This window comes from Ranitomeya variabilis, chromosome 3 (genome assembly GCF_051348905.1).
Source record: "Ranitomeya variabilis isolate aRanVar5 chromosome 3, aRanVar5.hap1, whole genome shotgun sequence".
In the NCBI taxonomy this organism is placed as follows: Eukaryota; Metazoa; Chordata; class Amphibia; order Anura; family Dendrobatidae; genus Ranitomeya; species Ranitomeya variabilis.
In genome coordinates this window covers 410,585,426-410,873,783 of record NC_135234.1, presented here as the reverse complement: position 1 = coordinate 410,873,783, position 288,358 = coordinate 410,585,426, and the positions used below count along the sequence as shown (strand labels likewise).

The 288,358-nt window shown below is 44.1% G+C and overlaps 2 protein-coding genes across 3 annotated transcripts; both read left to right on the top strand.

Annotated features, from left to right (window-relative positions):
• The first annotated feature begins 25,979 nt into the window (after window positions 1-25,979).
• On the top strand, window positions 25,980-113,785 carry TAF15 (TATA-box binding protein associated factor 15). Its single transcript, XM_077296270.1, has 16 exons — window positions 25,980-26,170; window positions 55,294-55,336; window positions 75,038-75,089; window positions 76,321-76,411; window positions 89,752-89,833; window positions 92,003-92,214; window positions 94,950-95,070; window positions 106,640-106,674; window positions 109,056-109,088; window positions 109,171-109,277; window positions 109,469-109,598; window positions 109,718-109,828; window positions 110,051-110,144; window positions 110,231-110,310; window positions 110,652-110,766; window positions 113,518-113,785. Exons 1-16 carry the CDS (start codon window positions 26,161-26,163, stop codon window positions 113,555-113,557), a joined length of 1,356 nt encoding a protein of 451 aa, XP_077152385.1. The 5' UTR covers window positions 25,980-26,160; the 3' UTR covers window positions 113,558-113,785.
• A 50,034-nt stretch (window positions 113,786-163,819) lies between these two features.
• Window positions 163,820-266,559, top strand: MMP28 (matrix metallopeptidase 28). Of its 2 annotated transcripts, none has more exons than XM_077296269.1 (8): window positions 163,820-164,278; window positions 216,510-216,583; window positions 229,917-230,083; window positions 249,912-250,130; window positions 257,254-257,496; window positions 261,613-261,753; window positions 262,373-262,540; window positions 265,995-266,559. In XM_077296269.1, the coding sequence occupies exons 1-8, from the start codon at window positions 164,177-164,179 to the stop codon at window positions 266,366-266,368; spliced, it is 1,488 nt and encodes a 495-aa protein (XP_077152384.1). In that variant the 5' UTR covers window positions 163,820-164,176; the 3' UTR covers window positions 266,369-266,559. The 2 variants fall into 2 exon arrangements, with proteins under 2 accessions (XP_077152384.1, XP_077152383.1); XM_077296268.1 differs by lacking the exon at window positions 163,820-164,278 and adding an exon at window positions 165,316-165,464.
• Window positions 266,560-288,358: the final 21,799 nt, after the last annotated feature.

Here is a 288,358-nt window from a genome sequence, read left to right as displayed (position 1 = left end):
TCACGTGGGGCCGCTCATTTACAGTCATGAATAGGCGGCTCCACCTCCCATAGGGGCGGTGGACCTAGGAAGACACGGGGGGGTAACAACAGGAGTGGGGGATGCTAGAGTCCCGGATAGAGCTCCGAGCCTCCCCGTCATACGGGTGCGTCCTATCCATAAGATCTGGGGGACGTGGAAGAACATCAGAATCGAGTTGTGAGGGAACACGAGAAACAGACACAACAGTTGTGGGGACTATCCCGTGAGCACAGCAGGGGAGGACCGCAACACACAGCGCTAGAAGGTAGGCACAGATTTCCACCTGCAAAGGGAACTCTGGAGGTGCCATCGGACCGGCCAGACTTGCGCAGCCTGGTTAACCGTATTCCGGACTGAGGACCCTGAAGCCTTCAGTAAAGAGGTAAAGAGACTGCAACCTGGTGTCCTCATTATTTACCACGACCGGCACTTCACCACACCATAACGACATTCCATACCACCACCTTCATTGTACGCCCCTCAGCAGGGTCACGGACCGGATCTAGCCACCGTGACAATCCCAGAGCAGAGACTCAGAGGCCCGGTACCGGGTACCCCTCGGCCCTGCGGCAGTGGGGGCGCTGCACAATCTAACATGCATAGACATTGAGCCTGGAGTAGCTCTGTTGTTTGGAATAGCCATTCTTCTTTTTCGGTGGGCGAGTCCTTCGGCTGACGTGGCGGCGCTGCTTGTTATTGATGTGCAGCGTTGCTATGGAGCCAGCGGACATGCGCAGGAGACACGAGTCCTTTTACTCTATCCGGTGAGTCATGTGAACATTTGCGGACTTAGATATCAGATGGGGGTGGCTAGATAAACGTAGGTATTGAGCCTGGATTGGCTCTACTATATAAGTAATAAGACACGGGATTGGTCTTTTTGTATCATATGTGCTGAGTGGTGGGTTACCAAGGGGTGAGATACAAGAGCAGCGATTGGCAGTTTATCTGCACTTACATATGCGCTGATAGGTTTAGAGCTGACAGCTAGCTTTGTTTATTTATGTTTGAACCTGATATATGTGTCCACTAATATGATCATGAATGGAATTATCAATGAATGTATTTTCTATTGACATTATGATGTGTTTTTAATTATATATATTACATTGTTTATATATTTTCTCTGTAATTATGATCACCGGATGTTTTGTATGTCAATTTTATGGGCGGGCCTATTTGGTGGTGGTTATCTACTTCCTATTTAAGTCTGTCATTTTGACTGTTATGTATGCTTGACAAAGACCCTCTGAGGTTGAAACGTTGCATGTATGGCACAATAAAGTGTTTATGATCTTCACCTGGATTGGATGCTGTCCTGTTTTGGTATGTACTTCTCCATTTGGATCCTGTGGAGTTAGGACGGGCAACCACTTTCTACAGCAGTGCTGTCAGCCGCCATTCTTTTATTTGCATAGTAATGAAAAGGTGTCAGCCTGACACCCTCATTACTAAGCTGATACGTAAACACACACACATTGTCACCAGCCTATGTAGGAGCATTAATAGAATGAACATACATAGGATGTAACCAGACAGCAACTGTCAATTTTAAAGAAAAAAAATTGTGTGGACTCCTGCGTATTTTTAATAACCAGCAGAGGGAAAGCCTGAGGGCTGATGTTAATATTCTGGGTTATCTCAATGAGAATAACTGTTTAACTCCATATCAGCATGGGTTTATGAGGAATTGCTCTTGTCAAACCAATCTAATCAGTTTTTATGAAGAGGTAAGCTATAGACTGAACCAAGGTGAGTCATTGGATGTGGTATATCTTTCCAAAGCGTTTGATACCGTGTCACACAAGAGGTTGGCACTAGTGATGAGCAAGTATACTCGTTACTCGGGTTTCCTCGAGCATGCTCGGGTGATCTCTGAGTATTTGTTAGTGCTGCATGTTAATGCAGCTGCATGATTTGCGGCTGATGGATAGCCTGAATACATGTGGGGATTCCCTAACAAACAGGCATTCCTAACATGTATTCAGGCTGTCTTGTAGTCGCAAATTATGCAGCTGTGGCGACGAAAACTAAATCTCCGAGCATGGCAAAAAACTCGGAGACCACCTGAGCGTGCTCAGGAAAACCCGAGTAACGAGTATACTCACTCGTCACTAGTTGGTACACAAAATGAGAATGCTGGGTCTGGGGGAAAATGTGTGTAAATGGCTAGGTAACTGGCTCAGTGATAGAAATGGTATAATCTATAACTGGGTCGCTGTGACCAGCCGGGTACCTCATGGGTCAGTGTTGGGACCAATTCTCTTCAACATATTTATTAACGATCTGGTAGAAGGTTTACACAGTAAAATATTGATATTTGCAGATGATACAAAACTATGTAAAGCAGTCAATACAAGAGAAGATAGTATTCTGCTGCAGATGGATCTGGATAAGTTGGAAACTTGGGCCAACAGGTGGCAGATGTGGTTTAACAATGATAAATGTAAGGTTATACACATGGGAAGAAGGAATCAATATCACCATTACACACTGACCGGGAAACCACTGGGTAAATCTGACAGGGAGAAGGACTTGGAGATATTAGTTAATGATAAACTTACCTGGAGCAGCCAGTGCCAGGCAGCAGCTGCCAAGGCAAACAGGATCATGGAGTGCATTAAAAGAGGTCTGGACACACATGATGAGAGCATTACACTGCCTCTGTATAAATACCTGGTTAGATCGCAAAAGGAGTACTGTGCACAGTTTTGGGCACCGATGCTCAGGAAGGATATAATGGAATTAGAGCGAGTACAAAGGAGGGTAATAAAATTAATAAAGGGGATGGGGGAACTACAATACCCAGAGAGATTAGCAAAATTAGGATTATTTAGTCTAGAAAAAAGACAACTGAGGGACGATCAAATAAACATGTATAAGTATATAAGGGGACAATACAAATATCTCTCCGAGGATCTTTTTATACCAAGGAAGGTGACAGTCACAATGGGGCATTCTCCGCGTCTGGAGGAGAGAAGGGTTTTCCACCAACATAAAAGAGAATTTTTTACTATTAGGGCAGTGAGAATCGGATTACTTACCTGAGGAGTTGGTGATGGTGAACTCAGTCGAGGGGTTCAAGAGAGGCCTGGATGTCTTCCTGGAGCGTAACAATATTGTATCTTACAGTTATTAGTTTCTTTAGAAGGACGTAGATCTGGGGATTCATTCTGATGGAATATAGGCTGAACTGGATGGACAAATGTCTTTTTTCGGCGTTGCTAACTAGATTACTATGTTTTGGTGTTTTTCCATCTATATAATCGTCTGTAACGGAAATCCCGTGTCGCTGATTGGACATCACTATATAATGTTAGATAGCTAATCTGAATATCAGATCAGCAATCTGACAGGCAGGGAAGGAGGCATGCTGGCGCCTGCTCTCAGCAGGCGCAGGCAAGCCACCTCCCGGCAGGACCCAGAAGAACCCCACGGCATCTTGGTGCCGGTGATCTCTATGGAGACCATCAAGCCAATTTGATCGCATCTTGAGGTCCTGATGGAAGCGTGCAGCAAGGAACCCCCTCCCTGCGCGATGCTTCTCTATGCCGCGGTCACAACTGACAGCGGCATCAGAGGGTTAAATGCCCATGATCGGTGCCAGCACCGATCATGGGCATTGCTGCGCGGTGTCAGCTGTCACATACAGTTAACACCCGCAACTGGTCAGCGCGTCACTCAGCGTGAGGCAATCGGTGCACCGTACTAGTATTGCTGTTTGCGGGAACACATCTCCCACAGAGCAGTACTAGTATGGTGCATGTCGGGAAAGGGTTAATATCAGCTCACAGCTAATTAGCCTTTACTGGTTATTAAAAAAAAGAGGAAAAAAAAAACAATGTGGCGTCCCGCTTATTTTTATTAGCCAGCAAAGGCTAAGCAGCCAGCTGCAAGCTGATGTTAATAGCCAGGGAAAGGGCCATGGATATTGACCCCCTCCTAGATTAATAACACCAGCCCTCAATCGCCCCAGAAATGACGGATCCATTAGATGCACAAGTACTGGCGCTTAGCCTTGACTTTTCCCACTTCCCCTGGTGTGTTAAGTGGGGTAATGGTTTTCGGGTTGATATCAGCTTCGTAATGTCAGGTGACATGAAACCTAGAGGTTAGCAATGGAGAGGCATCTATAAAACACCCCTATTACTAACCCCGTAAGTTTAAAGCACTCCCAGACCCTCTTTTACCCATTTATTATCTTTAACAAATCAAATATTCCAAAGGGTTCAGCTGTAAATCCATCCCACGACAATCTTCATCTCTGCTTCTTCCGGATAGTGAGTTGAGCAGTGACATGAGTAATGCGATTGCTCAGCATGCCAGTCGGAACACACTGACTGTAACATGAGAACTCGCTTGTAGTAACAAGCGGTGACATTAGTAAGGTGACCTGAGTTCTTCGGCTATGAACTGCGGTAATCTTAGGCTACTTTCACACTAGCGTTAACTGCATTACGTCGCAAATCCGTTTTTTTGCCGAAAAAACGGATGCGTCAAAAAAGTGAAAAACGTATGCAACGCATACAGCATTTCGACGGATCCGTCGCAAATCCGTTAAACGTTTCCGTCGAAAATACTGGATGCGTTGCATACGTTGCATCCGTTTTTACCATCCGTTGCATCCGTTTTTACGACTGATCCGTTTTTAAAAGGGAGGCTCCCAAATTTGATTGGCTACTGGAAAATATGGAAAACTATATAGTTACTGTTTTTACAGCCCATCTTTGAGGGTTTTAGTTTTGTGGCAGCGATGGAAGGTGTTCTTGTGAGCATTGCTAGTTTGGTTACCGACATTATCTTTGAGACGAATCGCCTGGATATCATAGTGCGGGAGAAGGAGGCGGCAGCGGAAAAACGGAGGATGCTTCTGCAGCAACGGAGACGGAGGCGACTCTGGATACATCCGATTAATGAACTACGGATGATGATAAAGGGATCCAAACCCTAACCCTACCCCTAACCTCACCCCTAACCGTTTAATGAACATTTTCTGACAGTCATAGTGCCACGTATTTCAGTGCCACGTATTTCAGTGCCACGTATTTCAGTGCCACGTATTTAAGTGTCACGTATTTAAGTGTCACGTATATAAGTGCCACGTATATAAGTGCCACGTATATAAGTGCCACGTATATAAGTGCCACGTATATAAGTGCCACATATTTCAGTGCCACGTATTTCAGTGCCACGTATTTCAGTGCCACGTATTTCAGTGCCACGTATATAAGTGCCATGTATATAAGTGCCACGTATAACCACGTAGTTATAGTATTTATAGTACGTGGCACTGAAATACGTGGCACTTATATACGTGGCACTTATATACGTGGCACTTAAATACGTGGCTGGCTGGGGTCTTGTGGCTGGCAGTCTTCTCTCTGGGTCTTGCTGGCATATGTGGGGTTGAAGGCCCAGGCCAGGTTTATATAGATTTGGGGGTGTCTGGCCAATTGGCAACAAAATCCAGCTTCTGAGCATGCTCAGTGCAAAAAAACGTATTGCAGCGCTGCATTGCGTCGTACGACGTGTCCCGACGCATCCGTCGCTCATAGGCTTCCATTGTAGCCAACGACGTATGCCACAGGATGCGTCGCGACACGTTTTTTAGGCGGAGACAAAAAACGTTACAAGCAACGTTTTTTGCCGACGACGTGTGGCCAAATTTCGACGCATCCGTCGTAAAACGGACACGACGTATGCCAATCCGTCGCAATACGTCGCCAATACAAGTCTATGGGGAAAAAACGCATCCAGCAAAAACTTTTGCTGGATGCGTTTTTTCTGAAAAAAGACGTTTTGAGACGTAATGCAGTTAACGCTAGTGTGAAAGTAGCCTTAGTGACATCATCACCCAAAAGTGACAGGCTGATCAAAACCACATTCAAGAAGTTTATTAACCCTTCAGGTGCTTCACAGGAATTTATGGAATGTGAAAGGAAAAAAATAACATTTAACTTTTTTCAGTAAAAAGTAACTTTAGACTAATTTTTTTTTATTTTCACAAGGGTAACAGGAATAAATGAACCACAAAATGTATAATGCAATTTCTCCTGAACATGCCAATAGCCACTATATGGGAAAAAACACTGTTTAGGCACAAGTCAGGGCTTGGAAGAGAAGGAGCGCTGTTTGACTTTTTCAAACTAAAATTGTCTGGAATTGAGATCGAACGCCATGTCTTGTTTGGAGAGCCCCTGATGTGCCTAAACAGTGGAAACCCCCAACAATTGACCCCATTTTGGAAACTAGACCCCTCTAGGAACTTATCTAGATGTGTGGTAAGCACTTTGAACCCCCAAGTGTTTCACCAAAGTTTATAACTCTCGGCTGTGAAAATAAATTTTTTTTTCCACAAAAATGATCTTTTAGTCCCCAATTTTTTATTTTCCCAAGTGTAATAGGAGAAATTAGACCTCAACAGTTGTGCAATGTGTCCCGAGTACGCTGATACCCCATATGTGGGAGAAAACTAGGACCCTGAGGTACTCGGGCAGGGTCTGGCGGTACTTAAAGTGGTGGTCACGGAAGCGGTGATTTGGTCTGTGGCCCTGGGAATCCAATTAAAGGGGATGAAGTGTAGTGGCAAATAAAGTCTATGGAGAAATGTTCGTGATGCCACCTATGGTACTCGGCCAGGGATGGCCAACGCTGCTTACAGGGGACCACTGGGGTTTATGGTGTTGCAACAGAGTTGGTATAGCTCCCCACAGGTAGATCTTAGTCCCCAGGGCTACTGGTGCAGTTAGTAAGGGATGATAGATGGTGAGGTGCAGGACTGAGGGTGCAGGAAATAATTGGAGGACACAGGTATTGCAGTTTCCTTTACCTTTTACTGGTGAAATTGCAGGTGCAGTCTGGGGCACAGGATACAGGTGTTGATGGGATCCGGGCAGCCTGGGAGTATCTTGGGATCCAACTAGCCAGGTTGGTTCGGAAGCCTTACTTTTGCGCTGTGCTCTCTGTCCCTTGCTGCCTGAAGCTTTACACAAGTTCCTCTTAGTGTCTGTTTCTCCTAACCCGTATGGTTGACAGCATGAGCCTTTATGGGCACTGTCTTCTCTCTGGCAGCCCCAGGCTCCTCACTTGCTGTGGTGCCTCCAGGTGTCAGATGGGCCAGAAGACCTGCAATCTCCTGCATTCCAGTTCTAGTTGCTGGGCCTTTAGTACACGTGCTACCTCCGGTGGACTCCGGTGTCCAGTTTCTTGTGCTCTTAATCCTGGGAAGAGCTCAGTCACAGCCCCACTCCCAGTCTCTCTCCTCACAAGCTTCCTCTCCCTTTGCTGTCTCACACTCAACTCACTAACCCCGCCTCCAGGCCAGAACTTATAGGGAAACCGGGGTTAGAGCTAAGGAGGGGATCCCTCCTTACTTCCAGGCATGACATCATCCCCCACCACCGGTGAGGAAGGCAGGGGCAAAGTTTGTCAGATGTGTAGCGGTGAATCATCATACTCTCTCCCAAAATGGTCTAATGACTGGGCATGCCCACAAGCAATGAAACAGGTTGGCCTCTGGGGAATGGAATTTAAAACATTTGGAAGTTGTGTACAGCCCCATTCTATGACCCCTTTGTGGAGTTAGGTAGGAGCCATGACAAATTTTCAGTCTCATTTCTAGAAAACGGGCTGAAGGGAGGAATTTATAGGCTTGGTACAGAGCTTTCAGAATGGTGTTGCAGAACAAGCTGGAATCTTCAATCTGCCATTTTGTTAGCGGAAATTGGAACTGTTCATAATCCAGGGCTGTATGGATGAATTTGTAGTTAGTGGCTATTTGGCCAGATGAAGAATTAGATTTAGTGAATCATCTAAGCAGTGATGGTCTCCATTCATGTTCAGAAAGGTGTTAGGATTTTTGTTACATAACTTTTTCCTTGCAAGTATTGGAAGGGAGGGAATATGGTGGTGGGATATTTACATTGCAACTCCTCTATTGAGTATATCCGTCGTTCCTTGGGGTGGACTAAGTATTTACTAGATGTTATACCTTAAGAGTACCACTGGTAGAAGATGGGGTGAGAGCGCCCATCCTCAAAGTGGAGACTACCAATGAGTGGGAGAAGAGACAACCAGGGAGAGAGCTGGAAGTGTCGACGTAAGTTCTGCCATGCCTTCCATGTAGACATTAGAAGTGGGTTAACTCGTACCTCAGTTGGCAATTCAGTATAAGGGAGATGTAGTAAAGCAGGTTGAGCAAGTTCCGGGGTAAGACAACATTTCAGGTCGTATTGGGCGTAATAAAACGTCCCTCTCAGCCAGTCCACCACCACCCGGAAAAGGGATGCTAGGTTATAGTTATTATTCTTCAGAACCAATAAAAGGCTCAAGAAGTGTATGTAAAACAATAACTCAAGTTTATTTCAAATACAAATCAATAAAATATTACATATAGTATATAATGGATGCCTCAAACAAATCAACTAGCAACAAACAGCAAGAACGACATGCTGCTTCACATACAGGTATGTACCATAATAGGCATTATGATGTTATACTGACAACAAAACACCATTATTCCCATCTAAATAGAGGTGCCCTTTGTATAAATTGAATGATCCATCCCAATGACAATCAGTCCCTAGTGGCCACCTTCAATAGATGTAAATATATTAAAGTGTCTATGTGCATAGTGCTGCTTAATTTAAAATATAAGGTGCAGGGTCACATACCAATACCTGTGTGAGGTGTCGTCTCACCCCGACGCACGTTTCGCCTATTATTCTTCCGGGGGCATCCCCAACTTTATCCCCTCATTTGTTGGAGTATTTTAAAGGTTATACAAGGCTTTTTTCCCCCTCCCAGATGAATGAGCGATACAGATAATTGATTCGCTTCTCCTCTTTAGGAGCTAAATAAATTGGGAGAGTATGGAAGAGGTAGAGATGTGGGAATTCCATCATTTTAATTAAGTTGGTTCTGCCTAGATGTGACAAGTTAAAATCTTTCCATTTGCCTAAAGTGAATTCTAAGTTTTTGAGATATGATTTAATATTAGTTTTGTATAATTTGGCTGGGTGTTTTGCTACCTGTATTTCAATGTATTTTAATGAGCCATTAGTAAATTGACATGGGAACCTTGATGCCCATAGAGGTCTGAAGGGGCCGCATAACATCATCACCTCTGTTTTATCCCAGTTAATATCGTAGCCCAACAAGCCTCCCATGTCCCCCCAACTCTTGTATAAGAGGGTGTAAGACCCTCCTGGGGTTGGTTACCACCAGCAGAATATCATCTGCAAACACCGTAATTTTCAATTCTCTAGAACCCGTCGTTAGCCCTCCAAAAGTAGAGTTCTGCAACAGATGACGCAATACAGGGTCTACATAGAGGTTGAATAAGAGGGGTGACAGAGGGCATCCCTGTTTAACTTCCTGAAAAAGGTCAATTGTTGGCGTATCGTATCTGTTGACTGGCATCCAAGTATAGGCGTATAAAGGTATTGGATATATTGTAGAACCAAAATTTCCCCTACCCAGGACTTCGTATAGGAAAGGCCATGCCACTTTATCAAAGGCCTTTTCAGCTTCGAGACTCATCAGCTTTGCAGGCGGTCTCAATGCGTCTTGGGCCTAGACCGTGACTGCGACCTGCATGCATATATTTGCCACACTGCTCCATCCCTTGTTAAATCCTGTCTGAGCCTCACATAGGAGGTCAGGCAGCTGCATCTGCAGGTGGTTCGCCAGGATCTCCGCCAAGAGCTTATAATTGTGGTTGAGGAGTGAGATTGGGCATTAAGATTGTGGCAATAATGGATATCTATTAGATTTGGGGATAACTATTGTGCATGAGTCTGTAAATTGGTGGATAAAAGCTCCCTGGAGAAAAGCTTCGTTAAAGAGATTTGTCAAAATGGGTATCAAGTCAGGGAAGAGAATCATAATATTCCGCGGCAAATCCATCAGGGCCCAGGGTCCTACCTTTAGATGTGCCTGATATAGCTTGGCTCACTTCATCCTCTGTTATCATTGAGTCCAACATCATTTGTTGTTCAGCAGTCAGTGATGGTAGATTAATAAGGTTAAAAAAGGAGTTGATTGCGGGGGGACTGGCAGAGGAGGCTCTATATAGGTCCTCATAATAGTCACTAAAATTTTGTGCGATCTCTTCACGGCCAGTTGCCTGTAAGCCTGTTGTAGGATTCTGTAGTTTAATAACTGGTTTGTAGAGTTGTTTGTTTTTAGTTAGGGTAGCTAATAGTTTGCCCGTCCTGTTTCCCCAGCGGTAGAATTTATTTTGGGTTAATTGAATTTGCCAGTGCGATTGAGAATGTTTTTAAAGAGTCCAGAAGATGTTTGGCAATAGAATGAGCTCGTTGTGCATCAGGGCAAGGGTAAGTGTTGTCTGAGTTTGAAGGAGGGAGGCATGCAAGGCGTCAAGTTTCTTTTTTATACGATTTTCTAATACATGACAGATAACTGATGATATGACCTCTCATGACAGCCTTAGAAGTGGCCCAGAGCAAAGGGACATCATCAGTATGGATGACGGTTCACCTAGAAAGTCATTCCAGTGAGATTTGAAGGTCTTAAAATCATCTGATTCTGCCAGGTAGGACAGAAATCTTCAGTGCCGTGTCTGAGGGGGGTGTTAAGGCCCACTACGTTCCATGACCGAAATCGTAAGTGCGGTGAGGTGTAGTTGGTGTTGGAATCTGATGTCTGAGGTATACTCATCCTGGGTCCCAGGGTGAGATCAGCGCAGTGTGCAGCAGTAAAGTGTGTCCATCCCTTTCGGTCCCAGCGAGCCGCAGGCATGAACAGATATTAAAGGTGTCATTGAAGGTGGGTCCCGTATATATTGGTGCCTGATCTGAGGGGGGGGGGGGGGGAGGGCACACGAGGGTAGAGGTAACAGAGAACAACAGAAAAAACAAACAACATAGTTAACTTTACAAATCGGTGGTGGAAGCTCGCCAGGAATATACCAGAAGAGCCCTGCCATCACCAAAGAGAACACTCTATAACAGAAACAACAGTCCTCCTAGAGTAAAAAATAACATGTATAGCGGGTTTTGTAAATCATCTCACTGCGACATCTCCAGGATCTTGAAATCCTTTGTATGCCACCTCCGGATCGTCATGGTTACCCAGTCTCCATCTTAGATTTCAATTTAGCAGGGTATAGCAGTTGAAATCTAATTTCCTTTCAATCAGTAGACGACAAACAGGTACAAATGCTTTACGTTTTTGAGCTACGGCTGTCGAGAAGTCCTGGAAGATTAGAATCTTAAAATCGTGGATAGCCAGATCTCATTGTCGACGAAATGCTCTTAAGACCTTTTCTTTCACGGCCCAATTAAGGTATTTTGCTATAACTGGGCGGAGCCTGATATTTGCACCATTTTGGGGAGCCTATTCTGTGTGCTCGTTCTATCATCATTAAGGCTCTGCCAAGGTCCAATTGAAGGGCAGCAGGGAGATGTTTGGTAAGATATTCCATAAGACGTTCACCGCCCACTGATTCTGGGATTCCCACAAAACGCAGATTGCTGAGGCGGTCTCTGTTTTCTTGCTCTGAGATCTGACTATGCTGAAGAGAGCTCCGCAGTCCTGCAAGCTCCGTTTTGGCAGATTGAACTCTATTTTCCAGTTCTGTCATTTTTTGAGAGTTAGTGGTAATTTGGGCCATGGCTGTATTGATGGAGGCATGAAGGACGTCAAGTCGTTTGTCAAACAGTGGCATCATTAGCTTAGAGACCTCTTGGGCCACCAAAGTTGCCTGTGTAGAGTCTTGCATAGAGGGCTCAGAGCAACTCGATGATTGAGAAAGTTGAGGCGGGGATAAATTGTCTTCTATCTGTGACACAGGTGGAGGAGAAGCTTTTAGCAAAGTGTTTAGGTGGTTTCAAGGCGGATTTGCTGTAGTGCATTTTAGATGGCGCTCGTGTTCTGTATGGTGACAGCACCTGTGAACGGGTAGATCTCTCTGCTTGAAGTTTTGTTAGATATCTGTCCATTACAACTCCCCAGTCGGGGAGGCAGTCAGATGGTGGGCAACGGGAGATTATCAGATTAACAGGTTACAAGTCGCAATGGGTTGAAGCAGAAGCGTAGCTAGGGTTTTGGTTCAGGGGGCGAAGGCTCTGAGTGGGTCCCTAACCAGGTAACCTTGATTACAACTCGGTGACACACCCTAATAGTGGAGAACCTCAGCAGATGACTGCGCTGTTGCTGAAAATAATCTCTATTCAAAGACCAACATTGATATTTATACCATATATTCAGTGGTAGATGCCAGTCCTGCAGAACATATAACAGATGAAAGTACAGTTACAGATGGTGACCTACCGCTGATGTTCTTTCTGATGGAGTTGTTCACTTTTCTGGTCTTTTCCATCTGGCCCAGACCGACACAACTTCTTCCACCCAGGACTCGTCTGCAGAGATTACAACAAAGACACATTTCACTTCTCATATTTTCAGCACGTTACCATCTATTCCCAACCTGCACAAACTCCTCATCCTACTGGTCCCCCAATGCTTCTGCCGTATGTGTCCCTATTACTGCTCCTGCTGTGTGGTTCTCTGTGCCCTCTAAATTCTAAAGCAACCCTCTAGCATATAGTAAAGCTAGGTGCAAGTGCCCTAGAAAACAGTGCCCACATTTTGCTCTCTAGAAAGTAATAGTGCTCTGTGGGCCCTTTTGATAGTCACAGTAAACGGAGTTCCCCTATAACAATAAGTGCCCACTTAACATTGAATAATGTCCCGAGTCTCCCCCCTGTACAGCTCCCCTATACACAGTATGATGCTGTTATACATAACATGATGCCTCCACACTGTAATGTACCCCAACACAGTATACTGACCCCTTAGTAGCCCCCAAACTGCTTGATGGCCCCAACACTGTTTGATGGCCCCTTCACTGTAATCCCCACACTGTATGATGCCTCCCTAGATAGCCTCCATTTAGTATAATGTGCCAGATAGTCTTCAATATAGTATAATACATTCCCCATAGGCCTCCATATAGCATAATGCACTCCCCATAGGCCTGTATAGTATAATGCACTCCCCATAGGCCTGCATAGTATAATGCATTCCCCATAGGCCTGTATAGTATAATGCACTTCCCACAGGCGGCCTGTATAGTATAATTCACTCCCCATAGGCAGCCTGTATAGTATAATGCACCCCCGTAGGCAGCCAGTATAGTACAATGCACCCCCATAGGCAGCCAGTATCGTATAATGCACCCCCATAGGCAGACTGTATAGTATAATGCAGCCCCACAGGCAGCCAGTATAGTATAATGCAGCCCCACAGGCAGCCAGTACAGTATGATGCACCCCCATTAGGCAGCCAGTACAGTATAATGCACCCCCATTAGGCAGTCAGTACAGTATAATGCAGCCCCATTAGGCAGCCAGTACAGTACAATGCACCCCCATTAGGCAGCCAGTACAGTATAGTGCACCATTAGGCCGCCAGTACAGTAGTGCACCCTCATTAGGCAGCCAGTACAGTATAATGCACTGGCTGCCTACCCAATTTGAAGAGCTATTCTTGTTGAAGTCGCCGCCTGCCTATACTATTTCTCTTATATATGCTTTCCTCAACGAAAATGAGGATTCGGACAGACCAAAATACATGAGAAATGGAATGTGGAGTTGGGGATTGACATCTCTATGATGCTCAGCTCAGGAAAAAATGACATTTTGACACGCTGGTACCGGTGTCCAGCTAATCTACATGCTGTTTTCCCTTTGGTATCCGATAGATGTTGGCGCTGTGGTAAAAATAGGGGAACTATGTTACATGTTTGGTGGAGTATAGCACCTTACAGCAGTTCTGGGATTCGATTTTTTTTCCGTTTATCAAGCGATTGATAAAAATAGACAAATCCCCCTAGTAGCTCTACTCTCTATCCTCCCGAGTTCCATTAAATCCCAGAAAAAGGGGTAATTGAGATTTTGCTTATTGGCAGCACGTTCAGTTATTCCGAGGCACTGGAAATCGACCCAATCTCCATATTGGGCTGAGTGGTTCAAGATAACCCATCTTCACATGATGGAAGACCTAACAGCTGGGATTAGCGGCTCATATGAAATGTTTTTGCAAATATGGAGCCCTTGTATTAGGTTCCTGGACTACCATGAATTCAATTAAATCTTCAATGCTACATAAGAGGTCTTGTCATATCCCCTTATTTCTTAGCTTACACTTGTCCCCCTTCCATACCCCCCTTTTTTTCTTATCTTCTTACCTTATATTTCTATTACTCATTTTGTCTTCCATTTTTATTTACTTTGCTCTCACATAATGTGTAGTTTCCTTTAGGCTGTGTGCACATGTAGCAGATTTTTCGAGTTTTTTCGCTATAAAAACGCTATAAAACCGCGAAAAAAACGCTAACATTAAGCATCCTATGTAATAGAATGCATTCCGCATTTTTTGTGCACATGCTGCATTTTTTTCCTGAGCGGAATCGCATTTCAGAAAAAAACGCAGCATGTTCATTAAAATTGCGGAATCGCGGCGATTCTGCACCCATAGGAGTGCATTGATCTGCTTACTTCCCGCACGGGGCTGTGCACACCATGCGGGAAGCAAGCAGATCATGTGCGGTTGGTACCCAGGGTGGAGGAGAGGAGACTCTCCTCCACGGACTGGGCACCATATAATTGGTAAAAAATAAAAGAATTAAAATAAAAAATAGCGATATACTCACCCTCGATGTCTTCCGGCCTCTCCGCTGCCGCTTCGGTTCCTATAGCTGCTGGGCGGTGAAGGACCTGTGATGACGTCAGTGTCTTGTGATTGGTCGCGAGACCGCATGTGACCGCTCACGCGACCAATGACGTCATCTCAGGCCCTTCACCGCACAACAGCTATAGGAACGGACGCCGCTGAGGTCTGCAGGTGAGTATAACCATTTTTTTTTATTATTTTTAAACATTCTATCTTTTACTATAGATGCTGCATAGGCTGCATCTATAGTAAAAAGTTGGTCACACTTGTCAAACACTATGTTTGACAAGTGTGACCAACCTGTCAGTCAGTTTTCCAAGCGATGCTACAGATCGCTTGGAAAACTCTAGCATTCTGCAAGCTAATTATGCTTGCAAAACGCTAGTTTTCTGCGGGTATATGCATGCTAATTCTGCATGCGATACACCCGCGGCAGGAGGCGCAGAATTGCCGCGGAAATTTCCGCGGCAATTTTGCAACATGTGAACTTAGCCTTATACTTAAAGTCATACACGATCATTGGTCTAGGATCAGTTTCCTAACTACCGTATATGACTTGATAACAAATGTGACAACCTGCTCTAATTCTACTTATTAATCATTGTGTACCCTGTGACTTAACAGGAAACCTTGCTGGACCTTTGAATTTACCAACATTTAGCTTATGTTGATATTTGTATTTGATATGTTATTACTTAATAAAAACAAATATAGAGAGGCAACGGGAGATTAGGGAGGTTAATAAGTGGCTCAAGAATTGGTGTAGGAAGGAGGGGTTTGGGTTCCTGCAGAACTGGGCCGACTTCTCAGTGGGCTACAGGCTCTACGCTAGGGACGGGCTGCACCTCAATGGGGAAGGGGCAGCTGTGCTGGGGGAGAAAATGGTTAGAAGGTTGGAGGAGTGTTTAAACTAGGGATTGGGGGGGGAGGGTATTCATTTTATAGGAGGGGAAGATAGTGCAGATAGAGAGCTGGGCACAAATAAGGAAGTTGGGGGTGGCGGTGGCATGGGGGGTGGGGTTAGAACAGTTAATAATTTAAGAAAGAATAGAGGTACAGAGAGGAACATCAAGTGCATGTATACTAATGCCAGAAGCCTCGCCAACAAAATGGACGAATTAGAACTAATGTTGTTGGAGCATAATTATGACATGGTGGGGATATCTGAGACGTGGCTGGATGAGAGCCATGACTGGGCTGTTAACTTGCAGGGCTATAGCCTGTTCAGAAATGACCGTACAGATAAGCGAGGGGGAGGGGTGTGTCTATATGTAAAATCTTCCTTAACCCCTTCCTGACATCAGACGTACTATCCCGTCGAGGTGGGGTGGGCCCGTATGACCGCCGACGGGATAGTACGTCATCATCGATCAGCGGCGCTCACGGGGGGAGCGCGGCCGGGTGTCAGCTGCATATCGCAGCTGACATCCGGCACTATGTGCCAGGAGCGGTCATGGACCGCCCCCGGCACATTAACCCCCGGCACACCGCGATCAAACATGATCGCAGTGTACCGGCGGTATAGGGAAGCATCGCGCAGGGAGGGGGCTCCCTGCGGGCTTCCCTGAGACCCCCGGAGCAACGCGATGTGATCGCGTTGCTGCGAGGGTCTCCTACCTCCTTCCTGGCTGCAGGTCCCGGATCCAAGATGGCCGCGGCATCCGGGTCCTGCAGGGAAGGAGGTGGCTTACCGAGTGCCTGCTCAGAGCAGACACTTGGTAAGCCTGCAGCCCTGCACAGCAGATCGTCGATCTGGCAGAGTGCTGTGCACACTGCCAGATCAATGATCTGTGATGTCCCCCCCTGGGACAAAGTAAAAAAGTAAAAAAAAATTTTTTCCACATGTGTAAAAAAAAATAAAAAAAAATTCCTAAATAAATAATAAAAACAAAAAATATATTATTCCCATAAATACATTTCTTTATCTAAATAAAAAAAACAAAAACAATAAAAGTACACATATTTAGTATCGCCGCGTCCGTAACGACCCAACCTATAAAACTGCCCCACTAGTTAACCCCTTCAGTAAACACCGTAAGAAAAAAAACAAAAAAAAAAAACGAGGCAAAAAACAACGCTTTATTACCATACCGCCGAACAAAAAGTGGAATAACACGCGATCAAAAAGACTGATATAAATATCCATGGTACCGCTGAAAACGTCATCTTGTCCCGCAAAAAACAAGCCGCCATACAGCATAATCAGCAAAAAAATAAAAAAGTTATAGTCCTGAGAATAAAGCGATACCAAAATAATTATTTTTTCTATATTTTAGTTTTTATCGTATAAAAGCGCCAAAACATAAAAAAATGATATAAATGAGATATCGCTGTAATCATACTGACCCGACGAATAAAAATGCTTTATCAATTTTACCAAACGCGGAACGGTATAAACGCCTCTCCCAAAAGAAATTCATGAATAGCTGGTTTTTGGTCATTCTGCCTCACAAAAATCGGAATAAAAAGCGATCAAAAACGGTCACGTGTCCGAAAATGTTACCAATAAAAACGTCAACTCGTCCCGCAAAAAACAAGACCTCACATGACTCTGTGGAGCAAAATGTGGAAAAATTATAGGTCTCAAAATGTGGAGACGCAAAAACTTTTTTGCTATAAAAAGCGTCGCTGGTTTCACACTTGCGTTTTTGTCTGCAGCGTTTTTTGCACAAAAAAACGCATGCGTTTTTTCCCTATATTTAACATTGAAAACGCATGCGGTTTTTTTGTACGCGTTTGGTCGCGTTTTCAAACGCATGCGGTTTTTTTCTGCATGCGTTCATTTTCAGAAATACAGCCTGCAGTATTTTCTTGCGTTTTTAAGCACATGCGTTTGTTTGCGTTAAAAACGCATGCATTTTTATCGAAAAAAAACAGAAAACACACTGAAAAGCCACCCACCACCATCAAGGTGATAAAGGGATCCAAACCCTAACCCTAACCTCACCCCTAACCGTTTAATGAACATTTTCTGACAGTCATAGTGCCACGTATTTCAGTGCCACGTATTTCAGTGCCACGTATCACGTATTTCAGTGCCACGTATCACGTATTTCAGTGCCACGTATCACGTATTTCAGTGCCACGTATCACGTATTTCAGTGCCACGTATCACGTATTTCAGTGCCACATATTTTAGTACCACGTATTTCAGTTGCACGTATTTCAGTGCCATGTATTTCAGTGCCACGTATTTCAGTGCCACGTATTTCAGTGCCACGTATTTCAGTGCCACGTATCACGTATTTCAGTGCCACGTATTTAAGTGCCACGTATCAAGTATTTCAGTGCCACGTATTTCAGTGCCACGTATTTCAGTGCCACGTATCACGTATTTCAGTGCCACGTATCACGTATTTCAGTGCCACGTATCACGTATTTCAGTGCCACATATTTTAGTACCACGTATTTCAGTTGCACGTATTTCAGTGCCACGTATTTCAGTGCCACGTATTTCAGTCACGTTTAGGGTTAGGGTTAGGGCTAGGGTTGGAGGTAAAGTTAGGGTTGGGGCTAAAGTTAGGGTTGGGGCTAAAGTTAGGGTTGGGGCTAAAGTTAGGGTTAGGGTTTGGATTACATTTACGTTTGGATTAGGGTTGGGATTAGAATTATGGGTGTGTCAGGGCTAGGGGTGTGGTTAGGGTTACCGTTGGGATTAGGGTTAGGGGTGTGTTTGGGTTAGGGTTTCAGGTAGAATTGGGGAGTTTCCACTGTCCAGGCACATCAGGGGCTCTCCAAGCGCGACATGGCGTCCAATCTCAATTCCAGCCAATTCTGCGTTGAAAAAGTAAAACAGTGCTCCTTCCCTTCCGAGCTCTCCCGTGCGCCCAAAAAAGGGGTTTACCCCAACATATGTGTTATCAGCGTACTCGGGACAAATTGAACAACAACTTCTGGGGTCCAAGTTCTCTTGTTATCCTTAGGAAAATAAAAATTTGGGGGGCTAAAAATCATTTTTGTGGGAAAAAAAAGATGTTTTATTTTCACGGCTCTGCGTTATAAACTGTAGTGAAGCACTTGGGGGTTCAAAGTTCTCACAACACATCTAGATAAGTTCCTTGGGAGGTCTAGTTTCCAATATGGGGTCACTTGTGGGGGGTTTGTACTGTTTGGGTACATCAGGGGCTCTGCAAATGCAACGTGACGCCTGCAGACCAATCCATTTAAGTCTGCATTCCAAATGGCGCTCCTTCCCTTCCGAGCTCTGTCATGCACCCAAACAGTGGTTCCCCCCCACATATGGGGTATCAGCGTACTCAGGACAAATTGGACAACAACTTTTGGGGTCTAATTTATCCTGTTACCCTTGTGAAAATACAAAACTGGGGGCTAAAAAATCATTTTTGTGAAAAAAAAAAAAGAATTTTTATTTTCACGGCTTTGCGCTATAAACTTTAGTGAAACACTTGGGGGTTCAAAGTTCTCAAAACACATCTAGATAAGTTCCTTGGGAGGTCTAGTTTCCAATATGGGGTCACTTGTGGGGGGTTTGTACTGTTTGGGTACATCAGGGGCTCTGCAAATGCAACGTGACGGCTGCTGACCAATCCATTTAAGTCTGCATTCCAAATGGCGCTCCTTCCCTTCCGAGCTCTGTCATGCGCCCAAACAGTGGTTCCCCCCCACATATGGGGTATCAGCGTACTCAGGACAAATTGGAAAACAAATTTTGGGGTCCAATTTATTCTGTTACCCTTGTAAAAATACAAAGCTGGGTGCTAAAAAATCATTTTTGAGAAAAAAAATAAAAATTATTTTCACGGCTCTGCGTTATAATCTGTAGTGAAACACTTGGGGGTTCAAAGCTCTCAAAACACATCTAGATAAGTTCCTTAGGGGGTCTACTTTCCAAAATGGTGTCACTTGTAGGGAGTTTCAATGTTTAGGCACATCAGGGGCTCTCCAAACGCAACATGGCGTCCCATCTCAATTCCAGTCAATTTTGCATTGAAAAGTCAAATGGCGCTCCTTCCCTTCCAAGCTCTGCCATGCGCCCAAACAATGGTTTACACCCACATATGGGGTATCATCGTACTCAGGACAAATTGCACAACATTTTTTGGGGTCCAATTTCTTTTCTTACCCTTGATTAAATAAAAAATTGGGGGCAAAAAGATCATTTTTGTGAAAAAATATGATTTTTTATTTTTACGGCTCTGCATTATAAACTTCTGTGAAGCACTTGGTGGGTCAAAGTGCTCACCACACATCTAGATAAGTTCCTTAGGGGGTCTACTTTCCAAAATGGTGTCACTTGTAGGGAGTTTCAATGTTTAGGCACATCAGGGGCTCTCCAAACGCAACATGGCGTCCCATCTCAATTCCAGTCAATTTTGCATTGAAAAGTCAAATGGCGCTCCTTCCCTTCCAAGCTCTGCCATGCGCCCAAACAATGGTTTACACCCACATATGGGGTATCATCGTACTCAGGACAAATTGCACAACATTTTTTGGGGTCCAATTTCTTCTCTTACCCTTGGGAAAATAAAAAATTGGGGGCAAAAAGATCATTTTTGTGAAAAAATATGATTTTTTATTTTTACGGCTCTGCATTATAAACTTCTGTGAAGCACTTGGTGGGTCAAAGTGCTCACCACACATCTAGATAAGTTCCTTAGGGGGTCTACTTTCCAAAATGGTGTCACTTGTAGGTAGTTTCAATGTTTAGGCACATCAGGGGCTCTCCAAACGCAACATGGCGTCCCATCTCAATTCCAGTCAATTTTGCATTGAAAAGTCAAATGGCGCTCCTTCCCTTCCAAGCTCTGCCATGCGCCCAAACAATGGTTTACACCCACATATGGGGTATCAGCGTACTCAGGACAAATTGCACAACATTTTTTGGGGTCCAATTTCTTCTCTTACCCTTGGGAAAATAAAAAATTGGGGGCGAAAAGATCATTTTTGTGAAAAAATATGATTTTTTATTTTTACGGCTCTGCATTATAAACTTCTGTGAAGCACTTGGTGGGTCAAAGTGCTCACCACACATCAAGATAAGTTCCTTAGGGGGTCTACTTTCCAAAATGGTGTCACTTGTAGGGGGTTTCAGTGTTTAGGCACATCAGGGGCTCTCCAAACGCAACATGGCGTCCCATCTCAATTCCAGTCAATTTTGCATTGAAAAGTCAAATGGCGCTCCTTTCCTTCCGAGCTCTGCCATACGCCCAAACAGTGGTTTACCCTCACATATGGGGTATCAGCGTACTCAGGACAAATTGTACAACAACTTTGGGGGTCCATTTTCTCCTGTTACCCTTGGTAAAATAAAACAAATTGGAGCTGAAATAAATTGTGTGAAAAAAAGTTAAATGTTCATTTTTATTTAAACATTCCAAAAATTCCTGTGAAACACCTGAAGGGTTAATAAACTTCTTGAATGTGGTTTTGAGCACCTTGAGGGGTGCAGTTTTTAGAATGGTGTCACACTTGAGTATTTTCTATCATATAGACCCCTCAAAATGACTTCAAATGAGATGTGGTCCCTAAAAAAAAATGGTGTTGTAAAAATGAGAAATTGCTGGTCAACTTTTAACCCTTATAACTCCGTCACAAAAAAAAATTTTGGTTCCAAAATTGTGCTGATGTAAAGTAGACATGTGGGAAATGTTATTTATTAAGTATTTTGTGTGACATATGTCTGTGATTTAAGGGCATAAAAATTCAAAGTTGGAAAATTGCGAAATTTTCAAAATTTTCGCCAAATTTCCATTTTTTTCACAAATAAACGCAAGTTATATCGAATAAATTTTACCACTAACATGAAGTACAATATGTCACGAGAAAACAATGTCAGAATCGCCAAGATCCGTCAAAGCGTTCCAGAGTTATAGCCTCATAAAGGGACAGTGGTCAGAATTGTAAAAATTGGCCCGGTCATTAACGTGCAAACCACCCTTGGGGGTGAAGGGGTTAAAACCCATCCTGCGTGATAATATAGGTGAATTTAATGAAAATGTGGAGTCCCTGTGGGTGGAGATAAGGGGAGGGGGAAAAAATAATAAAATTACTGATAGGGGTTTGTTATAAATCTCCAAAAATAATGGAAGCAATGGAGAATATCCTCGTAAAGCAAATAGATGAAGCTGCGACTCAAGGAGAAGTCATTATTATGGGGGACTTCAACTACCCTGAAATAGATTGGGGAACAGAAACCTGCAGTTCCAGCAAAGGTAATCGGTTTTTGACAACTATGAGAGACAATTACCTTTCACAACTGGTTCAGGACCCAACAAGGAGGGGGGCACTGCTAGACCTAATATTAACCAACAGGCCAGACCGCATATCAAATATAAGGGTTGGGGGTCACTTGGGGAATAGTGATCATTAAATAATAAGTTTTCATGTAACCTTTAATAAGATGGGTAGTAGGGGGGTGACAAGGACACTAAACTTCAGGAGGGCAAATTTCCAACGGATGAGAGAGGATCTTGGTGCAATTAACTGGGACGATATCCTGAGACACAAAAATACACAAAGAAAATGGGAGACGTTTATTAGCATCCTGGATAGGACCTGTGCACAGTATATACCGTATGGGAATAAACATACTAGAAATAGGAGGAAACCAATATGGCTAAATAGAGCTGTTAGGGGCGCAATAAGGAACAAAAAGAAAGCATTTAGAGAATTAAAGGAAGTAGGTAGTGATGAGGCATTAAATAAATACAGAAAATTAAATAAATTCTGTAAAAAGCAAATCAAGGCAGCAAAGATTGAGACAGAGAGACTCATTGCCAGAGAGAGTAAAAATAATCCCAAAATATTCTTTAACTATATAAATAGTAAGAAACTAAAAAATGACAGTGTTGGCCCCCTTAAAAATAGTCTGGGTGAAATGGTGGATGAGGATGAGGAAAAAGCCAATCTGCTAAATGACTTTTTTTCATCAGTATTTACAAAAGAAAATCCCATGGCAGACAAAATGACTAGTGATAAAAATTCCCCATTAAATGTCACCTGCTTAACCCAGCAGGAAGTACAGCGGCGTCTAAAAAATCACTAAAATTGACAAATCTCCGGGCCCGGATGGGATACACCCCCGAGTACTGCAGGAACTAAGTACAGTCATTGATAGACCATTATTTTTAATCTTTAAAGAGTCCATAATAACAGGGTCTGTACCACAGGACTGGCGTATAGCAAATGTGGTGCCAATATTCAAAAAAGGGGCAAAAACTGAACTCGGTAATTATAGGCCAGTAAGTTTAACCTCTACTGTGGGTAAAATCCTGGAGGGCATTCTAAGGGATGCTATACTGGAGTATCTGAAGAGGAATAACCTCATGACCCAGTATCAGCACGGGTTTACTAGGGACCGTTCATGTCAGACTAATTTGATCAGCTTCTATGAAGAGGTAAGTTCCGGACTGGACCAAGGGAACCCAGTGGACGTAGTGTATATGGACTTTTCCAAAGCTTTTGATACGGTGCCACACAAAAGGTTGATACATAAAATGAGAGTAATGGGGATAGGGGAAAATATGTGTAAGTGGGTTGAGAGCTGGCTCAGGGATAGGAAACAAAGGGTGGTTATTAATGGAGCACACTCGGACTGGGTCGCGGTTAGCAGTGGGGTACCACAGGGGTCAGTATTGGGCCCTCTTCTTTTTAACATATTTATTAATGACCTTGTAGGGGGCATTCAGAGTAGAATTTCAATATTTGCAGATGACACTAAACTCTGTAGGGTAATCAATACAGGGGAGGACAATTTTATATTACAGGATGATTTATGTAAACTAGAAGCTTGGGCTGATAAATGGCAAATGAGCTTTAATGGGGATAAATGTAAGGTCATGCACTTGGGTAGAAGTAATAAGATGTATAACTATGTGCTTAATTCTAAAACTCTGGGCAAAACCATCAATGAAAAAGACCTGGGTGTATGGGTGGATGACAGACTCATATTCAGTGGCCAGTGTCAGGCAGCTGCTACAAAGGCAAATAAAATAATGGGATGTATTAAAAGAGGCATAGATGCTCATGAGGAGAACATAATTTTACCTCTATACAAGTCACTAGTTCGACCACACTTAGAATACTGTGCACAGTTCTGGTCTCCGGTGTATAAGAAAGACATAGCTGAACTGGAGCGAGTGCAGAGAAGAGCGACCAAGGTTATTAGAGGACTGGGGGGTCTGCAATACCAAGATAGGTTATTACACTTGGGGCTATTTAGTTTGGAAAAACGAAGACTAAGGGGTGATCTTATTTTAATGTATAAATATATGAGGGGACAGTACAAAGACCTTTCTGATGATCTTTTTAATCATAGACCTGAGACAGGGACAAGGGGGCATCCTCTACGTCTGGAGGAAAGAAGGTTTAAGCATAATAACAGACGCGGATTCTTTACTGTAAGAGCAGTGAGACTATGGAACTCTCTGCCGTATGATGTAATGAGTGATTCATTAATTAAATTTAAGAGGGGACTGGATACCTTTCTGGAAAAGTATAATGTTACAGGGTATATACACTAGATTCCTTGATAGGGCGTTGATCCAGGGAACTAGTCTGATTGCCGTATGTGGGGTCGGGAAGGAATTTTTTTCCCCATGGTGGAGTTACTCTTTGCCACATGGGTTTTTTTTGCCTTCCTCTGGATCAACATGTTAGGGCATGTTAGGTTAGGCTATGGGTTGAACTAGATGGACTTAAAGTCTTCCTTCAACCTCAATAACTATGTAACTATGTATGTAACTATAAAAATGTAACGCTGAGGCAGTGTTGACAACTTGCTGTTTTTTTTCTGCAGGTCATTGCACCACACAATCAACATAACACATCAAAACATGCTCGCTGCGTTTTAGGTTTTTCCCCATTATTTCATATGTTTTTGTTGCAGTTGTGAAGCTGTGTTTTTAACACTTTTTTAATAGTATACAAAAGCTTTGATTCTGTGCTTAAAATTCAGCGGCGTTATCTTTTTACATGGAGTATTTTCAAGCTCCACATATAAACCTATAGAGAAAAAAGTGCACCAAAATTGCCAGATTCAACAGCTTTTGTACTTGGACTTTTAGACTGTGTTCACATGTAGCGTAAATTCTAGTTTTTTTCTGCTGCACAGAAATTCTGCAGTGTAACAGTCCAAGCAAGGTGTCCAATAAAACTGTGCCCCCTGTGGTCTAAAGAGGCTGCTGAATTGTTCAGTTTTGATGCTTTTTTCTCTCTCTTATCTTCTATATAGAACCTAAAAAATGCATTTAAAAAACTGCAGTTACTTTTTTAAGTGCAGAATTAAAGCTTTTCTGTACTATAAGAACACATTAAAAATGCGGCTACATATCTGCAGCAAAAGTGCATCAAATAAGGGGAAAATGGCCTAAAAAAAAGCAGTAAAAATTAATCAGAGATTGTTACTGTGTAGTTTATACACAGTATTTCTGCAATGTGTGAATACGGCCTTACCAGCCAGATATCGTATAGTGAAGCTACGTAAAGATGAGAAAGTTCTGGAGGCTCCGACTGTGAATGAAGGAACAAAAAATAACACACGGGTCCCAACTAGAGAGGAGTAGAACGCACAGATGACATCCCGCCAGTTCTGCCTAATCAAAAACCACACTAAGGATGCGGGAATGTCAGACATTCATGGCCTCCCATCCAGTCACCAGGAACCACTGATCTGGACGGAGTCCTGTGAATCCATCCCCTCAGCTCTATTCCCGACTGTCCCGGACGCGGCGGACAGTCCCGGACGCGGCGGACAGTCCCGGACACGGCGGACTGTCACGGACACGGCGGACTGTCACGGACACGGCGGACTGTCACGGACACGGCGGACTGTCACGGACACGGCGGGCAGTCACGGACACGGCGGGCAGTCCTGTAAACGGCGGACAGTCCCGGCTTTGGATCTACGCCCTGCAGTCTCGGGCGCCTGGTTTGTTGCGTGGCCACAATCTCCTCAGCACGCTCTGGTCCTGCACAGTTGGGCGGCATGCTGCACAGCTCCTCTCACTCCTACTGCATCCATATGAAGACCGCACTCCCCTCCAGATTATTTGGGGGCGGGGCTAGAGACCCCATACATTCCAGCCACCGTCTCCCTTTGCTCTCCTGCCAATGTGAGCGGCACACATCCGATATAACATGCAGGAAACCATTCCCTCTCCATGTTCAACCCGGGTCCATACAGACCATTTCTATAAAAATAAAAAAATGGAAAACTGCAAGTTATCGCATGTTTTTAAGTCTCGCAAATTCTGTCACTTTACGACACGCAAATAACTTAACCACGTGACCAGTAACCCCGCGCGCTGGCCTACGTCACTCGTATCCTTCCGGGAGTTCTGTACGTGACAGCGCCGAGCCTCCTCACGTGGGGACGCACGCTCATTTCGCGCCGTTCTTACGTTCTCTAGCGTGACGTGATTGTCGGAGCTGAGCGCAGGGCTGATCTTCTGCTGCTCCAGTGTCCGCCACATCGCCGCCATCATGTCTTCAGGTAGGGAGCCGGCGCTGCCATGTGCCTCAGACGTGTCCGTGGGGCCTGGCTGCGGAGTGACGCGGCTGCGGGAGCGCGGCGGGGCCTGGTGTGCGGGCCGCATAATGGCGCTGGGGTGTGCTCGGGCCTGCCTGTGGCGATAGCTCTGGTACACGCTGTGGGGGCGACACCACGTCCTCTGGCTGAGGTACTCGTTCTACGGTGACTGAACCGGGGGGGTTGTTGCCATCCTTTAAAGCGTTTCCCTTTTTATATGTGGGGCCAAATTCTGTGTATTTATTATTCATTTATATTTTTCTGCTAGATTTGGAGAATAGAAAAGTAGCAACTAACAGTACACAGACCCCTCCATAGTGAAGGTGATATCAATATTAAAAAGGGGTTTAAAAAAAAAAAAAAAAAAAAAAACCCTCTTGCTCAACTGGTTGAAAACCAAAACAAGGACCCAAAAAACATGACACGCCATATATAAGGTGTATTAAAATCAAGTCATTCCAATGCCCCACATAACCATGCACAATCACCAGTGGGTGTACCGAGGGGAAACCCCTCGCACACCAGAACGAGGGTCCGATTAGAGGTTTTATGTCCTCATAACTTGATGTACTAAAAGGGGCACCAGACCACCTGGTCCACGGCTCCTGTAGTGACCACTCCTGGCTCTGATCCAACCTTATATGATGGTGGTCTATCCAAGCAAATAGTTTTGAAGGCTCCTCAGGTTGTGAGGAAATGCATCTGGAGACCTCTAATCAGACCCTCTGTGGTTATGGTGTGTGTTGGGTAAACGTTCCCTCCTTATACACACAGGCTGTGTGCACACGATGCGGATTTACTGCAGATCCGCAGCGTTTTTTCCGTGCAGAAACGCTGCACATCTGCAAAGTGATTTACAGTACAATGTAAATCAATAGAAAAAAAAAATGCTGTGCTAATGGTGCGGAAAAATCCGCATGAAAACCGCTGCGGATCAAAAGGAGCATGTCACTACTTTTGTGCAGAACTGCAGCGTTTCTGAACCGTTCCATTATAGAAATCCGCAGGGGTAAAAAAAAAAAACGCACAAAATCCGCATTAAAAAAAGCATCAAATCCGCACCTGCGTTTACTGCCAGGAGATGCAGATTTTGTGCAGAAAATTCTGCACCCCAATCCGCAACGTGTGCACATAGCCTTAAGCATGCTCTATTTGCACAGTACAGGACCTTCTGAGCTTGATCCTATAGCTGTAGAATAGTCCATTGTTACTTTCCCCTTGGTACACCTACTGGTGATCAGGGTGGATTGATTTAAATCACGCCGATTTAAATCATGATTTAAATCACGATTTAAATCAAAAGATTTTTTTCTATTTAAATCGGATCGATTTAAATCATGATTTTAATCATGATTTAAATCACTGATTTAAATCAAAAGGTTTTTTTTAATATAAATCACGATTAAAATGAGAAGTGAGAGCAGTGCGCATGTGCGCCCATAGTTACACGGACGAAACTAGGGGCAACGATCTAACGCCAGGGTGAGGGGGGGACCCCAAAGTAAGTAAAAATCTTTTTTGTTTTACTATATGGCAATAGGTAGGTGTTTAAAAGCAGCATGTCTTAATTGTATAAACTATTAATAGCCTCCACATTTTGTTCATACTGCCCCTTTAATTCCACACTTCTAGCTTGGTTTCACTTTTGGTTTAGTTTCTTTTTCCATTCAGTTGACATGCCCAAACTTGTTGGATAGTCAGCATCCTACAGAAACCTCTGGAAGAGCATGGCATTGTGAATGTTACACATATACAGCCTTTATTCTACTGAGTTAAACAACTCAGCTTTATCTCATGATGGAAGAACCTTTGGATGGTAAAATATTTTCCTCAAAAAGCAGTTTATTGAAAAAAATCCGATTTAAATCAAAAAAATCCGATTTAAATCAAAAAAATCCGATTTTTTTGATTTTTTTTAAAAAACATTGATTTTTATCCACCCTGCTGGTGATTGTTTGGTTATTTGGGGAAACGGCATGACTTGATTTTAATGCATCTAATATGTCATGCATTTTTTGTGTCCTAATTTTAGTTTTTAAATGGAACCTGTCAGCAGGATTGTGCTCAGTAACCTACAGACAGTGTCAGGTCGGCGCCGTTATACTGAATACAATGATACCTTGATGATGAAATCTGTCTTGGTGGATGTTGTTTAATCTTTATTTTCAGTTTTGAGCTAATGATATGCCCGTGCTCCGGGGCGGCCTGTGGGGGTCTGCATGTGGTGCTCTGATTAGGTATTCATAATGCAGACTGCTGACTGGTCACTGATCCCTCACTGACCTGCCCCCTAGTTTGCATAATGAATATCTGTACATACTGAAGAAAAAAACCCTTTACTACCGTGTTTCCCCGATAGTAAGACAGCGTCTTACTTTCTTTTACCACTCAAAAGTCCCACTATGTCTTACTTTCGGGGGGGGGTGTCTTACATTGGGAAAAAAACCTGTGTGGTCGCTGGAGAGCTGTCACACAGACAGCTCTCCAGCGACCAACTATGCGAAGTCCCCTGGTAACCAGGGTAAACATCGGGTTACTAAGCGCAGGGCCGCGCTTAGTAACCCGATGTTTACCCTGGTTACCAGTGTAAATGTAAAAAAAAAAAGTGAGGTGTCATATCTTGTTTTTTCCAGAGGTGATTTTGGAGTTTTTGGGCTGTCGGGACAGAATACAGTGGCTCTTCCTTTGCCTTTTGGTGTTTTTAATCCTTCCATCTCCAAGTTCTAATGGTCGCTTCGCCGGAGGGCGCCCCAGTGCAGGCTGCAGTAGGCCGGCTCTGGCGGCGGGTCCATGCCGGGTGGAGTAGATGAAGCTGGCCGCTGCTTGCTGCTCCGGAGCGCACAGTCCGTGCGGGGGATGGTGCACCGGGCCGGGGGAGGACAGGACGTGCAGGTATCCGTCACCTCCTGCGCCAACCACAGCACCGCCCCCGGCCACGAACCCCCCAGAGAAGCTGGAGCATTTGTCGGGGAGCAGCAGCTGGTCGTGCCCGAGGTGGCTTCCCTTTCTCATGGTACGGAGCCGCCGCCTTCTCCGCTCTCCTCGTGAGGCGGATTGTACGGCTGTGTGTGCTCGGGGCCCCAGCTCCGACCTTCGCACGTAAACCGCATCCCTTCATTCATTGTCAGCTGACCTGGAGCCATTTTTCAGCCGTGGCGGTGGCAGGGAGGTCGGAGCTGGGGCCCGAGCACACACAGCCGTACAATCCGCCTCCATCTGCCTCCCCCAGTGCTCGATAGCCCTCCGACGAGCTCACCTCAGCACCTGCTCTAACTGCAGCCCCGGCTATTTGTAGGGTGCAGGCCGGGCAGTGCGGATTACTGGGGTCACAAGGAGGAGAGCGGAGAAGGCGGCGGCTCCGTACCATGAGAAAGGGAAGCCACCTCGGGCACGACCAGCTGCTGCTCCCCGACAAATGCTCCAGCTTCTCCGGGGGGTTCGTGGCCGGGGGCGGCGCTGTGGTTGGCGCAGGAGGCGACGGATACCTGCACGTCCTGTCCTCCCCCGGCCCGGTGCACCATCCCCCGCACGGACTGTGCGCTCCGGAGCAGCAAGCAGCGGCCAGCTTCATCTACTCCACCCGGCATGGACCCGCCGCCAGAGCCGGCCTACTGCAGCCTGCACTGGGGCGCCCTCCGGCGAAGCGACCATTAGAACTTGGAGATGGAAGGATTAAAAACACCAAAAGGCAAAGGAAGAGCCACTGTATTCTGTCCCGACAGCCCAAAAACTCCAAAATCACCTCTGGAAAAAACAAGATATGACACCTCACTTTTTTTTTTTTTTACATTTACACTGGTAACCAGGGTAAACATCGGGTTACTAAGCGCGGCCCTGCGCTTAGTAACCCGATGTTTACCCTGGTTACCAGTGGCTGAATCGTCCGCATCCCGCAGTTAATGCAGCAAAAGGTACCGGTACGGCTTATATTTTTACAACGTACAGTACTATGTCTTACTTTCGGGGGTGCGTCTTACATTAGCCGACCCCACTAAAACCCCCACTACGTCTTACTATCGGGGGTGTCTTCCTATCGGGGAAACACGGTAGTGTCCTAGTAATAACTGTTCTTGATGTTATTGAGCAAGTACAAAAAATAAAAAACAATGTGATAATGGCACCTGTGCAGTAGCAGCTATCGATGTGTAGGGAGATCCGATAGCTATTGCGCAGACTGCCCCATCTTGGAGGAGTAAATTTTTTTTCCTTCAGAAAAATGGTGCGGCCTGCACAATAGCAGCTATAGCAGAACAGTTATTACTAGGACATTAAATGTGATGATGCTGCAACGCAGGTGCCACGGCTGACGCCTGCAGAAGGGATTTTCTTTTCTTCACTATTGTACAGATTATCTATTCATTATGTAAACTAGGAGGCAGGTCAATGAGGGATCAGTGCCCTGTCAGCAGTCTGTATTATGAATACTAATCAGAGCACCGCATGAAGACCCCCCCCCCCCCCCCCCATAGGGCACAAGCATATCATTAACACAAAACTGAAAATAAAGATTACACAACAACCACAAGACAGATTTCATCAACCAAAGTATCATTGTAATCAGTATAACGGTGCCAACCTGACAGTTTCTGTTGGTTACTGTGCACAATCCTGCTGACAGGTTCCCTTTAACTAGTTGATTAAAAGTTATATTTTATACTGACCCCCTTACGAATATGATCAAGGGAAAATGAATAACTTAAAGACCACAAAGTGCAACAAATAGTTTTTATAGGGCAAATCCAATTCCAGGAATTAAAGGGAACCTGTCACCTGAATTTGGCGGGACCGGTTTTGGGTCATATGGGCGGGGTTTTCGGGTGTTTGATTCACCCTTTCCTTACCCGCTGGCTGCATGCTGGCCGCAATATTGGATTGAAGTTCATTCTCTGTCCTCCGGAGTACCCAAAACTAGTCCCGCCAAATTCAGGTGACAGGTTCCCTTTAAAAAAAAAAATAAAAAATAGCTTTACTCACCCTCCCTGGGTCCAGTGCAGAGTTTTCACCGCTTCTAGAGTTTGCTATTGTGGACAGCGCCAATGTTGCGTTGGTGGTACTGCAGTCAATCACTGAGCTTAGTGGCGCTTTCCAAGTTGGCGACTTGAGCCACTGAACTCAGATTGGATGCCTTGTTGATAGGAAGGCAGCTCTGCAGGCAACAAATTGTAAGATGTAGCAGCAGAGGGTAAGTAAGCCACCTGGTGGATAGGGGTCCAAAACCAGAAAACCCCTTTAAGTTTTTTGTTTCCTTTTTATTAAAATTATTTTTATATATTAACCCCTTCATGACCAGGGGTGTTTTCGTTTTCTGCTCCCCTCCTTCCCAGAGTCATAACTTTTTTTTATTTTTCCGTCAATATGGCCATGTGAGGGCTTATTTTTTGCGGGACGAGCTGTACTTTTGAACGACCTCATTAGTTTTAGCATGTCCTGTACTAGAAAACGGGAAAAAAATCCAAGTGCGGGGAAATTGCAAAAAAAAAGTGCAATCCCACATTTATTTTTCTTTGGCTTTTTTTGCTAGGGTTCACTAAATGGTAAAACTGACCTGCCGTTTTGATTCTCCAGGTCAATACGAGTTCATAGACACCAAACATGTCTAGGTTATTTTTTATCTAAGTGGTGAAAAAAAAATTCCAAACTTTGCTTTAAAAAAAATTGCGCCATTTTCAGATACCCGTAGCATTTCCCTTTCTCATGATCTGGGTATACCATCTTGGTGCAAATACGATCTTTTGATCGCCTGTTTCTAATTCAATGTTGTAGCGACCAAAAAAACTTAATTCTGGCGTTTTCAATTTTTTTCTCGCTATGCCGTTTAGCGATCAGGTTAATCCTTTTTTCTTATTGATGGGTCAGGCGATTCTTAACACAGCGATACCAAATCTGTGTGTGTTTGTGTTTTTTAATTGTTTTATTTTGAATGGGGCAAAAGGGGGGTGATTTAAACTGATATATATTTTCTTTTTTTTACTTTTTGCCATGCTTCAATAGCCTCCATGGGAGGCTAGATGCTGGCACAACTCGATCGCCTCTGCTACATAGGAGCGAAGCTCAGATCGCTCCTATGTAGTAGAATTGTTGCATTGCCATGAGCGCCGACCACAGGGTGGTGCTCATAGCAATCCAGCATCAACAACCATAGAGGTCTCAAGGAGACCTCTGGTTGTTATGCCGATTCATCGCTGACCCCCGATCATATGACTGGGGTCAGCGATGCGCTCATTTCCGGCCCAATGGCCGGAAGCGCTAGTTAGGGCATACAAAGTCACACATTATTGGGGTTGACATATCGACCCCACTTGCAGGAAATATTCTGCTGCCTACGGACCTGGCTTCAGTTAATCCCATCTACATATAGAGACTCCTATACTTACTCCTATACTTACCCCTCGATAAAGCTGCACGCGAAACGCGCGTCGGGGAACCGGTCCACGTCTATAGAGGTAATGTGTCTATGCTACTGAGCAAACATACTTATTTTCTCTGGGGGTCCTTCACGTTTAGGGTATTTAACCCTTCACACTTACTTGCATTTCAAACTGCACTTGCACCCTAACTAATGCACTTCTGCAAGCCTTATCGCTGCATTTAATCCTAATCATAGGACCCCTTCTTTAGCACTTTACCTTTCATAGGCTGGTCCGTTCATTATGCACATTGTCTCCACAGTATAAAATTCCTTCCTTTTTTCCTTTGTATTTTTATGGATGTTCTTATCTTTTATGCTGATTCTAATAAAGTGTTCATACTTTTTAAGCTATAGCTCTTCTTGCTTTTTTGGATGTATATAGAGACTCGCTGTTGAGCAATTCTGCCATTTATTTGTATTTTAGCATGAGACCCCCTTCTCAATTAAAATGTCTCAAATTTCAAGTGTTGTTTTTTTGTTTTTTTAAAGATCACTATTGCCATTCAAAGGCCCAGGTAGTGATGGTGTCAACTGTTAGGGTATTTAGGGTATGTGCACACGTTGCGGTTTTTGCTGCAGATCCGCAGCGGATTTGATGCTGCGGATCCGCAGCAGTTTTCCATGCGGTGTACAATGTAAACCAATGGAAAACAAAAACCGCAGTGCACACGCTGCGGAAAATTCCGCGCGGATTCGCTGCGGAAAAAAAGAAGTAGCATGTCACTTCTTTCTGCGGATTCCGCAGCGGTTTTCAACCTGCACCAATAGGAAAGTGCAGTTGAAAACCCGCAGAGGAATCCGCAGAAGAAACCGCGTGAAAATCCGCAGTGGTTTTGCACTGCGGATTTTCCAAATCCGCTGCGGAAAAATCCGCAGCAAAATCCGCAACGTGTGCACATACCCTTAGTGGTTGTCTGGGCAAAAAAAAAAAAAAAAAAGTTTACCTAGGGGCTTGGAAACTAAACAAAAATAAACTAATTCATACTGCCCCTAGAACCAGAGTAGGCGGCTCTGTGGCTTGTGCTGCTGACACGACAGGAGGACGTCCTCATTCCATCAGCAATCGGCAGGACTGCTGCATCAGAAGAGCATCCGATGTGCTGCTTAGGTCACCTACTGCTGCAGCCATCGCAGTCCTCCTGGTGCAATGGAAATATCTCCCCTTGCTGTGTCATCCCAGACCACTGAGCGACCTGCACTGCATCTAGGTGGGTGAGTATCAGTTAGCTTTTTTTGTTGTTTCTTTTTAACAGATCTCAAGGAAACGTTTTCTTTTGCCCAGGCAACCCCTTCAACCCCTCTCTGACATCCGAGGTACTATCCCGTCCATTTGACCTTGGCCTGTCTGACCGTGGACAGGATAGTACGTCATCGCGATCAACCGCGCACATGTGGTGGTGCGCGGCCAATCACTGCCGGGTGTCAGCTGATTCTCACAGCTGACACCCGGCACTGGGTGCCAGGAGCGGTCACAGATCACTCTCGGCACTTTAACCCCCAAGATACTGCTATTGAACACAATTGCAGCATTTCGGAAGCCAGTGCAGGGGCTGACAGCCCCTCTGCCTTTGCTTCGGAGACCCCGCGGTGTGACGTGGTGTCCCTGTCGCTGCCATGATGCTGCTTCATCTGCATGCTATAGAAGCGATCAGCCTGCCAAAAGTGATTGTCCCATAGTGGGACAAAGTGTAAAAAAAAAAAAAAAAAAAAGTCAGAAAAAAAATAATATTTTTTAAATGTAAAAATATATTTTAAAAAAATACCGTATTTTTCGGACTATAAGACGCACCGGACTATAAGGCGCACCCAGGTTTTAGAGGTGGAAAATAGGGAAAAAATATTTGAAGCAAAAAAAATGTGGTAAAATATTTAATAACATAAATAACATACTATTATATGTGGTGGTATTATATATAATAGTATGTTATTATGTTGGAAGCTGCGGGACCAGTGTGGTGTCTGTGAAGTACGATATGAAGACGCTGGAGGGTGAGTATAAGGGCTCATTTCCACATGCGAGGCACACGTCCGTATCTCGCATGTGGAAACCAAGCTCTGGCGCCGGCACTTTGGAGCGGAGCTGTGCAGCTCCATGTGTTCCTATGCGGCCGCATGCTCTGCTCTGGAGTGCCGGCTCCACAGCTTGGTTTCCACATGCGAGATACGGACGTGTGCCTCGCATGTGGAAATGAGCCCTAAGAATGGGTGCACAGGACTTATAGTGAAAGCACCACTCCAGCACTGCAAAATAACACTGGAGTGCTGCTTTAAAATCCCATGGGAGAACTATAACTCCCAGCATGTCCTGCAGATCCTATGACATGCTGGGAGTTATAGTTCACCAAAGGAGTGGCAGAGTGCTTTATTGTGTTTTGTAAAGACTGACCTCTTAATTGTGGCAGCCAGCCACACTGTTGTGAGGTAAAAGCTGGAGCATCCCATGGCTGCACACACACAGAGCCCTCTCTCTCTTGTTGCCTTTCCACAGCGCAGGACATAAGAGGAAGCTGCAGATTCTAGGTGGAAGTCTGAAGGACCTATGATGATGTCAGAAGAGGGAGGGCTCTGAGCTGCCATGTGATGCTCCAGCCCGCCCACTTCTGACATCACACAGGTCCTCCCTGTGCACCAGACAGCTCAGCGTCCAGCACAGGCAGGTATGCAGCGATCTCCTGGCCCCTGCTGCTGCCTCCTCCTCCCCCGGACACACAGATTCTCCCCGGAATCAGTGCTGGGGAAACACTGTGTCCCTGCTTAAGTGCAGCATTCATTTGCTGCTTAGCTCACCGCTCAGCTGATCGGTGGGCGGTGGGCGGGGAGCAGCTAATAAATATTCACTGCACTTAATCAGCGGGGCCATGTGCTTTCCCCAGCAGCTGATTCCGGGCAGCAGGGACATCCTGAAGTGGGATAACAGTGCGATCCCACTCGCTGCTGCCCCCCTCCCCACATGCTATATCCGTACTATAAGACGCACCCACACTTTCCTCCCAAATTTGGAGGAAAAAAAGTGCGTCTTATAGTCCGAAAAATACGGTATATATTTTATCACTAAATAAATATTTGAATGAGAAAAAAAAAATCTAAACAATAAAAGTACACATTTGGTATCGCCGCGTCCATAACAACCTGACCTATAAAACTGTCCCACTAGTTAACCACTTTAGTGAACACCAAAAAAAAGGCAAAAAGCAATGCTTTATCATACTGCTGAACAAAAAGTGGAATAACACGCGATCAAAAAGACGGATATAAATAAACATGGTACCGCTGAAAACGTCATCTTGTCCCGCAAAAAACTAGCCCCCATACAGCTCCATCAGTGGAAAAATAAAAAAGTTATAGCTCTTAGAATAAAGGTATGCAAAAATAATTTTTTGTTCATTCTGCCTCCCAAAAATTTGAATAGAAAGCGATCAAAAAATGCCATGTGCCCGAAAATGTTACCAATAAAAACGTTAACTTGTCCCGCAAAAAACGAGACCTCACATGACTGTGTGGGCCAAAATATTAAAAAATTTTAGCGCTCAAAGTGTGACGATGCAAAAACTATTTTGTTGCAATAAAAACCATCTTTTAGTGTGTGACAACAGCCAAACATATAGCGAGTTTTTAAGACCTTTCACACATCCTGATATTTCCGGTACCGGAGAGGTTAGTGTCCATGTGTGTAATACTTGCGGCACACGTGTGGCATGTGTGTGCTGCATCAGTACCACAAGGACGGGCGCCAGGGAAGAAGCGTTACAGTAAGCGCTGTTCCCCAGCGCCGGGTGCTGAACACGGCTGTCACCATTCTCCCCTGCCCTGTTGGCGATCAGCGCGAGCAGGGTAGAATGATGAGTTACATTTAAGTGATAAAAGAGACATCAGACGGCAGCTGATGGGACTATTACTCCTATCAGCACACCCCTGCTGCTGCTAATAAGTGACAGCAGGACCGGCGGACGGGAGTATTCATCTGCCGCTCCTACGCTGTAAATAAATATGGTAATTAAAAAAAAAAAAAAAAAAAAAAAAAACGGAGTGTGTCCCCCCTATTTTTGATAACCAGCCAGACAAAACTCACAGCTGGGGGCTACAAGGTTGGATATTAAGAATAGAGGGGTCCCCATGCCATATTTTTAAATTATTTAAATAAAAAAAAAAATACAGTTTTGACAACCAGCCTTGCTAAAGCTCACAGCTGGGGGCTGGTATTCTCAGGCTGGTAAGGTGCCATGGATATTGACCCCCTACCAGCCTAAAAATAGCCTGCAGCTGCCCAGAAAAGGCACATCTATTAGATGCGCCAATTCTGGCCCTTTGCCCGGCTCTTCCCACTTGCACTGTAACTGTGGCAAGTGGGGTAATATTTGTGGGGTTGATGTCACCGGTGACATCAAGCCAACGGCTTAGTAATGGAGAAGCGTCTATAAGACACCTATCCATTACTAATCTTATGGTGAATAAAGACACAGCCAGAATAAAGTCCTTTATTTGAAAAAAATGAGACCGCTTTTTTATTCTTAATTAAACCATACTTACTGCAATGCCTAATCCAAGCGAAGCTCTTGATCTCCTGTAATAAAAGTAAAATAATAAACCAACAGTATACCATACCTGTCCATCGTTGTGTCCCACGCAGTAAGGCCGGGGTCACACATGCGTGTTTTACGGACGTAAGAGCGCAGAAACTACGTCCGTAAAACTCGCATAACATACGGCACAATTATTCTCAATGGGGCTGCTCCTATCAGCCGTATATTACGGATCCGTAATATACGGCTTTCTACGGCCGTACAAAATCGCAGCATGCTGCGTTTGTCAGCGTATTGCGCAAAAAAATCGCCAATGAAAGTCTATGGGGGCGAGAAAAATACGGATTCCACACGGACCAGCAGTGTGACTTGCGAGAAATACGCAGCGGTGTTAGTGAAAAGTCGGTAATTCAATTGCCGGCTTTTCATTTCTCCTGCACAAACCCGACAGGATATGAGACAAGGTGTACATACAGGTCCTTCTCAAAAAATTAGCATATAGTGTTAAATTTCATTATTTACCATAATGTAATGATTACAATTAAACTTTCATATATTATAGATTCATTATCCACCAACTGAAATTTGTCAGGTCTTTTATTGTTTTAATACTGATGATTTTGGCATACAACTCCTGATAACCCAAAAAACCTGTCTCAATAAATTAGCATATTTCACCCGACCAATCAAATAAAAGTGTTTTTTAATACCAAACAAAAAAACCATCAAATAATAATGTTCAGTTATGCACTCAATACTTGGTCGGGAATCCTTTGGCAGAAATGACTGCTTCAATGCGGCGTGGCATGGAGGCAATCAGCCTGTGACACTGCTGAGATGTTATGGAGGCCCAGGATGCTTCAATAGCGGCCTTAAGCTCATCCAGAGTGTTGGGTCTTGCGTCTCTCAACTTTCTCTTCACAATATCCCACAGATTCTCTATGGGGTTCAGGTCAGGAGAGTTGGCAGGCCAATTGAGCACAGTAATACCATGGTCAGTAAACCATTTACCAGTGGTTTTGGCACTGTGAGCAGGTGCCAGGTCGTGCTGAAAAATGAAATCTTCATCTCCATAAAGCATTTCAGCCGATGGAAGCATGAAGTGCTCCAAAATCTCCTGATAGCTAGCTGCATTGACCCTGCCCTTGATGAAACACAGTGGACCAACACCAGCAGCTGACATGGCACCCCACACCATCACTGACTGTGGGTACTTGACACTGGACTTATGGCATTTTGGCATTTCCTTCTCCCCAGTCTTCCTCCAGACTCTGGCACCTTGATTTCCGAATGACTTAGCAACAGTCCAGTGCTGCTTCTCTGTAGCCCAGGTCAGGCGCTTCTGCCGCTGTTTATGGTTCAAAAGTGGCTTTACCTGGGGAATGCGGCACCTGTAGCCCATTTCCTGTACACGCCTGTGCACGGTGGCTCTGGATGTTTCCACACCAGACTCAGTCCACTGCTTCCTCAGGTTCCCCAAGGTCTGGAATCGGTCCTTCTCCACAATCTTCCTCAGGGTCCGGTCACCTCTTCTCGTTGTACAGCGTTTTCGGCCACATTGTTTCCTTCCAACAGACTTACCATTGAGGTGCCTTGATACAGCACTCTGGGAACAGCCTATTTGTTGAGAAATTTCTTTCTGGGTCTTACCCTCTTGCTTGAGGGTGTCAATGATGGCCTTCTTGACATCTGTCAGGTCGCTAGTCTTACCCATGATGGGGGTTTTGAGTAATGAACCAGGCAGGGAGTTTTTAAAAGCCTCAGGTATCTTTTGCATGTGTTTAGAGTTAATTAGTTGATTCAGAAGATTAGGGTAATAGGTCATTTAGAGAACCTTTTCTTGATATGCTAATTTATTGAGACAGGTTTTTTGGGTTATCAGGAGTTGTAGGCCAAAATCATCAGTATTAAAACAATAAAAGACCTGACAAATTTCAGTTGGTGGATAATGAATCTATAATATATGAAAGTTTAATTGTAATCATTACATTATGGTAAATAATGAAATTTAACACTATATGCTAATTTTTTGAGAAGGACCTGTATAGTAAACCATCTCATATCCCCATTTTTTGGGGGGGCAGACGTTTGTAGCCAGGGGGGGCCAATAACCATGGACCCTCTCCTGGCTATTAATATCTGCCGTCAGTCACTGGCTTTACCATTCTGGCGGAGAAAATTGCGCGGGAGCTCACGCCAATTTTTTCCGCCATTTAACCCTTTATTTTAGCAGCTACAGTGCTGAAATTTTGCACATACACACTACTAACATTAGTAGTGTGGAATATGCAAAAAAATGGGGATATGAGATGGTTTACTATATGTAAACCATGTCTCATATCCTGTCGGGTTTGTGCAGGAGAAATGAAAAGCCGGCAATTGAATTACCGGCTGTTCACAGATATCGCGCTGAATGAAATCTAAATACAGAATATATATATATATATATATGTGTCTCAATGATATATATATATATATATATATATATATATATATATATATATATATATATATATATATATATATATATATATATATATACTGTATATATGTTTTCCCGAACATTTCAGCACATAAATCCATTAGATGTCGGTTTTGCAAGCCTGCGCGAAAATCTCGCAGTACGGATTACATACGGAGGATGCCATGCGCAAAATACGCTGACACACCCTGACTACGGATCAATATTTTGGGAACATTTCTCCGTAGTACGGATGTATAATACGTGGCGTATTGTCTTACGCCAAGTGTGACCCCAGCCTAATACATGGCTGCGGGATAATGGGGATAATTTGTTTTCAACCTGGACGGTGATGAGAATGCAGTGTCAGTGACCAGGGGTGATGTCATAGAGGTTACCTCCAGTCACTGAGCTCCGTTCCCAGCCGGGCTGAGCTGCGGTGACTTCATAACACGTGCATTCACATAACACACATACATGTTATGTGTATGCACATGTGCGGGACGTTTTATGGCCCGTGCTGACATTAAGTAATGGACATAGCGGTTTTGCCCACGGACACATGGTCCGTGGAAACACGCTGAGGTGCACTGACCCATTCACTTGAATAGGCAAATAGCACTCCGTTCCTCCCTGGTCTCTCCGCATGGCTAAGTATCACTGTACAGCCACATATGGGTATTGCCACGTTCAGTAGAAATTGAGACAAATTGTTTTGCAATTTTTACCCACTTCTTGTGTGAAAATGTAAAATCTTTGGCTAAAACAAAATTTGGGTAAAAATGTAGTTATTTTGTCCTCCCTGCTCAATGGTATAAAATTCTGTGACACACCCATTGTGTCAATATGATCACTGCACCCCTAGACTAATTCATTGAGAGGTGTAGTTCGTAAAAGGGGGTAACTTATGGGGGGTTCTGCTGTTTTGGCACCTCATGGGCTCTCCGAGTGGGTCATGGCACCTGCAAACCATAACAGTAAAATCTGGTGCTCCTTCCCTTCTGAGCTCTGCCATGCGCCCAAACAGTGGTTTACCCCCACATATGGGGTATCAGCATACTCAGGACAAATAATAACTTTTGGGGTCCAATTTCTTCTGTTACCCTTGGGAAAATGAAAAAACTGGGGGCAAAAAGATCAGTTTTGTGAAAAATGATTTTTTTATTTTTACATCGCTATGTTATAAACTTCTGTGAAGCACTTGGGGATTCAAAGTGCTCACCACACATCTAGATAAGTTCCTTAGGGGGTCTAGTTTCCAAAATGGTGTCACTTGTGGGGGATTTCAATGTTTAGGCACATCAGAGGCTCTCCAAATGCGAAGTGGCGTCCGATCTCAATTCCAGCCAATTTTGCATTGAAAAGTCAAACGGCGCTCCTTCCCTTCCGAGCTCTGCCATGCGCGCAACAGTGGTTTACCCCCACATATGGGGTATCGGCGTACTCAGGACTAATTGCACAACTTTTGGGGTCCAATTTCTCCTGTTACCCTTGGTAAAATAATAAAAAAAAATGGTCTGAATTAGTGAAAAAAAGTTAAATGCTCATTTTTTTTTTTTTTAGACATTCCAAAAATTCATGTGAAGCACCTGAAGGGTTAAACATCTTGAATGTGGTTTTGAGCACCTTGAGGGGTGCAGTTTTTAGAATGGTGTCACTTTTTGGTATCTTCTATCATATATAGACCCCTCATAGTGACTTCAAATGTGATGTGGATTAAAAAAAAAAAAAAAATGGTGTTGTAAAAATGAGATATCGCTGTTTAACTTTTATTCCTTATAACTTCCTAACAAGATTTTGGTTCCAAAACTGTGCTGATGTAAAGTAGACATGTGGGAAATGTTACTTATTAAGTATTTTGTGTGACGTATCTGTGTGATTTAAGAGCATGAAACATATTCAAAGTTAGAAAATTGTGAAATTTTCGATATATTTCCCTTTTTTTCACAAATCGCAAGTCATATCAAATTTTACCACTAACATGAAGTACAAAATGTCACGAATAAACAATGTCAGAATCACCGGGATCTATTGAAGCGTTCCAGAGATATTACCTCATAAAGGGACAGTGGTCAGAATTGTAAAAATTGGTTGGTCATTATGCAAACCACGCTTGGGGGTAAAGGGGTTAACGAATAGCCTTCCTTCTATGAGTGCAAATACAGATATGGTTTTAGTTTTGGAGCAATTGTGGTGATTCAAATTTTTAAAAATTGTTTTAAAACTTTTAACCTTTACCCCAAGGGTGGTTTGCACGTTAATGACCAGGCCAACTTTTACAATTCTGACCACTGTCCCTTTATGAGGTTATAACTCTGGAACGCTTCAACGGATCACGGTGATTCTGACATTTTTTTCTCGTGACATATTGTACTTCATGATAGTGGTAAAATTTCTTTGATATTACCTGCGTTTATTTGTGAAAAAAATGGAAATTTGGCGAAAATTTTGAAAATTTCGCAATTTTCCAACTTTGAATTTTTATGCAATTAAATCAGAGATATGTCACACAAAATACTTAATAAGTAACATTTCCCACATGTCTACTTTACATCAGCACAATTTTGGAACCAAATTTATTTATTTTTTGTTAGGGAGTTATAAGGGTTAAAAGTTGACCAGCAATTTCTCATTTTTACAACACCATTTTTTTTTAGGGACCACATCTCATTTGAAGCCATTTTGAGGGGTCTATATGATAGAATATACCCAAGTGTGACACCATTCTAAAAACTGCACCCCTCAAGGTGCTCAAAACCACATTCAAGAAGTTTATTAACCCTTCAGGTGTTTAACAGGAATTTTTGGAATTTTTAAATAAAAAAGAAAATTTAACTTTTTTTCACAAAAAATTTACTTCAGCTCCAATTTGTCTTATTTTACCAAGGGTAACAGGAGAAAATGGACCCCAAAAGTTGTTGTACAATTTGTCCCGAGAACGCCAATACTCCATATGTGGGGGTAAACCACTGTTTGGGCGCATGGCAGAGCTTGGAAGCGAAGGAGCGCCATTTGACTTTTCAATGCAAAATTGACTGGAATTGAGATGGGACGCCATGTTGCATTTGGAGAGCCCCTGATGTGCCTAAACATTGAAACCCCCCCCCACAAGTGACACCATTTTGGAAAGTAGACCCCCTAAGGAACTCATCTAGATGTGTGGTGAGCACTTTGACCCATTAAGTGATTCACAGAAGTTTATAATGCAGAGCCGTAAAAATAAAAAATCATATATTTTCACAAAAATGATCTTTTCGCCCCCAATTTTTTATTTTCCCAAGGGTAAGAGAATAAATTGGTCCCCAAAAGTTGTTGCACACTTTGTCCTGAGTACGCTGATACCCCATATGTGGGGGTAAACCACTGTTAGGGCGCATGGGAGAGCTCGGAAGGGAAGGAGCGCCACTTGACATTTCAATGCAAAATTGACAGGAATTGAGATGGGACGCCATGTTGCGTTTGGAGAGCCACTGATGTGCCTAAACATTGAAAACCCCACAAGTGACACCATTTTGGATAGTAGAAGACCCCCTAAGGAACTCATCTAGATGTGTTGTGAGAGCTTTGAACCCCCAAGTGTTTCACTACAGTTTATAACGCCGAGCCGTGAAAATAAAAAATCTTTTTTTCCACACAAAGTTGTTGTCCAATTTGTCCTGAGCATGCTAATACCCTATATGTGGGGGGAACCACCGTTTGAGCGCATGGCAGAGCTCGGAAGGGAAGGAGCGTCATTTGGAATGCAGACTTAGATGGGGTTGGTCTGCAGGCATCACATTGCGTTTACAGAGCCCCTAATGTACCTAAACAGTAGAAACCCCCCACAAGTGACCCCATGTTGGAAACTAGACCCCCCCAAGGAACTTATCTAGATGTGTTGTTAGAACTTTGAACCCCCAAGTGTTTCACTACCGTTTATAACGCAGAGCTGTGAAAATAAAAAATCCTTTTTTTTTTCCCCACAAAAATTATTTTTAGCCCCCAGTTTTGTATTTTCCCAAGGGTAACAGGAGAAATTGGATGCCAAAAGTTGTCTAATGTGTCCTGAGTACTTTGATACACCATATGTTGGGGTAAACCCCTGTTTGGGCGCACGGGAGAGCTTGGAAGGGAAGGAGCACTGTTTTACTTTTTCAACGCAGAATTGGCTGGAATTGAGATCGGACGCCATGTCGCGATTGGAGAGCCCCTCATGTGCCTAAACAGTGGAAACCCCCCAATTATAACTGAAACCCTAATCTAAACACATCCCTAACCCTTATCCCAACGGTAACCCTAACCACACCCCTCATCCCAACCCTATTCCCAACCGTACATGTAATCCAAGCCCTAACCCTTGCCCTATCCCTAATGGGAAAATGGAAATAAATACATTTTTTTTAATTTTTCCCTAACTAAGGGGGGTGATGAAGGGGGGTTTGATTTACTTTTCTAGCGTTTTTTTTTAGCGGATTTTTATGATTGGCAGCCGTCACACACTGAAAGACGCTTTTTATTGCAAAAAATATTTTTTGCGTTACCACATTTTGAGAGCTATAATTTTTCCATATTTTGGTCCACAGTCATGTGAGGTCTTGTTTTTTGCGGGACGAGTTGACGTTTTTATCAGGGCTGTGGAGTCAGACTCCTGGATTTTATCAGGTTCCGGCTCCGACTCCTTCATAAATGGCCAATTCGTAACAATAAATTTACTGTTGTAAAATATTAACATCGTGCTTATTCAGTTTCTCACCATCATATAAGTAATCAGACCACTTAGAGCAAACACTATATTTATTAGAATACAATTAGAATATAGCAAATAACTTTTATAAACTTTCCTAAACTCTTATAAGTAAATGTGCAATAAACACTGTTATGCAGTTAATAAGAAGAAATCTATAAATTTGTCCTCAGAAAAAGTATTGCCTCTGTCAGATCCTCCTTCATGGATGCCCTCAAATCTGATCTAATTATTTTGAGAGCAGAGAACAACCTCTCTACACTAACTTGGGTTGGTGGCAAAGCAGTAGCCACTCGGGCAACATCTCTGACAATGTCAGGATACAGAGGAATCGCTTGTTGCACTGTTATTTTTGATGAACGGTCAAATTTCTCAATTTCTTTTAGTGCACATGAAAAATTCTGCTGAAATGTACTGGCTGTGTTCTTTGATGGGGATGACTTTTCTTCTATGCAGGAACGCTTTACACGGTCCTTGTGATCCAAATATTTTTCTAAATTAAATTCTTCATCAGTTGATGAGGGTGAAGATGTGGCAGGACGAACAAATTCTTGTTCCTCCTGACTGTTCTGCAACCCTTTCATCCTTACTGCTATTTCAAACAGAGCTTCTTTAACTTTAGTTAGCTCTTGATCATCTAGAAGAATCCGATGCATTGGGTCTACATAAGCAGCTGCCAAAAGAATGTTGTTTTGTAATAGTAGCTCTCCTCTCCCTTTCATTGATGTAGCAATGCCACTTGCAATTAACCCTCCTCCTTGGGACAGGCGAAACCTCAGGTTCTTCCACTCCTTTAAGAAAATACCTGGAGTTAAGTCCTCTGCTTGTAATTTTTTAGTCACTGTAAATGGGTGCTCTAGCAATTTTTCCAGCTCAGTCACCTGATTCCACTGACTTTCATTTAGCGTCAGTTGAGGGTTAGCCATGTCTACAAGAAAGGTTTTCAGTTCAACCAAGCGCTGAATCATTAAGTAAGTACTGCCCCATCGTGTGCCTTGATCAATAATTGCCCCTTTTCCAGCGCGTCTCTTCAAAATTGAGTCAACTTTAGGGGTTCTGGCAACAGTAGCCAATTTTCTCACCTTGCCAATCAGTGCAGCAGCATGTCCTTCTTGCAGACTCTGTTATAGCCAGCTGTAGCGTATGCACAACACAGCGCATGTGATGAATGAAAGAACGTATTGACACAGTTTCAACAAGATCATCTAAACTATCATGTTGCTGTTCATCTGAAGCAACTTCAGTTTGCTCCTCAGTTACAATACTGTGTTCCTCTATTTCAAACATTTCTGTCTGTGGACCCAGAATGTTCTTCTAGCTGCTGGTCACCATCATTACTCTCATTCATTAGCTTAATAGTACTTATCATATTTGAAGCATTGTCAGATACGAGAGAAAGAACTTGCTCTTTTTTAAGTTCATAGTCTTGCAGAACCTTTTCCACCCATACCTGGAGAAACTCACTGGTGTGATGAGCTTTGGTGTCTTTTACTGCCAATGTCTTGGTAACTATTTCATTTTTGTCACAAACAAAGCGGACATTGATGACAAAATAGTTCACTCTGTGACGTGTGCAGGCATCCATTTTAAGAAACAGAAAGCGCCCCTTGAGAGTTTTTTTAAGTTCTGCCTTTTGTTTAAAAGCTTCTTCGATTACTAATTTTCTAATACTCTCTCTCTCCAGAGAAACACCAAGCTTGCGGGCCATTTCCCCATTCAGACACATAAAAGCTGGTCAAGAAAATAATGCAATAGGCACACTATCCTTTACAACAAGCTCTATGATCTGTTTTTTAAATGTATCTACTGTCATTGTCACAGTATCTTTGTCACTGACAAAATATCTTGCAACTGATGGCTGCAAAGTTCTCTGCTCCTTTGTTTGGCTGGAAGAGCTGGGCACTGGTTCATTGGTTTGGATGCAGTCTTTCTCATCCACTGCTTTCAGTACTTCTGGATGAAAGCGCTGTAAATGTCTCTTTAGATTAGAAGCTCTGGTAGGAGCATTTTTATCTTTGCCTGAATATGCACTGATCTTGGCTTCACAGCATTTGTTTTCGTCTGGATCATTTGTCATACACTGACAGACATAATGTTTTCTATCTTGAGTGATGGTGAAATGTTCAAATACAGCTGATTTAATGTGACGCTTCTTTGACATTCTCAGGTTTTTAATTCTGCATTCACAATCCAAATGACAATTGTTTTTCCTAAAAACAATTGTACAAAATTGCCAGGTCGTACAACTGATATAGTGGTCAGGAATACTGTTATTCCTCATGTACTCAGTTAACTGATGCAAAGTTTGTTGAAAGGATAATACTTCTTACAGTCTTCCTCTTCTGAGTAGCAGCTGTGAGATGCTTGGAAGACGCACGCCTAGTAAACATCTAGTCTAGAGGAGGAGCTTTACTACTAAGAATTTGCAACACATTTTCACTTTGTTTCATACATTGTAAGTAGGGGGGTTGGGGCAGCATGAGGTTAACCAAGTATAAGATTAGATAAGGGCAGTGGAGAACAGTGACACACGAGAAGTAAAGGCCCCGCCTCACATAGCGAGATCGCTAGCGAGATCGCTGCTGAGTCACAAGTTTTGTGACGCAACAGCGACCTCAGTAGCGATCTCGCTATGTGTGACACGTGCCAGCGATCAGGCCCCTGCTGCGAGATCGCTGGTCGTGTCGGAACGGCCTGGGCCGTTTTTTGATCGTTGAGGTCCCGCTGACATCGCTGAATCGGTGTGTGTGACACCGATCCAGCGATGTCTTCACTGGTAACCAGGGTAAACATCGGGTTACTAAGCGCAGGGCCGTGCTTAGTAACCCGATGTTTACCCTGGTTACCAGCGTAAATGTAAAAAAAACAAACAGTACATACTCACCATCTGATGTCCGTCAGGTCCCTTGCCGTCTGCTTCCCACACTGACTGACTGTCGCCGTAAAGTGAAAGTGAAAGTACAGCACAGCGGTGACGTCACCGCTGCGCTCTGCTCTCACTGTACGGCGGCACTCAGTCAGAGCAGGAAGCAGACGGCGAGGGACCTGAAGGACATCAGATGGTGAGTATGTACATCGGGTTACTAAGCGCGGCCCTGCGCTTAGTAACCCGATGTTTACCCTGGTTACCCGGGTGCTGCAGGGGGACTTCGGCATCGTTGAAGACAGTTTCAACGATGCCGAAGTCGTTCCCCTGATCGTTGGTCGCTGGAGAGAGCTGTCTGTGTGACAGCTCCCCAGCGACAAAACAGCGACGCTGCAGCGATCAGCATCGTTGTCTGTATCGCTGCAGCGTCGCTGTGTGTGACGGGGCCTTAAGAAATGTCTCTATCTCCAGCAGAACTGCTTACACTGTTGTTCATAGTTTGATAGAACATATATATTTGAGTAACATTTATAAAATTCATATGAAAGTTCAATTATGAAATATTAATAAATTTTTTTTAAAAAGCTGGAGTCGGTACATTTCTTCCGACTCCACGACGCCGACTCCACAGCCCTGGTTTTTATTGGTAACATTTTCGGGCACGTGACATTTTTTGATCGCTTTTTATTTCGATTTTTGTGAGGCAGAATGACCAAAAAACAGCTATTCATGAATTTCTATTGGGGGAGGCGTTTATACCGTTCCGGGTTTGGTAAAATGGATAAAGCAGTTTTATTCTTCGGGTCAGTACGATTACAGCGATACCTCATTTTTTATGTTTTGACGCTTTTATACGATAAAAACTATTTTATAGAAAAAATAATTATTTTTGCATCACTTTATTCTGAGGACTATAACTTTTTTTATTTTTTCTTTGATGTTGTATGGCGGCTCGTTTCTTGCGGGACAAGATGACGTTTTCAGCGGTACCATGGTTATTTATATCCGTCTTTTTGATCGCGTGTTATTCCACTTTTTGTTTGGCGGTATGATAATAAAGCGTTGTTTTTTGCCTCGTTTTTTTTTTTTTGTGCTGTTCACTGAAGGGGTTAACTAGTGGGACAGTTTTATAGGTCAGGTCGTTATGGACGCGGCGATACTAAATGTGTACTTTTATTGTTTGTTTTTTTTTAAATTTAGATAAAGAAATGTATTTATAGGAACAATATATATAATATTTTTTTATTTTTTTTTATTTTTTTTTACACATGTGAATATTTTTTTTTTTTACTCTATAACATTGCCCCGGGGGTTTTGCTGCTTTTTTTTCCTGCATTTTGCTGTTTCTGATGCAGATTGTCATTTGTCTACAGTACATATAGTTAGTTTTATTCAGCAAAAAGCAGCAAAAACATGTGACTGCATTTTGTGGCGTTTTTGCACTCTCATTGCTTTTAGGTAAAAAAAAAAGAGCAAAAATGTTGAAAGAATTGACATACTGCAGTTTAAAAAAAAAAAAAAACACAGATGTTTTCCCATTCATTGTGGGGGGAAAAAGCAATCATGTGCATGAGATTTCTGTAATCTCGTAGCTTTTCTTATTACTGTAAAAAGCAGCTTTTATTTAAAAAAAAAAAAAAAAAATAGTGAGCAGAGATTGGCTCCATGTGCAGCTGTTAGAGACATATGATGGTTGAATAAGTCGTCATTGAAACTGCTCATATGCTTACTTCTGACAAGCACTATGCATGTACAAAGCTCGTCATTAAAGGGCCTCTGTCAGCGCAGAATAACAGTTCAAAGCAAGTACAGGCGCTCAGTGCTTCATGGCTAGGCCAAACATTTCTATACATTTTCCACCTGCTTGATTCCCTTCTTCTCCACTAGTGATGATCGAACGTGCTGGATAACGTTTTATCTGAGCATGCTCTGGTGTTACCCGAGCTTCTGGGAGTGCTCTTATATTATGTTCGAGTCCCCGTAGCTGCATGATTTGCGGCTGTTTGCCAGCCTCAACACATGTAGGGATTGCGTAACCACCAGGCAGTCTAACAGCTGCAAACTAAACAGCCGCAAGGACTCTAACATAATATACGAGCACACCCAGATGCTCGGATGACACGTTATCCAGCACATTTGCTCATCACTATTCTCTGGCTCTATGAAGCCAGAACTGTCAATCAAAGGGGTCTTGAGATTAAGGTAGAGCAAGCAGGTGGGAGGGTGTATTTAAGTGATTGGCCCCACCATTGATCACTCAGTGGCAGGACTTGGGTCGGGGTCATACTTGCGAGTGCAATGCGAGTAACTTGCTCAGGTCTCTCGCATCAATACCCGGCACTGCCGCCGACACTCTGGACCAGAGCGTGCGGCTATATGTATTTCTATGCAGCTGAACGCTCAGTTCTCAAGAGTTGGCGGCAGTGCCGGGTTTTGATGCGAGAGACTCGTGCGAGTTTCTCGCATTGCACTCGCAAGTGTGACCCCGGCCATAGGCTATGTGCACACGTCTGGAATTGCCGTGGAAATTCCCCTGGCAATTCCAGAACTCCCTGCCACGGAAAAAACGCATGCGGAATTGGTGTGCGTTTTCCCGCTAAACACTAGCGTTTTACAAGCGTAATTAGCTTGCAGAATGCTAGCGTTTTACAAGCGATCTGTAGCATCGCTTGGAAAACTGACAGGTTGGTCACACTTGTCAAACAGTGTTTGACAAGTGTGACCAACTTTTTACTATTGATGCTGCCTATGCAGCATCAATAGTAAAAAGATCTAATGTTAAAAATAATAAAAACGTAAAGTAAAGTAAAACGTGATATTCTCACCTTCCGGCGTCTCAATTATATGGTTCCCAGGGCCTGGAGGAGAGTCTCCTCTCCTCCACCCTGGGTACCAACCGCACATGCATAGCCACATGCGGAAAGTAAGCGGATCAATGCATTCCTGTGTGTGCGGAATCCACGCAAGTCCGCAGAAAGAATGAACATGCTGCTTTTTTTTTTCCGGAATGCGATTCCGCCGCGGAAAAAAAGCAACATGTGCACAAAAAATGCAGAATGCATTCTAATAGGATACTTAACCCCTTAATCCCATCTGACGTACTATCCCGTCGAGGTGGGGTGGGCCTTAATTCCCACCGACGGGATAGTACGTCATAGCGATCGGCCGCGCTCACGGGGGGAGCGCGGCCGATCGCGGCCGGGTGTCAGCTGCCTATCGCAGCTGACATCCGGCACTATGTGCCAGGAGCGGTCACGGACCGCCCCCGGCACATTAACCCCCGGCACACCGCAATCAAACATGATCGCGGTGTGCCGGCGGTACAGGGAAGCGTCGCGCAGGGAGGGGGCTCCCTGCGGGCTTCCCTGAGACGATCGGTACAAGGTGATGTACTCACCTTGTACCGAGCGTCTTCTCCCTGCAGGGCCCGGATCCAAAATGGCCGCGGGGCTGCATCCGGGTCCTGCAGGGAGGACTTCCGGGTCAGGAGCAGGCTGCAGATGAAAGCTGCAGCCTGCTCCGATGAAAGTATGATCACCGATTTGACAGAGTGCTGTGCACACTGTCAAATCGGCGATCTGTGATGTCCCCCCCTGGGACAAAGTAAAAAAAAAAAAAATTTCCCCATGTGTAAAAAAAAAAAAAAAAAAATCCTAAATAAAGGAAAAAAAAAAAAAATTATTCCCATAAATACATTTCTTTATCTAAAAAAAAAACAAACAAAAACAATAAAAGTACACATATTTAGTATCGCCGCGTCCGTAACGACCTAACCTATAAAACTGCCCCACTAGTTAACCCCTTCAGTGAACACCGTAGGAAAAAAAAAAAAAAACGAGCCAAAAAACAACGCTTTATTATCATACCGCCAAACAAAAAGTGGAATAACACGCGATCAAAAAGACGGATATAAATAACCATGGTACCGCTGAAAACATCATCTTGTCCCGCAAAATATGAGCTGCCACAAAGCATCATAAGCAAAAAAATAAAAAAGTTATAGTCCTGAGAATAAAGCGATACCAAAATTATTATTTTTTCTATAAAATAGTTTTTATCGTATAAAAGCGCCAAAATATAAAAAAAATGATATAAATGAGATATCGCTGTAATCGTACTAACCAGACGAATAAAACTGCTTTATCAATTTTACCAAACGCGGAACGGTATAAACACCTCCCCCAAAAGAAATTCATGAATAGCTGGTTTTTGATCACTCTGCCTCACAAAAATCGGAATAAAAAGCGATCAAAAAATGTCACGTGTCCGAAAATGTTACCAATAAAAACGTCAACTCGTCCCGCAAAAAACAAGATCTCACATGACTCTGTGGACTCAAATATGGTAAAATTACAGCTCTCAAAATGTGGTAACGCAAAAAATATTTTTTGCAATGAAAAGCGTCTGTGTGTGACAGCTGCCAATCATAAAAATCCGCTAAAAAACCCGCTATAAAAGTAAATCAAATCCCCCTTCATCACCCCCTTAGTTAGAGAAAAATAAAAAAATAAAAAAAATGTATTTATTTCCATTTTCCCATTAGGGTTAGGGCTAGAGTTAGGGCTAGGGTTAGGGTTAAGGCAAGGGTTAGGGCTAGGGTTAGGGCTAGGGTTGGGGCTAGGGTTGGGGCTAGGGTTGGGGCTAGGGTTGGGGCTAGGGTTGGGGCTAGGGTTGGGGCTAGGGTTGGGGCTAGGGTTGGGGCTAGGGTTGGGGCTAGGGTTGGGGCTAGGGTTGGGGCTAGGGTTGGGGCTAGGGTTGGGGCTAGGGTTGGGGCTAGGGTTGGGGCTAGGGTTGGGGCTAGGGTTGGGGCTAGGGTTGGGGCTAGGGTTGGGGCTAGGGTTGGGGCTAGGGTTGGGGCTAGGGTTGGGGCTAGGGTTGGGGCTAGTGTTACGGCTAGTGTTACGGCTAGTGTTACGGCTAGTGTTACGGCTAGTGTTAGGGCTAGGGTTATTGCTAGGGTTAGGGCTAGGGTTGGGGCTACAGTTAGGGTTAGGGTTTGGATTACATTTACGGTTGGGAATAGGGTTGGGTGTGTCTGGGTTAGAGGAGTGGTTAGGGTTACTGTTGGGATTAGGGTTAGGGGTGTGTTTGGATTAGGGTTTCAGTTATAATTGGGGGGGTTTCCACTGTTTAGGCACATCAGGGGCTCTCCAAACGGGACATGGCATCCGATCTGAATTCCAGCCAATTCTGCGTTGAAAAAGGAAAACAGTGCTCCTTCCCTTCAGAGCTCTCCCGTGTGCCCAAACAGGGGTTTACCCCAACATATGGGGTATCAGCGTACTCAGGACAAATTAGACATCATCTTTTTGGGTCCAATTTCTCCTGCTACCCTTGGGAAAATACAAAACTGGGGGCCAAAAAATAAGTTTTGTGGGAAAAAAAAGATTTTTTATTTTCACGGCTCTGCGTTGTAAACTGTAGTGAAACACTTGGGGGTTCAAAGTTCTCACAACACATCTAGATAAGTTCCTTGGGGGGTCTAGTTTCCAATATGGGGTCACTTGTGGGGGGTTTGTACTGTTTGGGTACATCAGGGGCTCTGCAAATGCAACGTGACGCCTGCAGACCAATCCATTTAAGTCTGCATTCCAAATGGCGCTCCTTCCCTTCCGAGCTCTGTCATGCGCCCAAACAGTGGTTCCCCCCCACATATGGGGTATCAGCGTACTCAGGACAAATTGGACAACAACATTTGGGGTCCAATTTATCCTGATACCCTTGTGAAAATACAAAACTGGGGGCTAAAAAAATCATTTTTGTGAAAAAAAAAAGAATTTTTATTTTCACGGCTCTGCGTTATAAACTGTAGTGAAACATTTGGGGGTTCAAAGCTCTCAAAACACATCTAGATAAGTTCCTTAGGGGGTCTACTTTCCAAAATGGTGTCACTTGTGGGGGGTTTTAATGTTTAGGCACATCAGGGGCTCTCCAAACGCAACATGGCATCCCATCTTAATTCCAGTCAATTTTGCATTGAAAAGTAAAATAGCGCTCCTTCCCTTCCGAGCTCTGCTATGCGCCCAAACAGTGGTTTACCCCCACATATGGGGTATCAGCGTACTCAGGACAAATTGCACAACAATTTTTGGGGTCCAATTTCTTCTCTTACCCTTGGGAAAATAAAAAATTGGGGGCGAAAAGATCATTTTTGTGAAAAAATATGATTTTTTATTTTTACGGCTCTGCATTATAAACTTCTGTGAAGCACTTGTTGGGTCAAAGTGCTCACCACACATCTAGATAAGATCCTTAGGGGGTCTACTTTCCAAAATGGTGTCACTTGTGGGGGGTTTCAATGTTTACGCACATCAGGGGCTCTCCAAATGCAACATGGCGTCCCATCTCAATTCCAGTCAATTTTGCATTGAAAAGTCAAATGGCGCTCCTTTCCTTCCAAGCTCTGCCATGCGCCCAAACAGTGGTTTACCCCCACATATGGGGTATCAGCGTACTCAGGACAAATTGGACAACAAATTTTGGGGTCTATTTTCTCCTGTTACCCTTGGTAAAATAAAACAAATTGGAGCTGAAATAAATTTTGTGTGAAAAAAAGTTAAATGTTTATTTTTATTTAAACATTCCAAAAATTCCTGTGAAACACCTGAAGGGTTAATAAACTTCTTGAAAGTGGTTTTGAGTACCTTGAGGGGTGCAGTTTTTAGAATGGTGTCACACTTGGGTATTTCCTATCATATAGACCCCTCAAAATGACTTCAAATGAGATGTGGTCCCTTAAAAAAAATGGTGTTGTAAAAATGAGAAATTGCTGGTCAACTTTTAACCCTTATAACTCCGTCACAAAAAAATTTTTGGTTACAATATTGTGCTGATGTAAAGTAGACATGTGGGAAATGTTACTTATTAAGTATTTTGCGTGACATATGTCTGTGATTTAAGGGCATAAAAATTCAAAGTTGGAAAATTGCGAAATTTTCAAAATTTTCACCAAATATTCATTTTTTTCACACATAAACGCAAGTTATATAGAAGAAATGTTACCACTATCATGAAGTACAATATGTCATGAGAAAACAGTGTCAGAATCGCCAAGATCCTTTGAAGCGTTCCAGAGTTATAACCTCATAAAGGGACAGTGGTCAGAATTGTAAAAATTGGCCCGGTCATTAACGTGCAAACCACCCACGGGGCTTAAGGGGTTAATGTATGCGTTTTTTTCCGCAGTTTTATCTCATTTTTATAGCGAAACAACGCGAAAATTCCTGAACGTGTGCACATAGCCTAAGTTGAACAGTCATGCTGTGCTGACAGTCCCTTTTAAGTGGTTAATGGACTGAACTTCTGTACCAAACACAGCCATGAACGTTTGGGGTTGGCATTTTGAAGGACCTATTGTCTTCAGCAGTGTTCCCTTCTTCAGGGACAAATGACCTGTCATCTTAAAAGGGGTTTCTACTACTTTTGTCAATATATCAGATTGTTGAGGGTGCCAGATGTCGGACCCTCAGCTAATATCCGCTCTTGCTGTGGCTGACTGTAAACTGTATGGAGCAGAAACATCTCTACTCCCAACTGTTTCGTTTCCAGTCTTGCAGACTTATTGCTTCTATGACCGCTACCAACGAAAAAGCCCACATGTGATCACAAAGTGATCCCTTCAACTAAACCAATATGCCAATAGAGAGCAAACGAAGGTACACATGTATGAATAGATATATAAATTTATTAAATAGAAATATATAGACATACAACATATGTTGCTTCTATGCAAGCATTATTGCTTCTATGGAAGGGTTTGGAAATGGTAGCATGCTCTTTCCAGACAGTTTTATTTTTACAATGCTGATTATTTTCCTAATCCCTACAAGGCGTTCCTTTGCACTGCAGCATAAATTGACAGGTTCACTAGATATATTTTTGCAGCTGGTGTGAGTTGTGTTTTTTTGCTGCTACTGTAAAACACACATTTTTGCCCTTTGGGAGCATAACTGTAAAATACTCCTTTAAGGTTTCTCTTCTTTCATGTCAGATTGAAATCAGATTCTCTGTGTTTTTATGTATTCTCTTTTTGACATGTTTAGAAGTGCAATTCATAATTTAAAATTTTTGAAGTAATTTGGTTTGTTCTGTTTTCCTCCTGATTTTAGATCCTGGCAATTACGGCAGTTACGGAGGACAAAATCAACAAAGGTATGTATTAATATAATATGGCAGCAACAGGACAGGACCACAAAGTGCTTCTTTGATAACAAGCATTCTGCTAAATTGTAGATTAATTCTGAGCTTTGCAATGAATCTATGAATGACCCTTTAATTATTTGCAAGTTGCACTTAAGTAAAGGTGGCCTTGTCCCTTGTGGTTTTTAGACTTTTGTGGCCGCAGAGTTCCACTATCCTGAAATGGTATTTGTCATAACCTGTTTCTTTTGTGAAATAGTGATTGTCACCAATTGTTTATAAAAAAAAACAAAAACCTGCATTCTTTTTTTTCTTCTTCCTATTTTAGTGGGGTTTTTTCTTTAGATCTGCAGAGAATACTGATGATTCCAGATAGCTCAAGATTCTAAAAAGGAGTCAGATTTTAATATGTAATGTCTACACCTAGAAATTGTGCAAGTCCTTAAACTGTACCTATACTTGCAAGCTTTTAAGATAAATCCCTTTTAAGGGGATTTTTTAACATGAGCACCTTGCTCCGCAGCCTTCCAGCTTGTTTTGGGACAAGTGCGCTCCTGATTGATAGCTTGAATCAGCTGCATAGTTGCTTTGTTGGTCTGAACTTTGCGCTCTTCAATCAGATGCATCTTTTCCTCTGCAGCATCTGCCTTCAAAACATTTAGAATCCTATAAATGTCAGAAATCAATTCCTTGGTTGACACAGGCCTCTTCTATTTAGTTTTTCAAATTCTTTCGGTCTAGATACACTTCTAGAACCACAGAGATAATGCTAAGAGTTTATTCTGCATGAATTGAAAAAAATCCCAGTTGATTATTGAAAATTTAGATTTGATAGTCAAATGAAAAGATTTCCATTGAATCTCTATCCACTATGACCGCATATCTAAGCAGGCATGCTGAAATCCACGGATGGACCATCGCACGATGCTTTCAGGGTGGTTGTTAGATGAAAAAGATCATTGGTGAGTTAGGAGAAGCAAGACCAAACTGCTTCATGCAGGAAAGCCAGATTTTTCTTGTGGACTGTAGGGGAGTTGCTATCTTAATGGGGCGAGCTGTCCATAGGAGGAAATTCGGGTGAATGGGAGCCATCCAAAATTTTTCTATTTCTGTACATTTATTATAGGCCCATAGCAAAGCCCAAGATGGGATCCTTCTTAGATAAATGGCCCAATAGTATTTAACCTCTTCGTGACTGGAGGTATTTGGTTTTACGTTTTTGTTTTTTCTACCCTTCTTCCCAGAGCCATCACTTTTTTTATTTTTCTGTCAATATGGCCATGTGAGGGCTTGTTTTTTGCGGGATGAGTTGTACTTTTGAACAACACCATTGTTTTTAACATATCTTGTCCTGGAAAACGGGAGAAAATTTCAAAACGTGGTGAAATTGCAAAAAAGTGCAATCCCACAGTTTTTTTTTTGTTTTGTTTTTTCACTAGGCTCACTAAGTCTACGTTCACATTTGCGGTCTGCGCCGCAGCGTCGGGCGCCGCAGCGTCGCCGCATGCGTCATGCGCCCCTATATTTAACATGGGGGCGCATGGACATGCGTCGCACTTGCGTTTTGCGCCGCATGCGTCCCTGCGGCGCACGCGTCCGGGCGCAGAGGACGCAGCAAGTTGCATTTTTGCTGCGTCCAAAATCAATCAAAAAAAGGACGCATGCGGCGCAAAACGCAGCGTTGTGCATGCGTTTTGCTGCGTTTTTGTTTGCGTTGTGCGTTGCGGCGCTGACGCTGCGGCGCACAACGCAAATGTGAACGTAGCCTAAATGCTAAAACGGACCTGCCAGTATGATTCTCCAGGTCATTATGAATTCATAGACACCAAACATGTCTAGGTTCTTTTTTTTTTTTTTTTTATCTAAGTGGGCTCACAGTCTACAGGGGATGGTTGAGGATACCCTAGGAGAAGGTAAAGCTGGTCGTGCGGTAAGTACCGGGAGACAATGTCACAGATGTATGGAGGAGACAGGTTGTGGATGGCTTTGTATGTTATTGTTAGGGTTTTGAACTGGAGCCTCTGGACAATAGGAAGCCAGTGAAGGGCTTTGGCATAGAGGAGAGTCTGGGGAATAACTGGGAGACAGGTGGATTAGTCGGGCAGCAGAGTGTAGGCTAGATTGGAGTGGTGCCAGAGAATAGGAGGTTGCAGTAGTTGAGGCGGGAGATAAGGGTGTGCACTAGTTTTTGTGGTTTCATGGTCAAGGAATGCACGGATCTAGGAAATATTTTTGAGTTTGAGTCTGCAGGAGGAGGCAAGGGCTTGGATATGTGGCTTGAAAGAGAGGGCAGAGTCTAGGATAACCCCGAGGCACCGAGCATGTGGGACTGGGGAAAGTGAGCAGCCATTTACATTGATGGATAGGTCTGGTGGGAGGGGTAGAGTGAGATGGGGGGGGGAAAGATGATGAATTCTGTTTTGTTCATGTTCAGTTTTAGAAAGTGAGCAGAAAAGAAAGCTGAAATAGCAGAAGGACATTGTGGGATTTTGGTGAGTAAGGAGGTGAGGTCAGGTCCGGATAAGTAGATATGCGTGTCATCGGTGTAGAGATGATACTGCAGACCGTGGGATTCTTTGAGCTGTGGAGGCGTTGGGCTGCTCCTTTCACCCAAATGTACCTTCCAAGTTATCCCCCAAGTACCCTCACTTGTATTCCCTTCCTTTGAGGTCCATGCTGTCAGACTCTACGTCCCCTTCTCCATGCGAGTGGCGGTGGTGTATCGTCCTCCCGGCCCCTCTCACCAGTTCCTGGATCATTTTGCCACCTGGCTTCCACACTTTCTCTCTTATGACACCCCCACCCTCATCATGGGTGATTTCAATATCCCAATTGCTTCTCCCCTCTCTCCATCTGCTTCTCACCTTTTATCTCTAACCTCCTCTTTCGGCCTCTCGCAGCATACTAACTCTCCAACACATGATGATGGAAACTCCCTTGATTTGGTCTTCTCCCGGCTTTGCTCACTGGATGATTTCACAAACTCCCCTCTCCCGCTCTCTGACCACAACCTTCTTTCATTCTCTATCAAGAACTGCCATCCCGCTCAGGTCATCCCCACTTTCCACACTTATAGAAACATACAGGCCATTAACACCCAGAAACTTATGAAGAACTTGCAGTCTTCATTGGCCCCAATCTCCTCCATCTCTTGTCCTGATTCTGCTCTGAAGCATTACAATGAAACCCTGCAAAGTGCCCTGGAAGAAGCTGCACCTCCTATACATAGAACAACTCGGCACAGACGGCGACAACCGTGGCACACGCTGCAAACACGTTTCCTGCAGCGGTGCTCCAGGTGCGCCGAACGTCTGTGGAGAAAATCTAATCTGCCCGAAGATTTCATCCATTATAAGTTCATGTTAAAAACATACAACTCTGCCCTTCACCTCTCCAAACAAACCTATTTCAACACCCTCATCACCTCGCTGTCCAATAACCCTAAACGTCTCTTTGACACTTTCCGGTCCCTACTCAACCCAAGAGAGCAGGCCCCAACCACAGATCTCCACGCTGATGGTCTGGCCAATTACTTCAAAGAAAAAATTGACCACATTCGACAGGAAATCATTTCCCAATCTCTTCATACCAAGCACTGTCCTCCCTCCCCCACTGCATCTAGTTCACTCTCTGACTTTGAACCAGTTACAGAAGAAGAAGTAAGCAGGCTCCTTGCATCTTCTCGCCCGACCACTTGCACCAGCGACCCCATTCCGTCGCATCTCCTCCAGTCCCTTTCCCCGGCTGTCACCTCTCACCTAACAAAAATATTCAACCTTTCCCTCACTTCCGGTATTTTTCCCTCCTCATTTAAGCATGCCATCATACATCCACTACTTAAAAAGCCCTCCCTCGATCAAAATTGTGCCGCTAATTATAGACCTGTCTCTAATCTTCCCTTCATCTCTAAACTCCTGGAACGCCTGGTCCACTCCCGTCTTACCCGCTATCTCTCAGATAATTCTCTTCTCGACCCTCTTCAATCTGGTTTCCGCTCTTTACACTCTACTGAAACTGCCCTCACTAAAGTCTCTAATGACCTACTAACAGCTAAATCTAATGGTCACTATTCCATGCTAATTCTCTTGGATCTCTCCGCAGCATTCGACACTGTGGATCATCAGCTCCTCCTCACTATGCTCCGCTCCATCGGCCTCAAGGACACCGTTCTCTCTTGGTTCTCCTCCTATCTCTCTGGCCGATCCTTCACTGTTTGTTTTGCTGGTTCCTCCTCCTCTCCCCTTCCCCTTACTGTTGGGGTTCCTCAAGGATCAGTCCTAGGCCCCCTCCTCTTCTCTTTGTATACTGCCCCTATTGGACAAACAATCAGTAGATTTGGTTTCCAGTACCATCTCTATGCTGACGACACCCAATTATATACCTCTTCTCCTGTTATCACGCCGACCTTTTTAGAAAACACCAGTGATTGTCTTACCGCTGTCTCTAACATCATGTCCTCCCTCTATCTGAAACTGAACCTGTCAAAAACTGAACTCCTCGTGTTCTCTCCCTCTACAAACCTACCTTTGCCCGACATTGCCATCTCTGTGTGCGGTTCCACCATTACTCCAAAGCAACATGCCCGCTGCCTTGGAGTCATCCTTGATTCCGAGCTTTCATTCACCCCCCACATCCGATCACTGGCTCGCTCTTCTTATCTGCATCTCAAAAACATTTCCAGAATTCGCCCTTTTCTTACTTTCGACTCTGCAAAAACTCTTACTGTCTCACTTATTCATTCTCGTCTGGACTATTGTAACTCTCTACTAATTGGCCTACCTTTTACCAGACTCTCCCCGCTCCAATCTGTCCTGAATGCTGCTGCCAGGATCATATTCCTCGCCAACCGTTACACCGATGCCTCTACCTTGTGCCAGTCATTACACTGGCTACCCATCCAATCCAGAATCCAGTACAAAACTACTACCCTCATCCACAAAGCACTCCATGGCTCAGCACCACCCTACATCTCCTCTCTGGTCTCAGTCTACCAACCTACCCGTGCCCTCCGCTCTGCTAATGACCTCAGGTTAGCATCCTCAATAATCAGAACCTCCCACTCCCGTCTCCAAGACTTTACACGTGTGGCGCCGATTCTTTGGAATGCACTACCTAGGTTAATACAATTAATCCCCAATCCCCACAGTTTTAAGCGTGCCCTAAAAACTCATTTGTTCAGATTGGCCTACCGCCTCAACGCATTAACCTAATTATCCCTGTGTGGCCTATTAATAAAAAACAACAACATAATCACGTTCCTCCATCATGTTCTCATACACTTTATGCAGTTAATAGCCTCTGTGTCTGTACTGTTACATACTTAGGCAGTTAACTGGTTCATGCAGCTTTACATGAACACCCGAGCCTTACACTATGGCTGGTCCAAATAACTAAAGCAATTGTTACCATCCACCTCTCGTGTCTTCCCTTTTCCTCATAGATTGTAAGCTTGCGAGCAGCAGGGCCCTCATTCCTCCTGGTATCTGTTTTGAACTGTGATTTCTGTTATGCTGTAATGTCTGTTGTCTGTATAAGTCCCCTCTATAAGTTGTAAAGCGCTGCGGAATATGTTGGCGCTATATAAATAAAATTATTATTATTATTATTATTAGCTGTCCCTGGCTGAAGGTGTAGATGGAGAAGAGTAGTGTATATTAATATTTAAAAAAAAAAAAAAAAATTTTTTTTTAACCTTTGGCATTCTTCAATAGAAGCTGCCATAACCCGATCGGCTCTGCTACATAGAGGCGAGGATAAGATCGCCTGCATGTAGCAGAATATCTCACTTGCTATGAGCGCTGACTACCAGGTGGCGCTCATAACAATCCAGCAGTGACAACCATATAGGTCTCCAGGAGACCTCTGGTTGTCATGCCCACCCATCAGTGACCCGCTATCACGTGACGGGGGTCACCGATGGGCAGATTTCCAGCACTATTGCCGGAAGTGCACGTTAAATGCCGCTGTCAGCTGTAGATGAGCCCTGAAAGGCAGTGGCTGCTTTAAGGTGATCCAATATATTTGTATGGATATTTAATGCGTTGCTGTGGTCTTGGGGGCATTGATCTTGCAGCTCAATAATTGGTGTCGTCATTAGATTGGGAAGAGTAGTATAGAGTTTGTGAGGATTAATAAAACCTCTGCGAATGAAATTTTAAAAATCTTGTCTTTAATTTCTGCCTCTGAGATATTGGTGTTATTGCGGACAACTGCAGCCAATTGTTCGATGCATAATGCAATTAAGAGGGGCGATAGGGGTACCCCGGTCTTGTTCCATAAGATACTTTCAAACTACGGGATGTGCATAGGGGTAGCTTGTTAGACGCACAAGGGGACTTATAAAGTGCAGTCAGGAATGAGCCAGATATTCCAAATACTCCCGTCTCAAGCAGTAAGGACCAGTTGAGACGGTCAAAGGCCTTCCCTGCATCTTAGGAGAAGTGCCTGTTTTTTGTTTCTATAAGTCACGTCTTATCAAAACTACTGTTCTGTTGTTGTCTCCCCCCTTGTATAAAAGGCACAAACCCTACCTGGTCCTTATGTAGTAATTGTTGGAGCCAATAATGGAGTCTATTGGCTACTAGCAGAGTGACTATTTTCAGGTCCTAAATGATAAGGGCTATAGTCCTATAATTAGGTGAGTCTTAATGGGTCTCTGCCCGGCTTAGGAATGAGTATTGGGTAAGAATGAGATGGGGTATCTGGAATGGGTGAACTCTCCATGAAGAGATTAAACATTCTAGACGTGAGGAGTTCATTCTTCCATAAAGGTTTTGTAATACTGGTAAGTTGGACCGTCTGGCCCTGGAGACCTACCTAAGGGAAGATCTTTTAAATATCTATAAACTCTTATTTACTTATTGGTTTATTAAGGGAGTTCACTGCCTCTGGAGGTAGGACTGGTAATTTTAAGGGTATGTGCACATGTTGCGGATTTCTTGCAGAAATTTCCTGAAGAAAACCGGAAATTTTCTGCAAGAAATCTGCATTTTTTTTTTTGCGTTTTTTTTCCGTTTTTTCCGCGTTTTTTTAGCATTCTGCAAGCGTAATTAGCTTGCAGAATGCTAAAGTTTTCCAAGCGATCTGTAGCGTCGCTTGGAAAACTGACTGACAGGTTGGTCACACTTGTCAAACATAGCGTTTGACAAGTGTGACCAACTTTTTACTATAGATGCAGCTTTTGCAGCATCTATAGTAAAAGATAGAATGTTTAAAAATAATAACAAATAAAAAAATGCTTATACTCACCCAGACATCTCCTCACCGGCGTCCGTTCCTCTTCCTATAGCTGGTCTGTGCGCACAGGACCTTCCGTGACGTCACGGTCACGTGAGCGGTCACATGACCGCTCACGACCAATCACAGGACAGTGACGTCATCGGCAGGTCTTTTCACCGCACACCAGCTACAGGAACCGAAGCGACAGCGTGCAGTGGAGGCGGGAAGACATCGAGGGTGAGTATAGGACTATTTTTTATTTTAATTCTTATTTTTTGACCACTTATATGGTGCCCAGTGCGTGGAGGAGAGTCTCCTCTCCTCCACCCTGGGTACCAACCGCACATAATCTGCTTACTTCCCGCATCGTGGGCACAGCCCCGTGCGGGAAGTAAGCAGATCAATGGACCCCTAGGTGTGCGGAATCCCCTGCAATTCCGCATTTTAATGAACGTTGCTTTTTTTTCCGCGATGCGATTTTTTTCGCGGGAAAAAAAGGCTACATTTGCACAAAAAATGCGGAATACACTTAAAATAATAGGAGGCATATGTAAGCGTTTTTTTCGTGTTTTTATCACGTTTTTATAGCGAAAAAACGCGAAAAAAACGCGAAAAATACTTAACGTGTGCACATGGCCTAAGGTTGGGCAAGTCAATAAGTGGGCCCATCGTCTCTGGCTCGTGAGGAGTGTCTTAAAGGTTATGTAGGTTTTTATTAAAGTTATGGAATATTTTCCCGTCTCCCATGACAGCACGCCTGAGAGAGGGATCCGACCAGTCAGGATAGCAAACCTACTGAAATAAAAGGGCGGTACCTCTCCCTCGCTTCAGTTGGGTTTCCTGTCCTGATGGGAGCCCTAGTGCTGAATCACGGCGGTTTATTTTGCTTGAAGATTTCCACTCACCCACTCCTGTCCCAGCACTGGAAGGGCAGGCAGGGCGCCTGTATGCCGGCCTTCAGGATGATGGAAGCGCCGTTCGCAGATCCTGTGGGCTCTTGCGCACGTGCGGGCGTCGGGCCAGCACAGTTTGGGGTCCTGAGGCCCTTCCACGCCGCTATCTCCCCCTCTGCGGATCGGCCTTCGGTGACTTCCAGGTGCGCGGCTGGCATTCTGCGCAAGGCACGCTGGGAATGGGCGTGCCTGCGTGACGTCAGAGCTGCACACCGGATCCAAGATGGCGGCGCCCATGGCTCGGATGCCGGCTGCAATACAGACTTCCCGGTGGGATGCAGGGGGGGGAGGTGCATATCGGATACCGGAAGAGGCGGTGAGCACTACGGATCACCCTTTTTTTAACAGTGAAGTATACACAGAGTATCGCTCACTTCTATAGAGCTCTCCAAATATCGAGGATTGTATGGAGCAGCAGCAGCCATTACTACAGCAGCAGCAAGAGCCCTTATCAGGTGTTGCACCTGCTCACCAACATGCTAAGAGAAGTAGCCGCTCGAGTGGAAGGAGCGGCAGTTGTCCTGACCGGAGGTCACAGGACTCCTCAGCTTCTAGGAGGGACGTTGTCCGTGCTCCTACTCAGCCTCAGAATCCGGTACCCTTCATGGTCAGCGGGTGGTGAGTGATCTACGTGAATGTCACCCTGGTGGTAATGGGCTACATTTTCTGTTTACTTGGCAGGCGCCGAGGAAGGCTAGTACCAAGTCAAAGAACAAGGAATGTGCCCTCTGTAGAGTTCCGTTGGCAGTCCAGTGGCAGAAAAGTCTCTGCGTGTATTGCATCCAAAAGACGATCCAGGAAGAGACCCCTGACTTTGCCTCTAGCCTTAGGGCCATAATTAGAGCAGAAGTAGAAGGCTCTTTAAAATCAGTCCTTTAAAAAAAAAAAGGGTAGTAAGAACCCAGAACCTATTTCAGATTCCGACGTTTCTCATTCTGACGAGGAATATCAAGAGGAACCATTATCTCCCTTCCCCTCTTCCATATCCTCTGGCTCCTCTTCAGATACTGATGTTGGGGGCCGTCCATGCTTTCTAACTGAGAACACGGATAAATTAGTAAAAGGCATCAGATCTTCAATGGGCCTAAAAGATGAGAAAGCGGCCAAATCCCTGGAGGACATTATGTTTGGAGGTTTAGAGGAGAAAAGGAAGTGTACATTCCCAGTTAACGCTAAAGTAAAAGCCCTTATAGAAAAGGAGTGGAAGAAGCCGTAGAAATCGGGTAATCTGTCCTCGGCTTCTAAAGGATGTTACCCCTTTGAGGAGTAACATTCGGAGACGTTGGGATAAGGTTCCAAAAATTGATGGTGCGGTAGCTAGGTCATCTAAAGTCATCCCTTCCCTTAGAAGACTCTGGCATATTAAGGGACCCCTTAGACAAAAAGGCGGATGGGTTCCTAAGACACACCTGGGAAGCAACCGCAGGGGGTTTAAAACCGGCAATAGCGGGAACTTGTGTTGCACGCTCCCTTATAGTCTGGCTACAACAGAGGATCAACTGAAGTCTAAAGCACCAAGGGAAGAGATCCTAGCTAATATGACAATGGCTAAAGGAGCGGTAGCCTTTATAGCAGATTCCTCAGCAGACTCCGTAAGGCTAGCAGTTTATCCAATGCGGCTAAACGTGCTCTATGGTTGAAGGGGTGCCCGGGTGACTTGCCATCAAAAAATAGACTTTGTTCCATACCGTGTGACGGCCACTTCCTCTTTGGTCAGAAGCTGGAGGACATTTTAGAAAAAGCAGGGGATAGGAAAAAGGGTTTTCCTCGCTTTCCGGTGGACATAAGAAGACCTTATTTTTGGAGAGGAAAATTTAGTAGAGGCCGCCCCCCGGGAGATAGAAGGAATTGGGACTCCAGAGACAGAAAAGGATCTGGATACATGTTTAAGGGTCCCTCTACATCAGCAAAAAAGCCCTCCCAATGACGCCAGGTCAGAGGTAGGGGGAAGACTCTCATTCTTTTTCCCTGCCTGGGTAAATATCTCCCCCAGTCATTGGGCACTGAAGGTCGTCAAAGACGGCCTAAAAATAGACTTTGTTTATCCACCGCGACACTTTTGTTTTGACATCCCAAAGAAAATCCCCGGAAGAACAGCTAGCCTTGGAAGCAGAGGTATTGGAACTGGTGTTAAAACGAGTTCTGGTAGAAGTCCCTTGGGAAGAGGAAGGAAAAGGTTTTTATTCCCCTCCTTTTTTTTTTTTTTTTTTTTTTTTTTTAATACGAAAACCGGAAGGATCACTAAGAACTATTGTCAACTTAAGAAAACTCAGTCGGTAGTAAATTGCTCCTTCAAAATGGAGTCAGTAAATACAGCGATAAAGCTCTTATTCCCAAACTGCTTCATGGCGGCTATAGATTTAAAGGACGCTTACTACCACGTCCCAATCCATCGGGACTACCAAAAATTTGTAAGAGTAGCAGTTTATGTCCAAGGAAGACTCAGGCACTATAAATACGCTGCCCTCCCATTCGGCCTGTCTATAGCGCCAAGAATATTTACCAAGCTAATGTCAGAAGTCATGTCCTTCCTCCGTTCTCGAGACGTAGTTATAGTTCCGTACCTAGACTATTTCCTTATAATAGGGAATTCGGCAGTACACTGTCTAGCACAAATAGAAGAAGTGATGGCAACGCTAGAGGTGTTGGGTTGGAAAATAAATTTCACCAAATGAAGGTTGACGCCAGAGGTAGTTCAGTCCTTTCTGGGCTTGGTTCTGGACTCCAGGCGTCAACTTTGTCTCCTAAAAGAAAACAAATTAGTCAAAATACAAAATCTTGTGGAATTAGCAATTCAACACCCTGTAATGACACTAAGAAAGGCGATGTCCCTGTTAGGGTCACTAACATCCTGTATACCCGCAGTGAGATGGGCGCAATTTCGTCTAAGACAGATACAGTGGGAGGTCCTGTCAGCACAAAAGTTGTTAAAGGGCATTTAGAGGGGAAATTCTGCCTTTCGGTGGGTGTAAGATTCCCTAAAATGGTGGGCAGTAAGAGATCATTTGGCGTCGGGGGTCCAGTGGATAACTCCAATAGAGCATGTCATCACCACAGACGCAAATGGTACAGGATGGGGTGCTCATTTAGGAACCCTCTCTGTTCAGGGATCCTGGTCCCGACTAGAATCACTTCAGGCGTCCAATGTAAGAGAATTATGGGCTGTAGAGAGAGCTATAAAACATTTCCTCCCTATCCTTCAGGGTCACCATACCAGAGTCATGTTGGACAACTATGCAGTGGTAGCTTATATCAACCGCCAAGGGGGAACGAGATCCCTTTCCCTTATGAAATCAGCGTCTGTCCTCCTACAGCTAGCAGAGCATCACCTACTATCCCTCTCTGCTCTTCACATAAAGGGGGTCGAAAATACGAAGGCGGACTACCTAAGTCGCAAAATACTAAAACAGGGAGAATGGTCATTGGATCCCCGGGTGTTTCAACAGATAGTGCAGGCCTGGGGCATACCTGTAATAGACTTATTTGCCACTCTTCACAACAGAAAAGTGGAGAGTTTCTGCTCGTTAGACCCGAGAGAGAAACCATTTGCGGTAGATGCTCTTCAAATTCAATGGAATTTCAGTCTCGCTTATGTATTTCCACTGATAGCGATGATTCCAGCAGTGGTAAGAAAGATCAGAATGGAGCAAGCAAGGGTAATTCTGATTGCTCCATTTTGGCCGAGAAGACCTTGGTTTTCCCTCCTAAGACAGATGTCAGTAACCAATCCATGGATTCTACCAGAAATTCCGGACCTGCTTACCCAGGGTCCAATATGCCACTCTCAGGTGAAGGGCTTCCATCTTGCAGCCTGGAATTTGAGAGGGCATTACTGAGTCGGCAGGGGTTTTCACCAGGGCTAGTCTCCACCTTGTTGAAAAATAGAAAACCGGTCACGTCAAGAATTTATGGTAGAACATGGAAGTTTCTAGATTTTTCAGGACAACCTTTGGGGGATGAGGCTGTGGGTACTATTTTAGAGTTTCTAAAAGTGGGTTTACAACTAGGGTTGGCAACCAATACGCTCAAGGTACAAGTGTCGGCGTTAGGAGCCTTATATAATTGTAATCTAGCCTCCAATAGGTGGGTGTCCCGCTTTATAAAATCATGTAGTAGATCTAGACTGGTGGTAGTTCAGAGGGTTCCCCCATGGGATTTGAATCTGGTTTTAGAAGCTCTAACTAGGAGTCCATTTGAGCCTTTACAGGAATAATCGGTAAAACTCCTCACTCTTAAAACAGTGCTTCTGGTAGCGTTGACATCAGCCCGTAGGGTGAGTGACTTACAAGCCCTGTCTATTTCCCCTCCTTAGGCCAGTCTCACACGTCCAGATAATTCTGGTACCGGAAAAATCGGTACCGGAGTTGTGTGTCCGTGTGCTCACGTGGCACACGTGCGGCAGCTGTGTGCCGCCCGTGTGCCCACTGAGGACCACACGGACCGTGCAGGAGACAGCGCTAGAGATAAGCGCTGTCCCCTGCATCTGGTGCTGAAGCCGGAATTCATTCCTTCTTCCCAGCAGCGTTCGCTGGAGAGAAGGAATGAAAAATCGTTTTTTTTATTTTTTTTTGTGGTTAAAATAAAGATCCTTGTCACCACCTCCCATAGGGGTGGAGCCGCATATTCATCACTGTAATGAGCGGCACCACGTGACCGCTCATACAGGACAAGCTGCGGCGCTGAGAGGAAGCATCGAGGGAGCTGGGTGAGTATTTTATTTCCAGCGGGCGGGCGCACAGGGGGTGGGAGGGGGGTGGTGACAAGGATCTTTATTTTAAACAAAAAAATTTAAAAAACGATTTTTCATTCCTTCTCTCCAGCGAACGCTGCTGGAGAGAAGAAATGAATGGCGGGTTCAGCACCACAAGCTAAGGGGACAGTGCTTACTGTAGCGCTGTCTCCTGCACGGCACACGGACAGCATCCGTGTGCGGTACGTGTTTGACACGGACCCATTGACTTTAATGGGTCCGTGTGATCCATGCGCTCCCACGAACACTGACATGTCTCCGTGTTTTTCAAACGGACACACGGTCCGTGAAAACACGCTGACATGTGCAGAGACACATTGATTTTAATGTGTCTACGTGTGTCAGTGTCTTCGGTACCTGAGAAAACTGTCACCACACGTACCGGAGCCACTGACGTGTGAAACAGGCCTTACACACAAATATTTGAGGACAGGGTGGTTCTGAGACCAGATCCGGCATATCTACCGAAAGTGGTACTTAAATTCCATAGGAGTCAGGAAATTGTATTACCCTCTTTTTGTGATAATCCTAGGAACCCAGGGGAAGAAAAGTTTAATACACTGGATGTAAGAAGGTCCATTTTACAATACATATCCTTGACCAGTCAGTGGAGGAAGGATCAGTCCCTATTTGTAGCTTTCCAGGGTAGCAGGAAGGGATATGGGGTATCCAAAGGTACTATTGCTAGGTGGATTAGGGAGGCTATTACCTTATCCTATGCTGCACGTGGTGCCCCGATCCCTGAAGGCACCAAGGCTCACTCCACCAGAGCTGTGGCTACTTCCTGGGCAGAAAAAGCAGAGGTATCGATTGATCAGATTTGTAAGGCCGCTACCTGGTCCTCACCGTCTACCTTCTTTAAACACTACCGACTGGATCTATCCTCCTCGTCTGATTTTACCTTTGGTAGAAGGGTGCGGCAAGCGGTGGTCCCTCCCTAAGGTGTTCCTTTCTCCAAAAAACTCTCAGGTGTGCTGTCATGGGAGATGGGAAAACACCAAGGTTACTTACCGGTAGCCGGTTTTTCCGGAGCCCATGACAGCACCTGTATATTCCCTCCCTTTTTTTCACCCTTTGGTGCGCACTTTTAGCTGGGTGTTTTTTTGTCATTATAATGTGGTGGTAGATTGCCATGTGAACTAACCAAGGGGGCCTCTCATGCACTGAAGCGAGGGAGAGGTACCGCCCTTTTATTTCAGTAGGTTACCTGTCCTGACTGGGCGGATCCCTCTCTCAGGTGTGCTGTCATGGGCTCTGGAAAAACCGGCTACCGGTAAGTAACCTTGGTGTTTCTTACTTATATTAGGATTATAATAAGGTAGCAATCGGTGGAAAAATAAAACTTAACTTTTAACCAAAGGGCTGATAAAATCATGGATGAATATATTCCAATTGGATCAAAAGTGCAGAATGTAGTTGCATGTAATGTCATCAGTAGAGATGGGCGGAAACCTAGATGTTTGGGTTCGGCCCAACAGTTATAAAAAGTTCAGATACCAGAACCGAACCCGGACCCATTTCACTTGAATGGGGGCCTGAACATCCAGTGTTTGCCACGCTGTCATGTGCACATGACAGCAAGGCAACCACCACTTCTGATCGGCGGGGAAATCATCCCCGCCAGTCAGAGCTGCAGTTCCCACGCTGTCAAGACAGCGTGACCGCTCAGCTGTGATCGGAGGTATATATTGAGGATATAAAGGAGATGAATGTTCAGGTTGACTGCGCTGCTGCTGGGAAAGTAGTCATTCCACGCTGTGGTAGTATTCAATAGTTTGTGTCTCAAGTTTATACAAAACCCTCATTCAAAATGTAGGTACCGTATATACTCGAGTAGAAGCCGACCCGAGTATAAGCCGCGACCCCTAATTTTGCCACAAAAAAACTGGGAAAACTTAATGACTCGAGTATAAGCCTAGGGTGGAAAATGCAGCAGGTGCCAGTAAATGTCAAAAATAAGAAGAGATACCAATAAAAGTAAAATTAATTGAGACATCAGTAGGTTAAGTGTTTTTGAAGATCCATATTGAATCAGGAGCCCCATATAATGCTCCATACAAAATAAGCCCCATATAATGCTCCATGCAGTTCATGATGGGCCCCATATAATGCTCCATACAAAATAAGCCCCATATAATGCTCCATACAGTTCATGATGGGCCCAATAAGATGCTCCATATTAAAATATGCCCCATATAATGCTGCACAAATGTTGATTATGGCCCCATAAGATGCTCCATAGAGACATTTGCCCCATACAATGCTGCATAAATGCTGATTATGGCCCCATAAGATGCTCCATAGACTATTATGCACCATATGCTGTTGCTGCGATTAACCCCTTCCCGACCTTTGACGCCACGTAGGCGTCATGAGTCGGTGCCAATCCGACCCATGACGCCTATGTGGCGTCATGGAATGATCGCGTCCCTGCAGATCGGGTGAAAGGGGTAACTCCTATTTCACCCGATCTGCAGAGACAGGGGGAGTTGTACTTCAGCCCAGGGGGGGTGGCTTTGCCCCCACGTGGCTACGATCGCTCTGATTGGCTGTTGCACTTTCAACAGCCAATCAGAGCAATTTGCAATATTTCACCTATGAAAATGGTGAAATATTGCAATCCAGCCATGGCCGATGCTGCAATAGCATCTGCCATGGCTGGAAATCATGTTCTGCCGCCCCCGATCTCCTCCCCAGTCCTCAGTTCTGTCCGGTACCCCCCGCTGTCCCCCTGTCCGCTCCCCCGTTCTCCTGTCCGCTCCCCCCGTCCTCCGGTCCCCCCCCCCACCCCGTGCTCCGATCCACCCCCCCCACCACCCCCTCATACTTACCGAGCCTCCCGAAGTCGGTCCGTCTTCTCCCTGGGCGCCGCCATCTTCCAAAATGACGGGCGCATGCGCAGTGCGCCCGCCGAATCTGCCGGCCGGCAGATTCATTACAAAGTACATTTTGATCGCTGTGGTAGGTTCTATCACAGCGATCAAAATAAAGGGGGGGGGGGGGGGGTTATTTTTTTTTTATCACCCCCATAGGTAGGGACAATAATAAATAAAGAAAATATTTTTTTTTTCTTTTTCCACTAGGGTTAGGGTTAGAACTAGGGGTAGGGTTAGGGGTAGGGTTAGGGTTATGGCATGTGCACACAGTGCGGATTTGGCCGCGGATCCGCAGCGGATTGGCCGCTGCGAATTCGTAGCAGTTTTCCATCAGGTTTACAGTACCATGTACACCTATGGAAAACCAAATCCGCTGTGCCCATGGTGCGGAAAATTCAGTGCAGAAACGCTGCGTTGTATTTTCCGCAGCATGTCAATTCTTTGTGAGGATTCCGCAGCGTTTTACACCTGTTCCTCAATAGGAATCCGCAGGTGAAATCCGCACAAAAAAACACTGGAAATCTGCTGTAAATCCGCAGGTAAAACGCAGTGCCTTTTACCTGCAGATTTTTAAAAAATCGTGCGGAAAAATCTCACACGAATCCGCAACGTGGGCACATAGCCTTAGGGTTAGGGTTGGAATTAGGGCTAGGGTTGGAAATAGGGTTAAGATTAGGCTTGTGGTTAGGGTTACGGATAGGGTTAGGGGTGTGTTGGGGTTACAGTTGTGGTTAGGGTTGGGGTTAGGGTTGGGATTAGGGTTAGGGTTAGGGTTGGAATTAGGGTTACGGGTGTGTTGGGGTTAGAGTTGTGGTTAGGAGTGTGTTGGGGTTAGGGTTGTGATTAGGGTTATGGCTACAGTTGGGATTAGGGTTAGGGGTGTGTTGGGGTTAGTGTTGAAGTTAGAATTGAGGGGTTTCCACTGTTTAGGCACATCAGGGGTCTCCAAACGCAACATGGCGCCACCATTGATTCCAGCCAATCTTGCGTTCAAAAAGTCAAATGGTGCTCCCTCCCTTCCAAGCCCCGACGTGCGCCCAAACAGTGGTGTACCCCCACATTTGGGGTACCAGCGTACTCAGGACAAACTGGGCAACAACTGTTGGGGTCCAATTTCTCCTGTTACCCTTGCAAAAATAAAAAATTACTTGCTAAAACATAATTTTTGAGGAAAGAACAATTATTTTTTATTTTCACGGCTCTGCGTTGTAAACTTCTGTGAAGAACTTGGGGGTTGAAAGTGCTCACCACACATCTAGATAAGATCCTTCGGGGGTCTAGTTTCCAAAATGGGATCACTTGTGGGGTGTTTCTACTATTTAGGCACATCAGGGGCTCTGCAAATGCAACGTGATGCCCGCAGACCATTCCATCAAAGTCTGCATTTCAAATGTCACTACTTCCCTTCCGAGCCCTGACGTGTGCCCAAACAGTGGTTTACCCCCACATATGGGGTATCAGCACACTCACAACAAACTGGGCAACAAATATTGGGGCCCAATTTCTCCTGTTACCCTTGTGAAAATAAAAAATTGCTTGCTAAAACATCTTTTTTGAGGAAAGAAAAATGATTTTTTATTTTCACGGCCCTGCGTTGTAAACTTCTGTGAAGCTCTTGGGGGTTGAACGTGCTCACCACACATCTAGATAAGTTCCCTTGGGGGTCTAGTTTCCAAAATGGAGTCACTTGTGGGGAGTTCCTACTGTTTAGGCACATCAGGGGCTCTGCAAACGCAACCTGACGCCCGCAGAGCATTCCATCAAAGTCTGCATTTCAAAACGTCACTACTTCCCTTCCAAACCCCGACGTGTGCCAAAACAGTGGTTTACCCCCACATATGGGGTATCAACGTACTCAGGAGAAACTGGACAACAACTTTTGGGGCCCAATTTCTCCTGTTACCCTTGGGAAAATAAAAAATTGTGGGCTAAAAAATCATTTTTGAGAAAAGAAAAATTATTTTTTATTTTGACGGCTCTGCGTTATAAACTTCTGTGAAGCAACTGGGGGTTATAAGTGCTCACTATGCATCTAGATAAGTTCCTTGGGGGGTCTAGTTTCCAAAATGGGGTCACTTGTGGGGGAGCTCCAATGTTTAGGCACACGGGGGCTCTCCAAACGCGACATGGTGTCCGCTAAAGATTGGAGCCAATTTTTCATTGAAAAAGTCAAATGGCGCTCCTTCCCTTCCGAGCCCTGCCGTGCGCCCAAACAGTGGTTTACCCCCACATATGAGGTATCAGCGTACTCAGGACAAATTGGACAACAACGTTCGTGGTCCAGTTTCTCCTTTTACCTTGGGAAAATAAAAAAAAATTTCGCTAAAAGATCATTTTTGTGACTAAAAAGTTAAATGTTCATTTTTTACTTCCATGTTGCTTCTGCTGCTGTGAAACACCTGAAGGGTTAATAAACTTCTTGAATGTGGTTTTGAGCACCTTGAGGGGTGCAGTTTTTAGAATGGTGTCACTTTTGGGTTTTTTCAGCCATATAGAACCCTCAAACTGACGTCAAATGTGATGTGGTCCCTAAAAAAATGGTTTTGTAAATTTTGTTGTAAAAATGAGAAATCACTGGTCAAATTTTAACCCTTATAACTTCCTAGCAAAAAAAAAAATTTGTTTCCAAAATTGTGCTGATGTAAAGTAGACATGTGGGAAATGTTATTTATTAACTATTTTGTGTCACATAACTCTCTGGTTTAACAGAATAAAAATTCAAAATGTGAAAATTGCGAAATTTTCAAAATTTTTGCCAAATTTCCGTTTTTTTCACAAATAAACTCAGAAATTATCGACCTAAATTTACCACTAACATGAAGCCCAATATGTCACGAAAAAACAATCTCAGAATCGCTAGGATCCGTTGAAGCGTTCCTGAGTTATTACCTCATAAAGGGACACTGGTCAGAATTGCAAAAAACGGCAAGGTCATTAAGGCCAAAATAGGCTGGGTCATGAAGGGGTTAAAAAAAATTTAAAAAATTACATACTCTCCTCGTCGCTCCGGCACTTGCTATATTCACCTGTCCGGGGTTCCGCCTTCGGCGCCACTCCGTCTTCTGCGTCCTCTGCACTGACTGTGCAGGCAGAGGGCGGCGCGCACACTAATCGCGTCATCGCACCCTCTGATCTGAGCGTCACTGCATAGGACGCGGAAGACGGAGCTGCGCCGACGGTAGAACGCGGACAGGTGAATATCGCGCGCTGCCCCCGACATACTCACCTGCTCCTGGCGCGGTCCCTGCAGGTCCCTGGTTCTCTGGGCGCTGACAGCTTTTTCCTTTGTGGAGCGGTCACATGGTACTTCTCATTACAGTAATGAATATGCGGCTCCACCCCTATGGGAGTGGAGTCAGGTCCATATTCATTACTGTAATGAGCGGTACCATGTGACCGCTCAATGCTGGAAGAAGCTGCCGGGGAACCAGGGACCGCGTCAGGAGTAGGTGAGTATGACTAGACAGCTGCCCCTCCCCTGCCGACCCGTGGGTTTGACTCGAGTATAAGCCGTGAGGGGCGTTTTCAGCCTAAAAAAATGGGCTGAAATTCTCGGCTTAGACTACATACCGTATATACTCTAGTATATTTTTGAAAAGGGGTTTACTACGAATTTGGAATATAATGAACCTGTTACATCCTACCACAGCGTGGAAAAACTACTTTTCCAGCAGCAGTGGGCAACCTGAAGCACCCATCCCCTTTTACTCCTCAATTTCATTATTATTTTACCCTCTTATATAGCCCAACAGTACTTTAGATATCATCACTGTCCCAATTGGGGCTCACAATCTAGATTCACTATCAGAATGTCTCTGGAGTGAGAGAGGAAACCAGAGGAAACCCATATAAACACTGGGAGAGCATAAACTCCTTATATAGATATAAAAATAAATGAAATTTTATTTTTTTGCAGCTATACTGCATATGGAAATCCAGGGGGTCAAAGTGGTGGACAAACCTCACAGGTAGGTGGGCAAAATGTAATTATTTAAGAGTAAGCTGAGCTCATACTATCCTTCTTGGCTATAAACTGGCTTTTGGTTGGGTCTGGCTGCAGTTTGCCTGTACTGTGAGCTGTTGCCTTGTCATGGGTTTAGCATTCGCTTTGTCCTTTCAGTGGCATTTGAGGCTAATGCCCAAGAATTCTACCACAGGAATGAGATCCATAGTATAGCCTCAAATCACTATATTTTTGTTTGTGATTATGTGAATTCATTCACCTGTATTATATAGTCTTTTTGTGTCTTTTTGTGTATCGTGCATGAATGTTGCCTCTGTGTGTATAAATGAAACTTGACAGCCAGAGATGTGACACAGAATAAGGCTAACAAAGTAGCACTCTGTAGCTCTATAACATGTAGACATGACATTTTAATTGCATTACTGCTCTAGATAATAAGAAAAAAAATTGAGATGCTTGGCACATAATTTGGCGAATTCATGCATGCCCAGCTGCCAATGGACAAGGCGGTCTCCAGCATAGGAGAGGATTTACATTAGATAGGTTCCCAGCAACCTCAGATCGCGCCTTCTCGTTGGTTTCTGGGCATGCATGAATTGGCCAAATTATGTGCTAAGCATCTCCATTTTTTTTTCTTATCATCTAGAGCAGTAATGCAATTCAAATTTCATGTTTACATGCTATAGCACTAGAGTGCTACTTTATTTATACCAATGACTACTCTTAGTTCATACCTTTAGGCTCTGTGCACACGATGCGGATTTTGCTGCGGATCCGTAGCTGCGGGTCCACAGCAGTTTCCCATGAGTTTACAGTACCATGTAAACCTATGGGAAACCGAAAACGCTGTGCCCGTGCTGCGGAAAAAACAGCGCTGAAACGCAGCGGTTTTCATTCCGCAGCATGTCAATTCTTTCTGCGGAATCCGCAGCGGTTTTACACCTGCTCCATAATAGAAAACCGCAGGTGTAAAACCGCAGTGAAATCCGCACAAAAAACGCGGTAAATCTGCGATAAATCGGCAGGAAAAAGTGTTTTTGCCCTGTGGATTTATCAAATCTGCTGCGGAAAAATCCGCAGTGGGCCTTTTTAAGTGTGCACATTCCCTCACACACCAGTTTTCTGTTTGGAAGGGACAGTCGGTCTTTTGTTACTTGTTTAATGGAATAAGGCTAGCCATTCTCCGTTGGTGCCGTGATGACGTTTGTTTTTGACTGGTAAATATGTATTCTTAGGACTATTCCGGATATGGACAAGCACCAGAGGCATCGGCATATGGACAGAGCTATGGAGCTTACAATCCTGGCTATGGTCAGAGTCAGCCAGGTATTTTTTTAACAAGCAGACTCACTAGCTTGTAGTCTTATATCTCAATGCTCAATGTATTTGATGATTGTGAAGGAAATTTGCTGCATATGTCTTCTCTTGAAACCCCCTTTTAAACTTCTAAATGTAAAATATTTTAACTAATAACTACTGTTGTTTCTAGTTAAAGCTCACTGAATGACTCCCATTGAACCATTGAATCCTGTAATAAACCCATACTCAATAAGGTTTCCATGGTGAATTTAACCCCTTCCCGACATGTGACGGTATAGTACGTCACATGTCGGGACCCCCGCTTTGATGTGCGCTCCGGCGGTGAGCGCACATCAAAGTCGCGACATGTCAGCTGTTTTTTACAGCTGACATGTGCGCGCAATAGCGGCGGGTGAAATCGCGATCACCCGCCGCTATTAACTAGTTAAATGCCGCTGTCAAACTCAGACAGCGGCATTTAACTACCGCATCCGGCCGTGCGGCCGGATATGAGCGCATCGCCGACCCCCGTCACATGATCGGGGGTCGGCGATGTGTCAGGAAGGTAACCATAGAGGTCCTTGAGACCTCTATGGTTACTGATTGCCGGTGGCTGTGAGCGCCACCCTGTGGTCGGCGCTCACAGCACACCTGCAAATCTGCTGTGTAGCAGCGATCTTATGATCACTGCTGCATAGCAGAGCCGATCGGGCTGTGCCTGCTTCTAGCCTCCCATGGAGGCTATAGAAGCATGGCAAAAGTAAAAAAAAAAAGTTTTTAAAAATGTGAAAAAAATAAAAAAAATATAAAAGTTTAAATCACCCCCCTTTCGCCCCAATCAAAATAAATCAATAAAAAAAAAAACCAACCTACACATATTTGGTATCGCCGCGTTCAGAATCGCCTGATCTATCAATAAAAAAAAAGCATTAACCTGATCGCTATATGGCGTAATGAGAAAAAAATTCGAAACGCCAGATTTACGTTTTTTTGGTCGCCACGACATTGCATTAAAATGCAATAACGGGCGATCAAAAGAACGTATCTACACCAAAATGCTATCATTAAAAACGCCAGCTCGGCACGCAAAAAATAAGCCCTCACCTGACCCCAGATCACGAAAAATGGAGACGCTACGAGTATCGGAAAATTGCGCAATTTTGTTTTGTTTTGTTTTTTGCAAAGTTTGGAATTTTTTTTCACCACTTAGGTGAAAAATAACCTAGTCATGTTAGGTGTCTATAAACTCGTAGTGACCTGGAGAATCATAATGGCAGGTCAGTTTTAGCATTTAGTGAACCTAGCAAAATAGGCAAGCAAAAAACAAGTGTGGGATTGCACTTTTTTTGCAATTTCACTGCACTTGGAATTTTTTTCCCGTTTTCTAGTACACGACATGCTAAAACCAATGATGTCGTTCAAAAGTACAACTCGTCCCGCAAAAAATAAGCCCTCACATGGCCAAATTGACGGAAAAATAAAAAAGTTATGGCTCTGGGAAGGAGGGGAGCGAAAAACGAAAATGGAAAAACGGAAAAAGCTCCGGGGGTGAAGGGGTTAATCATGTAATGTACACAAGAAAAAGGACTGTAGGAAATATAGCTGTCCTTTAAAATATATATGTATATACAGTATCTGTGTATAAATGTGTGTATGAGAATATATATATATATATATATATATATATATATATATATATATATATATATATATATATATATATATATATATATATATATATATATATATATATATATATATATATATCTCACGCATGCTCACGCATGCACACGCTCACGCATGCACACGCTCACGCATGCACACGCTCACGCATGCACATGCTCACGCATGCACACGCTCACGCATGCACACGCTCACCCTCTAATTGTCTAAGGGTCTGTTTGTCTGTAACCGAAGCCCGGCCGGCCTTGACCAATCAGTCTGTGAGGGAGCGAATAACATGGAGGACAGTCTGTGAGGGGGGAAATAAAAATTTTGCCTGTTTTTAAGTTTATCATATGGTAAAATAAATGGTTTCTTTGAAAACTATAAGTCTTCCTGTAGAAAACAAGCTATCATACAGCGATAGATGACTAATAAAGTTTTGACTCTTTAAAATAGACAGGAGAAAAACAATGGCAGTGTGTCCAATGGGTTAAAACATAAATGTAAGCACCAATGTTTATATGAATACTAGATGGTGGCCCAATTCTAACGCATCGGGTATCTACTATAAAATAGTCTAATTCTGTCTGTTTGTCTGTAACGGAAATCCCGCGTCGCTGATTGGTCTTGCTAGCTACAGGCGCAGTCCGGCCGCGAATTGGCACGGAATTTGAACCACGCTTCGCTGATGATGTATATATTTTTACCCGGAAAATCCTGTGTATTCATTGCATTATTCTTAAATCTTCATAAATAAACTACATATATATTCTAGAATACCCGATGCGTCAGAATCGGGCCACCATATTAGGTACAGTGCAGACCAAAAGTTTGGACACACCTTCTCATTTAAAGATTTTTCTGTATTTTCATGGATATGAAAATTGTACATTCCCACTGAAGGCATCAAAACTATGAATTAACACATGTGGAATTATATGCTTAACAAAAAAGTGTGAAACAACTGAAATTATGTCTTATATTCTAGGTTCTTCAAAGTAGCCACCTTTTGCTTTGATGACTGCTTTGCACACTCTTGGCATTCTCTTGATGAGCTTCAAGAGGTAGTCATCAGGAATGGTCTTCCAACAATCTTGAAGGAGTTCCCAGAGATGCTTATCACTTTTTGGCCCTTTTGCCTTCACTCTGTCTTCCAGCTCACCCCAAACCATCTCGATTGGGTTCAGGTCTGGTGACTGTGGAGGCCAGGTCATCTGGCGTAGCACCCCATCACTCTCCTTCTTGATCAAATAGCCCTGGAGGTGTGTTTATGGTCATTGTCCTGTTGAAAAATAAATGATGGTCCAACTAAACGCAAACCAGATGGAATAGCGTGCCGCCGCTGCAAGATGCTGTGGTAGCCATGCTGGTTCAGTATGCCTTCAACTTTGAATAAATCCCCAATAGTGATGAGCGAATATACTCGTTACTCGAGATTTCCCGAACACACTCAGGTGTCCGAGTATTTTTTTAGTCCTTGGAAATTTAGTTTTTATTCCCTCAGCTGAATGATTTACATCTGTTAGCCAGCATAAGTACGTGTGGGGGCTGCCTGGCTGCTAGGGAATCCCCACATGTACTTATGCTGGCTAACAGATGTAAATTATTCGTCTGCGGCAATAAAAACTAAATTTCCGAGCACTAAAAAATAATCGGAGGACACCCGAGCATGCTTGGGAAATCTCGAGTAACGAGTATATTCGCTCATCACTAATCCCCAACAGGGTCACCAGCAAAGCACCATCACACCACCTCCATGCTTCACAGTGGGAACCAGGCATGTAGAGTCCATCTGTTCACCTTTTCTGTGTTGCACAAAGACACGGTGGTTGGAACCAAAGATCTCAAATTTGGACTCATCAGACCAAAGCACAGATTTCCACTGGTCTAATGTCCATTCCTTGTGTTCTTTAGCCCAAACAAGTCTCTTCTGCTTGCAGTGGTTTCCTAGCAGCTATTTTACCATGAAGGCCTGCTGCACAAAGTCTCCTCTTAAGGGCTCATTTCCACTTGCGAGGAAAACGGACGAGTGCAATCCGATAAAAAATCGGATTGCACTCGGACCAATGTTATTCAATAGGTGTCTTTTCATTTGCGATTTTTTTTTTTTTTCTCAGCCGAAATCGGACTGAGAAAAATAATCGCAGCATGCTGCGTATTGCTGCGATTCTCAGACGAGACTCGCCAATGCAAGTCAATGGGTGTGAGAAAAATGCACAGCACTCGCACCATGCGTATGACGTCCGTTTTTTACGGATACCTTACCATTCTGTGGCATAGAACACTGTAAATGGTCTTGTAAATGACTGTATAAAAATAGTTGCAGAGAAAAAAAAGATTGCATACGGATGTCATACGGATGTAAAACGGATGGTGCGATTTAAGAAATCGCATTGAACTCGCATGACAATCGCATACTTTTCATCTTTTTTTTTCGGTCCAGATTACGGACCATTTTTTCTCTCGCAAGTGGAAATGAGCCCTAACAGTTGTTGTAGAGATGTGTCTGCTGCTGTGTGGCATTGACCTGGTCTCTAATCTGAGCTGCTGATAACCTGTGATATCTGAGGCTGGTGACTCGGATAAACTTATCCTCAGAAGCAGAGGTGACTCTTGGTCTTCCTTTCCTGGGGCGGTTCTCCTGTGAGCCAGTTTCTTTGTAGCCCTTGATGGTTTTTGCCACTGCACTTGTGGACACTTTCAAAGTTTTCCCAATTTTTCGGACTGACTGACCTTCATTTCTTAAAGTAATGATGGCCACTCGTTTTTCTTTACTTAGCTGCTTTTTTCTTGCCATAATACAAATTCTATACATATATACACACACACACACACACACACACACACACACACACACACACACACACACACACACACACACACACACACACACACACACACACACACCCGAAGCCTGTTTTCACCTTCCTGACTAGGTCAATTTTTACAACTCTGTCCACTGTCACTTTGAGGTCATAACTCTGGAACGCTTCTATGGTTCCCACTAATTCTGATTTTTTTCTTGACATATTGTACTTCATGATAGTGGTAACATTTATTTGATGTGACTTGTGATATAAACAGAAATTTGGTGAAAATGTTTAAAACTTTTATCCCCTTAAATTAGTCCTATCACAAAATAGTTAATAATTAACATTTCCCACATGTCTACTTTACAGCAGCACAATTTTTGAAACATAATTTTTTTTTCGTTAGGAAGTTAAGGGTTAAAAGTTGACTAGAGACTTCTCATTTTTACAACAAAATTTGTAAAACCATTTTTTAGCGACCACCTCGCATTTGAAGTGACTTTGAGGGGGCTATATGACAGAACGGTGTCAAATTTGGGTATTTTCTAATTACTGCACCCCCTCAAGGTACTCAAACCCACATTCAAGAAGTTTATTAACCCTTCAGGTGCTTCACAGGAATTTTAGGAATGTTTTTACTGACCTGTGATATAAGAGAATAGCATCCCCATACAGGTGACAATCCAGCAGCTGTCGGCTGTACACTATAGCTGACAACTTATTGCATTAGCCACGATCAGTTTTGGCACCGTCCATTTCTGTTTAACCCCTTAGATGCTGCTGTCAATAGTGACTACATCATAAAAATGGTTAACATAGTGTGGGGGGCTTCCTATTTATCCCGATTGGCACCCTGAGATCATAATTGTGTAGTCCTGATGTTTGCCATGGCAATTCATGACCAAGTAGCAGCCTTCGTAATAATAAGAGTTAGCACAACTGGAGAATGGTGCACAAGTTGGTTCCCAAACCGTACAATCTTGTGTAGAAGCTTGGCATACAAATAGTAGCTGATGTGGAGAAATTACAATTATTACAATTTAGGTAGGTTCGTCTTTATCTCTCTCCCTACCTCCTTTTCCTCTTGAACATGGTTACCATGAATGTAAACTGTTGACTTTGGATGCATATACTGTTCACTGCATCTTATACCATTGACTGATACTGTGGTTCATTTTGATCAGTGTTGAAGAATATACTCTTTTATTACTGGTTTCTATTATTTCGACCCATAAGTATTCTTGAATACACTATATACTTTGTTTTTTCTTATCTTTTATTTTGATTGTAGTACATTGAGGAAGGTCTTGATGACCGAAACGTTTGACCACTGCATGTATTTACTATTTTGGAGCAAAATAAATTTCTACACGTCAGCTACTATTTGTATGCCAAGTTTCTACACAAATAGCGTCCTTAGTCTGCCGGCTACAGTGACCTGTTCAGACTTCAGTGACATTTAGATGGTAAAAATACTTTTCCATTTCTGTTATGTCACTTTGCATTAATTCCTGAAAATCACCTGAAGGGTTAATCAACTACCTGACAGCAGTTTTCAATATGTGAAGGGGGCGGTGCTGCTTTTAAAATGGTATCATTTTTTGGGAGGGGGTTTCCAGTATATAGGACCCCCTTCAAACCTGGATAGGTCCCTAGAATTTTTTTTTTGTAAATTTCTTTGGAAAAAAATGCCGCTACATTTTTAAACCTCCTAAAATGCTAAGAAAATAAAATAACAGTTTACAAATGGTGCTGATGTAAAGCCGACAGACATGTGGGAAATGTTATTTATTAATGTTTTTCTATGGTATGATTACCTGGATTAAAGGGACAATCATTCAAAGTTTGAAAATTGCTTTTTTTTTTTTTTTGTCAAATTTCTGATATATCGACCTAAATTTACCATTATCATAAAGTATAATATGCCACGAAAAAATAGTCTCAAAATCACTGGAATATGTAGAAGCATTCCAGAGTTATTACCACATAGTGACAGTGGTCAGATTTAAAAAATTTGGCCCAGTAACTAAGGCTACTTTCACACTTGCGTCATTTGGCCTCCGTCGCAATGCGTCGTTTTGGAGAAAAAACGCATCCTGCGAAGTTGCCCGTATTGTATTACCGACGCATCGTGATGTATGGACACATAAGATGATGATTATTATTATTAATTTTTATATAGCGCTAACATATTCCGCAGCGCTTTACAGACATCATCGCTGTCCCCAATGGGGCTCACAATCTAAATTCCCTAACAGTATGTCTTTGGAATGTGGGAGGAAACCGGAATGCCCGGAGGAAACCCACGCAAACACGGAGAGAACATACAAACTCTTTGCAGGTGTTGTCCAAGGTGGGATTTGAAACCAGGATTCCAGCGCTGCAAGGCTGCTGTGCTAACCACTAAGCCACCGTGCTGCCCCTACGTCCATACGTCGTGCACTGGATGCGTCGGTATTTGGCGGACCGTCGTAGCGAAAAAACGTTCAAGGGAGCGTTTTTTTGTACGTTGGGTCCTGCATTTTGAACTGCGCAGGCGTGGCCAGTACTCCACCCTCTCCTCCCTGGGACTTCACAATGGGCAGCGGACGCGTTGAAACACTGAGCCTGCTGCCCACATTGTGCAAAAAATCACCACTGTCAGTCGGCTCGTTGTGCCGATGCTTTGTGACGGCCCCATACCGACGGAAGTGTGAAAGAAGCCTAAGGGGATAATTTGCCTGACCCATGGTTCTGCATAATGCGGTAACCGAGAGTTATCCAGAGCATGGGTGTAATTGGATGAGTGCAAGAGGTGGCCCCTTTAGCGGTGCAGCGCAGAGATTCACAAACTTAACAGTTCTCTAAAATTATAATTCTGTCATGCCATCTATAAAACTTGTCCACTGATGTGAGTATCTAGCTAAGGTTCACACAGCGCTCTTGGCAAACAATGTCTCTAACTGAGAATTTAGGTTTGGCTGTCTAATGGTCTGAAGGGCGGTTTAGCTGGGTGACCGCGGAGTGGATCTTGGGCTCGTCACCTGGAGCGCAGTTTTTTGCCAGACAGGCTAGCAGAAGGCCATTCACGTCACAGCCGATGCTTTGGGTGGAATCCAACCCTGTATCCAACCATAGTCTTCTCCCTGACGTGATTCTTTCTCTCTGACAGAGACCTATCCTTAGTAATCTGACCAGCTCCTAGCACACTGCACACACCCGTTCTTAACTACTGTGCTCCTGTCAGATCTGTCTCTTACTAACTGCACTCCATGATGGCTGCCTGCAACTCTGTCATCCTTCAGTTTTCTGTCTCTGGGGGCCGCTCAAACTGGTTATCTCCCTTTGTGCCAACTGACATACAGGTGGCAATCGTATGAATCTGCAAATCGCTGCCTTTAAGTGGCTAAAACACCAATAACCTCTTTTATTTTTACACAGGTAAACGGGTGCAGTGGGAATCTTCAACCACCCCCTCACATGCCGATACCTCATGTGGGGGACAGCAACTGTTTGGGCGCAGGGCTTGGGAAGGAGTTCCATTTGACTTTTTAAATGTAAAATTTGCTGGAATAATTAGTGGATGCCATGTCCCGTTTGGAGAGCCCCTGATGTGCCTAAACAGTGAAAAAACCCCACAAGTGACCCAATTTTGGAAACTAGACCCCTCAAGGAACTTATCTAGATGTGTACACTTTGAAACCCCAGGTGCTTCACAGAATTTTATAATGTTAAGCCGTGGAAATAAAAAAATCAAATTTTTCTCTCAAAAATCTTTCTTTAGCTCCAAATTTTGTATTTTCTCAAGGGTAACAGGAGAAAATGGACCCCAAAATTTGTTATGCAATTTCTCCTGAGTTCACAGCCCATATGTCGTTGAAAACTACTTTTGAGGCACAGTGCAAAGCTCAGAAGGGAAGAAGCAGCATATTACAGTGCAGATTTTGCTGCACTTGTTTGAGGGTGTCATGTTACACCAGAGGTGCCAACACAGCAGTGACCCCATTTTACAAACTAAACCTCTCAATTAATTCATCTATGGGTGCAGCGAATATATTGATGCCACAGGTGTCACAGACTTTATACCATTGGGCAGTGAAGATAAAAAAATTTACATTTTTACCACCAAGATTGTGTTCTTCCCATGTTGTACATTTTAATACTCGGAAATTGGTAAAAATGGCACCATAATTTGTCCCACAATTTCTACTGAACGTAGCAATACCCCATATGTGGCTGTGTACTACTTAGCCATATGGAAAGACTGGAGGAATGGAGCGCTATTTGCCTCCTGGAACGCTGATTTTTCTAGAATAGTTTGTGGATGCCATAAAGAGCCCCTACGTGCTAGAAGAGGAGAATCCTCCCTCAAGTGACCCCATTTTGGAAATTATACCCCTTGGGGAATTTAACTACAGATGTAGTGACGTTTTTGACTCCATGGGCGTTTTCCAGAAACAAGCAGCAGTGGATGTTGCTGAGTGAAAATTGCATACTCCCAACGTCCGTGTGACCAGTACACTGTATTGACCAGTACGTTATGCCCAGCTCATGCTTCTGGAGACACGCACCTTTAAGTTAGGCTGGCTCTCATCAATACAGAAATGCCAAACATGTGGGCACTAAATGTGGTTTAGACACACTGGGGCTCAGAAGGGAGTGGGGGGGGGGGGGGGGGGCGCATTTGGATTTGGGAGCGGAGAATTTGCTGAATTTCTTTTGTGGGGCGAGGAGCTATTTAGTTTTTCCAGAGCCTTTGTGCTATCAGTATCGACGGAGCCCCTATATTTCTGTTAACAGATGACGGACCTGAGTGAGGACTTGCTTTTTTGTGGATTGAGTTGAAACTTTTATTGGGAACATTTTACATAACATTTATGATCACATTTATCCTGCACTCTGCGCTGAGCACTTACTTTGGGGCTTCCATCTAAATCTCTTGAGTGACGTGATTCAGATGAAACCCCCGAGTGATCCATTCACTATAATGAGGCAGCATAGTTACTCTGGACTTCGTCTGGCCTCTGTTCAGCGGTGGCCTTCTTTTCAGTGCACAAAACTGTGGCTAATGGCCCTTTTATGCAATCCTTAAAAAAGACACTTCCGGATCACAGGTCAGACGGCGTCCACAGTGCCTCCATCTTCCTAATTGTAGGGAATCTTCCGCCAGAGGTTCCGTCTGAATCACGTATTTCAGAGATTTACACAGAAACCCCAATGCAAGCGCTCAGCGCAGAGCGCCGGGCCTTACTGCAATCTTTGGGAGGCAGAGTGAAAAAAATCAACAGCAGGTGAAGAATTGGAGATAGATATATAGATATATATATATATATATATATATATATATATATATATATATATATATATATATATATATATATATATATATATATATATATATATATTATTTTTATTTTTTTTTTACGCCATTTCTCGTGTTATAAGTGATTAGGCGACTTTATTCTTCGAGTCGGAGCGATTGCAGCAATACCAGATCTATATACGGTAGTTTTTTTTTATGTTTGGCTGCTGTGACACGCTAAAAGATGCTATTTATTGCAAAAAAAAATTTGCAGCACCATATTTTGAGAGCTATAATTTTTCCATATTTCGGCCAACAGTCATATTATGGCTTGTTTTTTTGCAGGACGTGTTGACGTTTTTATTGGTACCATTTTCAGGTACATTAAATTTTTTGGTCGCTTTCTATTCTGATTTTTGGGAGACATAATGAACAAAAACCATTTTATACTGTTTTGCGTGTGGTAAAATTGGTAAGGCAGCTTTTCTCATTGGGTCATTTCTTTATTCTGAGACCTATACCTTTCCACCCCCCCGCTGATGGAGCTGTATGGTCGCTTGTCTTTTTGTGATACAAGATGACGTATTCAGCGGTACAATTTTTATTTACATTCATCTTTTTGGTCGAGTTTTATTGCACTTTTTGTTTGGCAGTATGATGATAAAGCATTGTTTTGTCTTTTTTTTTTTTTTTTTTTTTACGGTGTTCATTGAAGGGGTTAACTAGTGGGGCCGTTTTAGAGCGGGTTCTTACGGATGCGGCGATACCAAATATGTGTACTTTAATTGCTTTATTTATATAAAAATATTTTTCTTTTTTTTTTCTCTGGGGATTTTTTTTTTTTTTTTAAATATTACTTTCTAATTTTTTTTTCTTTTTTACGTTGTCCCAGGATGGGACATTACTGTATTACATCAGATCGCTGATCTGATGTTCTTCAATGCATCTGCAGTGCAGGGCATTAGACAGGATCTGACAGGCAGGGGAGGAAGCTTCTCTGGTCCTGCTCTGAGCAGGCACTTGCACGCCACCTTCCCTGAAGGATCCTGCTGCCGGGGTTCTCCATGGAGATAATCAGGACAACTCGATCGCATTGCTTTGTGCTGATGGAAGCGCGTAGGGAGCCCACTCCCTGCGCGATGCTCCTCGATGTCACTAGCGACAGCGACATCAGAGGGGTTAAATAGCCACGATCGGTGCTAATACAGATTGTGGGCGTTAATGTGGGCTGTCATTTCTCACATAGAACTGACACCCGCACCCGATCGTGACTGCGTTGATCGGTGTGCTGTACTGCTCTTTGTGGGAACGCAGCTCCCACCGAGCAGTACATATACGGCCCATGTCATGAAGGAGTTATATTAAAAATCTCAACAGAATTTGGGGCCTAAAATAAAAGGCTCTTCAAAATGAATTTTAGGCCTCATTCAGACATCCATGTGTGATGGTCTGTGCGCCAGGTCTCCTGGCCTGCTCTTAAATGCCTTGCAGGTATATTAAACTGTTAAGTTTGTCAGAAGACTCGTGATCAGTATTCAGACCGTGACATGTGTGTAATAGGCCTTACGTGCATACAGCATCTCGGGTAGTGCACCATTTTACTTTGTTCAGTACTTCCTCCATAAGTTTTTTAAAATCGTGTATTTACTCAGTAATCCCATGAAGTACCGTATTTTTCGGACCGGACCATAAGACGCACCCCAAATTTAGGGTGAAAATTGCAGAAAAAAAGATTTTTTTATAAGATGGGGGTCCGTCTTATTGTCCGAATTTACAGTATCTTGCCTGAGGGCTGGCTGTGGCAGAGCATGGTGTCGGCAGAGGTGCGGTGATGCGGTGGGCGATATGGCGTGCACCTGAGCAGTGTCCCTTCCTGTTTAGGTGGGCGACGCCACGGCCTGGTGTTCATTGGGGGCTTGCAGCAGTGCTGTGGCGGCAGAGGTGCTGGGATAAGGCGCAGTGAGCAGTATGGCGTGAGAAGGGTCCCTTCCAAAGGTGAGGTGACGCAGTGGCCCTGTATCCAAGGTAAGCAGCAGAGCCGGGTGAATCATGGCTTTATCGGTGGCGGCGGCCATCTTCCTGAGGCCGTGCGTGCGCAGATGAAATGCTCAGCTTCCTGGGGCCTCAGGAAAATGGCAGCGGGAGGCTGCGCTTGCGCAGATGGAGATCGTGGCGGCCATTTTCCTGAAGCCGAGTTCTCAGATTTAGATCTCAGCTTCAGGAAAATGGCCGCCGCGATCTCCATCTGCGCACGTTCGACCTCCCGTGGCCAAGCAGAGCACTCCATCTGCGCATGCGCGGCCTCAGGAAGATGGCTGCCGCCACCGATAAAGCCATGATTCACCCGGCTCTTCTGCTTACCTTGGATACTGGGCCGCTGCGTCACCTCACCTGTGGAAGGGATCCCGCTCACCCCATACCGTTCACTGCGCCTCATCATCCCTGCACTTCTGCCGCCGCCACACCACTGCCAGTAAGCCTGCATTCCAACTATAAGACGCACCCCCCATTTTCCTCACATTTTTTGGGGAGGAAAAAGTGCGTCTTATAGTGCAAAAAATACTTTAACTTAAAGGGGGCCGGTCATCCCCCCCCCCAGGCGTTTGTAACTAAAGAAGCCACCTCGTGCAGCACTAATGCTGCATTCTGACAAGGTGGCTCTTTTAGTTCTGGGTGCTGTAACCGCAGAAATAATCTTTTTTGAAATTTGCCCCTCATACCTTGAAATAGTCCTGGGGGCAGGTCTTTCACACCTTAATGCAGACGCACCGCAGCCGTCACTCATGGCCTCTTGATGTCGGGCGCCGCCTCCTCAGCATTATTCAATTGTTCCGGCGCCTGCGCAGTCATCTTATGCCTTGGGCATGCGCAGTTGGCGCTGCCCGTCCACTGACATCACTTGATGTCTTGATTACTGCGCCTGTGCGGCCGTCAGAGGAATCATCAGATATCTTCAGATTCCTCTGACGCTGCACAGTATGAGGAAGGGGGAGGGAGATGAGGATGAGCCGAAGATAAATACTGCGCATGCCCAAGAATCCCAGCCCCGCAGTGTGAATAAATCAGAAGAGACTGTGGGGCGGGATCTCGGGCCGCACAGGCGCAGTAATCAAGACATCAAGTGATGTCAGTGGACGGGCAGCGCTAACTGCGCATGCCCAAGGCATTAGATGACTGCGCAGGCGCCGGAACAATTGAATAATGCTGAGGAGGCGGTGCCAAGAGGCCATGAGAGACGGCTGTGGTGCGTCTGGATTAAGGGGGGAAAGACCTGCCCCCAGGACTATTTCAAGGTATGAGGGACAAATTTCAAAAAAGATTATTTCTGCGGTTACAGCACCCAGAACTAAAAGAGCCACCCTGTCAGAATGCAGCATTAGTGCTGCACGAAGTGGCTCCTTTAGTTACAAACGCCTGACGGGTTCCCTTTAAAAGGGAATTTTACACCCTTCCAAGACTGAAGCGCCTTCAATGGATATTGTATGCTCCATATAACTTATCGTTTGTAATGTATGTTGCATAGTGATACTGTGCATTATTATACTTTAGATACTTTATTTGTTTTCTATTTGTTTTGTATAACAGTGTGGAATTTTTTATTTTTTTTTTAGGTTATGGCCAATCCTCTCATGCCCCCTATGAAAGTCAGCAAACCTATGGTGGTTATGGACAGACATCTGAATCGACAGGAGGGTATGGGTTTTCGTTCATTTAAGCAAATTTTACATTATATATTTGCTTTCAGAAAGGAAGTACCCTTAGCAAATTTTGAGAACTGTTTGATTAAAAGTGCATGGTCTCCGTAGGGTAATTTGTACCAGTCCTAAGGTTGTTTTCACAAGGTGCAAATTTGTTGCAGAAATTTCTGAATTTGCTTTGTATACCTGAGTAGGTCTTAAAAATATTCACATGCATCTGAAACATTGAGAAGTCTGGAATGGATGTTTAAGGGCTTGTTCAGACAAGTTTTATTTGTACATGAGCAGAATGTACCCACATGCCAGTATGCAGGGCATATAGCTGATTTTTCTACACAGACCAATGGGCTGTGTTTGGAAAAAGAAAAACACGGTATTCACTATTTTTGTCTGGTTTGCAGACCAGACTAGTGCATGTGAACAGGTGGCTCCTACACTCGCATACTGTGGAGACTAGCACAGTTTGCAGACTTGACTGTCAATGGTACGGTCCTGTGAACAGGCCGTTAGTCTTGCAGATTTCTACAGCAAAACTATCAAGTGTAAACGCATACTAGTATAGCAAGTCCAGCTATTTTGAATCTGCAACTCCCAGCATGCTGTTAAAGGGTTGGGTGCAGTGATGATGGGCCCGGGTACAAATCGCCTTTTTGCCACATGTTAGTGGCCCTGTGGGGGCTTTTATCTGTAGCGCCAAAGTCCGAGATTCAGGTGGATACACTTACTAGGATATTGACTTTAACCCCTTCATGACAGGCGCCGTACATGTACTGCGCATATTGTCTTTCCCTTTGCTGTGGGTTCCGGTGCTGAGCCCACATCTTTCCCGTCACATGTCCTCTGTTTTGAACAGCTGACGTGTATCTAACAGCTGGGGGTGGAATCGTGGCATTTAATGTGATCGCACCGTCACTAATCCCACCCATCGACACCCGTGTCACATGACCGCTGGTCGCCGTTGGGTTGGCTTGACAACCTGGGATCTGCAGGAGACTCCTGTGGTTATCATAGCAAGTAAGAATTTCTCCTGCACACAGGCAATCGGACAACTGCAGCTTCTAGTCGTCTACCATGAAGACTATTGAAGCATGCAAAAAGTAAAAAAAAAAAAAGTTTTAAAAATATTGAAAAGTTTAAAAAAAATAACGTTTAAAACACCCCCTATTTGCCCCATTCAAATTAAAACAATAAAAAAAAACACATTTGGTATCGCTACGTTCAGAATCGCCCAGTCTATCAAGCTATAAAAAGAATTAATCCGATCGTTAAACTGCGTAGCGAACAAAAATGTCAAAACAGAATTACGTTTTTTTGGTCGCCGCAACTTTGCATTAAAATGCAATAACCGGCAATCAAAAGATTGTATCCATACCAAAAGGGTATCATTAAAAACGTCAGCTTGGCGTGCAAGAAAATAAGCCCTCACCTAGCCCCAGATAATGTAAAATTGAGACACTATGGGTCTCGGAAAATGACACAATTTTTTTTTTTATTTTTTTTTAACTTTTGGAATAATTTTTTTCACAATTTAAATAAAAAAACAACCTATACATGTTTGGTATCTGCGAACTCCTAATGACCTGGAGAATTATAGTGGCAGGTCAGTTTTAGCATTTGGTGAACATTGTAAAAAAAAAAAAAATCCAAAAAAGTTGTGGAATTGCATTTTATTTTGCAATTTCACCGTACTTAAATTTTTTTTTCACCGTTTGAGTGCACGATATCGTAAAACCAATGGTGTCATTCAAAAGTACAACTGGTCCTGCAAAAAACAAGCTTTCACATGGCCATATTGACGGAAAAATTAAAGAAATGGAGCGAAAAACAAAGCAAAAACAAAAAAACTGCTGTGACGTGAAGGGGTTAAGGGAGCAAACTGAGTCTCTGACCTCATTTTTTGCAGTATCCACCTGAATTCTGTTTATTGGGGCTTTGGATGGAAACCCCGACAGTCACTGAGGTGTGGCAGAAAAGTAATGTGAACATAACCTAATGGAAAGCTGTTTCAGCTGGAGGCCTTTACAGACTTGTTGGTTGTCTAAATTGCTAAACCCATTCTTCCGTGTAGCAGAAATTCCAGTATAGTTTTCTCACCCACTTGAGTAGTTCTTGTAGTAATCATACCACCTTGTTTTCTTTTGAAAATGTTGATTTCCTAATACAGCAGCAGAGATTCTTCACAAGAAAACCAGTCTGGAAACAGCAGACCATCCTATCAGCAGCCCCAAGATTCCTTTGATCAGCAAGACTATGGGCAAAAGCCAAGGTCATCCTATGGGCAACAGCAGAACCAAGGATCCTATGAATCATCAGGATATGGCGGACAATCTCATTCTTACTCCTCCCGGAAAGAGGGTTTTAGCCAGTCCTCTCAGGGTGAAGTACTATTATTCATTTAATTAGCAGACCCTTAAATCTGGGAAAATTGCAACAGTCAGCGTAAAGTAGTTTTTCTCAATTTGTTTTTTCAAACCAAAACCCTTTGAAAGCTGCAGCCATGGTTAAAAGATGACTGTTTTGTCCAGGTTTCAGTTTTGAAACCGTTTCACCTCCTCCCTTTCCCTCCTAAAGCCAAGAGGGGTTCTGAAAGTGAATCTCAAGTGTAGCTTACGTCTGTATTCAGGATCTACTTGACGTGAAAACATTGAATTCTCAATTGTAGTTTCTAAACAAAGCTCCGACAGAGCTGATAGTTTGGTACAATTGTACCCTGAAGCAATCCTGTAGAAGCTTTACGGTGCCCAAGCTCCAGGAACAATTCAGTTCCTCAAAGGGGTTTTCCATGAGCAAAGTTAATTTTATTCAACATTTGAAATCAATAGATCTTGGATGTGTTTAAAAAAAACAAACAAAAAAACCAATTTCCTGTGCTGAGATATTATAAATGTGACCCGGTTATATACGGTGTAATTGCTGTGTCTGAATGTACAGGTACATGGTCTGATCATACCACATCTCCTGGCCAGGGGAGGAAGCAGATGAGTATACAGACAGGACAGCACGGGAACGCAGCTGATTCTTTGCGAGTTAAAATATTGCTTAAAAACAGGCAGGGAAATGTTTTTCCTCACAAAAAGAATAATTTGTGATCCGGTGCTGTAATGTTTGCTTCCTCCCCTGCCCAGGAGCTGTGGCATGATCAGACGATGTTCCTGTACAGTCACACAGCCATTACACAGCAGGGGCACATTTATAAGATTCTCAGCACTTGAACATTTTATTTACACATATCCAATTGTGGAACTTATTTTTATTCCAAGATTTATTGATTAAAATGCACTTAGTGGTGAAGGCCATTTTAAGGTATATGTTAATAGGTGGTAAGTTTTCTTGCTGGTGTATGTGTGACTGCTTTATTCTGGGAGTGAAAGAAATATTGTGGACATTACCCGCGCTGCTGAATAAAATTTAAATCCAGACAAGATGAGTGAAATATGGTTGTTTTATTCTACGCGTTTTGAAGTATTCTATTACTACTTCAACTCGTCTCTTGTACTTTTTTAAGCTTGTTTTTTTTAAAACTATTTATTTGTCCTCCTAGGGGACTTGAACCTGCGATTGGCTGATTACTTGTACTATATACTATACCACAGTATTGCTGCATATGATTAAAATCAGTCTCCTTTGAAGTCCACGGGCTGGGTTTCAGTGGAACTCCATGATGACTGGCACGGAGGTCTTCAACAGATCCTCTGCTATCAAAGCAACTCATCGGCACCCCTCGGTCACAGGAGCACCAATGGGTGCATATAATGTGTCTCCATGTAGAGACACTGTTAATACTGCGATCGAGTTTGGCAGCTGCATTTTGTAGGTGAACAGTCGTTGGGTCTCCGCTCCACTTGTGGCTGTTGAGACAGGGCCTGGCTGTGTCACAGCCATTATCTCCTGGGTCTGTGGTTAGCTCACCCCGTGAACCCAGCTACATTCACCTGCTACCAACCTGCGCCGTACTGTGCGGTGGATGTCGACAAGGTGTTAATATGTTCATCCGACATGTTAAATACCTGGGCAACTTCAGGGGTGGTTTCTAAAATGACAAACTGAGCCACACTTTCCCATTGTCTCCGTCAATCAGTCTTAGGTTGCTCCTGTGGTCTGTTCCTGTAGTGGATGCTTTTTGTTATTCACCTTTCTGTTGATGTCTCTGATTTGGCTGGACACTGGAGTGGTAATCAAGTGGTGATTATAAATGCTTTTAAGGTGATGAACAGTGTCTGCCCAGTTTGTGTCCCCCTAGAGCAGAGGTGTCAAACTGCATTCCTCGAGGGCCGCCAACAGGTCATGTTTTCAGGATTTCCTTAGCATTCCACAAGGTGCTGGAATCATTCTGTGCAGGTGATTAAATTATCACCTGTGCAATACAAGGAAATCCTGAAAACATGACCTGTTGTCCTCGAGGAATGCAGTTTGACACCTCTGCCCTAGAGCCTCTGCAGTAAAAAAAGAAAAGAAAATGCTTTGCTTGCCCTTCCCGGGTCCAGTTCAGAATCTTCACCACTGCTCCTGGTATCTGTCAGCAGCACTTAATGTCATATCATGGATGTAAAGGAAAATAGAAATTGCTTGTCTATTTTTCACAACTTCAAATAATGATTAAAAAACATTTTAAAATGTGTTCCCCTATGAGGGCAGGGCTATAAACTACGATTATCCTTGGCTCCCCCCCTTTCTCACTTTTAAACATTATGTCCCTATGAGGTTGGTAAATTCAGCCTCACGGCTGCATAGTGGAGCTGACTTGGTCTTATAGGACTCGGCACCTCCTGCTCCCTCCCTACACATAGCGATTTCATGAACACATTAGTACTTCCTAATTTCTATGCACAATGCTCAGTTTTGTGTACACAGCGATCTGAAAGGCAAGCATGATGATAAATCATGTCAGCCTTCTCTGTGAGGAGTCTGCTGTGTCTTACAGCCAGCTTCCCACCCCTGCAAGCTGTTTACTCTGCATTGATATTTTAAAATGTCAGTGCAGAGTAAAGTGTGGACCGCCTGGATGTATATAGTAAATGTGAGAATTAGAAATAGTTACTTAATAAATTGGGATAAGATGGTTATTTTTTTTTTGTTATCTGTTTAATTTAACATTTTGTTTCTGTGTACAGAAGATGACCATCGTGATTACGGCAAGTATGGTGGTGGTGATCGAGGATCTGGTGGCTCTCAGAGTTTCGGTGGTGGCAGAGGTCGCGGTAGCTATGATTCAGACAGACCTTCCGGGATGAGGTTAGTCTAAATCTTATTTAGCCCTTTTGAATAAACTCATACTAGTTTAATACAATCTGCATATTATATTGATATTGTGCCTGAAATGTAAATCTTTATGGAATTTAATGTCCTGCTCAACTTTAATATTTTTCATCTATTCTACTGGGCTGTGTGCATTCATTTTATTGCTTTTAAAGACTAAGGATCCATTTACATCAGTATTTCCCAAACACCAGTCCTCATGGGCCCCAACAGATCTTGTTTTCAGTTATGCTTTGGGTATTGCACAGGTGATAAAAAAATTGGTATCAAGGCTTCAGAAAATGCCACAGATCTTCTCACCTGTGTAATACTAAGAAAATCCTGAAAACATGTTTTGTGGGCAGCGAGGACTGGAATTTGGGAAACACTGGTTTACATGGACCGACGTGCGGTCGTTTAAAGGCCTGTTTTCACGATCAGACCAAGGTAAACTATGCACCCTGCGTGATCTCAAATAGACGGCTTAGTGCGCATAAACGTCCGTGGTTCTTTGCAGTGCAAGTCCTATTTACATAGGGTCATGCACTGCCTAGAACACTTTCAAAAGAAAAATGATTGTAGTGCAGCACTGTGCTGTATAATTGTTCTTCTAAATAGCGCTCTTAATTTTTTGCTGGTAAAGTACAGGATCGCCTAAAGTGCTGTGGCCTGTACTAAACTAGGCAGTGTCCTGCTTGTTGCTCTTCACTACTGCTTTCAGTGCATGAGCGACCGCAGTAGTATACTATGATGCTTGCTACCACGATGAAGAATGAGCAGGACACTACCCAGTATGTGCAGTCCGTACTGTGTGTTAACAGTAAAAAGCTTCCAAAAGTGTTTTAACAAAATAATCACTTTGCAAAGTCCTGCTTTTTGTTTTGAAAGTGGAGGTATGCTTTAATTGGAGCTGTTTTTATATATGTAATCTTGTATGGCATATATAACATGTAGTGATGCGCGAGTATACTCGTTGCTCCGGGTTTTTCCGAGCACGCTCGGGTGACCTCCCGAGTATTTATGACTGCTCAGAGATTTAGTTTTCATTGCGGCAGCTGAATGGATTTACAGCTACTAGCCAGGCTGAGTACATGTGGGGGTTGCCTGGTTGCTGGGGAATCCCCAGATGTAATCAAGCAGGCTAGTAGCTGTAAATCATTCAGCTGCCGTGATGAAAACTAAATCTCTGAGCAGTCATAAATACTTGGAGGTCACCCGAGCATCGAGTGTACTCGCGCATCACTCGTAACATGACAAAGTTGACATTCATTGAATTCCCTCTGTTGGCCTAAACAAAGCTTCTGCGATTTGTGTCAATTACATAAATCTGCAAGATTTTGCTTTAATGTCAGTGGATTGTGTGCAATGCTTCTGTAAGCACTTACCAAGTTTACCCCCACAATATTAGTTAAGTGCCTGTTTCAGCCCAAGGTCTCTTTTTACGTGGGTATATTACAGCTGCCATGTCCACTGTATCTAACAGCATCATGGATCCTTTTGATGATGTTCGTTTGGGTGTTCAGAATTGAGGTTGGGGCCTTAACCCCTTAGTGACGGAGCCACATTTTTTAAATCCGACCAGTGTCACTTTATATAGTAATAACTCTGGAACGCCTCAACAAATCCCAGTGATTTTGAGACTGTTTTTTCGGGACACATTATACTTTTTGATAATGGTAAATTTAGGTTGATATGTTTTGTGTTTATAAAAAAAATATCAGAAATTTGAGAAACATGTTAAAAAAAAGCAATTTTCAAACTTTTAATGATTATACCTTTAATCCAGATGGTCATATCACAGCAAAATATTAATAAATAACATTTCTCCTTCGCCACATTGGGGGACACAGAACCATGGGTGTTATGCTGCTGTATCCAGATGGTCATATCACAGCAAAATATTAATAAATAACATTTCTCCTTCGCCACATTGGGGGACACAGAACCATGGGTGTTATGCTGCTGTATCCAGATGGTCATATCACAGCAAAATATTAATAAATAACATTTCCCTCATGTCTTTTTTACATCAGCACCATTTGTAAAATGTTATTTTATTTTGTTAGCATTTTAGGAGGTTTAAAAATGTAGCAGTAATTAAGTAATTATTCATTTTTTCAAGGAAATTTACAAAAACATTTTTTTTAGGACTTATCCATATTTGAAGTGCCTTTAGGGGTCCCATATATTGGGATAGCCCCACAAGTTATACAATTTTAAAAACCGCACCCCCTGACACATTGAAAACGGCTGTCAGGTAGTTTATTAACCCTTCAGGTGCTTTTCACGAATTAATGCGAATTGGCATGACAGAAATGAAAATGTGTATTTTTACCACCTAAATGCCTCTAACTTCTGAACAAATTGCTATAGCCGTCAGACTCTAAGGCCACTATTTGGTCGTGAATTGCCATCGCAAACATCAGGACCACAAAATCATGATCTGAGGGCACCAGTTGGGACAAAGAGGGAGCCCCCACACTCTGTTAACCATTTATAATGATGTAGTCACTATTGACAGCAGCATCTAAGGGGTTAAACAGATATGGACGGTGCAAACACTGATCGTGGCTGATGCAGCAAGTTGTCAGCTATAGTGTACAGCCGGCAGCTGCTGGATTGTCACCTGTATTGGGAGGCTATTCTCTTATATCTCAGGTCAGTTAAGACGTATTGGCAGTCATTAAGGGGTTAATGGCCTTTGTAGGGGGTTTGTCTACAGTGGATAACATTTTCAAAGTACAGATCTAAGGGTTAAGTTTTTCCTTTTGGAGAGTGACTTGCCAGGTCTGACTACCCAGTATGAGAAGACTTAAACACCTTGTATGCTCCTCTGGGAAATTAAATATGCAGATTGCCTCTTCAGAGAAGAAGAGGATATGAACTCTAGCGCCACCTATTGGAAGCAGCGATCCTACAAGTCACAATCGACTCTTTTAACTAGCCTTGCAATATGATTTATGATAAAAGCCAAATCAGAATCTCAAGTACTAAGAAATTCTTAAAGGGAACCTGTCACCTGAATTTGGCGGGACCGGTTTTCGGTCATATGGGTGGGGTTTTCGGGTGTTTGATTCACTCTTTCCTTACCCGCTGGCTGCATGCTGGCCGCAATATTGGATTGAAGTTCATTCTCTGTCCTCCGTAATACACGCCTGCGCAAGGCAATCTTGCCTTGCGCCCCCGCAGTATGCTTTGACCAACTGCGGGCAAAGCCGAAAAGCATTAGTACGCATGCGCCGGCGCACAGTGTCCCAGAAGTATTTCGCTGTGTTCCGGGACATAGTGCGCCGGCACATGCGCACTAATGTTTTTCGGCTTTGCCCGCAGTTGGGCAAAGCATACTGCGTAAGGCAAGATTGCCTTGCGCAGGCGTGTACTAGGGAGGACAGAGAATGAACTTCAATCCAATATTGCAGCCAGCGGGTAAGGAAAGGGTGAATCAAACACCCGAATACCCCGCCCATATGACCGAAAATCGGTCCCGCCAAATTCAGGTGACGGGTTCCCTTTTAAAGATTATAATAGTGGACCAGGCCATATCTTCACCAATGTTCTTTATCTAATTATGTTTCTCAAATTAATTGGCAAAAACATGTTCTCTGTATTGGACAATAATTTGGATTATTGGAAGATAATCAAATATTATTGGAAACTAATAATCAAATATTTTTGTAAGATAATTTGTTTTACTGTTAATGATGGATTTGTATGAAGGTTTACCTTTTTTTTTTATACATCTCCTGACATATCAGATGCTGTCACTGTTGTGTAGATCTGTACCATTTTCTAACAGTCTGTTGTACTCCTCCGTGCTATTCCCCATTTAGTTTGTGAATTGTGTTTTTTATTTTGTAGTCTCTGTTCCATGGCAGTGTGCTTTCTGTTTTCTGCAATGAAACCTGAGTAATGTACATCCAGTCCCATGACAAAATTAAATGGCAAATGAAAGGGCGTAGAGGTCACTGGAAATGAAAGAACAGACTAAGGCTAGTTTCACACTAGCGTTTTGAGGAGCTGCGGACTTCCTCTGTGAAGCCCCTCCCTCGGCCACACCTCCACCGCTAGCTCCGCCTACTTCTGCATGTGGCCAGCATACCTATCTTTAACATTAGGTACGCAGGTCATGCCGCTGTATGCGGATGCTTCCGCATACGTCGTTTTGAGGAGTGCCTGCCCCCAAGTAAAGGTACCTTCACACTAAGCGACGCTGCAGCGATATCAACAACGATGCCGATCGCTGCAGCGTCGCTGTGTGGTCGCTGGAGAGCTGTCACACAGACAGCGACCAACGATGCCGAAGTCCCCTGGTAACCAGGGTAAACATCGGGTTACGAAGCGCAGGGCCGCGCTTAGTAACCCGATGTTTACCCTGGTTACCAGCGTAAATGTAAAAAAAAAACAAACACTACATACTTACATTCCGGTGTCTGTCCCCCGGCGTTCTGCTTCTCTGCACTGTGAGCGCCGGCCAGCCGGAAAGCGAGCACAGCGGTGACGTCACCGCTGTGCTTTCCGGCTGGCGCAGACACAGTGGAGAGAAGCAGAACGCCGGGGGACAGACACCGGAATGTGAGTATGTACTGTTTGTTTTTTTTTTTACTTTTACGCTGGTAACCAGGGTAAACATCGGGTTACTAAGCGCGGCCCTGCACTTCGTAACCCGATGTTTACCCTGGTTACCCGGGGCCTTCGGCATCGTTGGTCGCTGGAGAGCTGACTGTGTGACAGCTCCCCAGTGACCACACAACCACTTACCAACGATCACGGCCAGGTCGTATCGCTGGTCGTGATCGTTGGTAAATCGTTTAGTGTGACAGTCCCTAAGTCTATGTAGCATTAGAAGGAAACTCAATAGGCTTCCATTGTAAAAGATTTTTGGCTCACACGTGGTGTGAATCGGATAGTCTGAAGAGCCGTGACATCACTGAGAAGAGGAGCTGGACGGCTCTGGATCCCAGAGAAAGCAGTGGTGGGGGTGAGTATATTATCACGCTGACACGAAATACCATACAAATATACACACAATTAATGGGGGGAGGGGAAGGGCTTCTTTAATATTAAATCTATTACGCATACCCGCTAACAGCTGGAGTGTTCCTACATCTTTGTGTGTGTACGTTGTTGTGAGATTTGCTTGGACACACATCATAGAACTAAATCGGTTTTAAGTTTCAATGCGGAGTATAATCACTGTGGATCCCTTAGGCCATGTGCACACGTTCAGGATTTTTAGCGTTTTTTTCGCTATAAAAACGTGAAAAAAACGCTAACATATGCCTCCTATTATTTACAGTGTATTCCGCATTTTTAGTGCAAATGTTGCGATTTTTTCCGCGAAAAAATCGCATCGCGGAAAAAAAAGCAACATGTTCATTAAAAATGCGGAATTGCGGGGATTCCGCACACCTAGGAGTCCATTGATCTGCTTACTTCCCGCACGGGGCTGTGCACACCATGCGGGAAGTAAGCAGATTATGTGCGGTTGGTACCCAGGGTGGAGGAGAGGAGACTCTCCTCCACGCACTGGGCACCATATAATTGGTCAAAAATAAAAGAATTAAAATAAAAAATAGTCCTATACTCACCCTCGATGTCTTCCCGCCTCACCGCTGCATGCTGCCGCTTCGGTTCCTATAGCTGCTGTGCGGTGAAGGACCTGTGATGACGTCATTGTCTTGTGATTGGTCGTGAGCGGTCATGTGACCGCTCACGTGACCGCTCACATGACCGCGACGTCATGGAAGGTCCTGCGCGCACAGCAGCTATAGGAAGAGGAACGGACGCCGCTGAGGAGATGTCTGGGTGAGTATAACCATTTTTTTTATTATTTTTAAACATTCTATCTTTTACTATAGATGCTGCATAAGCTGCATCTATAGTAAAAAGTTGGTCACACTTGTCAAACAGTATGTTTGACAAGTGTGACCAACCTGTCAGTCAGTTTTCCAAGCGATGCTACAGATCGCTTGGAAAACTTTAGCATTCTGCAAGCTAATTACGCTTGCAGAATGCTAAAAAAAACGCAAAAAAAAATGCGGATTTCTTGCAGAAAATTTCCGGTTTTCTTCAGGAAATTTCTGCAAGAAATCCGGACGTGTGCACATACCCTGAGGCCATGTGCACACGTTCAGGATTTTTAGCGTTTTTTTCGCGTTTTTTCGCTATAAAAACGTGATAAAAACGCGAAAAAAACGCTAACATATGCCTCCTATTATTTACAAGGTATTCCGCATTTTTTGTGCAAATGTTGCGATTTTTTCCGCGAAAAAATCGCATAGCGGAAAAAAAAGCAACATGTTCATTAAAAATGCGGAATTGCAGGGATTCCGCACACCTAGGGGTCCATTGATCTGCTTACTTCCCGCACGGGGCTGTGCACACCATGCGGGAAGTAAGCAGATTATGTGCGGTTGGTACCCAGGGTGGAGGAGAGGAGACTCTCCTCCACGCACTGGGCACCATATAACTGGTCAAAAAATAAGAAATAAAATAAAAAATAGTCCTATACTCACCCTCGATGTCCCGCGCAGTGTTCCCGCCTCACCGCTGCACGCTGCCGTTCGGTTCCTGTAGCTGATGTGCGGCGAAGGACCTTGCCGATGACGTCACTGTCCTGTGATTGGTCGTGAGCGGTCATGTGACCGCTCACGTGACCGTGACGTCACGGAAGGCCCTGTGCGCACAGACCAGCTATAGGAAGACGAACGGACGCCGCTGATGAGATGTCTGGGTGAGTATAAGCATTTTTTTATTTTTTTTATTATTTTTAAACATTCTATCTTTTACTATAGATGCTGCATAAGCTGCATCTATAGTAAAAAGTTGGTCACACTTGTCAAACAGTATGTTTGACAAGTGTGACCAACTTGTCAGTCAGTTTTCCAAGCGATGCTACAGATCGCTTGGAAAACTTTAGCATTCTGCAAGCTAATTACGCTTGCAGAATGCTAAAAAAACGCGAAAAAAACGGAAAAAAAACGCAAAAAAAAAAAATGCGGATTTCTTGCAGAAAATTTCCGGTTTTCTTCAGGAAATTTCTGCAAGAAATCCGCAACGTGTGCACATGGCCTCAATGTCAAGAAATCCTTTGAGATAATTGGGAGAAGGATTGGTTTGTTTGCTGCTTGTCCTCCTACTGAAGATGTCTGGCAGTGGTGTATGCCCCTCATCCTTTGTTATTGCAATATCATTTGCAACATTAGGCTAAATGAGTATAAAGAGGGCAGAGTTGCACAGGAAGAATAACATAGTTAAAACTTTTCATAGCAACAGGATCAAGGTACTTCTAGCACATGACCATCTATAATCCAAAGAACCCGATACTCAAAGAATAGATGCAACTGAAGAAAAGTTTATTGTAGTACAGCCGTGCAATCCACTGATTACTGTGATGTTTCAGTCATGCAAGAGACCTTCATCAGACACTAGAATCTATTTATGAGAAAATAAAGTACTATTTGAGGCAAGTAATACTACAGAATTTACCTAAAGACCATCGCATTATATAATACTTAATAATTTAAAAAGTAAGAGAATATAATTCATAATGCACAGTTCAAATATTTCATATCCATTTTCCACTCCTGTTAGTATCATTTTGAATTAAAAGTACGTAAAGTTGGAATTGAAAATGCAAAAAAAAGCCTCTGGCAATATTTTATTGCCCACCGCCTTACTGATTAGGGTATGTGCACACATTTGAATATTTGGTGCAGATTTTTTATGCATTTTTACTTGTGCTTTTCCCCATTCATTTGAAAATGGTTAAAAGTAGACATGCTGCAGGTTTTAAAAATTGCTTTGATGGTTCAAATTTGCATGGAAAAAGTCAGTGTGTACATGAAAATTCAGAATTCTCATTTACTTTGCTGGAACTGTAAAATGATATATTTTTTTTTTTTTGAAGGGGTTAGGGAGGACTTGTCCATGGGGGAAAAAAACGCAGCGTGTGGACAAGCCCTAAGTAATTTCCTGACTAAAAAAAAAAAAATGTTCTCAAGGCAATTAATGAGTTATGTGCACGTGCATGGGAGTATTTAATTATATAGTAGGAAGCTTGAAAGAAAAAAAGGCAAAATGCTTAAAATTCTTGTTTTGAGAAGTCTGAGCCACACAGAGTTAATCATAGTCATGAAAACTTGCACAACTTATTAAAGGGATCCAAAAAGGGTAGCATTAATCAGAGATCCAGCTCCATTATTGCAGACATACTTTTTCCTCTGAAAGGCCATTTTCACAGGTTCAGTATTTGGTCAGTATTTTACCTCAATATGTGTAACCAAAACCAGGAGTGGGTGAAAAATACTGAAGTGTTGACATGTTTCTATTATACTTTCCCTCTCATTGTTCCCCTTTTGCTTTTGGCTTACAGATGCTGATGTAAAATATTGACCAAATACTGAACATGTAAAAATTCTTTAAAAGCCAGTTGAGGATGAGGTGCCAGGGATAAATACCGTATATACTCGAGTATAAGCCGACCCGAGTATAAGCCGACGCCCCCTAATTTTGCCACAAAAAACTGGGAAAACTTAATGACTCGAGTATAAGCCTAGGGTGGGAAATGCAGCAGCTACCGGTAAGTGTCAAAAGTAAAAATAGATACCAATAAAAGTAAAATTAAGACATCAGTAGGTTAAGTGTTTTTGAATATCCATAGTGAATCAGGAGCCCCATATAATGCTCCATAAAGTTTGATGGCCCCATATTAAAATACGCCCCATATAATCCTGCATAAAGGTTAATAATGGCCCCATAAGATGCTCCATAGACACATTTGCCCAATATAATGCTGCACAAATGTTGATTATGGCCCCATAAGATGCTCCGTAAAGATATTTGCCCTATATAGTGCTGCACAAACCTTGATTATGGCCCCATAAGATGCTCCATACAGACACTTGCCCCATATAGTGCTGCACAAACGTTAATTATGGCCCCATAAGATGTTCCATAAAGATATTTGCCCCATATAATCCTGCACAAACGTTGATTATGGCCCCATAAGATGCTACATACAGACACTTGCCCCATTTGCTGTTGCTGCGATTTAAAAAAAAAAATAAAAAATTACATACCTCTCCGTCGCTCAGGCCCCCGGCACTTTCAGTACTCACCTGACTTCGTTCCGGTGCCGCTCCATCTTCATTCAGCGTCTTCTGCACTGATGTTCAGGCAGAGGGCGTGCACTCTCTTACCTGAGCGTCACTGCAGAAGACGCTGAAGACGGAGCAGCGCCTGGAACGGGGAGCAGGTGAATATCGCGCAGTGCTCCCCTCCCCATTATACTCGCCTGCTCGTGGCGCGGTGTAGTACCTACTTCCCCGGCGCCGCAGCTTCTTCCTGTACTGAGCGGTCACCGTTACCGCTCATTACAGTAATAAATATGCGGCTCCACCCCTATGGGAGGTGGAGCAGCATACTCATTACTGTAATGAGTGGTACCATGTGACCGCTCAGTACAGGAAGAAGCTGGGGAGCCAGGGACCTGCAGGGACCGCGCCAGGAGCATGTGAGTATAATTAGACAGCTCCTCCTCCCCTGCCGACCCCTGGGTATGACTCGAGTATAAGCCGAGAGGGGGACTTTCAGCCCCCCAAAAATGGGCTGAAAATCTCTGCTTATACTCAAGTAAGTAGTCTTAGGTATGTCATGTCTGGCTTCTTGCTGCATCACTCTCCTAGACTGAAAGGTCTGTCACCATGTGTGTTGTAGCAAAGCCAGATTTGGACTGGGTTAAATTCTGACACTGCAGGTAGTTATTAGATGCACCTGACCAGCTTTGACTAAGAACTAGGGCACGTGTTCACTTGAGAGCTCTGTCTGTTGGGGATGTTGAGCATAGTGGAGTGTGTTGAACAACTGGTGAGCGACCAGCCAAAATGTGAGCTGGGGGTGAGAGTCTCTCTGTATGGAGATTGCATGTGGCAGCTAGGGAAGCTGAGCAGTCTGTGTGTTGGAGCTGCAGAGTAACCCTGTTCAGTGTGAAGTATGCATGGAGTTGAACTGGAACTTCTATCAGTGCTGGAAGCGGCTAGAGCTCAAACAGAAGGTGAAAAAGTTTTCCCTGGGAGAAAGAACTACAATCTATTCGGGTGAGCCTACACTGACACACATGTGCAGTTGAATGAACTATTTATTTTCTGTTATTCTTTTGTGCCCAGAAGAGGCCTTTTTTGGTTATGAATACCTTTTGAGTTTTATGAAAGCAATAAAACTGCACATGTTTGGACAAAACCGCATTGCCTGTGTGAACACTACCTTCTGCTGATCGTGAATTTCTACAGTGTGTACGGAGAGACAAGTTTGTCTTAGGAAGCAGGCAAGGAGAAGCCAGCTGGGACATATGTCGGTGACCTGTCATCCAAGATGTATAACCCCCGGCTGGCGCTTTCAGTATGTTTTCCTGAATCGGCAGCCTTTCAGAGTAGAACATACATGTATACAATAATTAAGTTGGTGTCTGATTCATTTTGACTGTGTTTTACACAGCATGAATCAGCTGACAGGTTCCCTTTAATCCAAGTTTTCACTTCCTTACTATTTCCCATAGCTCTGCTTCCTTTGAGTGAATAATATTAGTAACAAGTGCTACATTAAAGGTAAGAATGTGGTTAGGTCCTCAGTATAAGGGAAGCTGCTTCTATTCATAAGCAATAATGCTCATGGAAATATTGAAAATGATGAGGATTTGAACTATAGGGCATTTTAAAAAATGTGACTAGGTTTTCCCTATATAGTGCTTTACTTACACTTGACTGGCCTGACTTTCCAGAGTTTGGAAGGTAATAATGATTTTAACTTTTCAACCCTTAAAGATATTCTCCAGTGTATGTGATTTTAATAGGAGTATTGAGGAAAAAAAGAAAATTGATTAATGACTGAAAATGTGTTTAAAATAACAATTCCCACTGATCCTGGAGCGCTTGTCATTTCAGCGGTCACGTGATATACATGCAAACATGACTGCCGAAGCCAGTCATCGCTACAGGAGCAGCCTGAGGATTGATGAAGTAGTTTTTATCACATTTCCAAGTGTTTAAAAAAAAAATCCCTGTTATGCTCAGAGTTCTGGCCAGCCAAATTACCAAATTTTATTAACATGATCACACGTGCACATACCCCTTAAAATAGCGAATGGAGATCACTATCACTTTCAAGTTTTCCTGCAACATTAAGTTTATGTCCCCACAAGACGTATATGCAGCGGATTTTGTGCTGTGAAAATCCACAGCTTAAATTGTTGTGCTGCAGATGGAGAATTAAGTTTCACATGTCAAACTATACTGCAGATCACCATGTGCAATGTAACATGTATGGTAAATCTGCCTCATTCACCCAACAAAATCCATTGGGTACGTAACCTTTGTGGAAGTGTGCAGAATTCATTAATCCTGGAGAACTTCTTTAAAAATGGGTAAAGTCTTTGTTTTTCCATAACCGTGTATATGGGGTTTTAAAAGGGAAGCTACACTGGTCTAGACGGCAGCTTGGGGTTTGAGTTCAACAGCCCTTTGTGGTGAAGGGGGGCAAAAAAATCATGTCTCCACTTTTTCCTCCGCAGCGGTGGCGACCGAGGTGACTTCAAAAATTTTGGTGGTAAGTGCCAAGAAAATAGATCCTTTCGGTGGAATTCCTGTTGCATTGAACAGGACTCCTCAACTTGTTTCAGGCCAGTAATAAATGCTGTTTTATATGTGTGCAAAGATACATTCAGAAGGCAAGTGTGCGGACTGCTTCTATGGTAAGGACTATGAAGAAACACTTCCAACCCTCAGATATAGCAAGTTTTTCTCACTGCTCTTAATCTGCTGCTCAGTCCCCTGCCCGATCAGTTGCTGTTTATATTGTTGTGGCAAGTTTCCACTGAACTTAATAGGAGAGAAAAATAATCCTAGGTTCTATACAAGAAGGCTACCATGGTGGTTTTCTTCTGTGTGTCTAACCCATTAAGAACACAGACCAGATGCTTCCTAATTTGAGCTTTTTGCCACATACGGTAAATTAAAAAAAGTGTGGAAAACCATGATACTTTTGTTATATCTTTTGAGTTGTTAGTTGTTTCTATAAAATGTAGCATCTAACTTGAAATTTTCAGATATTCTTGCTCAAGAAGGCAGTATTGGTGTACATGCACATGAAAGGGCACAGGCAGCGGATTCTCCACTTGTCCCCAGATGGAAAATTCACAGCAAAATGTAGTAGCAGTGCTGATTGGTTGTGGAATTTAAAAAAAAAATAAATCTCAATCTGAAGAATTTCTTCAGTGTAAATTGACCATTTTATGACTTTGAAATGGTACCGTATGTTAATTTATACTGCAGATTTTTATAGCACAATTGATGCACACTATAAATAAATCCCAGTGACACAGGTACAGAGGGGAGAACGCCCAGCAATTGCGGGCTTACAGCCTACAGGGTAATGGAGAGGGAGATACGGTATGTTAGAGGGTACCTACAGCTCCGGTGATGGTGAGGGGACGGAGCGGATTTTACCCTTTGCAATAGACATGGTGGAATGTGCAGCTTTCGGGCAACAAAATCTGCAGCAGAAATGTCTGCTGTGCATGTGCCCTCAATATGCGACTATTTATAATCCAATTTCTCTGTCCTTGCTAAAATATGTTGCGATGCTGACGGGACCAGAGGTCATCCATTATTAAGGATAAGATTTTCTCTTTCAGTAAAAGTGATTGCAGTATACATTGAATGAAAGCCAGCGACCATGTGCTGTAATGCATAGCTATGGCAGCCATTTAGTAAGCTGAATGTTCATTGCTTACTAGTAATCAGTAATAGTTGTATATGCAGCCAGAATCACACTGCTACGTCAGAGAATCCCATGAAGTCATTAATTCATATATACACTTTTTGGCTGCCTAAGACTGTTCTCTATGATTCATAAATGTTCAGTCATGCATAAAAAAGCAAAATACAAAACTGTATCTAGTACTGTTTTAGTAAGCTGCGTGCATGGCACGGAGATGGGTTTTGTAGTGGTTGGCACTAATGCTCACAAGGTCACAACTACCAGCCTGTTGTGAGAGTCGGTAGGCAGAGACCCCTACTGATTGACCGAATCAGATGTACTGTCAACTTCTCCATTCAGTTGGTAATGGAGTGACAGATACCCAAGTAAAGCTGTCTGTGTGGCAGTCCCATCAACAAGACTTCTGTTCTGGGAATGATTAGGGGTCTCTGAGGTTGGACCCCCTCTCTTTCCCCTATTGTTATATCCATTATCACCTTTTCTGTGTGTAGGTAATATGTTGTTCCAACCAAACTATCCATTTTAGTGGGGGGAGTTTTGTGTGGGCTGCAGGAAGACTAAGGGTCTGTTTACACAGATCGGTTAACTTCTAACGATCAGCAGTCGTTTGCGTGTTTTCACAAACAGATCAAGTTAGATGATGCGTGCAAGCAATCTATACTTATTGCTTAGTGTACATGGGGTGCCATTGGTCTTGGCAGTGTGAGTCCTGTTTACACAGGAGCCGAGAACAATGATCCTTTTATGCTGAATTTCGCTTGTCCATCAGGTGATTGGCAGCATGTTTACACTGCAATAGAATTGTGAAATTCACTTTTTAATTGCACTTTCACAATAAACTTGCAGTTTTATTGTCCCTTAGGTTATATATAAGGGCAGTGTTTCCCAACCAGGGTCCCCCAATGCACAACAGGAAGAACTGTCACTTTCACAGCAAAGATGCTTAACAAATGGTCATATCATCTAAATCAGAATATAGTTTAGAAGAGGATTAAAGAATGCTTGTTCCTATACCTAGCAAATTTATGGTAGAAAAGGGCAAAAAAAGTGAAAAATATTGAGCCAGGGGTTCCCTCATATTTAACAGATTAAGAATTGCAGGTATTGGGTAACTACAAATGTATGAATTTTTAACACTGGAAGTCAATTTCAGAAATCTCACCTACTTCTGTAACATGTTCCAAATACTTTGTTTTGTACTTTTTCAGGCTCTAAGGATTATGGTAATAAGCCTGAGTCAGGTAAGACTATTTTATATACATAGGGAGTTTAAACATAACTTCCCACAAGACTGATATTAATGTAGTTGTTTTTATGTTCAAGACAATCAGGACAATTCGGACAATAATACAATATTTGTGCAAGGACTTGCTGAAGATGCATCTCCAGATCAAGTGGCCGACTACTTCAAACAAATTGGGATCATAAAGGTAAGAGTGGGAAATGCACCGTGTTATACGGATCCATATACTGATAGCAAACAACTCCCTTAAACAGGCTAATAAAGCTTCATCACTGTATAGTCGAATGCTATAAAATCAAGTTTATTCAAAACTGAGGATTCAATGGTGAAGGTTATCCCAGTTTAATGAACTCTGAATTACACATACGCTGTTTGCAGATTAACAAGAAGACTGGAAAGCCGATGATAAACCTTTATACTGACAAGGAAACGGGCAAGTCTAAAGGAGAAGCTACTGTTTCATTTGATGACCCTCCTTCAGCCAAAGCAGCCATTGACTGGTTTGATGGTAAGATACATTTTGCTTATTCTTGGCAATATTTTCTCTGCAAACGTAATATGTACACTCCTATCTAGATTGTGCAGCCTGTGAATTATCTAAGGTGGCTTACTACACTCTTCACACAGGAAAAGAATTTATGGGAAATTCAATCAAAGTCTCCTTTGCTACTCGGCGTCCTGAATTTATGAGAGGAGGAGGAGCAGGTGGTGGTGGAGGAGGCGGTCGAAGAGGTGGTGGTAAGCGTGTGGTATATAAGCCTCAGACTTTTGATTCTAGTTCTTGCTTTAAGTGGACTAAATGTTTGGCTGTAGGAAGGCTCACAGGACTCCTATACAGCAGCTCCATAATGCTGACCTGTCCTATGGACCAGGGTCGTACTGTCCATTCACTTATGTTTATGTTGCTCATTTGCAAGTAATGGATTATTCCCTTACAGTATATAAATGTTTTTTCCTTAGGTCATAGGGGTGGTGGTGGTTTTGGTGGAGGCCGTGGCTCTTTCAGAGGGGGTAGTGGTGCACCACAAGGTGGAGACTGGCTGTGCCCAAATCCGTAAGCCTTTTGTATTAAAGAACATATCAAACATTTATTTATTTTTAAATTTGTATGTTAAAAAGCAATGTCTTTGTGAATTCCAGTTCTTGTGGAAACATGAACTTTGCCAGAAGAGATTCTTGTAACCAGTGCAGTGAACCCAGACCAGAAGATTCTAGACAAGGTTAGTTCTTTTTCGCATACAAAGTGTAAATGTAAGTAAACACCGACACTTATGACTGCAGTATGTGCATAAAATATCTAATTCTTTATGGCAATCTTCACAAAATCGCTTCAAAAACTGTAATGACTGACGTTTGAATGTACCCTGGCAGGCAATAAAACTTGGACATTTTTATGCATTTATATTAAATACACTGAAATACATGACATAAGTAAAGCTTTCCTTCATGTTATACATTAGAAAAAATATATTATGCTCATTGTTTGCCAAATGTTCAAGCGGTATTTTTAATAATCTTGTAATGTTGCTTTAGTAAAATCTTTGTTTTCCTTGTTCCACAGATCGTGGAAGAGGTGGGTATGGTGGAGATCGAGGCGGGTTTGGTGGAGACAGAGGCTACAGAGGACGTGGACGGGGCGGTGACAGAGGAGGCTATGGAGGCAAGATGGGTGGCAGGTGATTATGCCAATATATTTATCAATTCTGATCCTCTGAATCTTGTCTAAATATATGGGAGGCTAGCAATAATTACCTAATTTCAGGTCTCCTTCAAATCGTTTTTTTTTTTTTTTTTTTTTGCTTTAGGTTAGTTTTTACCATTTTTTTCTTGAATGCAAAAAAAAAACAAACTGAAGAAGGGACAGCACATTGGATGGGCATTTGTATGGCCTTTGACTGACTTTTTTTTTTTATAATGCATCCATGTCTTCAGTGACATGGATGCATTAAAGGGGTATTCCCATCTCCAAGATCCTATCCCCTATATGTAGTAGGTATAATAGTAATAATGGCAAATACATCCAATTAGTAATGTAGTACAGTTCTTCTGATACTGTCTATCCTCATGTGCAGTCATTGCAGCGCCTTAGGTAACCATGGTTACACCACTGATATAGTGTTGCCTTAATTACTAGTGGTTGCAACCATCGATACCTGAGGTCCTGTAATGCCTGTACATGAGGAAAGACATAGTGAATCAGAAAAACTATACTACATTTCTAATTGGAGGTATTTGCTAATATTATTACTACACCTACTACATATTGAGGTAGAACCTTGGAGATGGGAATACTCCTTTTTAAAGGCAGAAGCAATTTCTCAATGCTGATTTCCCTTTTAGGTTGCACGTTGTATTGGGTAAAAACATTTCTGGGTGTCTGCAAGTGTCTTGTGGCACAGCAGACAAATTTTTTTTCTTCCTGTAACAACTATAAGAATTTTTTTAAATGCAATTTAAAAAGGCACCCTTAAATAAAATAAATGTAGCAATGAGGAATGCATACACCTCACAAACTATACATGTTGGGTATCCACACAACCCTAATACCCATAGGAATGATTTCATACAGTTTAGTGTGAAATGCTTAAAGGGCTTGTCTCTTAATAATCAGTTCGGACCGGCGGCATGTTTGAAGTACTGTCTCCAATACTGCAAACCTTTGCCCCTGCAGCATCAGAGGAGCAAAAGCTGTATCTAGCTATCCAACCAGCTTCAGAGCTGCACTTGCAAGCACGTTTCTAACTAGGCCTGCCACCGCTGATAAACTGCAAAAACGAACATTCTTATAAGAGTATTATTTTATTTGGGGTAAATTGCAGTGTTCTGTTTTTATGAGCAATTTGCAATTTAACAAGATGAAAAGCTTTTAACCCCTTTCTGCCAGCTGACGGAATAGTACGTCAGCTGGCAGTATCCCCCGCTTTGAGGTGGGCTCCGGCGGTGAGCCCGCATCAAAGCTGGGACATGTCAGCTGTTTTGAACAGGTGACATGTGCCCGCAATAGGCGCGGGCAGAATCACGATCTGCCCACTCCTATTAACTAGTTAAATGCCGCTGTCAAACTCTAGATAGCAGCATTTAACAAGTGCTCCCGGCCGCAAGTACTCGCACTGCTGACACCCGTCACGTGATCGGGGGTCATCGGTGCATTGCCATCACAACCAGAGGTCTGCTTGAGACCTCTATGGTTGTTGATGAAAGGTTGCTATGAGCGCCACCCTGTAGTCGGCGCTGATAGCAAGCCTGCAATTCTGCTGCATAGAGGTGATCTGTGCATCACCTCTATGTATCAGAAGCGATTGAGTAGTGCATGCTTCTAGCCTCCCATGGAGGCTATTGAAGCATGCCAAAATTAAAGTGTTTAAAAATATTAAAAAAAATATAAAAGTTCAAATCACCACCCTTTCACCCCAATCAAAATAAAACAATAAAAAAAATTCAAACCTACACATATTTGGAATCGCCCGATCTATCAATAAAAAAAGATTAACCTGATCGCTAAACTGCGTAGCGAGAAAAAAAATCAAAATGGCAAAATTACTTTTTTTTTTGCCGTCGCGACATTGCATTACAATGCAGTAAGCAGTAACGTGCGATCAAAATAACTTATCTGCACCAAAATGGTATCATTAAAAACCAGCTCGGCACGCAAAAAATAAGCCCTCACCCAACCCCAGATCATGAAAAATGGAGACGCTACAGTTATCGGAAAATTGCGCAATATTTTTTTTTTTTTTAAGCAAACTTTGGAAAAAAAATTTACCACTTAGATAAGAGAACCTAGACATGTTTGTTGTCTATGAACTCGTAATGACCTAGAGAATCATAATGGCAGGTCAGTTTTAGCATTTAGTAAACCTAGCAAAAAAGCCAAACAAAAAACAAGTGTGGGATTGCACTTTTTTTTTTTGCAATTTCATCGCACTTGGAATTTTTTCCTGTTTTCTGTTACATGACATGGTAAAACCAATGGTATCGTTCAAAAGTACACCTCGTCCCACAAAAAATAAGCCCTCACGTGGCCATATTGACGGAAAAATAAAAAAGTTACGGCTCTGGAAAGAAAGGGAGCGAAAAACAAAAAAAGCTCCGGGAGTGAAGGGGTTAAAGGGAACCTGCAGTTTATAATTCATATCAGCCAAAACTGGTGACAGGTTCCCTTTTATTATCTGAGCAGCAGTTGCTTCATGTGTAGTAGTTTACCTTTTAGGCAGGAGCTAATGGCACACGTTTTATATAGCAGTCGTAGTATATAATATTTTTCAAACAGCCTAGGCTATCAAAAAGGCAGTCTAGCTCACAAAGGGAGTAAAGCCAATATTTGGGTAACGTTTCCCAATAATATTAATGGTCTTAAAAGTGAAATGCATATCTGAGCTGCAGATTACATTGACAACCCTTACAATTTTATGTTCTTCTCATTTTAGGAATGACTTTAGAAATGACCAGCGCAACCGGCCTTACTAGCTTGATGTTACTTTCCGGTCTTCAGCTTTACATGGCATCAGAGTGCTTAGAATTAAGTCACAAGTTTGATTTTTGTTTTATTCTTTCCCAGAAATGTGAGGTTGTTTTTTTGTTCCTAAAAATTGATAAAATTACTGAACGCTGCCCCTGTTTCTTCAATTCGACAAATATTATAAACTATTGCCAAATAAGTGTTTTTGTAATACAATAAAATGACTTCTTTTTAGGCGTTTGTGTTTTTTTTTTTTTTTTTAGATCATTTATTCCCATGAAATCACATTGTGCAATTGTCTCAAAGCAAAGTTTGTAAATAAATTGCAAACAGTAACAAAGAAAATGGCTGTTATTTAAAATGTCCGGTGATTTATAGTTAAGACTATTCACGCAAAATGACAGTACAGGCTAATATAATGTGATACACATAAGGTTAATGATCACATAGAGCCAAGGATTAACCAATCTGTTCACAGCCAGTAAGCCCAAAGTGATGGTGTCCAAAGTGTTTAATCTCCTGTACAGGTACACGGAATGTATGTGGATGATGCTATGGCTTGTAGCACCTTCCACAAATCTCATCCTTTCCAAAATTGAGCTTTCGATTCCTTTGACACGTCACAACGATGGTTGAATGCTACATTCACCTATAATCCAATGTGTTTCTGAGAAGCTCTGTCCTTCGTCAGGGTGAGCACATGTATTATTCATCTGCTCAATTTATATACATACTGCCTCTGATATTGGCTTTTCCACGACGTCCCTCCTGACAGCACCGTGAAGGTTGTCCGTCCTTATATGGACAGGAAACACCTGAGGTTAAAAGACCCCTCCCACCCACACAGTGTTTTTCCTGTCCCTGTAAGGACACACACAAGAGAAGATGTGGAAGGTCAGGGTTGGAGCTTCGGCGCTTCCTGGTTTACCTTAGGGGATCAAGGGTCCATTCTCCTTCCACCTGTCAAGGTCTGGGGCAGACACCCCCCGAAAAGGGGTTCCTCAGCCATGCGCCCAGTTGAGCGGGAGCTCTGCCGGCGATGGACGTGGCTCTACGCTCAGATCGCAGCCGCATACGTCACTTCTGGGTGCGGCAGAAGAACTTCCAGATGAGTTCCACGCTGGAACGCAGAGTGCGCCGAAGGTCAGGGGCACCTTCCGGCGACATCAGATGCGATGAAGCCGGTATGTAGCCCAAGGGATTCCGGAAGAGGACCTGCCGGGCTGGAAGACATGGTAGGAAATAAAAACTGCCTTGATCGGTATGTGGCTGTGAGAGGGAGAACCTCTGGATCATGGAGGAGCACTGAGTCACCCCCCCCCCCCACCCCCCCCGAATCACCAGTAATTGTGAGAAGCCTTAAAGGCAGGGGTACTATGGCCAGGATACCAGGGGTTAAGAAAGGATCCTGTGTTTGTATTAGGATGACAAAATGCCAGCCACGATGACACTTGCACTCAAGAGGACTGGAAAGTCCTCTGGGATATCCAAGAGATGCGTCATCTGTAATAGCAAGCTACCAGACAGTAGGTCAGGGACATTACTCAACCCTGTTTACAATAAAAAAAAAAAAATTGGGAAAAAGCCGTACCATCAAACCTGAAGCCCTTCATTCTGAACTGTTTGTATGTTATCCACTGATTTGAGTCTCTCAAGACCACCATTCCCCCTCATAGACAAAAACGCAGTGATGTGCACAATAGACCTAAATAGCGCATTTGCACTACCACGTTCCGATTCACCAGCGCTCTCAAAAATACATATGGTTTGCCCTAAAGAGAAGGAACGAGTGCTACCACTTCCAGTTTTGCGCTCTTCCTTTCGGTCTTGCTTCGGCACCTCGGGTATTTACAAAGCTGGTCGCTGAGATCATGGCCTACCTGAGACAGAGGGATGTGGACATTGTCCCGTATATGGATGATTTTTTACTAATATCTGGTTCAGAAGCAGAACTAGAACAGCTCAGTCTAGTGATCTCTACTTTATAAGGCTTAGGTTGGATCCTAAACTGAGAAAAGTCAGAACTACTACCTGAAACCAGGAAGAAGTTTCTAAGGGTTTTTCTGGATTCCAGACAAGAGTTTAGCTTTTACCAGAGGAGAAGGAAGAGGCAGTGAAGACCAAGATCCATCTACTCCTTCAGAATCGGGTTTCTATAAGGACGGCAATGAGAGTCTTGGGAACACTAACAGCCTGCATATCGTGTGTTCATTGGGGACAGTTCCACACAAGGAGACAACAGAGAGACATCCTGTCAACCTGGGACAGAAGACAGATGTCTTTGGACAAAGAGATCCTTCTATCCCCGGCATTAAAATTGACAATAAGATGGTAGACCGTTTCCAGGAAAATCACATTGAGTTCCTTGGATATTGTTGTCTTGCATAACAATCTTCACGGATGCAAGCAAGGGAAGGATGGGGAGCCCATTTGGAAGGGAAGTGCTTCCAGGGAATTTGGTCTCCAGACATCCGGATCCAGTCTTAAAACTTCAGAGAGTTACGGGCAGTTTGGGAAACCCTGAAGCGGAATCAGACCTACTTGCAGGGTCGGCATCTAAAGATTGTCGGACAACATGACGGGTGAGGTTTCTTCGTCAGCAAGGAGGCCCAAGACATCGGGCTCTTCAAGATCTGTCCGCAAGGATATTTGCCTGGAGTCTGGTCAGTAACCGCAGTTCATCTACAGGGATCTAGGAACACAGTGGCAGATTGCCTGAGCAGACGAAAGATCCAGTCCACCGAGTGGAACTAAGTGGAGAGATATTCAGTTATCTGTGTCGTCAGTGGGGAACCCTCCCATCTGGACCTCTTCGCAACCAGAAGAAACGCCAAAGTCCGAAGGTTCTACTCCCTCAATCCGGCAGACAACCTGGAAGGGATTGATTCCTTTAACCCCTTCACCCTGAAGCCTGTTTTCACCTAAGTGACAGGGCCAATTTTTACAATTCTGACCACTGTCACTTTATAAGGTCATAACTCTGAAACGCTTCAACGGATCCTGGTGATTCTGAGATTATTTTTCTCGTGACATATTGTACTTTATGATAGTGGTAAAACTTCTTCGATATGACTTGCATTTATTTGGGAAAAAAAAACGGAAACTTGACAAAGTGTGAAAATTTAGCAATTTTCAAACTTTTAGTTTTTACGCCCTTAAATTAGAGAGTTATATCACATAATATAGTTAATAAACAACATTTCCCACATGTCTGCTTTACATCAGCACAATTTTGGAAACATAATTTTTTTGTTAGGGAGTTATAAGGGTTAAAAGTTGACCAGCGATTTCTCATTTTTGCAACAAAATTTGCAAAACCATTTTTTTTAGGGACCACCTCACACTTGAAGTGACTTTGAGGGGTCTATATGACAGAAAATGCCCAAAAGTAACACCATTCTAAAAAACGCACCCCTCAAGGTACTCAAAACCACATTCAAAAAGTTTATTAACCCTTCAGGTGCTTCACAGGAATTTTTGAAATGTTTAAAAAAAAAATTGAACATTTAACTTTTTTTTTTCAAATTTTTTTTACTTCAGGACCAATTTGTTTTACTTTACCAAGGGTAACAGGAGAAATTGGACCACAAAAGTCGTTGTACAATTTGTCCTGAGTACGCCGATACCCCATATGTTGAGGTAAACCATTGTTTGGGCACATGGCAGAGCTCGGAAGGGAAGGGGCGCCATTTGACTTTTCAATGCAAAATTTGCTGGAATTGAGATCGGACACCATGTTGTGTTTGGAGAGCCCCTGATGTGCCTAAACAGTGGAAACCCCCCACAAGTGACACCATTTTGGAAAGTAGACCCTCTAAGGAACTAATCTAGATGTGTGGTGAGCACTTTGAACCTCCAAGTGCTTCACAGAAGTTTATAATGTTGAGCCGTAAAAAAAAAATCATTTTTTACTCTTCGCCACGACAGCACCCCACTGGAGAGAGGGATCCGCCCCGCAGGAACAGGAAACCTATTGAGAAATAAAAGGGGGCGGTCCGCCTCTCCTCCTCAGTTTAGGTTTCCTGTTCCTGCGGGAACGACAGGATTTCTATGAAGAGAATACCTGGGCATGCATGCCGCCTGTGCAGTATCTTTGAGAACGGCAGGGGCTGCAGTCCAGAGGCAGCGTCGGGGGAGATCCGTTTGACGGCTCCCTCCTCGCCTGACAGAAGCCCCGGATGATGTCCTGGTCCGGGTGAGGCCACCGGGCATCATTTCCGAAAGCGGGCGGCAGAAGCAGGCGCCGGAATCCTCGCCGATCAGGTGAGGACAGCGTTCCGGAAGTAGGTCCGAGGCTGGATAAGCCCGGACTGCGCACGCGCCGACCACCACCAATGATTCACCCGGAAGTATAGTAGAACTTCCGGAGTGTCCGAGCTGCGGCCAGCAGGCGGGGGGGAGGCGCGGCCCTTGCGCATGCGCAATACGGAGGACGCCTAGGCGCCATATATAAATCAAAACAGCACCATTATTTGGCGATGCAAGATGTCATCCCCAGGTGCCATGGACCCTGAAACAGGAGACCAAGTACCCCCCGCCAAGGATCGTCCCAGCAAAGGATCTTCAGACACCGGTCATAAGAGTGGCTCGGTGGTCAGATCCAGGACAGGATCTCGGGCTTCTGATCCGGTATTTTCAGCTTCACTGGGTGAGTGTGAGTGACTCTACCTATTAAGCTAATGCTATTTCCCCTCTCTCTCTCTCTTCCTCCTTCTCTCGTCAGCACACCTCGGGTCAGGTTAAAAAGCGACAAAAAACAAAACATAGGGAATGCGCTTTATGTAGCCAGCCCCTACCCGACTCATAACCCAAAAGGCTCTGCCAGGACTGCATAACCGAAACCACACAAGGAGCGGCAATGTCCGTTACGGACCTGCGTACCATTATAAGGGAAGAATTAAGAGCTATGTCCCAAGATAAGCCTCCTAAAACCAAACCTAAAATACCAACACCCTTGTCAGATTCAGATAGTGACCAGGTTGTATGTTCAGACGCCTCTCTATCGTCATCATCATCATCTTCATCGTCTGAAATTGAGGGACGTCCTTGTTTCCCAGTGGAGAGTGTGGACAATTTAGTAAAATCTATACGAGACACTATGGGGTGTGAAGAGTCCAAAGGGGCACAAACCACGCAGGACATAATGTTTGCAGGTTTGGCGGAGAGAAAAAGGAGATGCTTTCCGGTCATACCAGCAGTAAAAGCATTAGTAAAAAGGGAATGGGAAAAGCAGGATCAGAGAAGCTTTCTACCCTCGTCGTCAAAACGTAAATACCCGTTTAGTGACGACGAACTTCTTACATGGACAAAAGTCCCTAAAGTTGATGCAGCTGTAGCCTCTACCTCGAAGCAGTCAACCTTACCTGTAGAAGATGCGGGACTGCTCTCTGACCCTCTGGATCGTAAAGCCGAGTCCTCCCTTAAAAGATCCTGGGAGGCGACTACAGGAATATTTAAGCCAGCAGTCGCAAGCACTTGCACGGCCAGATCGATGCTCATATGGATCGATCAACTGGACCAGCAAATTGAGAATAAAATCTCAAGAGATAAATTACGGGCAGCTATCCCCCTGATACGGGGCGCAGCAGCCTTTATGGCAGACGCATCCGCGGACACCCTTCGGTTAGCGGCAAGATCTGCAGGTCTGGTAAACAACGCAAGGCGTGCACTATGGATGAAAAGCTGGAAAGGCGATGCGCAATCAAAATCTAAAATATGCGCCATCCCATGTGAGGGTGAGTTCCTCTTTGGTAAAACTCTAGACGACATACTAAAGAAAGCGAAAGACAGGAAAAAGGCTTTTCCTGACTCTTCTATTCCCTTTTATAGGAGGGCCTTTAAAAGGAGACCGTTTGGCAAAAGAAGGCAAACGGATAGGTCTACAACATGGACCGCTAAAGACGACAAGCAGAGAGGTACCATGTTTAGAAGACCCAACCCCCCAAAAGACAACAAATACTGAGGATATACCAGTAGGGGGCAGACTTAAATTTTTCGCCACTCAATGGGAAAAAATAACATCTAGCTCGTGGGTTTTAAATATCATCCGAGATGGAATCAAATTAAAATTCTCTCGTGTTCCCCACGAGTCTTATATTATAACATCTCTCAGCTCGCCTATACAGCAACAGGCACTAGAGCTTGAGATTCAAACCCTATTATCAAAACGGGTCTTAGTCCAAGTTCCGGTGGGACAGGAGGGTAGGGGATTCTACTCTCCCCTATTCCTAATTTCTAAACCCGACGGCTCCTTTAGGACAATTATAAACCTTAAAAAACTCAACTCATTTATCGAAAATTATACTTTTAAAATGGAATCCATTAGATCCACCATAAAGCTCCTCTTCCCAAACTGTATGATGGGGGGCATTGATCTAAAAGATGCATATTATCATATCCCTATTCATAACAGATACCAGAAATTCCTCAGGGTGGCAGTAAAAATCAACAACGAGGTTCATCATTTCCAATATGTGGCCCTGCCCTTCGGCCTCTCAACAGCGCCGAGGATCTTCACCAAGATAATGCTAGAGGTGATGGCCTACCTTCGCCAGAAGGAAACCTTAATTGTGCCCTATCTGGATGACTTTCTGGTAATAGGAAATTCAGCTACTCAATGTACCGACCGTTTAGCTCACACAATTTCCTCTCTACAGGGCCTGGGCTGGATAATCAATACCGACAAATCCAGACTCACTCCGCTTTCCCGTCAGGCGTTCTTGGGGTTCCATTTAGACTCTATATCTCAAAAGTGTCTTCTGCCACAGGTAAAAATTCCGCTGATCAGACACAAAGTCCTAGCCGCAATAAACAATCCACGTATATCCCTAAGACAGGCTATGTCATTATTAGGGTCTCTTATCTCTTGTATACCTGCAGTAAGATGGGCTCAACACCACACTAGAACACTGCAACATCAAGTTTTACAAGAGGATAAACGGTTATTGGGTCACCTAAATGCAAAAATAACCTTGTCTCAGGAGGTTTTAACATCCTTAGAGTGGTGGCTAGACTCAAACCATTTGATGAGTGGGGTTCCATGGGTAATAACGCCATCTCATACCATAACCACTGACGCCAGTCCTCATGGATGGGGCGCTCATATGGGGAATGATTATTGCCAGGGATCATGGAGCATAGAGGAAAGCTGCAGCTCCACTAACTTCAAAGAACTAAATGCTGTAAAGTACGCCTTATACCATTTCCTCCCACAGCTTCGGGGGAAAGACGTCAGAGTCCTGTCCGACAACACCACCACCGTGGCGTATCTAAACCGTCAAGGAGGTACGCGATCAGAGACTCTGATGTCTTCTGCTACGGAAATTTTAAATCTAGCAGAAAGTCATCTAGCATCCCTTACTGCACTGCACATAAGAGGAGCAAACAACCAGCAGGCGGACTTTCTAAGTCGACACACCCTAAGACAAGGAGAGTGGTGTCTAAACCAGCAAATTTTCCTGGACATAGTATCTCTTTGGGGCCGTCCTCAGATAGATCTCTTCGCCACAAGAAGAAACAGAAAAGTTCAGAGATTCGCCTCCCTATCTCCAGCGGATCATCCGGACATTCTGGACGCTCTCCAAGCCCCCTGGCAGTTCAGTCTGGCGTACGCATTTCCTCCGATCATATTGCTACCTCAAGTTATACGCAAGATCAGAGAAGAAGGAGCGAGAATCGTTCTAATAGCTCCATTCTGGCCCAAGAGACCATGGTTTTCATGGCTACAGACCATGTCGGTCTCAGATCCTTGGGTCCTCCCCTCAACGCCCAATCTTCTCTTCCAAGGTCCGTTTTTCCACCCTCAGGTGGACAATCTTCACCTGACGGCCTGGAACTTGAGAGGCAGATGCTAAGATCAAGAGGGTTCTCGGGGGGTTTGGTTGATACACTTCTCCATAGTAGGAAACCCTCCACAACAAAAATCTATACGAGAGTATGGAAAAAATTCCTACAATTCCATACATCTACCAACACGTCAGAAATTCCTATATATTCTATCCTGGAATTTCTTCAAAAAGGGAGAGAACTGGGTCTAACTGTAAACACCTTAAAGGTTCATGTATCAGCACTAGGAGCCCTCTATGGCTATAACATTGCGGGGGATAGATGGGTATCCAGATTTATTACGGCCTGCGAAAGAATGAATCCAGTTAACATACCTAGGATTCCACCCTGGGATTTAAATTTAGTCTTACAAGCCCTAACAGACTCTCCGTTCGAGCCAATAGACTCAATACCAATTAAATGTCTATCACTAAAAACGGCCCTCTTGGTAGCACTGACTTCAGCTAGGAGAATCAGTGACATCCAAGCACTCTCTATAGATCCACCTTTTCTGTTAGCCTTTCAGGATAAGTTAATTCTTAAACCAGACCCTTCCTACCTGCCCAAAGTAGCGAAAAAATTCCACAGGTCACAAGAAATAATCTTGCCCACTTTCTTCAGTAATCCATCCACTCCTGAAGAACAAAAATATCACACTCTAGACGTTAAAAGAGTAGTGTTAAAATACATTGAAAAGACCAGCAGCTGGCGACAGAGTAGGGCTCTGTTTGTTTCCTTCCAGGGTGTCAAGAAGGGTCATGGAGTAACAAAAAGCACCTTATCCCGGTGGATCAGAGAATCTATCAGACTGGCTTACTCCGCGAGGAAAGAAATCCCTCCGGAAGGCATAACGGCACACTCCACCAGAGCGATGGCATCCTCCTGGGCGGAGAGGGGAGACGTCCCGATTGAAACTATATGTAAGGCGGCAACTTGGTCAAATCCTTCTACATTTTATAACCACTATAGGCTAGACCTATCGTCAACTTCTGACCTAGACTTTGGCAGGACTGTCCTCAGCACGGTGGTCCCCTCCCTAGGTGATGGTCTCTGAAAGATCTCCAGTGGGGTGCTGTCGTGGCGAAGAGTAAAAAGCCGGATTACTCACCGGTAATGCTCTTTTAGTGAGTCCACGACAGCACCCTCTTACATCCCTCCCTAGATTAATATAATACTGATTGAGTAAAATCCTTTTTAATCATAAGCAAATAAGTTTAAAGAATGAAATAAATGATATTTGCCTAACACTGGCGGTCCTCCGGGTACTCTGAAATCAAAACTGAGGAGGAGAGGCGGACCGCCCCCTTTTATTTCTCAATAGGTTTCCTGTTCCTGCGGGGCGGATCCCTCTCTCCAGTGGGGTGCTGTCGTGGACTCACTAAAAGAGCATTACCGGTGAGTAATCCGGCTTTTTTCACAAAAAATTCTTTTTGCCCAAAATTTTTTATTTGCCCAAGGGTAACAGAATAAATTGGATCCCAAAAGTTGTTGTGCAATTTGTCCTGAGTACGCTGATACTTCATATATGGGGATAAACCACTGTTTCAGCGCACTAAAGTTTAGAATGTAGCGCCGTGAAAATTAAAAAATCATTTTTTCTTTCCACAAAATGATGTTTTAGCCCGCAATTTTTTTTTCCCAAGGGTAACAGGAGAAATTGGACCACAAAAGTTATTGTCCAATTTGTCCTGAGTACGCTGACCCCCCCATATATGGGGGGGAAACACTGTTTGGGCGCACGACAGAGCTCGGAAGGGAAGGAGCGCCGTTTGAAATGCAGACTTAGATGGATTGGTCTGCAGGCGTCATGTTGCATTTGCAGAGCCCCTGATGTACCTAAACAGTAGAAACCCCCCACAAGTGACCCCATATTGGAAACTAGACCCCCCCCCCCCCCCAAGGAACTTATCTAGATGTGTTGTGAGAACTTTGAACCAACAAGTGTTTCACTATAGTTTATAACGCAGAGCCGTGAAAATAAAAAAAATTTTTTTTTCCACGAAAATGATATTTTAGCCCCCAAATTTTTATTTTCCCAAGGGTAACAGGACAAATTGGACCCCAAAAGTTGTTGTCCAATTTGTCCTGAGAACGCTGATACCCCATATGTGGGGGGAACCACTGTTTGGGCGCACGGGAGAACTCGGAAGGGAAGGAGCACTGTTTTAGTTTTTCAACGCAGAATTGGCTAGAATTGAGATCGGCCGCCATGTCGCGTTTGGAGAGCCCCTGATGTGCCTAAACAGTGGAAACCCCCCAATTCTAACTGAAACCCTAGCCCTAACCCCAGCCCTAACCCTAGCCCTAACCCTAATGGGAAAATGGAAATAAATACTTTTTTTTTAAGTTTATTTTTTTTCCCGATCTAAGGGGGTGATGAAGGGGGGTTTGATTTACTTTTATAGCGTTTTTTTGGCGGATTTTTATGATTGGCAGCCGTCACACACTGAAAGACGCTTTTTATTGCAAAAAATAGTTTTTGCATCACCACATTTTGAGAGCTATAATTTATCCATATTTTGGCCCACAGAGTCATATGAGATCTTGTTTTTTGCGGTACGAGTTGACGTTTTTATTGGTACCATTTTCGGGCACATGACATTTTTTGATCGCTTTTTATTCCGATTTTTGGGAGGCGGAATGAACAAAAACCAGCAATTCCTGAAATTCTTTTAGGTGGGGCGTTTATACCGTTCCACGTGTGGTAAAATTGATAAAGCAGCTTTATTCTTCAGGTCAGTACGATTACAGCGATACCTCATTTATATAATTTTTTTTATGTTTTGGCGCTTTTACACAATAAAAACTATTTTATATAAAAAATAATTATTTTTGCATCGCTTTATTCTGAGAGCTATAACTTTTTTGTTTTTCTGCTGATGACGCTGTATGGCGTTTTTTTTTTTGCGGGACAACATGACGTTTTCAGCGGTACCATGTTTATTTATATCCATCGCGTGTTATTCCACTTTGTTCTCCTGTATGATAATTAAGCGTTGTTTTTTGCCTTGTTTTTTATTTTTTTGCGGTGTTCACTGAAGGGGTTAACTAGTGGGATAGTTTTATAGAGCGGCAGTACCAAATATGTGTACTTTTATTGTTTTTTTTTTTTTAATTTACATAAATGGATTTATTGGAAAAAAAAATTTCCCCTTTATTTGTGGATTATTTTTTTATTTTATTATACATTCTATATTTTTTTTTTTTACTTACTACCATTGTCACAGGGTGGGACATCACTATATTAGATCAGATCGCTGATCTGACACTGTGCATAGCACTGTCTCAGATCAGTGATCTGACAGGCAGTGCAGGAGGCTTTCCGGCGCCTGCTGAGAGCTAGCCACGTCACTTCATGACCCGGAAAGAGTCCCGGGGACTCCTTCCGGATCACCGGAGCAACGCGATCGCATCGCGTTGCTCGGGTGGGAGAGCGCAGGGAGCCCCCATCCCTGTGCGATCCCCCTCTATGCCGCTGTCACTACTGACAGCGGCATCAGAGGGGTTAAATGCGCCGATCGTGGGCATTGCTGCGGGGTGTCAGCTGTCATATACAGCTGACACCTGCACCCGATCACCGCGGCGCTCAGCGCGAGACCGCGGTGATCGGTGCGCCGTACTAGTGCTGCGGCTGGCACAATTGCAGTTGCCGCAGCGCAGTACTAGTACGGCGCATATCACGAAGGGGTTAAACAAGGTATGGGAAAAATAGCTCCTGTATGCCTTTCCTCCCCATCACCATGATCCCAAAAGTCCTCAGGAAGATCCAAGAGGAAGGAGCTTTGGTGATGCTGGTTGTTCGTTTTAGCCAAGGCGAAGCTGGTTTCCCTTGCTGAGGAAGATGTCCCGAGGAGGTCCTCTCTGGCTACCAGAGAGGGAAGACCTGCTGCTCGGGGACCAGTTCTTCAATCCAGATCTGAAGAGTCTTCAGTTATCAGAGTGGATCCTGAAAGGAAGATCTTAAGTGCGAAGTGTCTCTCCGACCAGGTGATCTCCACGATCCAGGCCATGCGTAAACCTGTGACCTGTACAATTTACAATAAGATCTAAAAGAGGTTTTGTCTAGAATGTGGTAGCTTTCATAGACTCTTCCCGGCCTGTCATTCCAAAGATCCTGGAATTTCTGCAGACAGGATTTACCGTAATAGGGCGTTAAGGCCAAGCACGCTGAGGGTGCAGATAGCGGCCCTGAGTATTTTTTTTTTCTATTTCGCCCTGGCATCTCATCCAAGGGTAGCGTGTTTTTCTAGAGCCATTCAGATTTAAATCTAGTCCAACGCCCTATGTAGGATGGCCCTTATGAGCCAGTGGAAGATATTAACATTGTGAAGCTCACGCTCCAGACAGTGTTTTAGTGGCCATCACCTCCGCTATAAGACTAGGAGAAATTCAGGCTCTTTCAACCTGGGAACCCTTCTATTCAGATTTTTGACGATCGTATAATTCTAAGACTTAACCCCATTTTTCTGCCAAAAGTGTTTTCTTCTTGAAACTTAAATCAAGATAATGGTTCCCTCCTTCTGCTAGGCCCAAAAAAACGTTAATGAGAAATTCTTCCACTCTTTGGATGTTAGGCAGGCAGTCATTCACTATCTGGAAGCGTGTCGTGAGTGGAGACAGGACACTAATCTGTCCAGTATGAGGGAAGAAATAAGGGGAAAAAAGCATCAAAATCTTCCTTAGCTAGTGGATAACAACCACCATCTCCCTAGCATATGAGGCCAAGAAATTGCTCGTTCACGAGGGCCTAAGAGTCCATTCCACAAGAGCAGTAGCAACATCATGGGCCGAAAGGGCAGAGCCCTTGGTAGATCAGATTTGTAGTGCAGCTACATGGTCTAGCTTAAACACAGTTTGTAGACATTATAAGCTAGATACCTTGGCGAGTAGCCAGATGGCCTTTGGCCGGAAGGTTCTGCAGGCAGTAGTCCCACCCTAATGATGTAGTACTTTGATATTCTCCATGATGCTGTCAGGAGGGACGTCCTGGAAAACGGGGATTAGACCTACCGATAATATTGTTTCCAGGAGTCCATCCAGACTGGTAATTCCCTCCCTTAAATTTTGTATTGGTGATGATTAACTTGTACAGAATATCAATAAATAAGAATTGAATCCATTAAGGTATGGTACTTGGAAAAATCACTGGGGAATGTGGGAGGGGTCTTTTAACCTGTTTTTTTTTCTGTCCCTATGAGGAAGGAAGGGACAACCTCCATGGTGCTGTCAGGATGGACTCCTGGAAACCATATTACAGGTAGGTCTAATCCCCGTTATTTGCATAATTAGATTAAACATGCAAATTAAAATTAAAGAAAAAAACTGCCCTGTCAGTTACTTTGAATGCAGATAAATTACAGCATTCTGTTGAAAAATCCAGCTACTCTCTATCCAAGGCATACTATATAATCACCCTTTCTTCGCTGTGTTTTGACTGGTTGTATGGCCCATACGCTATGGTTTCTGAGATAATACTTCTCTGCATCTGCACCTAATGCTGCTTTTTTTTAGTTTCTGTCCATCTAAATGAGCCCCAGAAGCCATGTTCTTTGCAAGCCCTATGTCTGAAAGGGTTTGATATCACAACTTTGTGTTTGGTACATCTTTTAATTTGCTTTTGAATGCATTTTAACAATTTTCTTTAGAGTGCAGTTGAAAAGGAATAATGCTCAGGACTGCATTCATATATAACACTGCTGCACATCTAGAGTTCATACACATGGTCATGTATTATAGTGTTTTTATTGGATTTTTTTTTTTATATATATAAAACATTACAAACCTGTGACGAGATTACAAAAATACATGATGCATCACAGTACAGAAAAAGTTTACCAGAGTTAGTTGATGGTGCTCATTATGTAGATGTAATCATTAAAACATGTTCATTGTGACATGTTTGACTCTTTTTTACAATTTTTACTGCTTTGCTTACAAATGTTTTGAGTACCTTCTAGAATACTTAATGCAAAAATAACTTCATAGATAATCAAACCTAATACTACTATGAGAGGGTAACTAGACAATATCTCATCAGCTCTCTGGATGCCATCTCCTGTTTGCCGAACCATGGGTCCACAGTTCTTCAAACAATACCCATTGGCAGTTTCAGCCAATTAATGTCAGCCCACAGCTGTATGCTTTCCCTTGGCTGATTATTAAAAATGGGGGGGGGGGGGGGGGCGCAATGCTATTTTTTCCATTCATTACTAATGAGAAAATGCAGGGTTCCCCATATTTTTAATAACCAGACACGGGAAAGCAGAAAGCTGTGAGCTGGTCTTTTTATTCTGAGAAGGGGCCAATAACCATGGACATTCGCAACCTATTAATATCAGCCCCCAGCTGTCTGCTTTTGCTAGTTATTAAAAAAGGGGGACCCTTAATACAATGACGTGGGGAGTGCCCCCTATTTTTAATAACCAGCTAATGCAAAGCAGACAGCTGCGAGCTGATATTAATAGGCTTTGAAGGGCCATGGATATTTGCCCCTTCCCAGCCTTATAAGACCTACCCTCAGCTGTCCTAGAAATGGCGCATCCATTAGATGCTCCAATTCTGCTGCTTAGCCTCGGCTATTCCTGGTGCGGTGGCAAGTGGGGTAAGTTTTTGGGGTTGATGTCAGCTGTGTAATGTCCGCTAACATCAAGCCCAGAGGTTAGGAATGGGGCAGCACCTATCAGACACCCCCACTACTTACCCAGTGACTAAGAAATGAAGGAAAGAATTTTGAGGAAACAAACTCCCCAACAATATCTCTTTCCGGTAACCGGTTAATTCGATTTATAAATTCTGGGATTGTAAGTCGCTGGTCAGATACATAATTTTGGTCTATCTGATTTCTTGCCATAAATAACATGTGAGAAGAGACTGCTGTTTTACCATGGTTAGCATTACTAAAATCCTCAATGTACCCCTGTAGACATACAAAAGGGAGTCACATTAACCAAGTAAACTCTGACTTCTAGTAGTCCATATCAAATCAGGATTGGACCACATCATGTGCGATAAATTTGCTGGGTGCACTTTACATCTAGTGCATAATGGATTTTGCCAAAACCATATGTCAAATAGAAACTGAGGGGTTCTGTACACTCACAAGCAAATGAGATGATCTGAGATTCAACGAAAGACCATTGTGGAACGCTCTCCGGAATTTCCTGCCACTGGTTTTCTATTAGGCCTATTTCTCCCTCTCATTTGTTTAGAAGTTATTGTATATTTTACTAAAATCAAATCCAGTAAAGTGGAATATAGGTCGGAGATCAAAGCACTAGAGTCTATCAACATCTGTATTATCATATTCTTAGGTACAAAACCATTTAGCTTAAGCCCTTCTTGATACATGAGATGCAGCTGGAGATATTTATAACATTCAATGAGGAATTCCAAACTCACTTTGCAGCTGAGAAAACACCTTAATCAGATCACCCAATAAAATGTGAGGAAGTCTGAATTCTCCTTTAAATGTCAACTTTTGAACCCCTCTAGGCTCTAGGTGGTGCAAATTAGAAAGCCATGGGGTGTCACATATTGAGGAGGCCTTCCAGAATAGCCGATGGGTTAACATTAGAGTTTTCCTTGTGAATACTTATGCGCCTTCAGTGCTTCATATAGGCTGGTCGAGTAAGGTGTTGCTACTATGAGAGCAAGATGTCAGCCCCCAGTGCCTTCTTTAAACTCCTGTAACACACGAAATATATTTCAAATGCAACCAAAACTTGGTTATAACAGCATGTTTTGCTACATTACATTGATTTATTAATGATCTATGAACGCGGTACCTTCCCTTTAAAACCAATCCTGTGAGGACACGGATGCTGCTTAACCTGTTGCATTTATGCAATATAGTAAAAATGCATACTAATACCAGAGACAAATACATTTTATCAGGTGAGATATGTCTATATCTATCAATAAATAGATGTTATTTTAAATTCATACCATTGGGGTATTTTGTATTTAAGGTGAGAAACAAAACAAAAAAAAAAAAATCCTCACCTTTTCTGTTAAGATTCACATTGCTTCATGCCTCTCTGCTTGACTTCTTGCTCCCTGACATCAGCTCTGTCATTCTTCACTTTCTCTTCAGATTCCTTTGCTGCCTTTTGACTACATTTCCCACTATCCCTTGCCCTGGGCTGCATGCAGCCAGCAGTGGGAACACCCACTGTACTCTGCCCAAAACCCTCCCAGTCCTCCCCAACATCTCCCAGCATCAGCAGGATCTCCTGTATGGGGCACTATTACAGAAATAGAAGTACTGCACGAACCCTGACAATAAAGATTATCCCCCTAATCCCCTCACTGACTGTATGGATGAGAAGATGGAATAATGTTTTCGTATTAAAGAGAATACAGCAGGGTTTATATACATTACAGTGTATAGCACAGCGTGTGTACATGTATAAACACTACAGATGGGTGAATTTAATCAGGTCCCTTCTTCTGCAAGCTATAGCGCTTTCTGAATAAGCTTCAGAGGGAACCCGGATACATAGAGCGCGCCGGCTGATCAGCTGTTCAGCTCCGCAGCTGCATGTGTCGCGGCTGTGTCAGTCACAACACATGCATTGGAGAGCCCAACACACATGCTCTTCATGCATGTGTGGTGACTGTGACAAAGCCGCGACACATGCAGCTGCAGAGCAGATCAGCTGGCGCGCTCCATGTATCCGGGTTCCCTTTGCAGCTTCTTATCTTATGTATCTGCTCATATACATACAGATACAAGAGCCGCAGCAGCATGCATGGAGCAGTGTGAGCTCTAGTAAAGGAAGCCATGCCCTCCCTCATAGCCAGGCACTTGGGGAGAATCTGACGTGACATCACAAGTAGTCGGGCTTCTTAGCCAGACGGCAGTTAACTGGTGGAGCAGGTCCAGTTGCAGAAGGATTTGGGAAAGCAAGGTATTTAGTAAACTGTGTATCTATGGCAGTAAAGTGACATGTAAAGTAGTGGCCACCCCCCTTTAAAGGTTATTCTGCCTCCTTTAAGTGGACATGTAACTCCTTCAATGCCATGAATGACTAGGTTACTGGTGCAAATTGCCTCTTCTGAGAAAAAGAGGACTTAAACTCTACAGCGCCACCTGTTGGAAGTAACGATCCTACAAGTCACAATCAACCCTTTAACGAGTCGTGCAATATAACTTAGGATAAAAGCCAAATCAGTATCTCAATTCGCAGACACGGTGTTTCGGGCTGTTGGCCCTCGTCAGTGTGAAGCATGAGAACTGATGTGGCTAGGTGAGAGGCTCTGGACATGGGGTCTAAGGGGTATCGTTTCTCCTTATGGAGAGTGACATACCATCTCTGGCTTGTCAAGGTAAGGTTACTGGTGTCAGTGTGACTGCAAAATGTTTAACCGAACCTGAATATTATTGTCATTGTTAATATTAGATAACTATTGTATGTATATACACTACTCAAAAAAATAAAGGGAACACACAAACAACACAATATAACCAAGTCAATCACACTTCTATTAACCCCTTCCCGACATGTGACGGAATAGTACGTCACATGTCGGGACCCCCGCTTTGATGTGCGCTCCGGCGGTGAGCGCACATCAAAGTCGCGACATGTCAGCTGTTTTTTACAGCTGACATGTGCGCGCAATAGCGGCGGGTGAAATCGCGATCACCCGCCGCTATTAACTAGTTAAATGCCGCTGTCAAACGCAGACAGCGGCATTTAACTACCGCATCCGGCCGTGCGGCCGGATATGAGCTCATCGCCGACCCCCGTCACATGATCGGGGGTCGGTGATGCTCCTCCATTGTAACCATAGAGGTCCTTGAGACCTCTATGGTTACTGATTGCCGGTGGCTGTGAGCGCCCCCCTGTGGTCGGCGCTCACAGCACACCTGCATTTTAGCTACATAACAGCGATCTGATGATCGCTGTTATGTAGCAGAGCCGATCGGGCTGTGCCTGCTTCTAGCCTCCCATGGAGGCTATAGAAGCATGGCAAAAGTAAAAAAAAAAAGTTTTTAAAAATGTGAAAAAAAAAAAAATATATATAAAAGTTTAAATTACCCCCCTTTCGCCCCAATCAAAATAAATCAATAAAAAAACCCAACCTACACATATTTGGTATCGCCGCGTTCAGAATCGCCCAATCTATCAATAAAAAAAAAAGCATTAACCTGATCGCTAAATGGCGTAATGAGAAAAAAATTCGAAACGCCAGATTTACGTTTTTTTGGTTGCCATGACATTGCATTAAAATGCAATAACGGGCGATCAAAAGAACGTATCTACACCAAAATGCTATCATTAAAAACGCCAGCTCGGCACGCAAAAAATAAGCCCTCACCTGACCCCAGATCACGAATAATGGAGACGCTACGAGTATCGGAAAATGGCGCAATTTTGTTTTGTTTTGTTTTTTGCAAAGTTTGGAATTTTTTTTCACCACTTAGGTGAAAAATAACCTAGTCATGTTAGGTGTCTATGAACTCGTAGTGACCTGGAGAATCATAATGGCAGGTCAGTTTTAGCATTTAGTGAACCTAGCAAAATAGGCAAGCAAAAAACAAGTGTGGGATTACACTTTTTTTGCAATTTCACTGCACTTGGAATTTTTTTCCCGTTTTCTAGTACACGACATGCTAAAACCAATGATGTCGTTCAAAAGTACAACTCGTCCCGCAAAAAATAAGCCCTCACATGGCCAAATTGACGTAAAAATAAAAAAGTTATGGCTCTGGGAAGGAGGGGAGCGAAAAACGAAAACGGAAAAACGGAAAAAGCTCCGGGGGTGAAGGGGTTAAACAAACCTGTTCAGTTATGAATCAACACGGATTGTGAATCAATTTCTTTTGCTGTTGTTCAAGTGGAACAGACATCAGGTAGAAATTAGGCAATTAACAAGACAACACCTATAAATGAGTGGTTCTGCAGGGGTGACCATAGATCAATTCTCTGTTCTAATCCTTTTTGGCAGTTTTGGTCACTTTTTTTTGCATTTTGTCATTGCGCTCACCCCTAGCAGTACTGTACAGTAGCATATGGTGGTGTCTACAACCCAGAGAAGTTGCTCGGGTAGTGCAGTTCATTCAGGTTAATCCATGAATGTGAGCTGTGGCAAGAAGGATAGCTGTGTCTATCAGCACAGTGTCCAGAGCATGTAGCAGATACCAGGAGTCCTGGGGGCGCGGGTTTCTGGGAGGAGCAGTGGCAAAATCCTGCAAAATGACTTCCAGCAGGCCACTAACATCCATGTGTCTGCTCAAACTGTCAGAAATAGACTCCATGAAGGTGGTATGAGGGCCTGACATCCTCAGGTGGGTGTTGTACTTACAGCCCAACACAGTGCTGGGCGATTGGCATTTGCCAGAGAACACCAAGATTGGCAGATTCAGCTTTGCTATCCTGTGCTCTTCACGATTGAGAGCAGGTTCACTGAGCATATGTGACAAGAGTCTGATTGCTGCCTGCGATATCTTACAGCATGACCGGTTTGGCAGTGGGTCAGTAATGGTGTGGGGAGGACTTTCTTTGGAGGGCCACAGTGCCCTCCATGTGCTAACCAGAGGTACCCTGACTGCCACTGAGAGACCATATGGTGATGCAATGGGCCCTGGATTCCTTCTGAGGCATGACAATGCTAGGTCTCATGTTGTAGTGGAAAAGATGTGGAGTTTTCTCACATTTCACCCTATGGTTTGAAAAAGAAGAGTATTAAATTGACATTCACAGCAATGCAAGTATATTTCCACAGCAGATTTTTTTTTCCCAGTGTGTGTATGGGATAATTTCACAACACTGGTACAGTGCAGGATTATGATGCCACAGATGCACGTCACAGGGCAATGTGACGTGAATGGGAGGGGGTTGCTATGATAAGACAGGAGGCAGAAATTTCTTCCAGGCATCACACGCCCTGGAGCCTAGAAGGAATAATAATAATCTTTATTTTTTTATATAGCGCTAACATATTCTGCAGTGCTTTACATACATTATCATCGCTGTCCCCGATGGGGCTCACAATCTAAATTGTCTATTTTTTGTAATATGGGAGGAAACCCACAGAAACACGGGGAGAACATACAAACTCCTTGCAGATGTTGTCCTTGGCGGGATTGGAACCCAGGACTCCAGCGCTCTAAGGCTGCAGTGCTAACCACTGAGCCACCGTGCTTCCCTAAATTACTATGATCATTTAACTATGTTGCAGCCTGAATTTTGGTCTGTTCCATTATATGTATGGACTTGATTTCCTATTTTCTCTGTACCTCATACATGTCTCATGGTACATACGGTTCATGCTATCTTTATGTTTATATGTTAATATTTCTAATAAGGATTGATGTTTTTTATTATTTCTTTCTTAAGTGGTGACTTTTGGATAATATTTTATCCCCTGTTTGATGTCATATGTTTCATGAACACCTATTTACTATTATGTGGTAATTGCTTAAGGCTATCTGAGGCCCCTCTTATAGATTGATATGTTGGTGGACACTATTTTGACCATGTCTCATGATGTATATACTGCATCACTTATGTCTTCTTTGATGTATATGCTTCAACCCCAGTGTCTCCTATGTGATGTATACACAACAGTCTCGATGTCTCTTACATGATGTATTACACTGCAGTCTTGGTTTCTCCTATGTGATGTATATACAGCAGTCTTGGTGCCTACTATATGATGTGTACAGCTCTGTGTCTCCTTTGTGATGTATATCCAGCAATCTTGGTATCTCTTATGTGATTTATACAACACTTTCGGTGTCTTCTATGTGATGATGTGTATAAAGTAGTCTCAGTGTCTCTTATATGATGTGTACAGCTCTCTCTGTGTCTCCAATGTCATGAATATACAGCAGTCTGTGTCCCCTATCTGATGTATAACGCAGATCTCCCACTGCTTGAGGTCTATATATGTTAAATGAGCAGTGATGAATTTCCCACTGTGAGGAGACCTGCAGTGTATTATACATCTGTGTTCAGTAAGACGTACTGCTGTGAGTTCTTTACAAATTATTGCAAGTAATCGCCTGTGCTCCAGACTGACGTAAATCTGGAAAAAGCAGTTACAAGTAGCATCATCATCCATACCACCTAACATCACAAATCCAGCCATCACATTAGGGGTGAGTTAAATGTTTGATCAAATATAGCAGGGTAAGTTTCAAGTTGATAATTTTGTACAACTCCCGAAGGATGGTATATATACAGTTGTGCTCAAAAGTTGACATACCGCAGCAGAGTTTTTGCTTTGTTGGCCTTTTTTCAGAGATTATGAATGATAACACCAAAATATTTTTTCCACTCATGGATAGGGGTGGGTGAAGCCATTTATTGTCAAACTACGTTTTTTCTTTTTAAATCATAATGACAGCCTAAAACATACAAATGACCCTGATCAAAAGTTTACATACCCTGGTGATTTTGGCCTGATAACATGCACAGAAGTTGACACAAATTGGTTTAACTGGCCGCTAAAGGTAACATTCTCACCTGTGACCTGTTTGCTTGTAATCAGTGTGTGTGCATAAAAGCTGAGTGAGTTTATGGGATCCAGACAGACTCTTGCATCTGTCATCCAGCCACTGATGTTTCTGGATTGTGAGTCATGGGGAAAGCAAAACAATTGTCAATGGATCTACAGGAAAAGGTAGTTCAACTGTATAAAGTAGGAAAGGGATACAAAAAGATATCCAAGGAAATGATAATGCCAGTCAGCAGCATTCAAACTATGATTAACCCCTTCCCAACCTGGGACACCACGTAGGCATCATGAAAGTCGGTGCCAATCCGACCTGTGATGCCTATGTGGCGTCATGGCGGGATCGTGTTCCTGCAGGTCGGGTGAACGGGTTAACTGAAATGTCACCTGACCTGCAGGTACAGGGGCACTTGTACTTGAGCCCAGGGGGGTGGCTTTGCCCCCGTGGCTACGATGGCTTCTGGTGACCTTTTGGTCACACCCCCCAGATCTGATTGGAGCTATAATCCATGTGACGCTATCTCCATTCAGATGTGGAGGGGCGGAGTAAACGATGTCTGTCTTGCTCCCCATCCTCTTCCTGTCCGTGGGAGCTGGAGACTGAGGTGCCTGCTTGCTGCCCTGCCACATACCGCCGCCAGGTACTGCCCTCCGCTCCCCCACCATCCGATTCCACACCCCTGACCTCTGCTCCCTGCCCCGGTGATCACCCCCCTGCTGCTGCCAGCTCCATCTGCTGCATCTTCTCAGCCCACGCCTGACAGCCCCTGGTGATCACCCCCCACCCCCAGTGATCACCATCTGCCCCGTGGATCGCCCCCCTGTCCCAAAAATATCCCCCCTACCCCACTAATCTCCCGGCTGATCTCCCCCTGCCCTGCCGATCTCCCCCCTGCCCTGCTGATCTCTGCCCTGCTGATCTGCCCCCTGTCCTGCTGATCTCCCCCTGCCCCGTTGATCACCCCCTGCCCTGCGGATCACCCCCTGCCCTGTGGATCTCTCCCTGCCCCGGTGATCGCCCCCCTGCCCCAGTGATCACCCCTTCCCGCCCCAGTTTTCCCATTAGGGTTAGAGTTGGAGTAAAGTTAGGGTTGAGGCTAAAGTTAGGGTTGGGATTAGGGTAAGGGGTGTGTTAGGGTTAGGTTTGTGGTTAGGGTTGGGATTAGGGTTAGAGGTGTGTTGGGGTTAGGGTTGGAGTTAGAATTGGGAGTATTCAATGTTTAGGCACATCAGGGGCTCTGCAAAGGTAACATGACGCCTGCAGACCATTCCATCAAAGTCTTCATTTCAAAATGTCACTACTTCCCTTCTGAGCCCCGACGTGTGCCCATACAGTGGTTTCCCCCCACATATGGGGTACCATCGTACTCAGGACAAACTGGACAACCAATTTTTGGGTCCAGTTTCTCCTGTTACCGTTGTGAAAATTAAAAATTGCAGGCTAAAAAATCATTTTTGAGGAAAAAAAATGATTTTTTATTTTCACAGCGTTAAACTTCTGTGAAGCACTTGGGGGTTCAAAGTGCTCACCACTCATCTAAATAAGTTCCTTGGGGGGGGTCTAGTTTCCGAAATGGGGTCACTTGTGGGGGAGCTCCAATGTTTTGGCACACGGGCTCTCCAAACACGACATGGTGTCTGCTAACGATTGGAGCTAATTTTCCATTCAAAAAGTCAAATGGTGCTCCTTCCCTTCCAAGCCCTGCCGTGCGCCCAAACAGTAGTTTACTCCCACATATGAGGTATCGGTGTATTGCCCAACAAATTTTAGGATCCATTTTATCCTGTTGCCCATGTTAAACTGAAAAAATTAAGTCTAAAAGAAAATTTGTGAAAAAAAGTACTTTTTAATTTTACGTATCAATTTGTGAAGCATCTGGGAATTCAAAGTGTTCACTATGCATCTAGATAAGTTTCTTGGGGGTCTAGTTTCCAAAATGGGGTCACTTGTGGGGGAGCTCCAATGTTTAGGCACACAGGGGCTCTCCAAACGCGACATGGAGTCCGCTAGTGATTGGAGCTAATTTTGTGGTTTCCCCCCTCCCCACATATGGGGTTTCAGCATACTCGGGACAAATTGGACAACAACTTTTGGGGTCCATTTTCTCCTTTTACCCTTGGGAAAATAAAAAAAAATAGTTGCTAAAAGATCATTTTTGTGACTATAAAGTTAAATGTTCATTTTTTCCTTCCATGTTGCTTCTGCTGCTTTGAAACACCTGAAGGGTTAATAAACTTCTTGAATGTAGTTTTGAGCACCTTGAGGGGTGCAGTTTTTAGAATGGTGTCACTTTTGGGTATTTTCAGCCATATACAGTGCCTCGTGAAAGTATTCAGCTCCCTGGAACTTTTCAACCTTTTCCCACATATCATGCTTCAAACATAAAGATACCAAATGTAAATTTTTGTGAAGAATCAACAAGTAGTGGAACACAATTGTGAAGTTGAACGAAATTTATTGGTTATTTAAAATTTTTGTGGAAAATCAAAAACTGAAAAGCGGGGCGTGACCCCTCAAACTGACTTAAAATGTGAGGTGGTCCCTAAAAAAAATGGTGTTGTAAAAATGAGAAATCACTGGTCAACTTTTAACCCTTATAACTTCCTAACAAAAAAATGGTGTTTCTAAAATTGTGCTGATGTAAAGCTGACATGTGGGAAATGTTATTTATTAGCTATTTTGTGTCACATAACTCTGGTTTAGCAGAATAAAAATTCAAAATTTGAAAATTGCTATAGTTTTAAAAATTTCACCAAATTTTCAATTTTTTCACAAATAAATGCAAAAAATTATCAACTTAAATTTACCACTGACATGAAGCCCAATATGTCACGAAAAAACTCAGAATCGCTAGTTTCCGTTGAAGCGTTCCTGAGTTATTACCTCATAAAGGGACACTGGTCAGAATTGCAAAAAATGGCCAGGTCATTAAGGTCAAAATAGGTTCTGCTGGGGTTAACACATGGAAAATCGAGGGCTCTGTAAAAGCAAAGCCACGGTCAGGTAGACCAACAAAAATTTTGTCCACAACTGCCAGGAAAATTGTTCGGGATGCAAAGAAAAACCCACAAATAACATCAGCTGAAATACTGGACCCTCTGAAGACTAGCAGTGTGACTGTTTTAACATGGTTAGCAAGGCCGAAAAAAGACATTTGTCCATCTAGTTAAAGAGAATCTGTCACCTCATTTTTCGCATATAAGCTGCGGCCACCGCCACTAGGGGCTTGCCTACAGCATTCTATAATGCTGTAGATAAGCCCCCGATGTAACCTGAAAGATAAGAAAAACAAGTTAGATTATACTCACCCAGGTGCGGTCCAGGTCCGGCGCTTCCCATCTTCATACGGTGTCATCCTCCTTCGCGTCGCAGCTCCTGCGCAGTCATACTGATTTGCCCTGTTGAGGGCAGAGTAAAGTACGGCCGTGCACAGGTGCTGGGCCTCTTTGAACTTTCCCGGGGCCTACTGTATATACTCGAGTATAAGCCGACCCGAGTATAAGCCAAGACCCCTAATTTTCACACAAAAACTGGGAAAACTTAGTGACTCGAGTATAAGCCTAGGGTGGGAAATGCAGCAGCTACTGGTAAATTTCAAAAATAAAAATAGATACCAATGAAAGTAAAATTAATTGAGACATCAGTATGTTAAATGTATTTTTAATATACATATTGAATCAGGAGCCCTACATAATGCTCCATACAGTTCATGATGGGCCCCATAAGATGCTCCATACAAAATACGCCCCATATAATGCTCCATACAAAAATATGCCCCATATAATGCTGCACAAAGGTTAATAATGGCCCCATAAGATGCTCCATATTAAAATATGCCTCATATAATGCTCCATAAAGGTTGATGGCCCCATAAGATGCTCCATAGAATAATATGCCCATATGCTGCTCCATAAAGGTTGATGGCCCCACAAGATGCTCCATAAAGGTTGATGGCCACATAAGATGCTCCATAGAATAATATGCCCCATATAATGCTCCATAAAGGTTGATGGCCCCATAAGATGCTCCATAGAATAATATGCCCCATATGCTGCTGCAATTAAAAAAAACAAAAACGACACACCTCTTGTCGCTGGGAGCCAGGTTCCGGTGTCCTGAGCAGGCGGGGACACCGGCGCGCTATGGGGGCCAGGTGCTGGTGTCGCTGCTGGCTCAGGCCCCCGACACTTGCGATATTCACCTGTCCTCGTTCCACCGCCGCACGCTGCTGTGTCTTCCGGGTCTCTGCAGTGACTGTTCAGGCAGAGGGCGCGTACTAAACACATCATCGCGCCCTCTGACCTGAACGTCACAGCCAGAGGACGTGAAAGACAGAGCCCGGTGGAACGGGGATAGGTGAATATCGCATGGCTCACCCTCCCCTGTCATACTCACACCCTCCTGGAGCGGTCTCTGCAAGTCCCTGCTTCTCTGATGGTCTCTCTCCTGCGCCGGCAGATTGTTCCTGTGTTCAGCGGTCACGTGGTACTGCTCATTAAAGTAATGAATATGCGCTCCATGCCCATGGGAGTGGAGGCGCGTCCATATTCATTACTTTAATGAGCGGTACGTGACCGCTGAGCACAGGAAGAGCTGCTGGCGCCAGAGACTACCTGAAAAGCAGCGAGGTGCAGAGACCGCATCAGGAGGGGGCGAGTATGATGTGACAGCTGCCGCTCCCCCGCCGACCCCCTGCGACAATGACTTGAGTATAAGCTGAGAGGGGCACTTTCAGCCTAAAATTGGGTTGAAAATCCCGGCTTATACTCAAGTATATACGGTTACTTGTTTTTCTTATCTTTTAGGTTACATGGAGGGCTTATCTACAGCATTACAGAATGCTGTAGATAAGCCCCTAATGGTAGTGTCCGCAGCTTATATGCGAAAAATGAGGTGACAGATTCCCTTTAAGCCTATATTCCATCAGAATAAATCCCCAGATCTACGTCCATCTAAAGAACCTAATAACTGTAAGATACAATATTGTAACGCTCCAGGAAGACATCCAGGCCTCGCTTGAACCCCTCGGCTCAGTTCGCCATCACCACCTCCTGCTGCAAGGAATTCCAGATTCTCACTGCCTGATGAGTTTTAAGATGCATAATAAGGAGGCACTTGAAGAAAAATGGGCTGCATGCTCGAGTCACCAGAAGAAAGCCGTTACTGCGCAAATGCCACAAAGTATCTCACAATACGCAAAACAGCACAGAGATAAGCCTCTAAACTTCTAGAACAAGGTATCTCAAGCGAGCAATTCATGCTAGCTAGACCAGGAATTTACAGGAACTGGAGGCTTTTTGCCAAGAAGAGTGGGCGGCTTTACCATCTGAGAAAACAAAGAACCTCATACACAACTACCACAAAAGACTTCAAGCTGTCATTGATGTTATAGGAGGCAATACACGGTATTAATAAATTAGGTATGTAAACTTTTGATCAGGGACATGTGGATGTTTTGGGTTGTCATTATGATTTAAAAAAAGAAAACAGTAGTTTGACAATAAATGGCTTCACCCAACCACTAACCATGAGTGGAGAAAAAATTTTGGTGTTATCATTCATATTCTCTGGAAAAAGGCCAAGAAAGCCAAAATACTGACCAGGTATGTAAACTTTTGAGCACAACTGTATCCAAATGGCAGAAAAAGCTTCCCCACCCCTGGTTTAGCACATTCAGAGAAGAAGAGGACTAGAACTCTATAGCATCACATGTTGGAAGCAGTGATCCTAAATATCACTATCGAAAAATTTGCATAGTTAATTTCCAAGAAGATCATGCATAGCATATAAGTCCCCTTACATTGTCATGCCAGGGCTGGCATGTCACTCATCAAGGAGAAATGTTACACCTTAGACCTTTCCAAGAAATATTGTTTCTCCTTGCGGAGAGTGACGTGTTAAGCATGTCGAGGTGAGGAGACTTAAAGCTGCAATGCTCCTCTGGGAAATATGCAAATTGTCTCTGCAGAGAGAAAGAGGACTAGAACTCTAGTGCCACCTATTGGAAGTAGCAATCCTAACAGTCAATGTCGACCATTTAACGAGCCTTGTCACATGACTTAGGATAAAAGCCAAACCAGGCTTTTATCCTAAGTCATGTGACAAGGCTCATTAAAGGGTTGATATTGACTGTTACGATTGCTACTTCCAATAGGTGGCACTAGAGTTCTAGTCCTCTCTGAAGAGACAATTTGCACCTTAGACCTTAACCCCTTCACCCACGGAGCTTTTTCCATTTTCGTTTTTCGCTCCCCTCCTTCCCAGAGCCATAACTTTTTTATTTTTCCGTCAATTTGGCCATGTGAGGGCTTATTTTTTGCGGGACAAGTTGTACTTTTGAACGACATCATTGGTTTTACCATGTCGTGTACTAGAAAACGGGAAAAAAATTCCAAGTGCAGTGAAATTGCAAAAAAAGTGCAATCCCACACTTGTTTTTTGCTTGCCTATTTTGCTAGGTTCACTAAATGCTAAAACTGACCTGCCATTATGATTCTCCAGGTCAGTACGAGTTCATAGACACCTAACATGACTAGGTTATTTTTCACCTAAGTGGTGAAAAAAAATTCCAAACTTTGCAAAAAACAAAACAAAACAAAATTGCGCCATTTTCCGATACTCGTAGCGTCTCCATTTTTCGTGATCTGGAGTCAGGTGAGGGCTTATTTTTTGCGTGCCGAGCTGGCATTTTTAATGATAGCATTTTGGTGCAGATACGTTCTTTTGATCGCCCGTTATTGCATTTTAATGCAATGTTGTGGCGACCAAAAAAACGTAAATCTGGCGTTTCGATTTTTTTTCTCATTACGCCGTTTAGCGATCCGGTTAATGCTTTTTTTTTTATTGATAGATCGGGCGATTCTGAACGCGGCGATACCAAATATGTGTAGGTTGGGTTTTTTTTGTATTGATTTATTTTGATTGGGGCGAAAGGGGGGTGATTTAAACTTTTATATTTTTTTTATTTTTTTCACATTTTTTTTTACTTTTTTTTTTTACTTTTGCCATGCTTCTATAGCCTCCATGGGAGGCTAGAAGCAGGCACAGCCCGATCGGCTCTGCTATGCAGCAGTGATCATAAGATCGCTGCTACACAGCAGAAATGCCGGTGTGCTGTGAGCGCCGACCACAGGGTGGCGCTCACAGCCACCGGCGATCAGTAACCATAGAGGTCTCCAGGACCTCTATGGTTACAATGTACAAGCATCGCCGACCCCCGATCATGTGACGGGGGTCGGCGATGCGCTCATATCCGGCCGCACGGCCGGATGCGGTAGTTAAATGCCGCTGTCTGCGTTTGACAGCGGCATTTAACTAGTTAATAGCGGCGGGTGATCGCGATTTCACCCGCCGCTATTGCGCGCACATGTCAGCTGTAAAAAACAGCTGACATGTCGCGACTTTGATGTGCGCTCACCGCCGGAGCGCACATCAAAGCAGGGGACCCGACATCTGACGTACTATAACGTCAGATGTCGGGAAGGGGTTAAAAACATTCTTAACATCACTTTGCAGCCATTTCCTATCTGAACCTATGTTTTCAATGGTTTTCTAAGGCTACTTTCACATTAGTCCGTCGGTACGGGCTGTCGCAAACTGTCGGCCCGACGTACCGATGGACAGTGTGTTAAGGCTACTTTCACACTAGCGTCGTGCACTGCACGTCGGTATGCGTCGTTTTGTAGAAAAAACGCATCCTGCAAAAGTGCTTGCAGGATGCATTTTTTCTCCATTGACTTGCATTAGCGACGCATTGCCACACGTCGCAACCGTCGTGCGACGGTTGCGTCGGACCGTCGCCACCAAAAAACGTTGCATGTAACGTTTTTTGGTGCGTCGTGTCCAGCATTTCCGACCGCGCATGCTCGGCCGGAACTCCGCCCCTTCCTCCCCACACCTCACAATGGGGCAGCGGATGCGTTGAAAAGCAGCATCCGCTGCCCCCGTTGTGCAGCGCTTCCACAGTATGCGTCGGTGCGCCGCAACGTCGCATTGCGACGTGCAGTGCACGACGCTAATGTGAAAGTAGCCTAATTTAGCACAATGTGGGCAGCGGATGCAGTTTTACAACGCATCTGCTGCCCCATTGTAATGTCCGGGGAGGAGGGGGCGGAGTTTCGGCCGCGCATGCGCGGTTGAAAATGGCGGACACGACGCACAAAAAAAGTTACATGGAACTTTTTTGGTGCCGACGGTCAGCCAAAACACCACGCATCCGTCGCACGACGGATGCGACGTGTATCAATGCTTCGCTAATGCAAGTGTATAGAGAAAAAACGCATCCTGCGGGCAAATTTGCAGGATGCGTTTTTTTCTCCAAAACGATGCATTGCGACGCGCGTCGAACGACGCTAGTGTGAAAGTAGCCTAAGTCTCTCATACAAGTTCTCTTTTTTTGCACACATTTTCTTGAAATGATTTTCATTCAGCTACAACTCTTTTTCATTTTAAACTTAAACAGTGTAATAGGCCAAAGGCCATCACATTTGCCAAGATTGTAAGGTGTTTGTTACAACTCACTGATACTACTTTATAATTTCCATTATCTGGCTTATAGTAATATCTTCCACTGATGAGATGTTTCTTACTTACTTTTAGTATAATATATCCTTTATTTATCCAGTTTGATTTAAACATGGGTACAGAGGCGTAGCTAGGGGAGCAAAATTACTCAGTGGACCCCTAACCAGGTAACCTTGATTACAACTCTGTGATGCACCTTAATAGTGGAGGAGAACCTCAGCAGATGACCATTCTGTTACTGAAAATAATCTCTATATACACTGTTCCAAATTATTATGCAAATTGGATTTAAGTGTGATAAAGATTTAATTGTTTTGTTTTTCAAATAAACTCGTGGATGGTATTGTGTCTCAGGGCTCAATGGATCACTGAAATCAATCTTAAACACATGGGATAATTAGTTTTCCAGGTGATTCTAATTAAAGGAAAACTACTTAAAAATGATGTTCCACATTATTAAGCAGGTCACCGTTTTCAAGTAACATGGGAAAGAAAAATTATCTCTGCTGCTGAAAAGCATCAAATAGTGCAATGCCTTGGTGAAGGGATGAAAACATTAGAAATTTCCCGAAAACTTAAGCGTGATCATCGTACTGTTAAGAGATTTGTGGCTGTATCTGAGCACAGATGTGTTTGTGCTGATAAAGGCATAATGAGGAAGATTTCTGCCAGGCAAGTTCATCGGATTAAGAGAGCAGCTGCTAAAAAGCCATTACAAAGCAGCAAACAGATATTTGAAGCTGGTGCCTCTGGAGTCCCTCGAACCTCAAGGTGTAGGCTCCTTCAAAGGCTTGCTGTGGTGCATAAACCTACTATTTGGCCACCTTTAACCAGTGTTCACAAGCTGAAATGGTTGCATTGGGCCCACAGTGTTGAGCAACCCTGGATGGTCCAAATGGATGGAGTAGTGGATGGTTGGTGTATGGCCATCATGTCCCAACAAGGCTGCAACAACAGCAAGTAGGTGGTGGAGTCATGTTTTGGGCCGGAATCATGGAGAAACAGCTGGTAGGGCCCTTTAAGGTTCCTGAAGGTGTGAAAATGACCTCTGCAAAGTATATAGAGTTTCTGACTAACAACTTTCCTCCATGGTATAAAAAGCAGAAATGTGCCTTCAGGAGCAAAATCATCTTCATGCATGACAATGCACCATCTCATGCAGCAAAGAAAACCTCTGAGTCATTGACTGCTATGGGCATAAAAGGAGATAAACTCATGGTGTGGCTACCATCTTCCCCTGACCTCAACCCTATAGAGAACCTTTGGAGTATCATAAAGCAAAAGATCTATGAGGGTGGGAGGCAGTTCACATCAAAACAGCAGCTCTGGGAGGCTATTCTGACTTCATGCAAAGAAATACAAGCAGAAACTCAATGGATGCTGGAATTGTGAAGGTGATATCAAAGAAGGGTTCCTATGGTAACATGTAACTTGGCCTGTTAGGATGTTTTGGAGTTAAATAGCTTTTTTGTTCAGTGAATGTGACCTCCTAACGCTGCAAATTCAACAAATGAGATTTTTAAGTTCTTTAAAACATATCAAATGTTTAGAAATTCTACTGTGCCTAATAATTTGGAACAGTGCATTTTAAGTTTTTATTCATTTTGGAGATTATACTGTTATCATTGGGAAGTTTATTAAATAAAATTCGATGTATACTCTAACGAGTGATTTCTTTTATTAGACTGACTGTCATTTGCATCAACCATTTAGGAAAATCAGAGAAAAATGTCATTTGCATAATAATTTGGAACATAGTGTAAAGACCAACATGGATATTACCGCCATATGGTCAGTGGTAGATACCAGTCCTACAGGACATGTAAGAGATCACAACACAGTTACAGATAGTGACTTTCCGCTGACGTTCTTTCTGATGGAATCGTTCATTTTTCCGGTCTTTTCCATCTGACCCAGACTGACATGCCAACTTCTTCCACCCAGGACTCGGCTGCAGAGATTGCAACAAAGACACGTACGTTTCACTTCTCATATTCCAGCCCCATCACCATCTATTCCCAACCTGCACAAATTCCTCATCCTGCTGATATCCCAATACTGAGCTGCTGCTGTATGTGACCCTATTACTGCACCTACTGTGTGGTTCACTGTGCCTTCTAACTTCTAAAGCAACTCTCTAGAATATAGTAAGGCCAGGTGCAAGTGCCCTAGAAAACTGCCCATATTTTGCCCCCTAGAAAGTACTATTGCCCTCTGTCTGCCCCTTTGATAGTGACAGTAACCTGAGTTCCCCTATAACAATAAGTGCCCACTTTATCTTTAATAATGTCCTGAGTCTCCCCTCCTGAACAGCTCCCCTATACACATTATGATGCTCTCTTATGCACAGTATAATGCCCCCTCACTGTGTAGTACCACCCACACAGTATACTGACCCCTTAGTAGCCCCCAAACTGTTTGATGGCTCCAACACTGTATGATGGCCCCCTCACTGTAATCTCCACGCTGTATGATGGCCCCCTAGATAGCCTCTATATAGTATAATGCACCAGATAGTCGTCAATATAGTATAATGCACTCCATAGCCCCCATAGGCAGACTCTATAGCATCCGGCAACCCATATAGGCAGACTATAGCATAAGGCTGCCCCATAGGCAGACTAGTATAAGGCAGCCCCATAGGCAGACTCTGTAGTATAAGGCAGACTGTATTATAAGGCAGCCCACATAGGCAGGCTCTGTAGTATAAGGCAGCCCCCCATAAGCAGACTATATTATAAAGCAGCCCCCATAGGCAGACTCTAGCATAAGGCAGACTATAGTATAAAGCAGCCTCCATAGGCAGACTAGTATAAGGCAGCCCCCCATAGGCAGACTATAGTATAAGGCAGCCCCCCATAGGCAGACTATAGTATAAGGCAGCCCCCCATAGGCAGACTGAGTATAAATACCCTTCCCATCTTGAAAGATGGGCCAACAACATTAACCCTGAGAGAACAGGCCATTAACCATATGCTAACCATGACAGCAGTCCCCATAGGCAGACTCTGCAGTATAAGGCAGACTCTAGCACACGGTAGCCCCCCATAGGCAGACTATAGCACAAGGCAGCCCCATAGGCAGACTATAGCACAAGGCAGCCCCATAGGCAGAGTTTATAGCACAAGGCAGCCCCCATAGGCATACACTATAGCACAAGGCAGGCCCCATAGGCAGACACTGTAGTATAAGGCAGCCCCCATAAGTAGACTCTAGTATAAGGCAGCCCCCCATAAGCAGACTAGTATAAAGCAGCCCCCATAGGCAGACTCTAGTATAAGGCAGCCCCCCATAGGCAGACTATTATAAGGCAGCCCCATAGGCAGACTAGTGTAAGGAAGCTCCCCATGGGCATACTGAGATATAAGGAAGCCACCCATAGGCATATTCTGTAGTATAAGGAATGCCCCCCATAAGCAGACTCTGTAATATAAGGAATCCCCTATTAGGCAGACTGTAGTATAAAGAATCCCCCATTAGACTGTAGTATAAGGAATCTGCCCATAGGCAGACTGTAATATAAGGAATCCCCCATTAGCAGACTAGTATAAGGAATCCCCCCATAGGCAGACTCTGTAATATAAGGAATCCCCCAATAGGCAGGCTCTAGTATAAGGAATCCCCCCCATAGGCAGACTAGTATAAGGCAGCCCCATAGGCAGACTCTAGTATAAGGCAGCTCCCATAGGCAGACTCTGTAGTATAAGGCAGCACCCCATAGGCAGACTCTAGTATAAGGAATGCCCCCCATAAGCAGACTAATATAAGGAATCCCCCCCATTAGCAGACTCTGTAGTATAAGGAATCCCCCCATAGGCAGACTCTAATATAAGGAATCCCCCATTAGCAGACTCTGTAGTATAAGGAATCCCCCCATAGGCAGACTCTGTAATATAAGGAATCCCCCAATAGGCAGGCTCTGTAGTATAAGGAATCCCCCCATAGGCAGACTAGTATAAGGCAGCCCCATAAGCAGACTAGTATAAGGCAGCTCCCATAGGCAGACTCTAGTATAAGGCAGCACCCCATAGGCAGACTCTAGTATAAGGAATGCCCCCCATAAGCAGACTCTAGTATAAGGAATCCCCCATAGGCAGACTCTGTAGTATAAGGAATCCCCCATAGGTAGACTCTAGTGTAAGGCAGCACCCCATAGGCAGACTCTAGTATAAGGCAGCCCCCTTAAAAAAGAAATACCTCTCTTCCTCCTGGTTCCCCTCCACTGCTGTGAGCTCCTGCACATCTCTGGACCACGGGCGCTGGGTAGTGACGTTATTGCGACCCCTGTCAGCATCGGTGACATCAGATGCTGAGGGGGATGATGGAAGAGAGTGTAACGCTCCTCTCATCAATGCGGTCAGCTGTATCAGCATCTAGCCGGTACAGCTGAACCTGTGATGATGGGTGGGGGGCCCACTGCTGGCACCGGGCCCCCCACCGCCTGCTCAGGGGCCCATAATGGCCGGGCGGCATTGTAAGGATAACGATTCTCCCTGCTCTGCCGCAGAATGTAACTTTCGGCGTGCTGCACATGCCGATACAGTTATAACAGCTTAGCTCCGGGTGGGCCTCCTCAGAGCGCTGGGCGATGGCCCCCTCTGCCCCGGTAGCTACTCTACTGCATGGGCATTTTGGAGATTTTAAAAATAAGTGTGTAATGAGCTAAATGCTGCATTCAGAAATATATAATTATACGCACGGTGGCTCAGTGGTTAGCATTGCAGCGCTGGGGTCTTGGGTTCAAATCCTACTAAAGGCATCTGCAAGGAGTTTCTATCTTCTTGTGTTTGCATGGGTTTCCTGCCACACTCCAAAGACATACTGATAGGGAATCTAGATTGTGAGCCCCATTGGGGACAGTGATTATAATGTATGTAAAGTGCAGGGCAATTAATTAATGGCGCTATAAAACTAAGTAAAATAAATATTCTTATAAATATATTTTTTAATTGACCAGTGGGTGGCAGTATGAGACTTAGTTTGCGTAAAGTCTGCAATTCAGTTTCCTAAGGCTTCTTTCACACTTCCGTCGGCAGTGTCCCGTCCTAATGCATCAGATGTTGATAAAATAGTGATACAACGGAGGGAACGCATCCAGTGTTATGACGGATGCGTCGGCTGAGCTTCTCTGGTGTAGATATATTGGACTTGGTATTCCGAGGAGGAGAGAGAGAGACTTTCTCCTGCCCTGAAAATCCTTCCAGGCATGCCCAGAGGGAAAAAACGTGATACGTTGCTGGATTCCTGTGTGTGACGGTCAGCGACGGATCCTGCGTCCATAGGCTTCCATTACAGCTGACGACGGACAGCGCAGGACCCGTCGCTGACCGATTTTCCGACGTGCAGAAAAAACGTTCCTCTGAATGTTTTCTCTCCACGACGGACCACTATTTTCCGACGGATCCAGTGCACGACGGATGGCCATCCGTCACAATCCATTGCTAATACAAGTCTATGGGAAAATGCAGTATCCTGCACATTTTTTTGCAGGATCCTGCATTTTCAAAAATCGACGTGAGAAAAAAGACGGAAGTGTGAAAGAGGCCTAGCGCACTGAATGCTTGCTTGTGGTGGCTTTCCCTTCTGTACCCATAATTAAAAAATATAAATAAATACACTACCGTGAAAAAGTTTTAGGCAGGAATGGAAAAATATTGCAAAGTAGAAATGTTTTTAAAATTGGAAGTGTTAGGAGTTAGTGTTTTTATTAATGAACAAAATGCAAAGTAAATGACCAAAAGAGAAATAAATAAAAAAATCAATATTTGGTGTGACCCCCCTTTGTCTTCTAAATACAATCAGTTATTCTAGGTATACTTAAACACAGGTTTTGAAGGAATGGTTGTTCCAAATATCTTGAACACTGCTCCAACTGGCTCTCCACTTTCCCCAGTGATGAAGTGTGTTCTGACTTTGCCGCAGCATAGAATGACATGGAGGGCCGGATTCGGCCCGCAGGCCTTGAGTTTAACACCTATGGTTTAAAGCATCCTCAAGCTGGATTAGGTCAGGAGACTGACTCGGTTATTGAACACTACTCTTTTACTAAAAGCTATTTGGGTTGTTTCTGATGAATGTTTGGTCATGATCCATCTGTACAATGAAGCACGGTCTTATCAGTTTTGCAGCATTTAAAGAGAACCCATCAGCACGATTTTATAATGTAAAATAAAGACATGGCTGTAATGGGCCTGTAATACAGATTGAATTGATACCTTGGGTGAAGAAATCTGCCTTGTCCTTCTTTTAACAGCATTTTAAGTTTTCTGGTAATTAGATTTCGGTGCGCAGGGGCCTGACTGTGCACGGCATCTCCTCCTCCCTGTCTGTGATTCCCCGGCCCCTCTGTCTGCCTCCGGCTTGTGACTGACCTGCCTCCTTGGTCTAAATCTCAGTAGTGACCTGTCATTCAAAGATCGGAGGCAGCCCTTGTGCACCAAAATCTAATTACTAATAAAACTTCAAATGGTGAGTAAAGAAGAATCACAAAGTGTATTTCTACACCAAAGGTATCACTGTGAACAGTATTACAGCACCACTACATCCATGTCTTCACATCAGTAGCGTAGCTAACCGGGGGGGCAGAGGGGTCCATTGCCCTGTGCCCGGTGCTATGAGGGGGCCCACCCGGAGCTACGCAACTGTAACTATTGGCTCTGCGGCAGAGCAGGGAGAATCGATCTCCCTGCTCTGCCGCCCCGCTGCTATGGGGCCCCTGAGCAGGCGGGGGGCCCCCCGGTGCCAGCAGTGGGCCCCCGCCTGTCATCGCAGGGTCAGCTGTATCGGCATCTAGCCAATACAGCTGACTGCATTGATGGGAGAGGAGCGCTACGCTCCCTCTCCCATCAGTCCCCTGTCAGCGTCTGATGACGCCAACACTGCCAGCGGGCGCGATAACGTCAATGCCCAGCGCCCGAGGTCAGGAGATGTGCGGGCGCTCAGAGCAGCAGAGGAAGCAGGAAGAAGAGAGGTGAGTATTTATTTTTATGGGGGCTGCCTTATGCTACAGAGTCTGCCTATGGGGTGCTGATTTATACTAAAGGGTCTGTCTGTGGGTGTGCTGCCTTATACTAAAGGGTCTGCCTATGGGGGTGCTGCCTTATACTAAAGGGCCTGTTATAGGGGTGCTGCCTTATTCTACAGGGTCTGCCTATGGGGTGCTGTCTTATACTACAGGGTCTGCCTATGCGGGGCTGCCTTATACTACAGAGTCTGCCTATGGGGTGTTGTCTTATACTACAGGGTCTGCCTATGGTGTGCTGCCTTATACTACATACAGAGTCTGCCTATGGGGGGCTGCCTTATACTACAGGGTCTGCCTATGGGAGTGCGAGTCGCCCACCAGGACCATTGGGTACCCGGTACCGAGTCTGGTATTCACAGAGGGATGTCACGGTGGCGACCCGGTCCGTAGCCCTGGGCATCCATGTAAAAGGGGAAATTGAATAAAGTTTATGTTCGTGACGCCACCTGTGATATTTGGTCAGTGGGGACTGACGCTGCTTTAAGGGGTCCTCTGGCAGCTAGATGGTATAACTTCCCACAGGTGAAGTATATCCCCAGGCCTCCCGGTGTGTAGATGGTGAATGGTGCAGTACAGAACGAGGACACAGGTTTGCAGTCTCTTTCCCTGGTTTACTGAAGACTTCAGTCAGCCACAGTCCAGGGTAACAGATCACTGGGCAGGCAGTGTCCGGCCGGCTTGGAAGCGAATCCAGAGTCCCCTTTACCAGATGGAGTTAAAAGCCTTCCTCTAGCGCGGTGGTGTTGTAGTCCCTTACTGCCTATGACTTCAGATAAGGACCTCACAGTTCTTCTCTCTGTCCCCCATATAGGATAGGACAATACCTGTATGACAGGTAACTCGAGCCTTTTTACAGGGACTCTCACGCCCCGGGCTCTATGTGTTACTGTGTCTTCAGGTGTGTGTGGCGGACAGGTAACTTGCAGTTCAGCTGTCCTGCCGGGTTCTGATGTAAGTCCTAGAGTCCCTTACAACCTCCTTGTGCCGGCTACCGGTTATCTGCGCTTTGCCAGGGAGACAGTCTGCTCGCTGCTGTCCTCCCCCTGGTGTCCTCGCCTGTGCCTCGCTCGCCTTCACTCTCACTGAACGATGTCCTTTCCTTCTGTATGTCCCTTTCTCCAGGAGCTGTAGTACTTCAGACTACACGGCCCCTTCAGACCTTCTGACACTCTATGTCGGTCTGCTCTCTTCTGTCTCTCTGACAATCTGACCTCTCCCTCCAAACCACAATATATAGGGGAGTCACCTATAAATAGGATCAAAAGCTCCCCCTTGTGGCCTGGAGTGTGAACATGTGTGCATTGTGATTACCTGATAAAAGATATTCCTCATCGCTTCCAAATGTAACATCACCTTCCCCGTGAGGAAAGCAATGTTACTGTGATGACCAGGACCCTGGGGCACCACACTCCCTCCTGTTAAATCCAGTACTCCCAGACTGGGAAAAGAAGAGCAACAATACATATTAGCAAAAAGACATACACATTTTTAGATGCTGTAAACATGTAAAACAAGTTAATGTAAACTGGAGCTTCCCTTTATGGGAGGAATTGATGCTTGAACGTTACAAGAACATATATACATAGTACGCATACTTTACAAAAATAGAAAACAGTATGATAACTAACTATGAAAGGCAATTACCCTCTACGGGTACACTATCTCTTAAGGCTTCAAAGTGCAAAACAAACATTATTTTCTTCAAAGTGCAGAACTTTTCCTACAAACGGCGACTATCCCTACGGGTATGCTGCATCAGGTCCACTTAATTCAAAAGTGCAACATTAGACAAACTATAATCTTCCAAGTTTCAGTTTCATTTTTATTCATTATACTAACTCACTAATATATTACCTATCTGGCATATAAAGTACAGTTCTGACTAACTTCAAATATCACTTTAACAAAGTGCAATACATTCAACTGGTCAAAAGTGCAAATTCAAATCTATCAAACTCTCTAGCGTATCAGATTCAATTCTGTATAACTTTTCTAACTTCTTTCAGTGCTGAGGTAATGCAATTGTATCTTTCACATTAATATTCAAGTCCATTAATAACATTCCTGACCAGCAGCAATGATGTGAGGGACCCATCATCAACCCTCACGGTAGGCTTGGGCGGGCTACAAGGTGTGTATCCAGACCCGGAATCCTGCCGTGCCAAACGGGTTTTTCTTCAGGTCTCTGTAAAACAAGGCAACTTTCTGTAATAATTATAGGGGATAACTCAGAAGACTGCGTGGAACAAGACAACTACAGGACACAGTTTTATAAGTGGTAAAGTCTATATTATCACACGGTGATTCAAACAGATGCAGAGAGAAACTCAAGTCCACAACACTTGGAGTAAATATTAAACGCAGCTTAGCAGTCTATAGGAAACTTCAGAGGAAAATGCAATCACGCAGAAAGTCTATGAAGTACAATTATTCTTGAGGATACTTGACACAAATAAGTCCTTGTTTTAGTCCAAACACAGATAGATATGCTTATAAGGCAGTTCAAATAATATCTTAGCTCAACCAGGGAGGCCTGGGTAATAGTCTCAGGTTTTTGCAGAGCAGCAACAGCTTACATGTCCAGCAAATGCAGATGGAAGTAAACACGAGCAGCAGATGAAGGAGGATTACTGGAAACTGGTGTATGCAGCAGGAACTCAGAGCGGAGTAGCAGGATCACCACACAGGTTCACAGGAGCAGGTATATAGCCAGGGATTCATCAGAGTCAGGAGCTGGATGCAAGGCAGAATACTCTAGCACAGACTGAAGGCTGGGGTGGAGTTTTATAGCAGGAAGACACAGTGCACATGAGACCAAAGACGCCATCTTGGAAAAGGGCAGTAATGCACAAAAGGTAATAAAAAATGTTGAGAGTCCTGACACTTTCACAGCAATATTAGAAAGTCTCTTAGAAGCTTCTTTGTAAAACCAGTAGGAAGCACCTAAAGAGGTGCCAACTATATACAGTGGAAAGTATTTGATCATGCACAGTTCATGATTCAACAGTTCTTGAAACAGTTAAACTTTAGTGCAAAAACCTTGGCCAGGTAAAACAAACTTTCAAACAGTTAACTTATTCACAGTCATATTGCTTTTCAGATTTAGTCTTATGGTTCTTTAGGTAGCACCTGGACGCTACGCTCACTCATATTAGGTTCCAACCTGATCCCAGGGTTGATGAAAATGTCAGTTCCCACTATGCGGGTCTGAGTGCAGCTGCACGTCGTTATCAGTTCAGTTTTCGTAGCCTGGGTACGCATAATGGCTGGTGAGGCTGCCACTGCTGTCTCAGTGGTGGTTATGGTGTACACTGTCGTCTTGGTGGTGCAAGCTGGGGTCACAGTGGGAGTAGTGGTGGTGGCTACTTTGGCGCTAGGTGGCGCTACTGGTGCCTTTGGTTTAGCCAGCTTTGGGGCAGTGTCTCTGTGCTTTTTCACATTAAAAAAATACCACCCAAGATGTCTGGTGTACGTAACACGATGACTGGGGTAAAGGTCCCTGTGCGGGTGTCCTTCCCAGAGGTGGGACTCCACGTCCCTTCTATTGACAAAGACCTCCGCATACAGGCCTGGCTCTTAAATGAAACCCCAACCTTTCTTTAGTTTGAAGGCTACCACTTTGCCCTGCTTCAGCGGGGCCTGGTTTGTCTGGCGGTCCTTGCGGGCCTGGGCCTTAGCACATAGGTCCCTCTCGTCAAAGGCTTTGCGCTGGGCCTGGTACTCCTCCTCTTAGCCTCCCATTTACAGGTAAGTTGTTGGTATTCCTCCCAGCTTAGAACCTCTAGGACCTCTCCTTCCTTTTCTGCCCCAGGGAACCCCATAAGATCTGTCCCAGGGTTCACCCAATGGCAGGGCTGCCACTAGAAATTTCGGGGCCCCATACTGGCAAATTTTTCGGGGCCCCCTTGAGACTCCGCCCAGGCTAGACACCAGCCACGCCTCCACGCTCCACCCCTCGAACTGTCCACAGTCCCACCGCTCTCTCTTGGAAAAACTCCACTTCTCATCTATCACACCTTAACAGTTCCCATCACCAGATCACACATATAGCCGGCAGCTTTTGTTTTAGCCAAAAGATTTTTTAAGCCGCCACCATGACACGGTAGACACTTTTGGCTGGGCCCTACTCTGCTGTAACCTATTAAATATTTGTTAAAATATGCAATACAATTTAGGAATATTTTTATTTATTTTTCAATTTTTAAAATGACCAATAATATCACATACAAGGAACAAATACCGCTACACCATGTCAAGACCACATATTACCGCCACAGTGATCGAATAACATCACATACAAGGAACAAATACCACAACACAGTGACCAGACACCATATTATTACCACATAGTGACCAAATAGCACATAAAAGGGACAAATACCACCGCACCATGACCAGACCACATATTACCACCAGTGACCGAATAATATCACATGCAAAGAACAAATACCACAGCACCATGACCAGACCACATATTACCACCACAAAGTGACCGAATACTACAATACTGATCAGTAATAAAAAAACACAATACCATCACCATAAGTGCCATTATACACAGGAGATCTGTACTTAGTATGCAGTGTCTGTGTACAGGTAATACAGTGATCACTGGTGATATACACAGGAGCTCTGTATATAATATATAGGTAATACAGTGATCACTGGTGACTTTATACACTGGACCTTTGTATATAGTATACAGTGTATAGTGTCAGTGTATAGGTAACACACTGACTCACCAGTGACGTCTCTAGGTGAAGTCCTTCAACTTTCATCCAGCACAGACCGCTGTCACTTCTTCCAGCCAGGACTTGTCTCTGCAGAAAATAACATAGTTATCTCAAGCTCCGCTTGCAGAACACATTACTTAATTTTTCCCAACTTCTACATTACACCACATGAAGAAAAAAAGGCGACATAGTATCACTCTACACAGTAACAGGATCGCCCCATTTAAAGCAGTATACTCAAAAAATAAAATAAATACGTCACTACAGTAATAATATCCCTTAATTAGAACCTATGGTAATAATAACCCCCATCCTGGCCCCCGTGTGTCTCATTCCTGGCTCCAGCCATGTGTTCTCGCATCCTGCCCTCATGAGTATCCATTCTGCCCCATATGATCTCCCCACCCTGCCCCATATGATCACCCCATATGATCTCCCCATCCTGCCCCATATGATCTCCCCATCCTGCCCCATCTGTCTCCATCGTATCCATCCTGCCCCATGATCCTGCACGATCTGTCTCCAATCGTTCCCCATGTCTTTCATTCTGCCCGTGTCTCCAATCATGCCCCCGTGTCTTTCATTCTGTTCCGTGTCTCCAATCATGCCCGTATCTCCATTCTGCCCCCAGTGTCTCCAGCATTTCTGCCCTCAGTGTCTCCAGCATTTCTGCCCCCAGTGTCCTCAGCATTCTGCCCCCGTGTGTCCAGCATCTCTGCCCCAGTGTCTCCAGCATTTCTACCCCAGCGTGTCCAGCATCTCTGCCCCAGCGTGTCCAGCATCTCTGCCCCAGCGTGTCCAGCATCTCTGCCCCAGCGTGTCCAGCATCTCTGCCCCAGCGTGTCCAGCATCTCTGCCCCAGCGTGTCCAGCATCTCTGCCCCCTATGTCCAGCATCCTGTTCGTGATGCCAAAATGAGTCGCCCGCCAGGGCTGTGAGGTACCCGGTACCAGGTCCGGTGTTCACAGAGGGATGGCACGGTGGTGACCCAGTATGTGGCCCTGGGCGCCCATGTAAAAGGGGAAATTGAATAAAGTTTATGTTCGTGACGCCACCTGTGGTATTCGATCAGTGGGGACCGACACTGCTTTAAGGGGTCCTCTGAGGTGATGTTATGGCAGCTAGATGGTATAACTTCCCACAGGTAAAGTATATCCCCAGGGCTCCCGGTGTGTAGATGGAAGATGGTGAATGATGCAGTAAAGAACGAGGACACAGGTTTGCAGTCTCTACCTGGTTTACTGAAGACTTCAGGCAGCCACAGTCCAGGATACCAGATCACAGGGCAGGCAGTGTCCGGCCGGCTTGGAAGCGAATCCAGAGTCCCCTTTACCAGGTGGAGTTAAAAGCCTTCCTCTAGCATGGTGGTGTTGTAGTCCCTTACTGCCTATGGCTTCAGATAAGGTCAGAAAAATAGCAAAAAAGGCAGAGATGCTTACCTGCCTAGGCCTCCAAACAAATGCACTATCAGGACGCAGTGGACCCATGTGGTTAAGATAGCGGCAACATAGGTGCAGAAATACTGATGAGGCAGCCACTCACAGCCTACCAAATTAATGGAGGGGGTGGCTGCTTGGCATATGACTGCACATCAGAGACTTGTATGTGGCGCTGTTCACACAATGGGAATGCACAGCATCCAGGTTAACAGCCTATTAGTGACACCCTTCTATTAGCTCAGGCGGGCTGCCCAGCGCTATTAAGATGCATCCCATGTGAACAGACACCACAGTTTACAAGACAAAATGAGCCCAACTGCACCCCGAAAAAATGCAAAAAGCACATTTAAAAAAATATGTGAGGTATTACACTACACAGCCCCTTCAGACCTTCTGACGCTCTATGTCGGTCTGCTCTCTTCTGTCTCTCTGACAATCTGACCTTTCTTTCCCTCCAAACCACAATATATATAGGGGAGTCACCTATAAATAGGATCAAAAGCTCTCCCTTGTGGCCTGGAGTGTGAACATGTTGCGTGCATTGTGATTACCTGATAAAAGATATACTACATCGCTTCCAAATGTAACATCACCTACCCCGTGAGGAAAGCAATGTTACTGTGATGACCAGGACCCTGGGGCGCCACAGGTGCATTATACAATATAGAGTAGGCCTATGGGGAGTGCATTATACTATATGAAGGCCTATGGGGAGTGTATTGTACTATATGGATGCCTATGGGGAGTGCATTATACTATATGGAGGCTTATGGGGAGTGCATTATACTACATTTAGGACTATTTGGTTATACTATATAGAGGCTATCTAGGGGGCCATCATACAGTGTGGAGATTAGTGATGGGGCCATCATACAGTGTTAGAGCCATAAACAGTTTGGGGGCTACTAAGGGGTCAGTATACCTTGTGGGTGGTACTATACAGTGAGGGGGCATTATACTGTGCATAAGAGCATCATACTGTGTATAGGGGAGCTGTACAGGGGGAGACTTGGGACATTATTGTAAAGTGGGCACTTATTGTTATAGGGGAACTCAGATTACTGCGACTATCAAAGGGGCACACAGGGCATTATTACTTTCTAGGGGCAAAATATGGGCACTTTTTTCTAGGGCACTTGTACTCAGCATAACTATATTATAGAGGGTTGCTTTAGAATTTAGAAGGCACAGAGAACCACACAGCAGGTGCAGTAATAAGCACACATACGGCAGCAGCGGCTCAGCAGGATGAAGAATTTGTGCAGGTTGGGAATAGATGGTGACGTGCTGAAAATATGAGAAGTGAAATATGTCTTTGTTGTATTCTCTGCAGATGAGTCCTGGCTGGAAGAAGTTGTCATGTCGGTCTGGGCCAGATGGAAAAGACGGGGATAGCGATCGTCTCCATCAGAAAGAACATCAGCAGTAAGTCATTATCTGTAACTGTGCAGTGATCTCTTATATGTTCTGCAGAGCTGGTATTTACCACTAACCATATGGCGGTAATAGCCATGTTGGTCTTTATATAGAGATTATTTTCAGCAACAGCGCGGTCATCTGCTGAGGTTCTCCTCCACTATTAGGGTGTATCACAGAGTTGTAATCAAGGTTACCTGGTTAGGGGCCCACTCAGAAGTTTCGCCCACCTTGAACCAAAACCCTAGCTACGCCTCTGCTTCACATGCCAGCATTTTCCTGACAGGTTCTCTTTAAGCGTCCATGCCTACGATCAGGAACTGTGCTTCTATTTGACGCTGTGTAAACTCACCGGGTTTACGAACCGCAGCGTGTCAATTTCTTGACTAGTGTCTCCGCAACAGAAGTTTCCACAATAGAATGTATATATGTTGTGTTTTTCTCACTTTTTTTCTGTGCAGTTTTGTCACAAAACCTGAAAAATTTCCTAGTACCAGAAAAGTCAATGACATTCCTGAATTCTCATGCACACGTTGCTTATTTTTCCCTTGCAGATTTAAATCTGCTGCATGTTTAATTCTTTCAGTGTTTTTGCTGCACATTTCACCCATAATAATGAGTGGGGAAAAATCTGCAACAAAAACATGTGCAAAAAAACACAAAAAAAGTGCATATTTTACACTGCATTTTTCCTGCCAAGAGATGCAATAATTCCTGCAGCAAATACTTAACGTGTGCACATATCATTATTGTTAATGGCCATGTGGTTGTGAAATGGCTGTAAGCAATTTGTTCTTGGTCATTCCCTTTCATCAGTTTAATGATTTCATGATGTGATTGATGAAATGTGCACCAATTGCTAAATTTAACTCTACCTAAAAGCCTAATAACCCCCACCCAATTACCACATAGAGGACCGTTCACTGGAATTTTTACATTTTACAACCAATTGTTGAAAGGAAAATTAGCATCTTTATTTTCAGGGGGCATAACCTTAAAATGGAGTGGTACAGAAAAAATAGAAACATTTCCAGAATCAGTGAATCACCGCCAATTGGAGGAGGCACTGAGTTTAAAGAAAAAAAATTTGTGAAAGGTCTTGTTTAACCAGTTCAATACTATGCCTTTTTCCCCGCCTTTCCTGACTAGGCACATTTTTGTTTTTTTCCCCTAAATGCAACAAAAAAGGGTTGTATCATTTTATCAATTTTGAATATTCAAATAATTTTTGCATCCTTTTTTTTGTGATACATTGGGCCTTATTTTCATTTCTTTTTTTTTTTTAAATAGCGTTTGGTGTGTGTGGTAAAATAATGAAACTCTTGTTTTGTTTTTAACATACTTACTTTTTTTTTATGACCACAAAGGCCAACTGAAATTAATTTTTAAGTTCGGTCCCTTTTTCAAAATAAATTATTTTTATATATCGGACATGTTTTTTTTTTCCCTGGGCTGGTAATGGCAATTTGGATTGGCCTTTGCTTTTATTTTTTTCTTGCTTTTCATTTTTCATTTATTCTACAGATGTCCCCAATAAGGTCATAATAGACCTCCGGGGAGCATTTAAAAATGTAAATACTTTTTTAATCTGATTTTCTTTGTAACTGGGGCTGGTATATTAGTGACAACTACAGGGGAAACTCAGCCCCCTGGCTGCACAGCAGAACTGAGTACGTTTCTTAGGAGCCAGCAGCTCTTGCTTCTTCTGTACACCCAACATGCCATCTATGTGCTGAAAGCGCTCTGGCGGTGCCTGAACCTGAAACTGCTCCGCCAGTATCTGAATCTGTAAGGGCTTTGGCGGTGCCTGAATCTGAAGCCACTCTGACTGTACCTGAGCCTGAAACCGCACCAGTGATACCTGAGCCAGAACCCAAACCAGTGTCTGCTCTGTCCTGTGACCCAGAATCCGTGTTGTCTGTACTGGTTCCGACATCCTTTCTACCTTTGCTTCGGAATCCTGTCATACCAGTGACTCCATGTTCCAATGCGCCTTTGCACTCGTTATATCAAAAGATGTATCGCCAGTGTGATCAGCAGAAAAAAATTCTGTTCCATCTGTGAACAGTTAATACCTATTTGAAAGGTATGAGGTCAGCTGCTTCATCCTCTCCGGCCCAAGTCGCAGCAACTGCGGGAGTATATACTCCTGGAGCTATTACTCAAATGTCTGCTGCACCACGTTACAACGGGGATCATGGGCTCCTAAATTAGTGCAGGCTGCATTATGAACTATTTGCCCATCAGTTGCCCTCTGTTTCTAATGTCCCACCTAACAGTAGAGGCCTTAGCATGGCTCAACTCCTTGTGGGAGAGAGGGGACCCTGTGACCTGGGATCTGCAGGCCGTCTTGGTGGCTATCCGGAAGGTCTTCAATGAGCCAAGTCATATGTCTTGTGCTACATCTTCACTTCTCAGACTGCATCAGTGAGGTATGTTTGTAAGCCAGTATGCCATCCTGTTCCGCACACTGTTCCGAACTTGGTTGGAATGATAAAGCATTCATAGCTGACTTCTGGGAGGGATTGTCCGGAAGGACTAAAGATTACCTGGCTGGTCCAGACATCCCTGCTACTCAAGACGATCTAATTTCCCTGGCAATCTGGATCAATCTTAGGTTCCAGGAATGGACCAGAGGTGACACGTGAGAGGAAACTATCACATCTGGCTCCATCCTTCCGGAGACTCCTTGTTCTCCAGCCTTCGGAGACAGCTGTCTTCTCTAAACCCATGCAGGTCAATCATGTTAGTCTGGCTGAGCACCAGCTGGAACACCATCATGCCAAGGGATTGTGCTACTTCTGCAGTAGCGCAGAACATTTAATTAATTCCTGTCCTGAGAGGTCTGAAAAACTGCAAAGCCTAGGGCCTGGAGGACATGTTATCCTAGGTGAGAATAATTCCTCTCCACTGTTGACTCTGACTGTATCCGTTTCATGTGAAGGATCCCAGTTCGTCAAGACCACCTACCTCAACTCTCAAAATTTCTTGCAGCAAGTTGTGGATCAGTATCAGATTCCCATCTGGGGCCTCTAGAGTCCTTTGCTAGTCTTCTTCTTTGAGGGAAATTTCCTAGCTGATGTTGTTCAAGTTGTTACTGAGCAGGTGGAACGCCAGATAGGAATGCTGTATACAGAGAAGTTCTCTTTCTATGTGCTGCCTGGTCTACTTCATCCAGTTCTCTTGAGTCTTCCATGGTACAAACTCATGAGCCCGTTCTGGACTGGAGATCTGGTGAGGTGATTTGTTGGGGACAGTTGTGTCACGAGAGGTGTCTTGTCCCTGTATGTCCAGTTCGGCCGCTTGTGACGCCATATTTTTACGTTACCTCTATAATGAATGGGCAATTGTTCCAGAACCCGGCTCCTAGGATCCTCACCGCATCGAGGATGTATTATGGACACCGGTGTGAAGATGGACCCAGAGATGGTATCATTAATTCTCAAGTGGCCGGCTGACAAAAACATCAAGGCAGAGGTGCTTTACAGGTTTTTCTTATCCACCGACCTGGAGGAAGAATCCCAACTTGTCTTCAATTCTTCCAAGATGGTGGCTGGTTTTGCCGTGCAGAGAGAGACTTGGGAATTCAAGGATCCTGGTACTATTCCCGCTTTGGTCTGCTCTGAGGATGTCTTGGTGATGAAGAGGGTGAGAGAGAAAATCAGTGACGCCACTGATCTTATTGAGGTAAAGTTTTGGAGTCAGATGCACACCTCTTAATGAATCATTTGTGCCTGATATGTGGCGTGCCACAGACCACAAACCTTCAGTCCCCAGTTTGAGTAAGATTTCTGGCATAAGGAAATCATGGCATCATTAATCTGATGAGCTGTGGCATCATAGCCCCCTCCGATCCTGCATCACTCTTCCTCTGTCCCACCCTAGATCCAATCATTTTCAGTGGAGTTTTGAAGAACTGGCTTGAATGTCTAATGGGCGGGGTGGCCAGGACCATATGCAATGGAGATGAATGAGGGATACCAACGTTCAAAAATAAACTATTCCTTACAACTTGATAATATGTATATACATGAGATAGCAGGTACAACACTTTAAGAATGATTCTTCTGCACAATCCAGAGGCAGGAACTTTACAGTTACCCGTGACAGCATGTCACTTCGTTACATTTTACGTGAGTCTAGTAAACTATTATGGGAACTTCCATATTTCCCTGTGAAGACCGTACGTGTTGAAGTGTGTTGCTATGGCCCCTCACAGCTAGTCTCGACTTCAGGTTGATTTGTGAGGACCTTGGTACTTGTGAGGTGTCTTGGTACAACCTCTCGCTACTGCTCTTAAAGTCCATTCGTTGAGGTCCACATGCTCCTTGTTGTACCACTGCATCTCCAGTTCTCTACAATAGAACATGTGTCCCAGCAAGGCCATATTCTCCTTTATGACCCTCAGGCTTGGCTACACTCTGGGTTCTTATCTAGTATACTAAGGGTACTGTCACACAGTGGCACTTTGGTCGCTACGACGGCACGATCTGTGATGTTGCAGCGTCGCTTGATTATCGCTCCAGCGTCGTATACTGCAGTCACACGTTGCAATACACGGCGCTGGAGCGATAATTTCATGACTTATTTGCGATGTAGAAGCCATTGGTTACTGTGCGCACATCGTATACAACCTTTGTCACACGATGCAATCATGCCGCCACAGCGGGACACTTGACGACGAAAGAAAGTTTCAAACGATCTGCTACGACGTACGATTCTCAGCGGGGTCCCTGATCGCAGTAGCGTGTCAGACACAACGATATCGTATGGATATCGCTGGAACGTCACGGATCGTGCCGTCGTAGCGACCAAAGTGCCACTGTGTGACAGTACCCTAAGACATGCTTGCTTGATAGATAAGAAATCTTTCCTTCCACTGAGTCCTTGCTTTGGACCCCGTTGCCTAAGTTCAGGACTCTTGCTGCCACTTAGTTCTTAGAATATGCTATCCGATATGGCTTCCCTTCTTGGCACAGAAACACGTGCTTCCATGCAGGACTCCGAGCAACAAGATCATAGGTCTTTACTTCTCAAATACTTCTAACAACAGTAGACTGCATTCCATTGTGCCCACATAACTCCTCCCATCCTGGACTGGTCCCAATAGCTAAACATGTTTGCAAATAACCCACTGTTACAGAACACACTTCAGATCAACATTTAAACCAAGACAATGCATTATATAACCATAAGACCGTCAAGGGGGTGTGGGCATCTTCTCCATTCATTTACAAATACACCAAATGTTGTGACTTTTCAAATTATGAAATTACTTTAATGAATTTGGGCCTTTGTAAAAGGAAATTTAAAAGCAAAAGAATCGAAAATTTTACATTGCAATGGGAATATTGGTGGCAATATTCTGCATATGACGCATACTCTGCACTTAATAAACCTTCAACTTCCCTGCCATCCACTGTAACTGCACAATTTGTGTAAAATCTCATAGAACTGAAATAAATTACATATTTTAACGCTATGTGAGAATGATGCCCACTTCTGATGTATGTATTTTTGGTTAATGTGCCATCAGGATGCAAAATCTTCTCCTAATTATGTTATAACTTTTTCTGTATTTTGAAATGACTCCAGATGTATTGTGACCCAGATGTATTGAGTATACACAATCACAGGTAGACACTAAATAAAGAATATAGTTTTTATGGTTGAAATGGAACTTTGCAGAAAAAAAAGAATAAAAAACATTTGGAGGTGAGAAAAGGGTTAAGAATTTTTTTTTAATGATTCACACTATGAGCAGTGCAGAAACAAGTGAGTTTCCTGTGACTGTTCCCAGCCTGCTGTTGATTAGCAATGCTGCTTTCACATGGACTCCTCCTGCCCAGGGAGGTGCCTGGATCCATGTAATCAGTAATTGTGTGGCTGCATAGCCCAGAACAGAGAACTCTCATGCACAACTGCATGTGTATCACAGCTGGCTGGACTACTCCTTATCTCTCTATGGAGAAGATGACCGCAGGATTATGCTGACCATTGTGTCTTTGGTAGATATGAGATGATAGATATGAACTACTGGAGTGGAAAAGTGCTCCTACAAAGGCCACTTAAAGAAATGGATCTATATTTCCAAAAAGTATAGGCGATGTGCGTAAATCATTTCTGGAGATCGGCTGGCAAAAGACATCTTTGAAGGTTGGACACATGTCTGTGTGATGGTTTTATTAATCGATTGATGCTGTTGGATGACCCATTTAAGGATGATAGCTGGAATTTGCACTCTACTTCTCATTAGTGTTTGCACTTGCATTGATTCAGGTACTGAGGATGCTGTAAGAAATGCAGAGGTAAGACTATGAAGCATCATGTGCACTACTTATTTTTGTCCTTGCTCGCTTCGTACCTAAGGCTAAACTACATTTCAACTCCTGGTAGTGTCATCTTGATGCAACCCAAAAATCCAAGTCCTAGATATCTCCTCTGCCACATTAACTATTATTAAATGCAAATGGCTGTGCAGCATTTTGTGATTTTGATGTCAAATACCCACTTTGTTTATCCTAAATGTGGAAAATGACCTACCTTAATTTATCTGACTGTGTTAAAGTATACTAGTCTGTGGGACTCTGCATTTTTCCCAGTTTTCAGGAGTAATTTACTTGTTTTTATTGATTTAGTATTTGTGTCATTCTCTATACGTTTTGCACTACTTTAACAAAATATCTTTTTTTTTTTTTTTTGCATACCTTACTATAGTTACCCTCTGGGGTAAGAAATCTGGAGGTGTTTTCAATTTGGAGTGTTTTTAAAAAAATTTAAAGTATCTGAAACTTTTGGTGCTAAAAAGTCACAAAACTAGTAAATGAAAAAAAAAGTTTTGTGCCAAATTCATGAACCACATGTGCGATTTTGAATATCTCAAATAATATCAATGAGTACCAAAGTGACTTTAATACTTCGTAAATGATGATTTGGGGCCTGTAAGATAAAAGTTCAGTTTTAATGATGTTTGGGATTAACTAGAATGAAGGCTGTGAGCCAGGCCCTCAAGTGCAGCAACAATGCCTGACTTCTCAAATGCTCTTCTCTTTTCATCCTCATCAATCCATAGAATGCACGTGTGATATTGTCGTGAGCCATGAAACACATGACAACACATTTAAAGAAGTTGTCCACTACTTGGACAACTTCTCATACCCCACGTTTGGCCCCGCTAAAATAAAAAAGCCTATACTCACCTCCCGAGTCAGCGTAGTTCCCACGGAGTCAGCACTCACTCTCCCCGGGGCTCTCGTGCGGTTGTTGTGACATGTGGCCCAATCAGCGCTGGCATCACTGTCTTCGCCTCCTGTCAAATTGCACATGAAGATGAAGTGAGAGATCAGCTGCAGCCAGGACTTCCTCTTCATGTTCGATTTGTCTAAACACAGGGACAGTGATGCCAACGCTGATCTGGTGCCGGGGTCACACCAACCGCACGAGAGCTCTGGGACTTCGAGTGCTGACACTGCTGGAACGGCGCCAGCACGGGACGTGAGTATAGGTGTTTTTTATTTTATCTGGGCCAAAGATTTAGATAAAGAAGGGGTTGTCCAAGAAGTGGACAATACTTTTAATACTATATCTTTGATCAGCAGAGTCCGCATCTCTGTAGTACGCTTTTTTTCTCCTGACTATAGATACTGAAAAAGTGGTCAACAGGGAGTTCCTGGAGGTGACTCTAAACAAAAATTAATCTGCACCCTCGGATGAGGGATTAGATAATAGCCCTCTATTACAACACACAGTGAGGGATAGTGGTTCTTTATTGGCTCCTTTTTCAGTCCATAATGGGACTATACAGAGCTGTTCATTACCTCCATTCCTTTATATTTTGGTCATGAAATCCCCAGGAAATGTTCTTAAGAAAAGGGTCTGGATTACGTGGGTGGAGAACAGGAATTATCACTGATTTTTATCTTCTATTTTATCTCTGTTTTCCAAATATGAGTCTTCCAGTATCCTAAAAGAGTTGAATTCAGTAGGGTCAGTAACTTACAGATAAATGTTTAAAAATCTAAGAACCTAAACATCATCCTTACCAAATAGAGAGATCCAACACCTTCAATTTACATTCCCTTCTAGATGGCAGTGGTCTTTTATTAAATACATAGGGGTTAAAAATACCAGCAGATCATAAGAAGATTTTATATCTTAACTGCAAAACCTTTGCCATCCACCCTAGAGGCTGACCTAAAAAAAAATCAATATCCCAAAATGGACTCTCTGCCTAACATACTAATCACATTTCAGACAATATCCATTAACCTCCCTTAAATCATATTTCAGACAATACCCACTGACCTTACTAAATCAAATTTTGCCAAACTACGTAAAAAGATCATGTAATTTGTATGGATAGGCATTACACCACATCTAAGATATTCCTTGCTAACATGTTCTAAGTTGAATGGAGGCATTGCTCTCCCCAATTTTTCACTTTACTATAAAGTAACTATACTCATATACAGCTCTGTTCCGCTCCAACTTCACTATCATCGCTCAAAAATATGGGTTTAAATTAAGTGACTGGATACAACCAGGGTAAAATAAAAATTATCCAAATTTAACCCCCACCTCTTCCAAACCACTTCTTACCTTGGGATAGACTTGCGAAACACCTGGACCTGATTTCCTCCTTGGGAGTAGTGTTGACACATCTATTAGAAAATTTGTGGTTGGGTACAGCTGGGAATTCCTTTCCTTATGCCCAGTGATAGAGATATGATGCTACCTTCTCGGTGTAAAGCCTATGATGGATATAATGGGAGATTTGTGCCCGACCTTGGAAGGCCTAGATGTCGTACTTACAACTACACAGCCTTCTTAAATTTTCGGCCCCAGATCTGATCCTCTTGGCTTCATATGACATTTGAGAAGATGTGTGTAGACTCTGAACCAAGAACATATACTGTGTGTTTGGCCTATTATATGCTTACTAGATGGTAGCCCGATTCTAACGCATCAGGTATTCTAGAATATGTATGTAGTTTATTTATGAAGATTTTAGAATTTTTACATTGAATACACAGGATTCGGCTGGCCGCGATGAATTAGCGAAGCGTGGATCAAATCCCGCGCCAATTTGCGGCTGGACTGCGCCTGTCGCTGATTTGTTCGCAGCCGGCCACGTAGTATATAGCACAGCCACGTAGTACATAGCACAGCCACGTAGTATATAGCACAGCGGAGTATATAGCACAGCCCACGGAGTGTATAGCACAGCCACGTAGTATATAATACAGCCAACGGAGCATATAGCACAGCCACGTAGTATATAGCACAGCCCACGGAGTGTATAACAGCCCACATAGCATATAACACAGCTCACGTAGTATATAACAGCCCACGCATGCAGTGTATAACACAGCCCACGTAGTGTATAACACAGCCCACATAATGTATAACACAGGCCACGTAGTATATAACAGCCCACGTAGTGTATAACAGCCCACATAGTATATAGCACAGCCACGTAGTATATAGCACAGCCACGTAGTATATAACAGCCCACGTAGTATATAGCACAGCCCACATAGTATATAGCACAGCCCACGTAGTATATAACACATAGCAAATAGATCAATGGCTGCACTCAAAATTTACTGTGCTAAGGCAAGGAAATGTGTAATACATGAAATGTGAATAGCATAATGGCTTGTGAAATTTATGAAAAAACACATGAAATTCTTAGCACAAGATTTGGCCAAAAGTTGTGAGCCCATCCACCAAATGTCAAGGTAATCTCAAAACGGATGGGTACCTGAGCTGACTGCCTAGTGTCAACACTTACCTATGGCTAATAACATGGTAAAGCCTGCTTTTATAGGAAGCTCAGAACCAACTGTGGCAGCGGGCGGGGCGTTCAAGTCAGAAAAAATAGTACATAGTAAATATAAGAAAACTGAACAACAATAGTCTGAACTGGTGCATAACCAGCACAGTAAATTTTGAGTGCAGCCATTGATCTATTTGCTATATGACTTTTCTGGTTATGCACCAGTTCAGACTATATTGTAGTATATAGCACAGCCACGTAGTATATTGCACAGCCCATGTAGTATAGCACAGCCCATGTAGTGTATATAGCACAGCCGACGTAGTATATTGCACAGCCACATAGTATATTGCACAGCCACATAGTATATTGCACAGCCACGTAATATATTGCACAGCCCACGTAGTATATTGCACAGCCCATGTATATTGGACAGGCCACGTAGTGTATAACACAGCCACGTAATATATTGCACAGCCCACGTAGTATATTGCACAGCCCACGTAGTATATTGCACAGCCCACGTAGTATATTGCACAGCCCATGTAGTATATTGCACAGCCCACGTAGTATATTGCACAGCCCACGTAGTATATTGCACAGCCCACGTAGTATATTGCACAGCCCATGTAGTATATAGCACCGCCCACGTAGTATATAGCACAGCCCAAGTAGTTCATTGCACAGCCCACGTAGTATATTGCACAGCCCACGTAGTATATTGCACAGCCCACATAGTATATTGCACAGCCCTCGTAGTATATAGCAATGTGGGCATCATATCCCTGTTTAAAAAAAAAGAATTAAAATGAAAAATAGTTATATACTCACCTTCCGTTGGCCCCCGGATCCAGGCGAAGCGTTTACCGATGCTCCTCGCGCTCCGGTCCCAAGAGTGCATTGCGGTCTCGCGAGATGATGATGTAGCGGTCTCGCAATGCATGGAGCGGTCACCGGAGCGTCACGAGGAGTGGGAAAGGCCTGTTTTGGATCCGAGTGGCCGACGGGGGGTGAGTATATAACGATTTTTTAATTTTTTTTATTATTTTTAACATTAGATCTTTTTACTATTGATGCTGCATAGGCAGCATCAATAGTAAAAAGTTGGTCACACAGGGTTAATAGCAGCGTTAACGGACTGCGTTACACCGCGGCATAATGCAGTCCGTTAACGCTGCCATTAACCCCTTGTGAGTGCTGACTGCGGGGAGTATGGAGCGGGCACTGACTGCGGGGAGTAAGGAGCAGCCATTTTGCCGCCGGACTGTGCCAGTCGCCGATTGATCGTGGCTGTTTTGCCGCGACCAATCAGCGACTTGGGATTTCCGTGACAGACAGAAAGAAAGACAGACAGAAAGACGGAAGTGACCCTTAGACAATTGTATAGTAGATTTCTGGGATGGAAGAGGAGGGCCTAAACTCAACTAAACTGTTCAGATGTGGGATAAAGAACTGTGCTGGGCACTTCTGCATCAAATTTGGGACAAATTATTTGTATTAACATAAATTATCAGTTTTCTGACAGCTACAAGATCTCAAATTTTAGCTCCTCTCATAGTGGAACATAACTCCTGCAAAACTACATAAAATTTTCCCCTAAACCTCACCCATGTGTTGATGTGCCTCAGCCCCAAGCTCGATGCTATACATTTGGTGAAGTTGTCCTGTATTTCTTTTATGGCAGAAAATCTCTTCATTGTATAATGTGTTATGTCACACTAACTTCCAAATAATTCCTGATATTGTCTTGCTTTTCATATTCATCAGACCTATTTGACCCATTTCTAAAATTAAAACTGAGACACTTTGTTTCTGCAAGATGTCACATTATTTCCAAACTATGGAAATTATAACCCCCTACCAGGTTGCTATGAGTTAAGGCACTAAGTATCATTAGTCACTTGGAGGAGATTAAAGGGCACCTGTCACCCCGTTTTTTCCGTATGAGATAAAAATCCTGTTAAATAGGGCCTGAGCTGTGCATTACAATAGTGTATTTTGTGGACCCCGATTCCCCACCTATGCTGCCAAAATACGTTACCAAAGTAGCCGTTTTCGCCTGTCAATCAGGCTTGTCTGGTCAAAAGGGCGTGGTGTCTTCCCCCAGATCTTGCTTAGTTTTCCGTTGGTGGCGTAGTGGTTTGCGCATGCCCAAGGTCCCGAATCCACTGCACAGGGGAGTGAAAACAGCGCGATGTGCGTTATTTCCCTGTTGATCGGTGGGGGCGGCCATCTTCCTTTGGCCGCGCGTGCGCAGAAGCGGCACTCTGCTGCCCGCGGCTTCAGGAAAATGGCCGCGGGATGCCGCGCATGCGCAGATGGAGATCGCGGCGGCCATTTTCCTGAAGCAGAATTCGCATCTCGGCTTCAGGAAAATGGCCGCCGCGATCTCCATCTGCGCACGCGCGGCATCCCGCGGCCATTTTCCTGAAGCCGCGGGCAGCAGAGCGCTCCATCTGCGCACACGCGGTCAAAGGAAGATGGCCTCCCCCACCGATCAACAGGGAAATAACGCACATCGCGCTCTTTTCACTCCCCTGTGCAGTGGATTCGGGACCTTGGGCATGCGCAAACCACTACGCCACCAACGGAAAACTAAGCAAGATCTGGGGGAAGACACCACGCCCTTTTGACCAGACCAGCCTGATTGACAGGCGAAAACGGCTACTTTAGTAACGTATTTTGGCAGCATAGGTGGGGAATCGGGGTCCACAAAATACACTGTTGTAATGCACAGCTCAGGCCCTATTTAACAGTATTTTTATCTCATACGGAAAAAACGGGGTGACAGGTGCCCTTTAAAGTAGATGATGATAATTAGAAGATTTCTTTGACACTTGGTATCCCTGATTAGAGTTCAGATCCTTCACAGTCTTTTCATCCTGGCTGACCAAATAGATTAATCCCTTCGTAAACTCCCACTAAAGGCAGTTTGACAACCACGTTTTCCTGCCCTATTCCTTTCTTTCTGTTCTTGTTATGTCTGTTTCATTACTTACTTACCTATATAATTTGGTGATTTTTTTTTTTTTTAACTGAAGTGTCTTTTAAAAATTCTTGATTTTAAGTAATCCTAAGGACTTAGTGAGACATCCCTTATTTCTACACATACCTTTTATAATCTATGGTGCTATTCACATGTCCACTTTTTTTGTGTCAACATGTCCGCTTTTGAACAATTTAAAATACCCATGTAAGTTTATGGGGGCATAAAAATCATGGACTGCACACAGACAACATTTGTGTGCTGTTCATTTTTAACATTGCAATGGGTAGGACGTTTTTGCTTTTTTTTTTGCATATCAGAAAATCAAGAGGGAAATACTGATGGTAAAAACTAAGTGTGACAAAACACTGATGAAATCTGACACACAGCACTGATGAAAACCTGTCTGTTTTCATCACTAACTTTTTAAACAGGCACATTTTTTGACCTGGAACATTTGTCCATCAATGTGTCACAGGGAGATTAGGTGGGCAAGAGCTAATAACCCGGGCCCCTGCAATTTCCCTCAGACTAGGGAAATCCTGACTGACCCTCTACCTAGAGTTTACACTGATGGTGTGCATGTCTAGGCCTCGACCCTCGCCCTGTCTCCTGTTTCAACCCTAGGCTGAAACCACCGCCCACCACCCAGTGAAAAGATCATACACCAATACCCACAGTTAGAACAGACAAGTATAACGGAAAATATACACCACGCCGCAGTCACTCAGGAATACACTATAAATGCACAGGGCAAAATAAACACAAATATAGGAAGGAGTAAATAAGACAAAGGGAAATACACCACCAGCAACGATACTCCAACTACTAGCTCACCACTCCAGACCGAGATAACAATGCACAAGACAGAAGCTATAATCGGCGACGCCCAATGTTCAGGAGAACTATTTAAAGGCAATGGGCATGGCCCAGCTTCCAATCCGAGCATCAAGTAAATTAACCCCGGACCAGCTAGATAAAATCTAGCCGACGCCAATGAGCACATAGTGGTCAAAAGCGGAATTACCGCTGTCTGTCAAACGACCTGGTCTGAACAGCGTCCGACATGACAGTACCCCGCCTTCTACGAGGGACCCCAGGGCCCTCACGGCTTATAGGACCCGGCTTGTCCGGATGGCGACGGTGAAAAAACCTGACCAGCCAATCCGCATGAATGTCCGAGGCTGGTACCCAGGACCTCTCCTCAGGCCAATAACCACGCCAGTGTACCAAGTACTGTAAAGTGCGGCGCACTACACGAGAGTCAACCACCTTGGAGACTTCAAATTCCAAATTACCATCCACCAAGACTGGAGGTGGCATAGGCGCCGCGTCCACAGAACCCACCACCTTCTTTAAAAGAGACCTGTGGAACACGTTGTGTATCTTATACACCATAGGGAGCTCCAATCAGTACGCTACTGGGTTAATGACGGCGGTGACCCTAAATGGACCAATAAACCGTGGACCCAATTTAAGGGATGGTATTTTGAGTCTTATGTTTTTTGTGGATAACCACACCGTCATCCACACTCAGGTCCGGACCTGGTACACACCTACTGTCAGCCACACGTTTGTACCTAGCACCCACACTCAACAGGCGCTGTTTAACTCTCCTCCAGACTGATGACAATTGTGCTCCTAACTGGTCCTCCTCCGGAACGCCGGAAGAGCCCCTCTGACTCAAAGTACAAAACTGAGGATGTAGCCCGTAAACACAAAAAAACAGAGACTCCCCACACAACTCCTGGCGGTGATTATTGATGGCAAACTCAGCCAAAGGAAGAAAGGTAGACCACTCCTCCTGGTAATCAGAGACAAAGCAGCGTAAGTACTGTTCCAAATTTTGGTTCATACGCTCAGTCTGACCATTTGACTGAGGATGAAACGCCGAAGAATGAGACAACTTGATCCCCAGCCATGAGCAAATTGCTTTCCAAAATTTTGCCACAAACTGAGTACCCCTATCAGACACGATGTCAGACGGAACCCAATGAAGTCTGACCACCTCCTGCACAAATACCTGAGCCAGAGTCTTAGCGTTAGGCAACGAAGGCAAAGACACAAAGTGCGACATTTTTGAAAACCGATCAACAATCACCAAGATGACCGTGTTCCCAGCTGAGGAGGGCAAATCAGTGATGAAATCCATGGAGATTTCCGTCCATGGCTTACTAGGTACCTCAAGAGGAAGTAGTGTGCCAACAGGACGGGAGCGGGGCGTCTTAGCCCTAGCACACGTGGTACAAGCTGACACGTATGAGACCACGTCCTGTCGGATCTTGGACCACCAAAACCGACGTGACACCAACTCCAAGGTACCTCTAACCCCTGGGTGGCCAGCCAGGACAGCATCATGATGCTACGCCAAAACCTTTAAGCGGAGATGAAGCGGTACAAAAGATTTGTTGATGGGAAGCTCAGATGGTACCTCCTCCTGAACCTCGGCAATCTCAGCCTCAACCTCGGTAGTGAGAGCCGAAACCACAACACCCTTTTGGAGGATGGGTACTGGATCCTCCTGTGGATCTCCCCCCGGAAAACACCTGGACAGAGCATCCGCCTTAGTGTTTTTAGACCCTGGTCTGTAAGTGACAACAAAATTGAACCGCGTGAAAAACAATGCCCAGCGAGCCTGCCTGGGGGTCAGACGCTTGGCTGACTCCAAATACAGCAGATTCTTATGATCGGTAATAACAGTAACCTGATGTACCGACCCCTCCAAGAAGTGTCGCCATTCCTCAAAGGCCAACTTGATTGCCAACAACTCCCTGTTGCCGATATCGTAGTTACGTTCGGCGGACAACAGTTTCTTGGAGAAATAGGCGTATGGACGCAAATCACTCAAAGATGAGCCTTGTGATAGTACCGCCCCCACACCAACCTCAGACGCATCGACTTCCACAACAAAAGGTTTTGATACGTCTGGCTGCACAAGAGTGGGGGCTGAAACAAAACTGTTCTTAAGAAATTCAAATGCGCACACAGCAGCCTCCGGCCAAACGGAGAAATTGGTACCCTTTTTAGTCATGTCAGTTAGCGGTTTAGCAATGATGGAAAAATCCTTGATAAATTTCCTATAGTAGTTAGAAAACCCAAGGAACCGCTGAAGTGCTTTCAGGTTATCAGGCCGTTCCCAATGCAGCACCGCTTTCACCTTAGCGGCGTCCATTTTAAAACCAGAAGCAGACACAATATAACCCAAGAAAGGCAACTCTTGAACAGAAAATACACATTTCTCAAGTTTAGCATACAGCTTATTCTCTCTGAGAAGCTGTAACACCTGCCTGACATGATCTAAATGAGTATCACGGTCGCAAGAATATGAGAATGTCATCTAGGTACACGATAACGAATTTCCCCAAAACAAGCGAAAACACATCATTAATGAAATGTTGGAACACTGCAGGTGCGTTAGTCAACCCAAATGGCATCACCAAATTTTCAAAATGACCCTCGGGTATTAAAAGCCGTCTTCCACTCATCACCTTGACGGACTCTTATGAGGTTGTACGCCCCCCTGAGGTCAAGCTTGGTAAACCACTTAGCACCTGCCACCTGGTTGAACAAATCTGGTATTAGTGGCATAGGGTATGGATCACGAACCATAATCTGGTTAAATTCCCTGAAATCCAAACACGGGCGTAATCCGCCATCTTTCTTCTTCACGAAGAAGAACCCTGCTGCCACAGGCGAGGATGAAGGCCTGATGTGCCCTTTGCTCAAACTTTCAGCAATGTAATCTTTTAATGCTTGTCTCTCCGGACCGGAGATGTTAAACATCCTTGCTTTAGGCAATTTGGCCCCTGGTTTAAATCTGATAATACAGTCATAGGGGCAATGTGGCGGCAACTCTGAACAACCCTTCTCAGAGAACACATCCACAAAATCCAGAAGTGACTCTGGAACGCTTGAAGTCACAGCAGACACACATGTGGCCAGGCAATTCTCCTGGCAGAATTCACTCCACTGAATTATGTCCTGAGTTTTCCAGTCAATTACCGGGTTGTGCATAGACAACCATGGAAAACCCAAAACCACCTGAGCAGGAAGATTCCTGAGCACCTTACATGTAACCTGCTCGGAATGTAGAACCCCAATGTGGAGTTTCACCTCAGCCACAAATTCAGTAATCTCCCCCTGTGAGAGAGGAGCAGCATTGATGGTGACCACGCGGATAGGATGAGGCAGTTTTTCAATCCTAAAACCTGCTGTGCGAGCAATCTCCTCATCAATGAGATTTGTGACTGAACCACTATCCACAAACACAGTAATTGGCAGCTCACTGCCAGCGATTATAACCTTAGCAGGGAGCATGCATTGAGAAACCACCATGGAGGATATGCATAAGCTCAGATTGGTCTCCTCCACACCCTCTGAGCTTAGAAGTTTTCCGCCGTTGCGTTTTTCTTAGACAGTAGAGGACAGATGTTAATAAAATGACCAGTCTTACCGCAGTAAAAACAGGCTCCCTGCTTCCTGAGCTCAGGGGCTCGACGCTTCACATGTGACACCCCTGCGATTTGCATAGGCTCCGTGGGCTCACCTGCAGCAACCACACGTGAACCTAAACCCTCTCCCATAGGCGGTGTCTCATGCTCCCCCTGACGCAAACGGCGATCAATGCGGACAACCAGACTCATAGCGGAATCTAGAGAAGTAGGAGTCTCATACATCAGAAGGGCTTTTTTAACCCTTCCAGAAACCCCATGAATAAGCTGACTCCGCAGTGCTGGATCATTCCACTGTGTATCGATCGCCCAGCGACGAAATTCAGAACAGTAATTCTCTGCAACTCGCTCCCCCTGGCGAATAGTGCGTATCTCAGATTCTGCTAGAGCCATTCTGTCTGGCTCATCGTAAATATTTCCAAGAAAGGAAAAAAAAACTCTCCACAGAGTCAAATGCAGTAGAATCAGATGGCAAAGAAAACGCCCATGCTTGGGGATCCCCGCTTAACAATGACAACACCAGGCCCACACGCTGAGCCTCATTACCTGAGGAGATCGGGCGCATACGGAAATATAGTTTGCAAGCTTCACGAAAAGAAACAAATTTACTGCGTTCCCCAGCAAATTTTTCAGGCAAAGGAAACTTAGGCTCAGCAACTCTACCTGTCGTTCCAGCTTGCACATTAGATAATGCTAGTCCCTTTTGCTGCACTGCCCCCCTCAACTCAGTGACCTGTAGGGACAGCGCCTCCAACTGGCGGGTTATGGAAGTCATGGGATCCATGACAAAACAAAAAAAAGGAAACCCCCTTTTTTGTTTTTTTTTGTTTTAAAGGCCGATTATAATGGGAGACTAGGTGGGCAAGAGCTAATAACCCGGGCCCCTGCAATTTCCCTCAGACTAGGGAAATCCTGACTGACCCTCTACCTAAAAAATAAACACAAATATAGGAAGGAGTAAATAAGACAAAGGGAAATACACCACCAGCAACGATACTCCAACTACTAGCTCACCACTCCAGACTGAGATAACAACGCACAAGACAGAAGCTATAATCGGCGACGCCCAATGTTCAGGAGAACTATTTAAAGGCAATGGGCATGGCCCAGCTTCCAATCCGAGCATCAGGTAAATTAACCCTGGACCAGCTAGATAAAATCTAGCCGACGCCAATGAGCACATGGTCAAAAGCGGAATTACCGCTGTCTGTCGAACGACCTGGTCTGAACAGCGTCCGACATGACACAATGATTAAGCAATTTGATCACTGCTCAATTTTCATGGCGCAATCATTAGCACTGCATGTGGCTGAATGATTGTTAGTGTAATTTTTCATTGTATATCAGAGGTGTCAAACTGCATTCCTCAAGGGCCGCAAACAGGTCATGTTTTCAGGATTTCCTTGTATTGCACAGGTGATAATTTAATCACCTACACAGAATGATTCCAGTACCTTGTGGAATGCTAAGGAAATCCTGAAAACATGACCTGTTTGCGGCCCTCGAGGAATGCAGTTTGACACCCCTGTTGTATATGGTTTAATTAGACAGCACATCACTGCTTACACAGGGTTTTGTGCTGCAGAAAAACAATTATTTTGATTAATAAAAGATGTGACAAACAAGCATTTTCATTTTTGCATCTTGACCAGTGAACATTTTTTCACATAGGGCAATGGTTGAGAACAAGCAGTTGGACAAATGCTTCTTTTGAACATGTAAGATGGCATGGAATAGAATTTTAAGACTAATCTGTTTTAAGAAGATTGGTTAAATAATGTATACATATCACGAGCATTCCAAATTATTTCATGCAATACCTTTGTTAGTTTTACAGCTAAATTATTTAAGTGTAAATGTTCTGTTTATAAAGTGTCATAGTTCTTAGACTTGTGTTTTATATCAACCTTATTGAGATCAACCTACACCATAAAGGGGTTGTCTGATACCTATAAAGCCCTTTTTAAACACCTAACTTTAAGCTCTAACCACGTTTATTATTAAATTACCTACACTTTTCCCTATCCTGCTATTTACTTTACTTAGTGTGATATTTTGTTTGAGAGTAGTCTCAAATGGAATGTCACATTAGGCCGGGGCTGCACTCTCTTCTCTGCAGCATCTATCACTCCTCCTGAAATAGGACATCAATATAAAGCAGCGTTGTGGTCGTTTACAAAAGCTACTGTCACCATATTTCCCTGATGAAATACTGGTTCAGTAAGGGTATGTGCACACGTCCGGATTTCTTGCAGAAATTTCCTGAAGAAAACTGGAAATTTTCTGCAAGAAATCCGCAATTTTTTTTTTGCGTTTTTTTCCGTTTTTTTCGCGTTTTTTTTAGCATTCTGCAAGCGTAATTAGCTTGCAGAATGCTAAAGTTTACCAAGCGATGTGTAGCATCGCTTGGAAAACTGACTGACAGGTTGGTCACACTTGTCAAACATAGCGTTTGACAAGTGTGACCAACTTTTTAGTATAGATGCTGCTTTTGCAGCATCTATAGTAAAAGATAGAATGTTTAAAAATAATAAAAAAAAAAAAAAAAAATGCTTATACTCACCCGCAGACAGCTGATCTCCTCACCGGCGTCCGTTCCGTATAGATGGTGTGTGCGCGCAGGACCTTCCATGACGTCGCGGTCACGTGAGCGGTCACATGACCGGTCTCGACCGATCATAAGACGGCGACGTCATCGGCAGGTCCTTCACCGCACACCAGCTACAGGAACCGAAGCGGCAGCGTGCAGTGGAGAGGCGGGAAGACATCGAAGGTGAGTATAGGACTATTTTTTATTTTAATTCTTTTTTTTTTGACCAATTATATGGTGCCCAGTCAGTGGAGGAGAGTCTCCTCTCCTCCACCCTGGGTACCAACCGCACATAATCTGCTTACTTCCCGCATGGTGTGCACAGCCCCGTGCGGGAAGTAAGCAGATCAATGGACTCCTAGGTGTGCGGAATCCCCTGCAATTCCGCATTTTAATGAACATGTTGCTTTTTTTTCCGCGATGCGATTTTTTCGCGGAAAAAAAGGCTACATTTGCACAAAATATGCGGAATACACTGAAAATAATGGGAGGCATATGTAAGCGTTTTTTTCGAAAAAACACGAAAAAAACGTGAAAAATACTGAACGTGTGCACATGGCCTAAATGTGATCAAGTGACTACATCTTTAGTCACCGCTGTTGTCTTCACTCACTGCTGCTAACACCGCAATCTCTATTCCTAAAACAAATAGTCATCAGCTGGTGGTGATATAAGCTGTGTGAGTGATGCCAGAGCCGCCCCCTGATGACAATTGGTTTGAAGACGGTGATAGAAGCATGATAAGTGACAACAGCGCTGCCCCACAGTTTCTATCACTGCCCTCAAGCAAATCGTCATGATGATTAATTTCAGGAAAAGAGACTAAGGTAATATAAGCAATGAATATGACAACTGTGGCTTCGACTGAAGATGTGGTCACTTCTTGACCACCTTTACTGAAACAGGATGCCATCAAGGGATGGCAGTAACAGTAACTGTGGTAAGTGACGTTTTGTTTCAGGAGGTGTTTTAGACGTTGCAGAGAAGTGAGCGCAGCCCCAGCCTCCTGTGACATCTTGTGTGAAACTCCTCTCAAACGAAATGTCACAGGAAGTAAAGTAAAAAAAATCACATTTAGGAAATAGCAGTGTAGGGAATTTAAGAATAAAGCTAATTACAAAAGTGGTTAGTTCTTAAACATAGGTATTTATAAAGGTCTTCATAGTTATAGGACAATCCCTTTAACGTATTGAAGCAGAGGAAAGCAAAAACCATTGAGGCCAATGCTAATGAAAAATTACTTCCCGACTCCACATACAGCAAAACTAGACTAGTTCTCCTGAATCAACATCCCATTACAGAATCCAGCATCCATAACCTGTGATGTGGTATTTTTCAAGAAAGACATCCAGGCCCTCCTGAAGTTCTACACTCTCATAAAAGCTTTTCAATAATCAAGACATGGTGCAATTTTCTAGGAAGAGCCCTGCCATTATTGTGCACCTCTGACAAGATTATGGGGCTACAGGCAAGAATTAGCGCAAGTATAAGAGAACAATTCCTAGTGTTCTACACACTGCAGAGAATAGCTGCCTATTACCCCAAAAATACCTCCATACAGTGATACAGTATAGCAGCACAGTTGCTTCTAAATAATGTTTTCCATCAGCAGAATACGTGCAAGACGAACTGCAGCCTGAATTCTGTGCAGGCAGGACTGTAAACCCAACAGTCCCTTTGTCAGTCTTTATAAACAATGCAGACTCCTATTTTGTTTAACCTGAAATGGATATTCTGGAAAAATTGGTCTAAAAGCAATAACTAATTAAAGAAGCACTCCCATCAAAGTTTTTATCCTCTTAATATATTCCAATCACAATATTATATAGCACTGTGCACTGACAATTGCTCATTTTGCCTTTCTACCCAGGTAATTATTCTCTTTGCTGTATGTAGTGACTGCAGTCACTCATGAGTCATGCAGGGAAAATTGACCTCCTGTTTCTACACAGAACTTAGAAGGATTCAGCTAGTCCGTTTTTAATCTTTAATGATGTCATAGACTTAATAGAGAAAATAAAAATTAGCTGTCAAAGGGCAAAGTAAGCAGTTATAAGTACACAGTGTTATATAATGTGATGACTGCAATATATTAAGAGGATAAACATGTTTGATATGAGTGATTCTTTAATTGCCTTAAAAATGTAAGCCCCCAAAGTAGAAACTTCAATTCAAAGACCCTTTTCTATAAGAGGCAAGAACTTCAAATCCAGATGCTCAGTATTAGACTTCAGCTTCCATGTATATCCGAAAGACTTTATCCCTGGTTCAGCTGAAAAAATAACTTCAGTATAAGCCTAGATAAGAAAAGCATTCTGATTTTTGAAATGATATGGTATTCACTTCTCAGAGGTGTCTAGTCGGCCAATTTTCTGTCACACATATTACAGATCTCATGGGGAAGATGTTTTACATACGGGGTACGGCCTCGTTTTCTAGAAGACCAGCCAAAACTAATAGATGAGTTTGGTGTTCTCTGAAAACATAATTAACTTGATTTATGCCGGCTCCATTTATAGAAGATGATATCATAAGTCTGTATGTGGCTCCGTTAACAAGTTACCATTAGTCATTTTGTAAGCTATTCTGTACTGTACATCATATAAAATATCAGATGTTACATTATAACTTAACTGCTTCAATTTGCAGATACTTTACGAAAAAAGACATTTACGTAGTGTGCACTTTTCAAAAAGTAAATTCGAAGCAATGCAGCTCTTTTATGAAATGGTTAACTTAATTTTTCACTGTGACTGGCAATATTTTGTCTGGATATTTAGAGAGAAAAAATTCTGTGCATGTTACACTTCAAACCTTGTGGATCACATTTTACCAAATCTCCACTCTAAAGAGAATCAGTAGCACAAAATCAGTGGATTTGACATTTGCAATTTTTTTTTTTTGTGCATTTGACACGCTGTAATGTACAAAATTTGTAATATTTTCACAGCAAAATCTGAACAGCAAATATCCAATATGGACGCACCCTGCATTTCCAGAGGCAGATTGTCATCCTCTGCTTCTTAAATCAATAATGACTACAAGTTAATACGGTTTAATTTATCATCGCACATGTTACTGAATTTTTGGCTTGTTTTGGGGACATTCCTGCCCGCTTTAGAGATGTCCACTAACATAGCGCTGACTAATTACCCAAAACCAAATTTCAGTTCCGTGCCATCCCCAAAAGTAAACCATAAATTAGCTGTGATTACCTAAAGAGAATAAAATATCACAGGAGTTAATACCTAAAATCTCTGGTGCTGTAGAGTGGTCGAATAGGTTTTCTGACAAAAACATAAAATATAATATACAGTATATATATAATTTTTTGAGAGTGGGGAAATGTATAAAAACAATAATTAGAAGCATACTTACTTTTGAGCGTCCCTCAGGCCACTCTGGAGTTCTATGCCGGCTCCGGAAGTGGTGTCTGCCCCATTCTGAAGTCGCAGCACAGAACGTCCGGTAATGCACTCTTCTAGTCACCTGATAAATACAGCCAATTACAGGCTGCATCAGTGCTGGGACTTTCCAACCGGGGCTGACGCCACTTGCAAAGCCAGCACAGAACGTATGTAAGGTGAGTATGCCTCCATTTAATATTTTCAATCAATATGAGCCTACAGAAAAATTATTTTGTTGTTGGACAATCCCTTTAAGAAGCTAAACATTTTTAGAATGGTCATGGGTAGTTGTACTTGTAGTCGGTGTAGTTAGTGATTGGTCTATGAAGGTTGTTGTTGTTGGTCACGATGGTTTTAATTTAGCCTTTTGGGATGTCTAAAATCTCTAATGTATGCCATCTTAAGACATTGAGGTGTTTAAAGGACCACATTGCTCTCGTTCTCTCCTACATCTTGTGACCGCAATTGTTTTTTGTGAGGACCACAAGTCCCTTTCTCATTGTGAGTCTAAGGACTAGACATAAGTATCGAATGGTCTGTTGCTGTGAACCAGCCAGTCAGAGCTGACCAGTGTAGTCACAAGATGGAGGAGAGGACTTGATAGATACCAGTGTTAGATATGGCAGAAGACAACAATGGGTAAGAATTTTAGTGCACAAACTCCACCCACATTACTGATTGCTAACAGAGCAAGCAAAAAAATGCTGGGGAGGTCCTTGCAAGTGAACTCTAAAGCCCCCTATATTTTTTAGATGGCTGTTGGTCGACTGGTGGTTGAGCTGATCCTTTGGCCGACAGCTATCTTGCCCAGCTCTCCAATACACAGGAGCACTTGTTTGCTAAATGCTCCTGTCTTCTCTGTCAGAGAGCCACTGCCAGAAATCTGTGACAACAGCTCATCTATCAGAGTACAAAAGGATTGTCAGTCCGAAAATGTCAGATAAGAGTCGGGGGCCCTCATACATATTACACTTTTCAATCTTGGCAGGATTAGCTTTAAATACTCTGCATATGGAGGCCTTAAAAAAGTTGCCCTGGCTTGGGGTTCAAGTCGGCAGTCACTTTATGTGACTGCAGACTTGTGAATCCTCATAGTGTGCGCAGTGCGAGCTGTCAGGTTTCTACGGTGTAGGCACCAGGAGCGGGTGGTCATGTGTCCGCAAGTACGCAAAATAATGAAATTTATTTTTTGGACATGGCCACATCCAGTAACTGCACTTTGAGACCAGCAAGGCCTCCCACAATAGCACAACTATGGTCAATATAGTGCCTATAGTGGCATATATTGTGATATATAGTGACACCATATTTTCTCCATCTCTGCATGTATGTCTGTGTGTATATATATATATATATACAAAATTTGGCAAATAATAAATGCTATAAGAGCACTCTTGAGAGTAACTTTACTAAAGAAATTACTGGCAAAAGTTCTTGTGGGAAAATTTCTTTGGATGCTTCTGCTGAGCAGACAGACAACCTGCTGAGCTTCAGTGCTCCTCAGTTCTAACATCTAATGTGTCCTCTCATTGTATAGAGCTTATGCAGCAGGAAGCCTTTCATGTCTCCAATAACTGGGCTTACATTCAGGATTTTGCAGCATCTGGGACCTCAGTTTTTATTTAGAAGAGCTTTAAAAGTAGCACAAGATGCAGAAACTGAAAACAAATCCATCTGTATGATTCGGGTATGAATGGAACCCAATGGAGACACTGTGACCGGACCAAAAAGTGAGCGGTGCATACACAATAGCGGCCCTGTATTTCCGAGATAAAGCAAAGTATTTTTTACAAATTTGGTTGTTAGATTGCTGGAGTTTGGTAATATATATATACAGCTCTGACAAAAATTAAGAGACCACCACATCAAAACCCAGTCATGGGCAGCCCAATCTTCAGACCTGAACCCCATTGAAAACCTCTGGAATGTAATCAAGGGGATGATGGATAGACACAAGCCATCAAACAAAGAAGAACTGCTTACATTTTTGCGCCAGGAGCAGTGTGAAAGACTGGTGGAAAGCATGCCAAGACAAGCTGTGATTAAAAATCATGGTTATTCCACAAAATATTGATTTCTGAACTCTTCCTGAGTTAAAACATTAGTATTATTGTTTCTAAATGATTATGAACTTGTTTTCTTTGCATTATTTGAGGTCTGAACGCACTGGTTTGTTTTTTTTTTAATTTTGACCATTTCTCCTTTTCGGAAAAAAAACTACAAAATTTGTTACTTGTAAATTCGGAAACATGATGTCAGAAGTTTACAGAATAAAAGAAAAATTTGGATTTTCCCAAAAATATACCTATACAGAGAAAAATCAGACAAACTGAACATTTTGCAGTGGTCTCTTAATTTTTGACAGATCTGTACATACACTTCCAAGTGTCCTAGTGTCTATGGCATGTATGCTTTGTTTTGACTGACGGATTGGCCAGTTCACTAGCCCCCAGCTGCAGCTAACTCATGGATGTAAGTAATGGCGCTGTCAGAAGAGGTCACTTGGCTAACCAGGGGCAGTGTCCATAGAGTGTGAATATACTGCTAATCATTGTATACACAGGATATAAAAAAGAAATATACTGTATATTGTCCTTTCCAACACATTGGTCAGGATTATATACAGAGGCCAGCCGTGTAGGCTTTACATGCAGATTAGATTAAAGCAAAACGACTGATGCTTTTCTGTTCTGCAACTTGCGGGAATTTCATTATTTTATCAGATGTTGGTTGGTGGCCTGCCAAACTAGCACAATTTCACTCTTGATGACTTTATAATTACTTTCCAAGAAGATCAAAACAAGGGACAAGTGATATTTTCCAGACACTCACTTTACCAAAGAGAAGATGAGACCATATAAAGCAATGACAGAAAGTCAGTTTATACACTGTGTTTACGCCTCTCGCATCCACTGTGGTAACATCAATCATACATAGACTTCTATGTTTATAGAATATATGCCACACTATTTTATGCATAAGGTTTTGCACATTTTTACACTCTTTTGGCATCTATCAGCTGTTCTTGACTCTGGCGGCAAAACTCATATTGACGGTGTAGCGCCTATTCTCTGGAATCGGGGCTGATGTGCACTCTTTGGAAGTGGCCACTACACACTGGACAATGTTTATATCCGGTCACTACCGATAATGGCTGATTGTTGGGGGGTGCCGGGTGTCAGATCCCCACAGATCTGATATTGATTCTTACTGAGAATTGGTCATCATTAGTAGTTTCCCAGGTACCCGTTTATCTATTTTTACATCACTTATAGATGGCCAAAAAATACTTATTTTTCACATTGATTTAAAAGGGTGTGTCAAGAAGTCAACTCCTGTCCTTGTAACTTTGAAAGAAAACGTATCACTATGAGCATGCAGACCAATGTGCAGGAATAAAGCACGAGCAGCGGTGAATATTCATTTCTCTTTAATAGTTGGCACTGTAGTTACAGCCGCCAGCTTCCTGCAGCGGCCGGGCGATCTCATGTGCCCGCTTCTTAAGGGAATGAATATTCACTTCGAGCACAGTGAATATTAATTTCTCTTTAGCAGCGGGCACACAGCAAGTGCTGGCATCGGAACAAGATGCTGCGAGGGAGCGCAGGGACGGTAAGTAGGATAGTTTTTTATGTTTTTCTGATGGGGGCATGCATACCAGGATAGGGATGAGGAGCCATGCATACAAGAAGAGAGATGAGGAGCCATGCATACCAGGATAGGGATGGGGGGGCCATGCATACCAGGATAGGGATGAGTGGGCCATGCATACCAGGATAGGGATTAGGAGCCATGCATACCAGGATATGAATGAGGAGCCATGCATGCCAGGATAGGGATGATGAGCCATGCATACCAGGATAGGGATGAGGAGGCCATGTGTATCAGGATAGGGATGAGGAGGCCATGCACACCAGGATAGGGATGAGGAGGCCATGCATACCAGGATAGGGATGAGTGGGCCATGCATACCAGGATAAGGATTAGGAGCCATGCATGCCAGGATAGGGATGATGAGCCATGCATACCAGGATAGGGATGAGTGGGCCGTGCATACCAGGATAGGGATTAGGAGCCATGCATGCCAGGATAGGGATGATGAGCCATGCATACTAGGATAGGGATGAGGAGGCCATGCATACCAGGATAGGGATGAGGTGGCCATGCATACCAGGATATTGATGAGGAGCCATGTAATAATAATAATAATTTTTATTTATATAGCGCCAACATATTCCGCAGTCACTTTACAATTAAGCGGGGACATGTATACCAGGATAGGGATGAGGAGCCATGCACGCCAGTATAGGAATGAAGAGCCTTGCAGGCCAGGATAGGGATAAGGAGGCCTTGCAGGCCAGGATAGGGATAAGGAGGCCTTGCAGGCCAGGATAGTAATGAGGAGGCCATGCATACCAGGATAGGGATGAGGAGGCCATGCATACAAGGATGGGGATGAGGAGGCCGTGCATACCAGGATGGGGATGACAAGACAATGAATACAAGGATAAGGATGAAGAGCTATGCATACCAGGATAGGGATGAAGAGCCATGCACACCAGGATAGGGATGAAGAGCCATGCACGCCAGGATAGGGATGAAGAGCCATGCACACCAGGATAGGGATGAAGAGCCATGCATGCCAGGATAGGGATGAAGAGCTATGCATACCAGGATAGGGATGAGGAGCCATGTATACAAGGATAGTAGGGATGAGGAGGCCTTGCAGGCCAGGATAGTAATGAGGAGGCCATGCATACCAGGATAGGGATGAGGAGGCCATGCATACAAGGATGGGGATGAGGAGGCTGTGCATACCAGGATGGGGATGACAAGACAATGAATACAAGGATAAGGATGAAGAGCTATGCATACCAGGATAGGGATGAAGAGCCATGCACACCAGGATAGGGATGAAGAGCCATGCACGCCAGGATAGGGATGAAGAGCCATGCACGCCAGGATAGGGATGAAGAGCCATGCACGCCAGGATAGGGATGAAGAGCCATGCATACCAGGATAGGGATGAAGAGCCATGCATGCCAGGATAGGGATGAAGAGCCATGCATACCAGAATAGGGATGAGGAGCCATGTATACAAGGATAGTAGGGATGAGGAGGCCTTGCAGGCCAGGATAGGGATGAGGAGGCTATGCATACCAGGATGAGAGAATAATGCATACCAGGATAGGGATGAGGAGGCCATGCATACCAGGATGGGGATAAGGGAACAATGCATACCAGGCTTATACTCAAGTCAGTAAGTTTTTCCAGTTTTTTGTGGTAAAATTAGGTGCCTTGGCTTATACTTGGGTCGGCTTATACTCGATCATATACGGTAATTGTTATTGTCACATCCAGAACAACCCGATCTATAAAACTGAAATGTTTTTTATTCCATATGGTGAACACCATAAAAAAATAATTAAAAAACACACCAAAAATATTGTTTATACTGGCGAACAAAAAGCAATCTAAAAAGATATGGAAAAAAAATGGTATAAATCAAAATGCCAAACCGTCCCACAGCTCTCAGAATGTATACATGTTAAACAAGCTCATCATACCCCTAGATGAATCCCTTGATGTTTCAAAAATGTGGTCACTTGTGGGGGTTTCTTTTGTTTTGGTACCAGAGGGGATATTACCATCTATAACATGACCAGTTACACTAATGCCGCCAAATCTGTTTTGGCATCCCAATAATCTTCTCTTGTAAAGTTTTGCACTTGCTACATTGTATTCCAATATGAAATGTACATGAACATTTCACAGATCTAGAAAATGATAGCCGAATAATGTACAGATTCGTCTTGTGCCACAAGTTATACTGAGACTATCACTTGGAAATCGTAAAACTTGTATTATAAACCGAGTGTATTATAAACATACCACAAACATATGGGGCTTTCCTGGCATCCTGCGGAGGAAATCGTGCTCTTTGTTTTATTTCTTGCATAGACAAAAACAAAACAAAAGCTACACAGAACGATTCCTTGGCTCCCCATTCATTTCACAGGAAAATCCTCATTTCCCTCTGTCTCTCCTAATATCCTGCAAAGTGGCTAGTGACATTTAGCCATTTAAGTTGTAATTGGCATTAGACATAATGAAACAATTCAGAGAAGTGTGAAATTTTTTTGTTTATTGTCTTAATCTGTTGAAGTGAGGAGATTATTGTGGGTGACATTACTACAAATAACACAATTAGCGACAAACAGGTACACAAGGATTAAATTCACATGGATTTGTATGTTATTATTATTACGGTATTATTATTTATTTATATAGCACCATTGATTCCATGGTGCTGTACATGAGAATGGGTTACATACAAGTTACAGATATCACTTGCAGTAAACAAACTAACAATGGCAGACTGATACAGGGGGGCGAGGACCCTGCCCTTGCGGGCTTACATTCTACAGGATTATGGGGAAGGAGACAGTAGGTTGGGGGTTGCAGGAGCTCCGGTGTTGGTGAGGCGGTAGCTTCGGTAGTGATGAGGCAGCGGGGTCAGTGCAGGCTGTAGGCTTTCCTGAAGAGATGAGTTTTCAGGTTCCGTCTGAAGGATCCGAATGTGGTTGATAGTCGGACGTGTTTGGGGCAGAGAGTTCCAGAGGATGGGGGATATTCGGGAGAAGTATTGGAGGCGATTGGATGAGGAACGAATAAGTGTGGAGGAGAGAAGGAGGTCTTGGGAGGACCGGAGATTACGTGAGGGAAGATATCAGGAGATTAGTTCAGAGATGTATGGAGGAGACAGGTTATGGATGGCTTTGTAGGTCAGTATTAGTCATTTGAACTGGATACGCTGAGGGAATGGGAGCCAGTAAAGAGATTTGCATAGGGGGGAAGCAGAGGAGTAGCGAGGAGAAAGATGGATTAGTTGGGCAGCAGAGTTAAGGATGGACTGGAGAGGTGCAAGGGTGTTAGCAGGGAGGCCGCAGAAAAGGATGTTGCAGTAGTCAAGGCGGGAGATGAGGGCATGCACAAGCATTTTAGTAGATTGAAGGTTGAGGAAAGGACGGATTCTGGAGATATTATTGAGCTGGAGGCGACAGGTGGAAAGAGCTTGGATGTGCGGTTTGAAGGACAGGGCAGAGTCGAAGGTTACTCCGAGGCAGCGGACTTCCGGTACGGGGGAAAGCATGATGTCATTGAATGCGATAGATAGGTCAGGTAAGGAAGATCTGTGGGATGGAGGAAAGATGATGAGTTTAGATTTGTCCACAGTGAGTTTGAGGAAGCGAGAGGAGAAGAAGGAGGATATGGCTGATAGGCACTCTGGGATTCTGGACAGCAGAGCGGTGACGTCTGTGCCAGAGAGGTAGATCTGAGTGTCATCAGCATAGAGGTGGTACTGGAATCCATGGGACTTTGAGTTGTCCCAAGCCAAGTGTATAGATTGAGAAGAGTAGGGGTCCTAGAACAGAGCCTTGGGGGACTCCAATAGAGAGAGGGTGGGATGAGGAGGTAGTGTGGGAGTGGGAGACGCTGAATGTGCGGTTGGAAAGGTACGAGGCGATCCAGGATAGGGCGAGGTCTTTGATGCCAAAGGAGGAGAGGATCTGTAGTAGGAGGCAGTGGTCAACTGTCGAAAGCCGAGGACAGGTCTAGAAGTAGGAGTACAGAGTATTGTCCAGTAGCTTTGGCGGTAAATAGGTCGTTAGTGATTTTGTTCAGGGCAGTCTCAGTTGAGTGATGGGGGCAGAAACCAAATTGTAGATTGTCGAACATCAAGTTAGATGAGAGGTGGGAGGAAAGTTCAGCGTGGACGTGCTGCTCCAGGTGTTTGGAAGCGAATGGGAGCAGCGATATTGGGCGATAGCTGGACATAGCAGTTGGATCGAGGGTTGGCTTTTTAAGGATAGGCGTGATTGTGGCATGTTTGAATGCAAGGGAAGGTGCCAGAAGTTAGTGATAGGTTGAACAGGTGGGTTAGGGATGGGATAAGTGTGGTGGTGAGTTTGGGGAGGAGGTGGGATGGGATGGGGTCGAGCGCACAGGTGGTGAGGTGCGATTTGGAGAGGAGACAATTAAGCCCCCCTTCAGTGATGTTGGATAGGGAGGTTATGGGGTTTGGGCATTGGTCTGGTATACAAAGGGGTTGTGGTGGTTGAACAATAAAGACTTGCCTTGTCAGCAGAGATGAGGGAGGTTGGAGGGGGGCAGTGGGGGGGCAGAGGAGGGAGTTAAAGGTTTTGAATAACTGTTTGGGGTTGTAGGATAGGGAAGATATGAGGGTTGTGAAGTAGGCCTGTTTAGCAGAGGTGAGAGCAGATTTAAAAGCGAGTGTTGCTTGTTTGAATACAGTGAAGTCATCTTGCAATTGTGTTTTCTTCCAACTCCGCTCCGCAACCCTGGACACTTGCCGGAGCTTTTTAGTGGTGTTATTGTGCCAAGGTTGTCAACAGCTGATGCGAGAGTGGCATTGTAGAAAGCAGTGGCAGTGTCTGTGTCGTGGAGTGAGGATATGGATGCCAGTGGTAGGATGGAGTCAGAGAGTGTGTGGGTGTCTAGGTGTGCAAGGTTTCTGCGGGGGTGCGCATGTTGCTGGACATGGATGACCGGTGAGGAGGACAGGGATGAGAAGGTGAGCAGATGGTGGTCGGATAGAGGGAGAGGGGAGGTGGTGAAGTTAGATAGAGAGCAGAGACGGGTGAATACCAGGTCTAGTGTATGCCCGTCTGTGTGGGTGACTATGGAGGACCGTTGAGTAAGTCCAAAGGATGAGGTAAGGGACAGAAGTTTGAAGGCTGTTGACTGAAGGGTATCAATGGGGATGTTGAAGTCACCCATGATGATGGTGGGAATGTCAGCAGAGAGAAAGTGAAGAAGCCAGGTGGAGAATTGGTCAATAAAGGCAGTGGCTGGGCCTGGAGGTCGGTATATGACGGCCACTTGGAGGTTGGAGGGCGAGTAGATGCGGACAGAATGGACTTCAAAAGAGGGCAGGATAAGGGAGGGAAGAGGCGGGATTGGGTTAAAGGTGCAGTTTGAAGAAAGGAGAAGACCCACTCCTCCACCATGTTTGTTGCCGGGTTGAGGAGTGTGGGTGAAGTGGAGGCCTCCGTAACACAGCGCAGCAGGGTAGGCGGTGTCAGGGGGTGTTAGCCATGTTTCTGTGAGGCCAAGGAAGGCAAGATTGTGGGAGAGAAAAAGGTCGTGAATCACATGAAGCTTATTGCAGATTGAGCGGCCATTCCAGACTGCTCCAGAGAGAGGGAGCAGGGGGGCGGGCGTCAGGGGCACGGGTTTTATGTTGGAAAGATTGCGGTAGTTTATGTTGGATAGGGAGCGATAGGAGGGAGTAGTAATGGGAGGTATGAGATGTGGGGGTCCAGGGATGGGAGATATATCTCCAGCAGTGAGAAGCAGAGAGAGAGAGCAGGTGGGGGAAAGAGAGTGGCCGACTTGTTTTATGTTTTCTTAGGACAGATTTGAGGTTGAGGAGCAGGTCAGCAGAGGAGGACAGGTGGGGAGGTAAGAGGGAAAGGGAGATGATTACTAGGTTAGAGAGTGCTGGGGTTTGTGATAGCGAAGGCGAGAGAGGATTAGTGGAGCAAACACTGTAAGGGCATATGTAAACATGATGAAGGAGTAGGATGGGTTAATAGAAAAGCTAGATCCAAGTAATAAGAAGTGCTTACTCAGAAGACATACCCAAAAGAGGCAGAACATAGAGTGGGGTCCTGACTCCTGCCGTGACTAACTGCCGTTGAAATAACTGCGGCGTCTGTATGCTTAGCTGCGCAATGCTTTGCTGCAGAAATGCGTGTGCCTGACCCCACACGCGTGCCCCCCCTTAAGATGCTACTAAATTTATAGGACTGAGTAAAGGATCAGGTGAGAGGGATTGTGGGTCCTTATTTGGGATAAATTAGAAATTGGCCAACACCCCAGGGGAGGTTACATGATCAAAGGCACTGAGCCTGGCTGCAACCATATGCTCTAACACCTTGAACACAATAATATCTCCTGGAGTGTGCAGCTGTATGTATTTCTATGCAGCTGAACGCTCCGGTCCGAACCGCCAGCGGGATTATTGATGCGAGAGACTAGCGCGAGTTTCTCACATTGCAGTTGCAAGTGTGACCCCGGCCTTAGGGGCATTTACACAGCAAGATAATTGTAAACAAGTGTTGTTAAAGAGAACCTGTCATAATGGCGCTGTTATACAGAGTGAATTGAAGAAATTAATGAACACATCTGCATTGTGGATGTTCGCATTTGAATTTTTCATGTAATTAGCTTTAGGTGCATAGCAGCGATGGTATGGGTAGGGTCTTCGGCTTCTGTCCTGGTCCCTCTGGTGTCTGTATGCCATGTCACTGTTTTGTGAGTGACCTGCCTCCCATGTGAAATTTCACGCCGGCACCAACCTTGCCGCGAGCGGCTTGTGAACAAATTGATCTCCCAGTGGTCTACAAAAAAAAATGTCACCAACAATGGTGATGCTTGTGCAGGTTCACTTTCCAGCAATCTTCAATGAAATGGTGGCGGTAGCGGCGTATGCGTAGATTGAGATGTAGGCTCAGTTGAATCTCTAATAGACATCTTTGAGCTAAGATCTCTATCAGAGTATGGGCTGCCACCGGTGCCATTTTTTTGAAGACCGCCAGAAGGTCAATCTGCGAAAGCACCGCCATCAGTGCCATTTTATTGAACATCCGGGAGACCAATTTATTCATGGCAGGAACAGCGCCAGTGCGCAATTTCAAATCTAATTATCCAAAAACTTCAAATATGGATTGAATGACAACCACAGAGCGGATTTCTTTACTAAAGGTATCGATTTACTCTGCATAACAGCGTGATTATGACCATGCCTTTACTTTACATTGCTAAATCATGCAGACAGATTATTTTAAAAAACATTCATTTCACAATTGTAAACAGGCTGCCGAGTACCCAATGGAGGAGCAAAACACTTTCTTTGGGTGCATTGATTTTTTTATGCAGCATAAAAGATCATCGTTCTCAGCAGTGCATCATCCTGTGCAAACAGAACTTGCACTTCTGAAACCAATGAAGGCCTGTGGGCACTGAGTGATCCAGTGCAGATCGCTCAGTGCACATCATTTACTTTGCCCTGTCTGTGTAAACATGTGTTCGAACGACTGCTGATTGATAAAAGTTAGCCAGTCGGTGATTGTATTGATACAATGCACATTGAGTGGAAGCTTTGGGGTTAATGCCGGGTGGCTTTTATAGTCATCCAGTAGGCAACCTTGAAACGTCTTTTTTTCCATTGTTTTCTTGATGACTTCTTTGTGTATTTAAACTACTGGGCATCTTCTAGACGGACACTGCCTGAAGAAGGGACCGGTCACTTCTTTTAGCCGCTTCACAGCTTTCGCAACCTGAAGCAGTTAAAAGAAGCTCAAAAGGATGGAACGTATGCACAGCAAGTCATTTTCACATTGTAGTGTATATGTTCATTCTATTTGATGTCTGTCCTGGGTTCCCGGCAAAATCTGCCTGAAAAAGACGCTGCGTGCACATTACCCTGGAGAGTTTCTGCTTTAAAAACTCAATGTGAGCATACTCTCTGGGTATGTGCACATAGTTTCTAGCAGTTCTGCTTAAACAAATACAAAAGCATCAAAACATTGCTTAAAAACTCTTAAAAGATTCTCCCTATTCATTTCTATTGTAAAGCCACTTTGCTGGTCGTATGTTAGTGTTATGAGTAGTGTTGAGCATTCCGATACCGCAAGTATCGGGTATCGGCCGATACCGGTATTCCGATACTTGCCGCGTATCGGATACCGGAATCGGAAGTTCCCAGATTCAAAATGCACAAATTCATCCAATGAGAATGATTCCAAGTGTGGGCACATCCTGTTCAGCATGGAGGGCATGAAACTACTGGCATGGCTGTGATTGGCTGCTGAAATGATGTCATGATGCAGTTTAAAAGTCGCTGGCGCCATTTTGCGATCACTCTGCTGTGAATTCAGTTAGTGACAGGACGCTGTTTGCTGACTGAGGGCCAGTTTAGAGATAGCGATTTGCTTCTTTGTGCTTTCCAAAGGCTAATTTAGCAACCGCTGTGTTCACCTACTATTCACCTTGCTTTTGCCTTGTAGCGCTGTTTTCACAGCGATCTGCAAGGTCTGTGTGTGTGTGGGTGTGTGTGTGTGTGTGTGTGTGAGTGTGAGTGCAGCCACATAGGCCATCCATAGCTGGTTGTATTCAGTTCAGGGAGGGTGGTTCATTGCCTCATACTGTTCTTTTTTTTTTTTTCCAAGTAGTGTAGCCGTCCCTGCCCTGCACAAGCATGTGGAGGGACACATAAAACACGCGCTACTGAACGCCGTCAGTAGCAAGGTCCACCTCACCACCGATGCGTGGACCAGTCAACATGGACAGGGGCGATACCTTTCCCTCACTGCCCATTGGGTTAATGTCGTTGAGCCGGGTACAGACCGTGCGAGTGGCGCAGGACGTGTCCTGCCCACTCCAAGGATTGCAGGAATCCATTCTGTACGCATTGACTCCTCCTCCTACACCAGTTCCTCAGAATCATCGCTGCAGGAGCCGTCACAGTCCACCTCCACATGGACCCGTGATGAACGTGTACCTGTTACGACCGACATGAGCACAGCCGTGGCCAAACGTCAACAGGCCATCTTGAAATTAATTTATTTGGGGAATCGAAGCCACACAGCGCAGGAGCTCTGGAATGCCATCAAGCAGGAGAGCGATGTGTGGTTTGTGCCAGCGAATCTCCAGCCAGGCATGGTAGTGTGTGATAATGGCCGAAATCTGGTGGCAGCTCTGGGCCTCGGCAACCTCACTCACATCCCATGTCTGGCACATGTGCTCAATTTGGTCGTGCAGAGTTTTCTGAGGGACTATCCGGATCTTGATGCACTGCTGCACTAGGTCCGCCTAGAGTGTGCTCACTTGCGGCGTTCCAGCACGGCAAAAGCGCGCATTGCGGCTCTGCAGCGCCGACACCGCCTGCCGGAACATCGCATCATATGTGACCTACCTACCAGGTGGAATTCCACGTTACATATGTTGGAGCGGTTGTGTGAGCAGCAGCAAGCTGTAATGGAGTACCAGCTGCTTCAGGCGCAAAGAAGTCGCAGTCAGCGCCGTACAGACTTCACAACCACAGAGTGGGCCACTATGAATGACGTCTGCCAGGTTTTGCGTCCCTTTGATTATTCCACGCGGATGGCGAGTGCAGATGATGCACTAGTCAGCATGACTGTCCCCCTTATCTGCCTGCTTGAAAAATCACTGCAAGCGCTAAGGGATGATGTTGTGGAAGAGGTGGAGGATGAGGATTCAGCATTTCCATCATCTTCTGGACAGTCAGCGCCACGTGGTTCCTCACAAACGCGTAGGCAGGGGACAGTTTGTGAGGAGGATGAGGAGGAGTCAATGGAGGAGGAAGACATCCGTCCAGAGGAGGGAGTTACACAATTGTCCAGTACTCAGTGTGTACAGCGAGGGTGGGGTGATGACGAGCGGGCAGAGATCACGCCTCCAGCAGGGGACAGCGTTTCTTGGGCAGTTGGCAGTCTGCAGCACATGGTGGATTACATGCTGCAGTGCCTGAGAAACGACCGCCGCATCGCCCACATTCTCAACATGTCTGATTATTGGGTGTTCATCCTCCTCGATCCTCGCTACCGGGACAACGTAGAAAGCCTCATCACACCGTTGAACCGTGAGCGAAAAATGCGGGAGTACCAAGACACACTGGTGAATTCCATCATCTTCTCCATTCCAACTGAGAGAAGTGCTGCTAGTGCATTCCAAAGCAGCTCAGTGCGTCCAGGCAGTGGTGGAGGCTCTGCACAAAGAGGGAGCAGAAGCAGTGCCTCTGCCCAAGGCAAGACCAGTATGGCCCAACTGTGGCACAGTTTTCTGTGCCCGCCACAAAAGTCTACACCATCACAGACGGCTCCAGTCAGCAGGAGGCAACGGTTCCGTCAGATGGTGACAGACTACATGTCTTGCCCTCTTGCTGTACTCCCAGACGGCTCTTCCCCTTTCAAGTTTTGGGTCTCAAAGCTGGATACATGGCCAGAGCTAAGCCAGTATGCATTGGAGGTGCTGTCTTGCCCTGCGGCCAGTGTATTATCGGAACGTGTCTTTAGTGCTGCAGGTGGTGTACTAACTGACCGTAGCATGCGACTATCCTCCGATAACGTTGACCGGCTTACTTTCCTGAAAATGAACAAGGCCTGGATCTCGCAGGAATTTGCCACTCCTCTTCCTGATTAAATAATTAGGTGACTGTCTACAGTATCCAGGTCTCCTGTTGTGTTCATCTTTCTACCACCTGAACTTAAATTCCTGGGCTCCAACACCGCCAGTTGAGGCTCAGAAGTGCCGTCTGCACAGTCAAAACATACGACCCAGTGTTACTGGGTTTCAGTAACGTCAGCTGATCCCCAGCTGTGTAGCCGGCAATGTGTCCTGCGACCGCCATGCTGACACAACAACTGAAATGTAAGGGAACCTGTCCCCCCCCCCCCAAGGCGTTTGTTACTGAAAGAGCCACCTTGTACAGCAGTAATGCTGCACAAGGAAAAGGTAGCTATTTTTGTTTAGCTCCTTGCACACGCAGAACTTAACACTTATAAAATGTGTCCACTGATACCGTAAAACCGTCCCGGAGGTGGGACTTTCCTTCGTAATATGACGCAGCACAGCCGTCATTCCTACCCCCTTGGCGCCGTGCCCCGGCTCCTCAGCGTTGTTTGATTCCGTCCCGGAGCCTGCGCTGTTATGTTATCCCTTGGCCAGGCACACTTAGCGCTGCCTGTCTTCTGACATCATTTGGTGTCAGGATGGCTGCGCCTGTGCGTCCGCGCTGGCCGAGAGCCCGCCTCGCAGTGTCTTCTGATTTAATCCCACTGGGGGCCTGAGATCCATGGACATGCGCAGTGCATATCTGAACCTCCACCTCTCACTCATCTCCCTACGGCTTCTTCAGACTGTGCGGTGTCAGCTGGTCCCTAATAGCATGCCACGGCCGTGACACCGCACAGTCTTAAGAAGCCGTAGGGAGGGGAGTGAGAGGCGAGGATATGCACTGCGCATGGCCACGGATCCCAGGCCCGCGGTGGGATTACATTAGACGACACTGCGAGGCGGGCTCTCGGCCAGCGCGGCTGCACAGGCGCAGCCAGCCTGACACCAAATGATGTCAGAAGATGGGCAGCACTAAGTGTGCCTGGCCAAGGGATAACATAACAGCGCAGGCTCCGGGACGGAATCAAACAACGCTGAGGAGCCGGGGAACGGCGCCAAGGAGGTAGGAATGACGGCTGTGCTGCGTCATATTACGAAGGAAAGTCCCACCTCCGGGATGGTCACACGGTATCAGGGGACACATTTTATAAGTGTTTAGTTCTGTGTTTGCAAGGAGCATCATGAAAAGAGCCACCTTTTCCTTTTGCATCTTTTTTGCTGCACAAGCTGGCTCTTTCAGCTACAAACGCCTTGGGGGGGGGGGGGTTAAAGGTTCCCTTTCGACTTTCTCCAATCAGGCTTCGGCCTACATTGTGTTCCTCTGCTTCTCCTCCTGTCCCTGGGCTCCAACACCGCTAGTTGTTGCCTGGTAGTGCTGTACGCACAGTCAACAGTCCCTCCTCTGTTATTGGGGTTCAGTAACGTCAGCTGTTCCCCTGCTGTGTGTGTGGCAATCCCTCCTATCTCCTCCACCTCCACCTCCCCCTCCTGTCCCTGGGCTCCAACACCGCTAGTTGCCGTCCAGTAGTGCTGTACGCACAGTCAACAGTCCCTCCTCTGTTATTGGGGTTCAGTAACGTCAGCTGTTCCCCTGCTGTGTGTGTGGCAATCCCTCCTATCTCCTCCACCTCCACCTCCCCCTCCTGTCCCTGGGCTCCAACACCGCTAGTTGCCGTCCAGAAGTGCTGTCCGCACAGAGCCAACAGTCCCTCCTCTGTTATTGGGGTTCAGTAACGTCAGCTGTTCCCCTGCTGTGTGTGTGGCAATCCCTCCTACCTCCTCCTACCTCCTCCACCTCCTCCTCCTCCACCTGTCCCTGGGCTCCAACACCGCTAGTTGCCGTCCAGAAGTGCTGTCCGCACAGTCCCAACAGTCCCTCCTCTGTTATTGGGGTTCAGTAACGTCAGCTGTTCCCCTGCTGTGTGTGTGGCAATCCCTCCTGTTATGATTTTCCCAATGGCAGGGAAATCAAAAATAACAAACGGACTAGCTCTCGGGTGATGGAAACTAAAGTGACCGTGACCTGAACCTGACACAACACTGGAAGTAGCCGGGGAGTGTTTCCTACGATGCCCTAGACACCACGCGCCAGCCGGAGATCTAACTACCCCTATCAGAGGAATATACAGGCCTGCCTTACCTCCAGAGATGAACCCCAAAAGGAGATAGCAGGCCCCCACAAATATTGACGGTGAGTCAAGAGGAAAAGACATACGTAGGATGAACAGCAGATTTAGCACAGTGAGGTCCGCTTACTAGATAGCAGAAGTACAGGAAAGAGTTACTTCACGGTCAACTTCAAAACACTACTCAAAAACACCATCCTGAAATTACTTTAAAACTCCAGTGACAACTCATGCCACTGGAGTGGCAATTTCAGTCCACGAGAGCTTCCAGCTGCAGAGAGTCACATTGCAGATAGCTGGACAAAAAATAACATTAACTAGGAACAAAATTCAACTTAGCTGAACTGGAACTTGAGGCAGGAGAATGCAACAGAATGCTACTGATACATTGTTGGCCGGCATCGGACCAGCAGCCAAGCAGCCTTAAATAGGAAACTCCCCTAATGGGTGTCAACAGGTGATCAAGGATAGAAGAAGGCAAATAAGTGGCAATACCTTAAAACACCACCGGGGGAGCCCACAAACAGAATTCACAACAGTACCCCCCCTTAAGGAGGGGGCACCGAACCCTCACCAGAACCACCAGGGCGATCTGGATGAGCACTATGGAATGCACGAACCAAATCAGGAGCATGAACATCAGATGCTGTCACCCAAGAATTATCCTCCTGACCATAGCCTTTCCACTTAACCAGATACTGAAGTTTCCGTCTGGAAACACGGGAGTCCAAGATCTTTTCTACCACATACTCCAACTCACCCTCAACCAGCACAGGAGCAGGAGGATCAGCAGACGGAACAACCGGCACCTCATACCTCCGCAATAATGACCGATGAAAAACATTATGAATAGTAAAAGATGCTGGGAGGTCCAAACGAAAGGACACAGGATTGAGAACCTCCAGAATCCTATAAGGGCCGATAAACCGAGGCTTAAACTTAGGAGACGAGACCTTCATAGGAACAAATCGAGAAGACACCCAAACCAGGTCCCCAACACAAAGACGAGGACCGACACGCCGATGACGATTAGTGAACTGTTGAGTCTTCTCCTGGGACAACTTCAGATTGTCCACAACCTGTCCCCAAATCTGATGCATTCTATCAACCACAGCATCTACTCCAGGACAATCCGAAGATTCCAATTGACCGGACGAAAAGCGAGGGTGAAACCCTGAATTACAAAAAAATGGAGAAACCAAAGTGGCAGAACTGGCCCGATTGTTAAGGGCAAACTCTGCCAATGGCAAAAAATCAAGCCAATCGTCCTGATCAGCGGACACAAAACACCTCAAGTAAGTCTCCAAGGTCTGATTAGTACGCTCAGTCTGGCCATTAGTCTGAGGATGGAATGCAGACGAAAACGACAAGTCGATGCCCATCCTGGCACAGAACGCCCGCCAAAATCTAGACACAAACTGAGTACCCCTGTCAGAAACTATATTCTCAGGAATACCATGCAAACGCACAACATTCTGAAAAAATAGAGGGACCAGCTCAGAGGAGGAGGGCAATTTGGACAAAGGTACCAAGTGAACCATCTTGGAAAAACGGTCACACACCACCCAGATGACGGACATCCTACGAGAAACAGGAAGGTCAGAAATAAAGTCCATAGAGATGTGCGTCCAAGGCCTCTTAGGAATAGGCAAGGGCAACAACAACCCGCTGGCCCGGGAACAGCAGGGTTTAGCCCGAGCACAAACATCACAAGACTGCACAAAAATACGTACATCTCGAGACAAGGAAGGCCACCAGAAGGACCTAGACACCAGATCCCTGGTGCCAAAAATTCCAGGATGACCTGCCAACGCGGAAGAGTGAACCTCCGAAATAACTCTACTGGTCCAGTCATCAGGGACAAACAGTCTACCAGGCGGACAGCGATCAGGCCTATCCACCTGAAACTCCTGCAAAGAGCGCCGCAGGTCTGGGGAGACAGCTGACAATATCACCCCATCCTTCAGGATGCCAGTAGGTTCGGAATCACCAGGCGAGTCAGGCTCAAAACTCCTAGAGAGGGCATCCGCCCTCACATTCTTAGACCCAGGCAGATATGAGACCACAAAGTTAAATCGAGAGAAAAACAACGACCAGCGCGCCTGTCTAGGATTCAGACGCCTGGCTGACTCAAGATAAATTAGATTTTTGTGGTCAGTCAAGACCACCACCTGGTGTCTAGCACCCTCAAGCCAATGACGCCACTCCTCAAATGCCCACTTCATGGCCAAGAGCTCCCGATTTCCAACATCATAATTTCGCTCAGCGGGCGAAAACTTTCGAGAGAAAAACGCACATGGTCTCATCACTGAGCAGTCAGGACCTTTCTGCGACAAAACTGCACCTGCTCCGATCTCGGAAGCATCTACTTCAACCTGGAACGGGAGCGAAACATCAGGCTGGCGCAACACAGGAGCAGAAGAAAAGCGGCGCTTAAGCTCCCGAAAGGCCTCCACAGCCGCAGAGGACCAATTAGCAACATCAGCACCCTTCTTGGTCAAATCAGTCAAAGGTTTAGCAATGGCAGAAAAACCCGCTATGAATCGGCGATAGAAATTAGCAAATCCCAAGAATTTCTGAAGACTCTTTAGAGAAGTAGGTTGTATCCAATCACAAATAGCCTGAACCTTAACAGGGTCCATCTCCATAGATGAAGGGGAAAAAATATATCCCAGAAAGGAAATTCTCTGAACCCCAAAAATACACTTTGAGCCCTTCACAAATAGAGAATTAGCTCGTAAAACCTGAAAAACTCTCCTGACCTGTTGAACATGAGATTCCCAGTCCTCCGAAAAAATCAAAATATCATCCAAATACACAATCATAAATTTATCCAGATATTCACGGAAAATATCGTGCATAAAGGACTGAAAAACGGAAGGGGCATTCGCGAGACCGAAAGGCATTACCAAATACTCAAAATGGCCTTCAGGCGTATTAAATGCGGTCTTCCACTCATCCCCCTGCTTAATCCGCACCAAATTATACGCACCACGTAGATCGATCTTAGTGAACCACTTCGCCCCCTTTATGCGAGCAAAAAGATCAGTCAGTAAAGGTAACGGGTACTGGTATTTAACAGTAATCTTATTCAGAAGTCGATAGTCGATACAAGGTCTCAATGAACCATCCTTTTTACCCACAAAGAAAAACCCTGCCCCCAATGGAGACAAAGAGGGGCGAATATGACCCTTTTCTAAAGATTCTCTGATATACTCCCGCATAGCAGTATGTTCAGGTACAGACAAATTAAACAAGCGACCCTTAGGAAATTTACTACCGGGAATCAACTCAATAGCGCAGTCACACTCTCTGTGAGGGGGGAGAGAATCAGTTTTAGGCTCCTGAAATACATCATAAAAATCTGACAGAAATGCTGGGATCTCAGAGGGAGTAGATGAAGAAATGGGAACCAAAGGTGCATCCCCATGAATCCCCCGACATCCCCAACTCAGCACAGACATTGATCTCCAGTCCAAGACTGGATTATGAATTTGTAACCATGGTAATCCAAGTACTAATACGTCATGTAGATTATATAACACAAGGAAACGAATAATCTCCTGATGGTCTGGGGAAAGATGCATAGTCACTTGTGTCCAATATTGTGGTTTATTGCTAGCCAAAGGTGTAGAATCAATACCCTTTAAGGGAATAGAAACCTCCAGAGGCTCTAAATCAAACCCACAACGCTTGGCAAAGGACCAATCCATGAGACTCAGAGCGGCGCCAGAATCCACATAAGCATCCACAGTAACAGATGATAAAGTACAAATCAATGTCACGGACAAAAGAAATTTAGACTGCAAGGTACCCATAGAAAAAGATTTATCAACCTTTTTATCAACCTTCTTTATGCGTTTAGAGCATGCTGATATAACATGAGCTGGATCTCCACAATAGAAGCACAACCCATTTTTGCGCCTGTAATTCTGTCGTTCGCCTCTAGACAATACACTATCGCATTGCATATTCTCTGGTGCCTTTTCAGAGGTCACCGCCAAATGATGCACAGGTTTTTGCTCAGAAGATACCGCCATATGGTGCACAGATTTTTGCTCAGAAGATACCGCCATATGGTGCACAGATTTGCGCTCCCGTAAACGCCGATCAATCTGGATAGCCAATTTCATGGCATCATTCAGACCTGTAGGCACAGGGAACCCCACCATGACATCCTTCACGGCATCAGAGAGACCTTCTCTGAAATTAGCTGCTAGAGCGCACTCATTCCATTTAGTAAGTACCGACCATTTACGAAATTTCTGGCAGTATATCTCAGCTTCATCTTGCCCTTGGGAAAGAGCTATCAAGGCTTTCTCAGCCAAAATCTCTAAATTAGGTTCTTCATAAAGCAACCCCAAAGCCAGAAAAAACGCATCTACATTTAATAACGCAGGATCCCCTGGCGACAATGCAAATGCCCAACTTTGTGGGTCACCCCGCAATAGAGAAATAACAATTTTAACCTGTTGCGCAGGATCACCAGCAGAGTGAGATTTCAGAGACAAAAACAATTTACAATTCTCTCTGAAATTCAAAAAACGGGATCTGTCTCCGGTAAAAAATTCAGGCATAGGGATCTTAGGTTCAGACATTGGAGCACGTATAACAAAATCTTGTAAGTTCTGGACCTTTGAAGCCAGGTTATTCAGACCTGCAACCAAACTCTGTGGATCCATGATTCAAACAGGTGTAACCAAAGCCATTCAAAGATTAAGAGGAGAGGAAAAAAAAAAAGGCTGAAGACTGCAGTTTAAGCAAGGAGTACAAATAAGCACTAAGGTGCACTTTCCAAACACAGAAGGAAAAAAAAAACCTTTTCATATCCTTTCCTGCTTTAGTGCATAGTTTTAACACATGTGGCCGGCCAAACTGTTATGATTTTCCCAATGGCAGGGAAATCAAAAATAACAAACGGACTAGCTCTCGGGTGATGGAAACTAAAGTGACCGTGACCTGAACCTGACACAACACTGGAAGTAGCCGGGGAGTGTTTCCTACGATGCCCTAGACACCACGCGCCAGCCGGAGATCTAACTACCCCTATCAGAGGAATATACAGGCCTGCCTTACCTCCAGAGATGAACCCCAAAAGGAGATAGCAGGCCCCCACAAATATTGACGGTGAGTCAAGAGGAAAAGACATACGTAGGATGAACAGCAGATTTAGCACAGTGAGGTCCGCTTACTAGATAGCAGAAGTACAGGAAAGAGTTACTTCACGGTCAACTTCAAAACACTACTCAAAAACACCATCCTGAAATTACTTTAAAACTCCAGTGACAACTCATGCCACTGGAGTGGCAATTTCAGTCCACGAGAGCTTCCAGCTGCAGAGAGTCACATTGCAGATAGCTGGACAAAAAATAACATTAACTAGGAACAAAATTCAACTTAGCTGAACTGGAACTTGAGGCAGGAGAATGCAACAGAATGCTACTGATACATTGTTGGCCGGCATCGGACCAGCAGCCAAGCAGCCTTAAATAGGAAACTCCCCTAATGGGTGTCAACAGGTGATCAAGGATAGAAGAAGGCAAATAAGTGGCAATACCATAAAACACCACCGGGGGAGCCCACAAACAGAATTCACAACACCCTCCTATCTCCTCCACCTCCACCTCCCCCTCCTGTCCCTGGGCTCCAACACCGCTAGTTGCTGTCCAGTAGTGCTGTACGCACAGTCAACAGTCCCTCTGTTATTGGGGTTCAGTAACGTCAGCTGTTCCCCTGCTGTGTGTGTGGCAATCCCTCCTATCTCCTCCACCTCCTCCTCCCCCTCCTGTCCCTGGGCTCCAACACCGCTAGTTGCTGTCCAGTAGTGCTGTACGCACAGTCAACAGTCCCTCTGTTATTGGGGTTCAGTAACGTCAGCTGTTCCCCTGCTGTGTGTGTGGCAATCCCTCCTACCTCCTCCTACCTCCTCCACCTCCTCCTCCTCCACCTGTCCCTGGGCTCCAACACCGCTAGTTGCCGTCCAGAAGTGCTGTCCGCACAGTCCCAACAGTCCCTCCTCTGTTATTGGGGTTCAGTAACGTCAGCTGTTCCCCTGCTGTGTGTGTGTGGCAATCCCTCCTACCTCCTCCTACCTCCTCCACCTCCTCCTCCTCCACCTGTCCCTGGGCTCCAACACCGCTAGTTGCCATCCAGAAGTGCTGTCCGCACAGTCAACAGTCCCTCCTCTGTTATTGGGGTTCAGTAACGTCAGCTGTTCCCCTGCTGTGTGTGTGGCAATCCCTCCTATCTCCTCCACCTCCACCTCCCCCTCCTGTCCCTGGGCTCCAACACCGCTAGTTGCCGTCCAGTAGTGCTGTACGCACAGTCAACAGTCCCTCCTCTGTTATTGGGGTTCAGTAACGTCAGCTGTTCCCCTGCTGTGTGTGTGGCAATCCCTCCTATCTCCTCCACCTCCACCTCCCCCTCCTGTCCCTGGGCTCCAACACCGCTAGTTGCCGTCCAGAAGTGCTGTCTGCACAGTCCCAACAGTCCCTCCTCTGTTATTGGGGTTCAGTAACGTCAGCTGTTCCCCTGCTGTGTGTGTGGCAATCCCTCCTACCTCCTCCTACCTCCTCCACCTCCTCCTCCTCCACCTGTCCCTGGGCTCCAACACCGCTAGTTGCCGTCCAGAAGTGCTGTCCGCACAGTCCCAACAGTCCCTCCTCTGTTATTGGGGTTCAGTAACGTCAGCTGTTCCCCTGCTGTGTGTGTGGCAATCCCTCCTACCTCCTCCTACCTCCTCCACCTCCTCCTCCTCCACCTGTCCCTGGGCTCCAACACCGCTAGTTGCCGTCCAGAAGTGCTGTCCGCACAGTCCCAACAGTCCCTCCTCTGTTATTGGGGTTCAGTAACGTCAGCTGTTCCCCTGCTGTGTGTGTGTGGCAATCCCTCCTCCCTCCTCCTACCTCCTCCACCTCCTCCACCTCCACCTGTCCCTGGGCTCCAACACCGCTAGTTGCTGTCCAGAAGTGCTGTCCGCACAGAGCCAAACACCTCGCCAATGTGTTAGTGGGGTTCAGCACCGCCAGCTGTTCCCCTGCTGTGTATACGGCAACGTGTACTGCGACCGCCACGCAGGCACAACAAGTTAAATTTAAGGGAACCTGTCCCCCCCCCCCCCAGGCGTTTGTTACTGAAGGAGCCACCTTGTGCAGCAGTAATGATGCAAAGGGAAAAAGTGCCTCTTTTCGTGGTGCTCCTTGCACATGCTGAACCTAACACTTATGAAAAGTGTCCCCTCCTACCGTGATACCGTCCGGTTGGTGGAACTTTCCTTTGTGATGTGACGCAGCACAGCCGTCATTCTTACCCCCTTGGCGCCGTGCGCCGCCTCCTCAGCGTTGTTTGAATCAGTCCCGGAGCCTGCGCTGTTAGGTTAGCCCTTGGCCATGCACACATTTTGCGCTGCCCGTCTTCTGACATCATTTGGTGTCAGGCTGGCTGCGCCTGTGCGGCCGCGCTGGCCGAGATCCCGCCTCGTACTGTCTTCTGATTTAATCCCACTGGGGGCCTGAGATCCATGGACATGCGCAGTGCATATCTGAACCTCCACCTCTCACTCATCTCCCTACGGCTTCTTCAAACTGTGCGGTGTCAGCTGGTCCCTAATAGCATGCCACGGCCGTGACACCGCACAGTCTGAAGAAGCCGTAGGGAGGGGAGTGAGAGGCAAGGATATGCACTGCGCATGGCCACGGATCTCAGGCCCCCAGTGGGATTAAATCAGAAGACAGTACGAGGCGGGATCTCGGCCAGCGCGGCCGCACAGGCACAGCCAGCCTGACACCAAATGATGTCAGAAGACGGGCAGCGCAAAATGTGTGCATGGCCAAGGGCTAACCTAACAGCGCAGGCTCCGGGACTGATTCAAACAACGCTGAGGAGGCGGCGCACGGCGCCAAGGGGGTAAGAATGACGGCTGTGCTGCGTCACATCACAAAGGAAAGTTCCACCTACCGGACGGTATCACGGTAGGAGGGGACACTTTTCATAAGTGTTAGGTTCAGCATGTGCAAGGACCATAATTAAAAGAGCTAAGTCTACCTTTTCCAGCATTAGTGCTGTACACGATGGCTCTTTCAGCTACAAACGCCTGGGGGGGGGGGTTAAAGTTTCCCTTTCAACTTGCTCCAGTGCAGGCTTCGGCCTACACTCTGCTCCCTCTCCTCCTCCTGCTGACCCTGGGCTCTAACACCGCCAGTTGGGGCCCAGATGTGCTAGCTGCACAGAGCCAAACACCAGCCAATGTGTCAGTGGGGTTCAGCACCGCCAGCTGTTCCCCTGCTGTGTAGCCGGCAACGTGTCCTGCAACAGCCACGCAGACACAAGAACTGAAATTGAAGGAAACCTGTCCCCCCTCCCCCAGGCGTTTTTACGTTTTACAGCCACCTTGTACGACAGTAATGCTGCATGTGTGCAAGGTGGCTCAGAAACTTATTCTCCTTGCCCATGTTGAAGTGAACACGTCTAAAAATGAGTCCTCTGCGACCATTAAAACGTCCCTCAGGTGTGATTTTCCTTTGTATTGACACGCAACAAGCTCCTTGGTAGCGCTGCACGTCTTCTGGCATCATTGTTTGGCTGCCTGCGCCTCTGCGGCCGCCTTGCCCCACACAACGCCCCTCGGTGTCTTATTTATTGGGACTGCGAGGGTGTGATTGATGGGCATGAACGGTGCATTTCTTCGCCTGTCCCTCATCTCCTTCCGCCTTCTTCGGACTGTGCGTCTTCATGGCCGTGGCATGCGATAAGGTATCAGCTGACGCCGCATAGTCTGAAGCGGGTGTAAGAACCCAAGCGAGAGGCGAACATATGTACTGTGCCAGGCCATGAATCCCAGACCCGCAGTGTTTTAACAATGTTAAGACACTGGGGGGCTGGGATTCATGGTCATCGCAAACCGCAACGGCCGACATAACATGATGTCAGAGGATGGGCAGCGCTAACAGCGCAAGGCCAAGGGATAACACAAAAGCGCAGACTCCTGTGCAACAAATAACGATGCTCAGGAGGCCGCGCAAAGCACCAAGGTGGCATTTTTGCCAGCTGTACTGCGTCTCTTTACGAAGGGAACTCACGCCTCAAAATCAGTTTGACTGTGTAAGGGCCTAAATGTTATACATGTTCCTTTCAGCGTGTGCAAGGAGCAAAATTAAAAGAGCAACCTTTGACTTGTGCAGCATTACTGCTGCATAAGCTGTGGCTCTTCTACTTTGTAACCCCTGAGGGGGGGTTAAAGGTTACCTTTGAAATTGGTTCAATTAGGCTTCGGCCTACACTCTGCTCCCCCTGCAGAGCCCGGGCTCCAACACCGCCAGTTGGGGCCCGGTACTGCTAGCTGCACAGAGCCAAACACCAGCCAATGTGTCAGTGGGGTTCAGCACCGCCAGCTGTTCCCCTGCTGTGCAGCCGGCAACGTGTCCTGCAACAGCCACGCAGGCACAACAGACCCAAAGCTGCCGCCAGTGCAGGCTTCGGCCTACACTCTGCTCCATCTCCTCCTCCTGCTGACCCTGGGCTCTAACACCGCCAGTTGGGGCCCGGTACTGCTAGCTGCACAGAGAAAAACACCAGCCAATGTGTCAGTGGGGTTCAGCACCGCCAGCTGTTCCCCTGCGGTGTAGCCGGCATCGTGTCCTGCAAAAGCCACGCAGACACAAGAACTGAAATTGAAGGGAACCTGTCCCCCCTCCCCCAGGCGTTTGTACGTTTTACAGCCACCTTGTACAGCGGTAATGCTGCATGTGTGCAAGGTGGCTCATAAACGTATTCTCCTCGCCCATGTGGAACTGAAAACACGTCTAAAATGTGTCCTCTGTGTGACCATTTAACCGTCCCGGTGGTGTGACTTTCCTTTGTAATGACACGCTGCAACCCCCTTGGTAGCGCTGCCCGTCTTCTGGCATCATTGTTTGGCTGCCTGCGCCTCTGCGGCCGCCCTGACCCACACAACGCCCCTCGGTGTCTTATTTATTGGGACTGCGAGGGTGTGATTGATGGGCATGAGCAGTGCATCAGGTCGCCTGTCCCTCATCTCCTTCCGCCTTCTTCAGACTGTGCGGCTTCATGGCCGTGGCATGCGATAAGGGATCAGCTGACGCCGCACAGTCTGAAGCGGGTGTAAGGACCCGAGTGTGAGAGGCGAACATATGTGCTGCGCCAGGCCATGAATCCCAGACCCGCAGTGTTTTAACAATGTTAAGACACTGCGGGGCTGGGATTCATGGTCATCGCGAACCGCACCGGCCGACATTAAATGATGTCAGAAGATGGGCAGCGCTAACAGCGCTAGGCCAGGGGATAAGACAACAGCGCAGACTCCTGTACAGCAAATAACAACGCTCAGGAGGCTGCACCCAGCACCAAGGTGGGATTCTTGACATCTGTGCTGCGTCTCATTACGAAGGGAACTCGCGCCTCCAACACAGTTTGACTGTATAAAGGGCTAAATGTTATACGTGTTTCATTCAGCGTGTGCAAGGAGAAAAATTAAAAGAGCAACCTTTGACTTGTGCAGCACTACTGCTGCATAAGCTGTGGCTCTTCTACTTTGTAACACCTGAGGGGGGGTTAAAGGTTACCTTTGAAATTGGTTCTATTAGGCTTCGGCCTACACTCTGCTCCCCCTGCAGAGCCCGGGCTCCAACACCGCCAGTTGGGGCCCGGTACTGCTAGCTGCACAGAGCCAAACACCAGCCAATGTGTCAGTGGGGTTCAGCACCGCCAGCTGTTCCCCTGCTGTGCAGCCGGCAACGTGTCCTGCAACAGCCACGCAGGCACAACAGTGTTAGGAGTAACGGCGTGTGCACTACTAGGATAGGTGCCGAGGTAGGTTCCCACACCTTGTGACACATAAAGAAGAAACCTGGCACTCAACTTAATGCTCGTGTCAATTTAATGTAGTACACAAAACGTTTCGGTCCTATGTTCGGACCTTCATCAGTTACTACAGATGTGAAGGAAACCATATATACAAGATAAACATAATATACAAAAAAACAGAAAAATAGCAACACAAGTATTTACAAACTTTTAAAAGAACAGTAGGGATATGTTAGGTCATACGAAATAGTATAGTATGGATACAGTAGGTATCCGGCAGACGAGACCAGAACATACTAGGCAAATGAGCATGTGACTCTGTGGAAGAGGTGAGGTAAGAGGAATGTAACGTACCGTACTGCAAGAATGGAGGGTGACAAATGACAACACGTGTCAAAATTTACCCGGTGGACTGCGCCTATATAACGTAAATACGGAGAGGTGATAAATCCCGTAGGATGTGTTACTATATGTGGGGGAGGGAAATAAAAGGCATACCTGTCAAAATGCGCTGTAAGGGCATGAATGGAAGGCTGAAAGGAAACATGGTGACAGGAGGAGAGGTGAATATACCATTCGGAAGTGGCAGCATGTGGTTAGCACTATGTTGCTGCTACTAAGAGAGACCATACCTTAATACTGGCCGTTGAAGCGTGCACCGGTGTGCAGACGCGGTATCCACCGCTGGTCTGATGTACCGCTGTGTGCCGCGCATTTTATAAGCAGGAGGCAGTGCCGTGGGATGTGGGAGATCGGGCGCAGAGCCGGAAGTGACGCCGGCGGAAGTAGTATGGCCGTGCGTGTCACTAACATTGGTGTTTGCATTCCAGCAGTGTAATGCTGGTAGGCGGTGACGTACGGGGACGGGGCTGGAAGGGGAGGAGTTCATATAGTCACAAGCGCTGAAGAGAGAAGAACACATGAGTCCGGTGATGGTTAATAGCATGCCGGTCAAACGGTGGATGAGTGGTGAATGAAGTAATCCAGTGGAGTGGATCCCAGTGGAGGAAAGCGTGCCAGACAGTGTGATATCCCTAGTAGAGTCGGCTCTATGGAGACAAAACAGTTGTTAACTTGGAAGCTGGAGAACAAGTAAAATAAATAAACACTCATTATTAGGTATACATAATATTCCAATATGGACAGCATGTTACAGTATATGGTATGTCAGGAATGATTCTGATACCGATGACAGGTCATTTGTAACAAGATATAGCAGATGCTGAGCCGTACTAAACAAAATATAAAATGTAAAATGAAGAGATGACCAGAACCTGTGGGTTACTGTGTGTCAATCATAGGTTCTAACAGTCAAAAAGAACCCAGAGGGGACCTTAATTTATGATGACACAATTTTACACGAAGGAGGCCAGATCATAGTCTCGATTGAGTCCCTTGGGGTGTAGAGTTTCAAGAGTGTGTATCCAGTATGCCTCGCGGCGCTTTAGTAAAGCGACCCTGTCGCCGCCACGTCTGGGTGGAGGTATATGCTCTATCACCTGGAATCTAAGTTGAGAGATGCTGTGGCCCTGGTTAGTATAGTGTAGAGGGATTGGTAGAAGAAGGTTCTTGCACCGTATGGTGGATTTGTGCTTTGATATCCTGTTACGTATGGGCTGTGTGGTTTCGCCCACATAGAGCAAACCGCAAGGGCATTTAAGTAGATATACTACCCATGAGGAGTCACAAGTGAAGAAGTCTGGGACCTGGAATGTTTTCCCAGAACGAGGGTGGTTGAAGGATGTACCTTTTAAAACGTTGTGGCACTGTGCGCAATGGAGGCAGGGAAACGTGCCTGTTCTGGGGTTGGTGAGAAACCGTTGACGAAGTACTGATTTACTGGGGCCAAAGTCTGCTTTAACCAACGAGTCTTTTAGATTGGGAGCCCTTCTGAAACAGGGGAGGAAGGGTACATGAAACTCCGGGATATTGGGGTGAGCTCGGGCAAGCAAGTGCCAGTGTCTGCGTATTGATTTGTGGAGGATGTAGGCAAACGGATGGAATGAGTGTACAAATGGGATGCGGCCAGAAGACTGGTTAAGTCTGGGGGGAGATGGTGTATGAGCCTTTTGGAGAACAGTGGCTGGATAACCCCTTTGCGAAAATTTTGTGGCCATCTCTTTTAGTCTGCAGGAGCGATTGTTGGGATCCAAAACCATCTTGGAGACTCGATGAAACTGGGACTTAGGTATAGAGCGTTTGGTAGAGGTGGGGTGAAAACTGGTATAATGTAACAAACTGTTACGGTCGGTGCTCTTGACATAGAGATCGGTGGACAAAGATCCGTCTGGTGCCAGGGTAACCATGGTGTCCAAGAAGTTGATCATGTGTGGATCGTGTGACATGGTAAATGTAATACCTGGCCATGCTGTATTAAGCCATTCAAAGAAAAGGGCTAGGGACTCCAACGGGCCTCCCCAGATGCAAAAAATATCGTCTATATAGCGTTTCCAAAGTAAGACGTTATCTTTGAAGAGGGTGTTGCTGTATATGATGTTTTCTTCAAAGTTTGCCATATAGCAATTTGCATAGGGGGGCGCTACGTTGGAGCCCATCGCGGTGCCACGGATCTGAAGATAAAAATCGTCCTGAAACATGAAATGGTTCAAAGTTAGAATGATAGTGAGTAGTTCTACACACAGATTGACCTGTTCCTCATGCATACCGGAGTGTGAGAGTAGCCTGTGGACAGAGTTGATGCCATCGACATGCGGAATTGACGTATATAGATCTTTTACGTCTAACGTGACCAATGTGGCATTAGGGGGAATATTATTTAAGCCCTGTAAAGTTTTAAGAAAGGAGCCTGTGTCGAGGATGTAAGACTGAGAGGTCTGTGTCAACCGGGTTAGTATTTTCTCCAGATACATAGCTATGGGGGAGAGAATTGAGTTGGTGGAGGCCACTATGGGTCTCCCTGGGGGTTTCTCTAAGTTTTTATGTATCTTCGGGAGGGTGTAAAACACTGGAATAACCGGGTGGGGGTTGGTAAGGAAGTCACATGTTTTTATATCAAGCACCCCAAGTTGGGTGTATTTCCGGAGTGTGTCCGAGATTTTTTGACTTATGGAAGTGGAGGGATTGTTTTGTAGTTTTTGATAAATCGTAGTATCGCTAAGTTGGCGAGAAATTTCGTGTAGATAGTCAGATTTATTCATAATAACCAGGGCCCCGCCTTTATCGGCTGGTTTAATTATTAAACTAGGGTCTTCCTGGAGGCCTCGAAGGGCCTGGCGTTCAATACCGGTAAGGTTGGGGGGGTACAGGAGTTTACCCCTGTTGATATCCTCTCGTAGTGTATTGAAGGAGTCTTGAATGAAACTAATGAAAGTTTCTATGGCGTGGGAGCCATGTGGGGGTCTGAAGTGACTCTTCTTGTGTAGTCCCAAACTCTGAGATGAGAGGAGTAGGGAAGGGGTTTCGGTGGGAGGTGAAACAAAGGTACTATCTGGAACCTGAGAAAAATGAGCTTTCAACCGAATAGATCGGAAGAAACGTTGAAGATCCATCTCTAGATCAAAGGTGCGACACCGATAAGTAGGACAGAATGACAAACCCTTCTGTAATACACTATATTCCGCCACCCCCAGAGTCCTGTTCGAGATATTGATCACCAAAGGGTCGATACCTGTGACCGAGTGATCCTCGCATGGTCTGGATTTGTGTCCATGGCCGCGCCTCGTGGCCTTCTTCTTGGAGGGCGCTGACGCTGTCCTAAAAAACGTGGAGCCCCTGTAGATGGAGTCATCCTTTCGTGCTCTGAGCCGGATGAAGAGAAGTCGAGGGAAGATCGGGGCGTAGGTCGTGCTGGGTACCGTTGATTGCGGAAGCTGTCGTGCCATTGATAGATGTGATTGGACCCGTAGTCCTCTGCGTCCCTCTGGAACTTCACTCTTTTCCTGTCTTCAACGTCACGTCGGTGTTTCTCTATATTTTTTGTGATCACCTCCTTCAGGGAACTAAGTTCCTCAGGAGTGCCCGATGCAGACAGTTGTGCCTCTATGGTCTGGATACGCTCAGTGCTGGTGGTGATAGCCTGTTGTAGATGCTCTATGGTCAGAGTAATGATATCAAAAGAGCACTTGTTGAGTATCTGCTCGTATCTAGTACAGTAGTCGGGAGAGTCACGAAAGAGAGTGGGCCGGAGTGGAACGCGGAGACCCCTAGGGATCCTTTGTACACGTAGGTACTCTGTGAGTGTGGCGCAGTGCAGCTCTATATTGGTGAAGTGGCGAAGCTCCCGTTCCAGGTCACGTCCCCGTGTTTCCCTGGGAGGGACCTTCAGAAAGTCACTGCTACAGGTGGACCGTGCCAATATGTTTGAGGTCTCTATTTCCCTCCCCCACATATAGTAACACATCCTACGGGATTTATCACCTCTCCGTATTTACGTTATATAGGCGCAGTCCACCGGGTAAATTTTGACACGTGTTGTCATTTGTCACCCTCCATTCTTGCAGTACGGTACGTTACATTCCTCTTACCTCACCTCTTCCACAGAGTCACATGCTCATTTGCCTAGTATGTTCTGGTCTCGTCTGCCGGATACCTACTGTATCCATACTATACTATTTCGTATGACCTAACATATCCCTACTGTTCTTTTAAAAGTTTGTAAATACTTGTGTTGCTATTTTTCTGTTTTTTTGTATATTATGTTTATCTTGTATATATGGTTTCCTTCACATCTGTAGTAACTGATGAAGGTCCGAACATAGGACCGAAACGTTTTGTGTACTACATTAAATTGACACGAGCATTAAGTTGAGTGCCAGGTTTCTTCTTTACGCAGGCACAACAGACCCAAAGCTGCCGCCAGTGCAGGCTTCGGCCTACACTCTGCTCCATCTCCTCCTCCTGCTGACCCTGGGCTCTAACACCGCCAGTTGGGGCTCTAGGAAGACAAGCTTGAATAGGTCCCCATCCTGGTTCCAGCACCGTCAGCTGGTTCCGGGCAGAGCCTTTGGCTTAGGTGCCTCCCTCTGGGTATCCGAGTTCCACCAACGTCAGGTGGTCCTTGGTAGTGCTTTCAGGCACGGGTACCTCCTGCTTAGTAACCGGGTTCCAGTAACGTCAGCTGGTCCTCGGTAGTTCCATTGGCTCTTGGACCTTCGGGTAGCCATCCGAGTTCCAGTTCCATCAGCTGTTTCTCGGCATTTTCTCAGCCTTCTTGTACCTTCTGCTACATTTCCAAGTTCAAGAGACTAAACACGATAACCCGGAAGACCACCCCTAAGATGACGACGACACCAGAGACGACAACCACCGTGATGACGACGACCCTGGAGATGATGACCCTGAAGACCACCCCGATGACGACGACCCCGGAGACGACAACCACCGTGATGACGACGACCCTGGAGACGATGACCCTGAAGACCACCCCGATGACGACGACCCCGGAGACGACGACCCTGGAGACGACGACGACCTGGAAGACCGAGAAGCAGAAGAACAAGAGGCTGCAGAACAAAGAGCAGAAGAACATTAAGCATAAGACTAAATTTCAGAGCAAAAGATATTATCTAAATTATAAGCAGAAGAAGACTAAGCAGTGTATGGGGGTGAGTCCATTCCTCCTCGTGGTGCCCCTGGATAAAGCCTGATGCTGCAGGCCAAACTGAACGCGGACAAATGTAACTCTTTTGTGACAGGCAGAACGGAAGGTGTAATCTTCAAACTTTTATAGATAACAACTACGGGAATGCCTGTCACAAATAAGAATATGATGAAGAAGTTGAATATGAAGAAGATAATAGTAAAATAAAAAGAATATGAACAATGTAACAAAAAAAATAATAGGTAGAAGATGAAGAAGAAGATGAATAAGGTGAAGAAGTTGATGTCAAAGAAGCTGATGATGAGGATAATGAAGAAGAAAGTGTGGGAGAAGTAAAAAAGAAGGTGAAGGGCGTGGAAGTAGTGAAACATCAATATCTGACAAAATAAAATAAAAAAAAATAACAGTCAAAATCTTTCTAACGCCGAACGTCATAAAAAAAAATAAAAATCCTGCTATTCTATTTGATTAGGCTAAACCTCTGTGCCTTTAATGTCTCCGCCAACTCCCCCAATACATCCTACATTATTCTTAGTTGTTTTCCTTCATGTAGAATGAACCTACAAGTTTATAAAGGGTTTATTTTAATTCCGATATTTTCGTCCCATTGACTTGCATTGGGATCGGGTATCGGTATCGGATTAGATCCGATACTTTGACGGTATCGGCCGATACTTTCCGATACCGATACTTTCCGATATCGGAAGGTATCGCTCAACACTAGTTATGAGAGTTTTTTTTTTCTTTCTGCATTAGCATTTAAAAAAAAACATCTGGTAGAAATAAAAGTGCAGGTAACTTCTTTGAAGGGGCTCATAATGGAATCCACTCCAAACTAGACACTGTCTTTTCAAAAGGCTGCAAAAAAATAACTCCTACAAAAACTCTTTTCAAAACCACATTCAAAATTAAAAAAAAACTCCTCCAAAAACTCTCCATAGAAGGAAAGTTTCCAGAAGCGTGGTATGTAGTATATCCACATGAAGTCTTTTTGCAGAGTTTTCAGAGCAAAAACTGAGTAGAACCTTAAAGCTTTTTTTGTGAACTTTGAGTTCTGAGCAAGGTATGTGGAGAGTTTCCACTTTGTTTTTGCTTCAAAACCTCAAAAAACTGTGTGCATATGTAAGGTGCCCAGGGCAGTAGCTGTGGGCAAGCTGCTGCTTCTCCACGCCCTGACACCCCACAAACGCACAGTGTCTGTCCATATGTGTTCTGCTGTGACATTTACTTTGCACTCACTTGTAGGCCGAAGGCATCTGCTCCATCCACATCCTTGGTTCCAGGATCAGCTGCTCAGATATCAGGGGACGCCCTTTCATTTTAACAAGATCAACTTTACTGGACAGTTAAAGTGCATCAGTCTTTAACATGCAGTATTGTGCACAGCACCTTCCAGTTTCAGTTTCATCAACACAATACTTTCAAAGCCTTTGCTTACGTTCAACTCAGACTTTTCCTAAGTTGATCCTCTTATCAGAGGATTTTCCATCTGGCCCCACAACATTCCCGAGATGCATAACATTTCCCTCTCGCTGTTCCCTTTCCGGATGCCCCTGTTTGGAAAGGATTAAGGCACACTCCTCAGTGCCTAGTTTGGGCCATAGGCCTCGGAAATGTTGCATCAAGGTCCTCAAGAAATTTGGTACAACCTCATGCTGCCAGAACGATATGTACTTCATGTACCTCCAGCCCACTGCAGCTTGAACTTCAACTTAACACAAACCTCACACTTACTCTAACTAAATCAGGAAGTGATTCCCCCTTTGACTTGACCTTGATACCCCCATACTGGGCTTGTCCCAAACATTTAACTGTATTCTGTACTATTCTTATTACTGTACACTAATAAGGCCCACCACTGCCTTATCTAGCCTAATGTTCCTATCTATCTCTAAGCACTAAACCATGTTCTATACTTTCCCTACCCATAAGCTGAGTGTTCCAGGTTACATTATGCATTACCAATACAGTAAACATACAGCAGCATCAGTACCTATAACACTGTATGCATTTTACATGATATTTTGCACATTTCACATCATATTATAAAATTCACTAAAACCCAAGTCAATATTCACACTATAATTCTTGTCTTCAGATGCAGGTATACGGCAGTCTTTGTCACACCCTTACACACATACCCTTTGAGATTTTCCCACTGTCTGCAAAAGCAATAATTAATGTTTCCTCTCATGTGCCACCTTGCTCTTTAAATAAGAAGATTCTACAGCAGCTAAAATTTGTCGATCTATTCATGATGGTGAAGAACCCCCTTCCCTTAGCTTTTATCACCCGGTTGTGGCAGGCACATATTATGAGGAATGCTATACCATTTAGATCCATTTCCTGTATAATTTTTCTTGTTCTCTGGCTTCATGGTTTTATTATCCTTGGTGGCTACTAACATTCTTATCATTTGCATTAGATGACACATAATCCAATGTAGAAAGCACAAAACTCATTAAATATTGATCTGATAATAAAATATGTATGAATCTAAATAAATAATTACACACTTACCTAAGTAACAACCTTTTTATCAACACACAGATAAGCTTATGTTGTATGGATCCTGATGCAATTCTTATTTTGTCTAGGCATTTCTTCTGAAATACGGTTACCTTGAAGATGAAAAGGACTATAGCAGGGCGCAGATCGCAGCAGCAGTGAGGTAACTTAAAGCATGTTTTCTACATGGTGGTGGGCATGTGAAACAGTTTTAATGAACACGTAGATAGAATCGATATCGGCCACTATAAATGTTTCAGGGCAGAGGGCACGATAACGTCACTCCAGTGTGCCCTCTAAGCTGAGCACGCAGTTCCGAGGGTCAGAAGATGCTATAGAGACCAATGCTGGAGCCAGCAAGGGAGGAGAGGTGAGTATTTGATTATTTATTTTTTATGTATGGAACATTATATGGGCCCATTATACTGTATGGAGTATTATATGGGGCCCATTATTCTGTATGAAGCATTTTATGGGGCCATTCTTTATGGAGAATTATATGGGGCCCATTATTCTGTATGGAGCATTATATAGGGCCATTCTGTATGGAGCATTATATGGGGTCCACTATTCTGTATGAAGCAATATATGGGGCCATTATTCTGCATGGAGCAATATATGGGGCCCATTACACTGTATGGAGCAATATATGAAGCCCATTATTCTGTATTGAGCATTATATTGGACCCATTATTCTGAATGGAGCATTATGTGTGGTCCATTATTCTGAATGGAGCATTATGAGGCCTATTATTCTATATTGAGCATTACACGTGGTCAATTATTCTGTATGAAGCAATATATGGGGTCCATTATCCATTATTCTGTATGGAGCATTATATGAGGTCAATTATTCTGTATGGAGCATTAAATGGGGTCCATTATTTTGTATGGAGCAATATAAAGAGCTCATTATACTGTATAGAGCAATATATGGGGCACCTTATGCTGTATGGAGCAATATATGGGGCCCATTCTTGATGGAGCAATATATGGGGCCATTATTCTGTGTGGAGCAATATATGAAGCCCATTATCCTGTATAAAGCATTATATGGAGCCCATTCTGTATGGGGCATTATATGGGCTCATTATACTGTTGTCACTCTCGGACATGGGTAAGTCTGGCAGACGACACAGCATACAAAAGCGATGGGATGGAAAAGGTAGAGGAAGGTCCTAATAATAGGGAGCTAGGGATGGGGCACCTCCTGACACCAACCTGTGCCTATCCCTAAGCTCCCTTAATACCCTATGTGGGTCCTTCCGCCCACCGCCATCACATGCCTAGTCCCTGATTGTCACGTCAATATACCCTGGCTAGTGCACTGTCTGGCAATGAAGCCAGCCTCACCATTGCAGATGGTAAAACACAGGGGAATTGACAAACACAGGACAGACAAAGAAAAAATAAGAAACACTCAAGTTCAGGCTCTGCTGCTAAGCTCCAAAGCAGCAGAGAATATGACACCAGGAATCTGCACACCCACTGCAGCAACATGACCAAAACAGGAGAGCTTCTCACTCCTAGCTGGTCTGAATAGAAGGACTGACTTTCAGCTGATGGGTCATGTGACTATTTAAAGGAAGGTGAGAGTGGTTAGCAACTAACATCAGCTGACCAACCTAAAAGAACAGCCAGCAAGAGACAGACATTAACTCTTGATGGACCAAAAGGAAAAAACACCATTTAAATTTAAGCAGAAACAGCTTCCACGAATCCCATAATGAATCGTGACAACTGTATGGAGCATTATATGAGGTCCATTATTCTGTATGGAGCATTATATGGGCTCATTATACTGTATGAAGCAATATATGGGGCCCATTATTCTGTATTAACCATTATATGGGCTAATTATACTGTATGCAGCATTATATGAGGTCCATTATTCTGTATGGAGCAATATATGGGGTCCATTATTCTGTATGGAACAATATATGGGGTCCATTATTCTGTATGGAGCATTATATGGTGTCCATTATTCTGTATGGAGCATTACATGGGGTCCATTATTCTGTTTGCAGCACTCTATGGGGTCCATTATTCTGTATGGAGCATTATATGGTTTCCATTTGTCTGCATGGAGCATATATGGGACCCATTCTGTATGGAGTAACATATTATTATTTATTATTATAGTGCCATTTATTCCATGGCACTTTATATATGAAAAGGGGTGTACATAACAAAAAACAAGTACAATAATCTTGAACAAAATGAGTCACCTACTGGTACAAGAGGAGAGAGAACCCTGCCCGCAAGGTCTCACAATCTACAAGAGATGAGTGAGGATACAGTAGGTAAGGGTAGAGCTGGTCATGCAGCAGTTTGGTGGAATAAGGGTTACTGCAGGTTGTAGGATTGTTGGAAGATTTAGGTCTTCAGGTTTTGAAGGTTTCCAAGGTAAGCGAGAGTCTGATATGTTGGAGTAGAGTGTTCCAGAGTAGAAAAATCTTGCATGCTATTGCATGAAGAGGAGAGTAGAGAAGATCTTGTGAGGATCGGAGGTTGCGTGCAGGTAAGTATCGGGAGACTAGGTTACAGATGTATGGAGGAGACAGGTTGTGGATGGCTTTGTATGCCAAAGTTAGAGTTTTGAACTGGAGTCTCTGGGCAATAGGGAGCCAGTGAAGGGATTAACAGAGGAGGAGAGGCAGAGGAATAGTGGACAGATAGTTGAATTAGATGGTCAGCAGAGTTTAGGATAGATTGGAAAGGTGCAAGAGTGTTAGCGGGGAGGCCACAAAGCAGGAGGTTGCAGTAGTCAAGGCATGATATGATGAGGGCATGCGCTAGTGTTTTTGCAGATTCTTGGTTGAAGAATGTGCAGATCCAGGAAATATTTTTGAGTTGGAAGTGAAAAGGGCTTGGATATGTGGTTTGAGCAAGAGATCAGAGTCAAGGGTTACCCCAAGACAGCGAGCATGTGGGACTGAAGAGAGGTTGCAGCCATTGATTTTGATGGATAGGTCTGTTGACTGAGATGGTAGAAAGATGATGAATTCTGTTTTGAAAGATGAAATCGCGGACATTGTGGGATTCTGGTTAGTAAGGAGGTGATATCGGGTCCAGAGAGTTAGATCTGTGTGTCATCAGCATAGAGGTGATACTGAAAGCCATGGGACTCTATGAGCTGTCCCAGGCTGAAGGTGTAGATGAAGAAGAGCAGGGGTTCCAGAGGTAAACCTTGGAGGACACCGACAGGTAGGGGCACAGGTGAGGAGGTGGTGTGTGAGTGGAAGACACTGAATGTACGGTTTGTTAGGTATGAGGAGATCCAAGATAGGGCCAAGTCTGTGATGCCAAGAGATGAGAGAAACAGTAGTAAGAGGGAATGGTCAACTGTGTTGAAGGCAGATGACAGGTCCAGGAGGAGGAGGACAGAGTAGTGTTGCTTGGATTTGGCAGTTAGTAGGTCATTGGCAACTTTAGTCAGGGCAGTTTCAGTGGAATTATGTAGTCGGAAGCCAGATTGTAAGCGGGCAAAAAAGGAAGCAGGAGGAGATGTGGACAGTTCAGTTTTGTAGGCATAGGGTAGAAGTGATATGGGGTGATAGCTAGACAGAGAGCATGGGTTAATGGAGGGCTTTCTGAGGATGGGTATGAGACAGGGAGGATATGATAGATGGGAAATATGTTTGTTTTGCTGCAGTGAGCGTGGACTTGAAAGTAAAGAGGGACTGTTTGAATGCGATAAAGTGTTCATTGGAGTGGAATCTTTTCCATCTCGGCTCAGTAACCCTGAAAGCCCGCCTCAATTCTTTAGTCAGGCTGGTGTACCAGGGTTGCCTGTTGAATGTGCGAGCTTTGGTATGTATGGGGGGGCTACCGATTCAAGAGCTGTAGCTGTTGTTGTATTACATAAAGGGGCAGCAGCATCTACATTGTGTAAGAAACTTATTTGTGTGAGAACAAAGCGATTCAGAGAGTAAGTGTAGATCAAGGTATTTGAGATTTCTGCAAGGTTGTTCAAGTTTGTGGAGTGGGGAATGTGCACCTGGAGAGGAGAGTGAATAGAATGGGAGTAGGTTGTGGTCAGACAGAGGGAGAAGTGATTTAGGGAGGTTAGATAGGGAACAGAGGCGGTTGAAGATGAGGTCCAGTGTGTGGCCATCCTGGTGAGTGGCTCTTGAAGACCATTGAACAAGGCCGAACGAGGAAGTGAGAGATATAAGCTTAGAGACAGCTGAGTCGGATGTGTCAATGGGGATGTTGAAGTTACCCATCATGATAGTGGGGATGTCAGCTGAAAGGAAATTAAGTAGCGATGTGGTGAAGTGGTCAAGGAAGGTGGTGGCTGGCCCTGGGGGGCTGTAAATGACAGCTATTTGGAGGTTGGTGGGGGGGGTAGATGCGCACACGGTAAACCTTGAAAGAAGGTAGAGTAATATATGGGGCCCATTATACTGTATGGAGTACTACATTGGGCCCATTATACTGAGTGGAGCAATATATGAAGTCCATTATACTGTATGGAGGACTATGTGGTGCCCATAATACTGTATGGAGGACTATGTGATGCCCATAATACTGTATGGAACTGCAGCGCCCCAGAGTCCTGGTCGTTGCAGTACTGATGCTCCGCCGCTAAGGGGGGTGTTGGTACGTCTGATGGCACTGAAGGAGTTCACCTGACCAGGTATCACAGACACCAATACACTTCACAGTCTGGCCTCCAGGGGGAGCTAAGGGTGCTATGTATTAGGCCACTCCTCACAATCTGGTAAAACTGGGGGTTAGATAGGAAGTTAGACAGAAAGCTGACTGGGTTGGAACCAGGCAACACCCTGTGGCAGAGGGTGTTGCAGGGGAAGATTCAGAGGGGTCCCTGTCAGGGGTGGGATCCTGACAGAGGCCTAGCAAACAGAAAGAACGTTACGGGACCGCGCCTGCACTTCATTGCAGCAGTACCCCAAGAAAGGACAAGAAGCGAAGTTTATTGTGAAGAGTGAGAAACGAGATCAACGCAACAAGGAGAAACACCAGTAGGAGTCGTGCTGTAAGACCGAGGCAACATTCTACTGAGGCGCGTAGCCGGTGGCCGGAAACGCCTAGGAAGTATTGAGCTCCAAGCCTTACTTCAAACCTACGGCAGGACAGTCAGTTATAGGCGGGCTGTCTCACCTAAATCACTTAAGCAGACATAGGGGGCAACAGTTGGAGAGGGGCAACTCTAGGGTCCCGGAAGAACTCCAGGCCTACCCGTCATACGGGTTCGTCCTAGCCATATCATCTGGGGGACGGAGAAGAACATCAGAATCAGTTGTGAGGGAACTTCAGAAACAGACACAACAGTTGTGAGGACTATCCCGTGGTGCTAAGCAGGGAAGGACTACAACACCCAAGCGCTTGAAGGTAGGCACTGATTTCCACCTGCAAAGGGAACTCTGGAAGTGCCATCGGACCGGCCGGTCTCAGACAGCCCTGTTAACCGTACTCTGGATTGAGGATCCTGAAGCCTTCAGTAAAGAGGTAAAGAGACTGCAACCTGGTGTCCTCGTTATTCATCGCGACCTGCACCACACCACATCATTCTCAACTTTTACTGGACGCCCCTCAGCAGGGTCACGGACCGGGTCTAGCCACCGTGACAATCTCCGAATCGAGACAGAGAGGCCCGGTACCGGGTACCCCTCGGCCCTGCGACAGTGGGGGCGCTCCAGAACACTATGTGGTGCCCATAATATTGTAAGGAGGACTATGTGGCACTCATAATACTGTATGGAGGACTGTGTGGTGCTCATAATACTGTATGGTGTATAGAGGACTATGTGGTGCTCATAATACTGTATGGAGGACTATGTGGTGTCCATAATACTGTATGGAGAACTATGTGGTGTTCATAATACTTACTGTATGGAGGACTGTGTGGTGCTCATAATACTGTATGAAGAACTATGTGGTGCTCATAATAATGTATGGATGACTATACTGTCCAAAATGAAAGTCTGCAGTCACTCTGAATACTTTTGAATCCCCTCCAGGGCATGCACTGTGCGCTGCCAGGATTCACCAGTTTTTGAGCTATTGTAGAAATTACAATAGATATCACTTATGTAATGTAAGAAGTGGGTGAAATCTTTGGCATTGTACTATACCTATATTTCTCTGCCATATCTATGCATCATGAATCTTGGTATGTGCTAAAGGGGCCTACTGAGACTCTTTTGCCCGGGGCCAGTAGAAACCTTGAGCCGGCCCTGCATGACTGAGCTTATTGATTGGCTGCACCTGTCATGTATGGTGGAGTCATGACATTAAGGCTACGTTCACATTTGCGTTGTGCGACGCAGCGTCGGCGACGCAACGCACAACGCAAACAAAAACGCAGCAAAACGCACGCTAAAACGCTGCATTTTGCGACGCATGCGTCCTTTTTGGCCGAAAGTTGGACGCAAAAAAAATGCAACTTGCTGCGTCCTGTGCGCCCTGACGCGTGCGCCGCAAAAAACGCATGTGTCAAAAAACGCATCACAACACATGTCCATGCGCCCCCATGTTAAATATAGGGTCGCATGACGCATGCGGCGACGCAGCGGCGCCCGACGCTCCGTCGCACAACGCTAATGTGAACTTAGCCTTAACACTACAGCCTGTCAACAGAGACTGGCAGAAAAGAGGTTGAGTGAGTGTAGCAAATATTTATATTTTTACCGTCCCCAAGCCCACAGAATATTACATTTTTTATTCCCGAAATCCCTTGTAATCAAGGGCGGACAAATTATTGCTGCAACCTGTGCAGCTGCACAGGAGCCAAAGAGATAAGGGGGACCATGTGTACCTTCAAATCAAAGGGAATTTGTGCATTATGTTGAGATATTGGGCTGCAATAGGCCCATATATTGTTCTTGGAGATGGGCCCTCTACTGACGGTGTCCGCCAATGCTTGTATTGCACCAATCCAAGTATTGATATAGGCTGCAAATCTATTACTACTCTTTAATGGTCTGGTCTCTTTTTTTGTGCAGAATACAGGGTTAGGTTTTAACCATGCATAACCATGCTTTAAACATGTGGTCCATTTTTCCTGGTTATCACATTGGTTGGAAACTTCATTCTGTGAATGCCACTGGCCTTAATACAATATGGCTAGACTAACTGACCATTCATTGAATTATTATAATAATGCTGATAATGAGCAGATTTACTACAATTCATTCATAACATTCTACGCTAAGTTTTTCATTAGCCATAAATGTTGTTCACGGGATGCCTTTACTGTAAAGAAAATGTAGAAAATACTCCCACACCATTTCTGGACAGGGCTTCTATCTTTTATTTTTTTTTGGTTTCCTCATTCCTTCCATATCTGTATTTCTCAGTGTGTTCTCCACTATATTGTTCAATATTATATGTCAACTTTCTCAGTAATGAAATTTTTCAACTACTTTTGATTCCTGGCAATCACTCCTACTCTTTTCTCACATTCCAGAAGCAGTCTCGTGGAAAGCTTGTCCTTGCATTTCATTGTGTCTCTTAGGGTATTTGAACATGATACCTTATCCACACAGATTCTGCATGGAACCCATCTAAAAAAACACTAAAACACATTAAAAACAATGCACATACACACTGCAATGTAAAAATTAACAGCTGTGAATATGTTCATTGTTTTTTTTTTTTTTTTTTTTTTTAAATTGCTTCAGGCTTCCAAAACCTGGATAAAAGAAGTGACCTGACTATTGTTCTGGTCGATACCTCTTGGAAGCCATTTCCTATTAATACTAGCATTTTAAAGATTAAAAGTTGCCAGCCGCCTATACATTGGCTAAGGAAGCGCCAAAGAAGACATTTCGGGAAAATCATTGCAGCCATTTTTCTGAAATGTCATTTGCAGGGAAAACTAAGTGGGATCATCTAAAAGATGCCACGTGTACATACCCCTATGGTGTGTGCACACGACATCTGTTAAACGCAACCCGCTTCAGGAAATGCCAGTGTATTTTGTGGCATTTTTAAAATATTACAAAATAAGTCAGGCATCTTTCGTCTGTTTTTTGGACACTCCATAGACGTCTCTATTTATTTTCAAGTCGAAGACACCAGAGGATTGGTAAGATCACTTCTTTTAACTGCTTTAAGTCTTAAGGCTGTGATTGACTGCAGTGGTCAAATTTTTCCAATATGTCTTCAATGGAGCTGGAAGAATATGTTCAGCTCTTCTAGGTTGACATCTAAAATAATGTAATGCACTTTATATCTACGATATACATGTCTTACGCTTTACTATTTCTTCCAATTTTATGTCAAGTCTTTCACTTGTGTTCAGGCTCGGACTGACACACAGGAGAACACGAGAATCCGCCGGCGGGACCCTATGCAGGACTGGGCCACTACCTTTTTATATGAACAGTACTAACAAGTTACAACCATTTTATTGCTATAGAAAATTGTGAATGAGGATAAACTCATATTTGCACGTAGCTGAAAAGTGGGACCCTGGAGTTGATATTACTGGAGGTGGGCCCTTGGCACTCAGACCAACACTACTTGTGTGTGGTTACTTCAGTAAATTGACTTTAGGCTCTCCATCATTAAATTTACCCCCATTCTTCAGCATCCCTTTGTTTTTCTCACTTTGTAGGTAACTTTTCCAAAATTATCCTGATTGGAATTAAAAAGAATATATCAGATATAGACAGCTGTGTCCAGAGGATTTCTAGCTAGAAGTAATTACATGCGGCCATTTATGTCCAAATAAACCACATACTTCATATATCACAGATTTTTTACTGGTCACTTACATTTTTTTTACTGATTACTTCCTGCTGCAACAATGGATCTGTTTAGTATCCTGTACATTGGGCATGTACTGCCGGTAGGCTGGTAAGAATTTTATGAGCAGAATACTTTGATTTGTATGCAGAGAACACAACAGCTGCCTTAAATCTGACACAATAAAGGGCATTCATAGAGCAGCTGTGCACAAGCGACGGGACTCAGCTATAGGTAGATCTTAAAATTTGGTCAGGGACTGCAGATGTAGTGGTGGACGTATTTCAAATCAAACTTGATGCAGTAATATATCAGTTTCCAGTTCTGGAATGTCCGATGATTAGTACACGGCTTTACTCCCATAATAATGTTCAGTATATATTCACGTTTATGTTCATACAAACTAGTAGAGGTGTTACAGGAAACACTAAGGGCTCGATTCATCACTTGTGGAATTTTTCAAAGCTTGATGTTTTCCTTCAAAATGGTGCCAATGGTTTCATAAATCTTGCGCAAAACTAAAAATTCACTATATTTTCCTTCTGCCTTTTTATGCCATTTTAGAGCAAAATGTTACATAACACATTAACCCCTTACTGACATTGAATATACTGGTAGGTTCAATGTCTGGTCCCTGTATTTGATCCAGGCCCAGAATCTGAGCCTGCATCTTTTCCAGCAGATGATGGCTATGTTATTCAGCCATTATCTAACTTTAACCCCTTACCGACATATGACGTAATAGTGCGTCATATGTCGGCTCCCTGTCATATGATGACTTTGTTATTCAGTCATCACCAGCCTCTAAGGCCACGTTCAAACGTTCAGTATTTGGTCAGTATTTGACATAAGTATTTGTAAGCCAAAAGTAGGAATATAATAATCAGAGGAAAAGTATACAGTGCGTACGGAAAGTATTCATACCCCTTTACATTTTTCACTCTTTGTTTCATTGCAGCCATTTTATAAATTCAAGAAAGTTCATTTTTTTGCTTATTAACGTACACTCTGCACCCCATCTTGACAGAAAAAAACAGAAATACAGAAATTTTTGCAAATTTAGTAAAAAAGAAAAACTGAAATATCACATGGTCATAAGTATTTAGACCCTTTGCTCAGTATTGAGTAGAAGCACCCTTTTGAGCTAGTACAGCCATGAGTTTTCTTGGAAATTATGCAACAAGTTTTTCACACCTGGATTTGAGGATCCTCTGTCATTCTTCCTTGCAGATTCTCTCCAGTTCTGTCAGGTTGGACGGTTAAAGTTGCTGGACAGCCTTTTTTAAGTCTCTCTCCAGAGATGCTCAATTGGATTTAGGTTACGGCTCTGGCTGGGCCAGTCAAGAATAGTCAGAGTTGTTCTGAAGCCACTCCTTTGTTATTTTAGCTGTGTGCTTAGGATCATTGTCTTGTTGGAAGGTGAACCTTCTGCCAAGTCTGAGGTCCAGAGCACTCTGGAAGAGGTTTTCATCCAGGATATCTCTGTACTTGGCGTCATTCATGTTTCCTTCAATGACAACCAGTCGTCCTGTCCCCACAGCTGAAAAACACCCCCATAGCATGATGCTACCACCACCATGTTTCACTGTTGGGATTGTATTGGGCAGGTGATTAGCAGTGCCTGGTTTTCTCTGCACATACCGCTTAGAATTATCACCAAAAAGGTCTATCTTCATCTCATCAGACCAGAAAATCTTATTTCTCATAGTCTGGGAGTCCTTCATGTGCTTTTTAGCAAACTCTATATGGGCTTTCATATGTCTTGCACTGAGGAGAGGCTTCCGTTGGGCCATTCTGCCATAAAGGCCTGACTGGTGGAGGGCTGCAGTGATAGTTAACTTTGTGGAACTTTCTCCCATCTCACTACTGCATCTCTGGAGCTCAGCCACAGTGATCTTGGGGTTCTTCTTTACCTCTCAGACTCTCACCAAAACTCTTCTCCCACAATTGCTCAGTTTGGCTGGACGGCCAGGTCTAGGAAGACTTCTGGTGGTCCCAAACTTCTTCCATTTAAGGATTATGAAGGCCACTGTGTTCTTAGGACCCTTGAGTACTGCAGAAATTATTTTGTAACCTTGGATAGCTCTGTGCCTTTCCACAATTCTGTCTCTGAGCTCTTTGGCCACTTCCTTTGACCTCATGATTCTCATTTGGTCTGACATGCACCGTGAGCTGTGAGGTCTTATATAGACAGGTGTGTGCCTTTCTAAATCAAATCCTATCAGTTTAATTAAACACAGCTGGACTCCAATGAAGGAATAGAACCATCTCAAGAAGGATCACAAGGAAATAGACAGCATATGACTTAAATATGAGGGTCTGAGCAAAGGGTCTGAATACTTATGACCATGTGATATTTCAGTTTTTCTTTTTTAATAAATATGCACAAATTTCTGCATTTCTTTTTTTTTCAGCCACGATGGGGTGCAGAGTATACATTAATGAGAAAAAAATGAACTTTTTTGAATTTACCAAATGGCTGCAATGAAACAAAGAGTGAAAAATGTAAATGATAGAAAGTAACATAAAAGAAAATCCCCATCATACTGATAAACTACCTAGCTTCCATAAGGGTCTGGGATATAAGACATGACTTTTCTTTCCCTTTTTGTTTCCAGAAAGTATCGTATCTGCAACACAACTCACAGGTTTATCAGTATTATCGCATTCCTTTTTAGTTTGGATAACCTGAACTCTCAACAGATATCCTCTGTAGATTAATCTCCAGTTTTTATTCACCTGCTTAATAAACTGTTGAGTTCTCAACATTGAAATTGCAACACGAAGAAGGAAACGTTGTGGAATTATGGAAATAACAGAATCAGTAGACATGTTAATAATATGCAAATGCTAAAAAAAGGAAACAAAATTTTCAAAACATTTCAATTTATTTAGTATTGAGTATGAGTGCAATAAGCAGAAATACAAACGATTACACTCCTTGGCATGTTATTAATGAGGTTATTAATGGTTGTCTGAGGTATGATCTGCCACGCTGAATGCACTCAGGCACACAAATCATCCAGATCCGTTGCTGGCAGCTCCCTTTGCAATTGGCAACCAATGGCGTCACAGACGTGCTTGATGGGAGACAAGTCCTTAGATGCTGCAGGTCATGGAAGCACGTTTAGGCCACATAGTAGTACAAGCAATATGCTGCCTGGTGTTTTCATGTTGGAAAATGGCTCGTGACAAACTTTGGAGAAACGTTCCTACCACTTGTTCCACTTAATCTATTCTGTACTACAAGAGAAAGATATCATATATCAAGCAAAAGGTGTCCAAGGTTGTCTACACATGCCATCAGAAGGCATTTGGGCTACGCACTGAATGTCCAGCTACAAGTGTTCCATTGACCTTATGCCAACACTCTCAAAGGCTATCGTGGTGCAGGGCAAATTTCAATGGAAGCTGGAAAAGAGGTCTATCCTCTTCAGTGTTGAGTCCTACTTTTATCTTAGATGCAATGATAGCCAGAGGTAAGTCTACAGACCCCGTGGGCAATGCTACGAAAAGGCCTTCATGTGGGAATGTCACAGCAGTCCTACGCCTGGGATTATAGTATGGGAAGGCACAATTTATGGTAGTCACACCATTCTAGTGTTCATTCCAGCTACATTAACAGCAGGGAGTTACATTGATTTGGTCATGGAGCCAGTGGTACAGCCATTTCGCCAAAGCGTCCTAGGATCCATTTTTCAACTCAACAACACTAGGCTGCAAATTGCTCATGCTTAAAGGGAACCTGTCACCCCAGAATCGAAGGTGAGCTAAGGCCACCAGCATCAGGGGCTTATCTACAGTATTCTGTAATGTTGTAGATAAGCCCCCGATGTATCCTGAAAGATGAGAAAAAGAGGTTAGATTATACTCACCCAGGTGCGTTCCCGCTGCGGTCCGGGTCCGATGGGCGTTGCGGTCCGGTCCGGGGCCTCCCATCTTCTTGACGTCCTCTTCTTGTCTTCATTCTGCGGCTCTGGCGCAGGCGTACTTTGTCTGCCCTGCAGTGCGCAGGCGCCGGGCCTCTCTGACCTTTCCCGGCGCCTGCGCACTGCAGTACTTTGCTCTGCCCTCAACAGGGCAGACAAAGTACGCCTGCGCCAGAGCCGCAGCATGAATCAAAGAAGAGGACGTCATCGTAAGAAGATGGGAGGCCCCGGACCGGACCGCGATGCCCATCGGACCAGAACCGGACCGGGACTGCCCCTGGGTGAGTATAATCTAACCTCTTTTTCTCATCTTTTAGTATACTTCGGGGCTTATCTAAAGCATTACAGAATGCTGTAGATAAGCCCCTGATGCTGGTGGGCTTAGCTCACCTTTGATTTTGGAGGTGACAGGTTCCCTTTAAGTAACCTGAAGCCTTTCTTGAGATGTCTCCCATCAAGCACATCTGGGATGCCATTAGCAATTTCAGAGGGATTTACCAGCAGGGGATCTTGATGATTAGTTTGCCCAAGTGCATTCAGCGTAGTAGAACAGACAACCATTAATAACCCCATTTGTAGCATGCCAAGGCGTGTAAGTGTGTGTTTTCCTGTGCGTGGTGATCGTACTCGAAACTATCTAAATAGATGATTTGAACATTTGATTTTCCTTTTGTTTTCAGCATTTCTATATCATTATCGTGTCAATCAATCCTGTGATTTCTATGATTCTGTGACTTTTCCTTCTTCATTTCAATGTTGAGGAGTGTACTTGGTCAATGGACACAGTTAATTTTGGATGGAAAATAATTAATACATAGGTGCCTGTGTCTCCTTCAAATTGTTTTTCAGAGATTTCCAGTGGGCTGCACATCTCCCAGTCAATGGAGACTTGAATGATGCCACAATTCTTCAGATGCATCTACCAAGATGTGGTGTAAAGGATGTTGGCAGAAAGAAATGGCTGAATGATGGTCCATTTAAAACAAGTCACCGCCAGAAACGCTATACCATGAAAAGTAAGTTTGACATGAGCCTCAGAATATTCTATGAATAAGGAAACAGAATATTTTAGTTTACTGTAAAATAAAGCACTTGTTGCACGTAAATGCTGGATTCTGTTTAGGGTTACAAACACATTCAAACCTATGCATATAAAGTACAAACACTATAAAAAAAAAAATAGCAGATACAAGATGTGCGCACCTGAAAAAGAGCGCTATAAATTCTTGTGTAGACCTCAAACTAAAGGGGTTTTCCTGGCTGAAATGAAACCTAGCCTATTCCTTTGTATGTCCTGTGAGTGGATGGTCTTGTTAGCACATCTAGCTGGGATGTGACCACATCTATGCGGTCACATCCCTGCTAGTCTCGTCTAGCTTTTCAGAAGCCGGATGTGACTGTATTTAGGTGCCAATCTTATGTTTGCAATATCTATTGCAGAAACCCAAAATTCAGAAATAATTGAAGTAGTAGAATAAGCTATCCACACAGTTGTTAAAACCCTGAAGTACACTGTTGCAAAGGCCAAAGCCCATCAAGTTCTCCATCAATTATACATTTTTGTCTCTAAACTATTAAATGACCTTCTTGGACCAGATAACAGATCCTGCATTTTTATCTCCGGTGACCTTTTGCCAGTTTCAACAATTCCTTTTTTCCCTATTTGACTTCTGTGCCCATGTAAAATGAGAAGCAGAAAATCTTTCTTTTAGACATGGTGACATCTTGACCTCCCTGGAGAAGCTTACATCACATTCCAGTGTGCCAAGTAATTGCTCTCCCGTTCCAATAAGGATCTGCATAAAGTTTTCTCATATATTAGATACATTGGAGACATTTTCCACATCCACATTCATACACTGCAGACATATTTGACATTAATGTGAGTAGTGTTTTTTTTTTTAACTTTAACTTTTTTTTTTACAATCTGGATATTATATTCATTTCTGAGTTTGTTAGCAGATATTTTAAACCTTGTGAATTGAGCCTCTTGAGCCTGCTTCTTATTGTCTCTCTTATGGTACATACATATGTACTGGATTTGATGTGGAGAACTTCAGCTGCAAATTCAAAAAAGCTGTTTAAAATCTGCAGATTCTTCTGATGATTTTCTACAAGAAAACAGCAGATTAGTCTGGAAAAAAAACCTGCCGTATACTTAACTTCTGTGTTTCTATGGCAACACTTTGCTTCATTCACTGGTCTCTATATACCCAGTCTTCAGTGAAGACATGATGTTACATGGTCCACTGCAGCAATCATGGGGGAGCCAGGAAAGCTTTGCCATGGAAGCTCCAAGGGAGCTGAGCATAGTGGATTTGTTTTTTACTTTAATGGGAATCTGTCAGTAGGATCATCCCTCCTAAGCCATCAATATGGGCATGTAGGTGATAGGAAGCTGAATAAAATGATACTTTGATATGTGATCCGATGTCTTATTCCAGAGAAATCCATGTTTTTCTTAATATATAAATGAACTGTTAAAATATATGGGCCAGACACAGATCTCCCTGAGAATATGCCTCCAGATCCTGTTGTAAATGAAATGAGTCATTACCAGTGTAAGACATGTAATGACTAACAGTCTGCTCTCCTGATCTACATGTCTTACACTGGTAACTCCCCGATACGCCTTTTAACGGCGGCAGTTAAGGGTACTTAAACCACAGCGCCGTTAATTAACGGCGCTGTGGAAAAAGTGAATAGCGCCCCCCAGAGTCGGATTTTCTCTGGGGTCTCCATTACCGGGGGTAGCCGAGACCCCAGAAAACATGATTCGGGTTTTTTTTTACCGACCCCCGAGTTGCGATCGCCGGTAATTAACCGTCTACCGGCGGTCGCAAAAAAACCCCCAAAAAACGCGATTTGCCATTCAATTTCTCTGTCCCCCGATGCGATTGCACATCAGAGGACAGAGAAATGGGGTCCCCGGTCGCCCCCGATACTCACCTGTCTCCCCCGGTGCTCCTCGTGGCTCCCGATGGGCGCCGCCATCTTCTTCCGGCCAAAAAATGGCGGGCGCATGCGCAGTGCGCCCGCCGGCCGGCACCCAGGAGATCTTTGGGGTCTCAGCTGCCGGGGGTAGCCGAGACCCAAAGAACATGATCGGGGTCGGTTTTTACCGACCCCTGTTTTGCGATCGCCGGTAATTAACTGTTGACCGGCGACCGCAAATAAAAAAAAATAAAAAAGCAATGTGTAATTCTCTGTCCTCTGATGTGATCGCACATCAGAGGACAGAGAAATAGGGGGATTCGGGGACCCTATCATACTTACCGGTGTCCCTGGGTCCTCCTGTGTCCTCTCCTGGCCGCCGGCTTCTTCCTTCGGTAAGAAAATGGCGGGCGCATGCCCAGTGCGCCCGCCATGATCTGCCGGCTGGCAGCTAGAGGAGTTGGGGCTAAATGTAGGGTTAGGGTTAGGGTTAGGGCTAGGGTTAGGGTTAGGGCTAAATTTAGGGTTAGGGTTGGGGCTAAATTTAGGGTTAGGGTTGGGGCTAAATTTAGGGTTGGGGCTAAATTTAGGGTTAGGGTTAGGGCTAAATTTAGGGTTAGGGCTAGGGTTAGGGTTGGGGCTAAAGTTAGGGCTAGGGTTAGAGTTGGGGCTAAATTTAGGGTTGGGGCTAAAGTTAGGGCTAGGGTTGGGGCTAAAGTTAGGACTAGGGTTGCGGCTAAAGTTAGGGTTAGAGTTGGGATTAGGGTTTGGATTAGGGTTGGCATTAGGGTTACGTTTGGGGTTAGGGTTAGGGCTAGGGTTAGGGCTAGGGTTAGGGTTATGGTTGGGGCTAAATTTAGGGTTAGGGTTGGGGCTAAATTTAGGGTTAGGGTTGGGGCTATATTTAGGGTTGGGGCTAAATTTAGGGTTAGGGTTGGGGCTAAATTTAGGGTTAGGGTTGGGGCTAAATTTAGGGTTAGGGTTGGGGCTAAATTTAGGGTTAGGGTTGGGGCTAAATTTAGGGTTGGGGCTAAATTTAGGGTTAGGGTTGGGGCTAAATTTAGGGTTAGGGTTGGGGCTAAATTTAGGGTTAGGGTTAGGGTTGGGGCTAAATTTAGGGTTATGGTTGGGGCTAAATTTAGGGTTAGGGTTGGGGCTAAATTTAGGGTTAGGGTTAGGGTTGGGGCTAAATTTAGGGTTAGGGTTGGGGCTAAATTTAGGGTTAGGGTTGGGGCTAAATTTAGGGTTAGGGTTGGGGCTAAATTTAGGGTTAGGGTTAGGGCTAAATTTAGGGTTAGGGCTAGGGTTAGGGTTAGAGTTGGGGCTAAATTTAGGGTTAGGGTTGGGGCTAAAGTTAGGGTTGGGGCTAAAGTTAGGGCTAGGGTTGGGGCTAAAGTTAAGACTAGGGTTGCGGCTAAAGTTAGGGTTAGAGTTGGGATTAGGGTTTGGATTAGGGTTGGCATTAGGGTTACGTTTGGGATTAGGGTTAGGTTTGGGATTAGGGTTAAGGTTAGGGTTGGGATTAGGGGTGTATTGGGATTAGGGTTAGGGTTGAGATTAGGATTAGGGGTGTGTTGGATTTAGGGTTCTGATTAAGGTTATGGTTGTTTTGGGGTTAGGGTTGTGATTATCGTTAGGGTTGTGATTAGGATTATGGATCGAGTTGGCATTAGGGTTAGGGGTGTGTTGGGGTTAGGGTTGGAGTTAGATTTTTGGGGTTTCCACTGTTTAGGTACATCAGGGGGTCTCTAAACGCCACAGCCAATTTTGCGCTCAAAAAGTCAAATGGTGCTCCCTCCCTTCCGAGCTCTGCTATGCGCCCAAACAGTGGTTTACCCCCACATATGGGGCATCAGCGTACTCGGGATAAATTGGACAACAACTTTTGGAGTCCAATTTCTCCTGTTACCCTTGTGAAAATAAAAACGTGGGGGCTAAAAAATCTTTTTTGTGGAAAAAAAATATTTTTTATTTTCACAACTCTGCATTATAAACTTCTGTGAAGCACTTGGGCATTCAAAGTTCTCACCACACATCTAGATAAGTTCCTTGGGGGTCTAGTTTCCAAAATGGGGTCACTTGTGGGGGGTTTCTACTGTTTAGGTTTACATCAGGGTCTCTGCAAACGCAACATAATGCCCGCAGACCATCTATCAAAGTCTGCATTCCAAAACGGCGCTCCTTCCCTTCCTAGCTCTGCCATGCGCCCAAACAGTGGTTTACCCCCACATATGGGGTATCAGCCTACTCAGCATAAATTGCACAATAAATATTGTGGTCCAATTTCTCCTGTTACCCTTGTGAAAGTAAAAATTTTGGGGTGAAAAATCATTTTTGTGGAAAAAATATGATTATTTTTATTTTCATGGCTCTACATTATAAACTTCTGTGAAGCAGTTGGGGGTTCATAGTGCTCACCACACATCTAGATAAGCTCTTTAGGGGGTCTAGTTTCCAAAATGTGGTCACTTGTGGGGGGTTTCTACTGTTTAGATACATCAGGAGCTCTGCAAATGCAACATGACGCCCGCAGACCATCCCATCAAAATCTGCATTCCAAGCAGCGCTCCTTCCCTTCTGAGCCCCGATGGGTGCCCAAACAGTGCCCCCCCACATATGGGGTATCAGCGTACTCAGGACAAACTGGTCAACAGATTTTGGGGTCCAATGTCTCCTGTTACCCTTGAGAAAATAAAAAATTGCAGGCTAAACAATCATTTTTGAGGAAAAAAAAAGGATTTTTTATTTTCATGGCTCTACTTTATAAATTTCTGTGAAGCACTTGGGGGTTTAAAGTGCTCACCGCACATCTAGATAAGTTCCTTAAGGGGTCTAGTTTCCAAAATGCGGTGACTTGTGGGGGGTGTCTACTGTTTAGGCACATCAGGGGCTCTCCAAACGCGACATGGCATCCGATCTCAATTCCAGCCATTTCTACATTGAAAAAGTAAAACGGTACTTCTTCTCTTCCAAGCTGTGCGGTGCACCCAAACAGTGGTTTACTCCCACATATGGGGTATCGACGTACTCAGGAGAAATTGCACAACAACTTTTGTGGTCCAATTTCTCCTGTTACCCTTGTGAAAATAAGAATTTGTGGGCGAAAAGATCATTTTTGTGTAAACAAATGCGATTTTTTATTTTCACGGCTCTACTTTATAAACTTCTGTGAAGCACTTGGGGGCTCAAAGTGCTCACCACACATCTAGATAAGTTCCTTAAGGGGTCTAGTTTCCAAAATGGTGTCACTTGTGGGGGGTTTCCACTGTTTAGGCACATCAGGGGCTCTCTAAACGTGACATGGCATCTGATCTCAATTCCAGCCAATTCTGCATTGAAAAAGTCAAACGCCACTCCTTCTCTTCCAAGCTCTGCGGTGCGCCCAAACAGTGGTTTACCCCCACATATGGGGTATCTGCGTATTCAGGAGAAATTGCACAACAACATTTATGGTTACATTTCTGTTTTTACACTTGTGAAAATAAAAAAAATGGTTCTGAAGTAAAATGTTTGCAAAAAAAAAGTTAAATGTTCATTTTTGCCTTCCACATTGTTTCAGTTCCTGTGAAGTACGTAAAGGGTTAATAAACTTCTTGAATGTGGCTTTGAGCACCTTGAGGGGTGCAGTTTTTAGAGTGGTGTCACACTTGGTTATTTTCTATCATATAGACCCCTCAAAATGACTTCAAATGTGATGTGGTCCCTAAAAAAAAAATGGTGTTGTAAAAATGAGAAATTGCTGGTCAAATTTTAACCCTTATAACTCCCTAATAAAAAAAAAAAATTGTTTCCAAAATTGTGCTGATGTAAAGTAGACATGTGGGAAATGTTATTAACTATGTTTTGTGACATATCTCTCTGATTTAAGGGCATAAAAATACAAAGTTTGAAAATTGTAAAATGTTAAAAATTTTCACCATATTTTCATTTTTTTCATAAATAATCGCAAGTAATATCGAAGAAATGTTACCACTAACATGAAGTACAATATGTCATGAAAAAACAGTCTCAGAATCAGCAGGATCCGTTGAAGCGTTCCAGAGTCATAACCTCATACATTGACAGTGGTCAGAATTGTAAAAATTGGCTTGGTCATTAAGTACCAAATTGGCTCTGTCACTAAGGGGTTAAAATGAGTTCTGGAGGTAGATTTTCAGGGAGATCTGTGTCCGGCCCATAGACCTTAACAGCTCATTTACATATTTATTAAGAAAAATGTGGATTTCTCTGGAATAAGGCATAGGATCACAGATATCAAGGTGTCATTTTATTAAACTTTCTACAACTTACATGCCCATATAGACGGTTTAGGAGGGTTGATCCTACTGACAGATGCCCTCTAAAATTAATCTGGACTTGTTGAATTTACTGTGGATCCTCAGGCAACATACTAAAATAATAGGTAACACAAATATGTATGTGGTTTTATTACAATATTATTATACTATACTATTAATATTAATATTTTATTAAATATTATACTATTATAGTATATTTAAATGTTAAAGATCCTACTGTCACTATTTATATGAAGAAACCTATTTTGTTTTTGCTAATCTGGTCTTGCTTGGAACTATTTTTTCAATTTGATTTGGTAATTGGGTCAAGTCGGAGCAGATATTGAGTTGCGGCAGTTTTTTCCTTCCCTTTTATCATCTGCAGAGCAAAACTACTAATTATTGCAAACATTTGTTTTCCATTAAGAAAGAAAAACATATCTGTATCAAGTTAAGATTTAGATACGATTGGATCAACATGGCAAGCTTACACACAGTATAAAGTCTATTGCAATATAGAAAGTATATTATAGTTTTTTTGGCTACAATGAGTGACCTGCAAAGTAATGGAAAAATCATGGTCAAATGGCACATCACGAATGTTAAAGTTTAGTTCCCTGGAGGCCTTTTAATTATCTCCGTTGTCTGTTTTTTCAATCTGTCATACAGATGTTACTCTACAAATAACAAAAGTTGCTATAATGAATGGTTGAAAGCAGAAAGTCTTTACATCTGTACTAAATCTAAATAGATACAACTTGCTACTTTTATTGCTAAAGATGTCCAGATCATCAGCTATCGACCTCTGTCCCTGTCAGGTCCACTTCTGATTTATGATTAACACAATACAGAGGTTCCTTTTGCAGGTGTGTAATCAATGCTGTTAATGTAGGGGGGGCAACTTTTTATAGTAGCTAAGCCAATCCCCCTTCTCTGTCTACACAACAGCTGCCCAAAGTATGGACGATACTTTGTAAAATTGCATTCCTTAGAAATTTTGCAGTAACAATGTGGCCTATTGCATGCTGTCTGCAAATACAGCAGTGTGTTAAGCAAGGTAGATTAAAGCGAATCTGCCAGCAAGTTTTTACTATGGCATGCCTCCTAGACGAGCCTCAACCCCAGCACTGATTAGTAGCTTATCGCCAATATACAGTGTACACAGAAAGCTGTAGTGTGGGTGGAGTTAGTTTGAGGTCTGTTACATCTACAGCAGAGAAAGCTCTGGATGTATTACAACTGCTATGTAGGAAGTCAGCCCCTGCTGAGAACTGAATTACATTGTGACTTTAGGAGACAATGCTCCCTTCTGATTTGTGTGCACTCGGAATAGTCATTTCTTACCTGCATCTTGCTGTGTTGGTTTGAACAAGAAGCAGGAAGTGTTATTTCACAAAGTTGAGAGGGAGCCTCATGCCTGTGAGAGACAGGCAGGACAATAAGTGTGTGCTAAGAACGAGAGACTTGTAAATGAACTATCGACTTCAAGAGAGAAGACAGTGCCCGGGTATTGCAGTGTTGATCACCAGGACCGTGTTAGAAGGAAAGAGTTGCATCACACAGCAAGGATGGTTCTCCTCAAGCACCTGCAACCAGAGAGAGGAAACAACACTGTGATACCAGTAATTACAATATTGAAAGTGGGAATGGGACCTGCCTGGACCCGGAATAAGATGGATCCTTTAATTTGAAGGAAGAGCTCAACACAACACACTCAGCTCAATCAGGATGAAGCAGCAGCGACCAGACATTCTTCTAGTCGTTACAGAACTGGGAATGTGCACCAGTGTTCAACTGTGTTAGGGTGTAGAGCAGGGTTCTGTAGCAAGGGTGCTGCAGCAGCGTGGCCCGACTTTCAGAAGCCAATTACTTGGAAGTTAGAAGAGAGTAGTTTGTAGAAATTGTTTAGACAGTTTGTATTAAACTTTGCATTGACATAGCTGGAACACAGCTTGTTGACATGGTACAGCTATCTCTCCTTGCATCTATTATTGTTGTTCTCATTATAATAACTGTTATTTTTATTTTCCATTATATAATCCTCTGTATTTCAATAAAGCCGGTGTTTTGTGTCTGCCTCCTCGCCTACTGTACCATATTTGAGTGCGGCCTGGCGGTGTAGTTCAGGTACAGCTACACCCAGTAAACTAAGATATACATTGCTGGCATAGGGGTCTCTTTCCTTACATTATGCTGCTCTCAGATTAGATAGCAAAACCTGCTGACAGATTCCCTTTATGTGTATCAAATCACTTGTGTAATGCACTATGGTAAATATATCAGTTAAACATCATCAAGACGAAGCTTAACCCTCTGGATGTTAACACGAATCTACAAAAAAAATATTATAAAGCCCTAATGTAGCTCTGGCTCCATTACATTCAACATTGCGCCAATCAACAGCACCTCAATGAATTGCATAGAATGCTGTGCATTGAATTATAGCTTGCTGTAAAAGGTTTTGCATGGCAACAAGCACTTGGCACTCAGGGCAAGAAGCCATAAGGGCTAACTTTGCGATCCTGAAAACTAGCTACCATGGTCCTCAGGTTGGGGTTTGGGCATTATGGACTTTTGCAATAGGGGAAGGTTGAGATGAGATGAAACTGGAAAGAGTCTAGTTGGCATAGTCATGAGTGGTTGTTGTGTTCTAGGAATCCAAGTAGAAGTGACCCAGAGAAAATAATTTTAGGAGAGGCAGGTATGACTAAGTCACTGGTAAATTGCTGGAGGGAAGATATCTTTCACTATGCCTAATGGCGTTAGTGATATAAAAGTCAGAGTTTTTTCTCCAGCACACTAAGTGTTGTGAGGGTTAAACTAAGTTGCATAATGGGCTGGCTTTTATGTGGACATCCATACAGTGGGTGGGAGGATGTCCAACTTATCTCCACCTTCAGAGCTGACACCGCCGTTTGCTGACAGGATCTGTGTGGTGTCACAGTTATGTGATAAGTTACATGGGGGAGGAGTCATATGGTCTGGTGCTTAAGTAACTGGCCTCCACAGGCAGCAGGTGTCAGTGTCTGGAGAGGAAGCACTCCTGGAAAGTGTTTGTGCCTGTGTCAAAGGACCTGAACCGTGGACATTGCTAGCCTTGAGTGGGCTGATCCCCGCTAGAAGAGGGACTGTGTTTTATTTTGATTTACTGTTTTGCCCAGAGGGCCATGTTTACTATTTTCCAGCTTGGTCTATGCAGCATTTCATAAACCAAGCACGTTCTTAAAGAGACAGTGTTCAATTTCTACCTCTGTGTCCAGCCGAGTGAGCCGATCTACCACACAGGTTATGATGTAAATTGTGGATAATCTGTTAATGTTAGATTCAATAACACGTAGCAGCTATGTGAGCTTAAACTGTGGGGTTCTAACCAGAAAGATGTTATCAGGTGATGTCCAGTCGTATCACAAAAGGGCTTGGGATTGGTACGCATAGTGTCTCTACTGCCTCTGGGAGGCCTTGGCATTCCTGTTCATGGATTGAGCATGAGCCCATTATAGTCTACAGAGCTATTAACCTGTGTTTGTTTTATTGCAGCTCAAGGGTTCTGCAAAAAATTACAGGAACATTTCTGTTTTTGATTCAAGTCAAGGATCAAAATTACTCATACAAGTCTATGGATTCATGAAAATCAGGTTCAGAGCATGGATGGCATCGGTGCAGTCTGTGTGCTGTGACTAACATTGCAATTAGTAGAAGTGTTTGGCGTCTCTTTTTTTTCTTCCTTCCGATCCAAAACACTGATGATTAACAGTCCGTTTTTTTAAATACGTGAAAAATGACTGAAGCCTTAAAGAGGCCATTTCTGCTGCTATACTGGTTCTGGAAAAGTTTTCCTTTTTCTTCTGTGCCCCTCACTTCCAAAATAATGTTCCCCAGTAATAAAGCTGCAAATTTTACTATCACCTATCTCTGTGAATCACAAAATCTCGGTGAGCATTTGCTTTTTCTCCTCTTGACTGTGTTCCAATTATGAGTTTTTGGTGAGTTTTTGAAGCTGCATATTTTTACTGTATCAGAAACGCAGCATCTTACAGTTCGAGAAAAGTGGATGGGATCTATAGAAATCTCATCTCAACTGTGCTTAGATTTTGTGCTCTGTGAACCGACCTGCGGTGCATGTTTCAAATGCTCAATGTCAGTTTCTCTTGGGAGTACGCTGAATTTCATGAGCAGATTTTCCCTGTAGAATTTCATTAGATATGGAAAATCTGCAGGTAAAAAAAGCATATAAATTTTCAGTGCATGTCCGCTGTGAAAACCCACTGAAAAACGCATGTTATTTGCAGGTGACTGTATCAATAAAGTTTTTTTGAAGTCAAATACCAGCAACCACCATCAAAACAGCATTATGTAAAAGATGAAATATCAAAAACGCAATAAAAACGTATTGAAAAAACGCAATGCGAAAACCACATGTAACCTACTTTATATAACAGTAGCACCAATATAGTCCAACAAATCCACGACCACCCCAGTAATATAAAAAGTCACATACTTTATTGAAAAATACCAATAAAAATGGACCAAATTCAAACCCCCCAAAAATTGTTCTATGCCCATGCAAATGTGAATAATAGCATTAGTGCATAAAATGGTGCAGTTACCACTTATGAGAGGTACCAGGGAGAAAAAATTTACAAAGTTTTCAATGTAGAATGGCAGCCAGTAATGAATAAACATTAGTTTATAGTGAAATAATCAATGCACTGACATTCCAAAATATTGGATCCAGTTGGATAAAAACAAATGTCATTAGTTTTTTTCACTTGAAAAAGACGCCGGTAGGGCTTTGAAACGCATTGTAAATAAAAACCTTTTCCTCATCATCCTTTCTGAAGAATTGATTCACTCCAGCAGCGCAGCCCACCTACGTGTTTATCCAACTGGATCCAGTATCTCCTGGATGATTTATCCACCTGCCCAGGGCAGCAGCGGCTACTTTTCTTGAGGCCTACATAGGAGTTGTGTCTACACCACCAGGTGAGCGCAACCAGCACTCCCCTACTCTCCCTCCATACGGTATCACCTTATCGTGCGCTCTGTTTCCTACTCCTAGATTTATGCAACATTCCAAAATACCGTGTACCGTGTTAGCCAGTAGATAGCCAGGTCTCTTCATCAGGCATAGACTAATACAAAATCGGAAGAATCAGATATTTATACCCAACACAGCACAGAACTGTCATTATGGGAAATGTCAGAGCATTGATTATTTTACTTTAAACTGTTTATGAATTATTGGCTACCATTCTTTTTACTGTATACCCTGTAATTTTTTGTTCTTAGAATTGCACAAGTGGTTGGTGCATAATGACATTGTGAAGAAATCTTTTGTAAATTTCAACAACATGGTAATCTATAATAATGATAATATAATTAATGTGGCATCACCTTGTATGTCTGCAGTACTACTGAGGCTAGCATGAATGGGCCTGGCAGCATAAAGCTACACCCCTGGCAGCAGTACAGACCCATGATGCAGCAGACATATTATCTACTATATAATTGTCTAAGGGGTACTTCCGTCTGTCTGTCTGTCCCGGATATTCATTGGTCGCGGCCTCTGTCTGTCATAGAAATCCAAAATTGTGGCAAAACGCCCACGACCATTGCCACGACCAATCAGCGACGGCCATAGTCTGGCAGCGAAATGGCCGCTGCTTTACTACCCTGCAGTCAGCGCTGAGCGCTCACACAAGGTTAATGCCAGCGTTAACGGACCGCGGTGTAACGCACTCCGTTAACGCAGGTATTAATCCTGTGTGACCAACTTTTTACTATTGATGCTGCGTATGCAGCATCAATAGTAAAAAGATCTAATGTTACAGATAATAATAATAATAATAATAATAATAAAAAAAAGGTTATTCTGACCTTCCGACATCACGCGCTGTCCTCGGCAGTGCATCGGCAGGTTCCGGTGCCAAGGATGCTATGCGACAAGGACCTGCCAGGACGTCACGGTCATGTGACCGCGACGTCATCACAGGTCCTGCGCTCATACCAACCCTGGGACCAGAAGCTGCCGCGTGCACCGCACACAGGTGCCAGGACTTCAAGGGGCCTTCGGAAGGTGAGTATATGCTTATTTTTTATTTTAAGTCTTTTTTTAACCATGCATATAGTGCCCATATTGCTATATACTACGTGGGCTGTGTTACATACTGCGTGGGCTCTGTTATATACTACATCTCTGTGCTATATACTATGTAGCTGGGCAATATACAACGTGACTGTCCAATATACTATGTGCTCTGTGTTATATACTACGTAGCTGTGCAATATACTATGTGGCTGTGTCGGTTCTGTTATATACTACGTCGACTGTGCAATATACTACGTGGCTCTGTTATATACTATGTGGCTGTGCTATATACTACATCGCTGACCAATATACTACATAGCTGTGCAATACACTACGTAGCTGTGCAATACACTACGTAGCTGTGCAATACACTACGTGACTGTGTTATATACTACGTGGCTGTGCAATATACTACGTGCCTGTGCAATATACTACGTGGCTATGTTATATACTACGTGGCTCTGCTATATTCTACCGTGGCCTGTGCTATACACTACGTAGCTGTGCAATCCACTACGTGGCTATGTTATATACTATGTGGCTGTGTTACATACTACGTAGCTCTGTTATATACTACATAGCTATGTTATATACTACGTCGGTTGTGTTATATACTACGTCACTGTGTAATATAGTACGTAGCCTGTGCTATATACTACCTACATATTCTAGAATACCCGATACGTTAGAATCGAGCCACCATCTAGTTCAGATATATTTGTATACACAAGTTTCTTTGCCTGAACAGTTACATATAATCTATGTGTTAAAACAAGTTCAAATATTTTCTGTGTATAGATCTGCTGACTGTGCTGTGTTGCCTTTAAAATGCCTGCTTTCATCACGTAGCCTTTTGTGTCACCCTGAAGTGAAAGAACCACACCCCAGAGAAGACTCAAAAATGCTGGGAATTTTATCTGGAGTCTGAAGAGGAACACGGGGTTTTAATGATTAATGTGGTCTAATGAATGTGTGTAGTCATTGCGCTCACTGTCTGAGTCTATTCAACATTGAGAAATGGTAAATACCAGACATCCTTCTTACTTCACAGGGAAGTGTTTCCTGGCTGTAACAGTGACTTCTACATAGGTGTTTCATGGGCACACAGTGACCTATCATACTACATAAATTCAATTAACATTATCTAGCATTTTATTCAAGGTACACCTCATATGTCATGTCTATGTTGCCAAAGGATGAGCTTCATGATCCAACACCTCTTACATTATAATTTATGTGTATATGAGGTGATCCTGCAAAATGTTGTGCAATCCTGGTTTACATGGGAATCACCAGCAGGATGGTGACTGTGACTGATCGTTGTGCTAATACCTGGGTGTGATGAACCTGCACCTTGCCACCTCACCTGATGTCGCTATTATGCCAAATGGATCATGAAATACGGTCTCCCCACTTTCACCAACGTGACGTTACGCATCCCCTTGGGACACGGGCACAGGAAGGCACGGGGAGTGAAAGGATGTGGCCCATGCAGTCACTGATGTGGCACCACACTTGCTCACAACCCTGACAGGCTGAGAGGCCCCTTTCACTAGCACCAGTGAAACAAGGCGCTACCAGCCCTGTCTGTTAACGGGATTATATTGGGTCAGAAACAGCCCCAGTAGCATGGAAGTTAAACCTAGAAACAGACTTGTGGATTGAGATAAAAGAGCAGCCCAAGGTTAAATTATGTATTTAATCCCCTTAAGGGCACACTAGACAATACACTATATACATGATGGTCATACATATACTATGGTCAGATATGTGAATACAATAGTAGCTGATGGATCATGGCAGCTACTGGGTTGATGTTCGACCATGTGTGCACTGTGCCGCAGGGGGCATGGGCTTCCAGCTGGCTCCTAGGTTATTCACAGCATGTCACACGATGTGACCTTCTTTTCGTAGTGAAATAACATAGAGACTACATGGCCTTACACTAGCCTTTAGTCCCTTTGGGTCACTCCCTGATGCCCTCTGGGCTGAACCTAAATCCCCTCCCCTTACCTCAAGCAGCTAAAAACAAAAAAACCTAAGGTGAGTCATAACTCTTTAATGGGCGGTCCAAGGAATGCACTTTTGGTGCCATTGTATCAGCTGGGCCCCATGTTTAGACTAAACACATCTTTGCTATCTTGTTCCTACTGGCCATTCTACGTATCTCCCCTCCCTGGAGTGTTAGAACGGAGCAAGACCCTGGGAGGCATTCGGTCCGTTCCCAAGATCTTGAAAATGTACACGATGTACAGCTAGGATGTATGGTATCTCCATAACTACTTATGGAATTATGTTTCTAGAATGTTCTTTGGCAGTTTCAGCATGACTCTATATTGCAAGCAAGCATTTGTCCTGCTCTGAGCTGGCTGGCTCAAGGTGCGAGATCTGTCACTCACAGCCTTTTGAGGCTTGACCCCTCCTGCTGAGGTAGGTGTTCTCATACAGCTGCACTCTGAAGGGGATTTTATAATCCCATGCCAGATAAGGATACAAATGATTAGCATGACATTACATCCCCCATATTCTTCACACTGGGAATCGAAGAGAACTCCAATACTAGATGTATAACACTGTAAATATGATCACCATGGGTTACTCTCTTACTAATATTATCAGCCATATCATTGTGAATAAGATGCCTCCTGTCACTACAACTTCCCTTTTTACTGGGCTCATCAGATGAGATGTCCAGCAATAACAAATTGCCAACTAATAATACTATACATTTAGTTCCTTTTAGCTCTGGCACTTGTAAAGCTTCAAATATGAAAAGCCACATTGGTGAGTGCCACATACAACTTCTGCTTTGCTGTAAATCATTGATTACATCTTGTAAAGTTTAAGTTGGGGTAGGGGGGCACCAGGCATATTAGGGCCAATTGGGTCTCTTTTTTTTACCCCTTACTTCCACTTTATACAATGTAATAGACAAATTACAGTAAAAGGGTTACAGCACAGGAGAGTGCCACTTGATTTTCCTATTTGAAATTTTGTTTATATTGCTATTTTATACAAGTGTAAAGCCACCACGAATGGTTCCAATGCTCCAGTGACGTGCTTGACGGATAATATTATTTGCTGTTCTGAGAATGCAGCTGATCAATTTGTTCTTACAAACTTTTTTTATTCTAGCACATATTCTTTTGCTTCTTGTGTACTTCAGTCTAGCGTGGTTTGATACTTGGATTCCATGCTGTGGGTCAAGACCTTTAGGAGAACAACTGTGCTACATATATGATATATACTGTGTGACATTCTCATATAAGATGTTTATGATAAGGCTATATATAGTCAGAGACTTGGTTAAGTTTTCCTTCTCCTGGGACAAATTTTCAGTTTGTTGTACATGCCTTGATCTAAATACTGAGCCCAAGGCAGAGTCTCGTTCTGGAGTGTCCGGAGTGCACCAAGGACACCGGTCAGCCTTCCCCAGCTACGAACCTAGTCCTATTTGTTACATAAGGACTCACGATTTTAATGCTACTTATTTAGAATTGTTATTCAATCCCAACTTCTGGCTGTTTTCATGGTTTCTGTACGTAATTCTATGTCATTTAGCAGCATGCTTTGAATCATGTTCTTCCATAAGTACTGTACTAATGTGTATCACTAAACATCACAAACACCATCTGAAACTGACACCTGCATAAAGAACATCAAAGAGACTGGGCTGAAAATAGCTATGGGGAGCATATAACCTTGGCTGCTAATTACAAAATGTATAATAAAAGGGCAGGAAGAGGTCAGTAATGAACCCTTAAGATAAATGGGTGATAAATGCATTACCTGAGGAACCATTAGCAATCAGCATTCCCTAGTCCTGTAATGAGTACATGCATTTAGACTCTATTGTGAGAGTTCATGTTGTCCCTACACCTCACCATGTTGTAACTAGTTCAGTGACTCACTGGGACATTGAGTATTGATTCTTTGCCTGACGTGAATATAGGCAGAATAAATTACCCATCAGTGATATCTCCTATGCATGCAAACAAATGATTATCTGACTTGTTTTCAATTTTAGTGATGCGATATTTTAAAATGTATAATATAATATATCCTGTAATATTTTATAACATAATGCTCATGGCTGATGAAGTAGTTTCTCACACAGGTTATACTGGAGTGTGGCCACGCATGTACAACTCTCTTTACTCTCCTATTGGTTTTGAAGTGTACAATAGGAACCATATATGTCTTCCCCCGCTATTGACCAAATTAGGGCCCAGAGACTATAGCGGTACAAAATGTCGATTCCATGCATTTGTAATACAAAAGTCATGTGACACAGGTCAATTGAAACTGTGACTGAGTGGAGGGCTAGAAGAGAACTTTGTGACCTTGGGATATGCAATCATTTTACACTGCATTTGTACTTCATAGAAAAAATTAAATGATGAACATTTCAGATTAATCACAATAATGATAATTAAAAAGCAAGTTAAGGGATAATGCACTGATCTCCGGGCATCCAACCAGTGGAAGTCCCACTGATCCAAAGAACTTGACTCTCCAGAGCCTCATTAGAATGGAGCAGAGATGGAACATATAGACATTTACTTAAGCATCTTTTATGGAACTGCCAGAAAAAGCAAAACACTGTGATACGCTTTCTCCAGCAGTGCTATATACCATGAATGAAGCGAACACAGGACCATAGCTCCATTTAAACAAGACTCTACAAAGTCCTATTCTTGGGATTAATGGGAGTTCCAAGCACTTGTTTTTCCTTTTGACCATATTTCTACGGGCCCATTTCACATCATGACTCTTGTTATGATGCTCTTCAGCACTATGAGAAGCCTAATTACAGTAATTCATGTCCAACTGTAATTACAACACCGCAATGCTACTCATCTGCTTTTGGCAATATAAAAGGGTTATGTTCAACTAGACATTGAGTATGTGGACACATGATCTTCACAACTATGTAAGCTTTTTGAACCTTACATTCTAAAACAAAAGGGAATCTTAGTATGTTATCACACCTTTCACTCTTCTAGGAGAGCTTTTCCACACCATTGAGTGTGTCTGTACTATTTTATGCTTATTCTGCCAAAATGGCATTTGTGAGATCATGCACCAAAATGGGACAAACCGTGACTTTATGGATGTCAATTTGTACACAGGATCACTGAAACAGAAAAGGGCCTTCTCAGACCTGTTGGCAGAAGGACAATTTTAGAGAATTGTACAATATGCTTTTAACATTATCCTTAATTCGATAATGGGTTCTTAGAACAAAAGCCTCATAGTATTAGGGTAGTGACTGTTCTCTGGAGCTTCTCCAATGCTAGGTTTGTTCATAAGACTGTCAAAGGGTGAAATATTTCTAATTATTCTAGGAAATATGTTTCCTCTGCTCCAGAGGCATCCTTTACACCAATCCATCTTACTGTTGGTATTTATATGGTGATCTTTGGCCAGTATGCAAATGCTCAGCTATAAAAATTCATTTCTCGAAGCAGAGTATGGAGAGACTTTTAAACAACATCCAAGTCAGAATTTGGTAGCCACGTTCTATGAATTTGCTTTAGCTGTCGTTAACTCCTGGTCACTTCCACTTCTTGATGATGGCACTTACAGATGACCAAGGCAGGTCAAAAATTTCCCAAAGTGACTAGTGTCTAAGGAGATAACCTATTACATTGACATGTGACTAGGCATGGCCGTACTGCCACCATTGTTTCATGGTGGCGTGCTTGCTTGTATGCATCTCTTTGCAATGGGTGAGGCTGAAACAAATGAACTCCATAAATAGAAGGGTGTCCACATACTTTTGACAGTAAGAGTTATGAATTAACTTTTTCATGACATTTTTCTGTATTACTTTTTTGCTAATTGCTTGGTTAGCATTAGTAGACTTTCAGAAGTACCTGAACATATATGTATGACCTAACTCTGAAAAGATCTGTACATAGGAAGTATGGCTCTGAATTCAGATGTTCTAGAACATTTCAGATAATTGTCAGGAGTCAGTCATCAGTTTTCTGTTTTAATTCTGGATATTTTACACCTTTGTCAAATCCTACGCACGTACAATCCAAGGTGGTAGAACTTGGAGTGTTTGTCTATATTTGATATGTAATAGAAGAAATAGAATAGCTGTAGCTACTAGAGGCATGTGCTGAAACGCTGTGTGCTGAGTCATAGGAATGACATTATTGCTGAAGCTCATGTCAAAGCATGTCATACTTCATCATTCAACAAACATGTCAGCTAAATAAGCCAAGATCTTCAGTTGCTGTGACCAGACATGAATCATATTGCAAAACCTAACATTTGAGTGCTTGAGGGCGTAACAAAAAATGTATTTTTTGTAGATCAGGCAAAGGTTTTGCAACTGTTTTTCCACATGAGAAGGCTGAATATTGCTGTTTTTAACGCAGTAGTAACATACCTTACTTGCTAAGGTTGAAACTAGAATTAAGTCCACTGAGTTCAACTTATAACCTAACATGTTTTACAAAGGAAAGTAAAAACCCCATAAGGTAGATGCTCCCTATTGGGGGAAAATTACAAATATTCTGATTTGCTAACTGAAACAGAATACCAGCTCATAGCATTTGCGACATGTTTCGCTTAATTGGCGTCATCAAGGGGTTGAGGCAATAATACCAAAGAAATGCTCTAAATTTATTAAGAAGCACCACGCCTGTTCTAAGCATCACTGCTCAGCAATGGAAACCAAAATGCCAGCTGTACGTGACTTTGTGGCTACTGGCCACAATCCATAGCTGCACAGAAAATTTTCAGCTCTTGGCTTTTTTTAATGCTTCCTCTGCAAACTTTTAAAAAACTAGGTAGTGCTTAGAGGGAGGAGCATGGTCTAGCACAGTGTGTGGAAAATCTGCAATATATTTACTATATTTTATGCCAGAAACATGGCATATATTTTAGTAGAAATGTACTTCAATCTGTGACACATTACATTTTTCACTGGCACACAGGCAACTGAAAGTTGTGTATGCCTCTTGATGAGAATACTAAAAAATGTCTTATTCACAACACGTAGCATGTACAAAAAAAGTATCACCAACCACAAAGCAAAATCCATTGTGTATAGTGCTTGTTATATTGCATTTGTTGCACAAATCATTACAGGCTTCATTTCTCTTGTGCTGCCTTTTCTAATATTATGTATATATTGTATATTACAAAGTGTTTTTACTTTGTTTCCTAACACTTCATAAAGCTATTATAGGTTACAGTATGGCTGGTCTACTTTAAGTATTACATATTTGATGCTGTCTTATAAACTGGATTAAGTTTGTAGTGCAAATGTTAATACCAGACATTGATAAGATGGGACAATGATGCTAATACTCTGCATAGTCCAAGCAGTATTTTTTTTTCTTTAGGACGAGATTATGAGTTTAGGAAACATTTTTTAGATCAAATAGTATTATTGGATCGCTAACCTGCATTTCATGTGTTTAATGTGTGAATTTCAGTTGTAAGCAACCTTTTGAAACCTCTCGATGCAAGTCTGCTTCACACCCATCCATATGTTTACTACCCATATTTCTTTCTGTCCTACAGGTAAATGGTACAAACGTCATCTAACCTATCAGATTCTGAACTGGCCTTGGTATTTGTCCCAGCATCAAGTGCGACAGGCTGTTAAAGCAGCATTTCAGTTATGGGGTAATGTCTCTTCCTTGGCATTCTCTGAAGCCACAGGAGATTCTGCAGATATTCGCCTGGCATTCTTTGATGGAGAGCACAATGATGGCGCCAGACATGCATTTGATGGACCAGGTGGTATTCCATTACTCCTTGTAAGCTTTGATTAAAAAACAAGATATTGCTCTAATATACAATATGTATTTTTTGGAATACAAGATCAGAAGCTTGAATAAAGGGATATTCTAAAGTTGTCTCTTGAGCACTTTAGAGCAATACAATCTCCCTACAATTTCCCTATTTTCTGGTTTCTAGCAGGGTGGGTTCTCTATCAAGTGACAACTCTGAATAGAACTGTATTATTAGTAGAACTATAAAGCCCATTACAAATTCTGCTATAACACCTTTGGGTATCAGTACACATAGAGAGACCAGAGAATTTGAACAAGCACAGGGCTCCAGACAGCAAAAGTAGAGAGCCATGATTGGGAGAACTGCAGTGAGAGCTGGGGGCTGGTGATTTATAACTGTGTCTCTTCAGAAGATGAAAGGAGGAGGGTGGTGAGGCAGCTAACTCCTATATAGAAATGAATGGGCTGGAGAGAGCAAGCTGGGATGCTAAGAGTTCACCCCTCTCCTGGAATGTAACTACGGCTGGAGTCACGCTTGCCGTATAAAAATTTTTGACAGCCAAGAATCGCACAAATGTTCCTGAACAGTGATCCTTATGTAATCCGTTTGCAATGCGAGGATGTGATTTCCTCGCGTCTAGTAACGGTGTGACATCCGTATGGCATCCGTATGCAGTGCGATTTTAACATGAGCTTTTACATACAGCAGTTCTCTCTATGTAAAAGCTCATGTTAAAATCGCATTGCATACGGATGCCATACGGATGTCACACTGATGTGTCATGATTCCCAATGGCAGGGAATTTAACACATAACACGGGAAAATACAGGACGAGCTCTAGGGTGATGGAACCTGAGCTGACCGCGATCCTGAACCTCAACACTCATCTAACAGTAGCCGGGGAACGTTCCTGGGGGGACTCTAGACGTCTCGCGCCAGCCGGAGATCTAGCTACCCCTATCAGAAGAATAATAGACCTATCTTGCCTCCAGAGAAATATTCCCACAGAAATAGCAGCCCCCTACATATAATGACGGTGAAATGAGAGGAAGGCACAAACGTAGTTATGAAAACAGATTCAGCAAAATGAGGCCCGCTTAAGCTAGATAGCAGAGGATACAAAAGGTGAACTGCGCGGTCAGCTAAAAACCCTTCAAAATACCATCCTGAAATTACTTGAACTCATGTGCCAACTCATGGTACATGAGTGGTAATTTCAGCCCACTAGAGCAACCAGCAACAGAGGATTACATATCTGCAAGCTGGACTAAAAGCATGAAAGCAAACATGAAACAGGGGAATCAGACTTAGCTTGTCCTGAAGGCTTTAGCAGCAGGTAGCAAAGGTAACAGAGACACACTGATACATTGATAGCCGGCAAGGGAATGACAGGAAAGCCAGGTTAAATAGGAAACACCCAGCCTCTGATGGACAGATGGAAACCAGAGGCCGCAACCCACCAAAGTCACCCAGTACCAGTTGTAACCACCAGAGGGAGCCCAAAAACAGAATCCACAACAGTACCCCCCCCTTGAGGAGGGGTCACCGAACCCTCACGAGAACCCCCAGGGCGATCAGGATGAGCTCTATGGAAGGCACGGACCAAATCAGTCGCATGAACATCAGAAGCGACCACCCAGGAATTATCCTCCTGACCATAACCCTTCCACTTAACCAAATACTGGAGTTTACGTCTGGAAACACGAGAATCCAAGATCTTCTCAACAACATACTCCAATTCTCCCTCCACCAGCACCGGAGCAGGAGGCTCAACCGAAGGAACAACGGGCACCTCATACCTCCGCAATAACGACCGATGGAACACATTATGAATAGCAAACGATGCTGGGAGATCCAAACGAAAAGACACAGGGTTAAGAATCTCCAAGATCTTATAAGGACCGATGAACCGAGGCTTGAACTTAGGAGAAGATACTTTCATAGGGACAAAACGAGAAGACAACCACACCAAGTCCCCAACACGAAGTCGGGGACCCACGCGGCGACGGCGATTAGCAAACTGCTGAGCCTTCTCCTGAGACAACTTCAAATTGTCCACCACCTGATTCCAAATCTGATGTAGCCTGTCCACCACCACGTCCACTCCAGGACAATCTGAAGGCTCCACCTGACCAGAGGAAAAACGAGGATGAAACCCCGAATTACAAAAGAAAGGAGAAACCAAAGTAGCAGAACTAGCCCGATTATTAAGGGCAAATTCGGCCAGTGGCAAAAAGGCAACCCAGTCATCTTGATCAGCAGAAACAAAACACCTTAAATAAGTTTCCAAGGTCTGATTAGTTCGCTCTGTCTGTCCATTCGTCTGAGGATGGAATGCAGACGAGAAAGACAAATTAATGCCCATCTTAGCACAAAATGTCCGCCAAAATCTAGACACAAACTGGGATCCTCTGTCAGAAACGATATTCTCCGGAATCCCATGCAAACGAACCACGTTCTGAAAAAATAAAGGAACCAACTCAGAGGAGGAAGGCAACTTAGGCAAGGGTACCAAATGAACCATCTTAGAAAAGCGGTCACACACAACCCAGATAACGGACATTTTCTGTGAGACAGGGAGATCTGAAATAAAATCCATGGAAATGTGCGTCCAAGGCCTCTTCGGGATAGGCAAGGACAACAACAACCCACTGGCCCGAGAACAGCAAGGCTTAGCCCGAGCACACACTTCACAAGACTGCACAAAGATGCGCACATCCCTTGACAAGGAAGGCCACCAAAAAGACCTGGCCACCAAGTCTCTAGTACCAAATATTCCAGGATGACCAGCCAACACAGAAGAATGGACCTCGGAGATGACTCTACTGGCCCAATCATCCGGAACAAACAGTCTTTCTGGTGGACAACGATCAGGTTTATCCGCCTGAAACTCCTGCAATGCACGTCGCAAGTCTGGGGAGACGGCGGACAATATTACCCCATCCCTAAGGATACCAGTAGGCCCAGAGTCTCCAGGAGAGTCAGGCACAAAACTCCTGGAAAGAGCATCCGCCTTCACATTCTTTGAACCTGGCAGGTATGAAACCACAAAATTGAAACGAGAAAAGAATAACGACCAACGAGCCTGTCTAGGATTCAGACGCCTGGCAGACTCAAGGTAAATAAGATTTTTGTGATCAGTCAAGACCACCACACGATGTCTAGCACCCTCAAGCCAATGACGCCACTCCTCAAATGCCCACTTCATGGCCAAAAGCTCCCGATTACCCACATCATAATTGCGCTCGGCGGGCGAGAATTTTCTAGAAAAGAACGCACATGGCTTCATCACCGAGCCATCGGAACTTCTCTGTGACAAAACCGCCCCCGCTCCAATCTCGGAAGCATCAACCTCAACCTGAAAAGGAAGTGAAACATCTGGTTGACATAACACAGGAGCAGAAGAAAACCGGCGCTTAAGTTCCTGAAAGGCCTCCACAGCCGTAGGAGACCAATTAGCAACATCAGCACCCTTTTTAGTCAAATCAGTCAAAGGTTTAACAACACTGGAAAAATTGGTAATGAACCGACGATAAAAATTAGCAAAACCCAAAAACTTCTGAAGACTCTTAACAGATGTAGGTTGTGTCCAGTCACAAATCGCCTGAACCTTGACGGGGTCCATCTCAATAGTAGTAGGGGAAAAAATGTACCCCAAAAAAGAAATCTTCTGGACTCCGAAGAGACATTTTGAGCCCTTCACAAACAGAGAATTGGCCCGCAGGACTTGAAACACCTTCCTGACCTGTAGAACATGAGACTCCCAGTCATCAGAAAACACCAAAATATCATCCAAATACACAATCATAAACTTATCCAGATATTCACGGAAAATATTGTGCATAAAGGACTGAAAGACTGAAGGAGCATTAGAAAGTCCAAAAGGCATTACCAAATACTCAAAATGGCCCTCAGGCGTATTAAATGCGGTTTTCCACTCATCACCCTGCTTTATCCGCACAAGATTATACGCACCGCGAAGATCTATCTTAGTGAACCACCTAGCCCCCTTAATGCGAGCAAACAAATCAGTCAATAATGGCAATGGATACTGATATTTGACTGTAATCTTATTCAGAAGGCGATAATCTATACAAGGCCTCAGGGAACCGTCTTTTTTAGCCACGAAAAAAAAACCTGCTCCCAGAGGGGACGAAGATGGACGAATATGTCCCTTTTCCAAGGACTCCTTAATATAATTCCGCATGGCAGTATGCTCTGGTACTGACAGATTAAATAAACGACCCTTAGGGAACTTACTGCCAGGAATTAATTCTATAGCACAGTCACAATCCCTATGAGGAGGGAGCGAATTGAGCTTAGGCTCCTCAAAAACATCCCGATAGTCAGACAAAAACGCAGGGACCTCAGAAGGAGTAGATGAAGCGATTGAAATCAGAGGTGCATTATCATGAACCCCCTGACATCCCCAGCTTAACACAGACATTGTTTTCCAATCCAGGACTGGATTATGAGTTTGTAACCATGGCAGACCAAGCACTAGTACATCATGTAAATTATACAGTACAAGGAAGCGAATCACCTCCTGATGAACGGGAGTCATGCGCATGGTCACTTGTGTCCAGTACTGCGGTTTATTCATAGCCAATGGTGTAGAGTCAATTCCCTTCAAAGGAATAGGAACTTCCAGAGGCTCCAGACTAAAACCGCAGCGTTTGGCAAATGACCAATCCATAAGACTCAGGGCAGCGCCCGAATCCACATAGGCATCGACGGAAATGGATGACAGTGAACAAATCAGAGTTACAGACAAAATGAACTTAGACTGCAGAGTACTAATGGCAAAAGATTTATCAACCCTTTTTGTGCGTTTAGAGCATGCTGATATAACATGAGCTGAATCACCACAATAAAAACACAATCCATTTTTCCGCCTATAATTTTGCCGTTCACTTCTGGACTGAATTCTATCACATTGCATAGTCTCAGGTGCCTGTTCAGAAGACACCGCCAACTGGTGCACAGGTTTGCGCTCCCGTAAACGCCGATCAATCTGAATGGCCATAGTCATAGACTCATTCAGACCTGTAGGCGCAGGGAACCCCACCATAATATCCTTAATGGCCTCAGAAAGACCATCTCTGAAGTTTGCAGCCAGGGCGCACTCATTCCACTGAGTAAGCACCGACCATTTCTGAAATTTTTGACAATATACTTCCGCTTCATCTTGCCCCTGAGAGAGGGCTAATAAAGCCTTTTCAGCCTGAATCTCCAGATTAGGTTCCTCATAGAGCAATCCCAGTGCCAGAAAAAACGCATCCACACTGAGCAATGCAGGATCCCCTGGAGCCAATGCAAATGCCCAATTCTGAGGGTCGCCCCGCAGGAAAGATATTACAATCTTGACCTGCTGAGCAGGGTCTCCAGAGGAGCGAGATTTCAAAGAAAGAAACAATTTGCAATTGTTCCTGAAATTCAGGAAGGTAGATCTATCTCCAGAAAAAAACTCTGGGATAGGAATTCTAGGTTCAGACATAGGAGTGTGAACAACAAAATCCTGTATGTTTTGAACTTTTGCAGCAAGATTATTCAGGCTGGAAGCCAAACTCTGGACATCCATGTTAAACAGCTAAGGTCAGAGCCATTCAAGGGTTAAGAGGAGGTAAGAAGCAGCTAGACAGCAATTAAGGGCTAGGCAGCAAAACTCTGAGGGAAAAAAAAAAAAATTCCCTTCAACACTTCTTTTTCTCCTGCTTCAGCCCAAACAATTAACACTTTGTGGGCCGGCTATACTGTCATGATTCCCAATGGCAGGGAATTTAACACATAACACGGGAAAATACAGGACGAGCTCTAGGGTGATGGAACCTGAGCTGACCGTGATCCTGAACCTCAACACTCATCAAACAGTAGCCGGGGAACGTTCCTGGGGGGACTCTAGACGTCTCGCGCCAGCCGGAGATCTAGCTACCCCTATCAGAAGAATAATAGACCTATCTTGCCTCCAGAGAAATATTCCCACAGAAATAGCAGCCCCCCAAATATAATGACGGTGAAATGAGAGGAAGGCACAAACGTAGTTATGAAAACAGATTCAGCAAAATGAGGCCCGCTTAAGCTAGATAGCAGAGGATACAAAAGGTGAACTGCGCGGTCAGCTAAAAACCCTTCAAAATACCATCCTGAAATTACTTGAACTCATGTGCCAACTCATGGTACATGAGTGGTAATTTCAGCCCACTAGAGCAACCAGCAACAGAGGATTACATATCTGCAAGCTGGACTAAAAGCATGAAAGCAAACATGAAACAGGGGAATCAGACTTAGCTTGTCCTGAAGGCTTTAGGAGCAGGTAGCAAAGGTAACAGAGACACACTGATACATTGATAGCCGGCAAGGGAATGACAGGAAAGCCAGGTTAAATAGGAAACACCCAGCCTCTGATGGACAGATGGAAACCAGAGGCCGCAACCCACCAAAGTCACCCAGTACCAGTTGTAACCACCAGAGGGAGCCCAAAAACAGAATCCACAACACTGATGGTCCATGTGGTGTGTGAGTTTTTCTCGCACCCATAGACTTTCATTGGCGGGCCTCGGCCGATATACGGTGCAAATCGCAGCATGCTGCAATTTCACTCGCACGTATAATACGGCCGAGAAAAAAAAGGATGATGGGAGCTGCCCCATAGATTAACATTGGTCCGAGTGCTATGCGATGTTTTCTCACATAGCACTCATCTGTATTACGCTCTAGTGTGACTCCGGCATACTGCAGACTCTTGGCCAGGCACTAGAGGTCAGAATACATGAAAACCAGCTGCACACTATAAAGGATAAAAGCCTTTATTGCAAGAGTATAACATCAGATAGAAAAAGCAAGTCAATTGCAAACTTGCTTATTTCCATTCCGTCTAACTAATGAAAGAAATTTAAGAATACCAAAACACCCATTTTAATGATAAAATGTTCTCTTTTTACAAATATTCTAGAATAGACAGATATTCTAGAATAGACAGATACTTTATTAACATTTATTAAATAGACAAATTCTGTCATAGTCTTCCAATAGACCGACTTCTAAAAGGTTTTGTTTTAACCTTTAAGTGTTCAATCCCTTTATGGCTTCATAAGATTAAATAACTGGTTCCATGTTATTTTAACAGGTGGCGCTTTGGCACATGCCTTCTTTCCAAGACGAGGAGAAGCTCACTTTGACAGTGCTGAACATTGGTCATTGAATGGGAAGGGCAGGAATCTGTTTGTTGTCTTGGCTCACGAAATTGGACACACACTTGGGCTTCAACACTCACTCTTCAAAAATTCCCTTATGTCTCCATATTACAAGAAATTAGGCAAAGAATATGTCCTGAATTTTGATGATATTTTGGCTATCCAAATGCTCTATGGTAAATCCTTACTGTTTATTATGAACAATGCCTGTCACAGATATTATATTTATGATTTTATCTAAATGGCATTTCACATGGGTAGTTGTCAATTGGTGCTTTATTAAAAGTCCTATCACATGGGTTATTGCAATCTCTATGGGGGTGAATATTGCTAACATGATCATTTGGCCCCCAAACAGTTTTATAGGCAGCACATCTCACAACTTGTACAGGGAGTTCTACTGACAGCGATTACTTTTAGGCCAGCAAAAATGATTTGATCAGTCATCAAATGGGCATTTGCAAGAAATTCTACATGTATTGGTGCTGGCTAAACCTGCTGGTCATCTGTTTTCACCTAATCAGCTTTTAATTGTAAGAGTTACTGGTACTGGAAATGTGCACATTTTCCTTCCAGAGATGGTACCAGGCATAGTCAACCAGTTATGTTAATGAGGGGATCACAGGGGGATAACTACTGGCTCTTACAACATTTAACTGGCGGTAATAAATGAAAATGGCATCTTATTTAATCTATTGTTAAAATAGCAGGTGAGGGTAATTTATTTATTACACTCACATAGCACCAAGATATTCTGCAGCAGTTTACAGATATCTCCATCACTGTCTCCATTGGGGCTCATAATCTAAGCTCCCTGAGTACCTGAAGGCAACCCACGCTAATTCAGGAATTACATACAAACTCCCTGACGATGTTATCCATGGTGCGGTCTGAACCCAGGAGCCCAGCACTGCAAAGCCACCGTGCTAACCACTGAGCTACCGTGCTGATAGTCTCAGATGTTTATTGGTGCAATAAAATCTAGCAGAATGTAAAGTATGTAATAAACCAATACATCATATATAATATTACAGCATGAATACTAAGTAATAAAATAATGTAGAGAATGTATGTATTGACACAACAATCTATCTATCTATATATATATATATATATATATATATATATATATAAAAACGTGTGTGTGTATCGATGATGTCATAATGGTTGCCATGGCGACGATGATGTCATAATAGGTTGTAATGGTGACGGTTATGTCATAATGGTTGCCATGGTGACGATGATGTCATAATAAGTTGCCATGGCGAAGATGATGTCATAATGGGTATATGGGCATTGAACTATGAGATGGAGGATATGTATGATGGGTATATGGGCACGGGACTATGGGATGGAGGATGTATGATGGGTATATGGGTGCGGTACTATGGGATGGAGAATGTGTATGATGGGTATATGAGCATGGGACTATGGGATGGAGGATGTGTATGATGGGTATATGGGCACGGGACTATGGGATGGAGGATGTGTATGATGGGTATATGGGCACGGGACTATGGGATGGAGGTTATGTATGATGGGTATATGGGTGCAGTACTATGGGATGGAGAATGTGTATAATGGATATATGGGCGCGGTACTATGGGATGGAGAATGTGTATGATGGGTATATGGCCATGGGACTATGGGATGGAGGATGTGTATGATGGGTATATGGGCATGGGACTATGGGATGGAGGATGTGTATGATGGGTATATGGGCACGGGACTATGGGATGGAGGATGTGTGATAGGTATATGGGCACGGGACTATGGGATGGAGGATGTGTATGATGGGTATATGGGCGCGGTACTATGGGATGGAGAATGTGTATGATGTGTATATGGGCATGGGACTATGGGATGGAGGATGTGTATGATGGGTATATGGGCACGGGACTATGGGATGGAGGATGTGCATGATGGTTATATGGGCACGAGACCATGGGATGGAGGATATGTATGATGGGTATATGGGTGCAGTACTATGGGATGGAGAATGTGTATGATGGTATATGGGCGTGGTACTATGGGATGGAGAATGTGTATGATGGGTATATGGGCACGGGACTATGGGATGGAGGTTATGTATGATGGGTATATGGGCGCAGTACTATGGGATGGAGAATGTGTATGCTGGGTATATGGGCATGGGACTATGGGATGGAGGATGTGTATGATGGGTATATGGGCACGAGACCATGGGATGGAGGATATGTATGATGGGTATATGGGTACGGGACTATGAGATGGAGGATAATCATTATAATGTGTTATAATTAACCACAGTTACTATGTCGGGGCAACGCCAGGCTCTTCTGCTAGTATCAATAATAAAATGGACATTTCTGTTATTAACTGTTTAAAATAAATACAAATGTTAGAAACGACATGAAAGGGATCAATGAATGAGAATAGTTTGTCGCTCTCTTTGAGGAGGAGGGCGCCTAATGTCTAATTAATAATCATCTCTCTGTACTCTGAATGAAAGCTCTCATTGTCTGACCACCTAAGCTTTACCACATCCAGTAACTATGTTCTTTTATAGAAAAAAAGAAAGTTGAAAGCCGCACTAGCCAACCATACCAGAATTTGGGTGCCAAAAACCTAACAGGCATTGACCAATCTTCTAAATAGAAATAAAAAAATGAAGGCAGCACACCATTTAGAAAAAAATGAAAATTGTAGTTTAATAGCCTAAAGGGGCTTAGCGATGCTTTGGTTAAAAAAATAAATAAATGAAAAAGAAAAATGTTCTCAGGTAAAACCTAGACATCGCTGAGGCCTTATAGGCTATTAAACTACAATTTTCATTTTTTTCTAAAAGGTGTGCTGCCTTCATTTTTTTATTTCTGTAGTTTAGGTTTTTGTTTCAGAGCCGAATGGTGCTTTTATGCCGGCTCATTTTTCTTTGATATTTCTATTGATCAGGCATTATTGTATTAAAAAAAAAACCAGCAGCAAACTTCATAAAGTCAAACAAACAAAAAAAAGTTTTTTTTTTCTTTTGTATCTTAGAAAAAAATCCACCAGAAAAAGTTACTTTGTCTCTGCACCAGAGGTATACTAAGGTACTGTAGAAAGGTAATAGAGCAGTAAAAAGGCTGTGTACATTATTATAGGGAATCTGTCAGCAGATTTTTGCTATGTAATCTGAGGACAGCATGAGGTAGGGGTTAAAACTCTGAATTCAATGATGTGTCACATGTCAGGCTGTGTGCTGTTGATTACTTACTTTGCAGGTTTTATCACCTGGTGATTAACATTGCTGTGACTTGTTGGTGTGTGGGCGCTCGTCCGACTCCACCCCTTCTGTCATAAGCAGCTCACTGTCTATAGAGAGAGCCTGGTGTGGGCGGGGTTAGCTCTCTCAGCTCTGCTGCATTCTAAATTTAAGAACTGTGTCAGAACGGCTGCACCCAGTAAACTAAGTAATACCTTGTTAAAATCAGGGTTTCTTTGCCTACACCATACTTCCCTCTGATGAGGTAGCAAAAACCTGCTAACAGATTCCCTTTAAAGGGGTTGTCCCATGCTATTAAAGATTATATTAATTATCCTACAGTTGAACAACAAAAATAAAATGCCTCTATTCACCTTGTGGACCAATTGTGCGCTTCTGCACTGTGCTGCCAACAGTCCCCGAATCCAGAAAGTGAGTGTAGGACTTTTTTGTGTTGCTTTCATTGCACTGAGCTTATTAAAATTTACTTTTATAGTGACTTAAACAAACAAACAAACCTTCAGCAATGTAAACTTAGTAGCCAAAACAATGTGTACACCACTTGTAATTATTGGAAATGTCCATTACAAGCATTAATCCATGTATTCGCTCCGACTACACAATTTCATAGGATGGGACAACTGAGGACTGACGTGCATGAAATATCAACCATCCATGTTAGAAGAATTGTAGAAAGCTTTATGTTTGGGCTCCAATTCCAATTAGCAGAGGAATAGCCTGATGTTGGTATGCTCAATGCCAAGTGTTAGTGGAATAAAGCGTGCTCCACCCTGAAGACATACCATGTAATAGTTTGTTGGATTTGCCAGATGTCAGGACAATATAATTGAGGAGAAATGAGTCTGGGTGTGTTTTTCATGATTTGCATACATTAGAGATTTGGATGTACAGTAAATCCTTGTAAAAAGAAAAAAAAAACTGTTTTTAAAGCCTTTACACACCCCATAATGACCATGGTTATGATATTAAACGTGTTCTATGGATGTGATGCTGTGACGACTTGTATCTTATTGGAAAGTTCCTCTGATTATTATTTTATTTTAATCAGGAGCTCCCTCCAGTGGTAGACTTGTGCAACGCCCTGGGAAAGATTTTTCCATGTTTGAAGACTGGAGTGCAGACAACAATGAAGCAAGAGCTAAAAGGAAGGGTTATTATTGCCGATCTATGTTTGATGCCATAACTTGGGGTAAGCGTTATAGTTGAGAAGGTCATAAGATTAATGTGAGATTCTACCTAATTTCTATTTATTAATTGAAGTAATCAGCATCAATGAATTAATACAACCTTATAGGTTGCAGTAAAAAAAATCATAAATGTATACAATCCCATAGATTCCATGCACCTTTTACATGCATCTACCATAGTATTTTCTTCCTGCCCTTCCAGTTTACCATCTATTACAGCACTATATTCCCTGGTTGTATCACTGCATGACTGGAAACATTTCATTTATTGGTTCGGCTTTTTTGCTTTATAACCCAGTTACTATTCTACTCAAGTGCATTTTCGAAATTCTGACTATTATAGTATTTATTTAATTTCTTCATGTTTTAATACATATTTATTACAATCATATGAAATATGACCTTTTTAATTCAAGCTACCTTACTATACTATTGGAGCAGTGAATCGTACTTTTGATACGACATGTATTTTTACTGTCTGGAACATGATCATGTATTCTGTGTGGGGCTGGTGCAATAAATAGAATTGTTAATGTATTGTGACTAATAAGAAATACAAAGATCCTATATAAATGTAGGTTTTCCTACTTTATAATCATGTTCATATAATCTGTTGCACAGATTTGAAGCAAACAGTGTACATCTTTAAAGGTCGCAGTTATTGGATGATGTCCCCCGGTGGGAATGTCTCCGAGCCACAGCTTACACAACAGAGGTGGAAGAAGTTGCCGGCATTTATTGAAGCTGCAGCCGTGTCAGGGTCAGATGGAAAATTCTACTTCTTCAAAGGTTAAAAAAAAACTTGTAATAATCTTTCCATTAAAAAATCTGATAGAGATTTATGCATTCCACTACTGGGCTTCCCATTCTTATCAGCTCAGCTGTGCAGCATAAAAACCAACATATTTACCTCCTGGACTGTCACTGTTTCCACACTTTCTGGGCTGTGTCTCTTGGTGATGACATGACATAAACAATGTCCCATGAAAGCTGCATCTCCAGTTGGCTGAAATGGTCATGTGACAGTGTTTTTTGAAGGGAATTTGTCAGCAGATTTGTGCTACCTCATCTGAGAGCAGCCTGATGTAGGCAAACAGAAACTGAATCCTACGATGTATCAATTTGATTACTGGGTGCAGCCGTTCTGTCACAATCAGAGGTTTTAGATTTAGCAATACAGCAGAGCTGAGAAAGCTAACCCCGCCCACACCAGGCTCTGTATATACCATGCCTATAGACAATGAGGTGCCTATCACAGGAGGGGGCGTGTCGGACTAGTATGCACAGCTGCTGTGCCCAGCAATGATAAGCTCCTGGTACTAAAACAATCATTGCAAGCAAACAAAACCAAGGTGCTTGATAAGAGAGGCATCCTTGAAATCTGTGTTTTAACACCTACAGCATGCTGTCTTCAGATTACATAGAAATAACCTGGTGGCAGATTCCCTTTAAGAAGCTGTTAAGGGTTGTCTGGGAGTGGACAATGCCTTCAAGGACAAATCACTTAACTCTATTACAAATTGTCCTCCTACTCCCTCTCTAAAAAAATAATTTGTGCTATGTATTCCACTTTTATTTAACATGATTATGAATTTTAGGTAGTTGCCTATGTCAATGATTATAAAGATTTTCAAGTAAAGGGGTGATGGCTAAACTGAAATCCTATTATACTCGTATTGTGCATAATTTTTGGACACAAAATAATTGTACAGTATTCCAGTAAGAAGGCGCATGAAGGAGAGAAGTGCGTCCCAAATGCCATGTTTTTCATGCCACCTGAGCCATTTTGATAATGGTGGATTACGTGCACCAACTTCGCTGCCTTGTGAACATACATATTTTAGGACAGTAATTCTAAATCTTAGTGCACCTCTAGTGGATTAGTGACTATTTTAATATACTTGGGATTGATTACTGAACTTCCACACCTTCCACAGAACAAGCAGTCCAAATAAATAGAGATAAAATCACTCAAGCAGTCGCTGCCTAGGAATACACACAAGGCTCAGGCCACACACAGACCAAAGGGCGCTGAGACTAGTAAGCAAAACATGAAAGTGCCATGGGAACCAATCCTAATTAGCAACCCTACTTGTCCTGAGAATAGGAGGTCTTTGTTGTGGTCACCAGGAATTAATAACTAGGGTCTATTGCCTCTAGCATGAAATTAGCTCAATTTACTGCATGTTTTCTGAACTGCTAAATAAGCAGGTTGTATATTACTGGAACATGCATTTCAAAGCAATTTTCAGTGGTGCTTGAAAGTTAACCTTCCATAATTTTTAATATTTCTGTATATATTTTTAAAACTACATCAGATTTTTTCACAAAAGTCCTAAACAATATAGACAACCAAATCAAAGAAATTAGAAAAAATTTCGTACCTTGTCATTTTTTTATTGAGGAAAATGATGCAATATAGCGTGTCTGTGAATGTCAAAAGTATGTGAAATTTTAGGATTAGCAGAAATTTGAAGGTGACATTATAGTCTGGTGTTAATCAATTAGATGGCAATCAGGTGTGAGTAAGCAACTTGTTTATTTAGAGAACCGTGATCTATCAAAGTCTGATCTTCACGATACATTTATGGACATGGCAATGGCGATTTATGAAAATCTTGAAAGAAGAGTTGATTAGGCTCATTGGGCTGAAAAAGGTTACAAAATCATCTCTAAAGAGTTTGGAAAACAATCTACAGATAGATAGTAGTCAAACTGAGCAAATTCAAAACCATTATTACCATATTCAGGAGTGGTTGACCAATAAAGATCATTCCAAGAGCAAGGTGTTTAATAGTCAACAAGGTCACAAAGTAACCCAAGGTAACCTCTAAGCAACTAAAGGCCCTTCTCACATTAACATTAGCTAATCTTCATTAGTTCATCATCAAAAAGACACTGAAAAACAATAATGTTCATGGCAAGATTGTAAGAAAGACACTGCTCTCCAAAAAGAACATGGCTGTGTTTCTGCAGTTTGCTATAGATTACATAGACAAGCCAGAAGGCTATTGGAACAATGTTTTATGTATGGATGAGACTACAATGGGGCTTTTGGGTTTAAATGAGAAAACCACTGCATTACAGCATAAAAATTCCACACCATGTGTTAAACACGGTGGTGATAATACCATTGCTTTAGCCTGTTTTGCTGCACCTGGGCCAGAACAGCTTAATGGAACAATGAATTCTGAATTCATAGCTAATTCTAAAGAAAATGTCAGGACAGCTGTCCATAAACTGAATATCAAGAGCAAGAAGCAACTGGAGGCATTAAAGTCGTTTCTACAAAAGAATGGATAAAGTTTTGGAATGGTTAAGTCAAAGTCTTCATCCTTCATCCTGTAGAAATGATTTGGAAGGAGCCAAAGGGAGAAAACCCACCAACATAACAATTGAAGTTAGGTAAGGATGGGTTAAAATTTCTCTAATCAGCAATTAACAGAAACATTTAGATGCGGTTATTGATGCACAAGGAGGTCACACCAGTTACAAAAAGCAAAGGTTCACATATTTTTGTCACTCACAGACATCTGATATTAGATAATTTTCATTAATGAAAATTGCAAAATATGATATTTTTTACTCATCTGTTTATTTGGTTTATTTTATCTACTTTTAGGACTTTTATTTGGGAAAATCTGATGTAGTTTTAAGTCAAATTTGTGCAGAGATATGGGTATCGTTTCTCCTTATGGAGAGTGACATACCATCTCTGGCTTGTCAAGGTAAGGAGGCTTATTTGCCGTACAATGCTCCTCTGGGAAATTAAATATGCAAATTGCCTCTTCTGAATAAAAGAGGACTTAACTCTATAGCGCCACCTGTTGGAAGTAGCGATCCTACAAGTCACAATCAACCCTCTAACAAGTCATATTGCACGACTCGTTAGAGGGTTGATTGTGACTTGTAGGATCGCTACTTCCAACAGGTGGCGCTATAGAGTTAAGTCCTCATTAATTCAGAAGAGGCAATTTGCACATGCAGAGATATGGAAATTCTTTAAGGGTTCATAAACTTTCTAACGCCACTGTAAATACTGTAATACTCTAATAGTATACGCATATGTGATACAATTTTTTGCTACATGTGTTTGGTCCCTTCTTCACCGTAGATTCTTTGTGAATGATAAGAATTAAAATATTAACAATACTAAGTACACGTGTCGCATAGTAATAGGAGTGCATATTACTGTATGGTATGTGCATATATTAATTATGATTTTATTTGCCTTGTTTTCCAGGTGGTAGATGTTGGCGATATAAAGGTTCTAGACTAGACGCCGGCTTTCCTCGTAAGTGCAGTGATCAGGGACTCCCCCGCCATCCTGACACAGCTCTATATTTTTATCCACTTGGACACTTGGTAATTTTTAAAGGGGACAAGTACTATGTTTTTAATGAAAAATCACTAACAGTGGAGCCATATTACCCGCGAAGTCTTCAAGACTGGAAAGGCATCCCTCACAACACAAATGCAGCACTAAACCATCCAAATGGTTCAATCTACTTTTTCAGAGGTGAAAACTACTGGACATTTGACCAAGACAAACTTAAAGTCACTGCTTCTGGGAAGTGGATGCAAGACTTATCTTGGCTTGGCTGCCAAAATTCTTGATGGGTAATCATTTGTAATTAATGATAAATTCCCAAAGATCCCTGTATTGTATGCTGACCATTTCCAATTGACTATCTGCATAAAATGCACAATAAATTTAAGGTGACTGTCTTCTCGAAAAATGTTTTTATTTATTACTTTACACTTTCTTTGCTGTTGACATATTTCCTAATAAAAACCCTCAACTCAAACTTGTTCTCAGCTTTACTTCCTCTATTGTCATGTAAGAGAGTGTACAATGGAAGATGAAATTCTCCGGCGGTGTGCATCATTTGTGATCGGAGACTGTCACCTACTGCTCAAATGGAACCCTGCAGAACTAGAAGAAAAAGGAAGTGTTGCAGAAAGACCAGGTCCAAAGGGAGCATAGGGTCAGGTAACACCTGTGAGACAGCTTACCGATATAAAAGACCAGAGTGAGTAGTCAGTGAGACCAGGAGGACGAGTGCTGAGAGACTCTGTGACCGAGTCACCAGCCGGGGCATCACACGCCATTAATCAGGACCCAGATGACTGTCAGTATCCACGAGCCAGACTGCTTCTATCATGATTTGAGGTCTAGCCCTGCATCGGTCAAGACCCGTGAGCCAGGCTACATCTGTCAAGACATGATGCCCAGCCCTCATCCACCTTGGCCCGATAGACGACCGTCGCAAGTCAAGCACCAAAGACCGAGTGCAGACTCCAATCTGGGAGGGGACGCCCGTTGTGGTGAAGTGTAGACGCGAGTTACTTCTAAAGCTGAGGTCCGGTACCTGGTTCGGTCCAGGGTTGCACAGGGACGGGGGACGGCTAGTGTGAGGGAGACTGTTATGATGACCTGTGTTGTGATTTTGCTTTTTGCTCCCTCTAGTGGTCATTAGTGATTTGACTCTGGAGCGTCTGTCTTTTCCTATATCCTCACCTGGGCCGTTAGTTCAGGGGCGTTGCTATATAAGCTCCCTGGACCTTCAGTTCAATGCCTGGCATCGTTGAAATCAGAGCTAATCTGTTGTGCTCTTGTCCTCTGATCCTGGTTCCTGTTTTTCAAGCTAAGTCTGCTTCTTTGCTTTTTGCTTTTGTTTTGTTTGGTATTTTTGTCCAGCTTGTTCCTATCTGTATCCTGACCTTTGCTGGAAGCTCTAGGGGGCTGGTGTTCTCCCCCCGGACCGTTAGACGGTTCGGGGGTTCTTGAATCTCCAGCGTGGATTTTTATAGGGTTTTTGTTGACCAGATAAGTTATCTTGCTATATTCTGCTATTAGTAAGCTGGCCTCTCTTTGCTGAACCTGGTTCATTTCTGTGTTTGTCATTTCCTCTTACCTCACCGTTATTATTTGTGGGGGGCTTGTATCTTGCTTTGGGGTCCCTTTCTCTGGAGGCAAGAGAGGTCTTTGTTTTCTTCTCCTAGGGGTAGTTAGATTCTCCGGCTGGCGCGAGTCATCTAGCGATCACCGTAGGCATGATCCCCGGCTACTTCTAGTGTTGGCGTTAGGAGTAGCTATTTGGTCAACCCAGTTACCACAGCCCTATGAGCTGGATTTTTGTATCTTGCAGACTTACACGTTCCTCTGAGACCCTGTCCACTGGGGTCATAACAGTATGCCAGGCCTGTATTAAATGTTTAATGCATTGCAGAAGTGGGATTATAAGAAAGAAAATTTTGAGGTTTTTTTTTTTCCCTCTCTCATTTTTTTTTTTTTTTTCTTTTCCCCTTTACCTCAGAGTGGCTTAAGCTTGCTGCAGACATGAATGTCCAGACCTTGATTACAAGTGTGGACCAGCTTGCCGCTCGTGTGCAGGGTATACAAGATTATGTTACCAGAAATCCTAGGTCTGAACCCAAGATTCCGATTCCTGAACTGTTTTCAGGAGACCGATTTAAGTTTAGGAATTTCAGGAATAATTGTAAATTATTTTTGTCCCTGAAACCTTGTTCATCTGGAGACTCTGCTCAACAAGTAAAAATTGTTATTTCATTCTTACGGGGTGACCCTCAGGATTGGGCTTTTTCGTTGGCGCCAGGAGATCCGGCATTGGCTGATATTGATGCGTTTTTTCTGGCGCTCGGTTTACTTTATGAGGAACCCAATCTTGAGATTCAGGCAGAGAAAGCCTTGCTGGCTATGTCTCAGGGCCAGGACGAGGCTGAGGTGTATTGCCAAAAATTTCGGAAATGGTCCGTGCTGACACATTGGAACGAGTGTGCACTGGCCGCTAATTTTAGAAATGGCCTTTCTGAGGCCATTAAGAATGTTATGGTGGGTTTTCCCATTCCCACAGGTCTGAATGATACCATGTCCCTGGCTATTCAAATTGACCGGCGGTTGCGGGAGCGCAAAACCGCAAATTCCCTCATGGTGTTGTCTGAACAGGCACCTGATTTAATGCAATGTGATAGAATCCTGACTAGAAATGAGAGGAAAATTCATAGACGCCGGAATGGCTTGTGCTACTACTGTGGTGATTCTACACATGTTATCTCAGCATGCTCTAAACGTATATCTAAGGTTGTTAGTCCTGTCACCGTTGGTAATTTGCATCCTAAGTTTATTCTGTCTGTAACTTTGATTTGCTCACTGTCATCTTATCCTGTCATGGCGTTTGTAGATTCAGGTGCTGCCCTGAGTCTTATGGATCTCTCATTTGCTAAGCGCTGTGGTTTTATTCTTGAACCATTAGAAAATCCTATCCCTCTTAGGGGTATTGATGCTACGCCATTGGCAGAAAATAAGCCGCAGTATTGGACACAGGTTACCATGTGCATGACTCCTGAACACCGCGAGGTGATACGTTTTCTCGTTCTACATAAAATGCATGATTTGGTTGTTTTGGGGCTGCCATGGTTACAGACCCATAATCCAGTCCTTGACTGGAAGGCTATGTCAGTGTCTAGTTGGGGCTGTCGTGGTATTCATGAGGATTCCCTGCCTGTGTCTATTGCTTCTTCTACGCCTTCGGAAGTTCCGGAGTACTTGTCTGATTATCAGGATGTCTTTAGCGAGTCCAGGTCCAGTGCATTGCCTCCTCATAGGGAATGTGACTGTGCAATAGATTTGATTCCAGGCAGTAAATTTCCTAAGGGAAGACTGTTTAATCTGTCGATACCTGAACATACCGCTATGCGTTCATATATCAAGGAGTCTCTGGAGAAAGAACACATCCGTCCGTCTTCTTCCCCTCTTGGTGCGGGATTCTTTTTTGTGGCTAAAAAGGACGGATCTTTGAGGCCTTGTATTGACTATCGGCTTTTAAATAAGATCACTGTCAAATTTCAGTATCCTTTGCCGCTGTTGTCTGACTTGTTTGCCCGGATTAAAGGTGCCAAGTGGTTTACCAAGATAGACCTTCGTGGTGCGTACAACCTTGTGCGCATTAAGCAAGGGGATGAATGGAAAACCGCATTCAATACGCCCGAAGGTCATTTTGAGTACTTGGTGATGCCTTTTGGGCTCTCTAATGCCCCTTCAGTTTTTCAGTCCTTTATGCATGACATTTTCCGGAACTATCTGGATAAATTTCTGATCGTTTATCTGGATGATATTCTGTTTTTTTCTGATAATTGGGACTCGCATGTGGAGCAGGTCAGGATGGTCTTTAAAATTTTGCGTGAAAATTCTTTGTTTGTCAAGGGCTCAAAGTGTCTTTTTGGGGTACAGAAGGTTCCCTTTTTGGGGTTCATTTTTTCCCCTTCTGCTGTGGAGATGGACCCAGTCAAGGTCCGAGCTATTCTTGATTGGACTCAGCCCTCGTCAGTTAAGAGTCTTCAGAAGTTCTTGGGTTTCGCTAACTTCTACCGTCGTTTTATCGCTAACTTTTCTAGCATTGTGAAACCTTTGACGGATATGACCAAGAAGGGCTCCGATGTGGTTAATTGGGCTCCTGCTGCCGTGGAGGCTTTCCAGGAGTTGAAACGTCGGTTTACTTCGGCGCCTGTTTTGTGCCAGCCTGATGTCTCGCTTCCCTTTCAAGTTGAGGTGGATGCTTCAGAGATTGGAGCAGGGGCCGTTTTGTCGCAGAGAGGCCCTGGTTGCTCTGTTATGAGACCTTGCGCCTTTTTCTCTAGGAAGTTTTCGCCTGCGGAGCGAAATTATGATGTGGGCAATCGGGAGTTGTTGGCCATGAAATGGGCATTTGAGGAGTGGCGTCATTGGCTCGAGGGTGCTAAGCATCGTGTGGTGGTCTTGACTGATCACAAAAATCTGATGTATCTCGAGTCTGCTAAACGCCTGAATCCTAGACAGGCCCGCTGGTCATTGTTTTTCTCCCGTTTTGACTTTGTTGTCTCGTATTTACCAGGTTCTAAGAATGTGAAGGCCGATGCTCTTTCCAGGAGCTTTGTGCCTGATGCTCCTGGAGTCGCTGAACCTGTTGGTATTCTTAAGGATGGTATTATCTTGTCAGCTATTTCTCCTGATCTGCGACGTGTGTTGCAGAGATTTCAGGCTGATAGGCCTGATTCTTGTCCACCTGACAGACTGTTTGTGCCTGATAAGTGGACCAGCAGAGTCATTTCCGAGGTTCATTCCTCGGTGTTGGCAGGTCACCCAGGAATTTTTGGCACCAGAGATCTGGTGGCCAGATCCTTTTGGTGGCCTTCCTTGTCTAGGGATGTGCGGTCATTTGTACAGTCCTGTGGGACTTGTGCTCGAGCTAAGCCTTGCTGTTCTCGTGCCAGCGGGTTGCTCTTGCCCTTGCCTGTCCCTAAGAGACCTTGGACACATATCTCCATGGATTTCATTTCTGATCTTCCGGTGTCTCAGGGCATGTCTGTTATCTGGGTGATATGTGATCGCTTCTCCAAGATGGTCCATTTGGTTCCTTTGCCTAAACTGCCTTCCTCTTCCGATCTGGTTCCTGTGTTTTTCCAGAACGTGGTTCGTTTGCACGGCATCCCTGAGAATATTGTGTCAGACAGAGGATCCCAGTTCGTTTCCAGATTCTGGCGATCCTTTTGTAGTAGGATGGGCATTGACTTGTCGTTTTCGTCTGCTTTCCATCCTCAGACTAATGGACAGACGGAGCGAACTAATCAGACTTTGGAGGCTTATTTGAGGTGTTTTGTCTCTGCTGATCAGGACGATTGGGTGACCTTCTTGCCGTTAGCTGAGTTTGCCCTTAATAATCGGGCTAGTTCCGCCACCTTGGTTTCGCCGTTTTTCTGCAACTCTGGTTTCCACCCTCGTTTTTCTTCGGGTCATGTGGAACCTTCTGACTGCCCTGGGGTGGATTCTGTGGTGGATAGGTTGCAGCGGATCTGGAATCTTGTGGTGGACAACTTGAAGTTGTCACAGGAGAGGGCTCAGCGCTTTGCCAACCGCCGCCGCGGTGTGGGTCCCCGACTACGTGTTGGGGATTTGGTGTGGCTTTCTTCCCGCTTTGTTCCTATGAAGGTTTCCTCTCCCAAATTTAAACCTCGTTTTATTGGTCCTTACAAGATATTGGAAATTCTTAATCCTGTATCCTTTCGCCTGGATCTTCCTGTGTCGTTTGCTATCCACAACGTGTTTCATAGGTCCTTGTTGCGGCGGTACGTTGTGCCTGTGGTTCCTTCTGCTGAGCCTCCTGCTCCGGTGTTGGTTGAGGGCGAGTTGGAGTACGTGGTGGAGAAGATCTTGGATTCTCGTCTCTCCAGGCGGAGGCTTCAGTACCTGGTCAGGTGGAAGGGCTATGGTCAGGAAGATAATTCCTGGGTGGTCGCCTCTGATGTTCATGCGGCCGATTTAGTTCATGCCTTTCACGCCGCTCATCCTGATCGCCCTGGTGGTCGTGGTGAGGGTTCGGTGACCCCTCACTAAGGGGGGGGTACTGTTGTGATTTTGCTTTTTGCTCCCTCTAGTGGTCATTAGTGATTTGACTCTGGAGCGTCTGTCTTTTCCTATATCCTCACCTGGGCCGTTAGTTCAGGGGCGTTGCTATATAAGCTCCCTGGACCTTCAGTTCAATGCCTGGCATCGTTGAAATCAGAGCTAATCTGTTGTGCTCTTGTCCTCTGATCCTGGTTCCTGTTTTTCAAGCTAAGTCTGCTTCTTTGCTTTTTGCTTTTGTTTTGTTTGGTATTTTTGTCCAGCTTGTTCCTATCTGTATCCTGACCTTTGCTGGAAGCTCTAGGGGGCTGGTGTTCTCCCCCCGGACCGTTAGACGGTTCGGGGGTTCTTGAATCTCCAGCGTGGATTTTTATAGGGTTTTTGTTGACCAGATAAGTTATCTTGCTATATTCTGCTATTAGTAAGCTGGCCTCTCTTTGCTGAACCTGGTTCATTTCTGTGTTTGTCATTTCCTCTTACCTCACCGTTATTATTTGTGGGGGGCTTGTATCTTGCTTTGGGGTCCCTTTCTCTGGAGGCAAGAGAGGTCTTTGTTTTCTTCTCCTAGGGGTAGTTAGATTCTCCGGCTGGCGCGAGTCATCTAGCGATCACCGTAGGCATGATCCCCGGCTACTTCTAGTGTTGGCGTTAGGAGTAGCTATTTGGTCAACCCAGTTACCACAGCCCTATGAGCTGGATTTTTGTATCTTGCAGACTTACACGTTCCTCTGAGACCCTGTCCACTGGGGTCATAACAGACCTGGTGGTAAGGAGCACCCGGAATGACCTGATGAGCAAACTAGTAATACAGGACAAGCTCTGGGAAGTGGGAGCTCTGCTGACCGCAACACTAAGCCTATCACAACAACTAGAAATAGCCGTGGAGCGTACCTAACTCTGCCTAGACGCCTCTTCACAGCCTAAGAGCTAGCTACCCCTAAAGATAGAAAATAAAGCCTAGCTTGCCTCAGAGAAATTCCCCAAAGAAATAGGCAGCCCCCACATATATTGACTGTGAGTTAAGATGGAAGTCACAAACACAGGGATGAAACAAGTTTCAGCAAAGGAGGCCAGACTTCACTAGACAGACTGAGGATAGAAAAGGTGTCTTTGCGGTCAGCACAAAAAACTATGAAAAACCACGCAGAGTGCGCAAAAAAGAGCCCCACACCGACTCACGGTGTGGAGGTGCCACTTTGCATCCCAGAGCTTCCAGCTAGCCAAACAATATCATGATAGCAAGCTGGACAAATAAACAATGATTAGCAAATAAACTCGCAGGGACTTATCTTCTGATGGAGTAGACAGGTCATCTGAAAGATCCAAGAGAGATCTGAACCAGTACTAGGACATTGACAGCAGGCATGAGGTAACGATCTGAGTGGAGTTAAATACAGCAGCCAGCCTAGAACAAAACGAGGTCAGCTGAGGAAAGAACCTCAGAACCAGCAGCTCCACTCACAGCCACCAGAGGGAGTCCATGGACAGAACTCGCCGAAGTACCATTCACGACCACAGGAGGGAGTTCGAGAACAGAATTCACAACAGGAGACCCAGAAAGTTCTTATTGACTTTGTTAGAAAGACATGAGGCTTGGCTGCATAAACCAGAGACCCCTCGTTAGTGCCAGTAACTTGAGTGGGGCCACTTTAGTGACACCCTTATCTCTGGGAACGCTACACTCACACTTTTAGAATCTAAAAAAAATCCAGAAAATCACATTGTATGATTTTTACATAATTAATTTGCATTTTATTGCATGAAATAAGTATTTGATGCAATAGAAAAACAGAACTTAATAACTGGTACAGAAACCTTTGTACAGAGATGAGACGTTTCTTGTAGTTCTTGACCAAGTTTGCAAACACTGCAGCAGGGATTTTGTCCCACTTCTCCATACGGATCTTCTCCAGATCTTTCAGGTTTCGAGGCTGTCGCTGGGCAACATTGAGTTTCAGCTCCCTCCAAAATTTTCTGTTGAGTTCAGGTCTGGAGACTGGCTAGGCCACTCCAGGACCTTGAAATGCTTCTTACGGAGCCACCAGTTATCCCAGCTGTGTGTTTTGGGTCATTGTCATACTTGAAGACTCAGCCATGACCCATCTTCAATGCTCTTACTAAGGGAAGAAGGTTGATCGGCAAAATGTTGTGATACATGACTCCATCTATCCTGTTAATGCGGTGCAATGCTCCTGTGGGAGGCCCTTTGCAGAAAAGCACCCCCACAGAATCATGTTTCCTCCCACGCTTCATGGTTGGGACAGTGTTCTTGGGGTTGTACTCATCCTTTTTCTTCCCCAAACACAGCAAGTGGAGTTGATGACAAAAAAGGTCTATTTTGGTCTCATCTGACCACATGACCTTCTCCCATGCCTCCTCTTTATCATCCAGATGGTCATTGGCGAACTTCAAACAGGCCAGGACATGTGCTGGTGTGAGCAGGGGGTACTCCCATGTAGTTCTGGGCTGATTCCTGACCTTTCTCAGCATCATAGTTACCCCACAAGGCGAGATGTTGCATGGAACCCCAGACAAAAAAGACTGACAGTCATCTTATGTTCTTACATTTTCTAATAATTCTGCCAACAGTTGCTCCCTTCTGATCAAGCTGCTTGCCTGTTGTACAGTAGCCCATCCCAGCCTTGTGCAAATCTACAATTTTGTCCCTCGTTTCCTTAGACAGCTCTTTGATGTTGGCCATGGTAGAGAGGTTGGAGTGTGATTGATTGTGTGGACAGGTGTCTTTTATGCAGGTAACGAGTTCAAACAGGTGCAATTAATACAGGAAATGAGTGCAGGGTAGAAGGGCTTCTTAAAGAAAAACTAACAGGTCTGTGAGAGCCAGAATTCTCGCTGGTTGGTAAGTGATCAAATACTTATTTCATGCAATTTAATTATTTAAAAATCATACAATGTGATTTTTGGGGTTTTTATTTTTAGATTTTGTCTCTTACAGATGAAGTGTACTTACAATAAAAAATACAGATTTCTCCATTCTTTGTAGGTGGGAAAATGTGAAAAATTGCCAGTGTATCAAATAATTATTTTCCAGACTGTATATCTTTTTAAAAGGCACCTATCTGACAAAGAAGCAATTGAGAGAGACATGTGAGCCCAGCCTCCTCATTCAAAAATTGGTAGTCTTCAGTATATTGCTACCTATTGATTAAGTTTTATTATTGTACTAATTATGGTATTTAGATACCATGACAGTCGATGGTGACTCTTTAAATCTAATGACCCTCGAAGATAGGCTTATTGAATGCTGCTATTTAATAGCATAATAGTTAGTTACTAGTTTAGTAATGAAGCCATGCAGTATATTCACCAGTGTAGACTTTGATTTCTAACCACAGTTTTTAGGTGGCACGAATGTTTAACAGGTAAGTTCAATTTCTGGAAGCTGTATGAAGTGAACTGTTGTAATCTTCAAATTATTTTATTAACCCTTTAGTGACCGGGCCAATTTTTTTAAATCTGATGTATCACTTCATGTAGTAATAACTAGGATGCTTCAACATATCCCATTGATTTGGAGATTGGTTTTTCGTGGCACTTTGTACTTTATGATAATAGTAAACTTAGGTCGATATGTCTTGTGTTTATTTATAAAAATATCAGAAATTTGACAAATGATGTTAAAAAATTGCAATTTTCAAAATTTGAACGATTATCCCTTTAATCCAGATAGTCATACCATAGAAAAATATTAATGAATAACATTTCCCTCATGTCTTCTTTATATCAGCACCATTTGAAAAATGCTGTTTTATTTTGTTAGCATTTTAGGAGGTTTAAAAATGTAGCTGCCATTTTTCATTTTTTCAAGGAAATTTACAAAACATTTTTGTTAGGGACCTGTTCAGTCTTGTAGTGACTTTGGGGGTCCTATATATTCAAAAAAACCCAAACGTGATACCATTTTAAAAACTGCACCCCTCAACGTATTCAAAATTGCTTTCAGGTAGATCATTATCCCTTCAGGTGCTTTTCAGGAATTAATGCAAAGTGGCATAACAGGAATGAAGAAGTTTATTTTTACCACCTAAATTATGATAACTTCTGAGCAGGCTAAGTAACTATGAGGGGGCACCACGGATTGTGGGATCACACTAAGACCTGAAAACAGAACCAATAGTACATAAAAAAGGAGAACAGACCAGGTCTATATAGAAAGGGATCACCACACTAAACCAATAATACAAAAAACACAGCTTTATTTAGAAACCAACATACACGTAGCAAACCACATATACTTTTAAAAACATTTAAAAAGGCATGTAATTGCCATGTGTACAAGCCCACAATAAGGCAAGTAGCCCGCACAGACCTCTCAGTAAATACACAGTAAATTCACATATGCAGTGGCTATTTCAGTAAATACACATATACAGTGGTTATTGCAATGTGGCCATTCCCATATAGACAGCATAGCCCTTGTATCAACCTCACACACTACATATAGGTGGATAAATAGGGTCCAGCCCCCTCACTAAGAGCAAAGCATGGCTGATGAAACAAGTAAATAAATAAGAACGCCACCTAATGCTACTCTACACCAAAGTATGGTATATGGATACCGGGAACAAGGTTAGACCAGTGATACACAAAGAATATAGCCACTTGTTGGCCAATAACCATATATTTACCAATAGTATGATAGCCTGAGGATAATCAGATACAATATGCCGCTAGGCAGAGTCCAAGTGCGGGCTACACAACAACCCAACGCGTGTCGCCACCAGCCGGTGGCTTCGTCAGGGGTATTGTGTGAGTGCAGGGTCTGCTACTTAAATATTAAAAAATGTTATCACAGGTTACCTAGATCAGCTGTGTCGCTCATCCATCACCCACATGGAGCTCCAGGCAGCGGCCATTACAACTAACTCCATAGTCCAGAGCGCATGCTTCAGCGTCTCATTGGTGTCAGCACACTGACGTAGCGTTACCAGGGATACCCAATGCTATGCGGTAAGCGCGTGCGCAATTCAAGCTACACGTTTCCTGCTTCGGCGTCTCATGGGCGTCGGCACACTGCCGTAGCGTTACTAGGGATACCAAATGCTATGCAATGAGCGCGTGCGCAGTGCAAACCACACATTTCCTGTTTCGGCGTCTCGTGGGCGTTAGCGCACTGACGTAGCGTTACTAAGGATACTAAATGCTATGCGATGAGCGCGTGCGTGGTAAGAGCCGCAAGTTTCCCTGCTAGTGCTCTAAAAAGCATGATAAGGCGTCTCTTGGACTACGGAAACTTCGCCCAAAAGTTGCCAAGGTTACCAAATGCCATCAGGTAGACGCGTGCGCAGTGCACAACCTAGAGCCTGTTAGTAAAATATTAAGTCCCAGCATAGGCGTGTGCTGATATTAGCCCAAAACACAGAGCGCTACCAGCGCACAGATGATATGACGCCTAGAATGACCCATAGGCCTAGCAGGATATAATTAATGAAGATATATATATACATTAAGGTAGTGTGATATATGTGATGGTGTAGTGACCCCTGTGGTAGCTAGGGGGCGCTTTGTGCGCTCTGTGCGCTCTGTGAGATATGCATGGAAGCGTATCTGTTGTGGTGATATTCATGGTGTACCTGTAATCGGCAGTGTTATGAATGGCCGATGTGTGTCGCGGAAGGAGTCTGCGTAGTAAGTCAGATGTATTGTGGTTATGCTGGGACCTGTAGTCCCTCAAGAGTTTTGTTGCAATGTGTATAGTTAAGTTTGGGTGACTTACTAGGCTAGTCATGAGAGACGGGAGGGTCAGACTAGCCACACATCCACACACCCATCTAGGGGTGTGGTTTCAGGTATATAATGTGACCAGGTTGTGGGTCACAGGAGAGGCGTGTCCGGCAGGTCCTGTGTGAAACCTGTGTGGTTCCTGTGTATGGACCTGGCCGGGGGGATTGTCCTAGGAATGACTAGGGTCCCGGGGATTGTCCTAGGAATGACTAGGGTCCCGAACAACGCTGACCGGTGGGACCGTCCTAGGAATGACTAGGGTCCCGGGGACTGTCCTAGGAATGACTAGGGTCCCGAAGATGCAGGACCGTCCTAGGAATGACTAGGGTCCTGAATGCTGCTGGATTGGCCTGGGAATGACCAGGGTCCTGCAAGCACCAGAGAACGAGGTGAAGGTGCTGGATTGTCCTAGGAACGACTAGGGTCCGGAGAGCACCTGAGAACATGGACTAGGCCACCGGCGTGATCCTGGTAACCTAAGGTAACAGGTGGAGGACGGGGTCCAGGACCTAAGCTGATAGGTGGAGGACGGGGTCCAGGACCTAAGCTGATAGGTGGAGGACGGGGTCCAGGACCTAAGCTGACAGGCGGAGGACGGGGTCCAGGACCTGTTGTGACAGGTGGAGGACGGGGTCCAGGGCCTAAGCTGATAGGTGGAGGACGGGGTCCAGGACCTAAGCTAACAGGTGGAGGACGGGGTCCAGGACCTGTGGGTACGAGGTGAGCACCAGGATCTGCTGGGCCGGTGTCTGTTACTGTGTGGGGAAGCTGGAGTCCTTCGGTGAGGTCTGGACTGACTACTGTGTGCCGGACAGGCGAGTTGGTGATCCCCGTTAGGCAGCTTACCCGGAAGAGGGTTAACAGAGTGTGGGGAAGCTGGAGTCCTTCGGTGAGGTCTGGACTGACTACTGTGTATTGACCAGGCGAGTTGGTGATCCCCGTTAGGCAGCTTACCCAAAGGCTGTTGGAAGAGTCGGCAAGGTGGAGCAGGAGCTCCCGTCAGGTACCAAAGAGACTGTTGGTGCCTGTTGTGTTCTATGTAATGAACTGTGTTTAAACCCGGTTTACGTGGCTTAATAAACCGTATGAACTGTTTTGATATAAAAACCCATGCTGTGTGCTTAAATATCGCGGCTAAGCGAGTGTCCCCCAACACTCTCAGTAAGAGAAACCTTACAGTAGCAAAGTACAGAATATACATAGTACCTTATCAGCGTAGGCGCAATAGTAGTAATCCAAACCACATGATTGATTAGACCAAATAACGCAGAATATTGCACACTAAAGTAGCGTCGCCCAGAATATCAAATGTTATGAAATAAACGCGTGTGCAATAACGGCAGCAGAAATCCCTACCCGGGCTTCAAAGCGCATACTCAGGCATAACCTGAACTGTAAAAGAATCGCACAGAGGTGCCAAGTTTACAGAGTGCCATTAAGAAAACGCAAGCGCAGTACATAACCAAGGGCTTGGTAGTAAAGTCGTCTATCAAAAATTAAAGTGCATAATGAAAGTAACGTGGAGTAGCGCTGCAAGCGCACAGATGATATAGTGTCTACGAGCCTACTTATAAATATACCCAGTGAGGTAAAATACAATGTATAGGTGGTATCAAATCCGCGTTTGACGCGGTGGGCAGCCAGATAGTGCATGTCACATGATTGTATTAGTCAAGATACCGCAAGCTAGTTGAATTAGATAGACAGAACTGCTGCCTTGTCAGCGTGTAATAAGAGGCAAAGATCATAATACACTTGGGTTTTCAATATAATATGAATGCTTATACTATAGTTAAAAAAGTGGGAGCCCAATCTGGCTCTAGCGGGCAGGGCAAAAAATAGCCCCGACAAAAAGCTTGGAGAGACAACTATTTGTAAAAAATCAATCACTATAGGGAAAGATTAACAACAGAATTGCGTTTTGTGGCACATAGCAAAGTGCACTCAGTTTACTGAAAGCTGATGTCACTCCGATATAAATTGACACTCCCATTACACATAAGCCATCAGTTGGCTAGATGGACCAGACAGTACAGAATCTACAGAAATTAATAAGGCAAACAATCACCAAACCAATGTTCATGTGCATACTGTTACTATAGATATGCCCAATTTGTCTACCCATAAAGGAAGGGATATGCTGTCTATACAGAGAAATAAATAAATAAATAAAATTAATAATTTTCGTGGGCCCATAGATCACGGCCCCAAATACATTACATATAGAAAGATGGTTCTAGAACAAGCATTGAAAACCAAGTGGACACGTTATTTATAAAACCCAGTAAATAAGAGATCTTCGTTTAGGCCAAGAGGAGTTAAACAGTTCAGTTCAAAAATCCATCTGGACTCCCGTCTTAAAAGCTCCGAGGTGATGTCCCCACCTCTAATGCTGTATTGAACTCCCTCCAGTCCCATTATCTTGGTGCCTTTCCACTGGGAGTTGTGTACCGCCAGATAGTGTGAGGCTACGGATGAAATAGTCTTGCCCTTTGCTCTGTCTTTTACAGCCGTAATGATATTCGAAAAATGCTGTTGAGTGCGTTTCCTTAATTCTTGCGTAGTTTGACCAACATAGATTTTGAGGCAGGGGCAAATCAAAGCATATATCAGATTACGGGATTTACAATTAAAATAGGCCTTGGTGGAAATCTGTAGGGATAGAGAAGACAAAACAGATACATCACCCAGGGTAAACGGACAAATGTTGCAGTTCCCACATGGGAACGTACCATTCAGTGTGACTCCCCTATTTAATCTCCTGGTAGGGCGCTGGAAATGGCTATGACTCAGACGATCTTTTAAATTCCTCGCCCTTCTCGCTACCAAACTTGGCTGAGTGGCAATATGGGGATGAAGCCTTGATTCACTTCGCAGGATACCCGAATATTTTGACAAAATCTGTCTCACATCATGCCACTGGTTGTTATAAGCTGTAATGATGCCAAGTGGCTTTTCGGGGACTCTAGCCCTGGGCTGTAAAAGGCCCTCCCTACTGCTGTCTCTAGCTGCCCCAAAGGCACGTGATATTACCTTATGTGGGTAGCCCCTCTCACGAAGTCGCGAGGTAAGTTCCCGAGAGTGTGCCAGAAAGTCTTCCTGTTGGCTGCAATTTCTTCTCGCCCTATAAAATTGGCCTTTTGGAATTCCCCTCTTTAGATGGTAGGGGTGGAAGCTAGTAAAGTGTAGAAGGCTATTTGAAGCCGTTGGTTTCCTGTACAGCGATGTCACGATCCTGTTTCCACTTATACATAGTTTCAAGTCCAGAAACTCAATCTCCGTCTGTGAATATTGTGAAGTCAATCTGATGTTCCATGGATTATCATTAAGAATCCTGACAAAGCCTTGGCAGTCTTCCAGGGTGCCTGTCCAGAGAAATACAACATCATCGATATAGCGTTGCCATTTGATAACATGTTTCAAATACCCCTCTAGACAGTACACCCTGGTGACCTCCCACCACCCTAAGAAAAGGTTTGCGTATGCGGGGGCACATCTGGCCCCCATAGCGGTGCCCCTCACTTGCCTGTAAAAGACACGGTCAAAGGTGAAAAAGTTCTTGTCCAATATAAACAGTAAAAGGTCCAACAAGAATGAGTCGTGCCCTCTATCACCAGTAGTATTTTGGTCCAAAAAGAATGATACAGCTCGTATGCCCAATTCATGGCTTATGCAGGTGTAGAGGGACTCTACATCTAGAGTAACAAGCCAAGTTCCGGGGGGAACCTCGAAATCCTGAAGCTGGGAAATGAGAAAGGTAGAGTCCCTCACATAAGATTGTAAAGTTAGCACAAGCGGCTGGAGAAAAAAATCAACATATATGCACGGTCGCTCCAGTAGCCCCCCTATCCCCGACACAATAGGCCTACCTGGAGGAACCTGTAATGACTTGTGCACCTTTGGGAGCATATAAAATGTCGGAGTCCTCGGGTGGCGATTTTTCAAGAATTCTCTCTCACGCTTAGTGATAATGTTATATGAGAATGCAGTATCCAAAAGCTGATTCAATTTTGCTTGGAAAGTACCTGTAGGGTCGGAAGGGAGAATCTGGTAACAGTCTGTGTTGTGTAATTGGCGAATAGCTTCCTGTACATACAGGTCAACCGGCCAGATGACCAGATTTCCCCCTTTATCCGCCTCACGGATGACAAACTCCCTATTGGACCCAAGTCTGGTTATGATGGAATGTTCCTCCTTACTAAGGTTTCTACCCCTGTTGGGATCAAGTTTTAACTGATGGATCTCTCTATATACAGCGTCGAAAAAACACTGTACTGCTGGGCAGAGCGTAAATGGGGGAGTAGCTTGGGAGGGTAGTCTCCCTGTAAATTTACATCTTAGTTGGCCATCCTCACCTTCTTCAAGTAAATCCAATAGATCTCTCAATGTCGCTCTATCAGAAGGGGGAAGATCATCAATAGTAGATGGTCGATGAAAAAGTATTTTGAAAGTCAACTGCCTGCAAAACAGATAAACATCCTTGATGAATGTAAATTTATCCAGTCCACTGGTTGGGCAGAAGGATAAGCCCTTTTCCAACACCGAAACCTCACGATCAGAGAGGACATAGTTGGACAAATTCAATATTTGTAACTTACCGGCAGCTGGAGGGTGCAAAGGCATTATCCCAGATGTTACCGTCTCCTGTTCTGCCGTGTCTCCCGTTTGTAGCGTGGAGACCACGCCTTGTAATTCCTTGTTCCCTTTTTTTGAATGCCATCTCCTCCTCCGACCCCTCCTGTGGCGCCTTCGGAGTCGCTCGGTTCCGTGGATAAGAAATCATCACTAGATAGTGTTTCAAAGGTCGTGGAATTATTGGCACCCACCGGGCCCATAGGAAAACCAGATCTTTTATTTCCTCTATGGGTCCACTTGAATGCCCGCTTATTTCTAAAGTCAAGTTGGTCCCTCTTAAATTTCTGTCTCTTCTTTGATATAACTTCCTTTTCAAAGTTATCAATAATGGTTTTAAGTTGGGCCTGAAATGGCTGAAATCCCTTTCTATATAGACCTGGTCTGTTCTCCTTTTTTATGTACTATTATAACTTCTGAGCAGGCCACTGTAGCTGGAAGATGTTAAGGCCGTTATTTGACGATGAACTGCCATGGCAACCATCAGGACTACACGATCAAGATCTCAGGGTGCCAATGGGGTTAAAGAGGGAGCTTCTGCATTCTTTTAACCATTTAGATGCTGTAGTCACTATTGACAGAAGCATTTAAGGGTTTAAACTACCATAATTGGCACCAACACTGATTGTGGCTGATGCAAGTTGTCAGCTGTAGTGTACAATTGACCACTGCTGGATTGTTACCTGTCAGGAGATGATAGACTCATCTATCCCAGGTCACTTAGAAGACGTCTTGGTGGACACTAAGGGTCACTATTCTGAGAACCGCATAATGTAGGGGTAGAGACCCTGATTGCAGCGGTTTATCAGTTACTGGGCTGCTTAGTGTAGTTTTCATAAAATCCCTGTTTTATTAGCAGGAGATTATTACTATACGACTTGTAAACCTGCTGCCATGTGGTCCAACCATGCCCTCATCACTGATTGGCAGTTTTCTGCCTATGCACAGTGTAGAGTAAGCTGCCAATCAGTAGAGTGAATGTGGTTATACAGAGATCAGCATTCAGAGAACTAGTACATCTGCAGCAGATAACAGTTGTTAATCACAGCAACACCCATTTAAGTATGTGATACATCACTAGAATTAGGGTCTCTGCCCCTACATCATGCTACTCTCAGATGGGTAGCAGAATCCTGGGGACAGATTATTTTTAATATTAGTGATATTTACATTTAGTGTTATGTTTAATCAATTTTTACTGAAGTACAAAACAGAAAATTTCCTTTTAAACCATGTTAAAATTTGAAAAGTTACAAAACATTAAAGCAGATAATGAAATAAACTTTAGAATATTTATAAGCAATGGTTATTAGTTAATTGGTGAAATATAACCTTATCATTTTTGCCTATAAGAAACTCAACCAATCACAATGATATTGAGGTAATTATACAAATAAAGATGGCTTCTTTAGAAGACCCCAATACAAAGAAAGAAGAAAGAAAAGAAGATACTGTAAATACAAGAGGGGAAAATAAAGGGAAGGAGGGGGAAGATGCATACTTAATGCATAGATTGTTACTTATCCGATGGCGCCCATCCAACACCCTCACCATATTCCAATCCATCAGAATAAACTATAAAAGTCACCCGAATCTTGAAATAAGATCCAGCCGCTCCAAATCTCCCTGAATTTGTCAGACGTCCCATTACAGTCTGGCGAACGTGATGGACTGGCAGGAACCCCATTCTCTCAAAGCGGTACAGCACTTTATGGGGTTCATTAATTACTATCGCCAGTTCATTCCTCACTTCTCAACTTTGGTAGCTCCCTTGGTTGCCCTCACCAAAAAGGGAGCAAATCCCAAATTGTGGTCGGGGGAGGTTTCCAGAGCCTTTCTCTCCATTAAGTCACACTTCGCTAGCGCTCCCATTTTACATCGCCCCGATGTTGATAAACCTTTTATTATGGAGGTGGATGCCTCTTCTGTCGGTGCTGGAGCAGTCCTTTTCCAGAAGGATGCTCAAGGTCGGAAGCTTGCTTCTTGCTTCTTCTTCTCCAAGACCTTCACACCAGCGGAGAGGAATTATTCCATCGGGGACAGGGAGTTGCTAGCCATGAAGTTGGCTTTCTCGGAGTGGAGACACCTCCTGGAGGGGGCTCGCTTTCCCTTCCAAGTTTACACCGACCACAAGAATTTGGTCTATATATAGACTGCCCAGCGGCTAAATTCTCGCCAGGCCAGATGGTCCCTGTTCTTCTCCCAGTTTCATTTCACCCTCCATTTTCTCTCCGGGGAGAAGAACATTCATGCCGATGCTCTCTCCCTCTCTGTAGTGTCATCAGTGGAGGAGGAGGAGGAACCTCAGCTTATTGTCCCTTCTGAGAGTCTGAGGACCGTGGCTCCGGTTTCCCTAGAGTCTGTGCTCCCGGGCAAGACTTTTGTGCCATTTAATTTGCAACCGGAGGTTCTCTCTTGGGCTCACTCGTCCAGTGTGGGTGGACACTTTGGGACCAAAAGGACATCTGAGCTTCTGGCGAGGACATACTGGTGGCCGCATATGGCCCGTGACGTTGGAGACCATATTTGGGCGTGTGTCTCCTGCGCCAAGAATAAGTCTCCTTGACAACGGCCAGCTGGGTTACTTTACCCCCTACCGGTGGCAGACAGGCCCTGGGAGAAGGTCAGGATGGACTTTGTGATGGGCTTACCCAAGTCCAGGGCCGTATTTCCCACTAGGCACTCGAGGGCACGTGCCTGGGGCGGCGACATTGCGGGGGGGCGGCACCTGAGCAAGGTTTTTTTTTTTTTTTTAAAGTCCCAGGTCACAAGCGACCGACCGCCCCTCCCCCCCGCCTCCCGCCCCCTCCTCCAAGTCCGACCCGCCCTCCTTGAAGACAATACTCACAACTCACACCGGGCGGGGGGCGTGGAGAGCAGCTGCACCATCCAGGAAGTGTCTTCTCCGCGCTGCAGCTCGGAGGAGGCATGGGGCTGGAGGAAGCCGACGCTCGCATTTTCATGGAGGAGTTCAGCCGCTCCTCTGCCCAGATGCTGACGCCGGAGAAATCGTATGACAGTCAGCCGGACCGGGACCTGAACGGGCACCTGAAGGTGAGTGCTGCGCAGATGTAGCAGAGCCGAGCGGTCCCGGTCTGGCTGACTGGCAAACTCCCGGCACGCCATCCAAGTCCTGCACTGCCACCCCTGTGTATGCCAGGGCTGCAGGCACGGTATATACCTGGTCCTACGGGGGAATATATATATTCCACCTCCCCGTACGCATGGCTGATGGCCCATCAGCCATGCATACAGGGGGGGAGGGTGAATATGAGCCATGCATACAGGGGGGGGAGGGTGAATATGAGCCATGCATACGGGGGGGGGGGGTGAATATGAGCCATGCATACGGGGGGGGGGGGTGAATATGAGCCATGCATACGGGGGGGGGTGAATATGAGCCATGCATACAGGGGGGGAGGGTGAATATGAGCCATGCATACAGGGGGGGAGGGTGAATATGAGCCATGCATACGGGGGGGGGGTGAATATGAGCCATGCATACGGGGGGGGGGTGAATATGAGCCATGCATACAGGGGGGGAGGGTGAATATGAGCCATGCATACGGGGGGGGGTGAATATGAGCCATGCATGCGGGGGGGGGGGTGAATATGAGCCATGCATACAGGGGGGGAGGGTGAATATGAGCCATGCATACAGGGGGGGAGGGTGAATATGAGCCATGCATACGGGGGGGGAGGGTGAATATGAGCCATGCATACGGGGGGGGGGGGTGAATATGAGCCATGCATACGGGGGGGGGGTGAATATGAGCCATGCATACGGGGGGGGGGTGAATATGAGCCATGCATACGGGGGGGGGTGAATATGAGCCATGCATACAGGGGGGGAGGGTGAATATGAGCCATGCATACAGGGGGGGAGGGTGAATATGAGCCATGCATACAGGGGGGGGAGGGTGAATGAGCCATGCATACAGGGGGGGGAGGTGAATATGAGCCATGCATACAGGGGGGGGAGGTGAATATGAGCCATGCATACAGGGGGGAGGTGAATATGAGCCATGCATGCAGCGGGGGTGTATATGAGCCATGCATGCAGCGGGGGTGTATATGAGCCATGCAAGCAGGGGGGGGTGAATATGAGCCATGCATACAGGGGGGAGGTGAATATGAGCCATGCATGCAGGGGGAGTGTGAGCCATGCATACAGGGGGGGGGGGGAGTGTGAGCCATGCATACAGGAGGGGGGGTCATTATATAGTATCATGGAGAACTGTGTGTGGCCATTATACAGTATTGAGCATCATGTGTGGCCGTTGTACAGTATTGAGCATCATGTGTGGCCGTTGTACAGTATTGAGCATCATGTGTGGCCGTTGTACAGTATTGAGCATCATGTGTGGCCGTTGTACAGTATTGAGCATCATGTGTGGCCGTTATACAGTATGGAGCATCATGTGTGGCCCATGGCCATTATACAATATGGAGCATCATGTGTGGCCGTTATACAGTATGGAGAACTGTGTGTGGCCATTATACAGTATGGAGCATCATGTGTGGCCCATGGCCATTATACAATATGGAGCATCATGTGTGGCCGTTATACAGTATGGAGCATCATGTGTGGCCCATGGCCATTATACAATATGGAGCATCATGTGTGGCCGTTATACAGTATGGAGAACTGTGTGTGGCCATTATACAGTATGGAGCATCATGTGTGGCCATTATACAGTATGGAGCACTGTGGCCATATTTTTTCGTTTATAATTATTGTATATAAAACAGTGTGATCAGCAGTGCTAATTGGCTGTGGTTGGGACGTGGATATGGGTGTGACTAGTTGTGAAATGGGTGTGGTCAGAGGCGTGGCCTAAAATTTGCCACGGCGCGCTACGCGCGCCGCACACTTCGTACCTCCTTCCCTTCTTCAAAAGTTGGGAGGTATGGTACCACATTTGCCAGATCATGGCAAGTGCCGCAAATACCATAGGGAATGAATGAGGCCGACCGCAGTGTTGCCGTAAGTGATCCGTTACGTGGCAGATGCAGAAAAACTGCCCCATCTGCTGCAAAAGGCGACTTTCACATCAGCGATTCTTGCTAAAGTCACTGCCGATAGTGTCATACTCACCAAAGGGGGAGGCAGCACTAAAAGTGCCTAGGGCAGCAGAAGCTCTAAATACGGCCCTGCCCAAGTCCCGTGGCGGCACCATGATTTGGGTAATCACCAACCTTTTTTCTAAAAAGGTGCACTTGGTGCCTCTTCCATGGCTACCTTCTGCACGGGCCTTGGCAGCATTGTTTATTAAACACATTTTCCGCCTACACGGTATGCCGGACAAAATTGTCAGTGACCGGGGTCCCCAGTTTGCTTCTCGGTTCTGGAGAGAGCTCTGTCATCTACTCAGCATCAAGCTGAATCTCTCTTCAGCATACCATCCCGAGACAAATGGGTTGGTAGAGAGGGCCAACCAGACCTTGGTCACATATCTGCAACATTTTGTTTCTGCTAGGCAGGATGACTGGGCATCCTTGCTACCGTGGGTGGAGTTTGCGCTAAACAACGCCGTAGGCGACTCCACTGGACAGATCCCATTTCTCCTTAACTACGACCAGCATCCGCGGGTTCCTGTGCCCATGCCCGTGTCTTCCGCCAACTCCAGGGTGGCTGACTGGGCTGTGGAGGCGCATGACATTTGGGACCGCACACAGGATGCTATCCGGGCCTCCAAGGAGAGAATGAGGATCTCCACCGATGCACATTGGCACCTCGCTCCGACCTTTGCTCCTGGCGACTTAGTGTGGCTCTCCACCTGTAATATCACGCTGTGAGTTGAGTCCATTAAGTTTGCACCTAGCTA

Coding starts and splice junctions, on each gene's coding strand:
- TAF15 (XM_077296270.1), top strand. Junction 109,089..109,170: donor TGGTAATAAGCCTGAGTCAG/GTAAGACTATTT, acceptor TTTATGTTCAAG/ACAATCAGGACAATTCGGAC. Junction 110,145..110,230: donor GACTGGCTGTGCCCAAATCC/GTAAGCCTTTTG, acceptor TGTGAATTCCAG/TTCTTGTGGAAACATGAACT.
- MMP28 (XM_077296268.1), top strand. CDS start 165,339: ATGTTCGATTTGTCTAAACACAGGGACAGTGATGCCAACGCTGATCTG. Junction 165,465..216,509: donor GAACGGCGCCAGCACGGGAC/GTGAGTATAGGT, acceptor TATTTTGTCTAG/GCATTTCTTCTGAAATACGG. Junction 257,497..261,612: donor GGCTATCCAAATGCTCTATG/GTAAATCCTTAC, acceptor TATTTTAATCAG/GAGCTCCCTCCAGTGGTAGA.